The 211,047-nt window shown below is 42.4% G+C and overlaps 2 protein-coding genes and 1 pseudogene across 3 annotated transcripts; 2 read left to right on the top strand and 1 right to left on the bottom strand.

The window, feature by feature from the left end:
• Positions 1 to 28,645: 28,645 nt before the first annotated feature.
• LOC118760447 (U6 spliceosomal RNA) lies at positions 28,646 to 28,763 on the bottom strand (annotated as a pseudogene).
• Positions 28,764 to 39,858: 11,095 nt separating this feature from the next.
• WNK3 (WNK lysine deficient protein kinase 3) lies at positions 39,859 to 191,146 on the top strand. Of its 2 annotated transcripts, none has more exons than XM_058658932.1 (23): positions 39,859 to 40,136; positions 65,768 to 66,417; positions 93,311 to 93,483; positions 95,713 to 95,933; positions 96,619 to 96,776; positions 102,487 to 102,575; positions 106,173 to 106,392; positions 111,538 to 111,832; positions 114,052 to 114,251; positions 114,385 to 114,537; positions 141,837 to 141,898; positions 144,760 to 144,910; positions 147,505 to 147,621; positions 148,479 to 148,634; positions 148,717 to 148,768; positions 151,326 to 151,460; positions 151,764 to 152,680; positions 158,716 to 158,806; positions 159,346 to 159,476; positions 159,990 to 160,609; positions 162,596 to 162,810; positions 186,603 to 186,805; positions 190,722 to 191,146. In XM_058658932.1, exons 2-23 carry the CDS (start codon positions 65,881 to 65,883, stop codon positions 191,049 to 191,051), a joined length of 5,226 nt encoding a protein of 1,741 aa, XP_058514915.1. In that variant the 5' UTR covers positions 39,859 to 40,136; positions 65,768 to 65,880; the 3' UTR covers positions 191,052 to 191,146. The 2 variants fall into 2 exon arrangements, with proteins under 2 accessions (XP_058514915.1, XP_004598359.2); XM_004598302.2 differs by having other exon boundaries at positions 114,388 to 114,537.
• Positions 83,142 to 83,663, top strand: LOC118760433 (high mobility group protein B1-like). The gene has a single exon (XM_058658933.1). It carries the CDS (start codon positions 83,142 to 83,144, stop codon positions 83,661 to 83,663), a length of 522 nt encoding a protein of 173 aa, XP_058514916.1.
• Positions 191,147 to 211,047: the final 19,901 nt, after the last annotated feature.

Below are 211,047 nucleotides of genomic sequence, written 5' to 3' on the forward strand. Positions count from 1 at the left end.
TCTCACAAGTTCCAAGGGTTCCCCAGCTGCTCTGTTCAAGTTCCCACTGACTGCCAGGAAGCTATTGCTCAGGGGGCATGTGGTGCAGTGGTTAAAACACGGATAGGTATAACAACATTCCACATCAGAGTGCCCAGCTCAAAGTCAAATCCCTCTGCTTCCAGTGCAGCTTCCTGCTAACGCATGTTCCAGGCAGGGGACAGCTCAAATACCTGGGTCCCTGCCAGTCCCCCAAGCTATGGTGGGAATTTGGGGAGTGAACCAGCAGATGAAAGATATCTCTCTCTTTCTCTCCACTCAAATTAATGTAAATAAATACATAAAATTCTATATAAAAAGAGTATTCTGTTACCTGGCTTGGGAAAAGGCAGAACAGAATGATTGCGCAAACTTCCAACTCTTGGGCCCCAATCCACCGTGACGTCTGTGTGACCAGGTATCCCTGGCAGCTGTTTGAACTAGGGACTTCATACCAGGGCATTATCTAAAGATTATCTCTCCTAGAGACATTACGTTTGTATTTGTTTTTATGGAAGAACTCTCTGAAATACTCGCATCAGCTTGGAACAGCCGGTCTTTGGTGCACACTGAGAAACCCACGCCTCGTCTTGCAGCTGCGTGTGTCAGACTTTGGAAGTCAGGATGACCCCGCCGATGAGAACAGAGAGCTTAGAACATCAAGCTCAGATCATTCCAGAATCATAACTCCCTCCAGCCATGCAGCCTTCAACGCTCCACTACATTTTTCATTTTGAAATCTTTTGAACAGAGCCTTCCGGCAACTTGCTAAACTGGAGCAGTTACTACTGGGAGACCCTGGCATCCAAGCAAAGACTCCGGTGACCAAAGACCTTCTTCCTCTTTTCCTTTCCCAAAACATCCAAAGCAGATAAACAGCCAAGCAGTGAGGCACATACCGTCTCAGAATTGTCTTCTAACGGTGGCTGGACAAAGAAACTTCCTACCATTTTGAAGTCACCCCAACAGCCCTTACAGTTGCCCAAAGGGGTTCACAAAACAGAATGTATTTGTTAACAACGGCAGCACAGAAAAGATGAAAACTAAATGTAGGATGTGTGGAGAGCCAGTGGTGTTTTCACCCAATTGCATGGGTTCTCTCTCTCTCTCTCTTTCTTCCCCTTACTCCCCTTTCCACTTTCCTTCCTTTTTTGTTGCAACTAACACAAATCAATTCGATCAGCTTGAACACAAGAACAAGTCACTGTATGACCACGGGGAGCTTGCAGGATGGAGAGGACAGGGTCCACAGCACCTCTGCACTGGATGAAGCTACGCCGGCTGCTGGCTCACTCGTACTCTCTACCCAAAGGCAGCTTTTAGAACTGGGTCAGTCTACGGTGGCACCAAGACTCCCAATGGTTTGTATGAATTTTAGAATTTGGGGAAGGGCCAAGCGTGATGGCTCAGTGGCTAAATCTCACCTTGCAAGCTCTGGGATCCCATATGGGCACTGGTTCATATCCCATCTGCTCCACTCCCTTTCTGTTCTCTGCTTGAGGCCTGGGAAAGCAGTCAATGATGTCCCAAAGCCTTGGGACCCTGCACCCGTGTGGAAGACCTAGAAGAGACTCCTGGCTCCTGGCTTCGGATTGGTTTAGCCCCAGACTTTGCAGCCACTTGGGAATTGCCTCATCAGATGAAAGATCTTTCTCTGTGTGTATCTTCTCTCTGTAAATCTGCTTTTCCAATAAAAACAAATTAATCTTAAAAAAAAAACCTCATACTTTGTTTTAAAAATAATGATAATTTGGAAAAGTACTGTCCTGTTCATAGGCCAGTGGGTTTGGCTTGCGTAGTGTGCCCATCCCCTTGGCTAGCGGAGGGCAGGATACTCTGCAAGATAGTCCAGCGCGACCACACCGAGTGGGCGAAGTGAACAGCTCAGATCTCCTAATGTTGCTACCAAAGAACAAGAGAATACAGGCTGCATGGTCAAACACGTGTCCACCTCACCCTTGGGCCTCTTGGAGAGGGGAAGATGCAGAAGCTGTTAACAAACCTTTCCCTTGTGTTTTCACTAGCTGTGCCCCTCCCTTGGAGTCAGTGAAGTTATTTTGCCCAAGAAAGGGAATTTTGGGGGCTTGAAAAGGAAGACCCCACCCTACTGGGGTGAATTCACCAGAGACGTGAAAGAGAGAAGGTCTATGGGGCACAAATACCAACCTCAGTCTGAATCCAGCGACTCTAAGCCAATGAGATCGGTGAGGAGAAGAGTTTGAGTGTAAGCCAAGACCTAGAGCTGCAAAACTATAGACTATAGAGCTGCAAAACTTGGGAGTCGCTGGAAGGACTGCACCAGTCTAACCTAGAACAGCCAGCAAAGCTTTATGCTGAAGCCATCCATCAGGAAGAGACGGGACGGATTGGTGTTCAATAGCGACACACTGTGGCCAGAAGACAGAATAGCAAGCGGGGCCACTGCCGAATGCAAAAATTCTAGGCTAACAACAACCTGGCAATTCAAACTTACATCTTAATTTTTCCTCTACTCTCTCAAACATAAATCTCAAAACCTGCAAACAGTATAAAAGTAAGAACTATTTTTATTTAATAATGGCTAAACATATAAATGAGCAGATAACAAAAAATTATTTATATCAGTTGATTGTGATTCTTAAATAGATTAAAAGGTGTTAAGCTGTTACTAAATTAATTTATTGCTCTTCCCTAAATGAAGATTGTTAATTCAACACAAAAATCTCAAGTTCACATGACTCAAAGTGTTAATAAACTATTTTTTAAATATTCAAGTAACTAAAAAAAAAAAAAAATTCTAGGCTAAGCCAAAGGGTGTTATGTGGCATAAGAAGTAAAACCACCACTTGCAGTACCAACATCCTAAATGGGCACAGTTTCGAGCCCTGGATGCTCCAGTTTCCTGCTAATGTGCCTGAGAAAGCAGCAGTGGATGACTCAAGTCCTTGGACCTCTGGATGCATGTGGGAGACACTGAAGAACTCCTGGTTCCTTGCTTCGGACTGTCCCACCTCCAGCCATTTGTGGAGTAAACCAGGAAATGGAAGATTGATCTCTCTGTGTGTCTCTGAGCATGTCTGTGCTTTCCCCTTTTGTCGCTGTCCTGCAGAGATGGACTTGGTGCACGGAGCCGATAATAGCACGCTTGGACTACTGACTGATGCTCAATAGCCAAAATTCATTAGGGGCAACAGACTTTATATGCGGAGGGTCATACAGGATTAGGGTAGAGATACTTAGTTCATCAACAGAACCATCAACTGTTTCTATGCCTTAGTTTGGAAGTCCTTTTGCCTTGTATATTACTTCCCACTCAACTGTTCTTATACAAATGATATCTCATCAGGTACAAAAGGTAGCCATACAGTTGTTCTCATCCAAAGAATATCCAATCAGTCACACACAAGACATCCATTCAGTTGTTTATCATACAAATATTGTCCCATCAACTGTAATCCTGTGCTCGCTGACCTACGGTCACAAAGTCCTCCTACACCCTTTCTCTAGGTATCTCTTTCAACTAAACAAATCTTTTTAAAAAGTGGTGGTAGAGAGCCCTGTGCTGTAGCCTAGTGGCTAAAGGCCTTCTTGCACTTGCCAGAATCCCAAATGGGTGCTGGTTCATGTCCCAGCTGCTCCACTTCCCATCCAGCTCCCTGCTTGTGGCCTGGGAAAGCAGTTGAGGACAGGCCAAAACCTTGGGACCCTGCACAGATGTGGGAGACCCAGAAGAGCTTCTGGCTCCTGGCTCCTGGCTTCAGATCGGCACAGCTCCAGTCATTGCAGCCCCCTGGGGAGTGAACCAGTGGATGGGGGATCTTCTTCTCTATTTCTCCTTCTCTCTGTAAATCTGACTTTATAATAAAAATAAATAAATCTTTTAAAAAATAGTAGTGGTGGAGAGTGCTACTGAATGTCTTGCTACTCTTGACCTTGAGGAATCAAGCTGGTTTGTACTTAATCCAGAGAACTACAAAGTATGTGATTAGACTAGCACCTCAGACAGAGTGAAGCTTGGAGTCTGCGTTGTGACACAGCAAGTGAATCTTCCACATGCAACACTGATATCCCATAGAGGCACCAGTCATGTCCCAGATGTTACACATCTGCTCCAGCTCCCTGCTAATGCATCTGGCAAAAACAGCAAAGTGCTCTGGATGAGGCTCCTGGCTCCTGCCTTCAGCTCCCTGGCCAGTGCAGCCATATGGGGAGTGAATCAGCTTTTGAGAGATACCGTCCCTGACAACTCTTACACTGATGTTAAAAATAATTTTTTCTTTTGTTTCAAAATAAATTTAAAAATATTTTTTAAAGATTTATTTATTTTTATTACAAAGTCAGATATACAGAGAGGAGAGACAGAGAGGAAGATCTTCCGTCCGATGATTCACTCCCCAAGTGACCGCATCGGCCGGTGTTGCGCCGATCCGAAGTCAGGAGCCAGGAACTTCCTCCAGGTCTCCCACGCAGTCACAGGGTCCCAAGGCTTTGGGCCGTCCTCCACTGCTTTCCCAGGCCACAAGCAGGGAGCTGGATGGGAAGTGGAGCTGCGGGGATTAGAACCGGCGTCCATATGGGATCCTGGCGTGTTCAAGGCGAGGACTTTAGCCGCTAGGCCACGCCGCTGAGTCCTAAATTTTAAAATTTTTAAGAAGATATGCTTAGTTTTTATTACAAAGTCAGATATACAGAGAAGAGGAGAGACAGAGAGGAAGATCTTTTGTTGGATGATTCACTTCCCAAGTAAACGCAATGGCTGAAGCTGAGCTGATTCGAAGCCAGGAGCCTGTTCCGGGTCTCCCACACAGGCGCAGGGTCCCAAGGCTTTGGGCCGTCCTCAATTGCTTTCACAAGCCACAAGCAGGGAGCTGGATGGGAAGCGGGGCTGCTGGGATTAAAACCGGTGCCCATATGGAATCCCAGCGTGTTCAAGGCAAGGACTTTAGCCCTCTAGGCCACCACACCAGACCCTTAAGCAGGAGCCATGAGAGGTCCTCAGAAACAGAAGAATAATAGTAAGCTTCCTTCAGGACTTGGGAGAGGAGCTTTCTCTGGTTCTTACTTAGTTCCAACTTTGGCTCTCCACCCTGTCTTGCAATGACCATCAGGGTCGCTCTGGAGCCCCCAAAATTAGATCAAATAGACAGAGAGAGCAATAAGGCAAGCTTAGAACAAACAGGAAACAGCGTGGACTCACATATACCTTACTAGGTAGGACACAAAGATTAGTTACTCCTCACTAAGGTATTGAAGATTTCTCTGCACACCCCTCCTAAAACTGTTCTGCTCCTAAACTGTTGACACATGCCTTGTTAGAGTTATAAGCCTGTTTGGACTATCCTAAAATTCGAGAAGTTCAATAAAAATCATGCTTGAATACTATAAGCTGCTAAATATAAAAATGAAAATAGACACAGGACAGCTGAATAGTACCCTATAACCATTTTAAGGTTTATAGCAGCCGGTTATGTATATACTAAAATTGAGATGTCGGTGAAGTAGTTACAGGATGTGGTTAAGAACTTGCATTTTCTAACATATTGGTCACTCAGTACCATGTTGATTAACTTCATGATGTTGTTAATTTCCATGTTTCTTCCTGTTGTTGATGTTGTGTAGTGGTATCTCATTGGAGAGGATGATATTCTGCCGGCTCCACTTTCAGACCAAGGATGGTCTCCCAATGAACAAGTTGAATTTATCTGGACAATAAGATGCTGGACTCTCCGCATGGTCCATGCCCGTAATGAAGGAATCATGACTGGATATGAACTGTACTACTGTAACAATGTGGAGGAATTCAATATGGGGAGAGGGGTTGGGAGGGGTTGGGAGAATCCCAGAGCCTATGAAACTGTGTCATAAATGAAATAAAATAGTAAGAGGTATGTAGTTGTTTGCGCAGTCTACACCCGGGTATGCACACATGTAATCATTGCTTCAGCAGCTCTCTTCTCACCGGAAAATAGCAAAGGGAGTTTATCTTATTCATCATTGTATTCCAAAAACACAATGCATGATAGGTGTCCAGCAAATATTTGTTGAATTGTTAAATATGTGAATATGACAGAGTTTCAAAACAAGACATTGATTTGACAAAACCAAGTCACAAAAAAAACTATATGGTTTGGATGTACCCAAAGAGTATAAACTGATATGATCTCCTCATTATCTTAAGATTATTTTATTTTTATTTAAATGACAGAATTACACAGAGAGAGAGAGACACACACACAGAGGAAGATCTTACATTCACTTCTCAAGTGGTCCCAACGGCCAGAGCTGAGCCAATCCGAAGCCAGGTGCCAGGATAGTCTTCCAGGTCTCCCACACGAGTGCAGGGTCCCAAGGCTTTGGGCTGTCCTCAACTGCTTTCCCAGGATTGCAATGTTTTCTGTTCCAGTCAAGGACTTCTCTTTTGCAACAAGTCCAAATGCACTGGCTTTGGTCATAACCTAAAGTTAGCAACAAAAAAGACTGCAAAGCTAAACATTAGCTACATCTTTCTTTTCATGTTACTCCTCCAAAGATCATTCTTTTTTTTTTAAAGATTTATTATTATTGGAAAGCCAGATATACAGAAAGGAGGAGAGACAGGAAGATCTTCCATCCGATGTTTCATCCCCCAAGTGAGCCACAAAGGGCCAGTGCGCGCCGATCCAAAGCCGGGAACCAGGAACCTCTTCCAGGTCTCCCACACGGGTACAGGGTCCCAATGCATTGGGCCGTCCTCAACTGCTTTCCCAGGCCACAAGCAGGGAGCTGGATGGGAAGTGGAGCTGCCGGGATTAGAACCGGCGTCCATATGGGATCCTGGTGCATTCAAGGCGAGGACTTTAGCCGCTAGGCCACGCCGCCGGGCCCCCAAAGATCATTCTTTTAGGAGTAACACTGCATTGTAGTGTACTTGGCACTCCAAGTCCTTACGCATCCAGAGCGAGAATGTGAGCTGATTCAGAAATGCTAGCCACGTTTAAAGGAGGTCATGCTAAACCAAACTGGGTTCTACTTAAAATTCCTTAAAAGAAGAAATTATTTTGGACATAAATATAAGAAAACGTTCACACAACAAGATGACCATTTAAAGACAGGTGTGAAGACGGGAAGACTGGAGCCCAGCATGGCAGTCTAGTGGCTGAAGTCCTCGCCTTGCGTGCACAGGGATCCAGTCTGAGCACTGGCCTGTATACCGGCTGCTCCACTTGCCTGCTTGTGGCCTGGGAAAGCAGTAGAGGACAGCCCAAATCGTTGGGAACCTGCACCCACATGACAAACCTGGAAGAAGCTCCTGGCTTCAAATTGGCTCAGCTCTGGCCATTGCGGCCACTTGGGGAATGAACCACCAGATGGAAGATCGTTCTCTCTGTATCGTCTCTCTGTAAATCTGACTTTCCAATCAAAATGAATAAATGTTTAAGTAGAGTTACAGAGAGGGGGGATGGAGAGTGAAAGAGAAAACGAATCTTCCATCTACTGGCTCATTTCTCAAATGATCACAAGGGCGACATCAAAGCCAGGAGCCAGGTGCTTCTTCTGGGTGTCATATGTGGGTGGCAATGGCCCAGGCACTTGGGCCATCCTCTGCTACTTCCGCAGGCACGTTATCAGAGAGTTGGATTGGAAACGGAGCAGCCAGGACACAAACCAACAACCACAGGGGATGCTAGCACTGCAGACAGTGGGTCAACAAGCTATACCACAATGTTATACTTAAAAAAATTTTTTTTTCATTTATCTGAGAGCAGAGAGACAAAGAGAGATACAGAATTAAACATAGAGAGAGCTTCCATCCCACAGCAGTTCAACCTGAGCTGGGTCAAAGCCAGGAGTCCCAAGTACAAGCTGCATATTACGTGTGGCTGGCAGCATCTCAACCACTTGAACTACCACCCGCGGCCTCTCAGGGTGTGCATCAGCAGAAAGCCGGAATCAGGAGTGGAGATGGGACTTAAACTGGGCACTCTTAGTTAGGATGTGCTTGTTCCAAGTATAACTCACAGCACTAAACACCCACCCCCCTGGGGTACCTGTTTATGCTATTACTGAAATATGAGTCATGCATGGGCCGGGGGCAGACCAGGCTGAATCAGTTCATGTCATCCACTGGCAAATCCGAGCACCAGAACAGAGTGTGGGTCGAGCCAGGTTCGGTGGCGACAAAAACCAATCCACAATACAGAATGCCAAGCTGAGATGACCTGTACCGGATGTGACCACAGCACACAACCAGCACACGTGAGAACCAGGAAGGGAGGGGGCAAAGCCAGCAGGCAGAAATATGGGAGGGTTCTCTTGCTGGACAGCTACTTCCACTGGAGAGCTTGAGCTGGGACGGGGCAGACCAGACTAGGCAGGGCTACAACACCTGTACGCCTCATGTGGACTAGATCAGAGAAAAGCCAGACTGGGTTGATTATTCCTACTGGTGCAAACAAAATTAGAGTAGGTGAGGGTTGTTTGAGCTTAGTCACAGCATCAACTGGCAGAAGCTGGCACCAGGGGCTAATTCTGTCAAGTTAAGCCACAGAACCACCTGGAGAGTGCATAATCTGGGAGTGAGAGAGACCTGGGAGGGAAATAGTGGGTTCCTCCCTCTTGGGTTACCACTCCCACAGGAGGGCACGAAAACCAGGAAAGGGGCTTGGGTCACTAGACAGAGAGGCACTCAACAACATCTGTGAGGGCTGGATAGTTGATCTGGTTAGATGAAACTAAGCTTTAATGCCCATCGACATGTACGAGACCCAAATGGGATGTGGGACAGACTGGACTAGTCTGATGCACATACTGGCAAACCAGGGTAGGGGGCAGGCCTGGTGGGGGTTATTGTGGGTCGCTCTGACTGGGCTGTAGCTCCCACTGGTTTATGTGAGGGCTGAGTGTGTGCTGGGTAGAACCTGGCTGGACTACAACACCCATTGTTTCCAGCAGAAGACAGGGCTGAAAACAGAACCAACCCAGCAACTGCAACCACCAGCTGATCGGGGCGATGGACTGTGCCGGGCCCTGTACTTGCTAGAACATACAAGAATCTGGTTTGGGAACACCTCAGACAAAGTTTCTTTGGGGATCTCCCGAATAGAACTGCTGGACTCAGAACCCTAACCAAGAAAAGACAAAGGACAGAACAAGTCAATCAACCACCTCAGCTATATGTTGGCAGCGAAAAACTGGGCAAATGGAGACTCTATGATGGACTATGTCAATCAGTGGATTCTTCAACGACCTCATCATGCTTGGAGTGGCGAGACTGGCAGCGATTCATAACTGGTGAACTATCAAAACCACTTGAGCAAGTATCTCAGAGCATGCCCCACATCCGGGATCTGGGGTGAGTGGGAGACTGGGTGGGGCTTCTCCCTCAATATTCCCTTTACCTCAGATATATAAAGGAAACACTATGGAAATAATAGTCTTACCCATTTTCCTGTAGCCCCTGAACCTTTCTACCCTAATTAACTGTGTAAAGATTGTCAAAAATATAATAAAAAAAGCAAAAAAAAAAAAAAAGAAAAAAAGAAATATGCGCCACAAACATACATGGCCTTGTTTCCTAGTAGAGGAAACAGGAGAGAAGGCAAAAGGAAAAGTTGGTCATTAGGATTTCAAAATCTTCTCTTTCCGTCTTACTAATTAAAGTGAATCTAAGCTACGTTTAAGAGTTTAAGGAGGACTGGCAAGGAGCAGGTATTTCGTGGGCATAGTGGCTTAAACGTCCATGTGGGAAATCTGCACCCATATCTGAGTGCTGGCTTGAGTCTCTGTAACTCTGAGTCTGACCCAGATTCTAGAAAATTCACCCTGGTACCCAGGGCAGTGGCCTAGCAGCTGAAGTCCTCGCATTGAATGCATCGCCAGGATCCCATATTGGCGCCAGTTCTAATCTGGACAGCTCCACTTCCCATCCAGCTCCCTGCCTGTGGCCTGGGAAAGCAGTCGAGGACGGCCCAAAGCCTTGGGACCCTGCACCCGTGTGGGAGACCTGGAAGGAGCTCCTGGCTCCTGGGTTCAGATTGGTGCAGCTCTGACCATTGCCAGTGTATTTGGGGTCAACCTGGACTGCAGAAGGACATTGTGACCCTAGAAGGTTTGTGAGCACAGGATTACAATTGATTGGATAATGTTTGTATGAGAACAACTGAATGGACATCTTTTGTATAACTGATTGGATATCATTTGTACAGGAACAACTGTGTACCTTTCCTGTAACTAAATGGATGTCATTTGTATGAGAACAGTTGGGTGGACAGCATGTGAATGAGAACACTTCGTGGAATATACAAAACAAAAGGAGTTCCAAACAAAAGTATAGAAACAGTTGATGGGTTCTGTTGATAAGCTCAATACCTCCTCCCTTATCCCATAGAACCCCCAGTGCATAAAGTCTGATGCCACTAATGAACTTCGGCTTTCGATCGTCAGAGTCCACGCGTGTTATAATACTTTAATAATGCTTTGCATTATTGATGGTTTACTTTTTCTGTATCCAACTCAAATGTCAGTACTACAGAATTGGGAATTGTATCTATTTTATGTATTGTTGTATCTTTATTCCAGAACAATTGGATACTCACTAAACACTCGCTTTTGGAAGAGATGACCACTTACTGCTGGTTCAAGTGTCTCACATTCTACAATCCAGATTTCTACTGGTTCATTCCTCAATCACAGGGGCCAGACTGAAGCCAGGAGCTTCTGAGTGTCCTATGTATGTGGGTGGCGGTGGCTCAAGCTCTTGGGCCAACTCTGAAACAGGTGACAAGCAAACTATGTACTCACTCCTCAAAATATATGCCAGAATTTAAGGGGGGCAGGGGAAGGTCAAAAGGGGTTCAGTGGTTAAATTCTTTTTTTTAAATATTTTTTTTTTTATTGCAAAGTCAGATATACAGAGAGGAGGAGAGACAGAGAGGAAGATCTTCCGTCTGATGATTCACTCCCCAAGTGAGCGCAATAGCTGGTGCTGTGCCGATCCAAAGTCAGGAGCCAGGAACCTCCTCCAGGTCTCCCATGCGGGTACAGGAACCCAGGACTTTGGGCTGTCCTCCACTGTTTTCCCAGGCCACAAGCAGGAGGCTGGATGGGAAGTGGAGCTGTCGGGACTAGAACCAGTACGCGTTTTGGATCCTGGCACGTTCAAGCCAAGGACTTTAGCCGCTAGGACACTGTGCCAGGCCCCATTGGCTAAATTCTTACCTTAAAAGCACCAGGATCTCATATGATTGCAGGTTCCTGTCCTGGCTGCCCCAATTCCCATCCAGCGCCCTGTCTGTGGCCTGGGAAAGCAAGAGAGGATGGACCAAAGCCTTGGGACCCTGCATCCACGTAGGAGACCCGGAAGAAGCTCCTGGTTCCTGCCCTCGGATCAGCTCAGCTCCAGTCATTGCAGCCGCTTAGGGAGTGAACCAGTAGACAGATCTTTCTGTCTCCTCCTCTCTGTGTATCTGCCATTCCAATAAAAATAAATAAATCTTTTAAGAAATTACTGCCAAAAAGCAACAAATTGCCCCCCTTTTTTGTATTTCTGCATACATAGGAACCAAAGAACACTGGGATTTAAGATGCATAATTTACTGGATAATAACACAGTTACAGAGTTTATGTCACATATAATTAAAGATAGTAGAAGCACTATGGAAATACTGAGATCAAACAGTTTATTTCTGAAAATGCATGTACTAAACCTTAGACAATTCTATACAATTTACTTATTTTTATTGGAAAGGCAGATTTACAGAGAAAGAGATACAGAAAGATCTTCCATCCACTAGCTCACTTTCCAAGTGGCTGCGACGGCCAAGGCTGAGTTCATCTGAAGCCAGGAGCCAGGAGCTTCTTCTGGGTCTCCCATGCAGGTGCAGAGTCCCAAGGCTTTAGGTCATTCTCAACTGCTTTCCCAGGCCACACGCAGGGAGCTGGATGGGAAGCGGGGCTGCCGCGATTAGAACCAGCACCCATATGGAATCCCGGTGCCAGCAAGGCAAGGATTTTAGTCACTAGGCTATCGCGCTGGGCCCATGCATTCTATTTTTTAAAACATTTATGTATTTATATATTGAAAAGCAGAGGTACAGAGAAAAGGAGAGGCAGAATGATCTTCCATCCACTGATTCACTCTCCTAAGGGCCTCAACAGCCAGAGCTGGCCTGGTCAGGAACCAGGAGCTTCTTCTGGGTCTCCCATATTGGTAGCAGAGACTTGAGTAATCCTCTGTTGCTTTCCCAAGCCATAATCAGGGAGCTGGACAGAAAGTGAAACAGCTGAGATACGAAGTGGTGCCCATGCGGGACCCTAACACCGTTGGTGGAGAATTAGCCAGCTCTGCCGTAGTGCCAATCCCAGGCATACATTCGGCTGTCAGAATGATGACACCACATGTCATGTAATTTTTGGAGAACTCTGTATACTTGTGAACACATGAGAGTGAACAGGGCAAATAATGCTATCCAAAGTTTTGATATTGCCATTTAGAGAGAGTCTTGGGGAGCCCCAAGTCTTCCCAGCCTATGCAAGGTGAACCACTAGTTATATCTATCAGAACGTAGTCCTGCCTCACACAAGGCCCTACAACCAAGGCAGGGTCCTGACAACTGAAAGAAGGGGGCAAAAGACATGGTCTGCCACGCTGGGGTCACAGAGAATTCCCGAGACCACCAGGATATGGCTAGGAAAGGGGAGAAGTGAAACAGCTAAGCTCCACCAAGCAAAATTCCCCAATTTCCCTCTGGTAGACAGAGCTAGCCACTCAACTCTAATGTGTGCATCTGCATTTTTTTTTCCTTAAATAGAGAGAAGGAGGAGCTGGGGCTCGGGAGTGGTCTTCAGTCTGTTGGTTCACTCCCCAAATTCCACAGTGACAAAGACTAGAACCAGGCTGAAGCCAGGAGCCAGGAGTTTCTGCCAGGTCCCCCACATGGGTGGCAGAGGCAGCGACTCCAGCAGTCCTCTGCGCTCTCCCGGGTGCATTAGCAGGGAGCTGAACCTGAAATGAAGCAGTCAGGACTAGAACCAGCACCGAAATGGCATTCTGCTTCTGGAGGCCACAGCTTAACTCACTGTGCCCACAGCGCCAGCTCCTGTGTCTCTGCTATTCAAGTGACACTTGTTCCTGCAACCGCCCTTCCTGCAGGTGTGCTCCTAGCGCAGAGCAGTCTGCACTGGGCATAGGCCTCTGCTGTTACATAGTGACCCCAGTAGGCCAGTGCTTCCGATGGGCACAGCAGGCACTGGAGAAGTCTCAGACTGTCAAAGAGTAGGTGGACTGGCAACCTGGGGTTAGGCAGCAATGCCTGGGGAGCCCATGTTCAATATTGGAGAGCCCGGGGTCAAGTTCTGCCTCTGCTTCCTGCTGCTGTACCCGGAAGGACAGCAGAGAAAGACCTGGGCTCCAGCCACCCACGTGGCCAACCTTGGCCCCAGACTTCAGTCTGGCTGTAGGCATTTGGGCAGTGAATCAGACGGGGAAGGCCTCTGTGTCTGTGAGCCTTCCTTCTCTGTCAGTCTGCCACAAACACTTCTTTATTAAAAAAAAAAAAATTCTTTGCCAAGACCAAATGCCAGCTTGCTATTATTTACTTCAGCTTGGCCTTTAAATGAATTCAATTTATTTCAAAGGGAACATTTTATTCACCACCCATGCCACTGAGTGAAAGTCTCTTAAAGCTTCTCTGAGGAGTCCAAGGAAAAATGATCCACCAAACTATTGATTCTTCATTAGAATCCCATTTGTGTGTGGCTCATATTGGCTTTAAAAGCCTTTTCTGTTTTGTCTTATCAGATGCTGTGGTACCCAGCAAACCAAGTGCTTAAATGCTGTGGTTTCTTAGAAGACTTTTCTTCCCTCGAAAGTCCTGCCAGGCTCTTAGTGCAACATGAATTACATCTGTGCAAAAATGTTCCAAATTCAACACCCAAAACAAACATAGAACAAAAAAGGCAACAGCCCCCTTCCCTGCTACCTTCCCCCAGGGGTTGTTCAACCTCGAACCTGGCTAGGCGGAGAGGGAGGAGAAGGAGGGGTTTAGTGGGGGTTGGGAGGACACTAAACAAAAGAGAGCTGGGAAAGAGTTGGGGGTGGGGCAGAGAGGTAAACAGACCAACCTGTGCAGGGGCAGAGAAAGGCCAGGGGCAAACAGGAATCTGAATTGCAACCAACAGCAGAGGACGGGCGTGGGAGGCAGCACAGTGGGGCTTGGGGGAAAAACAGCAGAAAAAGTCAAAAGGAGACAGCCGAGAAAGAGGTCCTAGGGTGTCCCAGTGCCACGTGTATACCCAGATTTCTTTTCTTTTTTTTTTTTTCTTACATTTTTAAAATTCTTTTATTGGAAGCCAAGTTTACAAAGAGTAGGAAAGACAGAAAGATCTTCCACCCACTGGTTCACTCTCCAAGGGGCCACAATGGCCGAAGATGAGCCAGTCTGAAGTCAGGAGCTTTTCCGGGTCTTCCACGTGGGTACAGGGTCCCAAGGCTTTGGGCTACCCTTGACTGCTTTCCCAGGCCACGAGCAGGGAGCTGGATGGGAAGTGGAGCAGCTGAGACATGCCCGAATGGGATCCCAGGGTGTGCAAGGCCAGGACTTAGCCAGTAGACTACCACGCCGGGGACCATTACCCAGACTTCTTTCTGGAAACTTTTGTCACATCCAAAGATTGTGGTTTGTCTGTGCAGGGGGTTACATGGCATGAATGAAGAATGAATCTCAGGGGGAAGTTTAAGATCCTTCAGGGGGTTCTTGGGAGAAGCCAGAACCTGAACTGGGGTCTTCTAAGCGCCCACTGGGTGGCAGGCTCAATCCAGGTGCTTGGAATAGAGATCCAGTCCCCACAATCTTGGCTAGCAGTTAATACCCTCATGTCACACAGTTTGCACAGGCTGCTGGACTGTGTTGGGAGAGCACTTCATTGCCTCTTATCCTTCCTGGGGGACCAAGACATTTTTTTCCAATTGCCCCAAGCTTCTCCCTGGGAGGGAGGCAGAAGAAAGTGGGGGAGATGGTTTAGGACTGAAATGAGACTGAGCCCACTGTGTGTAGACATCAAAGGTGCTCTTACTAAGGGCAATAGCATTGCATTCCTCTCTGGACAAAGAGCTGGGACCCAGGGCTAAGTATTCCCCTTATGGGCCTGAAATGATGCCCTAGTGGCTAAATCCTCACCTTGCACACACCGGGATCACATGTGGGCACCGGTTGTATCGACACAGCTCAACTTCCTATCCAGGCACAAAGCCTTGGGACCCTGGACCTGTGTGGGAGATCCAGAAGAGCCTCCTGGCTCCAGGTTTCAAAATCAGCTCACCTCTAGCCATTGAGGCCACTTGAGGAGTAAACCAGTGGATTTTTTTAAAAAAAGATTAATTTCGTTATTAATTTTTACTGGAAAGGCAGATTTACAGAGACAAGAAAGACAAAATGAAAGATCTTTAATTCACTGGTTTATTCCCCAAGTGGTCATAACAGCCAGAGCTGAGCTGATGCAAAGCCAATTCCTTGGATTCTTGATCAAGAGGCGTGAGAAGCGGGAAAAAGATGTATGATGTCACTTAAATTACAGCAAACAATCTCACCACTAAGTTTTCTTCCATACGGGGCCAGTATAGGGGTTCCATATGGGGCCAGGATAGGGGTTCAGCAGGTTGAGCAGCTGCCTATAATGCTAGTATCGTATGAGAGCACCAGTTGGAATCCCAGAGACCCTAATTCTGATCCAGCTTCCTGCTAATGCTCCTGGGAAGCCAGTGGAAGATGGCCCAAGTGCTTTGGGCCCCCACAACCACATGGGAGACCCAAATGAAGCTCTCCTGGCATTGACCTGGCCCAGCTCCAGCTGTTGTATTCACTTTTAGGGAGTGAAACAACAGTTGGAAGATTCTTCTGCTCTCTTTCTCGCCTCAGCTCTGTCTTTTCAACAAAAATAAATAACTTTTAAAATAAATGCTTTTAGGGGCAAGCATCGTGGCTCAACAGGTTAATCCTCCAACTACAAGCACCAGCATTCCATATGGGCACTGGTTTAAGTCCTGGCTGCTCCACAACTTATTCAGCTCCCTGCTTGTGGCCTAAGCAACAGAGACTGGATTAAGACCTTGGGACCCTGCACTTGCATAGGAGACTTGGGAGAGGCTCCAGGCTCCTGGCTTTGGACTGGCTCAGCTCCTGCCATTGAGACCATTTGGGGAATGAATCAGCAGGTGTAAGATCTTTCTCTCCTTGTCTCTCCTCTCTGTAACTCTGCCTTTCCAATAAAAAAATAAATAAATAACTTTTAATTTCATTTGATTTGTCAATATTGTTTACATAGTTGAGATTGATACACACCCATGTGGGTCTCTAATTCGAGTGGGAAGGGTCAGGTATGGAGGAAAGTAGGTGGGACAAATGTTTCAGTCTTTTTCTCCTGTGTCTGCAGGGGGCATGTGGAACAGTCTGTCCGACTGTTAGCAGGGGAACAGGGAACAGTCCTTTGAGGATGCCTTAGAGACCCCGATGTGGGGGTAGAATGTTCCCGCGGTGCTACTTGAATGGTTTAATAACCCTGAGATGTTGTCAGTTTCATTGCTCTAGAATTGAGAAAATGTTTCTAAGGTCTGCTGGCTGACAAAGTCCACCTTATTGCATCCCCAGGCCCAGGAGCATGTTGCAAAGCTTATCTGCTGGCCCAAATGAGCTGGCTCTCACGTTCCCTTTGTGCATCTGGGCACACTGTCCACTGCACAGACATCAAAAGCAATATAGTAAAAAGCAAGAAGCATTTCACAGTGTGGAAAACTGAATGTCAAATAAACATATGAAAGAGTGCTCAGCATCAGAACATTATAAATCAAGGTCTACACAAGCGTGGGTAAGACACCAATGAAGACAGTCACGTTCCACATTGGAATACCTGGCTTTCATATCTGACTCCGGCTCCTAACTTAGAGCTTTAGGCTAATGCAGAACTTGGGAGGCAGCAGTGGTGACTCAAGTAATTGGGTTCCTGCTAGTCACACGGGTGGAGTTCCAGGCTCCTGGCTTTGACCTGACCCAGCCCTGCTTGCTATAGACATTTGGGGAGAGAAACAAGCTATTAGAAAACGCTTTCCTGTCATTCAAGATAGATAGATAGATAGATAGATAGATAGATAGATAGATAGATAGATAGGAAAGGAAGGAAGGCAGGCAGGAAGGAAGGAAGGAAGAAAGGAAGGCAGGCAGGAAGGAAGGAAGGAAGGAAGAAAGGAAGGCAGGCAGGAAGGAAGGAAGGAAGGAAGAAAGGAAGGCAGGCAGGAAGGAAGGCAGGCAGGCAGGAAGGAAGGAAGGAAGAATGAACATAGTCAGGCACTGTGTTAGAAATCTACCAATACGAACCCAATGTGGTGGCCTGGGTCCTCGCCTTGCATGTGCCAGGAGCCCATATGGGCGCTGGTTCTACTCCCGGCAGCCCCACTTCCCATCCAGCTCCCTGTTTGTGGCCTGGGAAAGCAGTTGAGGATGGCCCAAAGCCTTGGGACCCTGCACCTGCATGGGAGACCTGGAAGAGGTTCCAGGTTCCAGGCTTCAGGTTGACTTGGTTCAGACTGTTGCGCTCACTTGGGGAGAGAATCATTGGACGAACAATCTTCCTTTCTGTGTACCTGACTTTCCAGTAAAAACAAAATAATAAATCTTTAAAAAAAAAGAAGAAGAAGAAATCTGCCAATGCACAGTGATAGGAAGGAGCATAATTGCATATTTGCATACAGCTTGTTCCGGGATATAAACAGCAACTTCATAAACATATTGGCGCTGCCTCATGAAGTTGAGCGTACGCATAGTGTAAAACCCAGCCATTCCAATCTTAGGTACATGCCCTGGAAAAAGTTTTTAGTATGTACTCCATGAGACACACTCACAGTAACAGTATCAGTGGTGGGTAAAACATGAGAACAATCCAAATGTCTACTGAGAAAAAAATCAGTTGTGTTATAGTTTTTCATGATGTAGAATATTATATGTCTTTGAAAATGAATGAGTTACAGTTATATATAATAAAATGGATGATTCTTAGCAACGATGAGTAAAAACAGCAAGATGCAAAAGACTGCATGAAACATGCTAATCTTTTTATCAAGTTATAAACTAGGAAAAATGACTTTTTTTATAAGTACATTTATAGGTAATAAAACTTTCAAATAAATCAATGACAAACATAAAGTTCAAAATAGTAATTAAGGGCCCAGCCTGAGAGCCTAGTGGCTAAAGTTTTCACCTTGCATGTGCCAGGATCCCATATGGGTGTCGGCTCGTGTCCTGAATGCTCCAATTCAGCTATTATGGCAATTTGGGGAGTGAGCCAACAGACCGAAGATCTTCCTCTCTGTTTCTCTTTTCTGTATATCTGCCTTTCCAATAAAAATAAATAAATATCTTTAAAAAAAAACCAAAAAACAAAATAGTGGTTATCTCTGAGGGAAGAAGTGCCAGGACAGGTAAAATTCAGATAGTGCAATGAATAATAATGTTCCAGTGTTTAAGTTACTTGGTGGGTTCATGAGTACTTACTGCATTATTAAGCCTTGTAGCTTAATATCAATCATAAGCATTCTTTGGTCTGCATCAAGTTTTACCTCACTTTAAACATTTAAAAAATAAATCAGGAGCATTATAAACTTACTATTATGGAATTCAGAACATTTTTATATCTAAAAAAAAGCAACAACATTTTATTTCAATGGGAAGGAAAAATACAGTAGGAAGAAAATTTTAGTGAACTCCTAAGAGGATCAAGAAAAGGAGTATAATTCAGGGGAAAAAAGAGAAAAAAAATTACTTTCGTTTTAAAGCATGTTATTATTTTAATCTCAGATCATTCAGGAAGTATGCTGGCTGAAACTGGAATTTATTAAGAAGATTATAGCTTCACCTGCAGTTCACATCAAGTAATTCCTACCCATGCGCCATGACTACATCATTAAATAATTTTTAATGATCTCAATTCCCAATTATATCTCAAACATCTGAAACTGCATATGAAAAAGTAGATCGAGCTACTTCTGCTGGGTTCCATCTCAGTTATAGTTTGGAGTTTCCCCAACTGCTTCTGGCATCTTCTGCATTGCCAAACCTTGGAAGTATGTTGGGAAGGATCATTTGTCCCTGCTGCTTATGGTCGAGGGATCATGGTGTTCACTTAGCCTCTCTATACGGCCTGCCTTTTGGTGGCTTCTGTGTCTCACCTGGGACACAGAGTCTCATGATATTTGTTACCCCAGCCCTGGCATTCCCATTCCTCTCATTCACTGAGCAGCCATTTCTTCCTGGCCTCACCACAAGGCTGCAAGAAAGTCTGAGTCCCTCCCTTCACCATGCAATTCAAGGGACATCTCTTTTGCATGTGATGGAGCTTACTATGTAACATAAGGGGAAAAGGAAAAGGTAAAATATAGCAAGGGGAAAATATTTCAGAATATTATTTGGCGATATTTTATTTCTGCTGAAAATATTGATCCAAGAAGAAAAAATGATGAATTAGACTCAATTCAAATCAATAATTGTTGCTTACGGAAAATAAATACTATTTTTTAAAGGATTTACTTATTTTTTTATTAGAAAGGAAGGTTCACAAAGAAGAGAGACAGAAAGATCTTCCATCCACTGGTTTACTTCCCAAAAGGCTTCAATGGCCCAGTGACTAAATCCTTGCCTTGCATGTGCCAGGAACCCATATGCACACACGTTCATATCCTGGCTGTGCACAACCCATCCAGCTCCCCACTCACGGCCTGGGAAAATAGTAGAGGACGGCACAAGAGCCTTGGAACCCTGTACCTGCGTGGGAGACCCAGAAGAAGCTCCTGGCTCCTGGCTTTGTATCAGCTCAACTCTGGCTGTTGTGGCCATTTGAGGAGCAAATCTGTGGATGGAAGATCTTTCTGTCTCTCCTTCTCTCTGTATATCTGTAAATATACCTATCTGCATATCTGTAAATAAATATTTACAAAAAGATTTATGCCTTTTTCTGTATAGGCATATAATGTATTCCTCAGGTCCTGACTCAGCTTCCTGTTAAGGCCGATTCTGGCAGGTAGCAGAAATGTTTCAATCTCTGGATTTCTGCCGTCCAAGTGGAAGATCTGAATTGCTTTCCTGGCTGCTTGGCTTTAGCCTTTGGCCTGGAGCCATTGCAGGCATTAGGTGAGTGAATCAGCGAATGCGAGCTCTGTCTGTCTGTCCACCTTTAAAATAAATTAAGAAGTAATTTTTAATTTGCCTAAAAACTTTCTCCTAAATTGGGTCCAGCCACATTGCACCTGCGAGTCAGAGCTAGAGTCTTGCTTGTTCTTCAAAGTAACCGATGCCACATTGAAGCATCTTTCAATGCATACCATCCTTCTGTTATTCCTGGTTATAACCTATGTAGCTTTCCCGAAAACAGAAAGGCTCAGTAATTTTTGTTATATAGGTCTTTTGAAAGATTAATTTTATTTATGTGAAAGGCAGAGTGATCAGAGAATTTACCATGCACTGGTTCACTCCCCAGATAGTGTCAGTGGCTGGTCCAGGCCAAAGCTAAGAGCCTAAAAATCCATCTAAATTTCCCAGATTGACATCAGGGGCCCATATAGATACTGGACCGTCTTCCACCAACACTTTCCCAGGTGTGTTAGCAGGGAGTCGGATCAGAACTGGAGTAGTGGGGCCTCCAAGCCAGTGCTCCAGTGTGAAATGCTGCTGTCTTGAATACAATGCTGCCCCTGGAGAAGATGGAACCCCAGTGGAACTGTCTCTAAGAACTGAAAAACTAAATTTGTTTAATATTCCTCTTGTTCCACTACAGGTCAGGAGTGCAGAGAAATTCTCCACCTTCTTAGCATGTTTGAGGAAGACTTTAAGTGTAACTTATTATTTATAGATAAATCCTTAACGGCCTTAGACATTAGAAAAGCCATAGAAAAGTGTGGTGGGATCCAAGAACAGCCCTGACACCCTCTTAAAAGGAGTTGTGTGGGCTCGGCAGCATGGCCTAGTGGCTAAGGTCCTCGCCTTGATCCCATATGGCCGCTGGTTCTGATCCCAGCAGCTCCACTTCCTCTCTATCTCTCCTCCTCTCAGTATATCTGACTTTGTAATAAAAATAAAAAAATAAATAAATCTTTAAAAAAAAAAAAAAAAGGAGGTTGTGTGTACAGAGCAGGAGGGGATCTCAGGGTGGAACAGGAGGATAACAGGAAGTCTGTATCCTAGTCCCGGAGACTCCAGGAGGCCTCCCAAGTGCTTTAACCACAGAAGTAATGGATACTTAGTCGAGGATTGTCAGTAAGGACACCAAGAACCGTATCCTGACTGGTAGGAGATCACAGGGAATATGAATGCCCCTGGAGGCTGAGAACTCTGAGGTCAGTCATTTCCTATTGGATTTCCCACATGGGATGGTAGCAGACCCAAACCCTCTCATAGGGTCTGGTGACATGGGAACTACAGCCAGGAGCCCTGGGTGGTACTCAGAGATAAAAGGCTTGTAAATCTCCTTTTGGACTCAGGAGAGGAGCTTTCTCTGGTCCTTATCTAGTTCTAGCCTTGGCTCACAGGCCTCTCTTACACCGACCATCAGGGTTGTTCGTGAGCCCCAGAATTAGTTCAGATAGACACATACTAATCAAGGTCAGCTAGTTGATGATCACGCAGCTTGTACCTTACTAATCAGGCTTCCCATCTGGCTTTTCAGATATAGAGAGGGAGAGAGAGGGAGAGGGAGAGAGAGAGAGAGAGAGAGAGAATAAGAGAACGAGAAAGAGAAAGAGAAAGAGATACAGAAAGAGAAAGAGATACAGAAAGAGAAAGAGAAAGAGATACAGAAAGAGATACAGAAAGTCTGGAACAGCCAGGGAAAAAGCCAATTAGCCTATAATTGCTCAGCCTGTACTTACTGGTCAGGCTCCCTACTTGCTTCTCCTGGACTTTACTAGGTAGGATGTAGAGTTAACTTCTTCCTCACTCACTGGGTTGTTGGGGATTTCCCTGCTCACCTGCCTAAAACTTTTCTATTCTTCAATTGTTAAAATGCAAAGTTCTGTAAAACCATTGCTAACCGGGCCCAGCGGCGTGGCCTAGCGGCGTGGCCTAGCGGCGTGGCCTAGTGGCTAAAGTCCTCGCCTTGAACACCCCGGGATCCCATATGGGCGCCGGTTCTAATCCCGGCAGCTCCACTTCCCATCCAGCTCCCTGCTTGTGGCCTGGGAAAGCAGTCGAGGACGGCCCAATGCGTTGGGACACTGCACCTGCATGGGAGACCCGGAAGAGGTTCCTGGTTCCCGGCATCGGATCGGCGCAGCACCGGCCATTGCGGCTCACTTGGGGAGTGAATCATCGGACGGAAGATCTTCCTCTCTGTCTCTCCTCCTCTGTATATATCTGATTGTAATAAAATGAATAAATCCTCAAAAAAAAAAAAAAACCATTGCTAACTACTATATGCTGCAAAGTTTAAATTGTGACTTAATTTTCTTCCCAAAAAACTTTATTAAAAAAAGAAAGAAAGAAAGAAAAAGAAATGCTGCTGTTGCAAGCAACAACTTAACCCATTATACCACAACAGCAGTCCTTTTCCTACAGGATATTTTTAAAAATAATTTTTAAGAATTATTATTTATGGGGCCTGACACAGTAGCCTACTAGCTAAAGTCCTCATCATGCATACATGGGGATCCCCTATGGGCGCTGATTCTAATCCCAGCAACCCCACTTCCCATTCAGCTCCCTTGGCCTTGGGACTCTGCACCCGTGAGGGAGACCTGGAAGAAACCCATGAATCCTGGCTGAAGCCAGGATCAGCTCAGCCCTGGCCATTGCAACCACTGAACTTGCATTTAAGGTTTGTAAATTTTCTGATACATATGTTTTATCACAAAAGAAAAAATAAACAGTGAAGTCCAGTTAATGTTGTTTGTGCTGTGTTGTTTAGGGGTAAAGTGTATTCATGTCAGCAACTCTGAAATGGATGAAATAAAAAAGGTTATTGATGAACAATTGGAAGAATGAGTAGGCAGATAGATATATTGATAAGGCAAGTATAGTAAAATAGTAACTGTAGGACCAAGCGCAGTGACCTAGTGGCTAAAGTCCTTGCCTGAACGCACTGGAATCCCATAAGGGCACTGGTTCTAATCCCGGCGGCCCTGCTTCCCATCCAGCTCCCTGCTTGTGGCCTGGGAAAGCAGTCGAGGATGGCCCAAAGCTTTGAGATCCTGTGAGAGACCTGGGGGAAGTTCCTGGCTCCTGGCTTTGGATTGGCATAGCACCGGTCGTTGCGCTCACTTGGGGAGTGAATCATCGGACCAAGATCTTCCTCTCTGTCTCTCCTCCTCTCTGTATATCTGACTTTGCAATAAAAATAAATAAATCTTTCAAAAAATTGGACCTGTAGAATCTAGGAATGTGGGAACATGGGAATTCACTATGTATGTCTTTGACCTTTTCTGCATGTGTGAACATTTTCATAATGAAATGTTGCGGGAAACTCAAGGTGACTATCTCCTATTACCCAGCAACCTAATTCCAGGTTTTTCTTGCTCTTTTTTTTTTTTTTTTTTTTTTAAGATTCACTTATTTTTGGATCGGGTTTGATGGTTTAGGTTGATTTCTCTGCTCAAGTCCTGACTCCTGGGAACCTGTGAATGTATCCCGATTTGGATTGGCCTAGTCAGGTAAGGATGAGGTGATGCCAGATGCTGTCTCTCTTATGTTAGCGGGTAAGGCAGCAGACAGAACCCTGGTGACCCAAATCCTTGTCTTCACATCTGTAGATTCCTGAAAGACACAAGTTGAAAGCATATTCGTAGTAACTACGCATTCGTTTGTTCTTTTAATAATTAGGTAGCTTATGTAGTGAGGTGGAATTAAAAAAAAATTATCCCCATGTCTTTGATGTCCACAGATAAAGAGAGTGACTCACACTGGGCATATTTTTGATTCTAGAAAATAATCATTGGGCTAGTTCCCTTAGTTATGTAAATAGAGGAGCCAAAGAATAAAGAGATGGTTTATCCTCTCTTTCCCTTTGTCTTAGCAATGTTATTCAAAATTCTTGAGAGTATTGGAGAAGGCACAAATTAATTTGCACAAGAAGGCAAGGGGCAGTCTGAGAAGGAGGGGGCTAAGATCTAATCCCTTCTTCCCAGGATTTAAAGTTTTGGAAATCCCTTGGGGGTGATGAGAGAGGCACCAGTGTTCCCAAGGGGCACCAGGAATCTCAACTGCCGCTCTGGGCTTGACACTAGAGCCTAAAGGCCATGGGGTTGGGGCCGCCTCTAAGGTTTAAATCCCCAGCACTGAGTGGCAGGCTCTGTGAACAGCTGAGCAGGACTCTGCACTAATGAAGTGGAACCTTGGTGTTCTGAACCTTTGCCCCTTGTAGAATCCGTGGGAGACAGCAAAGGAAGCTGCGGAGCCAGTGAGCTGCTCAGAGCTTCTCATTGGACTTTAAAAAAATATTTATTATTATTATTATTATTTACAATTTTGTATAGGCTTGGATTCCCACCCCCAAACTCCCACCCCCATCAGATTCTTCCCATATTGTTACAACAGTGTAGGCCTTCATAAGGAATCATAATTCCATCAGTCTCTTGGACTTTTAAAACTCTGCCTAGAGCTTCTATTTAAAATAGCACTGCTTACCTGGGAATTGATAGATACCTTGGGTTTTTTACCAAATGAAAGAGAACAGAAATCCCGACAGGCAGATGATGACTTCCTATCAATAAAAGCTGATGTATGTTTAAATAATTAATAGGGAAAAGAAATAGCCATTATGTATACTCTTAAATGGTCAAGCTGGTCATAACTTCATTAAAATGCATTTATTGAGTGCCTATTAGGCATCAGGTACAAGAGGCTGAGGCATAGAAAAGATACATGGTTTCTGTGTTCTTTGAACCTGTAATCTTCTAGAGGATTTAGACATTAAACAGATTGGATGAAGACTAGGGCTCTCTGCTAGCTCATCAGTTCATTTGGCCCAAACATGCCACCACCCCAAACTTCCAACTGTACAGCCTTAACAGCATTAACACCTGTAGCTAGTTAACTGGAGTGTCTGAGTCTCCTTCCAAATTCTTAGGGAAGTAAAGTTAATTAGCTCCATTTAGGAGTAGGTTAGGTATGTATGTTGGTCCAATTGGCTGTGGTCGGGGAATGAGGTAACAATGGCCCTCTGCCCATTCAGTGGGGCTGTGGGAAGGTCCATGAGATGTGAATATGTTGGGGGGGGAAGGGGAGGGCAAATGAAAACAAAGAACCTGCTATTCAGCTCAGTTCTACTTACTAGATTTCACAACATGTATCAACTAACTACAATGACCTATATAAAACCAGTGCCCAATAAAACTGAGTAATATCAAGTCCTGTCTATAGGCAAGTGATTCATTTGTTCCCAAAGAAAAATTAAAGCTTCAATTATATCCCAATGTCCTCTCTCATATTCTCACCTGGAGGGCCCGAGTTCCTGTTTCTGTTCTGCGGAGGCTGTCCTCCAACAATGTCATTTGTTTTGGGCTTGGGAACGTGTACTCAGGAAGTTCAGAGCTCCTGCAGAGATGTAACCCAGGGTTGCCTTGATCTTGTCCTCCCTGAGACAAATGGCAGAAGCCACAAGCTGGCAGATACCTTGTCAAGCACAAGAGAGATCATTACAAACCTCTCGGTCATTTCTGCCCACCTGCCAAAGGCACCCCCTGCCCAGGATCCTCAGAAGCATCCATCCTCACCGTCCCTACCCCAGCCATGGCAAGCCAAGGACTTGGCCTCACTGAATTAGGTGCACACCAGCACTGGTCATTGAGCCACATTTGTCCATGTTGGTTGCGTTCTGTGAAAAGAATGTTGCAACACAGGATCAAGATGCTCTCCAAACCTTACCTCAGCTAAGAGGACTTAGAGCATGCAAGAGTCTGACTCACGAGGAATCTGAAGGGGATGATTCTCCAGTTTAAGACTGGCCAGTTGAGTTCCTCGGTCCTGCCCCCGGACTCCTGACTTTGACTCTGTCCCTCTTGGCCTTGCTAGGCAGGTGCCACAGTTCTCGAAAGCAGAATTCTTTGGCTTGTAAGGTTTATTTCTGAAGGAAGTTTCAGATCCCAACAGATTACGTTATTATTTCCAAGAAGAAGGTTATTCTCTTCTTACTGTTCTTTTGTACTTAAAGTGCTTTTCTTCACAACCTACTTTAAACAAATACACTTATTTATCTATTGATTTCAACTTCTGAGTGACAAAGATGAGACAGAAAAAAAGAGAATGAGAAAGGACCTCTCTCTGCTCATTCAATCTCCAAATGGAAGCTACAACTGGGTCTGAGCCAGGCCCAAAGCAGGAACTCAGCATGCCATCCATGTGGGTAGTGAGAACTGAGAACCCAAGTCCTTGAGCAGTCAGCCACTGCTTTCCAAGCACATTAACAGGAAGCTAGATTAGAAATGCAAAACAGGGCCTGGCGGGGTAGTATAGCAGCTAAAGTCCTCACATTGCAAGCCCCTGGATCCCATATGGGCACCAGTTCGTGTCCTGGTGGCCCCACTTCCCACCCAGCCCCTTGTGTGGCCTGGGAAAGCAGTGGAGGACGGCCCAAAGCCTTGGGACCCTGCACTTGCATAGAAATGCCAGAGGAAGCTCCTGGCTTTGGATCAGCTCAGGTCCAGCCATTGTGATCACTTAGAGAGTAAACCATCGGACGGAAGATCTTCCTCTCTGTCCCACCTCCTCTCTATTTTGCTGTTTTCCAAGGCACACTAGTAGGAAGCTGTATCAGAAGTGGAACAGCCAGGGATTCGAAATTGCACCCATATGGGATGCTGGTTTTACAGACATCAGCTTAACCTATTATACAACAATGTCAGCTCCAACCCAGGTATTTCATATGGGTGAAGGGACCCAACAACGTAGCCATCACCTGCTGTCTTCCAGAGTATGCCATAGAAAGAAACTGGAATCAGAATCGGAGCCAGGACTTGAACTCACACGTTGCGATAGGGTATGTGGGCAGCCCAATCTGGGTCTTTTGTTGTTGTTGTTGTTTGTTAATTTATCCATTTTCACGCATAAGAGTTCCAGAAAGAGGACAAAGATCTTCTCTTTTTTTTTTTTTTGAGAGAAATCTTTTATCCTCTGGATTATAAAGATTACAGCCCTCAGACCTGGGTGGGTCAGAAGCTGGGAGGAAGTTCTTCTGGGTCTCCCATGTGGGTGCAGCAGTCCAACTACTTGGGCCATCCTCTAATGATTTCCCAGGTCATAATTAGGGAGCTGAATTGGAAGTGGAGACTAGAACTGGAACTGATGACCGTAGGCGATGCCTGTGATTCAGGTGGAGGTTTAGCCTTACTACGTCACCTTAGCAGACCATCTAGGTCTTCCTGACTGCACGAAGCTGCTGCCCCAAGCTCCAAGGATGTTTAGCTCTGTTCCTCTGAGCAGCTGTTTCTTCTGTTTCAGATAAAACCCTCTCCTATATATGCTGATCGGTGTTGAAGTCTTCCTCTGTGCACCAGTCTGCTTGCCATGTAGCGTTTCCTTCTCTGGTGTTCTGCTGTATAACTGTCAGCTATCACAGTTTTCCCTCTTGGCTCCGTTAGGACTGCTTCCTCCTGCACACTGGCCTGTGACTTCCACTAGGGCTGAGCTGGAGTTGGTACAGGCAGCTAAGTCATCGTGTCCCCATTTCTCACAGCTTCTCTACATTGCTGAATACCCCATGTCTGAAAACTTGTCTGCCTGTTTTATTAAAAAACTGTTTAAGATAAAGAGTACTCTGGTTCCTATTCCTCTATCACAGTTAAAAGCCCATTGAAGCAGGAAGTGACATGGGTGCATATATGAATTACAAACATCATTGTAAGCTCAGAAGTTTAGTCCAGTGGTTCGGATGCCAGTTAACACATTTACATTCCACTTTAGAGGACCTGGGTTAGACAAGCACCTCTGCCTCCTGACTCTAGCTTCCTGTTGAGGTATACCTTAGAGGGGGGCAGGGCAGAAGGGCTGGGTTATAGCCACCAGTGTGGGAGGTCTGGATTGAAGTACCAGCTCCTGTTTTTTAGCTATAGCCCAGCCTCCGACAGGATGGGCTTTTTTTTTTTTTAAAAGATTTATTTATTTTTATTGGAAAGGCAGCTATACAGAGAGGAGGAGAGACAGAGAGGAAGATCTTCCGTCCGATGGTTCACTCCCCAAGTGGCCGCAATGGCTGGAACTAAGCCAATCCGAAGCCAGGAGCCAGAAGGCTCCTCCGGGTCTCCCACGTGGGTGCAGGGTTCCAAGGCTTTGGGCCATCCTCCACTGCTTTCCCAGGCCACAGACAGGGAGCTGGATGAGAAGTGGAGCTGCCAGGATTAGAACCAGCGCCCATATGGGATTCCGGCACATCCAAGGCGAGGACTTTAGCCGCTAGGCTATTGCGCCAGGCCCCATGATGGACTTTTGAGGAGTGCAACAGTAAATGTGAGCTCTCTTTCTCCCAAATAAATGAACTAAAAAATATTTAAGGTTTATTTGTTTTTATTTGAAAGACTGATGTATAGAGAAAGAGAGATAGAAAAGGCTCTTTAATCTGCTGTTTGAATGGAACCGCCAGAGATAAGCCAGTCTGGAGCCAGGAGCTAGGAGCTTCCTCTGAGTCTCCCATGTAGGCCCAGGGTTCCAAGGAATTGTGTCATCCTCCCTGCAGCATCATGAATTCGCGTGTCATTCTTGCGCAGGGGCCATGCTAATCTTCTCTGTATTGTTTCAGTTTTATATAGGTGCTGCCAAAGCAAGCACCACCCTGCTGCTTTCCCAGTTCTAAGCAAGGAACTGGATCAGAAGTGAAGCAGCCACTTATGGGATGCTGGTCCTAACAGGTGGAGGATTAGCCTGTAGAGTCACCACACCGGCCCCAATAAACTAAAAAATTTTGAAAGATCACTGTTGGGACCCAGCGCGGTCGTCTAGCAGCTAAAGTCCTTGTCTTCCACCTGCTGGGATCCCACATGGACCTTGGTTCTAATCCCGGAGGCCCCACTTCCATCCAGCTCCCTGCCTGTGGCTTGGGAAAGCAGTTGAGGATGGCACAAAGCCTTGGGACGCTGTACCCATGTGGAAGACCTGGAGGAAGTTCCTGGCTCCTGACTTTGGATCGGTGCAGGACCGGCTGTTGTGGTCACTTGGGGAGTGAATCATCGGACGGAAGATCTTCCTCTCTGTCTCTCCTCCTCTCTGTTTATCTGACTTTCCAATAAAAATAAATCTTTTTTTAAAGAAACATTTTAAAAAAATGTTCAACACTTAAAACAGTACTGTTGGTTGATATCAGAGGTGAGCAAGAAACATCAGACGATAGGCAGGGGATTTGGCAAGGAAGTTGATGCAGTTTCGATCCATATACATCATCCTGGAAGTGTGTCAGATCTTAAGACTGAGCTCTGGGTTAGGAGGAAGTCGTGTGAGGGGAACAGCCTGGTGCAAGGCTTTAATGCTTGACTAGATTCTGTAAGATGATAAAAAGCCAAGAGGTCAAACACCAAAACCGGGGAACCAGATGAGACATAAACTTCAGCCATTTTCAGCCAGGGTGCTGGTAGTGTAGACATAGCTGTTGAGTCAGAATCTGACACTTGTGCACTGAAACCCCGTGAATGGATGACCGCCTAAGCGCATGCAGCACTTACTGTTAGCAGCACGCACATGACAACACACTCACGGCCCTGTAATAATTCTGAATTATTATTTTCCTTTTCACATGTTTATGCCTTATCTATTCATCTGCATTCTAAGTCTATCAGAGGCATGGGTTATAATTGTGTGCTTCTCTTTCTTCCATGTAGTAGGATCAGTATAATTAGTTTGCCCAGGTATTTCCTAAGTCTCAGTGCTCTCTCTCTCTATATATCTTTAACGTCACTCCTTTTCCAACATTCTTGGCCAAAAATTGTTTAGCAAGGTAATTTACACTTATACTTTAGCATATATGAGTATATTCACTTTTTAAAATAATGTGTTCTTGAAAAGGAAGGTATGGCTTAAAACTGTGCAAATGAAAGGCAATTTCCCTCGAGAATTGTGAAAGATATAACTTTGCCACTCTTAGTTTGTTTAGGTGATTTTGTTTTTGTTGCTCCAGACATTGCATGTACTAACCACACAACCTCAAATGAGGCAACCATTATTAAAATCACGTTGTGGAACCTTTCACAATGTTCTTCAGGTCAACAGGTATACCGGCCGATTTTACACAATTGTACTGTACGCTTTAGTGTGAGTATACCTCAATTTGTCCAACCATTCCCTTAATTATGGGACACAGAATTCTTGGTGCTTTGATTTCTCTAAGACAGACTTGGGTGATGCAAAGGTTAAGTCTACGTAGCCGATGCTGTAATGGCCTTATTAATTGGCATTTACCCCTCTTCTATCTTTTTAACAAAATGTTAGTTTTATTCAAGTATCCAGCATGTAGAATCCTGATCTCAAGAAGGGTGGTCTATATATTGTGTGTAATCCAGGTTTGGTAAAAGAACTGTATGGATGAATATGCTGGGGAAATTTCTGGGGGGAAAATTCTGCCTTTAAAAGAGAAGACTGGGGCCCGGCACGGTGGCGCAGTGGTTAAAGTCCTTGCCTTGGGCTTGGCAGCATGGCCTAGTGGCTAAGGTCCTCGCCTTGATCCCATATGGCCGCTGGTTCTAATCCCGGCAGCTCCACTTCCTCTCTATCTCTCCTCCTCTCAGTGTATCTGACTTTGTAATAAAAATAAAATAAATCTTAAAAAATATATATATAAAAAAAAGTCCTTTCCTTGAAAGCCCCGGGATCCCATATGGTCGCTGGTTCTAATCCTGGCAGCCCTGCTTCCCACCCAGCTTCCTGCTTGTGGCCTGGGACAGCAGTTGAGGACGGCCCAAATATTTGGGACCCTGTACCCGCATGGGAGGCCCAGAAGAGCTCCTGGCTCCTGGCTTCGGATTGGCTCGGCTCCAGCCGTTGCGCTCACTTGGGGAGTGAACCATCAGAAGGAAGATCTTCCTCTCTGTCTCTCCTCCTCTCTGTATATCCGGCTTTCCAATAAAAATAAATAAATCTTTGGGCCCAGCGGCGTGACCTAGCGGCTTAAGTCCTCGCCTTGGAAGCCCCGGGATCCCATATGGGCGCCGGTTCTAATCCCGGCGGCTCCACTTCCCATCCAGCTCCCTGCTTGTGGCCTGGGAAAGCAGTCGAGGACGGCCCAATGCATTGGGACCCTGCACCCGCGTGGGAGACCCGGAAGAGGTTCCTGGTTCCCGGCTTCGGATCGGCGCGCACCGGCCCGTTGCGGCTCACTTGGGGAGTGAATCATCGGACGGAAGATCTTCCTCTCTGTCTCTCCTCCTCTGTGTATATCTGGCTGTAATAAAATGAATAAATCTTTAAAAAAAAAATAAATCAATTCTGACAAACAGAAAAAGAATTGTTTCAAAAAAAATAACAAAAGAGAAGACTGGGCTCTCCCTGGCTTCCCTGGCCATTGTTTCTGCCCTGGAGTCGAGTTTCAATGTGCAGATTCAGCAGCTCATGGTACACAAATGAAGAAAAAGCTTAGCACCAAACAACCAACGTGTCCGAAACGGTGGAATGGAACAATCTACAAAGTTCATGTTCTTTTCAAAAAATACATTGATTTTAAAAGACAAGAGTATATATCTATATATATATTTATTGTATACAGCACGTTGTTTTGAAATATATGTTATGTAATGGTTAAACAATCTAATTGACATGCATTAACCCCACATACTTTTTTTGTGTGTGCTGAGAACACTTAAAACCTACTGCCTCAGCAATTTTCAAGAATACAATAGGCTGTTATTAACTTTAGTTGGCTTATTGTACAATAGGTCTCCTGAACTTCCATCTATCTAAGTGAAATTTTGTATCCTTTGACAAATGTCTGCCTCTGGTAACCACCTTTCTATCTCTTGCTTCTGTGAGTTCAACTTGTTTGTGAGATCATGTGCCTGGCTTATTTCACCTAAAATAATGTCATTTAAGTTCATCCATGTTAGTGAAAATCCTAGGATTTCTTTCTTTTTGAGACACACATACACATACACAGAGGGAGACAAAGGGAGGAGAGAGAGAGAGAGAGAGAGAGAGAGAGAGAGAGAGAGAGAGAATGTGGATGAGCACCAGTGCACTGGTGCCTCTATACACTGATTCATCCCCCAAATGCCCGAAATGGCCTCAGGCTGGGAGTCAGTAATGCAATCAAGGTTTTCCATGTGGGTGGCAGGAACTCAATTACTAGTTTTAAAAAATGTGATTCTTATTTGAAGAGCAAGAGAAGGGTCAGTGCTATTGCGTCTCAGGGAAAGCTGCTATTACAGCACCAGTATCCCACATGGGCACAAGTTTTTGTCCTGGCTGCTCCATTTCTGAACCAGCTCCCTGCTGGGAAAGCAGTGGAGATGTCCCAGGTATTTGGAGCCCCGTACTCACCCCAAGTGGGAGGCCTGAAGGAAGCTCCTGGCTCCTAGCTTTGATTGGCTCAGCTATGACCATTGCAGCCATTTGGGCAGTGAACCAGGGGATAGAAAATTTTTCCTTCTGTCTCTCCTCTCTCTTTTTCTGTAATTGTGCCTTTCAAATAAATAAAGCAATCTAAAAAAAAAAAAAGGTAACATTGAAAAAGAAATGCAAGAGAAATAAGAGATATTCCATCTCTTAGTTTACTCAACCCAAGTGCCCATAACTGAAGGAGTTGGACCAGGCCAGGCTGAAGTCAGAAGCCAAAAACTCTATCTGGGTTTGCCACCTGAGGGACAGAGACACAAGTACTACAGCTAACCCTTGCTGCCTCCCAGGGTGCACAGTAGCAGGAAACTGGAATCTGAGCGGTGGCAGGAATGGAGTCCAGTCTGGATATGTCTACCCCAAGGAGTCCCTTAACTGTTGTGCCAAACGTGCCCCCATGCCTGCAATTTTTAATTTTTCGAAATGTCTACATTGTTTTCCATAATGGGTTGCTAATTTCATTCCCACCCACAGTGTGCAAGGCTTCCCTTTTCTTCACATTCTTGTCAGTACTTGTTCTTACTTGTCCTTTTTGATAATAGGTAACCTAATAGGATCAAGTGAAGCTTAACGTTATTTTGTTTTTAAAAAAGATTTATTTATTTTTATTTGTAAAGCAGATTTTGCAGAGGGAGAAGGAAAGACAGAGAGGAGTGGGAGAGAGAGAAAGAACGAGAGAAGAGAGAGAGGTCTTCCATTAAGTGGTTCACTCCTCAAGTGCCACAACAGCCAGAGCTGAAATGATCTGAATCCAGGAGGCAGGAGCCCCTTCTGCATCTCCCATGTGAGTTCAGAGTCCCAAGTACTTGAGCCATCCTCCACTGCTTTTCCGGGTCATATGCAGAGAGCTGGATCAGAAGTGGAACAGCCAGGAGAGAAAGTGGCATCCATGCCAGTACCACAGGGCAGAGCATTAGCATGATGTGCCACTGCACCAGCCCCAAAGCTTACATTCCTAATGTCCTTGACCCAATGTTCCAGATGTCCTTCTATGTGAGAAAGATTTCTATTTGTTTAAATCACTATTGATCAGGTTTTCTATCACTTGGAGTTCAAATCCTTCTGAACTGATGTAGATTTTTAATTTCATTAGATTCATGCAGATTATTTTGCCAAAAAAAAAAAGGTTGGGGTGATTCTTATTCCTATCAGCGATGGGGAGGGGAGATGTACATGAATGGACATTCCATTTGGAATTTATTTTTCTCTGAGCCATAAAGAAGGGATCTGGCTTTGCTTTCCTCTTTCTGTATAATCCACTTTGAAACCATAATTTATTAAATGTACCTTCCTTTTTGCACAGAATTGGAACAGAGAAATATTTATATTTTCTAGAGTTACTAATATTAACTTCTATATCTTCTTCTGCCTTTCCTCCAAACCACATTGGTTTATTATTTTAGGGGAAGGGATGTGGCAAGACTACAACTGATTTTTTTTTTAAGATTTTATTATTATTGGAAAGCCGGATATACAGAGAGGAGGAGAGACAGAGAGGAAGATCTTCCATCCGATGTTTCACTCCCCAAGTGAGCCGCAACGGGCCAGTGCGCGCCGATCCGATGCTGGGAACCAGGAACCTCCTCCAGGTCTCCCACGCGGGTGCAGTGTCCCAAAGCTTTGGGCTGTCCTCGACTGCCTTCCCAGGCCACAAGCAGGGAGCTGAATGGGAAGTGGAGCCGCCGGGATTAGAACCAGCACCCATATGGGATCCCGGGGTGTTCAAGGCGAGGACTTAAGCCGCTAGACCACGCCACTGGGCCCCGACTACAACTGATTTTGACTTGCCAATCTTTGTGGGTTTTTGGGGGTGTGTGTGTGTGTGTTGCAAAAGTTCAAGTTAGTAGAGGAGGGAAATCAGCGGTACAAAGTGTCTTGACCAGATAATAAAAGATTTAATGTAGCCTACAAAGAGATTCTGTCCCTTTCTGACCTATAAGCCTGGTTATTACGTATCACTATCAGAATCATCCTTGGGTTATAGTTACAGAGGACCTGTGTCCCACTGTCTGGTACCATTTCTGGGTAAACAGAATCTTCCAGAACATGCTCTGGTTTAGGCAACCCTAGCAAGCATTGTGAAGCGGCTGGCAAGACCCCAATGTAATTAAGCACTTGCCAGAGCATAAAGGAACATTGTGGATAGAGGCAATGGACCACTGACTACTAACCTGCGTGGTCTGATGAGCAAGAATCTAATGAACACCCGCCCCTGGGCATCAGCAGAGGGTAATAGCCCAGAACTGTCTGTTGGACCTGGGGCAGACGAACATCAAGGAAAACTGACCTTGCAGCCTGGGGGCATGGCGGGGCTTGGGCTCTCAAGCGGAATCATAGGCAACAAAGTTGCAACAAAATGTTTAGAATGTGGTCTAAAACTAACTGGGCTCCAACTGTTGCTTGCCAGCTAGCTTGGGCAAGTTATACAATCTTTTGTGCCTTGGTTTACTAATTTGAAAAACAGTGATAATAATGGCACTTACCTCATAGGATTCAATGAGCTTGTAGAAATCACATGTTAAATGATACTTAATTATTGACTGCCATTATTATTGTTATTGTTGTTGCTATAATATACCTGAGTGGGTAGACTGATTCCTACCTGCTACCTGAGAGATTCATGACAAGAATGCTTTGAAAGACAGAGCAGTAAGTAGAACCGAAGGAGAGGAGGAGAAAGAATGCCAAAGAGGAAAATCAAGTGACACCTGGTTAGCACAAGAGACTGACTTTTCTGATTTTCAGAAGACTTGATTATGACATGCTATACATTTATAAAAGAATGTATCTTCCTCTGGAGAGGGAAGGGCTGTTCTTTGCAATCCCAACTCAGGCTCTGCAGACTCCCTGCATGAAGCTTTGCAGAGGAGGTTAGGATCCTGGCGACTGTAACTTTTCAGAACACCAAGTGTACTTCTTTTTAGGGTATCCAAGAGTTGATTGCCAAGGCAATCTGCCACCTAATGATATGCCCTGGCTACATGAGCGAAGATCCTGTCCGGAAAGAAGAGACTAGATGATTGTATGACTGAGCTATTGCATTGTCCATCCTGAATTGTGCAGTATTTCTAAGACAGTCACCGAGCCAAAGATTGTTGCTCGTTTCTGAGAGAAGCAACTTGGTGCTGGGAGGAAAGAGAGTTGCCCAGGAGAATCCCTAGCTGACCCTCCCCCTCAGTGTGAAATTCCCCCAGGGCCAAGGCTTCCTGGAAAAAAGATCACTCAGGCATCCAAGCTCCAGGAGTACATTTTGTTTGCTGGGATGCTAAGATTTAGTAGAGGGAGAAGGTGGCTCAATAGTCACCTTGAAAAATAAACACATTTTTAAAAGATTTATTTATTTTTTATTGGCAAGGCAGATTTACAGAAAGAAGGAGAAAGAGAGAAAGCTCTTCTGTCCACTGGTTCACTCCCCAAATGGATGCAAATAGCCAAGAGCTGAGCTGAGCTGAAGCCAGGAGGCAGGAGCCTCTTCCACGTCTCCTACATGGGTGCAGGGTCCCAAGGCTTTGGGCCGTCCTCTACTGCTTTCCCAGGTCACAAGCAGGGAGCTGGATGGGAAGTGGAACAGCCAGGACATGAGCCAGTGCCCATATGGAATAAGGTGTTTTCAGGCTGAAGATTAGTCAGGCAGGAAAACCATTTCTCAGTTTCTAGCTTTTGTATTCCAAAAGTAATAAGCATTTAGGGAAGGGAGGCTAAGTTTTAAGGGCAGAGACCAAGTATCTGGGTGAGCAAACTAGATGGAAGTAAGATTTATGCAAACCTTATAGGAAGATTCTCTCTATCACTGTCTTTTCCTGGTTGAGGGGCAGAGGAGGAGAGGGTGACTGTGCAAGACAAGGACTGGCAGGCGACCTCAAGAAAGGCTTGTGTGCCCCCGCGGTGGAGGAAGTGCACAGAAGCATAGCACTTGCAGGCACCTGTATGGACAAAGGGCTGAGCAGGATTTGGGGAACTAGGAACAGATAAGGTATCCTATCCCTCCTTCCCAGGCCTCAACATGCTACCTGAACTGCTTAAACTGGGGTACCCTCTGGGAAAAGAATGCCAAGAGTGGCCGATACAGGTGCGCCTTTGGCAACATGATGCTGCTTGGGATGCCTACATCTCTTATTGTAGTGCCTAAGGTTGAGTCTTGGCTGCGCTTCCACTTCTGGCTTCTGCTGATGTAGACCACAGAAGGCAGCAGGTGATGGCTCAAGCATCAGTGTGGGATGATGCAACCCATGGTGGGAAACCGACATTTGGTTTGGGGCTCCTGGCTTCAGCATGCTCCATCCCTGGATATTGTGGGCATTTGCTGAGTGAACCAGTGGATGGTGGGAATGTCCATGTCTGTGAGCCTTTCAAAATTTTCCAAAATTTATTTATTTATATATATATATATATATATATATATATATATATATATATATATATATATATATATATTGCAGTAACCTGGCCAAAGGAGGGCATAGAGTTAAAAATTGAGTTCCGGAAGCAGTTACAAGTCTCCCATGGCTGAAGCAGTTAGTGAACTGTACACTTTGAGACTCACTTGCAGGTCCACCTTGCTATCTGAAGTAGTCAACAAACTGTGTGGTAGGAAGGAAACTAACAGCTAGCAGGGCTATGAAACCAAACTCCACCCACACCCCTGTGCAGAGCTGGGGTCTACAAATGATTCCAGTGAAAGCTTTTGTAACTTCTTGGCACCAGAGCGAAGTAGAGTGTTCAAAGGATATATTACTGGAATAATGAAAAATCAAATTACAGGTGGTTAATCTAGTCAAGCTTTCTGTTTGAGGAGTGGCAACATCTTAAATGTCACTTGAGACATGGTGGCAATGAGCACGGAGGAAGGGAATGTCCTCTGACATACATTGGTGAGTAGCTGTAATTGCCAACTCCCCTTTCTGCCGTGCAGTGGCATTTGCACTGAGTTATGGACTAGATTATCCTGAACAGAAGGGCACATAAGTCAATAAAAGCTCTAAATGAAGGAGGCCTTGTACTTAGATGGGGAGCAGCTGTTGGATTTTTTTCCTTTACTTTCTAATGCTTATAAAAATCGCACTAGTTAATAGTTACTTAGTAAATGTTTGGCGGGACTTCCAGAGAGAGTTCACATCCAAACAGATTCAAGGGCTGATATTCACAAACATTGTTCTGCATCGATGACATCATCACACTCGGAATCCAAGGAGGCAGGGCGGGTGTCACCCAGGTAGCCGCCTTGCTGTTGGGAAAGGTTGGTGTGTGCGGTGTTGGTGAGGGGTAGGGTAGCTTTGGGAAGTAAACGGTGGTTATCAGCGTGTAGTTACCGTCTTGTGGGAGTCAGGACCTACAAAGATTTGGAATAAGTTGGTCATCTTTGAAACTACCCCTGGATGGTTGGTTGGTTGATCCTGTTTTCCCGACAGTAGTAGATGCCAAGTGAACAGGGAAAGACGTAGCATCTCCATGGGCAGGCAGGAAAGAAGGAACGTGGGAGAAGCTGTGTGCAGGCAGAGGCACTCCACCTCCCAAGCCCTATTTTACTCTTAGACTCTCCCTGCGTTGTCCAAATTCTTATGGGTTTGACTTTATTAAGGGCATGGTCTGGTTTCTTTACATTTTCTGTCGATCTTTAAAAAGAAAATGGTAGAGACAAGAGGACTGCAAGTTCCCCATCATTACCTCCCACTTGGACATTGGAAACCTCAGAGTGAAGTGTTTTGATGGGGCTGTTCTTGATGAGGGGGAGGAAGGTTGAGGCTGTAAGGCCTACAACAGGTGAAGAAAAAAAAAAAAAAAAAGAATCCAAGGAGGCTGAAAACGGAGAGGTTGGGGTAACTCAGTGGGGCACTGAGGCTGATTGGTTGAACCTGTTTTTTTTTTTTTTTTTTTTTTTTTTTTTTTTTTTTTTTTTTACCATACACCCTGCTGTCAGGGTTTCCTGGGTGAAATCCCACCCTTCAGGACCCTGCTTGCAAGGACTGAGAAGGCCAGATACAGCCTAAAGGATTGCAAAGTGTTGGGCTCTTTAGTGAGCACACCTGTATTCAAGTTCTAACTTGGCCACCCACAGTTGTGTGAACTTGATCAATTCATGCCCATTTAGTCGGCTTAGCCTGAGTTTACTTTGCTGTGAGTCAGGGTTGATGTGAAAATGACCAGCGCTGGCGACCTGCACCTGATCCCGCGCAAGAAGCACTTAAAGAAAGCCGTTGCCCTGAGCCTTAACAGGTAGTGACAGTTGGAATGAGGCAGTTAGAGAGGCCGGCGTTTGGGTGGGAGGTGGACGGTGCGAGAGTTGAGAAGAGAGCCAGCCTCAGGGGGCTGGTAGCCTTTCGCATGCGCGCCACCCATCTAGGAACCCGGCCGAGCAGCCAGGAGGCGGGGTCGGGTTTCTAAAGAGGTTGCTATAGCATCGAGGGGCCTAGGGAGGTTAACTGAACCCTTAAAGCGTTGCTCCCTCCCCCACTCGTCACCGCTGGGGTCCAGGGCCATTGTTACAGGCAAAATGGCGTCGCTAATCCCCCCTGCGGTTAGAAGCCTTGGCAAGGCTAGAGGATGAGAGTGGGAATGAAGGTGGGAAGGAAAACTACAATTCCCAGGGTCCACCATGGCCGCCCTGCGAAGCGCAGGGCACGTGCCCAGGCCTAGCGGTTCCATGCAGTTCAAAATGCATTTCCTAGCTTTCCTTCCCCGTGCTGGCTTGGGCTTGTTTCCCAGTCCCCTCCGCGCGTACACTGCAGTCCTGGGTCGGGGGGTGGAAGGGGTTAAGCCGAGGCCGTTGTCCTCAAAAGGTAAGCGGGAAAGCGCTATTTGACAATCTGTGCTTCGACTTTTAATCGCGAAGCCGGCAGGTAGGAGTGTCGCGAGAAACCCCGAGAGTTGGGGGGAAAAAAAAAGAGGAGTGCGGCGCGGCGGGCGCGAAGGTGCCGAGGTCGCACCTCCCGGCCGCCCCGGAGCGCCTTCAGCCAGCGGCTGGGCCGGCACGGAGCGTGCGCGGCCGGGGGCTGTGAACAAGTAGTGCGCGTGGGCCTGGACTTTATTATTATTAGGGTCCGGGTAATAAAACAGCTGTGTAGGGGAGGCAGCGCTGGCGAAGCCCCCGGAGTCCTCGCGCGTGGCTTCTTAATGTCATTTTGGTTTTTGTGGTGAGAAGGGGAAGGCTTTCTCCTCGACGCGCATCCCCGAGGCGGCGGGCGGGGGCGCAGTGCGCACGCGCCTCGCGGCCAGCGGGGGGCCCTGCGGAGTTGGGGCTGCTGCGCTGCCTCCGCCCCTCCCCCGCGCCCGGCCTCCTCTCCCTCGCCTCCCCTCCCCTCCCCGTCCTCCCCTCCCCGTCCCCCCTCCGCCCCTCATTCGCTCGCCCAGCCAGCTGAATTCCCTGGCTGGAGTACGCCTGCGCCCAGTCAGCGCCGGGCCGAGCGCGAGCTTGGGCTCGCCTCCCGCCCCGCGGCTCCTCTAACCCCGCCCGCTCTTTTACCTACCGGCCCTAGCCTGGCCCGGTGGGCTCGCGGGGAGACGCTCCGGCGCGCACGCGCACACGCCGCGAACCCAGCTCGAGACCTCGAGGAGGGGAGTAAGGAGCATCGGAGGAACCCTTACCAGAGGCGGCGGCGGTGTGCCTGTTAGGTAGCTATGCTGTGATATGGGGACGCGGCGGGGTGGGGGGTGGGGGGTGGTTGGCTGCAGGAGATTTGGGAGAAGGGTCAGGGAGAAACGGAAAAAGAGTGTGGCTCCCGCCGTGAGAATCTTGGAATGTGGTGAGGGTCCCGAGCCGGCTGGGGCACTGAGACCGAGAGGGAGGAGGCCGGGGGGCGTGTCTGCAATCGGGCTGCGAGATGAATGGGCCGGGGATGAATGGAGGGAGGCAGCAGTGGCTGAAGAGTCTGTTCGGAGTAAGCGCCCTAGTAGGGGGCCCGGCTTGACCGAGGCTAGGGTGAGTGCCATTCCAAATTGGTGCTGGCCGCTGAGGCCAAGCTCCAATCCTCGAGGTGGTCCGAGCTGCTGTTGACTAGGTACGATGAAAATGAAGGGGGGGGGGGGAAGGAGAGTGGGGAAGGGCGCATTGGGGGATTGAGGTGCGTTTTTAAAAATTCTGTTTTTATTCGCGGGGGTGGGGTGGTGCTGGTGGTGGTGGTGGCAACTTTGGTAGCCGGTGAAAGACCAGGAGCCAGGCAAGGTGCGGAGGTAGCAGCCCATGATTGACAAAAGGCTGAGTGATCATACAAGTGAGATTAAGGCTACCCGAAGGGAAGATCGCGTCGGCTGTGCAAGTTGAGTGAGGCTTCACTGGGTTATACTGCTGAGAATGAGGCTGGAGAAAGAGTGCATTGACTTTACTGGTTCAGGGGATATGTGACGGTCGATGGCACTGCACCTGAGGAAGGGATATAGCTGCTTAGTTGTTTCTTAGGTTCAAGGAAATTGGTGAGTGCTATCTACTGCTGTGTGTTCCGCGACTGACAGAATGGAGATATGCAGGGCATGGGACACAAGGGGTTAGGTGGCTTCACTGTACTGGGAAAGGTTTTGTTTGACTAGATAAGAGCAGTGATATATCTAGGTAGTACCCTGCGAATGGCAATTCTGCAAGTGTGTATCTCCCTGTCTTGGCAGTGGATACTGTTAAAACGAGACTGAGCCCTCAAAACCGCACCTGACTACTATCCTTATTCCTTGTTGAGAGTTACTATTGATTGAAACAGTTGCTTGACTAAAGAGTCTTTGAGTTGTAAAAATCTCGGAGTAGCGATTGTATCCAATTTTCACATACTTTGTTGCCTGCTTTTTGTATCTTTAGTAAATTGTCATCCCAAGACGACTTCTGCAGAGGTCATAGAGCAGCAGGTGTCTTTTGAACGGTTTCTGTCCTTTGCTTTGATGCTTTGAAAAACTGCTAAACTGCTAAAACAAGGCAAAGATACTTTCTTGAAAGGATAACTGAAATGCACAAAAGGTGATCTTGGATGCTCAAATAATTATGTGGTTTTTGTCATCTTGAACTTGTTTGCAAATTGCCATTTGCTTTTTTTGGTGTGAGTTTAAGTTACAATAGATTGCTTTGACATTTTGTTCTCTGATTACTTATCTTGAGAATGTCATGTGATGATTTCATTTATTTCATTTTGTTCCCAGGTCAAGATGAATAGTTATGAAGTTTTAACTTTTCATTATTGTAATTTTTACCAACATGTGTTCAAGTCTCCTGGAAATGTTGCAAACTGGAGAGCATTGTCATCCGGCTATTCTTATGGTGTTTCAGGAATGTAATCCTGGTTCTGGCTGACTCCAGCTTGAATACAAAAACTAATAGAATTCTCATAGTCTCTGAGATTGAGATTGATATCAAGTTTATGAACTAGACAGGAAGTTTAAAGGTATCTTGTGAGTTAAAATGTTAGATCCACTCTACCAGGCAATGGAGCTTCCCAGATCTGAACTAGTTTTCCTCAAATGGCAGGGTGGTCAAATATTGAGGCTTATAATTCAAGCAAGCATGATATATTTGGGGAGTGGAATAAAATAACCTTGGACTCTTCTGCTGAGACTGAAAGGAAGAACTACCGTCCTAGTTAGTAGCCCCTGCCTATTCTAACAGGAAGACCTAAGGCTGATTTGTGATGTCAGCTCTTTGCTCCTGTTGGCCCCTTCTACCTGGACAGTTCTCTCCCCAGCCCTTTGAATTTGAACTCATTCTTTTTAGGCTTACCTCCATTAACATTCCTGAACACTTTTCTGGCTTCCTGGCCCCCACCCCCCACATTCTCCACTAGAGTAGCTGCCTCTTCTCCAGAGTTCCCATTACGCCTTGATCCTAATTTTATTACCACACTTTGCTTGAGAGGCAGGCAAGAAAGTTTCCTCTTTTTATCTCAAAGGAAAGGGGGGCAGGGAGCCTTGCCCTAGGAAGGTGGTGGTAGACCCTGGGACTCTGATTTCCCCAAGTTACCCATCGCTCAGTCAGTAAATGGCAAAGCCAGTCTACAGATGACCCAAGCAGACAGATGTAAAGAAAATGACAACTGTTTTATCACTCTCAGAGTTCCAGCAGATAATTACATAAAAAATAAAGGCAGGCTTAGATTTTTGTGTATTTTCTGGGGGAGGAGAATTGTATATAAGGAAAAAATTCTTTCTCAGTCTCACCTTAGTATAAGTAGAGCAACCCTTTTTGCAGATATGCTTGATTATGTCCCTTGGCTAAAAGCCAGAATTCTTTTCAAGGGGTGGGTCTCTTCCATTTTTGTTTGAGTTATAAAATTTATGGCATTGTTAGGAAATAGTTGATGGCTGTAAACGACATCTATAAAGGTATTTGTTTAGAAATTCCCAAAGCTTCCAAAGTAGAATTGTTGTCATTTTGAATTGTTTTTGTGGAGCTTATTAGGAGGTACTTGGTTTGAAGAAGGATGGGATTGACTTATTGAAGAAGTATAGACTCCTTCCCGGCTCCCCCAACCACAGACTTTTCTCTGGAGCTTTTTTTTTTTAACAAAAATGGAAATGAAGTGCATTGTTTTCTGTGTTTTGGTATGGTAATTTTTTGTGAAGAGATGCACATAACACGGATTTATTAAATTATTTATTTAAATATATATTTTATTTTTATTGGAATGTCAGCTATACAGAGAGGAGGAGAGAGAGGAAGATCTCTGTCCAATAATTCATTCCTCTAGTAGCCATAACAGCTGGAGCTGAGCCTTTTCCAGGTCTCCCACATGGGTGCAGGTCCCAAGGCTTTGGGCCATCCTCCACTGCTTTCCCAGGCCACAAGCAGGGAGCTGGGTGGGAAGCAGGGCCTCCCGAATTAGAGCTGTTGCCCATATGAGATCCTGGCACCTGCAAGGCGAGGACTTTAGCTGCTAGGCTAGGCTACTGTGCCGGTCCTCAGATTAACCATTTTAGCCATTTTGAAGCTTCATTCAATAACTTCAGGATGTGCAGCTAGCACCATTATCTAGTTCTGAAAGATTTTCTGGTTTTCCCATAGCCCTCATGACCATTAATCTGTCATTTCTTTATATATAATGTGTGTATTTACATACATATGTATATATATGCACTTACATGTATGTGTATATATGTGTGTATACTATATATATTATGTGTGTATATTGTATATGTGTACATACATAGGTTTATTTACTGGAGAGGCTCATACACACACACACACACACACACGAGAGAGAGAGAGAGAGAGAGAGAGAGAGAGAGAGAGAGAGAGAGAAGAATGAATCTTGCATCTGCTGATTTGCTCCCCAGTCGGCAGAGCTGGACTGGTCCAAAGCCAGTAGCCAGGAGCTGCTTCCTGCAGGGGCCCAAGGATTTCATCTGTCTTTTTTTTTAAAGATTTATTTATTTTTTTTATTGGCAATGCAGATATACAGATAGGAGAGACAGAGAGGAAGATCTTGTATCCAATGATTCACTCCCCAAGTGGCTGCAATGGCCAGAAGTGTGCCGATCCAAAGCCTGGAGACAGGAGCTTCTTCCTGGTCTGCAGTGCGGGTGCAGGTCGCCAAGACTTTGGGCCGTCCGCGACTGAACGCGTCCTGGTGCGTTAAAGGCGAGACTTTAGCCACTAGCGCACTGTGCTGGGCCCTCAGCCATCTTCTGCTGCATTCCCAGATGGATTACCAGGGAGCTAGATTGGAAGTGGAGCATGGGGACCTGAACTGGTACCCTTAAAGATGTTTGGTGCTTCAGGAGGAGGCTTAGCATGTTTTGCCATGGTGCCTGTCCCTAGCCGGCTATTTCTATGGACTCATAGTGTATGTGACTTGTTGTATCTAACTTCTTTTACTTAATCTTTTTTTTAGCATTTTATTTTTTAAAGATTTATTTGTTTTTATTAGAAAAGCAGATTTATAGGACCCGGCATGGTGTCCTAGCGGCTAAAGTCCTTGCCTTAAACACACCAGGATCCCATATGGGCACCGGTTCTAATCCCGGCAGCTCCACCTCCCATCCAGCTCCCTGCCTGTGGCCTGGGAAAGCAGTTAGAGGACGGCCCAAAGCCTTGGGACCCTGCAGTTGCATGGGAGACCTGGAAGAGGTTCCTGGTTCCTGGCTTCGGATCAGCACAGGTTGAGCTGTTGTTGTCACTTGGGGAGTGAATCATTGGACGGAGGATCTTTCTTTCTGTTTCTTCTCTCTGTATATCTGACTTTGCAATAAAAATAAATAAATCTTAAAAAAAAAAAGAAAAACAGATTTACAGAAAGAAGGAGAGACAGAAAGATCTTCCATCTGCTGGTCCACTTCCCAAGTGGCCGCAATGATGCGAACTGCACCAATAAGAAGCCAGGAGCCAGGAGCCAGGATCTTCTTCCAAGTCTCCCATGCAGGTGTAGGGTCCCAAGGCTTTGGGTTATCCTCTGCTGCTTTCCTGGACCATAAGTAAGGAGCTTGATGGGAAGCGGAGAAGTCAGAAAACGAACTGGCTCCCATATGGGGTCCCAGTGCATTCAAGGCGAGGATTTAGCCACTGAGCCATCCCTCTGAACCCTATTTAATATGTTTTTGACGTTTGCAGGTGCTATAGCATGTACTGAGACTTTATTTCCTTTTATGGATAATCCTGCATTGTGTGAATATGCTATATTTTGAATATCCATCCTTCTATTTATGAATATTCCAACCTTTTGGCTTTTGTGAATATTGCTGCTCATGAATATTCCTGTACAAGATTTTGTTTAAATACCGTTTTCAGTTATTTTTCATATGTTGCCAGGAGTGAAATTGCTGGGTCATATGTTAAGCCCATGTTTAGTTTGTTGAGGACCCATCAAATTTCTTCATAGTAGCTGTAGCATTTTACATTCTTACCAGCCATAGATGAGAATTCCAGTTTTTTCGCATCATTACCAACATTTGTAGTTTTCTTTTCTTTCTTTTTTTTTTTTTTAATTATAGTTACCCCAGTGGGTGAGAAGGGGTATTTTCATTTGGTTTGTATTTCTCTAATGACTAATGATGTTGGGTATCTTCTCATGTACTTGTTAACTATGTTTTGTAGACATGTGTCTATTGAAGTCTGTTAGCCATTTTAAATTTGCTTTGTGTGTGTGTGCTTGTGTGTTTTTAAAGTTTGTTCATTTGGAAGGCAGAGATACAGCGAATGGAAGTGAGACAGAAAGAGCATCTTCCATCTGCTGATTCATTCCCCAAATGGCCAACATGGCTGGATCTGGTTTGAATCCTGGTGGCTCTACTTCCCATCCCGCTCCCTGCTGATGTGCCTGGGAAGGGAGCAACAGAAGGCCCAAGTGGATGGGACCCTGCAGCCATGCGGGAGAGCCGGAAGCAGCTCCAGCTTCTGACCTTGGCCTGGCCCAGATCTGGCCCTTGTGACTACTTGGTACTGAAGTGAATCAGCAGGTGGAAGATCCTTTGTGTTGCTCCTTCTCTCTATGTGCATCTGTCTTTCAAATAAATAAATAAATTTTGAATAAATGAGATTTAAATAAAAATAGAATTTTTAAGTAAAACAAATTTTTATTGTTTTTTTTTAAAGAATTATTCATTTTATTACAGCCAGATATACACAGAGGAGGAGAGACAGAGAGGAAGATCTTCCGTCCGATGATTCACTCCCCAAGTGAGACGCAACGGGCCAATGCGTGCCGATCCGATGCCGGGAACCTGGAACCTCTTCTGGGTCTCCCACGCGGGTGCAGTGTCCCAATGCATTGGGCCGTCCTCAACTGCTTTCCCAGGCCACAAGCAGGGAGCTGGATGGGAAGTGGAGCTGCCGGGATTAGAACCGGTGCCCATATGGGATCCTGGCATGTTCAAGGCGAGGACTTTAGCCGCTAGGCCATGCCACAGGGCCCCAATTTTTATTGTTTTGAAAGCAGAGTACATAGAGAAAAGGAGAAACAGTGGGAAAAGATCCTCTAGCTGTCAATTTAGTCCCCAAGTGGCCGCAGTGGCAGGAGCTGTGCCAGTCCAAAGCCAGTAGCCAGGAGACTATTCATGGTCTCCCACATGGGTTACAGGGTCCCAAGGACATGGATCATCCTCTGCTGCTTTCTCAGGCCACAGGCAGGGAGCTGGATGGGAAGTAGAGCAGCCAGGACATGAACTGGCATCCTACTGGTGCCACAGGATGGAGGTTTAGCCTATTGCAGCATGGCGTTGACCGTTAAAAAAATAGATCCAACAAAAAAAGGAAAGAAATAGATGCCAAATCAATTGCCATATTGATTTTTCTTTGTGATTTCTTTGAAGAACTTTGCAGTTTTGCTCTGTTATCTAGCTTTTAGATCCATTTTGAATTCATTTTTGTGTGTGGTATGACGTAAGAGTCCAGTTTCATTGTCTTACCTGTGGATTGAGTTGTAAAATTGTGAAATACATTATACACATTGCCCTCAGTATAATCAGTTATATAAAGCTATTTTATAGTGATAGCTAATCATTCTTCATGCCAATTATGCCAGAGAAATGTTTCTGAATACATTTTTAAAAATATTTATTTATTTATTTTTATTGGAAAGGCGGATATACAGAGAAGAGGAGAGGCAGAGAGGAAGATCTTCCGTCCGATGGTTCACTCCCCAAGTGAGCCGCAACGGCCGGAGCTGAGCCGATCTGAAGCCAGGAGCCAGGAACTTCTTCCGGGTCTCCCACATGGATGCAGAGTGCCAAGGCTTTAGGCTGTCCTTGACTGCTTTCCCAGGCCACAGGCAGGGAGCTGGATGGGAAGCGGGGCTGCGGGGATTAGAACCAGCGCTCATATGGGTTCCTGGGTGTGCAATGCGAGGACTTTAGCCGCTATGCTATCACTCTGGGTGCCTGAATACATTTTTGAAGGTTGTACTTTACATTTGTGGGGCTCGTGCAAAGTTTCTCGTGAGTCAGTGAGACTTTTATGTTCATGAAACATCAGTATGACAAGCTAGATCATCCTCATGGTAAAGTTACGTAACTGTATGTTTTTCTGAGAGGTGGGGTAAGTGGAAGAAAATGAGAACAAGAATGAATGTATCCTGTCCATTGGTTCACTCCCCAGATGCCTGGAACAGTTGCAGTAGGAACTCAATCTAGGTTTCACCTCTTCATGTTAATAGCCCAGTCACTAGAGTTATTATCATGGCCTGTGGAGTCTGCATTAGCAGGAAGCTGGAGTCCTGAGCTGAAGCAACAGTTCTATTTTGTGCGGATTAAGTGGTAGGAGAAACACCCACCTCTCAAAAGAATATTTTTGTTTTCCAATTGTTGGTGTAAAGCAAATCTTCACTCACTACTTGGGGGAAAACAGATGTGATCTGTAATTATGTTTATTTAACCAGAATTTGGCATTAGACGTATCTTAGATTTATGTATATCTGCATGTCATGTGGTTTATGATTATTTAGATTTGGAACATATCCAAATATTTTAATCACCATATATATATATTAGTTGGTTCTTGTGGATACCTCATTTGTGGATCCATATATAATCACTCATGTATTATTCAGTTTATTTAGGAATAGTGCAAGGTGATAGTTTATAGTTGTAAAAATGAGATAAATTTTAGTATTTATCACAGTGGTAGATCTCAGCCTTTAGTTAAGCATAACTAAGATAGAGATGTTATTTTGAATTGCTTTTATTTTTTTTTTAAAGATTTATTTTTTATTTTTATTACAAAGTCACATATACTGAGAGGAGGAGGGATAGGAAGTGGAGCTGCCGGGATTAGAACCAGCAGCCATATGGGATCAAGGCGAGGACCTTGGCCACTAGGCCTTGCTGCCGAGCCCCTTGAATTGCTTTTAAAACAAAGGGATGTATTTTAAAATAAGAATGGAAAATCTGATTATTTTCTCTACTGTCAGGAAATAATTTTTGTACTGCTGAGCTGTTGCAGCGTTTCCATTTGGAGTTAGCATTTGAAGATTTTTTGCAAGAGGACACACACACAAAAAAGGTGGAAAATATGTAGTTCAATTGCTGAGGACCCTTTTGAAGGGCTGGATAACTTATTCTGAAGTTGTTAGCCCAAGTAAATTACAGTCTGTAACTTGCCCCAGTATCTGTAGGTGCTACCATTCATTCAACAAGCATTTATTGCATTCCTCCAATGTGCTAGGGTCAGTATATTGGGAGTTGGTGAAAAGGAAGCAAAGCAGGCAATTATCCTGCCTCCTTGAAGCTTTTATGACAGGAGGATGACAGATGGTCAACAAATAAAACAATTTAGAAAGTAAATGCTAAGAGGAAAACTTTTGAAAGAGTGCAGAGATGTTTCGGGAGGAACTGCTTTAGTTCAAGTGACTTTCAGTGCCCTGGATGTTGAAAGACCAGCTAGGATGTCCTGATGGAGGTTCCAGGCAGTGAAGGTAGGATTCTGATTTGGGCCTCCTCTTTTCACCCTTTTTCTCTTTCCCAAGTATCTAGTATGTTGTTGTTGTTGTTGTTGTTGTTGTTGTTATTGTTATTTAATTAATTTAGAGAGAGGGCCCAACATGCTTAGTGGCTAAATCCTTGCCTTGAAAGCACCCTGATCCCATATGCGCGCCAGTTCCTGTCCCAGCTGCCCTACTTCCTAACCAGGTCCCTGCTTGTGGGCTGGGAAAGCACTGGAGGACTACCCAAAACCTTGGAGCCCTGCACCTCAATGGGAGACCCAGATGCTCCTGGCTCCTGGCTTTGGATTGGCTCAACTCTGACAATTGCGCCACTGGACCAGCAGATGGAAGATCTTTCTAGCTTTCCGTCGCTGTAAATCTGCTTTTCCAATAAAAATTTAAAAATCTGTAAAAAGATTAATTTAGAAAGAGAATGAATGAGTGCGCTAGTGCTCCCATCTTTGGTTCATTCCTTAAATTTCCACTTGGACTGCAGCTGAACCAGACCTGCCTGAGCTGCAGGTTTATGTTGGGAATTCAGTCTAGATCTCCCAAGTGGCAGACCTGAGAAACACAGTTACTTAAACCAGCCTTGATACCTGCCAGGCTCTGCATTACTAAGAAGCTGTAGCCAGAAGCTAGGGCTGGGAATTGAACCCAGATACTTTGATATGGGACATAGGCATCTTAACTAACAATTTTTTAAATAGATCTATTTATTTTTATTACAAAGTCAGATATACAGAGAGGAGGAGAGACAGAGAGGAAGATCTTCCGTCTGATGATTTGCTCTGCAAGTGATTGCAATGATCATAGCTGAGCCAATCCAAAGCCAGGAGCCAGGAGCTTCTTCCAGGTCTCCCATGTGGGTGCAGGGTCCCAAGGCTTTGGGCCGTCCTCCACTGCTTTCCCAGGCCACAAGCAGGGAGCTGGATGGGAAGTGGAGGTGCCGGGATTAGAACCGGCGCCCATATGGGATCCCGGGTGTGCAAGGCAAGGACTTTAATCACTAAGCTATTGCGCCGGGCCCCTTCGCTAGCAATTTTTTCACTACTAGGCTCATTGCCTACACTTTAGTAGATTCTTTTATCCATTATTTTATTGAATGAAAGTTTTTTTGAAGACAGTGTCATTTTTAGCAATCTACAGTTATTCAAAAAAATTTATTGGGCACAAAGAGAGAGGGGAAATGGGAGAGTGCAAGCGAGAGAGAGAGAGAGAGTCAGAAAAGCTCTCATCTATTAATTCACTGCCCAGATGTGTGCTGCACGTTGGCTGACCGGAGCCATAAGCTGAAAACTCGGTGTAGGCCTCCACATGAATAGCAGGAACCCAGTTCCCTAAACCGTCACTGCTGGTTCCCAGGGTTTCCATTAGCGAGATGCTGGACTGAGAAGCTGGAATCAGGAATCAAACACTGGTATTCTGATACAGGATGCATAGGGTTAACCACTAGCCTGAATACCCATGTGAATGAAAATTTTCATGTCACTTTCACTGTTTGAACTTCCTCTTAGGTTTCTTAGTATTTAAAGTGAGTGACGGGAGCAGGCATTCTGGTGCTGTGGGTTAAACTGCCACTTGGGATGCCACATCCCATATCCGAGTGCTGTTTGAGTCCCAGTTACTCTGCTTCTCATCTGGCCTTGTGCTAATGCATCTTGGATGGTGGCAGATGATGACTCAAATCCTTGAGTCCCTGCCGCCCATATAGGAGACCCCAAAGGTGTTCTGCGTTACTGACTTTCGCCTGGCCCAGCTCTGATTATGAGCTTTTTTTTTTTAAAGATTTATTTTTATTTTCATTACAAAGTCAGATATACAGAGAGGAGGAGAGACAGAGAGGAAGATCCTCTGTCCACTGATTCACTCCCCAAGTGACTGCAACGGCTAGTGCAGTGCTGATCCGAAGCCAGGAGCCAGGAGCTCTTTCTGGTCTCCCACATGGGTGCAGGGTCCCAATGCATTGGGCCGTCCTCTACTGCTTTCCCAGGCCAGAAGCAGGGAGCTGGATGGGAAGTGGAGCTGCCAGGAATAGAACTGGTGCCCTGATTATGGGCTTTTGGGTAGTGGATAAACAAGTGGATAGAAGTTTTCTCTTTCTGTCACTCTGCCTTTCAAGAAGATGAAAATAAGCAAACAGTAGAAAATAAAATAGATGAAGAAATGCTTTTTCGCAAGCAAAGCAAAATGAAAAAAACATGAGTACATTCCTTCTGAGAAGAGAGGGTGCTCCCCAGTGAGACTTTCCCAGTAGTGGGAGGTGGCCTAGGTCCCAGGCTTGTCCCAGTGTGATCTTCTTATTTGTTACTTGTTCTTATTTGTTACTTAGCAAACCAAAGCACTACCTACTTTGCAGGGTTTCTTTGCTAGTCAAATGAGAAAATTTACTCTTTGTAGATTTATACAACTGCATATGAAATGCAGAGGGTTCTATTAATATACTTTTGGAATCAAAGTATCTCAATTTGAGAAATGTTTTCCCAGCAATTTAAAGCTTGTATGTTGTTACCCATCTGGTAACTTTTAACACCAAATGTCTAAATTCACTGATTAATCAGCAGAGGTTGGGTTCTTAGAAAGTGGTAATGTGCTGGAATGTAAGTTGGATTTAGGGCTAGAAAAGGAATTCTACGGTTCTGCTTTTACTAGCTCTTCAAAGGACTTGGGCGAGACGCTGAACTTTTAACCCATGCTAATTTTTAGAGTTTAGATACATGTCACGTACCTCTTAATAATATTGTTGTTAGAACTAATTAAGTTGGGCCCGGCAGCATGGCCTAGCGGCTAAAGTCCTCGCCGCTAAAGTCCTCGCCTTTAACGCCCCGGGATCCCATATGGGCGCCAGTTCTAATCCCGGCAGCTCCACTTCCCATCCAGCTCCCTGCTTGTGTCCTGGGAAAGCAGTGGAGGACGGCCCAAAGCCTTTGGGATCCTGCACCCACGTGGGAGACCCAGGAAGAAGTTCCTGGCTACTGGCTTGGGATCAGATAGCACTGGCCGTTGCGGCTCACTTGGGGAGTGAATCATCGGACGAAAGATCTTCCTCTCTGTCTCTCCTCCTCTCTGTGTATCTGACTTTGTAATGAAATAAATATATCTTCAAAAAAAAAAGAAGTAATTGGGGCCCAGCGACGTGGCCTAGCGGCTAAAGTCCTCGCCTTGAACGCCCCGGGATCCCATATGGGCGCCGGTTCTAATCCCGGCAGCTCCACTTCCCATCCAGCTCCCTGCTTGTGGCCTGGGAAAGCAGTCAAGGACGGCCCAATGCATTGGGACACTGCACCCGCGTGGGAGACCTGGGAGAGGTTCCTGGTTCCCGGCTTCGGATTGGCGCGCATTGGCCCGTTGCGTCTCACTTGGGGAGTGAAACACCGGACGGAAGATCTTCTCTGTCTCTCCTCCTCTCTGTATATCCGGCTTTCCAATAATAATAAATCTTAAAAAAAAAAGAAGTAATTAAGTTGATGAAGTTGTTCTTAAAACTGTAAAGCAAGGTGGAATGATAATAGATATAATAATATAATAGATATTTAGGCTTTGTGGGCCATGGAGTGTGTGTTGTACCAACCTTGGACAATACATAGGGTCATTAAAAAGTTCATGGAAAATGCTCATTATGCCAGAACTATGCATGAATTCCAATTTTTTTGCACTGAAATAGACTTATTATTTGATATCATTTCTGCATTAATTTGAATTCCCTTTGTAGGTAAATTAATGAGTGTGGTTGTGTTTTAATAAAACTTTATAGATCCTGAACTATGAGTTTAATAATTTTCATGTTATAAAATTATATTTTTCTTGATTTTTTGTTAAAAAAATATTTTATTGGGCCCTGTGGCATGGCCTAGCGGCTAAGGTCCTCGCCTTGAAAGCCCCGGGATCCCATATAGGCGCCGGTTCTGGTCCCGGCAGCTCCACTTCCCATCCAGCTCCCTGCTTGTGGCCTGGGAAAGCAGTTGAGGACGGCCCAATGCATTGGGACCCTGCACCCGCGTGGGAGACCCAGAAGAGGTTCCAGGTTCCCGGCTTTGGATCGGTGTGCATTGGCCCGTTGCGGCTCACTTGGGGAGTGAATCATTGGACGAAAGATCTTCCTCTCTGTCTCTCCTCCTCTGTGTATATCTGGCTGTAATAAAATGAATAAATCTTTTTTTTTTAACTTTTTTTTTAGATTTATTTTATTTTTATTACAAAGTCAGATACACTGAGAGGAGGAGAGACAGAGAGGAAGTGGAGCTGCTGGGATTAGAACCAGCGGCCATATGGGATCAAGGCGAGGACCTTAGCCACTAGGCCACGCCGCTGAGCCCTAAAATGAATAAATCTTAAAAAAAAAATTTTATTCATTCGAAAGCCAGAATTACACAGGAGGGGGCGGCGGAGAGCACGAGAGAGATCTTCTATCCACTGGTTCACTCCCCAAGTTGTCCACAGTGACCAGGGCTGGGCCAGGCTGAAGCCAGGAGCCCGGAGGTTCTTCCATGTTCTTTGAATGTTTGCAACTACTTAAAAATATAAGTATTTCTATTAGCTTATGGTCATTTAGTCAGAGTAAAGTGGGTTCGGCCTGAAGGCTACATTGTAGCTTGGTTGTCAGTGCTGTAACAGGTTAGACAGAGTAAAGTGTTAGTTAAGGATGAGAGGATAAGTGATTGATATGTAAAAATTACTTAATTTTGATGATGATACAGGATGAAGGTGACTTCATTACCTTTTATAATTTGTACTTAGAATTTCGTTCCATACACAATGGGTGTGTTTAGTTGAGGAAGTAATTTTTTGCCAGAGTAAAACTGGAGTATAGAAGCAAGGAAGAGAACAATTTCAGTGTGGTAACTTCCTAGCAGGTGAGATGCGGCTGTGTAGTGTATGGATTGGTACAGTGCAAGGTTGTAGATAATGTACATGTGGCCCTAGGTTACATGTAATCCCATATCAGAACTAAAGACTGTGCTTGGCAGTGAGGCTGAATTCTGGCTTACACTTTTTTAAATTTAAGATTTATTTATTTATTTTTATTGCCAAGTCAGATATATATAGAGAAGAGGCGAGACAGAGATGAAGATCTTTCATCCATTGATTCAGTCCCCAAGTGGCCGCCGATCCGAAGCTAGGAGCCAGGAGCATCTTCCGTGTCTCTGACACGGGTGTAGGGTCTCAATGCCTTAGGCCATCCTCGACTGCTTTCCCAGGCCACAGGCAGGGAGCTGGATGGGAAGTGGAGCCGCTAGAGCTAGAATCACACCCACATGGAATACCACTGCCTCAGGTGGAGGATTAGGGTGCTAAGCCACTGAACCAGCCACCAGCTCAGTTGTATCTTCTTTTCTTTTCTTTTCTTCTTTCTTTTCTTTTCTTTTCTTTTCTTTTCTTTTCTTTTCTTTTCTTTTCCTTTCTTTTCTTTTCTTTTGAGTAGTGTGATCCTTGTCAAATTTCTTAATTTTTAAAAATGATTTATTTGTTTATTTTATTGGAAACGCAGATATACAAAGAGGAGGAGAAACAGAGAGGAAGATCCTCCATCCACTGGTTTACTCCCCAAGGGGCTGCAGTGGCTGGAGATGAGCCAATCCAAAACCAGGAGCTGGTTGCCGCTTCCAGGTCTCCCACACGGGTGCAGGGTCCCAAGGCTTTGGGCCGTCCTAGACTGCTTTCCCAGGTCACAAGCAGGGAGCTGGATGGGAACTGGGGCTGTCAAGATTAGATCCGGTGCCCATATGGGATCCAGGCATGTTCAAGGCGAGGACTTTAACCACTGTGCTATTGCTTTGGGCCCTCTTTTTTTTTTTTTTTAATTATATGGGTTAAAAATATATTTTCATCAAAGCAAACTTATGCTTTATTTTTTCATGGAATTTGATGTACTTTCATACAATAAAAATAATATACTCAATTGGGTCTTTTGCACAAGTTGGTGATGGGGGGCTCGGCAGCATGGCCTAGTGGCTAAGGTCCTTGCCTTGATCCCATGTGGCTGCTGGTTCTAATCCCGGCAGCTCCACTTCCTCTCTATCTTTCCTCCTCTCAGTATACCTGACTTTGTAATAAAAACAAAATAAATCTTAAAAAAAAAAAAAAAGTTGGTGATGGGAAATTGTTTTTTTTTTTTTTTTAATATTTATTTTAGCCCATTGTGATAGTCTGGCTGATAAAGTCCTCATCTTGCACACACCAGGATCCCATATGGGTAAGTACCCATTCTAATCCCAGTGGCTCCACTTCCCATCCAGCTTCCTGCTTGTGGCCTGGGAAAGCAGATGAGGATGGCCCAAAGGCTTGGGGTTCTCTACCCACCTGGGAGACCCAGAAGAAGCTCCTGGCTGCAGATCAGCTCAGCTCCAGCCATTTTGGCTACTTGGGGAGTGAACCAATGGGTGGAAGATCTTCCTTTCTGTCTCTCCTCCTGTGTGTCTGACTTTCCAAAAGAAATAAATAAAAATCTTAAAAAGAAGATTTATTTATTCTTACTGGAAAGGAAACATTTTAAAAGGTATATTTGTTTTATTGTTATTTTATATTTTAAAAGATCTTTTAATTTTATTGGAAAGTCAGATATATATAGAGGAGGAGTGACGGAGAGCAAGATCTTCTGTCTGATGATTCACCCCACAAGTGGCCGCAATGGCTGGAGCTCAGCTGCTCCAAAGCTAGGTGCCAGAAGCTAGGAGCTTCTTCTGAGTCTTCTGTGCAGGTGCAGGGTCCCGATGTCTTGGGCCATCCTACACCTGCTTTCCAAGGCTACAAGTAGGGAGCTTGATGGGAAGCAGGGCTGGCAGGATTAGAATTGTCATGCATATGGGATCCTAGCTCGTGCATTGCAAGGACTTGAACTGCTAGGATACCACGCCGGGCCCAAAATTTATTTTGATTTTTATTGGAAAGTCAGATATACAGAGAGAAGAGAGAGAGAGAGAGGAAGATCTTGTATCCAATGATTCATTCCCTAAGCGGCTGCAACCGCCGGAGCTGAGCCGATTCGAAGCCAGGAACCAGGAGCTTCTTCCAGGTCTCCCTCACGGGTCAGGGTCCCAAGGCCTTGGGCCATTCTTGACTTCTTTCCCAGGCCACAAGCAGGAGGCTGGATGGGAAGTGGGGTTTCTTGGATTCGAACTCGTGCCCATATGATATGGGATCCTGGGCATGCAAGATGAGGACTTTAATGGCTAGGCTAATGTGCCGATCCAGAAGGGAAAATTCAAGAGATGAGGAGAGACAGAGACAAAGATGTTAATGTCTGCTGATTCACTTCCCAAGTAGCTGCAACAGCTGGAGCTGAGCTGATATGAAGCCAGTAGCCAGGAGCTTCTTCTGGCTCTCCCACATGAGTTCATGGTCCCTAGGCTTTGGGCTGACCTTGACTGCTTGCTCAGGCCACTAGCACGGAGCATGCGTTGTAAGGGCTTTAGCTACTAGGTTACTGTGCCCGGCCTCAGAAATTATTTTAAGCAGTCAACTTGGTTCCATTTTCTGCCCAGTTTTCTACCCTCCTAGAGGTAACTGTTAAGACTTAGCAGTAGTCTTCTGCAGTCTTTTTCCTCTGTATTTACATGGCTAAGCATGTACTTATATAAATAAATAATATGCATGGTTTGCGACTTTGCCCCAACAATTATGGTTTAGAGGTCTTTTTATGTCAGTGTTTCTATGTCCACTCATTGTTTGTAATGGTAACATAGTATTTCAGAGTATATACTTTTGTAGCTTTAATCAGTAACATAGTTTTATAGTATATCCTTCCAATGTTTTTATGTGCATTTATACATATGAAGGTACTTTAAAAAGTTTGGGGAGGGCCCGGCGCGATAGCATATCAGTTAAAGTCCTGTCCTTGAACGTGCCAGGATCCCATATGGGTGCCGGATCTAATCTTGACAGCCTCACTTCCCATCCAGCTCCCTGCTTGTGGCCTGGGAAAGCAGTCTAGGACAGCCCAAATCCTTGGGACCCTGCACCCGTGTGGGAGACCCGGAAGAGCTCTTGGCTCCTGGTTTTGGATTGGCCCAGGTCCAGCCATTGTGGCCGCTTGGCGAGTGAACCCTTGGATGGAAGATCTTCCTCTCTGTCTCTCCTCCTCTCTGTGTATCTGACTTTGCCATAAACATAAATAAATTTAAAAAAAAAAGGTTGTGGAAAAGTGAAGTTTAAATAGAAGTTTAGAGGTGGACATGTGGCCTATTGGTCAATTCAGTGCTTTGAAATTCCTGCATTGCATGTTTGGGTGCTTAGGTTTCAGTTACTCTCCATTCTCCATGTCACCTTCCTGCCATTCAGACCCTGGGAGGGTCAGTGATGGCCCAAGTAGTTGTGTCCTTGTGCCCTCTCTTCTCTGCCCACCTGGGAGACCTGGCCTGTGGCCTTGTGCTGCACCAGCCCTCGGTGTTGAGGGCATTGGAGAGTGGGACAGTAGATTAGAGCTTGTTCTACAAAATAATTTTCAAGTCCATGGATTTTTTTTTGTCATAATATGCATTTTCTGTGAACTTTTTGAGGATTCCCTCATGATATTCTATATTCTGGGGTCTATTTAAAAAACTATTTATATATTTAAAAGTCATGGTTTCAGATAGAGAGGAAGAGAGAGAAATGATGCCAGGAGCCAGGAGCTTCTTCCAGGTCTCCTATGTGGGTGCAGGGTGCCAAGGGGTTTGGCTATCCTCTGTTTCTTTCCTAGGCCTTTTGCAGGGAGCTAGATGGGCAGTGGAGCAGCCGGGACACAAACTGATGCTCATATTGGATCCTGGCACTCTAGGCAGAGGTGTGATATTCTTTGATTTGTGCTGTCCGTCAGTTCTTTTTTGCTTTCTGTGAGAATTTGTTGAAATATCAGATGTCATTTTCCATTGGTGTTCTTGATTTTGTCATTTATTTTTTATTCTCTTTTACCCTCTCTCTTTGGAGTCTTGGAAATTTCAGATGATAGAGATGTTCCGTTAACCTTGGAGCACAGGTCAGCGCTTTGTGCCTTTAGCTGGCATGAATTAGGCTTCCTCAGGAGCAGGAGGAACTGATTTTTCTTTTCTTTTATCCCTAGACCTTGACACAGTGGTTGACACATTGGCACTTGACAAATCTTTATTGGCATGAAAGTGCATGTATCAGACAGAGAGAGGATTGTTAATGCAAAATTTACTCTGTAATTTTGACTTTAAATATGCATTATTTAAATTGCTGGTTATAAAACTGAGAAAGTTCTTTGAGTCCCTGGTTGACAAATTAATGGGTTTGTGCTGACTTGCTTGTGGATAGATGTATGATAAGCTACAGGTGAGAAATTATCTTGAAGTTTTAATTAAATTCTCCAAGCTTATACATAAAAAATATTGAAGGAGTAAAAATAGTATACAGATTTGTCAGAATTTCCCTGTAGTTTCAAGCTCTATAGAAGTTTTTCTTTATAGTTATCTTTATATTTATTCTAGGGCCTAGAGCAGTCTGCTTACCATTTTATGATGAAAAATATCCCCCCCCCAGAGAGATTATAATTCATAGCTGTGAACTTAGTAGAGTCCAGGCTTGAGGCCTGAATTTTGTAGTTTTTCACTGCGCCATGTTTTTCCATTGGTGAATGTAGAAGAGAGATTATCCTGGTCAGCGAAGCATATCCCTTTAGCAATACCAACATGGTTTATTACTGGAACGCTTTAAAGAAATGTATTATGTGCTTTGCTGCCTTCTTAAGCCGACTCCTGAAAATTATTCAGTGTTTGCTTGAGTGTTGTTGAATAGTGCTTTAATATAGAACTGCCCCTAGGGGTTATTAAGGTGTAGAAAATAAAAGCTTTCATTATTGATTCTTATGCTGTGTTAAGTATTTTATACATGTTTTGTTGTCAGTCCTGTGAGATTTCACAAATGAAATCAAGAATGAATGAAGTTGGGCCCGGTGGCGTGACCTAGTGGCTAAGGTCCTCGCCTTGAACGCACCAGGATCCCATATGGTCGCTAGTTCTAATCCTGGCAGCTCCACTTCATCTCTGTCTCTCCTCTTCTCTGTATATCTTTGTGATAAAATTAAAATAAATATTAAAAAAAAAAGAATGAAACTTATTTTTTTTAAAAAAAGGATTAAGTTAAATAATTTCCCCTATCCCTGCTGAGGAATTAGAAGTAGAATTAAGATTTTTAAAAAAATTTATTTATTTATTTATTTATATTGGAAAGTCAGATATACAGAGTGGAGGAGAGACAGAGAGGAAGACCTTCTGTCCACTGACTCACTACCCAAGTGGCCGCAACGGCCAGAACTGAGCTGATTCTGAAGTCAGGAGCCAGGAACCTCTTCCGGATCTCCCATGCGGGTGCAGGGTCCCAAGGCTTTGGGCTGTCCCCGACTGCTTTCCCAGGCCACAAGCAGGGAGCTGGATGGGAAGCAGGGTGGGTGGGACATGAACCTGCAACCGATCATGGCTACTGCGCTAGGCTCTCTTTACCTCTATATTACAGTCAAGAGTCTATTGGATTTTCAATGATAACATTTTAAGATGTGCTTAGTCAAGTTCATGGCTTAGTTTTAAAATTTTGTTTATTTTTAATTTTTTTTTTAAAGATTTACTTTATTTTTATTACAAAGTCAGATATACTGAGAGGAGGAGAGATAGAGAGGAAGTGGAGCTGCCGGGATTAGAACCAGCGGCCATATGGGATCAAGGCAAGGACCTTAGCCACCAGGCCACGCCGCCAAGCCCTATTTTTAATTTTTTAAAGATTTATTTATTTATATTTGAAAGTCAGATACACAGAGAGAAGGGGTCACAGACAGAAAAATCTTCCATCCACTTATTTACTCCCCAAGTGGCCACAAAAGCTGGAGCTGAGCTGATCCAAAGCCAGGAGCAGGAACCAGGAGCTTCTTCTGAGTCTCCTACATGGACAGGGTCCCAAGGCTTTGGGCCGTCCTCCACTGCTTTCCCAGGCCACAAGCAGGGAGCTAGAAGAGAAGTGGAGCAGCCAGAACACAAACTGGAACTCATATGGGATCCCAGTGCATGCATGAGGACTTTAGTCACTAGGCTACCATGTCGGGCCCAAATTTATTTTATTGTTGTCATACCTTTTACACTAATAAACAGCCCAGTGGCAGAATTTGGACAGGTCCAACGACAGGAGCCAGATTTTTATCTAGATCTCCCTCAATGTGTACAAGACCCCAGGACTTGAACTATCGTCTGTTACTTTCCTATTCCGTAAGCATGAGTTGGATCCGAAGTAGAGCTGCCAGTGCTTAAACTGGCACCCATAATGGATGCCTTGCTCTACAGGCTGGGGTTAGCTTACTAAGCCATGGTGCTGACCCCCAAATTTTATTTCTTTGAATTCTGAATTTTTTTTGAAAGAAAAAAAAAGTTTTGTTGTAAGAAAAGTTTTGTACGTAGGCTTTTCCAACTTAAATTCTCTTGAGTCTATTTTTGGCTGCTTTATTTTTCATCTGGATTTCTGCTCTTGAGATTTCTGAATAAGTGACCTTTCGTTAAGTAAGGTGAATAACTATCATTATTCTTACTCAAAAATATCCCATGTAAGATGTTAACATTTGGGGAATGTGGTTGAAGGATACACTGGATTTTTTGTAGATGCTTGTGGAGTTCACTCCCCACCACCCACCTCCTGCGAAGAAATTATTTCAAAATAAAAAGTTATAAAAAGTGTTCACTTAGGTGACAGTTTACTAGTAATCTTTTTTATTTGCAGGCAGTACTAGATTTACTAAGTGGCTTTGGAAGTATATCGATTTGGCAGTTTTACTTCACAGAGCATTTTATGAATCTGTAGTTTAGTTCTGAAGTCTGGTATTAACACATTATATCCTAGCAGCATCATCTTTTTGGAATTTTCTTTGAATTATTATAATACTCTTCATTTTCCTTCACAGTTGTATTCATTCATGCAGTAAAGCTTAATGTATCCTAAATGTATCCCTCCTGCCACTGTTTTCATTCAAACCCCATCATCTCCTTCCTGGGTTATCACAGTAGCTCTGTGATTGGCCTCCTTGTTTTAAGTTACGTGACATAGCAGTCCTTGGTGGCAATCTGCCCCTGTGCTCACCTGCTGGCTTCTAATATACAAGAACATTGTTCGTATTATAACTCACCCAATTTGCTCCATGCCATTACATGCAGTTGCTTCTAAATTTCTCCCCAAGATCAGCTTGTTTTCTTTGCAATTCAACTTAGGTGTCTTTCCCAGAAAACCATAGTAGAGCATCTGGCTTCATTCTTTTGCTTGTGAATATCCAGTTATTTCAGCAACATTTACTGGAAAGACTATTCTTTCCCCCATTGAATTGTCTTTGCACTCTTATTAAAAACCAATCAACTTTAAACTGTATGCTTATTTCTAGACTCTATCTTTATGCCATTTATCTATATACCTGTCATTAGTGCTATACCCATACTCTCTTACTGCTGTAACTTTGTAGTAGGTTATTAAATCAGGAAGAGTAAGTCCTTCAATTTTGTTTTCTTTTATACAAAATTGCTTTTTGGTTTTTGTTATTATGGATTCCTTGAAGTTCCATTTGTATTTTTGGGTTAGCTTGACATTTTTTTTGCAGAGCAATCAGTTGGAATATGGATTGCAATTGAGTTGAATGTGCAGGACAATTTTGGCTATTTCTTTTCTTTTTAAAAAAAAGATTTCCTTTTTTCTACTTTTTCTGAAAGGCAGACTTTACAGAGAGAAAAGGAGAGACCAAGAGAGGCCTTCCATCCCCTAGTTCACTCTACAAATGGCTGCATTGGCCAAAGCTAGCTGATACGAAGCTGAGAGCTAGGAGCTTCCTCCAAGTTTCCCACAAGGAGTTCAGTGGCCCAAGGACTTGAGCCATCCTTCTCTGCTTTCTCAGGCTGTAACCAGGAAGTTGGATGGCAGGTGGAGCAGCTGGGACATGAACTGACACCCTTATGGAATTTTGGCTCTTGCATATGGAAGATTAGTGTGCTATGCCGTTGTATCAACCCTATGAGCCTATTTCTGTGAAGTTCATTTTAGTTCTGTTATTTCCTTCAGGTTTTCAAATTTGGTATTTGTTTATATTTTTGGCTTGTGCAATTTTAATACAATTTTTTTTAAAGATTTATTTATTTTTATTACAAAGTCAGATATACAGAGAGGAGGAGAGACAGAGAGGAAGATCTTCCGTCCAATGATTCACTCCCCAAGTGAGACGCAACGGCTGGTGGTGTGACGATCCGAAGCTGGGAACCTCTTCCGGGTCTCCCACGCGGGTGCAGGGTCCCAAGGCTTTGGGCTGTCCTCGACTGCTTTCCCAGGCCACAAGCAGGGAGCTGGATGGGAAGTGAAGCTGCCGGGATTAGAACCGGCGCCCATATGGGATCCCGAGGCGTTCAAGGCGAGGACTTAAGCCGCTAGGCCACGCCGCCGGGCCCTAATCCTATGATCTTTAGAAGAGATCTGTTCACTGAATCACTCCCCAAATGTCACAGTGACCAGAGCTGGACTGATCTGAAGCTTGGAGCCAAGAGCTTCTTCTGGGTCTCCCATGTGGATGCAGGCGCTCAGGGCCTTAAGCCATCTTCTGCTGCTTTCCTAGTCCATAGCAGTGATCTGATCAAAAGTAAAGCAGCCAGGGCTTGAACTGGAATCCCCATGGGATGCTGGCACTGCAGGCTGATGATTAGCCTACTATGGCAACCCCTCACTCCTTTACTATCTTTTACTTTATTTTTTAATGTGTATTTTTGCTTATAAGTCAGTTACAGAGAGAAAACTAGAGTCGGAAAACATCTTCCATGTGCAGGTTTGTTCCACAAGTGGCCTCAGTGGCCAGAGCTGGGCCAGTCTAAAGTTGGTAGGCAAGAGCTTCCTCTGAATCTCCCACATGGGTGCAGGGGACCAAGGACTTGCGCCATCTGCTGTTGTATATCCAGGTCACTACCAGGGAGCTGGTTTGGAAGTGGAAGTGGAGCAGCTGGGTGCTTATAAGGTATTGCTGGGGCTACAGCTGGGCATTTGCTTTGCTGAATGCAGGAGCCTAGAACTCCATCCTGGTTTCCCAAGTGGGTTGCTTGGATGGGGCAGGACTCCAGTACTTGAGCTGTCTTCTGCTTCTTCCCTGGCACAGTAGCAAAAAGGCTGATCAGAATCAGAGTAGCAGGGACTCAGAGCAGCACTGTGAGTGATATTGGATGCTGGTGTTGTAAGTGGCACCTTAGCCTGCTTATCTCCAGTGCTTGTCCCAGAAATTAAATTTTTTAAAAATATATTTTATTTTTATTGAAAAAGCAGATTTACAGAGGGAAGCAGAGACAAAGACCTTCCATCTGTTGGTTGATTCCCCAAGTGGCCACAATAGCCAGAGCTGAACCAATCTGAAGCTGGGAGCCAGGAGCTTCTTCCAGGTCTCCCACGTGGATGTAGGGTCCCAAGGCTCTGACCATCCTTAACTGCTTTCCCAGTCCACAGGCTTGTTGTGGGGTGTGAATGAGAGCATACCAGACAAGTCTAGGATTTATTAAGGAGCCTTATTAACCAGGTTTGGTGATAACAGGGCTCATTAGAAATGGCAAATCACAAATCCATATGGCAGTCCAGTCATTCAAAACCCCAAGAGGAACAAATGGTCATTACCCTGAAGTTCATCCCTTAAACTAAAGACCTATGTCCCAGCTTCCCCAGCAATGTAACTTATCCCAAGAGACATGCAACGAATGTCTGGACACACACAAAGCTGCAGACATTCATCTTTCCCTGGATTCTCTGCCCACATTCCCCTACTGTTAGGCTTCACCGCTGCTGGAACTCCCGATAGTACACAAAGTAGAAATACAAAGCATCTTAGCTGTCTTCACTGTCCCGCCCAAGCAGTGAACAGAGGGTGAGTACAGGCACACAGGGGCCATGCTCAGGGAATGCCTGTCCTCGGAGTCTGTCCGTGGGAAGCCAGAGAGCAAGCAGTGAACAGAGGGTGAGTACAGGCACACAGGGGCCATGCTCAGGGAATGCCTGTCCTCGGAGTCTGTCCGTGGGAAGCCAGAGAGCAAGCAGGGACCGGGGAGGTCAAGAGCCAGAGTGCTAGAGCAACAGAAGCACAGGACCAAGAGAGTGAGCCCCTCCTTAGCATGAGCCTTTATAGGGGCTTGTCAGGGGAGTGGTTACACAACAGTGCAATACTACCCCCTCTCAGGTTCTGGTGATGATAGGTGAGCATCACCCATGGGCAGGAAGGAACACCTAGGTGGTGGTAGGTGAGTAGTTTCTAAGCTTCTGACCCTTAACTAGCTGCCTACCTCACTACAAAGTAGGGAGTTGAAAGGGAAGTAGAGCAACTGGGATACAAACTGGAGCCCTATGGAATGCCAGAATTCAGAGTTAGAGGTTTGGCCAGTTGAACCATCACTGTCAATCCCTTTAATTTCTTCCTTTCTTTCTTCCTTCCTTTCTTTTTTCTTCCTCCCTCCCTCCCTTCCTTCCTTCCTTCTCTCTCTCTCTCTCTCTCTCTGTTTCTCTCTGTCTCTCTTTCCTTTTAAAAAAATTTATTTTTACTGGAAAGCCAGATTTGCAGAGAGAGGACACAGAGAGATCTTCCTTTCACTGGTTAACTCCATAAGTGGCCGCAACAGCCATAGCTGAACTGATCTGAAGCCATTAGCCAGGAGTTTCTTTTGGGTCTCCCATGCTGGTGCAGGGTCCCAAGGCTTTGGGCCATCTTCTACTGCTTTCCCCGGCCACAGCAGGGAGCTGGATGGAAGTGGAGCAGCTGGGACACAAACTGGTGCCCATATGGGATTCCAGTGCATGTAAGGCCAGGATTTAGCCACTGGACTATTGCGCTGGGCCCCTTTCCTTTCTCTCTCTCTCTCTCTCTCTCTCTCTCTCTCTCTCTCTCTGTTGCTTTTTTCTCCTTCTTCTTCCCTTCATTTCTTTTTTTTTCAAGATTTATTTATATTTGGAAGTCAGAGTTAGAGAGAGTGAGAGACAAAGAGAGAAATCCTCCATCTGCTGGTTCACTCTCATGGCTGTAGTGGCCGGAACTGAGTTGATCTGAAGCTAAGAACCATGAATTTTTTCCAGGTCTCCATTGTGAATGTAGGGTCCCAACTGCTTGAGCCATCCACTGCTGGCTTTTCAGATCATAAGCAGGGAGCTAGATGGGAAGTGGAGCAGTCAGGATATGAACCAGTGCCTATAAGGTATGCTCATGTCCCAGAACAGAAGATTAGTTTGCTCTCCTACTGTGCCGGCACTCTAGGAATGAAATTCTAATAATTCTGTATGTTAGCCTAAGTAAAATAAGCCAGACATGAAAAGACAAATGTTTGAAGTAGCTAGAATAAGCAAATTCCTTGAGGTGGAAAGTAGAATACAGAATAGCAGGGAAGAGAATGCAAATGGATAGTGAATTATTGTTTAATCAGTGTTGTTTCAGTTTGGGATGTTGAAGTTGTAGACATGGACAACAGTGATGATTTCACAGCATTAGGAATGTGCATGATGCCACTGAGTTGTACACCTAATGTGCTTAAAATGGTAAATCTGATGTGTATATTTTGCCACAATAAAAGAAACTGTTGAATGAGTTCTGGAATTTTATATACAAACCACCTGGAAATCATGTGATTATTTTATTTTGTGTGAACTTGTCAAGTGAACTTCATATTTGATACTTATTTTGAATTTGATTGATTGATTGATGAGGCTAAAAACTAGGCTTCTAACCAATATTTGTGAAATAGGAACATAGAGTGAGCTAAATACGAAGCAGCTTGCTAGGCACTGAGGCTGCAATGGTAAACAAGATAAGACACAGCCCCTGGAGTCTGCTGGTTGCTAAGATTGGACAGAAAAAAAAAGAATAAACTTATTAACCCAAAGGGATTAAAAATCAGGTGACTTGTTTTCTCCTTAATGATTTCCTTAGTTGGGTGATTTAAAAATATTCCTTTCCCCCTTCAGGTTGCTATGGAAATCTATGACCACATAAAAGGAAGTTCATTTTCATCATTGTGATGCCTGAGATGTAACTGGATTCAAGGGTGACACAGTTTTCACAACCTACCTTGATTACCATGGCCACTGATTCAGGGGAGCCAGCCAGCACTGAAGAGTCTGAGAAACCTGATGGAGTCTCCCTTGAAAACAGAGCTCCACAGGTTGCCGCCACTTTGGCCACAGAAGCTAGAGTAAAGGAAAAAGCCAGCACCTGCTTGGCTTCTGGAGAGACTGTGGAAAGGAAGAGATTTTTCCGAAAGAGTATTGAGATGATGGAAGATGACACAGTTGCCGAATCTTCTTCCAAACCCGAAAGAATAAAGGCCGCCACAAACATTCCAAGAGTAGATAAACTTGCCACAAACGTGCTAAGGGGTGGACAAGAAGGTAAATACCAGCAATGTTCAAAAGCAGCTTCGGAATCCTCAAAAGACTGTTTGAAGGAGAAGAATGAAAAAGAAATGGAAGAAGAAGCTGAAATGAAGGCTGTGGCTACTTCTCCTAGTGGCAGATTCCTGAAGTTTGATATAGAACTGGGACGTGGAGCATTTAAAACCGTATATAAAGGACTGGACACGGAAACCTGGGTTGAAGTTGCTTGGTGTGAGCTGCAGGTAGGTGTATATAATCTTCTTGGTTTTAATGAATTCCCGTTTTAACTGATCTGGCCTTCTGAGTGATCCAGGATTAAAATGTATCACAGATGAAAATAAAATTAAGGGCTTGTCCCTTGCCTCCCAGAATTTATACTGTTTTCCTAGATTCTCTTAGAAACTCAGGCTGAACTTTCCTCCCCCTTCTGTTGTTGCTGTTTTCTTTTAAGGGGAAAATGTGTGCTGTGGCTTTCTTGGGAAAAATTTGTTAATTTATTACCATTAGGAAATCCTCAAAGTTCTATTGAATGTGTGCTTATGAAAGCTTCATAAATGTATGCCTTCTGAGTTGATCCTTTACGCTAAGTACTTGAGCGAATGATACGGATGTGTTTGGTGTGAAATTTACCCTTTTCTATTTTCCTTCAGGAAAATGCAAGTGATTCATGTGGTTCTTTTTGGAACAGGAAACTTTTTAGTGTTTGTTTATTTATTTATTTTTGGGAAAAATCTATATGGGCCCAATACGGTTGGTCTGGTGGCTAAATCCTCAACTTGCATACACTGGGAACCCTTATGGGTGGCGATTCATGTCCCAACTGCTCCACTTCCCATCCAGCTCCCTGCTTGTGGCCTGGGAAAGCAGTCGAGGACGGCCCAAAGCCTTGGGACCCTGCAACCTACATGGGAATCCCGGAAGAAGCTCCTGGCTAATGGCTTCAGATCGGCTCAGCTATGGCTGTTGCAGCCACTTGGGGAGTGAACCAGCAGATGGAAGATCTATCTGTCCTCTTTGTAAATCTGACTTTCCCATAAAAATAAAAAAAACGTTTTTTAAAAAGATTTATGTAGGAGCCAGCATTGTGGCATATCCGGTTAAACCGCTCCCTGTGCCACTGGTGGCACTGCATCCAATTTTGGTGCCTTTTCGAGGTCTGGCTGCCCCAACTTCAACTTTGGATAGAGCTTTCAGCCATTTGGGTAGTGAGCCAGAAGATGAAAGTGCTCACATGTTCATGCTTTCTGTTGCATGCTCTTTCTCTCTTTCTGTCACTCTACCTCTTTCAAATCTTTTTGAAAGGAAGACGGCATCGTGGCTAAGTGAGGAAAGCTGCTGCCTTTGACGTTGGCAGTGCCATGTCTGTGTGGCAGTTTGAGTCTCAGCTGCCATGCTTCAAATTCAGATTGGTGTAGTGTACCTGGGAAAGCAGCAGACGATGATCTGAGAACCTGGTCTCTTGCGATCCATCCAGAAGACCTGGATGGAGTTCCTGACTCCAGGCTTCGACCTCTTCTAGAACTAGCTATTGCAGGCAACTGGGGAGTGATTCAGTGCATAGAAGATTGACTCTCTCTCTGTTGGTCTTTAAAAGAAATAAACATTTTTATTTATTGAAGTATTTGAAAGAGTTGGAAGAGGAGAGATAACTGAAATCTTCCATTTGCAGATTCACTCTCCAAATGATTGCAGTAATCAGAGCTGGGCCAGGCCAAAGCTAGGAGCTCAGAGCTTCTGGCTCTCCTGTATGGGTGTGAGGGCCCAAGCTCTTGGGTCATCTTTGTTTTTAAAATATTTTATTTATTTTTATTGGAAAGGCAAATATACAGAGAGGAGGAGAGACAGAAGGGAAGATCTTGTGTCTAATGACTCATTCCCCAAACGACCACAATGGCCGGAGCTGCACCGATTCTGAAGCCAGGAGCCAGGAGCTTCCTCCAAGTCTCCCACGTGGGTGTAGGGCCCAAGACTTTGGGCTGTCCTCAACTGCTTTCCCAGGCCATAAGCAGGGAGCTGGATGGGAAGTGGAGCAGCTGGGATTAGAACTGGAGCCCATATGGGATCCTGGCACGTTCAAGATGAGGACTTTAGCTGTTAGGCTACTGTGGTGGGTCCTTGGGTCATCTTTTTAAAAGATTCATCTGGTGACTCACTCCCAAATGGCTGGAACAACCAGGACTGGGCTGTGCTCAACCAGGTCAAAGTTAGAATCCAGGAACTCCACTTAGGTTTCCCACAAGGATGGTCGGGGCCCAAGCACTTGGGAGCCATCTTCACAGCTTTCCCAGGCCACAAGCAGGCAGCTGGATGGGAAGTGGATGAGCTGAGACATGAACTACTTGCCCATATGGGATGCCTGTACTTAGAAGTGGAGGATTGGCCAGTTGAACCATTGGGCCAGCCCCTGGAATGTGTTTTAAAAGGAAAAATGAAAGCAACTGAAGACTGATGAAATTACCCAGATATCTGGCTGCCTAATAAATGTTTATGTAATACTTTAATGAAGCACAGAATGGGGACAGAACATTGTAAAAGGGGTTTTAAACAGAGATGGGTTGAATATAGGAAATGCCTTTGTCAGCTCAGTCAGCTGATGGGGAAATAGTGTTCACATGGGAGTTTAAGATTAAGGATGAATAAAACCAATTGGTAAGTACAGGTTTATGTTATTCAAATTCTAGTAGTCTCTGTGAGTTGGAATTTGTATGTATAAAATCTCATAATTGCCCCTATTTTAAATTTTTTGTAGGTTTCCTTTTAGATGGTTGGGAATGTGGTCTATCACTGCATTTGTAGAAACTTTTGGTTTTTAAATTTTAATTTTTTAAAATTCTTATTTATTTTTATTGGAAAGACGAATATACAGGGAGGAAGAGAGACAGAGAGGAAGATCTTCTGTCCGATGAATCACTCCCTAAGTGACCACAATGGTTGGAGCTGAGCCAATCTGAAGCCAGGAGGCTGGAGTCTCTTCTGGGTCTCCCATGCAGGTGCAGGGTCCCAAGGCTCTGGGCTGTCTTAGACTGCTTTCCCAGGTCACAAGCAGGGAGCTGGACAGAAGCAGGGCTGCTGGGATTAGAACTAGCACCCATATGGGATCCCAGTGCGTGCAAGGCAAGGAGTTTAGCTGCGAGGCTACTGTGCTGGGCCCTGAGCTTTTGTTTTAAAACCATGGTTTTCAAACATCACTGTATGTAAGAGTCAGTTTTTGCCATGATATGCATATTCCAGGGCCTGTTGTCACAGATTCTGATTTAGTAAGTCTTGGCTGGAGTGAAAGCCTGCAATTTTCACACACTTTCTAAGTGCCTCTAATTTAGGAAGTCCCTTGATGACTCTGGAAATGCAAGTTACCTCTCAGGTAAGCCTTTCAAGTGGGAGTTGAAAGGTGTGTGCGTGTGGGGCTTGGTTTGATTTTCTCATCCTCTTTCAAAACTTTCCAAGGTATGTGCCGTAGATAATTTTGGCATGAATTTTTCAAAATCACCTAAAATTGTACTTTGGATACAGTGTTTTAAAGGTTTTAGTATATATGCCTTTCTGGTAAGTACACATGTGTTTGCATTTTTTTCTATAAAGGCAATGTCTTTTCAATATAAGCCAGTGTATGTTTATGTAATTCATTTTAATAGATGTTCAGTATTTCATTTAAGTTATTTAGCCAGCCTTCTATTTTTGGATATATAGGTTTTTGTTCAGTATTTCACTGTTATCAAACTGCAGCTATGGGAAACATTCTTGTATACAATATTGAAGATTATAGAAGTTTTAATTTTGTCTATTCAGTGTTAACACTTACCTTTTAATGAAACTATGTAATGTATATAGGAGAAATAATTTCCATTCAGTTGCTAGCAGGGTATGTCGTAGAGAAAAGAGAAGTGTTTTGTAAATTGTGTGTTCTAGGTATGCCAAAGGCTGTTTTGTGATGGTGGAAGAAAATGTTCCATTGGTGGAGACTGCCTAGATGAATTCCTAGCAGCTTTCAGCAGCTCTCAATGAAATAGGGGTTTCTGGATCAACAGCATCACTCAGGCAATTTTTGCATTTGTAAAAATGGCCCTGTCCCAGAATCTGCCCTTCCCTACTGGGCCACTCCCACTGCTGGAACATGCACTCTCCAGGTGGTTCTGCAGTTTTAACTTGACAGAATTAGCCCCCAGTGCCAGCCTCTGCTAGCTGATGCTGGGGCAAAGCCCGCCAACCCTCGCCCTCTGATTTATGCTTGCACCAGTAGGAACGGTCAGCCCAGCCTGGCTCTTCACATGAGGCCCACAGGTGTTGTAGCCCTGCCTGGAAGGTCTGCCCCCATCCCAACTCACGCTCTCCAGGGGGAGTGGCGGTCCAGCAGGGTAGCCCTCCACATTCCCACTACCAGTTTGCCCCTTCCCCCCTCCCCCCAGTTCTCACATGTGCTGGTTGGTTGCTGAGGCCCAGTGGGTGCTGTGGCCTGGGCCAGCCCAGCCCACCACCAGTTCCAGCTGACACTGGTGGGGATTACAGTCCAGCCCAGCCCAGCAGGCACCCCATCCCAGCTGTAATGTGCCCTGGTATGTTTTGTGACCAAACCTGGCATGACCCACACTCTGTTCTGGTGCTCGGATTCGCCAGCAGGTGACGTGAACTGGTTCAGCCTGGTCTGCCCCAACCTATGCCAAATGTATGCTGGTGGGTGTCTTTCTCTGGCCTGGTCTGGACTGCTCTCTGTTGTGGTTCTTGTGCTCATCTGCAGGGACTGTGTCCTGCCAGAGGAGCTTCCCAAGCTCCTACATCAGAACCTCTCCCATTGGGGCCTGGTGGCGTGGCCTAGCAACTAAAGTCCTCGCCTTGAATGCCCCGGGATCCCATATGGGCGCCGGTTCTAATCCCGGCAGCTCCACTTCCCATCCAGCTCCCTGCTTGTGGCCTGGGAAAGCAGTCGAGGACGGCCCAATGCATTGGGACCCTGCACCCGCGTGGGAGACCCGGAAGAGGTTCTAGGTTCCTGGCATCGGATCGGTGTGCACTGGCCGTTGCGGCTCACTTGGGGAGTGAAACATCGGACGGAAGATCTTCCTCTCTGTCTCTCCTCCTCTGTGTATATCTGGCTGTAATAAAATGAATGAATCTTTAAAAAAAAAAAAAAGAACCTCTCCCAACGCCAGATCTTGCACATACTGGTGGATCCATGGGCCAGCCCTGCTTAGTCCACCTCCTGTCCTGGAAGGAACAGTGGCCTTTCCTGACTGGGATCCAGCATTCTAAGAGGTGGCTTAACTATGCGGCATGACAGTGCTAACTCCCCACCTACTTCCTGCTCAAGCTTTTCTCCTTACTATTTTTGTAAATATTTTTCCCTCAATCTTTTTGTAAAATTTTAGTTTTGCATGTTTGACTTGAAATTCACAGCTGAACAGTAGGTTGTAGTACTTTTTTCTTTTTTTTTTTTAAAAGATTTATTTATTTTTATTACAAAGTCAGATATACAGAGAGGAGGAGAGACAGGAAGATCTTCCATCCGATGATTCATTCCCCAAGTGAGCCGCAACGGCCGGTGCTGCGCCGATCCGAAGCTGGGAACCAGGAACCTCTTCCAGGTCTCCCACGTGGGTGCAGGGTCCCAAAGGCTATAGGCCGTCCTCGACTGCTTTCCCAGGCCACAAGCAAGGAGCTGGATGGGAAGTGGGGCTGCCGGGATTAGAACCGGCGCCCATATGGGATCCTGGCATGTTCAAAGAGAGGAGTTTAGCCGCTAGGCCACGCCGCCGGGCCCGTAAAGTGAATCTTAAAAGAAAAGAGTGGAGGTGGCAGGATACTTAAAGATATCCATGTCTTAATCCCTGGAATTTGTGATTAGGTAGCCTTACATTGCAAAATGTATTTTATAGATTGGATGAAGTTGAAGATTTGGAGATAAGAAAGTTATCCTGGATTGTTTGGATGGATCAAGTATAACCCCAAGGGTCCTTCTGGATACAGGGTGACCATAGTCAGAGGAAGATGTAACAGTGCAAGGGGAGGCTGAGGAATTCCTGGACTGGCGAGGCAGAAGAAGCCAAGGAACATCTTCCTTGGAGCTTCCAGATGCATGATCCTTGCTGACACCTTGATTTCAGTTTGAGAAGCTTCGTTTTTGACTTCTCATTTTCACAACTGAAAAATAATCTCTTAAGCCACGAACTTTCTGGTAATTTGTTATAGTGGCAATAAGAAATGAGTATAGTATACTACAGTTGCCATTCATTTGTCCATACAGTCAACAAATAAATAGTCTCTGTAATGTGTTAAACTTTTGCTAAGTGTTAGGGACGTAATGGGAAAGAAAAGCAGGCTGAAGCCTTATTTGCATAAAGATTACATGCAGTAGAGGAAGTTTATAGTCAGTAATAAGAAGGCTTGGAGATTGGAGTTAGTGAAAAAATGAAAGGGCTGTTAAATACAGGTTTGTTTAAAGGAAATGGTAGGGTTGGGTGTAGGAAGCCAAAAGGGCTACCACTTCTTTCCTACTTAGTTTTCTTTTTTTAACTTTTTATTTTGAGATAATTTTCTACTTAGAGAAGACTTACAAAGATAGCACAGAAAGTTCCTGTATGCCCTTTACCCACTTTTATAATATCCTAACTAGAAAATGTATATCAAAACTAAGAATTAACATTAACATAATACTGTCAACTGAAGCACAAAATGGTTCTGGAATTCACAATTTTTTTTGTATTAATATCCCCTTTCAGTTTTATGATGTAATCCAAGATCCTATACCCCTTCTCCAGTGTGACAATTTTTCTGGTATTCCTTGAACTTTTGGAGCATATCATTCAGTTGTTTTGTGGACTGTGCATAATTTGAACATATCTTAAATTTTTTCATGATTAACTTAGGCTATACATTTTTTTAAGACATGCACACTTAGCAACGATGCACCCTTCTCAATGTACATGATACTGCTGTTACTACTGATGATAATATCCTGCTTACTCATTTGGTAAAAAGTACTGTCTGCTAGGTTTTCTTTAAAGTTACTGTTTTTTCCCATTGTATATCAGTAAGTATCTTAGGGGAGATACTTTGAGGTTATGCAAATACATTGCTTCTTAAACTTTCAGCCACTAATTTTGTCATCCTCTGGTGTATCTTTCCTGTAATATTTTAATGCTGGTGTTCTAATCATGATTTTCTATTTTTCCACATTGATTCTCCAGTATTAAATAGAATTCTCTCTTCATTTTATATTATTTCTTTCCTATATATGTCTGTGGAGTTTGTGATTTAGCTGCGTTAGTATATTTAATGATTTTATACTTTGCATTTATCAAAATTAACATTGAATATTTACACAAATTTTTATTTTTAATCTAAATTTTAAATCTTTGAAATAGTTATATGAGGAAAGGATTATTAGTTTTCAAATGTTGGAACTAATGTCTAGGTACATTAAGTAATTTGCACAAAGAATAGAGATGTGTTCCATTGATTATATGTACAAAAATTTGTATATATCATGTATAAAATGTATCATATGTATTATGTATAAAAATTTGCCCCCTCTAGTTATCTGAGCAGAACATCATGTTTTTAACCCTCCTATACTTTTTAATTATTGTTTATTATATTTTTGACAATCTTTACATAGTTAATTAGGGTAAAAAGATTCAAGGGCTATAGGAAAGTGGGTAAGACTATTATTTCCAAATTGTTTCCTTCATGTATCTGAGGTAAAGGGAATATTGAGGGAGAAGCCCCACCCAGTCTCCCACCCACCCCAGGTCCCGGATGTGGGGCATGCTCTGAGATACTTGCTCAAGTGGTTTTGATAGTTCACCAGTTATGAATCGCTGCCAGTCTCGCCACTCCAAGCATGATGAGGTCGTTGAAGAATCCACTGATTGACATAGTCCACCTTAGAGTCTCCGTTTGCCCAGTTTTTCACTGCCAACATACAGCTGAAGTGGTTGATTGACTTGTTCTGTCTTCTGTCTTTTCTTGGTTAGGGTTTTGAGTTTGGCTTTTCGATTGAGGAGATCTCCAAAGAAACTTTGTCTGAGGTGTTCCTAGACCAGATTCTTGTATGTTCTAGTAAGCACAGGGCCCAGCACAGTCCATCGCCCCGATCAGCTGGTGGTTGCAGTTGCTGGTTTGGTTCTGTTTTCAGCCCTGTCTTCCACTGGAACCAATGGGTGTTGTGGTCCAGCCAGGTTCTACCCAGCACACACTCAGCCCTCACATAAACCAGTGGGAGCTACAGCCCAGTCAGAGCGACCCACAATAACCCCCACCAGGCCTGCCCCCTACCCTGGTTTGCCAGTATGTGCATCAGACTAGTCCAGTCTGTCCCACATCCCATTTGGGTCTCGTACATGTCGATGGGTATTGAAGCTTAGTTTCACCTAACCAGATCAACTATCCAGCCCTCATGGCTGTTGTTGAGTGCCTCTCTGTCTAGTGACCCAAGCCCCTTTCCTGTTTTTTGTGCCCTCCCGTGGGAATGGTAACCCAAGAGGGAGGAACCCACTATTTCCCTCCCAGGTCTCTCTCACTCCCAGATTATGCACTCTCCAGGTGGTTCTGTGGCTTAACTTGACAGAATTAGCCCACGGTGCCAGCTTCTGCCAGTTGATGCTGTGACTAAGCTCAAACAACCCTCACCCACTCTAATTTTGTTTGCACCAGTAGGAATAATCAACCCAGCCTGGCTTTTCCCTGATCTAGTCCACATGAGGCACACAGGTGTTGTAGCCTTGCCTAGTCTGGTCTCCCCCGTCCCAGCTCAAGCTCTCCAGTGGAAGTAGCTGTCCAGCAAGAGAACCCTCCCATATTTCTGCCTGCTGGCTTTGCCCCCTCCCTTCCTGGTTCTCACGTGTGCTGGTTGTGTGCTGTGGTCACATCCGGTACAGGTCACCTCAGCTTGGCATTCTGTATTGTGGATTGGTTTTTGTCGCCACCGAACCTGGCTCGACCCACACTCTGTTCTGGTGCTCGGATTTGCCAGTGGATGACATGAACTGATTCAGCCTGGTCTGCCCCCGACCCATGCCAGATGTATGCCAGTTGCAAACTTTCCATGGCCTATTCTGGGCTGTTTCCTGTCATGCTTCTTACGCTTACCTGCCTGGTCTCTGTCCTGCCAGAGGAGTTGACCAGGCTCCTCCATCAGAACCCCTCCCAATGCCAGATTTTGCGCATACCCGGGACTCCATGGGCCAACCCTGCTGAGTTCACCTCCTGTCCTAGCAGGGACAGTGGCTTTTCCTGATCTGCCTTCAATCCAAACTGGTTCTTGTTGGATGTTTCAGCCCAGCCATGGCTTATCCATACCCACATACGGCTCACACATGGCTCACACATGGCTCAGTAGGGGTTGAGACCTAGCCTACTCTGTCCCACAACTACCCTGGTCCTCCAGGACACCAGATGGTGTTGGGGTCTGGCCCCGCTTGGTACACCCAGTCTCATTCCACACTGTGCCAAGGGAGACAACAACCGTTTCCTGATCAGAACGCAGCCCCCATTCCGGCCCACGCGCCCCTTGGTGGGAACCTCAACCTAGTTAGGGTGTCCTCTTAGCTCCCCAACCGGGCCTATTCCCAGCTCTAGATCACGCACATGCCAGTGATTGCTCTGACTCAGCTTGGCTCAGTCCCTCACCTGTCCCAGCCTCTGCCTTAGACACTGTGGCTTAGTGTCCTTGACTCCTGCAGTCCAGTAGGTGCAAGAGCCTAGCTCAGCATGACCTGTGCTCCATCCTGGTTTGTAGTTTCGCTTGTAGGCTAAGGTTTGCTCAGTCCTGCCCAGTACATCCCGTTCCATTACTAATTCACACATTAGCCAGCTGTTGGAGCTACCTTGCCCAGCTTGTCCGACCCCTGGTCTGGACCACATGTTCACCAGTGGGAGCTATGACTCTCCAGGGGAGTTTCCCAAGTTCCTGTACTTGATCCACTCCCAGACCCAGTTCTCATACATGCCATTGTAACCCGCCTATACTTTTAACCCTTCCTTTTTAAGTTTTGAGAATTATTTGGGCTTATTTGAAAGGCAGAGAAACAGTAAGAGAAATCGATCTTTTATCTACTGATCCAGTCCCCAAATGCCCACAGTGTGCAGGTCTGAAGCAGGTCAAAGTTGGAAGTGGGGAACTCAGTCCAGGTCAGTATGTGGATTTCAGGGAGCCAAGTGCTTCAGCCATCCCCTTTGCCTCCCAGGGTGTGTGTCAGTAGGAAGCTGGATCCAAAGCCAAAGCAGAACTCAAACCTAAGCTCTGCTATGGGATGCGTTCCTGCCAAGCTGTGTGTCGAATGCCTTCCCAACACATGCTTTCTTAAGTGGATTCTATTTGAAATAAGGCTGTTTATATCATATTGTTAAAGCTCTAGAGATACCGGTTATTGGGCTCATTCAAGGGCATTCACTGGCGTGAGGGTCCCTGAAAGAATAGTTTCCTGGTTGAATTGCCATGTTTCTATATTTGATCTCACCTTTTATGTAGAATGGTCCAACAGGTGATAAGGCATAGTAGGGCTAACTAAAGCTTGTAACTCTAGGATACAAGTTGGTTAATTTAGAGTGAGGAACAGAGTTGCTAGGTGAAATTCTTCATGTAGTCTATAGGCTGGATGAAGAGAAGCTAAGTGGTAACCAGAAGTTGGATTGAGGAGTACTGAGTCAGAACAAAGGAACTTGATGTTCCTGCATGTTCCCCTTCTAAGGCACTGGCCTGAGCAGTTAAACTGAAGGCACAGAACCTGAGCATCCTCTTTGCTCAACAGTTCTGGAAGATAAGTAAACTTGCTTCTGTGCATGCTGTGTTACTCTTTTTGACTGTTACTCATGAACAGTTGTTTTTTTTTTAGGGTACCAATACCAATGTGATAGTAAAGTTTTAAGCCAATAAGGCCAGACGATGACTGTAATCTCCTGATTTCCTGATTACTGCTTTGATGTGATAATTTACAAATTTTTAAAAAAAGATTTATTTATTTTTATTGGAAAGGTGGATATATATACAGAGAGGAGGAGAGCCCTGCCATCCACGTGGGAGACCTGGGGAAAGTTCCTGGCTCCTGGCTTCGGCCTGGCCCACAGGCATGACCATTATGCCCAATGGGGAGTAGACAAGTAGATTGAAGAACACTCTGTCTCTGTCTCTGTCTCTAACTCTGCTTTTCAAATAAATATTTTGTAAAAATATTAAAAAATAAAACAAGTGTTTTGATTATCAAAAAAAGAAAACCTCATTTACTGGAAATTGTGTGCCTATTAAGCTTAGGAAATAAAGCATTGAAGAATAGAGTTAAATGCTTGTGAAGCACACATATGTTCAATAAATGATACTGATGAAATACTGAGTACTCTCATGGTTATCGAGAATATTCATTGATAAAGTGCTCTGTAGGCTAAGTATCATATTGAATCTTTTGTGGTATGCATCCTTACTTGAACAAGTTATTTTATAATATAGCTTTTACATAATTATTGATGATTTCTTCCTTTTTCTACATTTGTAGAAGCAGATTCATGCAGCTTCTGACCTGGTTCAGTAGATCGTTGTGGTGTTTGCATTAAGGCCCATAGTTGATAAGGCTGTAGTTTACCTTTTGGAAATGAAATGCCTCTTATCTTGAATAAATACATATACAGGTTAGTCATATTGGTATTGTGCCATGTCTCAGGAAAGGGTTTGTGTACATTTTTAGCATTCCATATGTTATAATAGATTAAGTGTTTAGTTAACATTCATAAAGGGATAACATTTCTTTTAAAAGTAGTATGGAGTAGTTGAAATCTATTTGCTAAATTTATGTTTGACTTCTGTGTGTCAGTTATATAGACTAATAATTTAACATTGGAAAATTGATGTTTGGTACCTTTTTGGAATAATAGTGCCTTGAATCAAGGATCATTTTTTAAAAAGATTTATTTATTTTGATTGGAAAAACGGATATACAGAGAGGAGGAGAGACAGAGAGGAAGATCTTCCATCTGATGGTTATCTCCCCAAGCAGCCGCAACAACTGGAGCTGAGCCAATCCAAAGCCAGTAGCCAGAAGCTTCCTCCAGGTCTCCCACGCGGGTACAGCGTCCCAAGGCTTTGTTCTGTCTTCGACTGCTTTCCCAGGCCATAGGCAGGGAGCTGGAGGAGAAGCGGGGCTGCTGGGATTAGAACCGGCGCCCATATGAGATCCTGGCACATTCAAGGCGAGGACTTTAACTGCTACACTATTGCGCCAGGCCCGATTCAAGGGTCAGTTTTACAGACTAGGATTTCCATGACTTGACTATGTCAACTCCATTTGTTATCTCTGCTGCTAGTTTGTGTTTTGTGGCTCCTTACTCGTTTCTTGTGTAAAAACTCCTCTGTGATGATGTGTGAAAGTTATTTATCAAGTGTCCATTACTAGTACAATAGTATTTGTATTTATTTTAAAAAATTTAAAAGGTTGATTGATTTACTTAAAAGGCTGGGTGCAGAGAAAAGAAGACAAAGCTCTTCCACCTGTAAGTTCACTTTCTACAAGTCTGCAGCAGCCAGGGCAGTGCCAGGCTAAGGCCAGGAGCCAGAAACTCCACCTGAATCCCCTGTGTGGGTGGCAGGGACCTTAGTACTTGGGCCGTCATCCTCTGCCTTCCCAGGTTCATCAGTAGGAAACTGGGTTGGAAGTGGAGTAGCAGAGTAGTTGAACTGGCACGGTAATATGGAATGTGAGCCTTCTAAGCTGCGGCCTTAACCCTTTACATCATGATGCCCATCCTTATTTTAGGTATTTTTTTTTAAATTCCTTCTGATATCTTCTTTCCAATTTTAGTATATGTGCTGCTGAAGCGAGCACATGATATCTTCTCTATTCCATAGGCTATTTAAAAAATATTATTTATTCCAAAGAGAGAAATGAGGAAAAGAGAAAGAGAAATATCTTTCATCTGCTGGCTCATTCTCCCAGATGCCTGAACAGTCAGTGCTGGACCAGGCTAAAGCTGGGAACCAGGAATTCAATCTAGATCTCCCACATGGATCCCACAATTCAGCCTGTGAGCCATTACTTGGTGTTCCTGCCTATTAGCAGGCAGCTGGAATGGACTCAAACCCAAGCACTCTGATAAAGAATATGGCTGTCCCAACAGCAGTGAAACACACTCTTACATGTTTAAATGTGGATTACTATGGTAGCATAAAGGTTCTACTCTGTTCCCTCAGAGTTTGGTACAAGTATGACAGATTTACTTGCCACTTGTTGAATTACAAGGGGCCTCTTGAAGATCTTGACTCTCCCTCTTCAGTGGACTTCACCTCTTCTGGGACAGCAGTTGTAATTTTGTAGTTATTAATTCCTCATGTTTGTTCTTTAGGATCAAAGGATAAAGTAGGGGGGAGGGTTTAGTTTGGCGCACGAAAGACTTGTATTCTAATTTAATCAGAAAATATTTCAATTTATTCATTATTCTGAAGTGTAGATCTGCTGATCTATCATGTGTGACTGACTTCTAGCTAATTACAGTGACATTTAGGATTCATTAGTCATCCTAGGTTAGATAGAAAAGCATAAACTGTTTTTTTGGTATCTTTTAAGTTTGGCATTGCTTTTGTTCTTCAAGTAACTTTTTGCATTTTTTTGTGACAAAATATAATTGGATAAAATTCACCATTTGTGTGTGTGTATGTGTGTGTGCGTGCGTGTGTGCGCACACAGGCACATGCGTATACCTTTACAGTAGATAGAGATTTATAAAAAATGTTTAAGGAGCAGGTGTTATGGTGCAGTGTGTTAAGCCATGGCTTGGGATGCCTGCTGGAAAGCTGCTTCAAGTCCTGACTGTATTACTTCCCATCCTGCATCCTGATGATACACATCTGGGAGGCAGCAAATTGTGGATCAAGTACTTGGATTCCTGCCACCCATATAGCAGACCCGGACTGAGTTCTAGACCCCTGTGTTTTGGACAGGCCCTCCAGTCATTGAGAGCATTTGATGGAATGTACTGGAGAAAAATCTTTTTCTCTTCCCTTCACACACATGAAAATAACCAATGTTTAAAAATTATCATTTCAGTCATTTAAAAAGTGTATAGTTCATTCAGATTTTTGTACAGACATCAGCATTATCCATTTCCAGAATTTTCTCATCATCACAAACAGAAGCCCAATGATCATTAAAACAGTAAATCTCCATTCTCTAATTTCCACTAGTGGCTAGTGGTATCCACTATTTACTTTCTGTCTCTGTGTATCTCGTAACGGAATCAAACAATATTTTCCATTATTATTTCTGGGTTATTTCACAGATACAGTGTTTTCAAGATTCATCCATGTTGTAGTAATTAGTCAAAATTTGATCTTAAGATTAAACAGTATTCCCATTGTATGTATGTATAGCATTGCTTTTTAAAATTTCATCTCATTTATTTGTGTAATTGAAAGGCACACATGTGTGTGTGTTGTGTATGTGCTCACGCACAACCATATATACACATAGAGATCTTCTATCTGCTGATTCACTCCTCAGATGTTTCCACCGGCTGGGGAAGTGCCAGGGAGAAGCCAGGAACCCAGAACTCAGTCTGGATTTCCCACATGCATGGTGAGGATCCAAGTCTTTTTGTTTTTTTAAAAGATTTATTTATTTTTATTACAAAGTCAGATATACAGAGAGGAGGAGAGACAGAGAGGAAGATCTTCCGTCCGATGATTCACTCCCCAAGTGAACCGCAACGGGCCGGTGCTGTGCCAATCCGAAACTGGAATCAGGAACCTCTTCCGGGTCTCCCACGCGGGTGCAGGGTCCCAAGGCTTTGGGCCATCCTCGACTGCTTTCCCAGGCCACAAGCAGGGAGCTGGATGGGAAGTGGAGCTGCCAGGATTAGAACCGGCACCCTTATGGCGTCCTGGCGCATTCAAGGCGAGGACTTTAGTTGCTAGACCACACCGCCGGGCCCGAGGATCCAAGTCTTAGCTCCATCTCCTGCTGTTTCGTAGGGTGTATATTAGCAGGAAAGAGGAATAGAGAGCAGAGCCAGGACTTGAACCTAGGCACACCAATATGGAATTTTCATATCCCAAGCAGCATCTCAAGCTCTGTACCCAGAAGCCACCACTGTATTGTATTATTATTTTTTTTAAGATTTATTTTATTTTTATTACAAAGTCAGATATACTGAGAGGAGGAGGGATAGAGAGGAAGTGGAGCTGCCGGGATTAGAACCAGCGGCCATATGGGATCAAGGCGAGGACCTTAGCCACTAGGTCACGCTGCCGAGCCCATGTATTGCATTATTTTTATCCATTTATTTGTTGATGGACATTTGGATTGTTGGTTTCTTTTGATTATTGTAAATAATGCTGCTATTAGCCTGGTATGTAAATGTTTGTTTAGATTCCTGATTTTGGTTCTTTTAAATATGTACCTACATCCAATTGCTGGCACAATCCAGTGTTAGTAATGTGAGGATTCCATATTGCTTCCTGCAGTGACTGTACCACTTTTCCTTACCATAAGCAATGCAGAAGGTTTGCAATTTCTCTCTATCCTTGCCAACACTCTCTTTCTTTCTTTCTCTTTCTTTCTTTCTTTCTTTCTTTCTTTCTTTCTTTCTTTCTTTCTTTCTTTCTTTCTTTTTTTTTGTTAATAAACATCCTAATGGGAATGAAGTGGTATCCCATTGTGGTTCTGATTAGTCATTTATCTAATAACTTGTGATGTTCAGTATCTTGTCTCAAAGCCATGGATCAAGCCTGGCAGGAATGGCTTCTGGTAAGGGCTGATTTGCTGGGATGTGGGGCAGAGATGAGGTATGAGATAAAGTTTTTTTTTAAGGTTTATTTTTATTGGAAAGGCAGATTTACAGAGTAAAGGACAGAGGGAAAGATCTTCTATCTGCTGGTTCACTCTGTGGACCACTCTGTGGCTGCCATGGCTGGAGCTGAACCGATCCAAAGCCAGGAGCCAGGAACTTCCTCCGAGTCTCGCACACGGGTGCAGGTCCCAAGACTTTGGGCCATCCTCGACTGCTTTCCCAGGCCACAAGCAGGGAGCTGGATGGGAAATGGAAGCAGCCGGGACAAAAACCAGTGCTCATATGGGATCCTGGCGCATGCAAGGTGAAGATTTAGCTACTGAACCATCGCAACAGGCCCAAGATGAACTCTCTGTTGTTTCTTATAAGGATATAAATCATGTTGAATCCGGGCCCCACCTATGCGATAACAGTTAACCTTGATTTTCTGCATGTATGTCCTATTTTCTAAGAATTTTGTGTACTGTCATGTGAATTAAGTTCATGACACAGGAGAAGACCTGCTAATGTTCTTGCTTACTTGGCTTTTCAAAATTGTGAAAGCAGCTAAAGGACTGGGAGACTGAATTGTTTTTTCTGGCGACTCGAATTAGCTTTTCCAGTCTAGAGATAGGCGCAAAGGAGCTTCCTCAGTGTCCTATGACATGTTGGATGGCACAGTGATGACTCCTGGGCAGATTGTTTTACCTCTGTTGTTCTTTGAGCTGTCACTACTTCAGCTACCTTGTGCCCCTGTGAGTCAATCAACAGGGAGTGAATGTGAGGGAAAATAGGTGTTTTTCAGACCTGAGTGGGTGGCCTGGATAAGTAAGTAGAAGTAGACATTAGGTAAAACTTGATGAATAAGTAATTTACCAAAAAGGAAGAATTATATCTGACTTCTTATCTAAAATATTAGAATCTGAAAGATGATAGATTATAGACCAGGACAGGGAGCAAGCTTCAACCCACAGGAGTTTCCAGCCAGCCCCAATAGCTCATCTTTCAGGGTGAAACATGTTTATGGATTTTCAAAATCCACAATGTAGAAAATATGCAGCACTTAAAAAATATTAGATCTGAGACAGCCATTGCAGTACATTGAGCTTCATAGAGACAGCACCGGGACAAGTGAGAGCCAGATGGGCACTGGGCAACTCTGTGCCTCGTGGAGGAAAAATAACTACCCACGGGAAAAGGGTATCCTAAGAAGTCAAGAGGCAAAATGTCATCATGTGCATTCTTTGTTCTAACTTGCTGGGAGGAGCACAAGAAGAAGCATCCGGATGATTCTGTCAACTTCTCAGAGTTTTCGAAGAAGTGCTCAGAGAGGTGGAAGACCATGTCGGCTAAGAAGGGAAAATTTGGAGACATGGCAAAGGTGGACAAGGCTCATTATGAGAGAGAAATGAAAACCTATATCCCCCCTAAAGGGGAGACAAAAAAGAAGTTCAAGCATCCCAGTGCACCCAAGAGGCCTCCTTTGGCCTTTTTCTTGTTCTGTTCTGAGTATCATCCAAAAATCAAAGCAGAGCCCCCTGGCCTCTCCATTGGTGATGTTGCAAAGAAGCTGGGAGAGATGTGGGATAACACTGCTGCCCACGACAAGCAGCCTCACCAGAAGAAGGCTGCCACGCTGAAGGGGAAGTACGAGAAGGATATTGCCGCATGCCGAGCCAAAGGAAAACCTGATGCAGCCAAAAGGGAGTTGTCAAGGCTGAAAAGAGCAAGAAAAAGAAGGAAGTAGAGGAATATGAAGAGGATGAAGATGAAGAGGACAAAGATGAAGAGGATGATGAAGAAGATGATGACGAATAAGTTGGTTCTAGCGCAGTTTTTTTCTTATCTATAAAACATTTAACCCCCCTGTATACAACTCACTCCTTTTTAAGAAAAAAAAATTGAAATGTAAGGCTGTGTAAGATTTGTTTTTGAACTGTACAGTGTCTTTTTTTGTATAGTTCACACGCTACTGAATGTGTCTTTAGATAGCGCTGTCCTGGAGGTGTTTTCGATTGCCACTAACCTTGCCTGGTGCAGTATGGGGGCTGTAAATTGGCGTGGAAATGTAAAGCAGCTTCTTGCTGGTGCACAGCACAAATCAGTTCTATATGGGGACGGTAGTTTTTCATCTTCAATTGTCTCTGATGCAGCTTATACGAAATAATTGTAGTTCTGTTACCTGAATACCGCTCTGTATTTGCAGAAAAAAAAAAAAGTTGCAGCTATTTTGTTGACATTCTGAATGCTTCTAAGTAAATATAGTTTTTTTTATTAAGAAATTAGATCTGTGTAATTAACTTATGTAGATAGACACTGAAAGAATGGAATATTTGATGAAAGTATGAAGATTCTAGTGAGAAGAGACCAAGTGCAGAGGGAAATGATTATTTTTAGTTCTAGACCTGTTCAGCAAAAGCTAAGAGTTAGAGGAGGACTTGTTTGGGACAGGATAGCCTAAGGGTCATTAAATCTTTTACATCTCATTGATTTCTTGTTTTTGGTGAGTGGGGTTAGACATAGTAGTAACTAATGCATTTCTTATATTAGAAAAAAATTTGATTTTGAGTATCAGGAAAGAGAAACTACTATTCAAGAAGAAAATATGATACAGTTCTTGGTTTAATAATGAAGAAAAGAAACAGCAATGTAAAATAAGAAAAAATAGGAGTAGTAAAAATTAAGCATATTGTTTGCTATATCACATGTGGACATGTTGCATTTGTTTATTAAAGACTCAGACTGTCAGATGAAGTTGAGAGATTAAATCACATGTGTTGTTTACCAAGAATATACTTAACAATGCTAAAGCAAAGTTGAGGTGAAAGTATACATAAGTAACAATTAAGCAACTAAAAGTAACAATGCTAGTATCTGCTGTAAGGAGGATGGGGCTGACCTTGTGTCACAGAGGGTTAGGTTGCTAGTTTTGCTTTTGGCTACTCCATTTCTGACCCAGCTCCTTGCTATCACATCTGGGAAAGCAGCGGACATGGTTTAAGTACTTGGGCCCCTGACACCCATATGGGAGACCCAGATCAAGCTCTTAATTTCCTTGTGGTCCAGCCCTGACCATTGCACCCCTTTGGGGTGTGAGTTATTGGATGGAAGATCTCTTTCTCTTTATTACCTCTGTAGCTTTGTTGTTAAAGAAATCCTTAAAAAAACCCCCACAAAACTAAGTTTAAGACATTGGTATATTGCAAAATCTTGTATTTCATATCTTAAGAAAGTATACTAAAAACTGGTAGACCAAAACTGTTTTGGCTAATTATTTATTTTTTGAAGATTTATTTTATTGCAAAGTCAGATATACAGAGAGGAGGAGAGACAGAGAGGAAGATCTTCAATCCGATGATTCACTCCCCAAGTGAGTGCAATGGCCAGTGCTGTGCCGATCCAAAGCCAGGAGCCAGGAACTTCCTCCAGGTCTCCCACACTGGTGCAGGAACCCAAGGCTTTAGGCCGTCCTTGACTGCTTTCCGAGGCCACAGGCAAGGAACTGGATGGGAAGTGGAGCTGCTGGGATTAGAACTGGCGCCCATATGGGATCCCAGTGTGTTCAAGGCGAGGACTTTAGTCACTAGGCCACCGCACCAGGCCCTTGGCTAATAATTTAAACTCAGAACCTGTAATAGATTTTTCTAAAAAAAAAATGGTGAACGTATTAAGATACTTTAACATGTTTATGGAAAAGTAGAATTAAAAGATGATTTATTTGGGAACAGAAATTTTGAGATCTATGCATATTTTTTCATAATACACATTTTGGTTAAACTGATAAGTGTTTATATAGGTTTAGTAGGAAATTTCATGTAGTATATTTCATTCAGAGTAGGACAGATCCAATAAACAGAAAATGAGTAGAGACCAATTGAATCTTATCATCCACCGACACTGATTGGTGTGTGGAATTTTGTATCCTCTAAACAGAATATGACTATAAATTACTACATAGTTTGCAGTAAACCAGCAAATACAAAAACTTTCTGTCTCTCCTTCTCTGTTAATCTGATCTGACGTTCCAACAAAAAGAGAGAAATCTTTGAAAAGAAAGAAAAAAAGGAAGTTGAGCAGCTAGGATTTGAACCAGTGCCCAAACATGGGTTGCTGACATGTTCAACAAGCAGTGATTTAATCTACTGTACTACAGTGCTGGCCCCTGAGCAAAATAATTGTATAAGGATATATAAAATACATAATAACTATATATTATATATACATATATATTATATTCAGCCTTTAAGAGTATATTGCTTATAGATTAAAAATAATTCAAGACTTGCACGAATTGGAATAGTGGTTACTTCTTGGGAGTGAAGAATGGGGATATAATTAATGATGGAGTTTTTGGGTGCTTCAGATCTATCATGTTTTATTTATTTAAATAAATTTATAATAAGGAAATTGAAAATGGAAAACATGAAAGCTGTTATTATTTTAGTTCTTAGAACTTTATTTTTTAAATAAATTGACACAGAGCTGCATATATTTATAGGGTGAAAGATTATATTACAATTTAGGAATAGAATAAGAAATAAATAAAACTTGTTAACATGCTTATTACTCCAAATGCTCATTTTTTTGTGGTGATGATGTTGGCAACTAATGTATTGCTGTTTGAAATCTAGGTTCTTGCCTCCCACTGAGATAGAGATGCTAAGCAGAAACTGGCTGGTATTGTGTGCAAATAGGAACAGAGTTTATTTAGCATCTAGGGAAAAAAGCATACATTTGTGCATGAGTGTGGGCCACCACACAGGGATAAATACACACTCTTGTAGGCTAAAGTGTTACCCATTAAAGAGGCAAAAGTCCTGACACCAGCATTTCTAAGTGAAAGCAGGAGAGGGCCATCTGCCATGGGGGGAAGAAGGAAAACAAAAGCCGGATGTCCAGGTGCTGTCAGAAGAGAGTAAACACGAGGGGCCCCTCTAAGTGAAGTCCCTGGAGGAAAGAGCCCATACCTGCCTCCCACCTCTTTTTATGAGGAAAGGGGTGCCAGTCCCTATTGGATATACATGTGGGGTAGGGTCTTAGCCTTACCCTAGCTCCCAATGCAAAAGGTGCATCTTAGGAAAGTAGGTTCATGGAATCAATAGTTACAAGAGATAGGGTAACACTGCGGGGGTACTGGAATTCTAGCTCACCTGCCTGGTTGTAGCACATCAGGGAGAACATTTGAGATTTATTCAGTGATTTTCAATTATAAAATGATTATTCCACATTTTGACTTATATTTCAAAGAGATATATTTCCCCTAATTGAAGCTTTGTATCTTTTGAAGATCATGTTCCCATTATTATTTGTTTGTTTTTTAGAAAAGATTATTTACTTGAAAGGCAGATGATAGAGAGAAAGGAAGAGAAAGAGAAGGAGAGATCTACTTGATCAGTCCCCAGATGTCTGCAACATGCAGGGCCGAGCCAGACTGAAGCCAGGAGCCCACAATTCTGCTTGTGGCTCTCAGATGGGTGGCAGGGGCTCAAGTACTTGAGGTATCATCTGCTGCATTCCCTGGGTATGCATGAGTAGGAAGCTGCACCTGAAATCAGGCATTCCAACGTGGGATGTGGGTATCCCCAGCAACAGATTAACTTCTGTGCCATAGCCCACTCATCTTCCCATTCTTATCTTTATGTCTCAGTTTTATAACTTGGACAAGGAAGCACACATTCAGAACTTGAGTTTTCGCTAACCTTGATATGACAAGTGATTCCACTATTTTTTATTAATATATTATTTTGAATTCTGAATTATGTGGTACAATTTTGTATAGGCTGGGATTACCTCCCTCAAACTCCCACCCCCAAAACTATTAAAACTGTTTTTCCATTTAATTTCATGAATTGCATATAATCTTAACACCAAATTCTTAAATTAAAAAATGCAAAAGTTTATATGCAAATAGATGTGTTAAAAATCTTTAGTAAAATGTAGACAAATACAAGTAAATAAGTTTTGTTTTAAGCATTCGTCGTTAGTTCCATATCAGGAAATTTTACCAGCAGATCATATGATCATACCAGAAGGTGCTGAGAAAATGTGTGATAAAATCAACCATTTCTTATTAAAAAATTGAAGGAGCAATATGTATAAATCATTCCAACATTGTAAAATATCTGTAAAAACAAAACAATATCCAGAATACAGTTTCAGCTATGAGATGATCAGCCTGTTCTTAGGAAAATCTGGCGTAAGGTAGTGATGATTCAACATTGTAAATGTTTTAGTAAAATCAGTAAGATAAGGAATGCACAAACATTGAAAAAGAGATAACTTTGTTTTTTTCTGCTGATGATAGATGTCTTCCTGGAAAATGTGACTCTCAAGTTTTGCTCTGATATAGAATGTAAAATATAGTTACAAACCTGAATTTTGTAAAGCTAACTTTGCTGTGTGATACCTAAACTAAGATAGAAACATCACAAGAAAACTATATACCACATCCCTCATAAGAATGAATGAAAAAATGTTCAACACAGTATTAGCATGTTGAATGTAGCAATCCCAGAAAAGTTCATGGGAAAATTGAACTGAAAGAATAAGGGGTCCATGCTGTGGCACAATAGTTGCAGCATGGGCATCCCATGTGGGCACCGATTCATGTCCTTGTTGCTTGACTTTTTTTTTTTAAGGTTCATTTTTATTGGAAAGGCAGATTTACAGAGTAAAGGAGAGACAGAAAGATCTTCCATTCACTGGTTTACTCCCCAAGTGACCACAGCGGCTGGAGCTGAGCCTATCTGAAGCCAGGAGCTTCTGGGTCTCATATGTAGGTGCAGGTTCCCAAGACATTGTGGCATCCTCTGTGTTTTCCCAGTCTGCAAGCAGGGAGCTGGATCGGAATTGAAGCAGCCAGGACACAAACTGGTGCCCTTATACGATCCTGGCACTTGGAGGTGGAGGATTAGCCAACTTTGAAGCAACAAAACCAACAGCATCTCAGAACTATCAAAACTACTTAAGCAGTACCTTTAGAACATTCTCTTCTCCATTGGGGTTTCTATTCCTGGTTCTGATGTAGTTTGACAGCTTGGAGTTGCCCCTTCCTGTTTCCTTCCTCCCTTTCCCCCACCCTCATATAGGAGAAAAGGAAACTTGGAAGAATTTGTCTCACCCACCTTCCTCCTCCCCACTCTGATCAGTGGTACTCATGGGCATTCATCCTTGTCAACTATATAAACAACATCAAAAATAAAAATAAATTTTGTGAAGTTTTTTTTAAAATTGGCTGGTGCAATGGTAAAGCTGGTGGGACTGCTTCCTGTGGTGCTGTCATCCCATATTGGTGCTGGTTTGAGTCCCAGATGTTCCACATCTGATACAGTCCCCTAATGATGTGCCTGAGAGGTGGTGGAGAATGGGTCCCTGCACAGGAGACGCAATGAAATTTCAGGTTCCTGTTCCTTCTCACTCTATACAACTCTACCTTTCAAAAGGACAGATGAATCTTTGAAGAAAAGAAAAGCATTTATTTTTAAGGCCGAGTTATTTAGTGCAGGGAGGTAGTGGGGTGTTTGGGGAATGGGAGGATTCTTCTCTCTGCTGAATTACTCCTCAAATGGCTGGAATGTCCAAGACTCTGCCTGGCCTAAGCCAGGAGCCTGGATCTCCCACATGGGTGGAGAGGCCCAAATACTTGGGCCACCCTCCAGTAAGTTCCCACATAGATCATCAGGAAGCTGGATCAGAAGTTGAGACTCCAATTGGCACCCACAGTAAATGCCAAATTTGCAGGTAGCTGCTTAATATGCTGTGCCACAACACTGGCTCCCAAAGTGTGTGTTCAAATCACTGAACAAAGTTTTTGTACCTTGAATTATATAAAGTACTCAGTACGCAAATATAGTAAAATCCACACAACTAAAAAATGAGCTAAAGATTTGAACAGACATTTCACCAAAGATGACAAATGTGTGATTCAACACCGTCAATCATTAATGCAATTAATAGTCTGATATTCCCATACACTTATTCATTTGGCTCAAAACAAAGCAAAATACCACTGCTAATCCCAATTGCTAGTAAGCATGGTGCACACAGAAAAAACTGTTAAAGTTGGCCACTGCTGTATTGCTGATGTGAGTATAAAACAGTAGAAGCACCTTGATACTTTGTCAGTTTCTTAGGGACCCCCGTAAATGTCACTTGAGACATTTATCCAAGGAAAACGTGTGTTCACATGAAACTTGTACATCAATATTTATAGCAACTTTTTGTATTCATACAAATCTGGAAGCAACCCACATGTCTTTCATATGGGGAGTGGATATGCAGGGTGTTGTGCATTCAGCAGTGGAATACTATTCAACAATTAAAAGCAACAGCCTGTTAATACTTAAAATAGTGGGCAATATATTATGCTATGGGAAAGTTACCAAACTTCAGATACAGTGTTGCTCTTTTTATTTATAAGATTTTCTGAAAAACGGAAAGATTACAGGGTTTAAGGGTGGAGGGGTTTTGATGATGAATGGGACAGAATACAGAAGTGGTAGTACTTTGTTTTTGACAAACCATGTATTTAAACGATAGAGTGATTAGTTGGTTTGGGTGGGGGACTTCTGTCTATTGTTTCATTCCTGAAATGATCATAGTAATGTAGGCCTTAGCCAGAAGCCAGAAGTATCCTGCAAGGTTTTCTGTGTGGGTAGCAGGAAGTCAGAACACTTGAGCCCCATCTGCTGCTTTGCAGGTGCATTACCAGGGAGCTGCATCTGCAGCAGAGCAGCCAGGACTCAAAACTGCATTTTGATATGGGATATGGGCATCTCCAGCTGTGGCCATCGCTTAACCTGCTGTGCCAAAATGTCCATCTATGATTGACAATTTTTTTAAAGATTTATTTATCTTTATTACAAAGTCAGATATACAGAGAGGAGGAGAGACAGAGAGGAAGATCTTCCGTCCGATGTTTCACTCCCCAAGTGAGCTGCAACACCCAGAGCTGCGCCAATCCGAAGCCGGGAACCAGGAACCTCTTCCGGGTCTCCCACGTGGGTGCAGGTCCCAAGGCCTTGGGCCATCCTCAACTGCTTTCCGAGGCCACAAGCAGGGAGCTGGATGGGAAGTGGAGCTGCCGGGATTAGAACTGGCGCCCATATGGGATCCCGGGGCGTTCAAGGTGAGGACTTTAGTTGCTAGGCCACGCCACCGGGCCTGGTTGACAATTTTATTTTGAAAAATTTTTACTTGACCCTTCCTAATATTTCTGCTACTTCTCTGCAATTATTTATATATTTCCTTTGTTATTTTCATATAATTTGTAAATTAACATTGTCAATCAGTTTAAAATAGAAATTATGTGTAGATGTTTAGCAGTTACACTTGAGCTTTTATCAAGATCAAAACTTAAATAGCTGTTTTTAATTTAAAGATGTAACAATTTTTGATAGTTTACTAAACTTATATGTACGTATTATACATACATTCATTTTTTCTTGAAAATAATAATATCACAAAATGTGGAATTTGTGACAATCATAAAGTAAGGAAATTAGGCTATATTGTCATGTACATTGAATAACCAGTGTCTATAATTATGTTCAAGATAATATGACATCCTTATAATTTTTATACTCTACATATTAAGTTTTACAAATGAAAGTACTTGTCTTTCTGGTTTAGCTGATAAATTTCCCATCATTTTGTCGCAGGTGTCCAAATTTCAGTCTTGTAGCTGAGTAATATTTCATTGTGTACATATACCACGCTTTATTCAATAGTTGATAGACATTTAAGTTAATTCCATGTTTTTGCTTTCAAAAATTAAGTAGTTCTATCAGTCTTGTCCTGCCATGTGCAAGACAATAGTTTTCTTTTTCTTCCTTCTTTACTAATTAAATTTTAATAATGTAAACTGGAATTTTAATTTCAGGCTGTTCTTTTTATGTTATATGTCTTCTATGTTAATTAATGTGTGGAAAACCCTTTCACTTGTATCAACTAAATCAACAATGATTACTTATGGGCCCGGCGGCATGGCCTAGCGGCTAAAGTCCTCGCCTTGAATGCCCCGGGATCCCATATGGGCGCCGGTTCTAATCCCAGCAGCTCCACTTCCCATCCAGCTCCCTGCTTGTGGCCTGGGAAAGCAGTTGAGGACGGCCCAATGCACTGGGACCCTGCACCCACGTGGGAGACCCGGAAGAGGTTCCAGGTTCCCGGCATCGGATTGGTGCGCATCGGCCCGTTGCAGCTCACTTGGGGAGTGAAACATCGGATGGAAGATCTTCCTCTCTGTCTCTCCTCCTCTCTGTATATCTGGCTGTAATAAAATGAATAAATCTTTAAAAAAAAAACAATGATTACTTAGCCTTAACTTTAAATAAAATTTATTGAAAATTTTTTACTATTTATTAGATGCTTTGCCTTTCTTTTCTAATAATGTTATTTGTATTAAAATTATTTAAACTTTCTTTCTTTTGTCCAGAAATGTAGGACTATTTCCGCTGTTAAGCTTGAGGAGTAGCTTGTCTAAGTTTAGAATTTTAGGATCACAGTCATCCCTCAGAATTTGAGCTCTTGGAATAAAGTCCTAGTGGCTAAGTTGTTCCGTTGCATGCGCCGGGATCCCTTACGGGTGCTGGTTATTGTCCCAACTGTTCCACTTCCCATCCAGCTCCCTGATTGTGACCTGGGAGGGTTGTAGAGGACAGCGTTGGGACCCTGCACCTGTAGGGGGAGACTCCGAGGACGCTCCTTCCTGGCTTGTAGCTTCAGATCAGTTCCGCTCAGGCTGTTGCCTGAGTGGGCCAGCTGGGGAGTGGGCCAGCGCACGGAGAATCTTCTGTCTCCTTCTCTCTGTAAATCTGACTTTCCAGTGGAGATAAATGTATCTTTAAGAAAAAATTAATTTGATAAACATTGCTGATTTGACATGAAACTTTACATAGCAGATTAGACATCTGATGTCTATTTGAAGGTCTTTCATTGGTTAGAAATCTGATATTTTTTTTCTGGAAACCTAGACGGTTCTTATTTTTACAATTCAAAATTTTCACCCCAGTAATTGTCTAAGTTTCTTAACATTGTGATCAGTCTTACCAGGACTTTATGTGACTTTTAGAGTAGAAAATCAGGGATTTGGGAAAATGTCCTGTTGCTTGATTCAACATTCTTTGTCAATTTTGCAATCATTTTTTGCAGGTAGTGATACATGTTTGTAATGTGGAAATTAAATGAAGCAATTGTAGTATTACTGTATGGGAAGAGTCAAAATAACATGTAGAAAGGATAGCAGTGATTATATAGATCCTAAGAACTGATTGATAGGTGAAAATAGATAAATGTATGAATGCATGCATGAAACAACAAAGTACTCATTTGAGTAGCTTCTGAAGAAAGGGTGAGAGTTTCTGTAACATTATTTTGGAACTTCTTCAATTACAGGACCGGAAGTTAACCAAAGCTGAGCAGCAGCGCTTCAAGGAAGAAGCAGAGATGCTGAAAGGTCTCCAGCATCCCAATATAGTTCGATTTTATGATTCCTGGGAATCTATAGTAAAAGGAAAGAAATGCATCGTATTAGTGACAGAATTAATGACCTCAGGAACCTTAAAAACGTAAGTTGACTGTAATAATGTCAATGAGGTTTTATTTGAAACTAATTTTCAGCAGTAACAGAAGTTGCTTATGAGTGAATATTGTTTTCTTTCAAGAATTGCCAAGATTTACATCTAATGAATGTGTTAGGAATTGGAACATGTTAGTGAAAGCATATGATTTCATTTTAAAGCATTTTTAAATTTTATTTGAAAGATGGAGTTAGGGAGAGAGAGTTGGGGTGGTGGGGAGACCGTTTCCATCCACTAGTTCATTCCCCAAATGACTGCAGTGGTCAGGGCTGGCCCAGACTGAAGCCAGGAACCTGGAACCCCAGCTGGGTCTCCCAGGTGAGTGGCAGGGGTCCAAATACTTGAAGTATTTGCTGCTGCTGTCTCAGGCACAATCGCAGGAAGCTGTTACGGAAGTGAAATAGCTGGTACTCAACTGATACCCACATGGGATGCTGGTGTCACAGACAAAGGCTTAATTTGCTGCACCACAGTGCCAGCTCTTATACTTTTGTTTTGTAAAAGATAATGTTTGGGTGTTTGTCCAGCATCAAAAATCTACTAAGAAATAGTATGTAATTACAGTCTTTGGTTTTGAGCCTCAATTTTTCATGTTTTAGTATAATTAGTTATAAATGCAGAACGTGAGGTATATGAACAGTTTTCAAAAAGTTTGTGGAAAATGTATTATGAAATACGTCATTGTAACAAAAGTAGGAAAAGTATGGAAGTTAGGAGTAAGTCAGGGAGGGGAAGTGTAGGGTAGAAAATACCATTATGCTTTTTAAAAAGATGTATGTATATGTTGGACCAGTGCTGTGGCTTAGCAGGTAACGTCCTTGCCTTGATCTCGCCGGTGGGCACTAATTCTATTCCCAACAGCCCCGCTTCCCATCCAGCTCCCTGTTTGTGGCCTTGGAAAGCAGTTGCGGATGGCCCAAAGCCTTGGGACCCTGCACCCGTGTGGGAGACCCGGAGGAGCTCCTGGCTTTGGATCTGCGCAGCACCGGGCATTGCAGCTCACTTGGGGAGTGAACCATTGGATAGAAGATCTTCCTCTCTGTCTCTCCTCCTCTCTATATATCTGACTTTGCAATAAAAATAAATAAATCTTTTTTTAAAAAAGATGTATATATATATTTGCAAGTTAGAGAGTGAGGAGGAGGAGCAGAAGGTGAGAGACATCTTCCATCCCTGGGTTTGCTCTGCAGATGGCCACAATGGGCAGGGCTGATGCAAGCTGTAGGCAGGCGCCAAGGGCTTAGCCCTGTCCTCCCATCTAGGTGCAGGCATGAGCTCAAGCAACTGGGCTGTCTTCTGCTGCTTTCCCAGGTACATTGTCATAGAGGTTGATTGGAGGTTAAGCAGCCAGGTCTCAAACTGGTACCCATATGGGGTACTGGCATCACAGATGGACGCTTAATGTGCTACACCACAGCACCTGGCCTATGTGCTCTTAAAATTATATGTATGAAATATGTGAAGTTTTCCCCCTTTCATAAACAAGTTTTACTAAACCATGTGTGAATTTCACAGTATTTTTTTTTACAAAAAAAAATCACTTATCTTTTAATTCCTGTTTTCCATATACTTTTTGATTACCCCTTTAACATTTCCTAGCATTTTTTGCTCTAAAATTTTTTGGTGTGTTTTATTTGTTTGAAAGAGTTAGAGAAAGGGAGAAAGATCTTCCATCTACTGATTGATTCCCCAGATGGTACGGGCTGTGCTAGGCCAAAGCTAGGAACCAGGAGGTTCATCTGGGTCTCCCACATGGATGTAGGAGTCCAAGCAGTTTACCGTCTTTGATTGCTTTCCCAGGCAGATCAGCAGGGAGCTGGATTGGTAGTAGATCAGTCAGGAGTTGAACTGATTCCCATATGGTATGCCAGTGTCTCAGACTGTGGCTTTACCCACTAGGCCATGATGCTGGCTTCTCTAAAATTTTATTTAGTTGTGTTTTCTAAGCAATTGCTAGAAATAGAGAAGTGTCTTCTTAAAATTACTGCCAGTGCACAGAAGACTACTCTGGAATAATTCTCCGTTTAAATTCCAAGTGTGATACTTAGTAAGATGTCAAATTTTAGACAGAAAATCCTTTTTTCCTAAGGGTCAAGAGTAAACAACTCGCAGCTAGCCATCATAGAACATGAATTATCAGCTCACTCATGTGATTTGCTTGGATAGTGTTCATACAATAAGTTACTTACATGTGGTCTTTTTCTTTTCTTTATATAGGTATTTAAAACGATTTAAAGTCATGAAACCAAAGGTTTTAAGGAGCTGGTGTAGGCAAATTCTAAAAGGATTACAGTTCTTACACACTAGAACTCCTCCTATTATTCACCGGGATCTGAAATGCGACAATATTTTCATCACAGGACCCACTGGATCAGTGAAGATTGGTGATCTTGGACTAGCCACCCTAATGCGAACATCGTTTGCAAAAAGTGTTATTGGTGATTGGTTTTTTTTTATAATTAATGCTTGGGTATAAAGAAGTTTATCAATTGTGTAGTTTATCAATTGAACAAGCTCATGGGCTAAATCTGGCCCACTAACTGTTTTCATAAATCAGATTGTATTGAAACCACTACCATAGCCACTCTTTTATAGATTGATTGTGGTTATTTTTGTACTACGATGACAGAGTTGAGTAGTTATGTAACAGAGACTTTCTGAATAACAACACCTAAAATATTTACTAAGTTATCCTTTGCAGAAAGCTGTGTCTACTGCGAATTTTGCTTTGCTATATAAGAGTGTATTGAGATATTTCAGAGAAAAGTCTGGTATATTTCTTGTGGGATATATCCAGAAATATTTAAATGTCCTGAGGACTTAAGAAAATTTAGTTAATTGAGAAAAATTTACACAACTAAAAAAAAAAGGGTTGAAATGCACAGATTTTATTCTTCAGTGTTGTCTTGAGCAGTGTTGTATCTTATCCTTGGAAAGATAAGGAACAAATTTTAGGTGCTTTACATGGATAATAGAAAATACTTAACGAATTTCATGCTTAATAACATTTACCCTTGGGTTGTAGGAAGTCCCACAGGTAATCTTCTCGAGTAAGGGGCTGTGGTCTTGCTGAATTCACCTTTTTCCTCTTAATAAAAATGTGGATGTGCTGCTATTTTGTAGGCACTCCTGAGTTTATGGCTCCAGAGATGTATGAAGAACACTATGATGAATCCGTTGATGTCTATGCCTTCGGAATGTGTATGCTAGAAATGGCTACTTCAGAGTATCCATACTCGGAGTGCCAAAATGCAGCTCAAATTTACCGTAAAGTAACGAGTGTAGGTATAATTTTACTCTTTACTTCATGAAATTCCATATTTCTTGTTTAAGTTGGTAAAGCTGATTCAATCAAACCTAATTTTTATATTAATCCTAGAGTAGTGGTAAATTTGAAAAGCATAATGAAACAAATTTTAGAATTGTGTAATGTGCCTACATACTCCTTGAATCATATAAAATAACTCTGTATTACTTTCTTTAGGAAAGTATTACTGATATTATATTATTTATATCCATTTTTGAAGAGGTTTTAGTATCAAATGGACCTTTTCAGTTGAAAAAAAATTTAATAATGTTTATCTATTTGAAAGAGAAGGAATGAGGTTGAGATTTATTTCTTATCCATGATTTTTCTCCTCACATCCCCTTAAGAGGTAGGACTGGTCTAGACCAAAGTCAGGAGCTTGGAACTCTGTCCACAACTTGCACATGACTGGCAGGCAGCCAGCCCCTTGAGCTGTCATCTCCTGCCTTTCTGGGTACCCATTAGCTGGAAGCTGAAGCCAGGAAACCAAGCCAGGAGTTGATCCTAGACATTCTGATAGGAACTGTAGTGTCTACTGGTGTTTCCATATGGCTGTTCATAGATCTTACTTTTCAAGGGTGGAAATAGAGATTGACTGAATAGTTTTGAAGATGTTTTCTAGTTCCAAAATCCTTATTATGAAGTTATATTCAAAATACAGTTCAATAGACATATTCAAAATATAGTTCAATATTCATAGTATTTGAGGCTCTGCTATGAGTAATTTTTTTTAAAGAATCAGCAAGCAATGAAGTTCTGAGTAAGGTATGTTTGCTACCTTCCAGGAATTCAAATTTCTAGCAGGTGAATAATATGAATTCATAGATAACTATAAATGAGAGAAGCATAAGAAAGGTGAAAGCAAAGTATTATGATTTTTCAAAGGACAGCTCCTTAATGTCCTGTTGAGTGCCTGTACATAGGTCTTGAAAAAAATTGTTACAGTGTTGCAGGAAACTAATAGGTACTGTTTTTTAAAATCCAGGTTTTTAATAAGAATAAGAATTGCATGCCTTCATGGGGTATAATGTAATGTTTTGATGCATGTATATGATGTGGAATGAGTAAATCAATCTGGTTACCATATTCGTCTCCTCACCGTTTTTTGCGTTGAGACATCTGAGATTTGCTTTCCAGGTTATTTCGAAATACATAACATTATTATTGACTATAGTCATCCTGCTCTGCTGTAGATCTCCAAACTTACTCCTCTTGTCTGACTGGAACTTTGTACCTTTAACCAACAACTTCTCAATTCCTTCCTTTGTCCTCAGCCTGGGGTAAACACCCTGTGAGTCTGACTTTTTATATTTCTCATGTAAGTGAGATCATGCAGTTTCAGTCTTCCTGTGCCTGACTTGTTTCACTTAGCATAATGTCTTCTGAGGTCATTCATGTTGCAAATGAGACTTTCTTTTTTATTTAAAGCTTAAATGGTCTTCCATCCTATAAATATACCTTATTTACTTTGTTTACTTGTGCATAGTCAATGAACATAGGATAGACAACACACTGATTATAATTCCTTTGGATCTATACCCAGAAGTGAGATTGCTATCCTCACTTTATTTATTTTGAGAAACTTCCATACATTTTCCACAATAGCTGTACTAATTTCTGTTCCCACCAACAGCCTTTGTTACACATACTTGCCAGTGCTTCTTACGTGTCAGGTTTTTAAAAGTTTAGTCCTTTAACAGGTGTGTAAGTGTGTGCATGTAGTTCTTTAATGCGTGTTGTGGACTACATGATTTAATCTTTAGACCTTTACAAAACTGAGTCCATCTTCAATTAACATATGATGAGATTGAGCAGCAGAGTTTGTGACTAGCCCCACTTCCCACATCTAGTGATTGTGGTAGCTTCGGATCCTGAAATCTGTCTGACTCTGCAAAAGTTTGTTTAAGGAAATAATAAGTAAGGCCAAAGAGCAAGATGTGAGATAGTCTATAGAACAAATGACTTGCTTTCTCCAACAAATCCAATTCATGAAAGAAAAAGGGGGAGACACTTTATAGAATACAAGAAACATAATGGTAGTAGCAAGCTAATAAATGTATAACGGTTCTCTGCAATGCTGAAAAGCACTGGTTTCGAGAATTTTCTGCTTTTTGTAGTGTAAGTATTCCCGCTAAGACTGGTTTTAAAGTTAATCAGTGTGACTTCTCTCAATGCCGAACTGGGAAGAGATGTACTATGACAATTATGTGGTTTTTCCAGCATACAGATAAAACAACCTCAAAACATGCATAATGGTAAATTATAGTTGGGGAGGCAGGTTATCAATAAGTATTATGTTGGCTTTTAATACAATGTTTTAATGGTAACTTTACATGATTTAACATTTTAAAATGTCTGTGTTTAACAATTGGCTTCCAAAGTTCCAAAGTTGTGTGCTGGGGTAAGCCAGCTTCAGTGTGGCCTTCATGTTTGTTTGGATCCTGAATTGAACAAACCAGCTATTAAGACATAGTTCAGGGTTCAGCACATTGCCTCATTGGCTAAATCCTCACTTTGCAAGGGTTGGGATCGCATATGGGTGCTGGTTTGTGTCATGGCTCCTCTACTTCCCATCCAGTTCTGCTTGTGGCCTGGGAAAGCAGTAGAGGATGGCCCAAAGCCTTGGGACCCCATACCCGCATGGGAGACTCAGAAGATACTCCTGGCTTTGGATGGGCTCAGCTCCGGCCATTGTGACCTCCTGAGGAGTGAACCAGCAGCAGGTGGAAGATCTTCCTCTCTGTGTATCTTTCTTTCTGTAAATCTGCTTTTCCAATAAATAAATATTTTAAAAAGAGTTCAGTATTTGAGCATGAATTAAGTTTTAGTTTATGTTTAGGAATTATTGATGATTGTTTTGGAAGTGAGATGAGATTTTTTTAAAGGACATGATGTATTAGAGATGTCAACTGGATTTTTAAAATTTACTTTTTGAAAAAAAAAAGATTTATTTATGTAACTTGAAAGTCAGAGTTACAGAGAGAGAAGGAGAGATAGGATTTTTACTTCCCAGATGACCACAATGGCTGGAGCTGAACCAATCTGAAGCCCTGACCCAGGAGCTTTTTCTGGGTCTCATACATGGGTGCAGGGGCATGAGAACTTGAACTATCCTCTGTTGCTTTCCCAGGCCATAAGCATTGGTCTGGATTGGAAAGCAGTGCAGCTGGGACTCAAAACGGCATCTGTGTGAGTTGCGAGCACCACAAGTAGGGGATTAGCTGCCTATGCCACTGTAATAACCCCACAAATAGAAAATTGTATGGACAAAATGATGCAGCACCTGAGATTTCCTTTGAAACATTCCAGGACATGAAAAGTTTTGGAGTATTCAGCTGGAACAAGGTTAACAAAACATTGATTTTTGTTGAATCTGGTGATAATTACGTGAGACTTATTATATTCCTTGTATTTTAAATGTCTGAATATTTCTATAATAATTTAGAAAAGGAGCTTGATTTCTTTTTTTTGGTCCATCTTTCTTTTTACTTAGTTACCTATATGCATTCAATTTTTACGTATTGGTTTTTAGTTATGTGAAAATCATATAGAGATCTTTTATCCATCTTTACCTTATCCTCCCATTGCTGGTGCTGGGCCAGGCTGAAGCTAAGAACCTGGATCCTAAGCTCAGTTCTGTTCTTCCCTGTGGATTGTAGGGACCCACGTGCTTGGGCTATCACCATTGGTCTCCAAGGAGGCTCATTAGCTGGAAGTAGGAATTGGGCGTACAGCTGGAACTCAAATCCCGGCACTCAGATATAGAGTGTAGACATCCCTATTGGCTTATTTTTCTTTTGAAAGTATTTATTGATATTGTAATCATAGAGACAGGGTTTGGGGGAAGAGAGAGAGAACTCTTTTATCTGCTACTTCATTCCCCAATATCCAAAACAGCCAGAGCTAGGCCAGGCAAAAGCCAGGAGGCTGGATCTCCACTAGGTCTTCCCCCGTAGGTGACTGGAACCCCAGTTGTTGGTGCATCATCTGTTGCTTCCCAGGTACATTAGCAGGATCCTGCATCTGAAATGTGGAATAGCCAGGACTCTTAAGCAGGAACTCCAAGATGGCATTGTGCATTGTAAAGCATCTGCTTAACCTGTTGTACCATAAAGCCTGTCCCCCACAGAGCATCTCAACCACTGTGCCAAAATGCTTATCTCTTACCTGTATTTTGGAGGGCCACAAATAATGATTTTCTAATTGATTTTATAAGTGGTAACTTCCCAACTACCTTTATTTAGTAGCAGAGAAAGACAATAAATATCATGGCTGAGAATTGGGTAAGAAAGCGGTGGAAAGGTTGAAGATGTATGTATGTGTGTGCTGCGTTTTTGAATTTGGAGTCCCGGGTTAAGTGCTTACATTACCAGATTCATTTAATACAATACTGGCTTTCTGTGTGTCTTTCGAGTTAGTTTGACAGGTCTAGAAGTAGATCTTCAATAATATATTTCTGCTTCCAGCAGAATCTGAAATTTTCTGTTAAATTATGACAGTGCTCTTGCTTTATTTTTGTGAAATGTAAAGCTCGTAATTATAAGGTAGTAGAACATAAAATAAATAGATTTATACAAGTAAAATAGTTATCATAGGAATGTTTTCAGTCGTCTAGATATCATTTGTTATTGTATTCCTGGAGCTTGATTATTTCATTTGAGGTAAGTTTATCAATATGTTAGTATTTAAGAGGAAAATAAACAGATTTCTCAAATAGATTTGTTTCTATTTTAATTATACACATATGTAATTGGTTTCCTCTAGCTCTTCTAATAGGGTTTGAAATATATTGACTTGATTTCATGAAATAGGAAAGCCCTTATTTAGAATTTTCAAAAGTTTTTAATAACCTTTATTTTTTACTAAAAGGCTAATAACCTTTATTTTTTACTAAAAGGCAAAAGATATGATCTGTAGAGAAACATGAGTATAATTTTTTATTACTGAAAATATTTGTCTAATCTGCTTTGCACATTGGAATTTTATTGTGTATTTAATTAAGCAGTATATCTAACAATTATGAGAATTTTTGATGCGATAGATTATTTTGAGTACATGTTATTTTCCTTGTGATATTGTATTATATACATATATCTGCACACACATACACATAAATAAATGAAAGGGCTTTAAAACGTTTATGGGAAATTTGCATTATTTTTACACTGCGTTTTCCCATAAATTTAAAATCTTATTTATTTCTTTGGGAGGTAGATAGATACAGTGAGCTTCCATCCTCTGGTTTCCTCTCCACATACCTGCGACAGGAAAGACTGGGCTGATGCCAGGAGATTGGAACTCAATCTAGGTTTTCCCCTGATGATAGGGTTATAACTACCTGCTACCTCTGAGAGGGAGCATTGGAATTAGGAGGAAAAATGGGAAGATGGGACATCTTAACAGGTACATACACTTGTCTCTTCCATGAACTTTTTGAAGCCCTTTTGTATTTATAAAACATATCTAACTTTGCCTGTATTGTTGGAGCTTTAGATTATTTATTATTTTTTACTTTTATTCGTAAAACTATGACAAAACCTGTCAAAAGTTATTAAATGTGTGTAAGTATTTTTATTATTTAAAGCTCAAACATGGCTTAGTGGAAAAATAACATTTAACAAATGTCATATTAACTTGGCTTCCAATGGCCAAACTTGTGAGTAGCACTGTTTTTCTTTTCTTAGGGCATAAAACCAGCCAGCTTTAATAAAGTCACTGATCCTGAAGTAAAAGAAATCATCGAAGGGTGTATTCGTCAAAACAAATCTGAAAGGTGGGTGCAAGTGTAGTGGAATGATCTAAGTGATGTGAATGTATTTTCCTCTTCTTTTGCATTTGGTCATTTTCTCACCTTTTATTCATGTTAAATTTGACTTTTCCCCAAAAAACAGTGCAAGCATACTGTCTGGAGTGAGGGTGTCAGTGCATGGTCTTTACCTTTTGAGATTTTGATATGTTGTGATTTTTCTTAACTGACATTTGGGTTATATTTATGTGTATATTTTCATTGTGAAAGAATTTCAGTACCTTTAGCCATCAGTTCAATGGGTCCTCATAAGTTCATTACTTCTAATAACTGACAGTAAACAGATTTTTTTGAAATACATTTTTCTTTTGGTTTGAACAGCAGGTTACAGAGAGAAGTGGAGAGAGATTTTCTGTCTCTTGGTTCACTCCTCACATGACTCTAAAGACCAGGGCTGACCTCGCCAAAGCCAGGAGTCTGGTGCTTGCTCCAGGTCTCCCACGTGTATGCAGGGACCCAAGTATTTGGAGCACATTGGTAGGGAGGTTGATTGGAAGTGGAGCAGCCGAGACTCGAGTTGTCACCTGTTTGGCCTGCTGTCATTGCAGGCAGAAGCTCAACGTGCTATATTACCACACTTGTCCCAACAGAAAATTTTTATTTAATAACCTTAAGTTATGAGAATGATAAAGATAATATGGATACTTTTGTTGAAGAAATAGTGTTCTGTTTTTTTCGCAATTTTTTTTTTTTTAAATAGTGGGGAAATCACAGAAACACTCATGGATAAAGTAGGAAGAGATGGGAAAGATTGGGAGAGATGTTACACTTCCATATGTTACGGATGTGAGAGAGATCACACTGGACTCAAGTGTAAGATGTTAGGAGGAGTTTTCATTTCCCAAGCTTGGTGACAGCATCTCCCACTACACTCCAGGAGCCACTGCGCCAAACTGTGTAAGTCAGGGGTTTTTAAGCTCTCATCTGCCAATCAAATTGAGAGCCATGCAGTTAAAAAAAAAAAAAAGTTTCAGGCAGGAAAGGAGTTACCAGAGCCCAAAGTTTTCCTATAGTTAACTAACATAACATAACATAGCGGGAGGCAGGAGGGTATAGGTGCGCGGGACTTCCGGAGTAATTTCCGCACTGTCCTGTGGAAGGCAGGAGGAGCAGGATGTGCGAGAGGAGGATAGGAATCCTAGCATTCTTTTTTTTTTTTTCAGATTTATTTATTTTTATTGGAAAGTCAGATTTAGAGCGAGGAGGAGACACAAATATCTTCTCCTTCAGGAACATGTGTGTCTGAGTCCCTGCTTTCCATTCTTTAGAATATATATGTATAGTAGTGAAATCGATAGATCACATAATACTGTTGGAATTTTTGAAGAACTGCCATTTATTTTCTAGAGTAGTTACACCCCTTTGAATTCCCATCAGCAACATAGGGAGATTTCAACATCCTCAGTAACACTGGTTTCTCTTTTCTAATAATAGCCATCCTAATGGATGTGAAGTGGTGTCTGCGCGTGATTTTATCTTGTTTTTCTCTGATGAGTAATCATATAGAATATCATTTCATGTTCTTATTGACTGCTTATCTTTGGAGAAGTGTCTGGTCACGTTTTTTGCCCACCTTAATTTTGTTGTTGAGTTATACAAGTTTAGGTGTACTCTTTTAAAAATAAGGCTAAAAATGCTATGTTGAAGTAGCTATTTTAGCTTGGGTTCTGATTGTTTGCACAGCATTTTAATTATGATCCATTACCCATGAATATTGGAATCTTCTTAGTGATTCATGGTATATTGGTATATAGGAAAGAGTACAGACTTCGGTGTTCAAATCTGGACTCCAGTGTGTTCTTGAGCAATGTACTTAGTTATTTCTCAAAATAGGTATTATTTTGATTACCCAAAGAGAAAAAATATAAAACACACATTAGAGTAATGCATATTCATTAAATTATGTCTCTGCCGCTGTTATTATAATTACTCCTTAGTAAAAACAGACAAAATTTTATTAGGAGGCAGAGGACTAAGCTTGGTTTTCATTGCTTCAAAACATCTCACATTAGCCCATGTTAGCCTAATTAACTGGTGCCGGATTAGTTTTCTAATGTTGTCTTAGTTACTGAAAATGTGGAGGTTTGAAAATCTACTTAGAGCAAATTGCTCTGTCTCTATGCTTTTTATATTTTAATTAATTCAAGAAGGATCAAGGAGACTGCAAGAAAAAGGTTACGCATTTTTGCAATAAGTTTTTGAAGTACTTTTGTATCACTTTCAGCTCTCCCTGGACTGTAGTACAGAGTAAATATTATATGCCTGTTTGAAAAGTTAGTAAAAGAAAAAGAAAATTGCTTTAGCTTCTTAATCTTTTAAACGCAATATTTATTTTTCTTCAGAGATGGTTATTTCCGAATATTATGCTATGGTTGTATGCTATAAATATTACCGTGACCTAAAACCAGAGTTCAGTATGTGAAGCAAACCACTGGATGTTGTTGAGCCAAATGCAGCGCTCACTAAGGAGTGAAGTACACAGACTACACTATTGTTAATGGAGTCAGTGACTTCTGTTTATAATATTCACATGAAAGTTTAACTTTGTAATTTACTCTGGAGTTTATATCCCTGGATGGGAAAGCTTTTTATTTCGTTTTCTAAGTGTCTGTAGTCTCAATCTTAGCAACTTAAATCAGTGTAGGGAAGCTAATTAATTCACTTAGCATGTAATGCAGTATTTCTCCAGTTCTAGCTTGGAATACTATAAAAAATTTTATTTACATTTATTGGAAATGCAGATTTATAGAGCAGAGAGACAGAGAGAAAGATCTTCCATCCACCTGTTCTGTCCTTAAGTGGCCGCAGTGGCTGGAGCTGAGCCGGTCTAAAGCCCGGAGCTAGGAGTGTCTTCCATGTTTCCCACACAGATACAATGTCTTGAGGCTTTGGGTCATCCTCTACTTTCCCAGGCCAGAAGCAGGGACGTGGATGGACAGTGGATCAGCAGTGACATGATCCAGGTTTTGGCCACTGTGCCATCACGCCGTATCCCTCTAGGCATGCTTTATATATAGTTGTGTTACTGGTAATTTTAAATTTTAATATTCATTTTTTATTTCTTTTAATATTCATTTTCCTGTTATTTGAATGACACAGAGAGGGAGTGGGAAAAAGATACATTGGGAGATCTTTATTTCATTCCTCAAATGCCCGTAAGAGCTGGGGCTGGGCTATGCTGTAGGCAGCTTGTGTGCTCCCTTCTGCCTTCCAGGGACCCATCGGCAGGCAACTGGAATTGAAGGTAGAGGTGTGCTCAAACCTAGGCATTTCAATGTGAGATGTATGTTTCCCAAGTGGAGGCTTAAGCAGTATGCTGAATGCCCAACCCATAGTTAAACTTCAATGGAGATCATTATGTGTGCATTTTAGTTTGGATTTCTTTGTGTCTCTGGTAGTAAGATGGATATGAAATTTTATTTAATATGGCACTCTATTAATTGCTTCATTAATAGAACATCTAAAATAAGGTTCACTTAATGCACTTAATTTTTTTCTGAATAAAGGATTGACATCTTATGATTAGAATAATTGATAATAAGATATATACATTTTGTTCATTAGGTTGTCTATCAGGGACCTACTAAACCACGCATTTTTTGCTGAGGATACAGGATTGAGGGTGGAGTTAGCTGAGGATGATGATTGCTCAAATTCATCACTGGGCTTGAGACTCTGGGTTGAAGACCCCAAGAAATTGAAAGGCAAGCACAAAGATAATGAAGCTATTGAGTTCAGTTTCAATTTAGAAACTGACACACCGGAGGAAGTAGCATATGAAATGGTAAGTCAATCCTGCTTTCCCATCCACCCTACTCCTTATAATTTCAACATTGCTTTCTGTTTTTTTGCCCATTACTTTCTTTTAAAACATTGTTAGTATGAAATTCATATCTATAGCAGAATATATTAAATTTTTACATACCGTATAATGAATAATAAGATACCATCTTTGTTAAGAAATAGATTATCAGTGCCTTGGAAGCCACCTGAATGTCCCTGTCAGTTATGTCCCTCTCCTTTACCACTGTAGGTAATGTTTGCCCTGATGTTGGGATATCTGGAGTCCATCTTTTCTCTGTCCTAAGAAGGAACTCGAGGACAAGATGTAGGTCAAGGTTACTGAAAAACAGTATTTGTTTCCCTGCTAATTGAAAGTAAACAATGAGGAATGAATGTAGGGAAGTTCAAGAAATAACTGCACTCAGTAAGGTTTGGAGTTGTGCCTCTATATGATCTAGAGCTCAGGGGTGGGATTGGGAGCAGGGCTAGAGTACCATACCAGTCATGCATATCCTAACCCTGTGTCAGTAATATCAGAAGTGACATGGCATTTCGAGGCATGATGGGATTGGGAGTGTTAGACAAAGTAATAGTATTATAATCACATTATAATGAACTCCTGGTCATGGGGATGCAGAATGCAGTCATATTGGATAATTTTAATGAGTGCCAGTTCTAAGCGGCCACACTGTAAAAGCTTTGCTTTTCTGATTTATAGAAAGGAAGAGCTTTAACATTGCATGAAAAGGAGGACTTGGGCAGTGTATGGAAATGCAGGTTTACGTGCTACATGTTGTAGAGTTTTGGGGTGGTATATAGAAGGGGAGGATTTGAGCAGCTTAGGCAAGGCAGTAGGGCAGGCAGAACTATGTGTGCAGGGATGAAATGGGCAAGGCTGCAGGGTTGGAAAAATTTAGTACCTCCTGGCTAGTGCTACTTCCTTGCCTGCATTAATGGCGTTGTCTGATTAGTTGAACAGTCCCAGGAGGTGAGCTGAGGAGTGTTTGTTGATCATCATTTGGCTCAGCTTCCTCGAGAGCTGATGGGATTCACTTCTGGGGAACTCCGAGGGTCAGGCCATGAATGAGTCCAGGACAACTAACTCGGCATGATCAGGGCAGCGGATCCAATGACGTGTCTACTCACCACATGGTGTGGTAGGCAGTCGGACCCCCTGGCTTTCCACTTCTGGTCTCCCCTCCCACCCTGAGTAGTATGGCTGGCAGATGAGTACTGGGGGAGAGCTGCCAGTACACACCTGCTCCCGGTAGGCACAGCACTGGCAGGAGGGGGCTGTAGGAGCTGCTGCAGCTCATGATCAAGTTCAGCCTGGGACAGACTAAGCCAGATTTACTTAGGCATTCTGGTTTCAGGGCAGAGAAGGATGGAATGATTACGTTAGACATTTGATACATAACTTACTCTTTACTATCTTCCTAATATTGTCTTTGCTTCAATCTTGTACTGGACTTCACTTTCCTTGAATTTTTCTCTTTCATGGCTTGGCCTTATTAGTGACACATATGTTACACTACCCTCTTTTTAAACATTTATTTATTTTTATTGGAAAGGCAGATTTATAGAAAGGACACAGAGAAAGATCTTCCATCCACTGTTTCACTTTGCAAGTGGCCACAATGGCTGGAGTTGAGCTGATCTGTTGCCAGGAGCCAGGAGCTTCTTCCAGGTCTATCACATTGGTGTAGGGGCCCAAGAGCCTGTTCCACTCTGTCACTTTTCCAGGCCACAGGCAGGGAGCTGGATGGCAAATGGAGAATCTGGGACACGAACCGGCACCCATATAGGATGCTGGTGCTGCAGGTGTAGGATTAGCTTGATACACCACCACACCAACCCCATGACAACCTTCTCTAAAAAAATTTTTTTAGCTGAAAAGCAGACACACACACACACACACACACACATGCACATTCAGACAGATCTTCAGTCCTCTGATTTATTCTTCCAAAGGCCCGCAACAGCTGGGGTTGGGCTAGGCTGAAACCAAAAACTAAAAAATCTTGGAATCCTCTACTGGATTGTCAGGGACCTGAGTATTTGAGCCATCATCTGTTGCCTGCTAGGATGTGAATTAGTAGAAAGCTAGATTTGGAAAGGGAACTGGAGCTTCAACCTGGGTACTAGAATATGTAAGCTAGGCATCCTAAGTGTTGGCTTAACCACAAGACAGGTGGCCATTGCTCAAGAAAGTGCATATGAAAGGTTCATTCTTTGAGACTTTCATATATTCAGATATCTTTTATTTTTTAAGGTTTATTTATGTTTGTATTGGAAAGGCAGATACACAGAAGCAGAGACAGAAGATCTTCTGTCCGCTGATTCACCTCCCTAGTGGCTGCAACTGCCAGAAGTTGAGCCAGTCCGAAGCCAGGAGCTTCTGGGTCTCTTCTGGGCGCAGGGTCCCAAGGCTTTGGGCTGTCCTCTCCTGCTTTGCCAAACCACAAGCAGGGAGCTGGATGGGAAGTGGGGCAGCTGGGACATGAACTGATGCCCATAGGGATCCCAGCATATGCAAGGCGAAGACTTTAGCCACTAGGCTACTTAGTGGACCCGAAAATGCCTTTTTAAAATCTTGACGTTTCATTAGTTGATTGACAGACCAAGACATTTTATGTTGGCATTTATTTTTTTTTAAGTCATAGCTCTATGCTTTTTAGCTTTGTCTATTGCTTTTCAGAAGTCCAAAGCTGTTCTGATTGCTGATTTTTTTATTTGACCCTTTTTCCCTCTGTGCATGTTTGTATTTTCTTTTTGCTAAGTATTCTAAAATTTCATAGTGATGTGTTGATTTGAATCTGTTTTCATCTACTGTGTTAGACCTTTTTAATCTGTCAACCTATATCCTATAGTTCATCAGATATTTCTTGACGTATTTTGTTAATAATTTCTTATCCTTTGTTTTCTCTTCCTGGAATTGCTATCACTTGAATGTGAGGCCGCTTAAGCTGGTTCCCCAATGTTCTTTTTTATCTTCATTTCTTTGTTACTTGATTCTTTTCTTCTTGCAAATGTTACCAACTTTATTTTCTAAGGCTTCCATTAAAGTTTTCATTCCTGCCCTCATATTTTACATTTAAAGTGTCTTTTTACTTTTTTGTTTCTTTGTTAGAGTAAACATTTTGTTCTTTGTTTTATAGATGCTATGTTGCCATCCCTATCTGTGTTAAAGTTTTTAACTTTTTCCTCCCATTATGGTCTCTTTCCTCTAAGTTACTGTTTTGTTTGTTTGTTTTGTGTGTGTTTGATCTTATTGTTAGAGGTTTTCTTTTATTTCTGATCATTCTTGGCTATCGGCTTGTAATTAATAGGAGATTGTATTAGTTTTATCTTGGTGCTTAACAATTTACCATAATTTAGTGCCTCACCAATGTCCCATTCCTTCTTCAAAACCAACAATGGCATTCTTCTAGTATCACCAGCTGGTGAAAGTTTTACTCACATAATCACCCTAGATTAAGCTCAGCTGTGCTGTATGATAGGCATGATGCCTTGTGATATTCACAGTTTTGGGTGAAAGGAGGAAGTGTTTTTGAAGTACCATAATTTTGCCTGCCATAAATAGTAGCTAAACTGGACATGCCATCCAGATCGTTCATGTCAGACTTGCTAACATTGATCTTTACTGTAGGGTATCTGCATGGGCAGTTTTTTGGGGGAATATCTGATAGCATTGTTTATGAGTGTCTCATTTTGAGTTGATCAGATTCCCCAGAGTAATATCTTTTAATATCTTTCCTGGGGGGTAAGAATTTGTTACTGAGATTTTGCTGGCCCAGGGGAGAAGAGAGTTGGTTTTTATTGTGTTTGACCTCCAGCATAATTTGGTCACTTAATAATCTTTTTCTTATTTTCTTGTTTCTTTGTTGGTTTATAACTTATAAATTCGTTGAGTGGATTTTCAAAATTTTTTCCCCTTTTCTTAGGGTAAAAAGGTAAGCATATGTGCTCTACCATACGTTGTAATAATGTTTCATCTACTGTGAGATTTCTAAGAGTTAAGATCCATAAAACATGTAGATTGTAACACTGAGAATGCTATTGCATGTTACTTCCTGAGTCATGTCTGCTGCTCAGCCTGTTCTGAGACACTATGTCAGACCCCTCTCCTTTTTTGCTCACTCTTCAAATGCTAGTATGTATAGAAACTTGCTGTGAGCTTACGTTTCTCTACCTAGAATATTGACCTTCCTCAGTAGCCTGTATATTCCTTTTACATCTTTTATATATATATATACATATATATGTATATATATATGTATATATATATATATATTGTTTATTTGAAAGAGTTATAGACACACACATATAGAGAATGTGAGAGAACGAATGAAAGAGAATATCATCCATCCATTGGTTTTCTCCCCAGATGCCTAGGGCTCGGACAGGCTGATGCCAGAAGCTAGAAGCTTCTTCCAGGTCTCCCACATGGGTGCAGAGGCCAAAGGGTTGGGTCATCCTCTGCCTCTTTTTCCCTAAGCAGGATGCTGGATTGAAAGTAAAGCAGCTAGTATCCAAACTAGTACTCATATGGGATGCTGTCCTCACAGACTGGCTTGACACACTGTGCTAGAACACCAGCCTCCCTTTTTTTTTTTTTGCCTTCCTCTGTGATACTGTCTGTATTTCCTTCAGAAGAGCATATGTTTCATACGGGTAGCAGCTCATTTTATGTCATTTGATTCTAGGTTTGTAACTGGCTTATACCACCAGGTTGTGTGTTCATACAGGACTGAGGATCAAACTCAGGCACCTGTAAATTTTTGGTTCCTACTATTGGGCACATTATAGATACTCAACGCTGCTGAGTGAGGGAATCTTTTTAATCTTTTAAAAGCAGTAATGGCCATCATATATTGTCTCTCATAAGGCGGCATGTATCGAGGCATAATATGTATGTTTCTGTATAAAACCAGAATTATTTCAATTACACTTTGTGGTATTACTTATGTTTCGATTAGAGGCTGTGGCGTTTACACATGTTTTTGATTATGAAAGAACATAGAAATAAATGAGCTGTTATTTAACAGAGTATGGAATCTGGGTACATAAAATAATTTTGTTAGTAGAAGAAGTTAAGATCTTACATGTTTAAGAAATAGTTTGCTTACTGTGTTTCTACCTTTAGGTCAAGTCCGGATTTTTCCATGAAAGTGATTCCAAAGCTGTTGCTAAATCCATTAGAGACCGGGTGACCCTGATAAAAAAGACGAGGGAGAAAAAACCTGCTGGATGTTTGGATGAACGGAAGGATTCCCAGGGCCGGTGTAAAGGGAACGTAGCTCCTCAGCACAAGACTGCAACTTTGCCCCCTGCTCCTGTTCAGCATACTGGCACTGAAAGTGAAGAAACTGAAGTTGATCAGCATGTTCGACAACAGCTCACGCAAAGTACACCGCCACAACACTGCTCCTCTGTTACTGGTAATGTACTTGGCATTTGTAGAAGCAAGCAAACATAAAAGCATATTCCACTAGCTTTAAATAACACATTTGTGTTTTTCAAATATTTGAAAATGAAAATTTTAAACAAAGGTTTATTTTTATTGGAATGGGAGATTTACAAGAGAAGGAGAGACAGGGAGAAAGATCTTCCATCCACCAGTTCACTGCCCAAATGGCCACAATGGCTGTAGCTAAGGCGATCCAAAGCCAGGAGCTTCTCACAGGTCTTCCATGCCAGTACAGCATGGGAGACCTGTGAGTACAGCATTGAAACAGCGTCCACTGCTTTACCAGGATACAGACAGAGAGCTAGATGGGAAGTAGAGCAGCCAGGACACAAATCAGTGCCTGTATGGGATATTGGCACTTTCAGGGGAAGGATTACCGTGTTCAGCCACTGTGCTGGCCCTCACTTTTGTGTTCTTCAAAACATTCTTTTATCTGTCATCTCACAAGCTAACAAAAGCCCTGAGTAGGTCAGCTAGTTTCTTTCTTTTAAAATTGAGAAAATGTTCTGTTAGTGATTTGGAGATCATATTCTTTGCAGCATTATCATCTAGCATGTTGTTTTGTTCAGGGAAGAAGTAAAATTACCTTATTCACAATTTTGAGGGCGTAGCATAAAGCCTTTAATGAAGAAAATTTGGAAGCAAAGAATACAATTTCCTCAAGAAAAAATTTTGTGCCTTTGAGATCTTTATATTTTATTTTGTTATTTTTTTCCTTTTTAAAATTTGTTTTATGATACAGTTCTGTAGGTTCTGGGATTTCCCATCCTCCTCCTCAAGTTCCCTTCCCCCATCCCCATTGATTTCCCCCGTAGCATTACAAAGGGTGGTTCTTCATGAACAGTCCTAAGTCCTTCATGCTGTTATTGGGGTGTTGAGATCTTTATATTTTAGATTCAAGCATAAAAGCACAGTTCCTCTAATTTTTTTTCTTTTTTTTTTTTTTTTTTGCTATTATGTATACTCTTTACAGGAAGGACATGATGTTTGCATAGTAATAACCAGTTAGTTCTACAAAGGCAGTATTCTTTTGTAAAGATTTGTTTATTTTGTTTGAAAGTCATTTATAGAGAGACTTAGATAGATCTTCCATCTGCTGATTGTCTCCTCAAATGGCCACAACAGCTGGAAATGGGCTATTCCAAACCTGGGAGCCCATCTTCCTGGTCCCACATGGGTTCATGGTCCCAAGGACTTGGTCCATCCTCTGGTGCTTTCCAAGGCCATTGGCTGGAAGCTGGATTGCAAATGGAGCAACTCGGATTAGAAGTGGTATGCCTGTGGGATGCTGTCACTTCAAGTGGAACACTAGCTACCATGCCAACTCCAAGGCCGCATTATTTTCCTGGTTTTGTTTTGTTTTGTTTTTTTGTTTTCCAGACTTAGCAGAAGTTTCATTTCCCAAGTGATCAAGTGAATGTAGAAGGGAAGGGGAAAGCTCATCCCAGGAGGGATCTGGGAGATGGGCTGTCTCTTCAAAGGAGAGATAGACATCCCCAAGCAGAATTCTTTGTTCCAAGATTCTAATAAAAAGATAATATGACACTTATATTTTATTGAAATTGTGAGGACAAATGTATAATTTAGATAAGAATGATTATGTGATGGGCCCAGCGCAGTAGCCCAATGGCCTAAAGTCTTTGCTTGGTCGCACCAGTGCCGGTTCTAATCCTGGTGGCCTTGCTTCTCATCCACTCTCTGCCTGTGGCCTGGGAAAACAGTAGAGGGTGGCCCAAGGTCTTGGGACCCTGCACCCACGCAGGAGACCTGAAAGAAGCTCCTGGCTCCTGGTTTTGAATCTGCATAGCTACGGCTGTTGTGGCCACATGTGGAGTGAATCATCAGACGGAAGATCATTCTGTCTCTCTTCCTATCTATATATCTGACTTTCCAGTAAAAAAATAAATCTTAAAAAAAGAGTACATAGAGTTGAGTTTTATGCAATTTTTTGCTTTTAGGTTAGACTTACAAAGAGTACTTTATTCTACAATGTGAGCATTTCATTGCCTGTTGCAGAATTTACATGTGTACATGATGGTTTTTTCTTTAAGTACCTATCTGCTTCAATTTGTGTCAGGTTGTCAGAATAAAACCAAAAACCATGTAAAAATTCTTACCATTAGCTATCATTATCTATACAATTTGGATATTGTAATTTCAGTTTCCTGTTGTTTATTTTCTTTGTTACAGGTGACAGTGTGTCTGAGGCAGGAGCAGGAGCAGGATCAGTTACACGTTCAGATACATCTGGTCAGCCCAGTATAGCCTGTTCCCCAAACCAGAAGATGGTATCTCAAATGGGTTCCAACACCCCACAGTCCGAAATGAATGTTCCAGGTCAAATTTATCCATCTCAGCAACTAGTGGGACATTACCAGAACATTTCAGGGGTAAGGTGTACTGCTATCTTTTAAAATACGTAACCAGTACATTTAATTTAAGTGAACAAGGTTGTTTTTAATCCCATGGGCTTTTTGTTCGTTTGTTTGTTTATTTGTTTTTTGTTTTCTTCCTCTTATTTAGCAGTTGCAGAAGCAGCCAAATTCAGCTCAGCTCCCAAATTTGCCTTTGGTTCAAGGTCAATCCACTGTTTTGCCTGTACATGCCCTTGGATCTACAGTCGTTTCACATCCTCAAGTTTCTCCATTAAGTGTCCAGAAGGTTTCACAGGTAAAGGTAAGACATTTTTGGAGGCTCTCTCTTCATTTAAACACATTTCCCTTGATCTTAGCCAAAAGGCTGTGAAAGCAGTAATGTTTAAGCAAATTTAACATTACCTGTATTTTGTGAGAGGCAAAGATTCTCTTACCTTCATTCACTATAGTTTAAAGGTCACTGAAAGTTGAAAGTTGTTTGTTTTTCTTCACCTAAGATGTTCTTCCTATGTGCTTAACATTGTGTAATTAGAATCTTGAGGCACTGCTTGTATAATTAAAGAAACAGAGAACTCACTGTAGGGACAAAAGATTTATTTAGCACTCGGAACTCTTCCTATTGGTAATGATAGTTTGTTCTTTAACTTGAACTTTTCCAACTTTGAGCATGGATGGTTGTCTGTTGTAGTTAATTGAAAATAATATTTCATAGACTTGTATAATTTTCAGCATGCTCATCCAAATTCTTGTTTTGGTTCATTTTTTTATAGGAGAAATGAGATATGTTTTTGTCTTTCAGGGTGATCTTTTTTTTTAAAGATTTATTTATTTTTATTGGCAAGTCAGATTTATATAGTGAAGGAGAGCTAGAGGGAAAGATCTTCCATCCACTGATTCACATCCCATGTAGCCTCAACAGTTGGAGCTGAGTTAATCTGAAGCCAGGAGCCAGGAGCTTCTTCTGGGTCTCCCACACAGGTGCAGGGCCCCAAGGCTTCGGGTCATCCTCTGCTGCTTTCCCAGGCCACAGGCAGGGAGCTGGATGGGAAGCTGGGCCTCTGGGATATGAACTGATGTCCATTTTGGATCCTGGCTTGTGTGAGGCAAGGACTTTAGCCACTAGACTACACTGGCCCTTTCAGGGTGATCTTAAAGTGAGTGTTATGTATTTGTGACAATGAGGAAACAGTCTTTGAGATCAGTAAGAGTCTATATGTACTCTTGTTCCCTAGGTTATGGACTCTGTAAATGGTGTTGAGCTTTGCTGTGCCATTATCCTGTTTTTTCCTCTCCCCACCACCATCACCTGCATGTACCTTTGGGCTGGGACTAAGATGGTCCGAGCCCCGACGCATCCTTTGTTAGGTAGCAGCTGATAAATCTTTCCTTGCATAAGCACCAGGAACTACATTTGGCCTTTGGAGAAGATGGGCAGACTTCAACCCAACCCATAATTTTTGACTTTCAGTTACGTGAATTCCACAATCATTCTTCTCTGCACTTTCTCCTCTGACATTACCTGCTCCACAGATGACCTCCCAGCATCCAATAGTTGAGCCTGACCCTAGAAATAGGAATCTGGCATAAATCAAAGTACCAGATGTCAATTTCGCTTTAAGTTTCTAATTGGCTAATCACCCTCCAGCTTTGTCAGATCATTCCTCTGCCAAATACGTGAACAGTGCACAAAATGCTGTTGGTATGTTTAGGTACCTCATATTTCCATTAGGGGACACTCAGTGTCACAGCCATACCCAGTGTGTATCAGGAGTCTGTAACTCTAGATTTTGCAGTGTCACAAGGCTAGATTTTGCGTTTGGAAGAATATTGTTTCCAAGCCTCTATGCAGCAGCAACCATTATTTTTTCAAACTAAAGATGCGGTATCACTACAAAAAAATGTTCAGCAGGACTGTCATCCACAAGAGTCTGAAGCTGCTACAAATCAGCAGTATGAAAGGCTGGTAATAAAAGTGTGGTTCAGCCCCCATAAAATCCATCTTACTCTGTTCAACACACTTTTCCAGGGCCACTTACAGAAATACTGCCTTTCCCATTGAAGGCACCTGCACAGCTGCCCTTTGTGATGCACCCCCTGGAGCAGACTCCTTATTCATCTCAGCCAATTTACCCAATCCAGGCTCCAGCACAGTTTGTTTATTCTTTGCTAGCCCTGGAGCATCCTGTTTACACTGTACAACCTCCAAGACTTATCCAATTCCACCTGCAGGACAGCCCCATTATTTGGCACCAGTCCAATGTCAACCTACTTGGCTGTCCAACACATGATTGGGTCGCCTTTTCTTGACCAGCCAGCATATGCAATTCCGGCAGCTTATGCTGTGTAACTATGGAACAGCCGCACTTACCAGATACTGCCTCTTGAGCTTGTCTCTTATTCAGGACAGACTACTTATAGCATCCAAATAACTGAACAGATAACTTTTTTGACTCAAGTATTCTATAGAATAAACCCTCCTAGTAGCACTCTAATACACAGTACCAACTCTGCTGATCAGAAGTTGTATTCTGAATAATCTTTCATAGTATGGACCTGTGTGCAATAAGCTGGTTTAACAAAACCACCAGGAAGTACTACTTTAATGTTGGAACACAAGGTGTTTTTTAGTATCAACTTAACATACACACACATATTCCACTGAACCATTGCTGAATGTCTAGCACTCAGTGGCTCTATCTGAAACGACTTCCAGTTTTGCTCAGGCTCAGTCCGCTAGCTTTTTACTTCCCAGAGGGCAGTAGAAGGACAGTGTCAACCCCCTGGGCAGATGTCCTTCATTTAACAGTCCTCTTCCCAGGCCCAGATCCAGCATTTCTCAGCACAGCTCTGCTAATCACATATAACACTAAGCCAGTTTTCTCATTCAGATTTCATTCAGCATCAGCAGATGACTCATTCATCTAATAAGCAAGCACAGAAAACCTGCCAATTGTCTCCTCAAGAAGTTTCCATAAATCAGTAGCTGTCTATGTATAGCCAACATGTTGTTCTCCTGCAGCAAATACTGACTCACAGGCTCATGGCCAAGTTCAGCATTACTTGGTATTCCAAAGACTATTACAGACATGGCTCTGATTATACCTCCTTTCAAAAAAAAAAAAGATTTTTCTGTATTTGAAACACAGAGCTACAGAGATAAGGAGAGACAGAGAAAGAAAGATCTTCCAATTGCTGGTTCATTTCCCAAATGGTCACAATGACCAGAGCTGAGTCAGTCTGAAACCAGGAACCAGAAGCTTCTTCCCACATGGTTGCAGGTTCTCAAGGCTTCCCCAGGCTGTAAGCAGGGAACTGGATGGGAAGTGGAGCAGCCAGGACATGAGCCAGCACTCATATGCGGTGCCCGCATTTGCAGGTGGAGAATTAGCCTATTGAACCCCCACACTGGGCATCAGATTATACCTCTTTTGCAAGAACAATTACACCAGGCAGCAGTCGAGCACCAATTTGTAATGCACTCATTAGAACAACCTCAAATGCTTCAGGCATTAGACAACAAACTTTCCCTCTAGAGCAAAACCTAGCAGGGCACCAGCTGGCATGTATGCAGCCGCAGTCTGCTGGCCAGCCACAGGACAGCCATCTTCTAGTTTAGCACCTGTTTCTGGATCATTAGAACCACAGTTACAACAACAAACTCTTTGTTAAAATTCTGCCCTTCCAAATCAGCTGTCTTGTTCTATTTATCCCCTAACACTTTGCATTCCACTGCCGGCTTCTTTTGCCTTTCAGAGCATTTTTGTGTTACAGACACAGCAGCATTTGCAAGGCTAAGAAATTCCAAAGGTAAATCCTACTGGGAAAAATGTGAATGATTGTAATTTTTTCTATATTATTCAAGGGTCAGGAAGATAGTGAGCTATAGTAGAAATGGCACTAGTTTGGAGGTCACACTTGGTATTCCTAGCTCTTTTCCTAACTTACTGGGTGAGTTTGGTTCAAGCCCTTTCTGAATTTCCTCATCTGTGTAATGAAGGGATTAGGCCAGATTATCACATCAAAACTATTTGAGCACCTACTTTTGGATATCTATGAACAAAATGTAAAAATATCTTCTGTCCTTGAGTTTTGTTACCTGAGGGCAAAGGATTAGCAGTAACCACTATTACTTTCCAAGGCGGCCATCCAAAGTATGTCTCATTGAGAAGGTGACATTTGAGGAGGCGAAGGAGACGTTTGAAGGAGGCGAATCAACCGTGTGTGTTCATTCACATAGAAGGAATAATGCAAGCAACGTTCCTTGTGAAAGAGTGCATCAGACCTGTTTGAAGAACACTGAGGAAGCTACTCTATTTTTCTAAGATATTTTAGTCCTTAAATGTTAGGAGCCTATTTTCTTATTGTTTTACATTTATAATCACATCTACCTTTGTGAGTTAGTAATTAAATCTGCATGGTCATTTTTTAAGTTTAATTTTTTATTATTTATGACAGAGAGGGAAAATATCCCATCTGTTTACTTGTTTTCCCTGCTTGTTTTTTATGGATTGTTTATATCCCTGCTTGTTTGCATGGAGTGTCTGCAGCAATCCATGGCTAAGACCTTCACTGAGAGCTGGGCACTCAGTCTAGGTGTCCCTTATAGATAGCAGAAGCTTAATTACTAGAGCCATCACTGCTGCCTCTTAGGTCTAAATTAGCAGGAGATTGGGTTCAGGAGCAGGAGTTGGTATACTAGCCTTATGCGAAGCCTAGGATGGCCTGTCCTTATCACTGTTTTACAGGTGAGGAAATGGGGCTCAGAGATGTTAAGTAATTTTTCCCAAGTCATACAGGAGAGCCAGGAGAGAGAGCTTTTGATCCAGACTACCTGGCTCCAGAGGCTGTGCGGTCAGAATTATACTCTATAACCCTCTTGTAAGATGATTATCTTCCGCTAGAACTAGAGGAAAGGGTTGTTAAGGTGACTTCACTGAGATTTAGTTAGCTCATGGACTTGGTTGAGTTCATTAAGTCAGGGTAGGGGAGAGGCAGCAATTTTTTTTTTCTTTTTGCTATTCTGCTCTACATATATAAATATTTACAAAAGACTCTAAATGTACTGAGTTTAGATAATGAAACAGTTTGAGGTACTTAGATAAAAGATATGCTGTACTATAAAAGTTATTGTATGGTGATGATCTGTTACTATTATAAACATGTTACATTGAATACTTACGTGTTTTATAAAATTCTTCATGAAGAGCACACATTATAATGAATTCTGATACATACATACTAAGAATTGAGCAAGATGAAGTAAATATTAAATAATATCTTTGCAGATGAAGTTTCTTCAGATGGACCCTATTATTCCAAGACTTATTTCTTTAGAAAAAAATGTGTTTTGGTTTGTCCCTTTCTTTTTTTTTTTTAAGATTTATTTTATTTTCCTTACAAAGTCAGATACACAGAGAGGAGGAGAGACAGAGAGGAAGATCTTCCATCTGATGACTCACTCCCCAAGTGAGCTGCAATGGCTGGTGCTGTGCCAATCCGAAGCCAGGAGCCAGGAGCCTCTTCCAGTTCTCCCACGCAGGTGCAGGGTCCCAAGGCTTTGGGCCGTCCTCAACTGCTTTCCCAGGCCACAGGCAGGGAGCTGGATGGGAAGTGGAGGTGCCGGGATTAGAACCAGCGCCATATGGGATCCAGGCATGTTCAAGGCAAGGACTTTAGCTGCTAGGCCACGCCGCCGGGCCCCTGTTCTTTTTTTATTTTTTTTAAGATTTATTAATCTATTTGAAGGACAGAGTTACAGAGAGACTGACTGATTAACCAACCAACCGACTGACATTTCATCCACCAATTTGCCCCCTAAATGTCCACAGCAGCCAGGATTGGGCCAGGCTGAAGCCAGGAGCCAGGAGCTTTATTTCAGTCCTCCCATGTTGGTGACAGGCTCTAAGATCTTGTTTTGTTGCTTTCCCAGATGTATTAGTAGGGAGCTGGATTGAAAGTAGAACAGCTAGGACTCAAACTGACACTTATGGGATGCCGGTGTCACAAGTAGAGTCTTAGTCTACTTTACGTCACTTCTGGCCCCTAGAATACTGCATGCTACAAAGCATTTTGGATTGAATGTTCATTTCTGTGGTGGATCATATGTACTGTTTCTTTTCTTTGCCTATTAACCCCCAGATAACTTACTTGAAAAATGTGAAAGATACAGAATAGTTGGAAAAAATTGTAAGCACTTTTATACCTACCACCTAGATTTTGTGATATTTACTTTGTCCTATATCTGCCTACACAGCCATTTATTTATTTATGCATCTTATTGGTGCTTTAGAAAGTGAAAATAAGTTGCTGATATTAGTGCACTTCATCCATAAATTCTTCAACATATATATCATTAAATTCGGCATTCTTTTAGCTTAAATTTATAAGAGTTCACAGATTGCAATTCATTGTGTCTTAACAAATGCTTGCTTATACTTGTGTAACCAAATCACCATCTGTCTATAGAGTAAATGTTGGCAACCATTTTTGTTAAAGTTTAGAAACTACCAAACTTTATGGGTATGTTTTATCTGTTGTGGCAGCTACTCAGTTCTGCTGTTGTACGCATGAAAACAGCCATGTTATATAAACAAATAAGCATGCTTCTTATTCCAATATAACTTCTGTAGTGAAAATAAGTCGTATACTAAGTGTGGCCCAAATGTTTTAGTGTACCTGGACAATGTAAAATATTGTCATTAGTTTCCTTATGCCTTTTTCTCTGTTAGTCCTCCTCATACCCCACCAGAGTATACTGTTGTTGTTATTGTTGTTTTTAATTACAAACTAGTTTATCTTGTTCCAAACTTTCATATAGCTGGAATTATATAATATACTATGTAATGTTTCTTTCACACAGCATAGTATTTTTTTGAAATTGTTACATGTTGTGTATATCTGTAGCTCATTCTTTTACACTGCAATGTACATGAATATGGAATGAATTTATATCCTTTCTATCATGAACACCTGAGCAGTTTCTAATTTTTTGGCTATATGAATAAACTACTCTGAGCATACTTTTTTTTTTTTTTTTCACAAAAACCACAGCTATATGCAGCTGCCTTGATTACCTTACACCTAGGCAAGTGTTACTGTGCTAGAACTGCCAATCAATAGCTGGCAGGCATTCTGGGCCTGGTTAATGTCAAATCAGTGCTAACTCTAGCAGTGTGCCAGCTGAGTTAACTTCTTTTTTTAAATGGTTCTGGGGAAAGGGGATACAGCACCACTGCGGACACATGTCAGGTAGGCCAACCTACTGCCACCACCACTGTCCTATGTATGCAATGGGGCCAGGGGACTGTCCTATGTATGCATTTCTAGGGGCCAGGGGACTGGTAACGGTTTGGAATGGGTGCCACTGGGGACTTGTTTGACATGTATAAAGTGATTTCTTGCTGCTTCCATGGACTGGACCACTGTACCCATAGATAATCAAGGGAGCTAAGACAATGTAGATAATGGAGAATATCAGAGGCCTTCCTTGTTCAAGTCAAAGCACAAGGGCTGGGGCTGGAGGAAGATTGGACCAGGCTAGGTTGTTGCAGTCACTGCTGCTCAAAAGAGCCATGTTTGGGGGTGAGTCTGTTGGGGATTCTTTGGGGTCACCCTGACTACGACACAACATACACTGGTGCAAACAAAGGCAGATGCTGGGGGTGGGCCAGGCCAGGAGAGGCCATCGCACTGCTGGTGCATGTGAAAGCTGGAACTGGGAATGGCCTGGACCTGGCTTGCTTGCAGCACCTGCCAGTAAGTGTCAGGGCTGAGGGCAGGCCATGCCAGGTTGAACTGCATACCCAGTAGGCTGCACCAGATCAGCCTCCTGATATGGGTCTCATGTGTGTTGATGGGTGTGGTAGCCAGACCTTAGGACTGTTTCCCTATCTCACTCACTTTGGGCTTGCTCTCTTGCTCACCTGTGAATGCTATCTAATCTCTGGAAACCTTTAGCAATCATTCTGTATATTTCTTTTTTCAAAAAAAATTATAGGGCCCGGCGGCCTGGCCTAGCGGCTAAAGTCCTCGCCTTGAACGCCCCGAGATCCCATATGGGCGCCAGTTCTAATCCCAGCAGCTCCACCTCCCATCAAGCTCCCTGCTTGTGGCCTGGGAAAGCAGTCGAGGACAGCCCAATGCATTGGGACACTGCACCCGCGTGGGAGACCCGGAAGAGGTTCCAGGTTCCCGGCATTTTGAATTCATTTTTGTTAAAAATTTCTTAATTTCTTAATTTGATATAAGGAGGTGACATGGAGGAAGACAGAGAGAGAGAGAGACAATATCTCAGAACCAGTGCTCATGTTACTTCATTCCCCAAATGTTCACAGTGATCAGAGCTGGAGCTGGGAGCCTAGCACTCAACTCTGGTCTCCGATGTTGGTGACAGGGACAAAACTGCTTGAACCATTTCCTGTAATTTCTCTTACCCAAAACTAGTAAAACAAGAAGAGAGAAGAGTAGGGGAAGGCCCGGAAAGTTTTTAGTACATGTATTCTGAATGACATTCCAGGAAGCTCTTGAGGCCATAGCTTCAGATCCTGCACTGCCAAGTCCTCGTGCCCTGTCACAGATTGATGGCAGTTCAGTCTTATCCTTGGCACACCTTAAGGGAGGGTATGAAATCAGATTGAAATATTATTCTCTGACAGGTGAGGGAAATCACAACCCAGAGATGTGCCTTTTGTTCTGTAAAAGCAGAGCCTGAACCTGCTTTCAAGGCTCTGGACACTTGCATGTAGCTTTAGAGGGCAGGAGTGTATGAGTGGACCGTTTGGTGTGAATAGCAGAACAATTAGTGCTGTCCTAACCCATTCATACCTCACCTTCTTGGAATTGCTGCATTACTGGAAATATATACAGATGGTCTGTCTTCATGCACTGTAATGAGTTGCTCAACAGGCATGGGAAACCAAGAAAACAACCCAAGAGAGTCTCTTGGCAGACACCCTGTGATGATGTCCTGTAAACACAGCTTCCAAGTAGCCAGCAAAACCCCCACAGCACAGTGTTCATCTCCATGGGGGAACTCTAAGCACTTTTTAAATGTGAATAATCATGTAGTCTCCAGTTGTTTTATTCTGCCAGCTAGAATTTCCAGTTCAGTGTTAAATAAGGATAATGAATAGGAAAGTCTTGTTTTGTTCCCAGTCCTAGGAAAAACCATTGAGTGTTTCTCCATTAGTTATGCTACTAGGTTTATTGGTGTTCTTGGTCAAGTTGAGGTAATTGCCCTTTATTCCAGGTCCACTGAGAATTTTTATCATGAGTATGTATTGATTTTTGAAAAATTTTTAATGTTCTAGTTGCTATGACTATATGATTTTTTTAAACTTATTTACATATTGTAGATTTTATTGCTTTCAGATACCAGGACATTCTTGAAGTAAACTCATTTGATCATGGTCTTAAGTTCTTTGTATACCTTAATGGATTTGAATTTCATGATATTTTGTTGAGGATTTTTGGATTTTAAGCCCATGGGATTGAGAAATATTGTTCTATAGTTCAGTTCTTCTATATCTTTGGTAGTTTTTAATCTAGTGGTTCTATCAGTTGGTACGAGTAGGCTGTTGGAGTTTCTGAGGAAAATTGTAGGCTAATGTATTTATCCTTTTATCAAAGTCATTTTTTTCCATCTGCTTTGATCTTCTCTTATTTGATATATCCACATTTACAGTGGACATTTCTTCTTGGTGGATTGATCTTTTTGTCGTTATTTGTATCTAGTAATTTTCCTTTCCTATGAAGTCTATTTTATCTGGTATTATGTATCTGCTCCTACTTTCTTTTGATTAATGTCAGGCTGACACATCTTTTTCCGTCCTTTTACTTTCAGTCTAGCTATCTTGTTGTGTTTGACGTTTCTTGTAGAAAACATTTAGTTGGTTTTTAACCATATTTTTTATTCATTTTGTATTTGAAAGTTATATTAACCTGAATTTAAAAATTTTGTTAAATTCTGGTTAAAACAAACATCTTAGAATGAATTTCTGTATTCTGTACCCTTGCTAAAATCATTTTTTATTAATTTATTAATTACATTGTATTATGCGACACAGTTTTTAGGTACTGGAATTCCTCCCACGCTAAATATCATTTTGTCTTTTAAAGATTTGTTGTATTTGGAGCAGGTACTGTGGCGTAATAATTACAACTGCTGTCTGTGGCGTAGGCATCCCATATGGGCACCGTTGGTGTCCAAGTTACTTCAGCTGCCTGCTAACATGCCTGGGAAAGCAATAGAGGACAATCCAGAGACTTGGGCCCCTGTATTCATTTGGGAGACCTGGAAGAAGTTCCTGGCTCTTGACTTCAACCTGGACAGATCATTGTGGCCATATGGGGAGTGAACCAGCATGTGAAAGTTCTCTGCCTTTAAAATGAATATAAGTATTTGATTTTATTATATAAAAACTACATGAAATTATATGAAAATATTTAATTTATTATATTTGAAAAACAGAGTGATGAAGAAAGTGAGAGAGAGAGGTGGAGAGAGAGAGGGAGGGAGAGAGAGAGAGAGAGAGAAAGCGACATCTGATGATTTACTCCCCAAATATTTGTAACAACCCGGTTAGAATTAGACCAACTGTAGGAGCCTGGAACTTCATCTGGGTCCACCATATTGGTGGCAGGAGCCATCTTTTTTTGTGCCGTCTTTTACTATGTTCCCAGCATCATCATGCATCAGACGTGGAACAGCCAGGACTTGAACCAGCACTCAGACATGGGATGCTGGTGTTGTTTAACGTGGTGTATTTCCAAATCTGGCACTCTGGCTTTTTAAAAACCCTTGCCAGAGAAGTCTAACACATGATTCATCTAAGGTATTGCTGTAATTTCATTTCATTTTTCTCATTTGAATTGTGATTTTTTTCTTTTTCTTGACATGACAAGATATTTTTTTTTCTTGTATCCCAGACATGTTGAGTATGAAGATTAGGGATTCATAATCATATTTCTATGTTTTATTTTAGCTTGTTATATTTTCTGTGTGGTTTGGTCATGTTTGGATTCTAAGTCTGCTGGTACTACCTGCTGAGGTCAGATGTGTATCTCTAGGATACCATGTGTTAGCTGAAGAGCAGAGAGAGCTGATGTCTTTCACACTTTTTTCTGTGCTAAGCTACTGGGTTGTGGAACTCTTTTCCTGGCTGCCTTCTACTCCTCGGAAAAAATGTGAGGAGTTATGAGGTCTTCAAGGCTGTCTGCCCCTGGGCAGACTGGGCCAGAATGTTCTCAGTAGTTTTATGCTGTATGGTTAAGGGCCAGGTGATTCCAGACTTGGACTTTTCTGCACCAAGAACATCCTGTGTCTGGAAGACTCTCCCATTATTTGTAAGATTTGCAAATGCTGGCCGTAGTCACTATCTTCTGCAATGTGAAGGGCCAGGAAATACTAAACAGGCAGTGCCCCTTGTATGGGCAGAAATGTGTACCTTCTCCCTGATGTTATATGGAGTGTTAAATGGGTTCTGTTTTTGTCATTGTGGGAAAATCAATCCAGCCCCTGCCAGCAGATGTTAGACTTGATGGGGTAGATGTCTACTCGCAAAGGCCGATGGAACTCACTGTTATTAATTTGTATGGGGTGTATGCTGAGTCAGCTTGTTGCTCAGGCATGCTGCTTGTGGTAGGTGTTCAGTGTGGGGTAATTTGGTGTTCAGTGTGGTGTGATTTGGTGATTTGGTTTAGTATTATTGTTACATACAGATTAGTCTTGGTGCTGCTGGTGTACAGTACAGTATGGGGCCTTTCTGGTAGGCAGGCTGCTACTCCTAGGACTGGATAATACTGCTGCCACCAGACATGAGATATGGGTTCGGGTATCCTGTTTACGTTCTGTTGTTGCTAGCTGTCGTGTTCTATTGTTGCTCTTACTGTTAGTGGGTGTTGTACGTGGTACAGATTGACAGACCTGCATTGTACTGTTGTTGCTGATTCACTCCTCAAGTGGCCGCAGTGGCCAGAGCTGAGCTGATCCAAAATCAAGAGCCAGGAGACTCTTTCCAGTCTACCACTTGAGTGCAGGGTCCCAGAGCTTTGGGCCACCCTTGGCTGCTTTCCCAGGCCCCAAGCAGGGAGCTGGACGGGAGGTAGAGCAGCTGGGACACGAACTGACATCCATGTGGGATCTCGGTGTTTGTAAGGCAGAATTTAGTCACTAAGCCATTGCACTGAGCCCTAAATGTATATTTTTTTAAATTTGAGAGGTGAAGTGAGATGTGCCTCTAAATCCAGTGAATCAAACACAGTGCCCACAATAGCAAAGGCTGAATTGGGGCAGAAGTCAGGAGCTAGGAACACCTGCCTCCCAGAGTCCTCATTGCCAGGGTGCTGGATTCAGGACCGTACACCTCAATGAGGAACACAGGTGTCTTTTTATTGTTTTTTTTTTTTTACTTTTATTTTTAATATTTATTACAAAGATGAAAGAATGCAGACCTATGTGGGCCTCTGGTTAATATGGAGAGGGCTGGAGTGGGAGGGAAGGGTGGGCGAGATCAATGATTCAGTTTCCCCTCCTTTGTTCATGGCAGTGGTGGCAGAGGGGGGCCAGTGAGGAGTTGGGCAAGGTTGAAGAAAGTGTACCACTCCTTTTGTGACACTATTACATCAATGCATGGTGATGTAGATGGTTGTTTGATGTTGACTTTGAGGCCCCTGTGTAGGGAGGAATGTATCAAGGGTGTTACTTGAGTGGTTATGATTATGAGTTTGTCTTTGTTACAGCAGAGGTGAGAAATTCTAAGTTCCGTTAGCTGTCCTTGTGTACCTCAGTGTACCCACAGAGCTAGGTGTGTGTAGAGCCTGACCTGGAGTATTGTTCAACCTGTCCTTTATATCTCTTGGTGATATACTTGAAGTCTTCTGTTGACTTAGATGAGCTGATTTATCTTTCACGTGTGTCTGGGTATGATCTCAGTTCTTGCATGAGAGTCAGTTACTGAGGTTGCCTAGTCCTACAACATGTGCTCTGGGATTGGATCACATGCCTGTGTCATTGTCCCTGAGGTTGAGGATCGAGCACGAAAGTCTAGTCCGGGAGCCTCTAAGGAACCTCACCTAGGAGGTATTCAGTCTTTTTTCTTGTGTGTACCAGCTGGCGCAGGATCAGTTAGCCCTTCGCAGCAGCCAGTGCACATCCAGTGGGTGTGGCTGCCTGGTTAGTTCCACCCTCCTGCACCAGCCAATGCACATACCAATCAGTGGGTGATACAGCCTAGTTATGGCAACCACAGAGAACCTCTACCTGGCTTACCTCTAGCCTCAGTTCTTGCACATGCCTGTGGATGCTGCGGTCTAGCCCAGCCCAACCTGCCATCATCCCTTACTCTAGTGTGTACCTGTGGGTGCTACAGCTTAGCAGGGATGTCCCCAAAAATCCTCTAACATGCATCCCGCACCCCCAACCCTCACACTCACTGGTGGGTGCTGTGGCCCAGCCTGGCCTCGCCCAGCCTACCTCCATTCCCAGCTCTCGCTGGTGGATGCTGTGGTCTAGCCTGACCCCGCCCTCCCTCATCCCCAGCTTTCACATGCACTGTTTGGTGCTCCAGTCTAGGAGTTTCTTCCCACAGGACTTCCTGCCAGGCTCACTCCCAGTTCCAGTTGTCACATTTGCCAGGGGGTGCTACAGCCTGGCTAGCCTGTCCCAACCCCAGTCCTAGCCCTCATGGGCAGGTGCTGCAGCCTAACCCAGGCCAACTGCCCGCCCCCAACCTGATTTCACATACACTGGTGAGTGCTGCACCTCAACCAGGGTGTCCTCAAAGATGCCCCACCAGACCTGCTCCCAGCCGAAATTTTTATGGGTCCTGAGGCCTAGCTGGATCTGTCCTACCCCCACCCTGGCTTTCACGTGTACTGGTAGATGCTGTAGCCTCGTTGGTGTGGCACTAAAGAACCCCTACCAGACTTGCCCCCAAATGTTGCTATTTAAGTGTTGCTACCTAGCTGATTGTGACCACCTCCAGCCCTGGATCTTGTGTGCATGGGTGGTGGTTTTGCCTGACCCAAGGAGACCCTCCAGAATCCTTCTTGAGATTCACGCTCTCAGCTTCCTCGAATACTAGTGGGAGCAGTGGCCTGGTTCATGGCAGCCCCGAGAAATCATTTTATACATGTCAAACAAGTCCTCAGTGGCTCCCATTCCAACTTGTTCCCAATCACTGGGACCCTAGCAATGCATGCCTACCTCCCTCACCCCCCCCAAACGCACAAGTGATACACTGATGGCAGTGTGGTGGCCCTCACTGGTGTGTACCCACAATGGCATGGTAAGTGCCCTGCCTCCTTACCCCAAGATCTTAAAAAGCAAAATAGAATAAGCAACTTGCTGCACAAAGTATAGTTAACATAGAGTTGGCATGAACCCGGCCCAGAATGCCTGCCAGCTATTGGCTGCTTTTCTCCCATCAGTCTAACACTTGCCTAGGTACAAGACAGCTTAGGCAGTTGCCTACAGCTGGGGGTGACACAGGTGTCTTGACCACTAGACTAAACACCTGTTCCTAAATATTGACACTTTATTTATCCGACGCCAAACAGTTTTCCTTATAAACAGATAACAATTCTAATCTTTGTATACTTGTTTTATTGCTAGCTGGGTTGTTTCAAGTCTGTCTGGCAACCTTAGTTCTCAGGTTACAAAATTATTTTGGTGTTTCTTGCTATAGCTGTCTCTTTTCTGATATTTCTCCTTGTGTTTTCCTCATGGAATTGGTGTTATGAAAGTCCTTCCTCTGCTTTCTGTCTTGTGATACCGTGGTTTGTCTTTGGGAATTTTAGCTGCTTCAGGGCTTGCCCTCAATTGCAAAGCCGTAAAAATGACAAACTCACTTAGTGCCTTTAACTTTCTTTCAAGCATACATCCCAATATTTTTATTTCTACTTTTGATTGTTCTCCTATGCCTCTGGATTTTTTTTAAACAAGTGATATGTATTTCTCTGTGTGTGTGTGTGTGTGAAAGGCACGGTAATGGAGGGGGAGAGGCAGGGATCATGCATCTGTTTCTCTATGCTTATCCAGAACTGTTAGTTATCTACGTGAGAGTTAGTTTTATAGGATAATCACTGGAAATAGTCTCTCCTTCCTAATTTTTGTCATTGTTAAAGTTCATCCTTGATTTAATAGAAGTGACCACTACATTTTCATCCATAAACCCAGGGGAATTGATAACAAAGGGGTGAGTGAATTTCTGATTGTGAGAGTTGTTCTTCATCCTGTACCTGTATTTTCTATTGGCTCCTCTAGTAACAGAGAAGCCTTAGGGAGAGCAGACGTTTGGTCTGGTGATTGTGAGACCCACATTCATGCTGGAGTGTCTGGCTCCAACTTCTGACTCTGACTCCTGACTCCAGCTTCTTGCGAATATGGACTCTAGGAGGCAGCAGGTGATGGCTCACTTAGCTGAATCCCTACCACCCACTTGGGAGACCTGGATGGAGTTTCTGGCTCCCAGTTTCAGCCCAACACAGTCCCAACACATTTGGAGAGTGAAGTAATGGTTGATAGTGTACCCACTTTTGCTCTCTCCCACACAGATACACTCTAAATCCCCTCCCTTTTTTTGTCTCTCTCTCATAAATTTAAAAAAAACAAAATTCTTTGGGACATTGATCCCTACTCTAGTTATTCCTGTATTTTCTACTATCTTATAATACAAATGGTTGTTTTTTTCTTTTAATTCCATGTTGATTGAATAAGTTAATATTAAGAATACCTGTTGCGCCCGGCGGCATGGCCTAGCGGCTAAAGTCCTCGCCTTGGAAGCCCCGGGATCCCATATGGGCGCCGGTTCTAATCCCGGCAGCTCCACTTCCCATCCAGCTCCCTGCCTGTGGCCTGGGAAAGCAGTCGAGGACGGCCCAATGCACTGAGACACTGCACCCGCATGGGAGACCCGGAAGAGGTTCCAGGTTCCCGGCATTGGATCGGCGCGCATCGGCCCGTTGCGGCTCACTTGGGGAGTGAATCATCGGACGGAAGATCTTCCTCTCTGTCTCTCCTCCTCTGTGTATATCTGGCTGTAATAAAATGAATAAATCTTTAAAAAACAAACAAACAAAAGAATACCTGTAGTCGTATGAGCGTGCCTTAAATGAAAGAAGTTCCTTGTGTATATTATTCTTGTTGCCTAAGTAGGGTTTCCACTTCATTGGTGAGTTTATTTTTGATTGCCAGCCTAAGATGTGTTCTTGGTTTTTCACTTGATTTTTCTATATGGCAATGAACTAGAACAAATTAGAAACAGGGACTGACTCAAAGTTCAGATGCAGTTGATGATTATTTTTTCACAAGATTTGAAAAACTACTGATTCTGATTTTCTTTTTATGAGTCAGTGAAGAATTTAATGAGAAATTGTTTTGAAGAGATGAAACTTTAAAAAAAAAACAAAAAACATCAAATCCCATGAGATACAGTTTCTGCTGATCTTTGGTGAGATATATCTCCTGTAGGCAACAATTAGATGGGTTTTGTTTTTTTAATCCAGTCTACTAATCTGTGACATTTGGTTGATGAGCTTTTTACATTCAGGGTTAATATGAATGGACGGTAATTTGGTCCTGTCATTTTAGCAATGGGTTGTTCATTGATTTAGTCTTCTATTGTTATTTTACTGGGATCTTCTTCACGTTTGCCTTTGGTTTGGTTGGATGCTATTCCTCTTCTCTGTCAAGAGAACATCTTTAAGTATCATTTGTAGGACAGGTTTGGAAGAGGCATATTTTTTTAACTTTTCTTATTTATTTATTTATTTATTTAATATATATTTTTTACTAATTACATTGCATTATGTGATACACTTTCACAGGCTCTGGGGATCCCCTAATTCCTCCACGTACTCTCCCCCATGGTGGTTTCCTCCACCTTGTTACAGTATTACTTTTCAAATTCAGTCAAGATTCTTTCATTGCAAGAGTATACCAAGCATAGAGTCCAGCATCTTATTGTCCAGATAAATTCAACAGTTTCTTGGGGAGACTATCTCTGGTCTGAAGGCAGAGCTGGCAGAATATCATCCCGATCAATTTAAAGTCACAACATAACATCAACGACAATTTACAGCATTATGGAATTAATTGACATGGTATTGAGTAACCAATATGTTTAAAAAAATGCAGGTTCTTAACCACATCCTGTGACTACTTCAGTGACATTTCAATTTTAGTTTATACACTGAACCGGCTGCTATACACCTTAAAATGGCTATAAGGTAGTATTCAGCTGCCTCATGTCTATTTTCATTTTAGTATTTAGCAGTTTATAGTGTTGAAGCATAATTTTGCTGAACTTGGCAGATTTTAGGGTAGTCTAAACTGGGTTATAACTCTAACAAGGCATATGTCAACAATTGAGGTGCAGAAAAGTTTTAGGAGGGGTGTGCAGAGAAATCTTAAATACCTTAGTGAGGAGTAACTAATATTTGTGTCCTACCTAGTAAGGTATGTGTGAGTCCAGGCTGACCATTTCCTGTCTGTTTTCTTTACTGTGGAAGAATTTTAGAAGAGTCAGGGCAGTGTTTGGCCATGGAGTTGGGACGAAATCGAGCCCTCTGCAGCATGGTTGCTGCCAGGCGTGCCCGACCCAGGCCGGAACCAATGCCTGGGACTCAGGTCATGGTCACTGCTGCCATGTGATGAGCGAGTCCTAGGCTTATTTGGCACCAGACTCTGCCTGCTGGCCTCCCGGTGATGAGCTCTAGAGTGTTTAGGATATGTAATTGCTTTCGAGGGACATCCATGGATAAGGCAAATGTGAGTGTTTGTGAGGAATGAATCCAGTGTGTCACTGGGAGCAGTGACGCCATCATGGAAGTTGCTGGCAAGTGTGGGGAATTAGACTTGGAGGTTTGGAGGGGAGAGTCCATATGATCTATATTGGCCAGACTGATTGACCAACCCACATGGGACAGGCTGTTAGTGTAGAGCATCTCAGACTGCCACATGCCAGTCCATATAAAAGCTATGCTTGGGGGCCTGTCTGTCAGGGCTAGGTGCCAGTACCTGACTAAGTGTTGGAATAGGTGATGGGTCACGTTAAGCAGTGTCATCACACTAACCGGCATGCAAGAGAACCATGTCAGGGGGTAGATTCTGTGGGGGATGTGTGGGCCTAACCCTGTGGAAATACGAGTCTTGCTGGTTGGCTCAATAGTTGGGATGGTGATGGGCTGAGCTAGGTGTGACCAGGGAACCTGCCATCACTCACAGGTAAAGGAACCGACAACAGTCTGGGAAGGTCAAGACAGCAGCACCCGAACGTGCATCCTAAAACAGGGTGTGGGGTTGGCTGGGCTGCTACGTTCACCAGCCTATACAAGGCCAAAATGGACGGGCAGACTGCTGGGCACTGGCTTAACACCCACTGGCATGTATGAGATCTGGGTTTGGGAGTGGGTCAACTGGGGGAACTTGGGGAACTCCCTTATTGAGTCACAACTCTCACTGATGATCACCTGGTCCAGGCCTGGGGCTCGGGCAAGCTAGGCAAAGTAGCTCCAGTGGTTGGCTAATGTGTGGGTTGGTTAGGGATGGGAGCAGACCGGGTACGGACGAGCAAACCTTAGCTCACAAGCAAGAACAGAAATCAGGCTGGAACACAGGTCACGCCAAGCTAGGCTCTTAAACCGACTGGTTTGCGTGAGCCAGGGATGCCAGGCCACAGCATTAAAGGCAAAGGGCAAGACAGGTGAGGGCTATGCCAAGCTGAATCAGTGCAACCACTGGCATGAACGCAATCTATGGTTGGGGAGTGTGAAAACCAGGACTGGGGCATGGATAACTAGACAGAATGGCACCCACCAGCATGTGTGTGGGCTAGAAAGTAGGGCTTGTTGGGTTGAACTAGGCTTCAATGCCCGTTGACATATATAAGAGCTGAATAGGATGTGGGACAGACTGGACAAGTCTGCTGTACATACGGGCAAGCATGGGAACCAGGGTAGGTGGTACGCCTGGTAAGGGTTATTGGGAGTCACCCAGACTAGGCTGCAGCTCCCACTGTTTTACATGTGGGCCGAGTGTGAGGTAGGCAGAATCAGACTTCACTACAGTACCCATTGGTTCATGTGGAAGACAGGTCTGGAAACAGAACTGACCCAGCAATTGCAACCGCCAGAATAGGCATAAGTTGATTGGGGTGATGGACTGTGCCAGATCCTGTACTGAAATTCACAAGAATCAGGTCTGGGATCACATCAGATGAAGTTTCTTTGGGGATCCCTCCAACTGAACTGCTGATCCCAGAACTCCAATCATGAAGAGATTCCAGAACTCCAATCATGAAGAGATTCCATGGTTTGACCATGGAGTGGATGTGTCAAAGCTGAGCCTCCTCAGAGGCTCAGATGGAAGAATAGACAGTATATCCAAGTGCACATGGAGGAAATGGTGGTCCATTGGAGCCTACAGAGGTACCTCCATAGAGGACAGAACAAATGGATCATCTACCCCAGCCACTTGTCATCAGTGAAGATGTGGGCAAACGGAGACCATATTGTGGATTATGTCAGCCATTGAATTCTGGAGAGAGTTCATCATGCTTGGAATGCCAAGATTGGCAGCAATTTAGAACTGTTGAACTATCAAAACCACTTGAGCAGTGTGCCCTTGGACCATGCCCCATGTTGGGGACCCTGTGATAGGGTGGGAGGTTGGGTGGGGCTTCTCCCTATATCTTCCTCCTTATTGCAGATACACGTACAAATAAATGTGGAAACAATGGTCTTACCCACTTTCCTGTAACCCTTGACCCTTTGTACCCTAATCAATGATGTAAAAATGATCATAATAGGACCCAGCACGTTGGCCGAGCGGCTAAAGTACTCGTTTGCATGCACCGGCATCCCATATAGGCGCCGGTTCATAGCCCAGCAGCCCTGCTTCTCATCCAGCTCCCTGCCTGTGGCCTGGGAAAGGCATGGGAGACCTGGAGGAGGTTACTGGCTCCTGGCTTCATATCAGCACAGCGCCAGCCGTTGCAGTCACTTGGGGAGTGAATCATCCGCTGGAAGATCTTCCTCTCTGTCTCTCCTCCTCTCTGTATATCTGACTTTGCGATAAAGAAAAATAAATCTTTAAAAAAAGATCAAAATAAAAGAAAAAATAATTTTATTGTATTTTCACAGTCAAAAGAAAGCTTTGCTGGGTATATTATCCTATATATGTTATTAGCTGAGGTGAAGTTGGGAGATGGAGTGTGTATTATAAGTTTGATGACGTCATGTTTGTTGAAATAAGACACAGAAAGAAAAGTAGCATGCATTCTGCCATATATATGATCATTAGAGCATAAGAGGGATAAAAGCAATGTGGATTTAAGAAGTAGAAGTAGCTGGTGGTTGTTCATTGACTGTGACAAAGGTACTAATACTAAGTTATAAGGCATGTATGAAAATGCTTTGTATTATTACCTCATGGTTTTTTGTTTCAAAAAACTAAGTTTCAAAATGTTTAAAACATTTTTTAATTTCATGGAAAATATGTGAAAAAGCTATGCATGGATTTTTAAAAATTCTTGCACAAAAATAAACTTTTAAAAGTTGAATTTCTTTAACGATTTTATTTATTTACTTTTTATTGGCAAGTGAAATATATGGAGAGGAGGAGAGACAGAGAGAAAGATCTTCCGTTCAATGATTCACTCCCCAAGCGGCCGCAGTGGCTGTAGCTGAGCCAATCCGAAGCCAGGTTCCCAGAGGTTCTTCTGGGTCTCCCACGTGGGTGCAGGGTCCCAAAGATTTGAGTCGTCCTTGCATGCTTTCCCAGGCCACAGGCAGGGAGCTGGATGGGAAGCAGGGTTGCCAGGATTAGAACTGGCGCCCTGATGGGATCCTGGCATGCTCAAGGTGTAGACTTGAACAGCCCAAAAATAAACTTTTAAATCTATGTGCCCGGCAGCGTGGCCTAGCAGCTAAAGTCCTCTCCTTGAACGCGCTGGGATTCCATATGGGTGCTGGTGCTAATCCTGGAAGTTCCACTTCCCATCCAGCTCCCTGCTTGTGGCCTGGGAAGGCAGTCGAGGACGGCCCAAGGCCTTGGGATCCTGCACCCGCGTGGGAGACCTGGAAGAAATTCCTGGCTCCTGGCTTTGGATCAGCACAGAACTGGCCATTGCGCTCACTTGGGGAGTGAACCGTTGGACGGAAGATCTTTCTCTCTGTCTCTCCTCTTCTCTGTATATCTGGCTTTCCAATGGAAATAAAATAAATCTTTCAAAAAATTAAAATAACCTTTAATTCTGTTTTCCGCATGAAAAGTTTGACAAGGTATAAAATAGTTTTTAGAAGTTGGGTAGTAGAATAACTGGATAAGAAATGTGTAGAGAGATTGCCTAGAAACATTAAGAATCCTCTTGAATTGATTTTTTCTTTTGTAAAGACTCATTTTAATTGGAAGGTCAGATATACACAGAGGAAGAAAGAGGAGAAAGATCCTCCAGCCACTGCTGCACTCCCCAATCAGCTTCGATGGCCAGAGCTGTGCCTATCCGAAGCCAAGAGCCTGAAGCCTCTTCCACATCTGCCAAGGCTTTGGGCCATCCTCAGCTGCTTACCCAGAACACAAGCAGAGAGCTAGATTAGAAGTAAGACTGCCAGGATTTTTTTTTTAAGATTTATTTACTTTTATTACAAAGTCAGATATACAGAGAGGCGGAGAGATAGAGAGGAAGATCTCCCATCCGATGATTCACTCCCCAAGTGGCTGCAACGGCTGGTGCTGTGCTGATCCAGAGCCAGCAACCAGGAGCCAGGATCTTCCTCCTGGTCTCCCACACGGGTGCAGGATCCCAAAGCATTGGGCCGTCCTTGACTGCTTTCCCAGACCACAAACAGGGAGCTGGAAGGGAAATGGAGCCACAGGATTAGAACTGGCGCCCATATGAGATCTTGGCGAGTTCAAGGCGAGGACTTTAGCTGTGCCGACCACCAGGATTAAAACCGGCATGCATATGGAATCTTGGCAGGGTCAAGGCAAGGACCTTAGCCGCTAGGCTACTATGCCTGGCCCATCCTCTTGAAATTAATTGCTCTTAAGAGTTAATATCCTTGGGCCCAGCGGCATGGCCTAGCGGCTAAAGTCCTCACCTTGAACGCCCCGGGATCCCGTACGGGTGCTGGTTTTAATCCTGGCAGCTCCACTTCCCATCCAGCTCTCTGCTTGTGGCCCAATGCATTGGGACACTGCACCCGCATGGGAGACCTGGAAGAGGTTCCAGCTTCCCAGCTTCGGATCGGCGTAGCACCAGCTGTTGCGGCTCACTTCGGGAGTGAATCATCGGATGGAAGATCTCTGTCTCTTCTCTTCTCTGTATATCTGAGTTTGTAATAAAATAAATAAATCTTAAAAAAAAAGAGTTAATATCCTTGTTATTTATTCTTTGGATATCTGAAACTATTTGACAGTGACTAAATATAAATATGGTTATAGATGTAGTTTTTTTGCATTGATATCTTATTTTTAATTCTATAAAAATAAGATGAATTGACACATCCATGATAATGCATATTGAATAAAGTACTATATGTGGTAGATAATTTGTTTTCCTATAATAGTGCATTTATTCATTTCAACTTTTTTGGCTGTTATAAAATCTTCATTATGTTGGAAAAAAATGTTTACAGCATATTAGGATTAGAGGAGATAATACATGAGTAGTGCTTGACATAAGTGCTCAGTAAATAGTGGTTGTTAAACAGCAATTCAAAGGAGAGCACTTGTGGAATTACTTATACAATAAGGCAGTTTATGAGGTGTTTAAAAGAGTTTATCAGTTTGGTTCTCTTCGTTCCAGAATAACTGAATGAGAATCTCTGCAACGTTGTACATGACCTTAGATTTTCTTTTTTTCTTTCTTCCATTCTTCCCTTTTCTTCTCCTCTCTTTTCTTGGATTTTATAATGTGCAGCAAGCACTGAGATTAATTGGTATGCAAAGGCGAGGACTGGTGGGACAAGTGGAGGATAAGAAGGGTTAAGAGCCGAGTAAAAAGCTCTGTGGTAGATGCAAGATTCTTTGCTCCGAAGTTCTTAGAATAACTTACCGATTTATTAATTGTTGTTTATATTTCAATATTGGCTTCCTCCCTTATAGAGTAAGCTTCCTCATTGGTTAAATAAAGGTTAACTACTTACTGCTTATTGTTTTGTAAGGATTGAATTTAATGTGCTTAGCAATAAATAGTAGTTTTTTTTTTTAAGATTCATTTATTTTCATTGGAAATGCAGATTTACAGAGAGGAGAGATAGAATGATTTCCCATCTGCTGGTTCACTTCCCAAATGCCCACAACAATCGGAGCTGCACTGATCTGAAGTTTGGAGCCAGGAGCTTCTTCTGGGTCTCCCATGTGGGTGCGGGGTCCCAAGGCTTTGGGCCGTCCTTTGCTATTTTCCCAGGCCACAGGCAGGATGGGAAGTGGAGAAGAAAGATAGGACACAGTGCCCATATAGAATCCTGGGGAAGGATTAACCAGTCAGATCATTGCATGGAATGCAAGGATTTAGCCACTGAGTGTGCTATTCTTGATAGGAATAGGGATTGAATTTGAAGTTGGGAGTATATTGTTTCGTATCTTCTCTTTGTCTTCCACCTTATTCAACCTGTCCTTAGGATTTTTTTTCCCCTAATCAATTTGACTAGCCCTAATCTTAGATTAGATAATCAGCTCCTTATGATAGTCACTGGCTAATATTGAGAGTAAAATTTTAACAAATTACATTTGAGCAAAATGCATTGAAATTAAATTATATACATTAAATTGAACACAATGCATTCAAATTAGATTTTTGTATTCAGGCAACTTCAGAAAATTGTAGTAGGTCTCAGTTAGATGCAGCGGTGTCGAGGTATCCTGGTACTGGAATGTGGAGGCGAAGACTCTGCAGTAAGTAGAAAGAAAGAAAATATTGGCATCATGAGAAAAATCTGGAATGATATTCTATAACCACTTGAAATTATGGATGGGATTATTAATGAGGCTTTGTATTGGTCCTTTGAATCATAGCTGTTTGGTTTAGCTGTCTTTTTAAAAGATTTATTTATTTTGTGTTGCAAATGCAAAGTCATACATATATATATCTGACTTTGCAATACAAAGTACATATATATATAGAGAGAGAGAGAGAGACAGACAGAAAGAGACAGAGACAGAGAGGAAGATCATCTGTTCTATGATTGATTCACTCCCAAAGTGACCACAATTGCTGAAGCTACGCCAATCCGAAGCCAGGAGCCTGGAGCTCTTCTTGGTCTCCCACGTTGGTGCAGAGTCCCAAGGCTTTGGGCTGTCCTCGACTGCTTTCACAGGCCATAAGCAGGGAGCTGGATGGGAAGCGGGGCTGCTGGGATTAGAATTGGATTCTGGTGCTTCAGCTGTTAGGCGACCATGTGAGGCCAGGTTTATCTGCCTTTTTATCTTGTGGCTTCTGTCGTAGTATTTCCAAAAGTTTCGAAATTAAAATTATAAATAGATACTGAGCAATTTTTGCAGATGTCTTTCAGGGTTATGAAATCTTTCATTTTTTTCTAATGGTTAAAATTATCGTATTTTATGTTGAAAGAGTGGGACCTGTGCTATGATGATGAGATTTGAGAGTTTGTAAATATATTTGTACAAAGTTAGTGTATTTTGCTCTTATTTTTAAAGAAGATTTACTTTATGTTATTGAAAGGCAGATTTACAGAGAGATGGAAAGACAGAAAGATCTTTCCACTGGTCCACTCCCCAGTTGGCCACAATGGCCAGAATAGAACCGATCTGAAACCAGGATCTAGGAGCCTTTTGTGGGTTTCCTATGCACGTGCAGGGTCCCAAGGCTTTGGGCCATCTTCTACTGATTTCACGGCACAAGCAGGAAGCTGGATGGGAAGTGGAGCAGCAGGGACACGAACAGGCACTCATATGGCATCTGAGTGAATGCAAGTCGAGGATTTAGGCACTAAGCCATCACGCCAGGCCCTATTTTTTGTTTTTGCCAAAGCAAGATGAATATAGATAAACTTGTTTAGCACCTTGGTCCATTTTCTCATCTCTCTCTCTCCTTTGAAATTTATTTATTTTTATTGGAAAGGCAGATATACAGAGAGGAGGAGAGACAGGAATGAAGATCTTCCGTCCGATGGTTTATTCGCTGGAGCTAAGCCCTTCCGAAGCCAGGAGACTGAAGGTTCTTCCAGGTCTCGTACATGTGTGCAGGGTCCCAAGGCTTTGGGCTGTCCTTGCCTGCCTTCCTAGGCCACAGGCAGGGAGCTGGATGGGTAGCAGGGCCACTGGGATTAGAACCAACGCCCATATGGGATCCCAGCGCAGTCAAGGCGAGGACTTTAGCCACTACGCTATTGCACCAGGTCCCCTTGATCCATTTTCTTGCAAGCTTTTGTGTAGGAACGTATGTATGCATGTGTATTTTGAAACTAGTAGTATGTTTTCCTTAATATTTTTTTAACTTTAAAACATTCTTATTATGCACATTTAAATTAATTAGTTAATTAATTTGCATGGAAAGATGGCCCGAGTATTGGGTCCTGCTCCTTGTGTGAAATGCTCTCCAAGTACTTTCTCCTTTCTTCCAAAGGAGGATGAATGGTCTGTTTTTTTCTGTCTCCCTCTCCATCTCTCTCTCCAGGAAGCACGGGTGGGGTGACTTGCACGAGGTGGGGTGGGGCTGGCACAAAGCGCGGGCAAGCACGTTGCGCCACTTAGCACCACCTTCTCACGTTCGCTGAGCAACCCATAGGAGCTGCATAAGGGGGCGTTCACGTCCCCCCCTTCCCGCCCAGCTCCTTCTCTGGCATTCTTCAGATTGAGCGTGCTGGTAGCGAGCTGCTCCCAACCAACATAAGATTGGACTCTGGAAGTTGGGCTGCCCGAATACACTCAGGCCAGTGTCCAGGGGCACCCTCCACTGGCGGCAGCTTTGCATGGTAGGTGTACAGGGCCTTCTGCAGGCCTTCTCTGCCGTCTTTCCCACCGGCTCGGCCTTGCCGCCTCACAGAGTGAAGGCCACCATGGCGGCCCAGGGACTGTGGCCTGCTCGCCTGGAGCGCTCACCCCGGCCGCCCGGCTGCTCTGAGTGGGCCGGCCCGACTGGCTGTTCCCTTCCCCAGCTAATAGCTCCCCGGGCTGCTCCAAAGAGCTTTCCTGCTTCACCAGCTCAGAAAATGGGAGAGCTTTCCTGTTCCACCCGCTAGGGGAACGAGCGCCATTTTCTTCCTTGCCACGTGGAAACCTAAACACACTTGTAAAGGGCTATGTAATATCTACTGTGAATATGCCTTTATTTATTTAATGGAGCCAGAAGAGGAGGCAGTAATTATTCTTTTGTTGTTTGCAACTATATTCCATAATGCAACAAGCCATTGTTACAGGTAAATCTGATTTTCATCCCCCCCTTTTAAGATTAATTCATTTTTATTTTAAAGGCAGAGTTGCAGACAGAAGAGCGAAAAAGAGAGAAAAAATATCTTCGATTTCCTGGTTCACTGCAGAAATGGAAAATGGTCATAGTTAGTGGGAAGCATGGGAGTGCTGTACCATCCAAGCTTTGTAAGCTAGGCTTGCGCCTATGATGTTTATTCCCAATATACTTGGAGGTTCTAGTCCCGGTTGCTCCACTTCCTATCCAGCTCCCTGCTTGTGGCCTGCAGAAGAGGATGGCTCAAAGCCTTGGCACCCTGCACCCACATGGGAGACCCAGAAGCTCCTAGTTCCTGGCTTCGAATCAGCTCAGCTCCAGCCATTGTGGCCATTTGGGGAGTAAAGAGCTCTCTTTCTCTCTTTCTCTCTCTGTATTGTGGATATAGATATAGATATAGATATAGATATAGATATAGATATATGTCTAATTCTTTTCAATAAAAAATAAGTACGTATCTTTTGAAAGACAAGAAAGTTAAAGAGAGATGTCTTTGATCTGCTGATTCATTGCCTCTATGGCTGCCACAGATGGGTATAGTCAGGCTGGAGAGTGTAGTTTCATCTAGCTCTCTCATGCAGTTGACTTGGGCCCAAGTGCTTGGGCCATCTTCTGCTGTCCAGGCCATTAGGAGGGAGCTGGATTCAGAGTGGAGCAGCCAGAACCTGAACCTGAACTGGAGCTCATATTTGGTGTCAGCGTTGCAGGTGGCAGCTTTATCTATGCCCCTGAGTTTGAATTTTTTCCTGTGCTTGTTTTTTAAAAGGCTTCAATTTTTCTTCCAGAACCCTGTGTTGCAGCTACTACATAGTTGGCAATATTCTAATGAAAAGAAACGAGTGGAGGAGACCAGATAATTCTTCTTACTAGTTTTATTACCAGGATTGAAATCTTAGCAGTAGTGGTATCCATTGAAAAATAATAAACCAAGGTACACAAAACACTGTTGACTTTTGAAAGTGAAAAACTGCATTGAATTTCATTTTTCTTTACATTTGGTAAAATGTCAAGAATAGTATTGATGTAGATATTAAATGATATACATGTGCTACCTATTTTCAACACTGACCAAAACATGAAATCTAGTACTCACGTTTTCTGAAATAGCAGCAAATATATCTTTAGTTTAAAATTTTCCATTAACAAAGCAAATTTTTTTCTGTACTGTTTATAGCCCACGTTCCAACCCGTTGGAGTTGAACAAGCAGCTCTTCAACAACCAGATTTAGTTCGAAGGTAAGTAGTATTGTTGTATTAATTCCATAGAAACAATGCAGATGTGCTGAATGACATGACATGATTAGCTGTTTAGTATATGCTTACTAAAGCACCTTCTCTGGTCTCTGTGTGCACATTTAACAAAAATGTTGGGTGTTTTTGTATAAATTAACATTATATGGATTTTGGAATTGTTGAGCATTTAAAAAATTCTTTTTAAGTATGCTTTATTTCTAACAAGCTTATAGGGGTTCAAGATGGACATAAGAAATAATGCAGTTTAGTTTTAGTGGGTGTTACTCTTTTTCTCTGTCAAAAACATCTTAAAATATCCTTTGTAGGGCAGGTTTGGAAGAGGCATGTTCTTTTCACTTTTGTTTACTGTGGAAAATTTTTATTTCATTTTCAAAGACAAAGTAAAGCTTTGCTGGGTACACTATTCTGTGCTGACAATTTTTTGCTTTTAGAATCTGGAATATGTTGCTCCATTCTCTTCTGGCTTGCAGAGTTTCCTGCGAGAGGTCTCCTATGATTTTAATTGCCATTCATCTATATGTCAGTTGATTTTTTTTACCCGAGCGCATTTAAAGATCTTTTCTTTTTGTTCAACTGAGGAGAGCTGAATTGTGACGTGTTGTGGTGACTATACCTTTTGGTCAACCCTGTTTGGAGTCTGTGTCCCTCCTGGATGTTTTTTTAAAATTATTATTTTATTTTGATAATCCTTATATAGTTGATTAGGGCACAAAGGGTCAAGGGCTACAGGAAAGTGGGTAAGACCGTTATTTCCACATTCTTTTTTTTCTCCTGTATCTGGGATAAGGGGGAGATAAAGGGGGAAGCCCCTCCCTATTAGCATGGTTTTCCTTTATTATTTTATTAAATATATTTTTAAACCCGGCTTCTCTTTCTGCACCTTCTAGAATTCCAATATTTGGCCTTTTAATTGTGTCTTTCAGTTCTTAAATAATTTTTTTTTTAGCTTGGCCCAACTGTGCTCCTAGCTTTGTGTTTCTTTCCTCCAGTGACAGGAAATATTTTCCCATTTCTGAGATTGTTTCTTTTGCTTTGTTCATTCTGTTTTAGATTCATCACCATACTTTTAATTTCTTCCAGTGTGTTCTTAATTTCTGATATATTAGTTTTCATTTGATTCATTTCCAGTGACATGTTCCTTAAATTCCTTGAACACTTGCTTTACGTGCTTCTCATTGTTGATAAGAAGCTTTATAACAAGTATTTTGAATTCTGTGTCCTCTATTTTCTCGAAGTATTCCTCAGTTAACCCAGGTTAGCAAAGGCTTTTGCTCCTTTGCAGGGGAGTGTTCTGTAATATTCTTTATGCTTTCGTCTCTTCTTTTACTCTTGGTTGTACTTCTTGTTAGCAGATTCTTTAGCATAGGTTTCCAATTAATAATGCAATTTAAAATAAAGTTACTCCTAATACACAAAGTAAGAAGGTGAGCCAGAGAGAAAGATCTGCATCCACTGATTCACTCCCCAAGTGGCCGCAACAGCCAGAGCAGGAGCTTCTTCCATGTCTCCCACGCGAGTGCAGGGTCCCAAGACTTTGGGCCGTCCTTCACGGACTTCCCAAGCCACAAACGGAATTGGAAGGGAAGTAGAGCAGCCAGAATATAATCTGGTGCCCAAATGGGATCCCAGCACATTCAAGGCGATGACATTAGCCATAGAATACCTTTCCTAACTCATTAGTATATTTTAAAAGAATGAATGAGGGCCTGGCGCGGTGGCCTAGTGTCTAAAGTTCTCACCTTGAAACCTCCGGGATCCCGTATGGACACCAGTTCTAATCCTGCCAGCCCCTCTGCTTCCCATCCAGCTCCCTGTTTTTGGCCTGGGAAAGCAGTGGAGGACGGCCCAAAGCCTTGGGACCCTGCACCCACATGAGAGACCTGAGGAGGTTCCTGGCTTGTGGCTTTGGATTGGCTCAGCACTGGCCATTGCGGTCACCTGGGGAGTGAGTCATCAGATGGAAGATCTTCCTCTCTGTCTCTCCTCCTCTCTGTATATCTGACTTTGCAATAAATAAATAAATAAATAAAATGGAAGTAATAAAATTAATTTAAAAGATATGTGTCAGTGGAACAGAAAGTCCCTAAGCCTATGGAATTCTATCATGAAAAATAAAAATCTTTAAAAACATTATCTTTGAGTAAAAATAGATATCCATTTGGTGGTTGCTGATCTTCTCTTCTAAAATTTCATGCGCATTATTTGACTTTTTGATTTATGGAACTAAATTTATTAGAAAGAATGCTGAAAGTGAGTTTTACAGATAAAAGTTGGACTGATCTTTCATAATCACTACTGACTTGAACTTGTAAAATATATCTAGTTAGAACTAGTTAACATGGAGCCATTTTTGTATCTTCCATTTTCATTCCTTGTTCTGTTTTCTGCAGTACTCCTATCTCCCACACTATTTTGATAACTTTGGTTCGTTACATAAACAAGTAAATTTTGCCTGAGAATTTGAGAAGTTTTATTTGAGCCTATTGCTGAGGTAGACCAAATACATGAACTTGATCAAGAACATCCCCTAAGAAAAAGAGATCTACCTCTGGGGATGTTTTTCTTCTGCCATTGTAAGAAGATATTTGCCAAATAAATATAATATCTCATTTTTTCCATAACTTTAAAAAGCAGCTTTATTGTAACATTCACATACTGTAGAACTCAGCCATTTAAAGCCTGTAATGTAGTGGGTTTTCATATTCACAGAGCCCTTTAATAACTTTTAAAAGATATTTATCAGTTTTCCTTCAACTGCATGATTTTTGTTATCACTTGGGAGTTTTTTTTTAAGAATTTTATGATGAGGATTGGAATAAGTTGATTTCCTTTAAAATTACTAGCTTGAATCAAGATATGGCAACTATGAAGGAAAACACCAGTAACCTTGATAATACAAGTGTGAATGGCAAACCGCCGGACCGGATTAAACAACGACGGGCTTCCTGTCCTCGGCCAGAGAAGGGGACTAAATTTCAGCTTACTGTGCTTCAGGTCTGTATCTTAAGATGATTCAATGCAGAGTGAATGTGGTAGATCTTGAGAACCAGGGAGGAGCAGTTGTGTAGAACGGGTGTGTAAAATATTGTGAAATTCTAATTTTCTTTGATTAAAAGAAATTATGGTGAAAGTATTATGTGTAAATATGGGGAAGAAAATAAAAGCCATTGGAGTTTGCATTATGACTCAGCAGAAGTTGTTCCTTGGGGTGCCCACATCCTGTTTCAGAGTACGTGGCATGGATTCCTGCTCACGGGCCTGGGAGGCATCAGAGGATGTCCTAAGTGCTTGGATTGATAGCTTCCCACCCTTGTGGGAGAGCCCACTGGAGTTCTTTGCTGCTGGTTTCAGCCTCGCTCAAGTGACCCAGCACATGGGGCATCTCCCTTTTTTGGGTATATGTTAGGTAAAAAAAAAAATTGTTATTGTTAATCAGTGTTAGTTTTTTAATAGTTTAGTTTTCATCTCTTTTTCCTCATATGTATGTGCAGCACTTAAATTTTTTAAATTATTGTATTTATTTGAAAGACGGAGGTACAGAGACACAGGGAGAGAAGGAAGGAGAGAGGAAGAGAGAGAGACATCTTCCATCTGCTGCTTCATTCCCTAGATGACAGTAAAGGCTTGAGCTGAGAAAGTGGGCACTTGGAGGCTGAGAGCATGCAGCTCCATGCGGGTGTCCCATGTTAGTGATACGGGCCAGGTGCTTGGGCTATATTCCCCTGCTTTCCCATGCACATTACCAGTGAGCTAGAGCGCTTGTACAGCAGCCAAGGCTCAAACTGATGCTCATGTTGGGTATTGCACTCTTGAGATGCTGGCATTGTTGGTGGCAGCTTAAACATGCTATTGTATAATGCAGCCCCCTATGTAGAACTCTAAAATTGAAAATGTAATCGCACTTCTAATAATAGTAAAAATGTATTGAATTCATTTGTGACAGGTACCCTAATGTTATATACTTACTTTGTCATTTAATCGCTTAGTAACCTTTTATTTTACGTGGTACTATATTCATTAACAAAAATGACAACACTGAGGATCATGGAAATAAAATAATTTATCCAAGGTTATTTCACTCAAGAATGATAGCATCAAATATAAATCTAGTTGTTTAGACATTAGAATCTATAACACTATCCAATATAACATATACATATTTACATGAAAATGCTATACAGTTTTATATTCTATATGTGTAAAAACATGATAGAGTCCGGTATGGTAGCCTAGTGCCTAAATCCTTGCTTTGCACGCGCCGGGATCCCATATGCGCGCCGGTTCATATCCTGGCAGCCCTAGTTCCCATCCAGCTCGCTGCTTGTGGCCTGGGAAAGTAGTGGAGGATGGCCTAAAGCCTTGGGACCCTGAATCCATGTGGGAGACCTGGAGGAAATTCCTGGCTCCTGGCCTTGGATCTGTGCAGGTCCAGTCATTGTGCTCACTTGAGGAGTGAATCATCGGATGGAAGATCTTCCTCTCTGTCTCTACTCCCCTGTATTTGTAATTTTCCATTAGAAAGAAAATATTTTTTAAAAATCATAGATCAATAGATAACGTATGTTTTCCTGTATAATTAAATAGTATTTCAATAGCATATTTTTAATGATGCTAACACATAGCCTTCATTGTATAGACATCCAGTTTAACTATCCCCTCCGTTCTTTAGGTTCTCTATGTATCTATGTCTGCCTATCTTTATTTCCCTTTTTGTTTGTCTTTCCTCTGCAGCAGACATCATTATATACATTAATCTTTACATATATAGCCTTTATTGTTTCCTTATGACTGATCCCTGGAAGTAGAATTAACAAAGAACTTGGTGACTTAAATTTTCTCAATGCGTTTTGCTAGATTGCTGTCTGGAAAGGTTGAACTCGTTTGCATTTCCATTACCAGTGACTCTTTTTTTTTTTTTTAAGATTTATTTTTATTACAAAGTCAGATATACAGAGAGGAGGAGAGACAGAGAGGAAGATCTTCCGTCCGATGATTCACTCCCCAAATGAGCTGTAACGGGCCGGTGTGCGCCGATCCAATGCCGGGAACCTGGAACCTCTTCCGGGTCTCCCACACGGGTGCAGGGTCCCAGTGCTCTGGGCCGTCCTCGACTGCTTTCCCAGGCCACAAGCAGGGAGCTGGATGGGAAGTGGAGCTGCCGGGATTAGAACCGGCGCCCATATGGGATCCCGGGGCTTTCAAGGCGAGGACTTTAGCTGCTAGGCCATGCCGCCGGGCCCCTACCAGTGACTCTTGATTGGAGTCCATTTGTAACTTTAAGGGAATTTGGCAAATGAGTGATTGAAGTCTTCGCATTACATAAACCCTTGCTTTTTATTAAAACATTTATTTTCTGTTTACTTTTGCACATGTCTGTATTTCAACCTTATGGTTCACTGAATTATTAGAACCTGTTAGAATTTGTCATACAGTAACCAGGTGGAGTTTCATCTGGGATCCACAAAATCTTTTTAGATTTTGAATTGTTTAATTCATTTTCCATGTATCTTAAATATGCCCTTGTTTGTAATGTTTTCTGACTAGTTAGCAAAGATTGACTCTTCCGTTGGTGAAATGTTTGTACTTAGGTGTCAACCTCTGGAGACAACATGCTGGAATGTCAGCTGGAGACTCACAACAGTAAGATGGTCACCTTCAAGTTTGATGTTGATGGTGATGCACCAGAAGATATTGCAGACTATATGGTTAAGTACAGCAAAAGCAAATTATTTTTCCTTCAATATTCTCTGTCCCTTTCCCTGCAGTTCTTCCTAAAGAGCCATGTTTAAAAATACAGTTAGTTTTGACAATTTATGATTATGATGAAGGGCACATCATTGTATCTTCTCTAGTTGCAGTTGATTTATCTGGGAAATATGAGATGGTTTCTTTAAAGTGTAATTGATATCAATGATTCTCTTGTTGCATGTTAAAATCCCCTGAAAAGCTTTTTTCAATTCTGTTGCCTTGGTCCCTGATTAAATCTGCTTGGAAGGAGGGTGGTGGTGGGGATGCTTACATGATTAGTTCATAAAATGTCCTCCAGGTAATTCTAGTATGTTAGCCACTGATCTAGCATCTGACATGTGGGTGTTCAAGTTTTAGTCATCATTTCATTTAGTTCTGCCTCTTGTTTAACAGTGATTTTCTGAACTGTTTCTTCTTTCATGCTTTTCATGAATATTTCGCCTAATTAAAGGTCTTCTGGACCTTACTTTACCATCTTTGGAGGTATTTCATTTGTGATTTGTTGTTTAAAAGCTTGTGGGTTTGAACGTGCTAGTTTTAAACTTTGCCTCAATTATATTCTGCAAGTAAACAATTTGTCAAACACCATAATTTTTTTTAATGTTGGAAATCTAATTAATTAGGTAACGCCAGTCTGACAAATGTCAGTAGCCTCAGAAAATTTAATACATTATGTGACCATTTATTTCTGATTTTTTGTTAATTCTATTGTGATACTTGGATTTAGATACTCAGTGTAAAGTTTTATGCATTATCACTATTTGAAGGAAATGAAATTCATTCTCATGAATAGGCTTCTTTTACTTTGGGACAGGTTGAAGATAATTTTGTGTTGGAAAGTGAGAAAGAAAAATTTGTAGAAGAATTGCGAGCTATTGTAGTCCAAGCCCAGGAAATCCTTCATGTCCGCTCTACTGTGGAGAGATCCATTGGAGTAGAAGGAAGTGCTTTGGAATCCACCAGTAACCAAGTAAGAGCAAATCCTTTAGCATACAGGTCTTCTTGGATCTACATCAAGAACTTTTTTACTTATCTGGTTATTTTTAATTTAGGCAGGATCATCTGAGCAAGTACAGATAAATTCAACATCTACTCAGACTAGTAGTAAGTATATTTCCCGTTTGATTTTTGACATGAGACATTTGGTAATGTTAATTTACACTGTTTATTGGGAAAGATGTTCTACAAGAACATCATTTGCTCTGCTGTTAATGTAGATTTTTTTTTTTTTATTGAAACACACGTTACTTATAGTCTCAGGGTAAGGTTCATCTTCCAGTTCCCTCAAAGTGTTGATTCTTTATTTGCTTTACTTCTGAGTTGTCCCATGGAGTTTTACTAAAATACCAGTCACTGTGCTGAGTTCCTTTAAAGGTATAACTATTTTAAACTTAAGTGCTATGTTCAGTTTGTCTCTGACATGAGAGAAACTTTGTTAATTAAAATCATTACGTTCTATTTGTCTTAGTAGTCATTTGGATTTTGATTTCATTCTACCTGATCTGATGACTGCTAACTTTTTGTAAACATGATGCTGGGTAGACCCCCAGAGACCATTGCTGTTGTCTCCTATCTTCCTTTCTGGTGACAACTTCCTTCTCCATGCTTGTCTGTTCTAGTTAGGGTGTTAAGTGTCCAGAGGGGATTATAACAATATGAAGGAGCAAAAGGTGGTGTGGGGATAATGGAGCCATGCAACATTGTCTTGAAATTGAGTTTGGCTGTTGTAGAGATACCAGAGTCCTCCTGTGTCTTAATGTTTCTGATGGGCAGAAATCTGAGCAGATTTCTCACTGACAAATAGAGTAAAGTTGAAATCACAACACCTGTCTGAGTCAAATCATTTCCACAGCAGAAGTTCAGTTGCAAAGGTTGTTTTGCTTGAAAATTTTAAATTATAGTAAAATTGGTATTTTCCTTTAGAATGTAATTACCTAAATTGTAATTACTTGTCTAGTTTTTATTTAGGTATACCACCATATCAGGATATAGATTTTCACAGAACAGTCTGCTCTGTTTCTTCCGAAGAGTGCCTTTATTCTATCTGTTTAAGAAAAGTGACCTTGGGGCCCATTGCAGTACCCTTGTAGTGGCTAAAGTCCTCACTTTGAATGCACTGGGATCCCGTATGGGTAGCAGTTCTAATCCTGCCCACGTGGGAGACCTGGAAGAAGCTTCTGGCTCCTGGCTTAGGATCAGCACAGCTCTGGCCGTTGTAGCCACTTGGGGAGTGAATCAACAGAAAGAAGATCTTCGTCTCTGTCTCTGTCTCTCCTCCTCTCTGTATATCTGACTTTCTAATAAAAATAAAATAAATCTTAAAAAAAAAAAAAAAGGAAAGCACCTTGGAGTGGTTGCCGACACCTACCAAGTGATGTTGGTAAAATGCTTTGCCATTTGTGTAGGGGTTTGCTTTTTCCTTCAAGATTTATTTGAAATATCCAGAGAGAGAGATCCTCCATCTGCTAATTCATCCCCCAATGACAAGGTCTGGGCCAGGCTGAAGCCAGGAGCCCAGAGTGTTTTCTGAGTTTGCCTCACAAGTTCAAGAGTAAAAGCAGTTGGGCCATTCTCCGCTGCTTTCCCAGGCTGTTTAGCAGAGCTAGAAAGGAAGTGGAACAGTCAGTTCCACTGAAGCTGTTTTCTTAACTAGTTATACCAGAGTGCAGGCGCCAGGCTTATTCTTTCTTAGACACATGAACTTCTCTCAGGAAGTAGTCAAATAAGCATAAAGAGTTCTGTTAGCCCATATGAATGAATTTCCATACTTTACTTGTCACTGTCAAGGACATCTAATTGACTTTCACTAGACTCATTCAAAAATTAATTTTCTTGGAGAGTTAGCACTAGGTTCTTATTTTGACCCTAGTTAGCCATGTCTTCTAATGTGATCTTGATTTGTTTTTGAAAATTGTCCCTTTTGATTTCACTCTGATCTGGTTATGCCCATGAAATTGTTTAATAATCTCAAGTACTTTTTGCCTTCTTTGTGAGCCCCCAAGACTGACTTACTAAATGACCCATTCTCTGAATCACATTCCTTGTAAATACTAGTTGTTAAGCAAAGAGTGCTTTTCTTCTAATTGCTTTTGATTTGTTTACATAGGGTCAGATGCTTTTCTAAAGATAACAAGTACTCAATTTCTTTAGGCAATTTGTCAGAGCTGAGATGCCTAGTTGTAAAAATTATACATACAGAAGTGAGTGCTGTTGGAAGCAGTTGCAATACAAAGTTCATTTGTTTTAAAGCATAAGGTCATTTGTTTAAAAAGATCTACTTATTCATTTAGAAGGCAAAATTACAGAGAATGAGAAGGGGAGAGAAATATGTTATCCACTGGCTCACTCTGCACATGGGTGTAATAACTAGACCTGATCCAGGTCAAATCCAAGAGCCAGGAGCTTTAAATAGGTCTCCCACAGCAGTGCAGGGACCCAAAGGCTTGGGCCGTTCCCTGCTAGTTTCCAGTGCACATCAGGAAGGAGCTGGATTGGGAAGTGGAGCATCCCAGGCTTCAGCTGGAGCCCTCATGGGATAGCAGTGCTGAAGGCAGCAGCTTCATGTGCTATGTCACAGCGCCAACCCCGGTCAAAGTTGTTAGGCAATAATATAATGAAGTGAACTATTAACATACTAATTTTTTACTGATTCTTTTCACAGGTGAATCTGCTCCTCAGTCCTCCCCAGTGGGCCGGTGGCGATTCTGTATCAATCAGACCATAAGAAACCGTGAGGCCCAGTCTCCTTCTTTTCAGCAGTCTGTGTCTGCCGTTCCTGGGCTAGAAACATCTCCCAGTAAGCTTTCATTCTCTGCCAGCATTAGCCCACGGGCATTTTATGCTTATGAAAATTGTCCTAAGAATTAAGAACATCATTATTAGGATACAGCCTGAGCCTTGTTAAATTTATTGTTTAGGAAAAGAATGAAAAAAAGTTTTTCTTTGATCCCTTGAGAGGTTGAATTCTGTATATTTTTACCCTGAGAACTGCCACACCGATTTTCATTTGTTCCTTGTACCTTTCTCTCTTCAGTTTTGAAACTAGTACTTGGTTCATACTCACCATTACATGCTTTGCCATTGTTTGCTATTGTTTCAGGTGTAAGAAACACAAGTAATAAGGAAGTCTCTCAGGACACGCTGCTAACTAAAGAAAATCATTCATGCCAGCATGCACTTTTCACCTCCAAAACAGAACACAAGGATGTAGTTGATGGCAAGATTCCTGAATGTGCAAGTATAAAATTTGAGCATCCAGCCATACTTTCTGACGTTAAAGATACAGTGTCACCAGTTACTGGTAGCTCCAGTCATTCTGCTACTTCAGTCCATACAGTTTCAGTTGAACATGAGGGACTCAGCAACCAAGCAGACGTATTTATGCCTTTTTATCCAGGTCACCACACTGCCAATCAAGTCCATGTTAGTGAATCAACCCAGATCACTGCAAGCTCTCATACAACTCCAGTACTCATGTCTAATCAAAAGCCTCAATCGTTAGCAGTAAAACAAATGAATATGGATGCAGACTTGATTTCCCAAGAAGGAGAAACCACAGTAACCAGTGAAATGAGTTCTCCCAAGACGGTGATTCCTATTCAGACCCCTGGTATTGAGCATACTTCTGTTCTGCCTACTACCGTCCTGGAATCTGATGGAGAAAGACCTCCAAAAATGGAGTTTGCAGACAACCGAATTAAAACTTTGGATGAAAAGCTGAGAAATCTACTGTACCAGGAGCACAGCGTCTCTACTATCCACCCCGAGAGTCAGAAGGAAGCCCAGAGCATGGACTCTCCATTTTCGTCCTCAGCTGAAGAGATGCTTTCCTGCCCAGTGCTAGAAGTCACAGCCGTCAGTCACTGTGCAACTCAAGATAGTCCTGCACAGTCCCCTCATTTGCAGCAGACAGAGTCTAAGATTCTGTCAAATGTGGCTGCAGGTCAGCCTAACATATCAGTGTTCCAAAGAGACCTGAATGTGATAACTTCTGTACCCAGCGATTTGTGTTTACATGTAAGTATCAATTCTTTCCAGCCAGTTCTTTATCCTCATTATTCTTGAGAGATGCCTTTTCCACTAAAGTTCCATCCTTTGACATAAAATAGTCCGAGTCACAAGAGTCCACAAACCTCTAAGAAGGCCATGACTTAGACTGCGGATACTCGGCACTTTTCAGTAAATTTGGCAAAACCACCTTTTGTAAGAAAGCCCTATCATGAATTGTGACCATGAGAGCAATCTGTATGTTTATATTAATGATAGAAAAATTTTTTAGGAATTATTTTTGTTGTTGTTTGAAAGGCAGACTTACAGGGAATGAGAGGCAGAATCATCTGCTAGTTCACTCCCCAAATGGCTGCAAAGCCAGATTGGAACTGTTCGGAAGCTGGGATCTAGGGACTTCCTCCAGGTCTCCCACGTGGGTGCCGGGACCTAACATTTTAGACCATCCACGCTGCTTTCCCAGGCCAGAAGCAGGGAGCTTGATGGGAAGTGGAGGAGCCAGGACACCAGGTGGGTTCCATGTAGGATGCGGGATCCCCGCATGAGAGGGTTAATGAGCTACACCGTGGTACTGGCCCCAGAGCAGAAATTTTTTAGATTGCCAGTTAAAATATCTGTTACCAGTTTGCTTTGTAAAAATGTAATGATTTTCACTTATTTGTTACACAAAAAAGCGGGGCCCAGATAGCAAGTTATGCCTTTGCTTCAATGCTGCCATCCCAAATGGGCCCCAATTTGAGACCTTGCTGCTCGGTTTCTGATCTGGTTCAGTGCCAGTACCTGGGAAAGCAGTGGAAAATGTCCCAAGTAATTGGACGCTATACACACGAGGGAGACAGGGAAGAAACACTTGGCTCCTGTGGTTTGTGCCTTTGGACCAACCCAGCTCTGGCTGTTGTGGCCGCTGGGGAAGTGAACTGACAGAAGAGCTCTGTTTCTCTCTGTTAGTCTTTTTTGTGGCTCTGCCTTTCAAGCAAATAAATAAATAAATCTTTTGGGGAAAAAAGTAAAAATCGTCTGTAATTCCAAGATTTGTTTAAATTATATTGTGCCAGAGCTGTTATTTCCCATTTCTACCACTTCAGATCATAAGGACAACAGCTAATAAATTGGACATTTGCTTTTCTTATGCTTACAAATATCTGTTTACATACACTTTACAGCATTTCATTCACAAATATTGTAGATATACATATTGATCTACAATTTATTTTTTATCACAAGTATCTTTTCACAGGTGTCTTGACCACCATATCTATTTGTTATTATATTAGCAGAATATTCTTGCATATAATTTAAAACCTATCCCTCTCTCAGCCTATGTCTACAGCTATTAAATCTTTCCAGACACAATTTCAATTCCTTACAGAGCACAGGTACATGTTATGCTTATGTAAATTTATTGTTTTGCATTTTTCCCACTATTTAAGGCTGTCTAGCTATATCAGTATATACCCATAGTCCAACTTAGTTTTTGAAACAAACACATCATATTCCATTGAAGAGATGTAATTTCTTAGCAGATTTTTTTATTTGAAAGACAGAATTTCAGAGGGGCTCTCTAACAGCCAGAGCCAGGCTGATGCAGTCATGAACCAGAGAAAACAGGAGTTTCTTCCAGGTCTCCCATGCAGGTGCACTGTCCAATCTGGTTCACTGTGCAAATGACCACAATTACCAGAGCTGAGCCAGTCTGAAGCCATGAGCCAGGAGCTGCTTCTGTGTCTCCCACATGAGTGCAAGGGCCCAAGCAATCGGGTTATTCCTCCATTGCTTTCCCAGGCATATTTGCAAGCACCTGGTTTAGAAGTGTAGCAATTGGAATTCAAACCAGCACCTGTAATGGATGCTGGTACTGCAGGCAGTGTTTTACCCAGTATGCCACAGCACAGGCTCTGAGCAGATGCAATTTTTTGCAAACTAGTACTTTAAGATTATATAATTATTATATAAGTAAGAAAACAATTCAGAAGGATGAAAAAAAAGTAATTGTATTAATACTCTTCCATGTTTTGTCCCGCTGAATAAGTACTGGCAACTGTCTGATTTTAATTCTTGCCACTAATTAAAAATAATAGATGTAGTCATCTCTTTTATGATTTGATAATTTTTAATAAGCCCTGTTGATTTTGTTATGAAGAGTGAGAAAATCATTTTGCTTTCCTTCCGTCATTATTTTTTTTTTTAACTATTGTTATTGGAAAGTCAGATACAGAGAGAAGAGGAGAGACAGAAAGATCTTCTGTTCAGTGATTCACTCCGTAAACAGTCACAACGGCCTGAGCTGTACCTTTCCAAAGTCAGGAGCTTGGAGCTTCTTCCAGGTCTCCCACGCAGGTGCAGGGTCCCAAGGCTCTGGGCCGTCGTCCTTGACTGCCTTCCCAGGCCACAAGCAGGGAGCTGGATGGGAAGTGGAGCTGCCGGGATTAGAACTGGTGCCCATATGGGAACCTGCTGTGTTAAAGGGGAGGACATTAGTCACTTGGCTACCGTGCTGGGCACCCTTCTTCACTATTTATACCTCACATTTTTATTGCTTATATTACTGTTGGTGAAGTTTGCAGCATTTACATTCTGTGGTTGAATAATTTGCTTTCATCTATAACTTATTATAAGAGTCTAATAATAATAAATAGCATTATATATTTGAAAGTTAGCATTATAGAGATTTCTTTCTGTTTGCAGATTCATGCTTAACCTGCATCAGCATCAGTATAATTAGAACCAAATAAATAAAATGTTAACTCTCTGCATTTAAACTTTGTGGTGTCAAGAAGACTCTTTCAAATGTCACTATCTAATGGATCATTATGATGTCAGCACGTCATAAATTCTCTTTTATAGCAAAGCTTCTCCCTTTATAATCCATTGAGTGTGTAATGCATTAATGGGTTTTTTCTGCTCATGAGGGTATGACCCTGTTAGTAAATCAAAATGGAGATTAAATTTCCACTTGAGTTTTGATGGAGACATTGAGACCACAGCAGTTTCTTTTTAGATTTCTCATTACTTGGCCTGCCTGGCGCAATAGCATAGTGGTTAAAGCCCTAACCTTGAACATGCCGGGATCCCATATGGGCACCGGTTCTAATCCTGGTGGTCCAGCTTCACATCCAGCTCCCTGCTTGTGACCTGGGAAAGCAGTGGAGGATGGCCCAAAGCCTTGGGACACTGCACCCACGTGGGAGACCTAGAAGAGCTCCTGGCTCCTGGCTTCGGATTGGCTCAGCTCCAGCCATTGTGGCCACTTGGGGAGTGAATCATCGGATGGAAGATCTTCCTTTCTGTCTGTCCTCCTCTCTGTATATCTGACTTTCCAATAAAAAATCTTTTTTTAAAAAAAGATTTCTCATTGCTAGTCTGTCGACATACAACTGATTTTTACAAGTTGATGTTGGATTTTTCAGCTTTGCTTAGTTTCTTAGTTTTATTACTTTGGTAGGTTTTTTTTTAATAAATTGTTTATATGAGATTTTATCATTTATGGAAACAGAATTACTTTTTTTTTTTTCAAGTTCTCGTTTCATGTTTTCATCGCAGTCCATTTTGTGGTAGAATTTCTCAATTTCTCAACTGCAGTAACATATTCAGCTTCTTGTGTTAAGGAGTATATTTTAATAGCTCACACTTTTTCTTGATGTAGTATACTCATGCAAAATTGCTGTGGTTTGAACATAATTTGACTCTTGAACTCAAGTGTAAATGCTTAAACTCCGAAGTCATAGGTTAATATTACTAAGTTGAACACTTAATCCACTTATGGTGTTCAAAGGAGAGGCCTTTGAGAAATGATTGCATTGCATTAGCCTGTAAAAGTAGGTCTTTTTGATTAAATCATGGTGGCTTTGCAGGAGGAGGCATGGATCAGCAGGCATTCTCGCTGTCTCTTGTCATGTGATGCTGTGTGTCCTCTGGCCTCTCCCAGCGCAAGCAGCGTCATCAAAGCAGACTATGCAGAGTTGCTTGATCTTGGACTGTAAGCCCACCGAGCCATGTATCAAAATCGTCTTTCTTTCTTCACAGATAGTTTATATCAGATAGTTCATTGGAATACCAAAAAGCTGCTTGTCAGAAGGGGTGCACTCTGAGATTTTATTATACCGACATAACAGTGTTTTTACATAGTGTAGCCTACTTACTACACCTAGACTTTGTGATATAGCATATTGCTTCTGTGGCTGTAAAATTGTACAGCATGGTAATGTATAGCCTACTGTAAACAGTTGAAGCACCTTGATGATTTTAAATCTTTAACATATTTAAACGTAATGAAAGTACAGTTTGAAAATATTATGTGGGAGGAATTCTTCCCATCCTTTATGAAACTATCTTATATGTGGTTCATTATTAAGTGAGATGTGCTGCATGGCTATATATTCATGTATCTCTGTGAATATGTTTATCTTATATGTTACTCATTCTATTTCCTTGGCTATTTTTCTGTTATTTTTCTACAATGTATAGTTTGCACAAATTGTGATTCTTACTTGTGTGCTTAATTTTCCCCCTATGAGATCTCTTGTTCATCTTTCTATAAAAGCTGTATGTGATTGCACTATTCTTTCAGAAATTGTAATAGGGCCTGGCACAGTGGCTCAGTGGGTAAATCCTTGCCTTGCATGCACTGGGGTCACATATAAGTGCCAGTTCACGTCCTGGCTACTCTTCTTCCCATCCATCCAGCTCCCTGCTTGCGGCCTGTGAAATTAATAGAGGACAGCCCAAAGCCTTCAGACCCTGCACCCACGTGGGAGACCCAGAGAAAGTTCCTGGCTGCTGGTTGCGGGTCAGCTTAGTTCCAGTCATTGCAGCTTCTTGGGGAGTGAACTAGCGGATGAAATATCTTTCTCTCCATTTGTCCTTCTCCTTGTGAATCTGCCTTTCCAATAAATATAAATAAATTTTTTTAATGAATTGTTAGAAAAGTATAGAAAATGCTTCCTGGTATTATACGGTGCTACTTGTATCTCCTACTACCTGGAGGGTGACCCAAGAGCTTTTTTCAAAAAAGAAAAGGTCTTATCCTTCCTTCTGGATGTTTCTTCCCTATGCTGGTCCTTCTGTTAATCACAAACCTTTTTCTCTTCCTACTGTTACTTGGCAGCAAATGTTCTATCTTCTGCTTGGTGTAGAGATGGGGACGAAAAGGGCCAAACTACCTGAATATTCCTTTGATGCCTCATTCGGTCTACTGTGTTATTTAGTAAATGTCTAATGAACAGTAAATATATCAGGTTTTTTTTTTTTCATTTGATTTAAAGGACGATGACACAAAGTCTTGAGGATTATATCATAGTAATCAGGGAAGGAGTTGAAAATGTGAATTTCCCATGAACATTTTAAAGTCCTAGCATGACTGCCACCCAAGTTTACAGCATTTCGAAGTAGTTCCCACATATGCCATGGTCTGCTTTTTTCCTCCTTCCATTATATATACCTGTGTTTACATCTGTTTCCTCTGTCATGTCTGTGGATTTGGATTGATAAGGGAAGCTAGAACAAACATTTCATTTGCCATCTCGATCCACTTATTAAATATTAAAATCTTTTATGTAATTTCAGTGGGAACAGTGCCACACTTTATAAGTTGTGTTCTCAAGTTTTTTTTTTTAAGTTTTTTGTTGTTTCTCTTCTTATGAAAGTGGTGGTTTTAGTGGTCCACAATTGGATTTTAGAAGGTAAAAATCTGATTCTACAGAATTTTTATTTCAAAAACTCCTGTCTTGCCTTGCGTCTTGATAATGTGTCCTCAGGACAGTGTGCTTACCCTCAGGTAGGCTGTCTTCCTTCAGACACGTGCGAAGTCTCATTCTTTGTGCTTTTATGCTTGCTTTTACTCTTCAGTTGGTAGTGACTAATTTCATGTTTTTCAGTTTTTGTGGTTGTGTGTATTTGTTTTCTGTGTTCATTAATTACCTATATGTAGATACATTCGGTTTGATAAATGATTAATCTATACCAGAAACTCCAGTGACCCAAAAATTTTTTTCTTCCCTATCCAGATCACTATTTGTTTAATGTTTCTCATTCTTTGTCTCCATTAGGAGATGTCCCCAGAGGCTTCACTTCCAGGGGAGCCAGAGGCCTGTCCTGCTGCTGTGTCAAGCGCTGGAGCCATTCGTCTGCAGACAGGAGGTGGATATTTTGGCCTAAGCTTTACTTGTCCTAGTCTCAAAAATCCTATTAGCAAGAAATCCTGGACTCGCAAATTAAAAAGCTGGGCGTACAGGCTACGGCAGTCAACTAGCTTTTTCAAGAGATCAAAAGTCCGTCAAGGTAGTGTGCTTACAGTCAGGGACATAGACTAGGTAACATCATTTTTCATTTACTTATTTTTTTTGTTGTTATTGTTCATATACAAATCCTGCCACGTTTTTCCATGTTGCCTATGTATGTGACATATCCCATAAATGTCATTGCCATTTTTTTCCCTTATTTTAAACAATTTCCTTTTCTGGTTATTCATTTCATGTAGATAATAAATCTCGGGATACATATTGCAATGTGTGATTTAGAGCTAGGGACTTGTACAATGTTACTTATTACATTAACACGTTTTAATTGTCTAGCAGGAGTTAACATTTTTTTCTGATTGTCTTCATTTTGGTTAATGTAAACAAATTTAGTCTCTAACAATTTTCTCTTTTCTACTTACAATTTGGCACAACTTGCAGCTGAAACAGAAGACCTGAGATCAGCAATTGCTCTCGATGCCATGCCTTTGACACGAGAATCTTCCTCAGACACAAGGACTTTGAGTAGATGTAAAGCGATGGGTGCGTCATTTCAGCGGGGTCGGTTCCAGGTTTGTGTTTTTAGTTGAATCTTTATCTACGACAACACTCTCGGCTATAATAGCATTGAACATCTTGCTCTTTCAGTGATGTTTTAAATGTAGACGTAGTCATTTTTCAACTTGTTCTTCTCTCATGTATCCCCTCACATATTGAAGACACCAGAGATAATCTAAAAAAATGGGGATTTTAGTGACTCGAAGAGAACTTTGAACTGGGTCATCATTTTCCGTGGGTGGTTTGTGTCATCTTTATTTATCAGTTTAATTTCTTGTCCTTCACAATCTTGGAAGCTTTAATTGTGGAATTTTGCATGAGCGATGTGATGCCAAGTCTCATGGACAATGACTGAAAAGATTTGGATAGAGGGGGCACAGATGAGATTTTTTTTTTGTAATATTAATACATGTACGTTACAGTAGATCATCCACTTAACTATGCTGTGTAGTGATGCTCAATTTCTTCGCTGATGTCACCTTTTGGTTAGGTCCCTTGCCAGACAATTTTACCTTTTTGTGTCTCAGGTGATTACGGTTCCCCAGCAGGAGTCAGTGGAAGCAGCTTCGTTCAAAATGGAACCTGCGTCGAGTGAAACAACAAGCCGTTCTAGTGAAGCAGCTCGAGCCTTTACCGAAAGAGCGCAGTCTCAGTCGGCAGACCTGGAGCCTCCTGTGCAGAATGTCCAGGCTTCACTTTCTTCTCCGAAGACAGGAACTCTGCACCAAACCATTGACGAAGATAATGGAGCTCCCAAACAGGGTGACACCTTCTTATCTTTCAGTACGACTTGTGAGGCTGATGTATCTTCAGTGACTCCTGAAAAGGAGTTGGGAGAAACTTCAGCTGCCGGAAGCAGCATGCAGTCTGATTCCAGACTGTTGCTCAAAGAGAGAGAAACACTGACTGCTAGCAAACAGCTTAGTTCTGATAGTGAATTTTCAACTACACTTTCTGGCAGTGGAAAGTCTGTTGCAAAGGCTGGTGCAGAGCATGATCAAGGCTTACCACACCAGGAAAGGGAACAAACCTATACTGCAACGCAGAGCTCGCTTTTCTATTCACCATCTTCCCCTATGAGCAGTGACAATGAGTCAGAAATAGAGGATGAAGACTTGAAAGTGGAGCTTCAGAAGTTACGAGAAAAGTAAGAGCTGTTTATCTTCTGACATCAATCTGGCTGTCCCTGACCAGTACTGTTTGAGTGGTAGCTAATTGAGAATTGGTGGTATTTTAATGATTGAAAGTGATTAAAATTATTTTAATGGTTAAAAATATGAAGAATGCTAATCTTAGGGATTTATGAACATTACTGTTCTTACATATCAAACATTTTCATAGTTTGAATATAATTATTTATTTATAGTGCCATTTCTTCCATATTTTGCTGTGTGTGTGTGTGTGTGTGTGTGTGTGTGTGTGTGTGTGTGTAAAATAGAGTGGGTGAAATGGCATTCATTTCTATTTCTAATGATTCTTTTAAACCATTCTGAAAAGACAGGTGTTTTGTTTTTGGTTTTTGTAACTGACCACAATGGGTACTTTATATTGAAGATAGGACATGGAGTCTCAAAACCTCATGGAGCTCGAGGCCTGGAAGGAAATTTACGATTTAGTCTATACTTTTAATGGTTTTTTGGGGGAGGAGGAATTCGATGGTTTCTTTGCAAATTTCTTATACCCCGAGAATGATAGTTTCACAGCCTACAGTCCTATAATCCCATAATGGTGAGCTTAGGCTTCACAATTATTTTATTTCGAATCAATTGTAGTCTGAGAAGTGGGGTAATGAGTGAAAATGTTGCATAGGAAAAGGTTCAAACAAGAGTAAAACAGCAAGAAAACCAAGCTCCCATTTCTCATGCCCGAGTCTCACTTTTCAGAGGTAACAACTGTGAACTGTTGGGTAGATACCTTGCCACCCTTACTCTGTGCATTTGCACATATATGTAGCTTTTGCTTTTTAAGAAAGTGGAGTCATAGTATACATATTCTGCATTTTTAAGTTATCACCCATACACATGTTTACACAAATAAACCATACTGTGTACTGTTTTCAGTGCATGGGTGTATGCATATTAATCCCTCTTTAATGGAAATTTTAATTTCCCCCATGTTTTGCTTACGTAAAACATACTGAAGTGAACATTGTTATGTTTCTTTAGACATTTATGTGTATTTTTATAGAATATTTACATGTGGAATTGCTTAAAAGGTTAAAAGTTAATAGGTGAATAGATTTTAAATTGATAGATTCTGCTAAACCATGTTTCAAACATAACCCTAAACAAAAATATTTCACATTTTGCATTTCAAAAAAGTATATGAAAGTGCCTCTTTCTTCAGCCGCAGACAGGCTGATATTAGGCATTTTTAATTTTATTCCAGTTAGATAAAAATATTTAAAATTTTTCCGTTTTCTTATTAATGGTAAGATTGTCTATTACCTTGTATTTATTGGCTACTGAATCTGTTTCTTCTTTCAAATGGCCTTTTTATTTTTTGTCCCAATTTTAAACAGATTTTATTTATTTGTTTGAATCAGAGAGGGAGATACTGAGAGAGAGGGGTCTTCCATCCACTGGTTCATTCCTCGTGTGGCCAAAGCCAGGCCAAGGCCAAGAACTTCATCTAGGTCTTCCACATAGGTGACAGGGGCCTGGGTACTTAGGCCATCCTCCACTGCTTTTCCCAGTCCACTAGCAGGGAGGTGGGTTGGAAGTAGAGTATATGGGGCAAGAACTAGCACTCATATGGATGTTGCCCTTGGAGGTAGCAGCCTTACCTGTTAGGCCATAATGCCAGCCCCTGCCATTTTTTGTATGAAGTCTTTGTTTTTCTTACTGGTTTTTGTGAACTGTTTATATGTCCTGAATGCTTTACGTTTTGTTATTTTTCACTATATTGACGTTTTGGAAATTTGTTTTTGTCAATGTGTTCCTCTATGACTGATGTTTAATGTTAGGCTTAGGAAGGTGTTTCTTGTTATAATATTGTAAATATTCTTGGCTACTTCTCCATTCTTAATTTAAATTCCTGGTTAACCTTTGCTTGTAGTGGCTTAGTGTTTCCTGGCTCATCAGCTTTGTGGTCTCCAAGCCATTAAAGTGTTTTCTGCATGGTTTTCATTTAGACATATTCAGGAAGTGGTAAATCTTCAAACCCAACAGAACAAGGAACTACAGGAGCTCTACGATCGCCTTCGGTCAATTAAAGATAACAAAGCCCAGTCAGTGGAAGTTGCCTCGCCACCACCTGCTTCACCACGCCGACCAAGATCTTTCAAAAGTAAACTTCGCAACCGCCCTCAGTCCTTGACACATGTGGATAGTGGCGTGGTTGCCACAGGTAAATCAATCACAAAAGTAAAACAAAAAAAATAATCATTTGTTTTTCATTAGGTTAAAATAATTTACTCAAGTATTTGTTATTTTGAAATTATTCTTTAATGTTAGATGTTCTTTATAAAATATTGATGAGGATAGTTGATAGATATGAAGAATAGCTGGGAGTGTATTTTGTTCTCATTTGGAAAAACAATTAAAAGCCTAGTATTGATCCCCAAAATAATTTCTAGAATGTTTTCCATTAATGGGAAACTCTGTTGGGGTGCTTGACAATTCCTACTCCATCTGAGATAAAGAATCTTTGCTTTTTATTTTATAAGAATGTTAGTAAAATATACTTCCTTGACTTTGAAAAATAGAGACCCAAGCTCTACTTAACTAATATTATATCAGACATCCTTGGTTCCCAATACACCATCAAGTTGGGCTGAAGATGCAACATAATAATACATTCATATGTGAAATCTCAGTAGAACTTGTAGTGGACAGAGTAACCCCTCAGGTTCCATCTGCAAATTTCTGGAACCTGTAACTATGTTAGGTTATATGGCAAAGGAAAAGTAAGCTTAACAGAGTTGCTAATTACCTGATTTTAAGAAAGATCATTTTGGATTTGGTGAAACCATAAGGGTCCTTGAAAATGAAAAAGGGGTTCAAAGACATAACAACAAGGGAAATATTGTCAAAAATAGTAAAAGGGGACTCCAAATCAAAGCATTCAGTGAGCTCTCTAGAAGCCAGAAATGCTAGGGCACAAATCTCACTTAATGCCTCAAGAAGAAACATTGCCCTGCAAACATTTGTTTATAGGCGGTGAGACCCCTGTTGGACTTGGACTACAAACCCACAGAACTGTACGCTAATAAATGTGGTGGTTTCCATCCACTCAGTTTTTGATCATTAGTTGTAGCAACAGTAGACAAGTAATAGAGAATTTAAGGATAGAAGCTGTATTTTGAGTGATCCTCGTAAAGATAGGATTGAATGATACACTTGAACGAAGGCACCTTTGGTGATTTAAATAGCAGAAGCAATCCGCTTTTCATTGGATTACAAATCACCATGGCTATCCTTGATTGCATTCTGTCTGTCTCAAATGTGTTATTTTTATGCATACTTTTTCTTCCTTCAAATTTTGGCTTTAAAATGACTTTGGTTTGTTCTAATCCAAAAACATTGCTTCACTTTCAGATACTTACTTGAATTTTTGATTTTTCATAATCCAAATGGAAAAAATATTTATTTACTTGAGAGTTAAGAGTTACACAAACAGGGAGAAACAGTGAGATCTTTTACCCACTGGTTCATTCCCCCAGATGACTACAATGGTTAGGACTAGGTGAGGCCTAAGCCAGGAGACTAGACTTCCTTCCAGATCTCCCACATGTATAGAAGGGGCTCAAGCACGTGGCACCATTTTCTCTGCTTTTACCAGGCCATTAGCGGGGTATTGGCTTGGAAGCAGAATAATTGGGACATGAGCCAGCACTCATATTGGATGCCAGCCTTGCTGGTGGTGACATTATCCGCTTTGCCACAATATAATATCTAGAGTTTTTAGATTTATTTGAAATTTAGAGACACAAAGATGGACATACACAGATTGTGTCTGCTGGCCCACCCTTACCCCCTGATTGCCTGAAATTTCCTAAGACCAGGGCAGATCCAGGAGCCTTAAATAGCATCTGTGTCTCCCACATGACAGTAGGGAACCACACATTAGCTTTCACCTGTTCCCTCCCAGAGTTTAAACTGGTAGGAAGTGGCATTGGAAGCAGAGCTAGCATTTGAACATGGGATGTAAGCATTTTAATTGCTGCACCAAATGCCTATACCTCAGAGATTAGTTTTACTTGCTCTGTTCATCTTGGTTCATGACAAGAAGTGCATCAGAGGCCATTGCCTGGCCTGATGTTGGGCTCTTCTGCATGCAGCTGTCCAACTATTTATAAGCAATATGTTTCAAAGGAATGCTAGCTCATGATAAAAAAAAAAAAAACATGCCTCTTGGGGCTGGATTTTTTTTTTTTTTACTCAGAACAATCTCTGGAATTGTTTCAAGTTCTTTAGTGTTACAGTGGTTCATCCGTAAGCAGTAATCCAGGCTGTGGATGTACCACAGCTTGCTTATCCCTTCACCTTTCACCTTTTGGCAGAGCATGTGAGTTGTTTCCAGTTTGAGTTTTACAAATAAAGCTGGGTTGTAAATGTTTATGCACAGCTTTTTTGGTGAACATAAGTTTTTAGTTCGCTGGAAGAAAATACCTAAAAGTGAGATTGCTGAGCTAATGATATTCGAAATTTTTAAGAAACTACAGAACTGTTTTCCTAGGCAGCTATATCATTTTACACTAGCATCAGCAATGAGTAAGAGTTCTAGTTTGTCTAGATGTTCTTCAGCACTTGGCATTATTAGTATTCTTTTTTAGTCAATCTGCAAAGGTATGTGCTAGTCTAACCAGGGGGTTTGAATTTGCAGTTCCCCAATGATTAGTGATGATAAGTGTTTTTCTTGTGCTTATTTGTGTTGTCCTTTTATTGTCTTTGTTGATGTGCCTCTTCAAAGCTTTAGCCATTTTCCTGTATTCTGGTTTATTTTTAACTGAAGTTTTTATTGAAATAATTGTTGATGTTTACATGTACATGAAGAAATAATACAGAGAAACTCTGTATATACTTGACACAGTTTACCCAAAAGGTAACATTTTTTACTGTTTTTAAATTAACAGAATGTTAATTTTCATATGGTTGATTTTTTGAGAGTTTTTTTTTCTGTATTTTGGATAAAAATCTTTTGTGGGACATGTGACTTGCAAATATATTCTTCCAGTCTGTACTTGTCTTTTCATTTTCTAAACAGTGTCATTGGAAGAACAAAAGTTTATGGTTTTAATAAAATACACTTTATTAAAAATTTTTATGTATTATTTTTTGTGTAATGTCTAAGAACTTTGGAATACAAAAAGTTTCATTTATGTTTTCTTCTGAAAATCTTAACAACTTTGTGATTTATATTTAGAACGGATACAGTTTTAGTTACTTTGGTATAACATGTAAGCTTTGTTATGCTTTTGCATATGGATATGCAGTTAAACCATTAGCATTTGTTGGCAAGAGCATCATTTCTCTGAAAAGCTTTCACATCTTTGTCAAAAATCAGTTGGCCATCTATAAAGGTACTTTGAAAACTTTGTGGAAAATGGAAATAGATGTTTATTTCAGTGCAAAAAAAAGTGTTTTTGAAATCCATGCTGAAGTTTTTTGTAATACCCATCTTCCATGAACTTTTGCAAAGCAGTCAGACATGCGAGCACATTGCTGGGTTCTTGCTCTCCATTCCATTAATGTTTCACCAACAACACGCTGTCTTCATCACTGCAGCTTTCTTCCAACTCTTTACAATGATATTATTAAACTCAGCCATTGTGATCCCTGTGACTTTTTTTCATTTTAATATTGTTTTAACTATTCTAATAAGGTAGTTAGCCATTACCTTTTGTGTAAATTTTAGAATCCGCTTGACTGTATCTAAGGAATACTTGTGCTGTGATTTTTAAAAAAGATTTAGTTTTTTTTTTTAAATTGGAAAGTCAGATTTACACAGAGAAAAGGTCTTCGATACACTTCATTCCCCAAGTGGCCACATCGGCTGGAGCTGAGCCAACCCGAAGCCAGGAGCCAGGAGCTTCTTCCGAGCCTTCCATGTGGATGCAAGGTCCCAAGGCTTTGTATCATCCTTTCCTACTTTCCCAGGCCACCAGCTGGGAACTGGAAGAGAAGTAGAGCAGACGGGATATATACTGGCACCCATATGGGATCCCAGCCCATGCAAGACGAGGATTTAGCCACTATGCTACTATGCCAGGCCCTCTGTTGTAATTTTTGTTGGAATTATCTTTATATTTCTGTTTGAGGACAGTTGATGTTACTATGGTGAGTCTTCTGATCAGATAGGATGTATCCCCATGCTATTTTTCTTGATATTAGTATGACATTACATGGAACTCAAGACACGGATCATAAAATGAAGGAAGGATGTAACAGGAGGGTGTATTATGTGCAGGTTGTAAATCAGTGAAGGCAACATTTAAAGCTATATGTCAAAAAATGTTATCTGTACATTTTTTACTTTTTATGTATGTATTAACTTACACATTTGAAAGAAAACATGATTCCCTCTGTTTGGCTTATCTCACTTAGCATAGTGATCCCCAGTTTATTTTGTTACAGATGTCAGGATTTGATTATTTTTGCATGGCTAAGCAATACTCCATTGAGTATGTACTACATTTTCTTTATCCATTCATCAGTCAATAGACATCCAGATTTATTCTGTATCTTTGCTATTTTAACCTGAGCTGTGGCAAGCATGGGAGTACAGGTATCATTTCCTACGCTGACTTTATTGCTTTTGGCTATGTTTCCAGAAGTAGCACAGCTCGTACCCTCTGGCTACGATGGTTACACTAATTTGCATTCCCACTGTGTTAGGATTCCCTTTTCTCCACAGCCTCGGTAGCATTTGTTATTTTGTGAGTTTCTGTTCATAGCCACTCAGACTGGGGTGCGATAATACTTTATTGTAGATTTTACTTGCATTTTCTTTTTTTTTTTTTTTTTTTGCAGAAATACTTTTTTAAAGGTATGTTTATTTTTTATTATTTTCCATGACACAGTGTTTTAGGTATAGGGATCTTCCCCTTTCCCTGTGCTGTGTTCCTCCTCCACTCACCCCGCCATTTCCCTCCATAATATTACAATAGTATAGCCCTTCAATAAAAGTTGCAAATCTAACATTCTTCTGTTCTGCTTCAGAATAAAAGGTCTCCCTATGAAACTGAAAAATACACCCTGACAATATATTAGACTTTCCGACTTTTTCTATACCTACAGCACCATGATGCGTCTGAATTTATTTGCATTTTCCTCATGCCTAGTGATCCTAATGTCTTTTTTTTTTTCAGATACGTGTTGGCCATTTGTAATTATTTGGAAACCGTCTTTATATCATTTGCGCATTTCCTAACTGGATTGATCATTTTCTTGTTGAATTTCTTGAATTATTAATCCTTTATCACCTGAATAATTCGCAACTTTTTTCCATGGTACTATCTTTTTCTGGTTTGGTTTCAGGGAAAAGCTGACCTGATAAGGGAGTTGGAAGATGCTTCTTTCTTTAAAATTTCTTTTATGTTTAATTGCAATTTCAGTGGAATATGCTTCAAGTGCCATAGAATTCACTCATTTAATATGTGAAGCTTCCTGATTTGTATACCTATCTCAACAAACTGATTTGAAAGCATTTTCAGTAGTTCAGAAACATGTGTGTAGTAACAATCTCCATTGTAGCTCCTTAGCCAAATACACCACACTCCAGTTACAAGCCCATTCAAGTATAAATACGCTTTCTCTTTCTATAAATTTCACTCTGCTGAACTTTTTGTATCAGTGTCATCACACAATATATAATTTTAATGAGTGATTTCTTAGAATGCCTTGAAGGGTCAAACATGTTATAGCATCTATCAGTAATTCATTTTTATTGCTGAATTATGTTAAAATGTATTATATATGTGTGAACATTTTCATCATTCCCAAAAGAAACCCCACTCCCTTAACCGTTGGTCCTCGAGTTTCTCCTGTTTCCTAGCCCTTGTCAGTCACTAATGTATTTTCTTTCTGTCTTTGCCTCTCCTGCACTATTCATGTAAATTAATTTTTGCAACATGTAGTCTTGTTGCTGACTGCCTTCACTCAGCATATGTGTAGCGCTTTATTCTATTGTTCCTGTATGATGCTCTTTTCTGTCGCAGATCCCATAGTGTTGGATGAACATTTTATCTATTTACCAGTAGTTAGACATTTTCTTTTCTAACTGATGAATATTGCTGTGAACATTTTTGTTAAAATTTTATGTGAGCACATATTTTCATTTTTCTTAGGTAAATACATAGGATTAGATTTGTTGGATTCTTAGGTACCTCAGTGTTTAATCTTGTGAGGAATTGGCTACATTTTTTTTCTTTTCTGCAGCATCTATGCCATTTTACACTCTACGAAAGGTGCGCATGAGTACAATTTATCATTGAAAATACTCCATCTTAAGATGGGCAATAGGGGACAGGCATGTGTCACAGTGGGATCAGCTGCCACTTGTGACACTGGCATTTGAACCGCACCAAAACTGTAGCCCACACTGATTTGATAATTAGTATTTTTGTTTTCATTCATCTCAAAGTCATCCTCATTTTTCCTGATTTCTTCTTTGAACTATTCATCAGTTAGGACTCTATTATTTAATATCCACATATTTGTGAATTTCATGAATTTCCTTCCTTCCTTTTCTGATTTCTTCTTAAAAAGTTTTGCTTTATTGAAAGGCAGAGTTACAGAGAGAGAGGAAGAAATAGAGCAGTATCTTCTATCTGCTGGTTCACTGCCTGAGTGAGCACAATGCCTGGGGCTCTTCCATGTCAGTGCCAGGTGCTGGGAACTCCATCCAGGGTTCCCATGTTGGTGGCAGTGAACCAAGCACTTCGGCCATCTTCCGTTGTTTCCTCAGGCATATTAACAGGGAACTGGCTCAAAAGTGGAGCAGGTGCAATCTGAACCAGCTGCTACATGGTTATTCATATTGAAGGCTGCTGTTTAACCCACTACATCAGGCTCTACTGATGACTAATTTCATTCCATGTGTCAGTCACAGGTTTTTCATGGCTTCAGTCCTTTAGCTATTATTGTGACTTTGTTACCCCCTATTGTCATTTCTGTAAAAAAAGTTCTGAGTATATTTGAGAAAAGCCTATACCCTATTATTAGAAGCAATATTTCGTATGTTCTGTTACATCTGCTTGGTTTATAGAACTATTAAAATCTTCTATCCTGGTTGTTCTGTCAGTTGTTGAAAATGAGTTAGAATCTGCAACAATTGTTTCCATTTGTCCTTTCAATTCTATTTTTGCTTCATGTGTTTTGAAACTCAATTGTTGCATGTATGTTTATAGCTGTTATGTCTTCTTAATGGTAATAGGTGTTTCTGATATTTTTGGTTCTTATAAACTGCATCTTCTGTTCTTTCACTTTTAATATTTATTTTTGGGTATTTGAATCCAAACTGTTTTCATTATGGACACCATATAGATGAATTCTATATGATTTCCCCATAAGGATTTTTATAGATTTTTCTTATAGAAACTTCTTGTTGCTTGCCTTTGTTCCTTTCTTCCTTGATTCCTGCCCTTTTCTTAACAGATATTTTCTAGTGTAACTTTTAATTCATCACTGCATAATTCCTTTTATTGTATTTTGCTTATGAAACCATGGGAATTGCACCTGACTTTTTAATTTAAAGCAGCACAGTTCAGTAATATGAACTTAATTTTGATGAGGTACTAAATTTAATATGAGTGTGCATGCAAGTGCATGCCTGTGTTACCTACTATTTTGTTTGTACTATTGCTGTTACATTTTTATGTGTCATAAGCCCAGCAGAACAGAAGAGAATTTTAAACAGGAAGCACATTTATACTGAATATTATGTGTACCTCTATTGTTCCCTTTTAATGGTGTGCTGTGTTTCTTCATGTGAACTTGAATTGTTCTCTAGCATCCTTTCATTTCTTCCTGAAGAACTGTTTAGTGGGATGAATGTTCAGTGCTGTTTGGAATGCCTGCATCTCATATTGGAGTGCTTGGACCTGCTCCTTTTTCCAGCTCCCTGCTGCTGTGCACGGTGGGAGGTAGCAGGTGATGGCCAAGGTAGTTAAGTTCCTGCTACCCATGCGGAGAACCTGGGTGAATTTACAGACTCCCAGTCACTGCTTGGCCCTGCCGTAGCTACTTTGGGCATTTGCCGAGTGAAGCAACAGAATGGAAATCTCTCCATATCTCTATGTGCGTCTATTGGCGTTTCCAGTAAATAAAAGTGATTAAAAAGGAATTTTATAAATGCTTTAGACTTCCTTCAATATTTCTTGTGAGACAGGTTACCTAGCAATGAATTTCAAGTTTTATTTTTTAGAAATGTTTTCCATTTTTCCTTTATTTTTATTTTTTGATTAATGGAGCTTTTTGAAACCCAAGGACACAGAGTGCTGTTAAATTTACCAAAGGCCTAGTATAATTCAATTTGTAATAACTCTCCTCCTTTCCAGAAAACAAGATATGGAGAAAAAAGACAACATTCCTGTGTTTAGTAACTAGGGAATATGAAGGAAATATTGACTTTTTCCAATGTGAGTAGACTGCGTTTTCTGTGCACCAGAACATCTGTTGTTGTTGTTTAAGATTTATTTATTTTGAAAGAGTTACAGTGGAGGATGGGGGAGCTGTCACTCCCCAGATTATCTCAACAGCTAGGACTGTACCAGGCTGAAGCCAGTAGCTTCATTGGGGTCTCTCCTACATGGGTAGAAGGACCAAAACATTTCAGTCATGTTGCACTGCTTTCCAGGCCATTAGCAGGGAGTTAGATCAGAAGTCAAACAGGTGGGACACTAGCCGGTACCCATATAGGAACCCAGTGACATAGTAACTTTACCCTCTGTGCCACTGTGCTGGCACCAGCATTTGTTATTCTGGATAGATCTGTTAGGCTAAGTCACAATCCATTCATTGCTTTAAAAATATATTTATTTGGGCCCCATGCGGTAGCCTAGTGCTTGCCTTGCACGTCCCAGAAGATGCTCCTGGGGCTTCGGATGGGCTCAGCTATGGCCATCGCAGCCCCTTGGGGAATGAATCATTGGGCACAAGATCTTCCTCTCTGTGTCTCCTCCTCATTGTATATATGACTTTCCAATAAAAATAAATCTTTGTATGTTTTTACTTAGAAGGCAGAGTTACAAGATAGAAGAAAAGAGAGATACTCTGTGCTGGTTCATTGCCCAAATGACCACAGTGGCCAAAGCTGAGCTGATCTGAAGCTGGGAGCCAGACACATTTTTTATTGTTATTATTATTATTATTATTAGGCAGATTTACAGAGAGAAGAGACAAAAAGATCTTCCATCCTTTGGTTCACTCCCCAAGTTGCTGCAATGACTAGCTGAGCTGATCAGGAGCCAGGAGCTTCTGGTTCTCCCATGGCATGCAGGGACCCAAGGCTTTGGGCCATCCTCTACTGATTTTGCAGGCCACTAACAGGGAGCTGGATGGGAAGTGGAAGAGCCAGAACATGAGCCAGTGCCTGTATGGCATCCTGATACTTTCAAAGCGAGGATTTAGGCACTAGACTATTGCACACACACACCCCAGTATATGTTATATACATATATATTTTGGGAGGGGGAGAGAGTCAAAACTCCCATTCATCTGCTTGTTCACTCCCTAAATGTCCTCAGTGGTCAGGCCAAAGGCAGGAGGCAGAACTTATTTCAGGTATCCTATGAAGTCAGAGACTTAATGGCTTGAATCGTTGTTGCCTTCCCAAGGTCTTTAGTAGCAAGATGGAATCATAATCCAGGGGTGGATACTGAACCCAGCCACTTGGATGTGGGACACAGCTGTCCTAACGAATGTTTTAATCACCAGGCCGAACTTCAACACGACAGTTAATGCTTTGCTTAAAATGTGTGTTAATAAAGTTTTATGTCATAAAATACCCAAGAATGTGAAACTTTTAAGTATTTTTTATAAAAAGAAACCTGATCGTTGGAGCTTGCACATTCCTGGATTCAGTTACACATTATAAAAATAATGTACTCCCTTCTAATTGTGACAGAAATCAAAGTCATGGCATATTCAGCAAAGGTCATGGTCTAGAAATGCTCGGGTCAATGGAAATTCAGGGATTTCAGTTGTTTGTATTCCATTTGTCAGAAAGGACTGGCTATTAGAATGAATGCTGAAAGTACCAAGTTGCTTTTGTAAGTCTCTTAAGAATTAGTAGTCTGCCCTTTTTCCCAATTCTTTCTTTGAAAATTTTATTATTTATAAAGCAACGGAGAGACAAAGAGCTGCCATCCACTGGTTCAATCCCTCACATGCTCAGAAAGACCCCCAAGCTGCAGCTGAAGCCAGAAACCATGGACTCGATCCAGGTCTCCCAGGTGAGTGGTAGAAAGCTGACTTGAGCGATACGCACTGCCTCCCAATGTGTGCATCAGCAGGAGCCAGAAATGGGGACAAAGTTGGGAATCACACGCAGGCATACCAAAATTTTTGGCTTTGATATTTCAAGCTACGTCCATTTTGTGTTATGGTGAAATGTTTGAGGTGGGTAATAGAATAGAGGTTTATTTCGCTTCCAGTTTAGGAAGCTGAATGTCCATGACTATTAGGTGAGCCATGCAGTTGTCCTTTAGGGTGAGCCTAAAATGTGATGACATGGTGATGAATGCATATAGGAGCATTCACTCTCATGGCCAGACAGAAAGAGTTATTCAGGAATGACACCCAAGCTTTTATAACAACTCACCCTTGCTAGAATGACAGGACTTTCTCATGAAAATCAAACATGAAGAAAATCTTAAATCATTTTAAGATTTATAAGATACGAGGGAACTTCATAAAATTAAGAGCTAGATTCTCATAGAAAACCAAACAGGCCATAAAACAATACAATGACATTGTCAAAGTGTTCAAAGAGAAAAGACTGGTGCAGGGCGAGGTGGGGGGCAGGGATGAAGTCCCATTTACAACACTGTTATAAATGCCTTGAGGTTTAACCTGTGCTGCTTTCAGTGAATGTGCAGATGTTTTTATTGTAAGGAAATTCTGGTTTTCTATAGGAAAAAATTCAGAAAGTATATTGTGGGAAGTATGGAATACCATTAAATATTTTAAAACTTGCACTATCTTTTTGGAGCCAACTGTTCATTTGTACAAGTGAACTGATTATAGCTTGTCTAGCTATGGATCTCGAGTTTAGTTGTAATTCATTGACCTTGAATATATAGATTAGCATTTGTCATTTAGTTTTGGAAATCAGGTACCATTATTAATACTTTTTCTTCTTTTATATTTTATTCTCATTTGTAACTTTTATAGAATTTTCATTTTCTTCAGAGTAGTCTCATGAGTTGATTCCATTTGCTCACTCAAATCTCTATTAGGCCATTCTATGCAAATTTTTACTTCAGAGATTGCGTTTTTTCAACTCCAAATTTTGTTTATTTCTTTAATTTTTTTTTAAGTGTGTAGACTCATGCTTTGAAAGGTCAAAGCTCTACCTGCAATGCCAGCATCCTATATGGATGCTGGTTTGAGTCCAGGATACTCCATTTCTAATTCAGCTGCCTGCTAATGCGCCTGAGGACAAAGTAGAGAGTGGCCCAAGTACTTGGGTCACTGCACCCATATGGGAGGCCTGAAAGAAGTCCTAGGCTCCTAGACTTGGTCCACTCCAGCCCGGCCATTGCTAGCCATTTGGGGAGTGAACCAGCAAATGAAAATTCTCTCATTCTTCCTCTGCCTCTCAACACTCGCACACAATTCTTGGTTATTTATTTGGTAAGGTTCTAATTTTTGTTTTTGTCTGTTTGTTTTACATTTGGTTATATTTATGTTACCTAATTTGAAAGTGTTTTCTATTAAGCCATAGCAGGTATAGGCTCCCTAAGGAATATTTCGCATCCTTTCCTGTTTCTTTACTCAATGTTGTGATAAAAAACTGAATATTTTAGGGGCCAGCTTTACAATTTGATCTCTGGCTGTTTTTCTTTTGATCTGGTTCTCTGCTTTTTTCCCTGGGGAAGCAACAGAATACATTGCCAGTAGTTGAGCCACTGCTTTGTATCGAAGAGACGCATGGAATTCCTGGATCCTGGTTTGGGCATGGTACTGAATAGCCGTGTGGGGAGTAAACTAGTGGATAGGAGATATCTTTTTAAAGATTTATTTATTTTTATTTGAAAGGCAGATTCTACAGAGAAAGATGGGAGGCATGGAGAGAGAGGAGAGAGAATTTTCCATATACTGGTTCACTCCCCAAAAGAATGCAACAGCCACAGCTGAAGCGATCTGAAGCCAGGATGCAGGAACTTCTTCAGGTCTCCCATGTGGGTGCAGGGTCCCAAGGCTTTGGGCCGTCCTCCACTGCTTTCCCAGGCCACAAGCAGGGAGCTGGATGGGAAGCGGTGACAGTATGGAATATGGGCAGTAGCAGGTGGAGGATTACCTTGCTATCCCTCTTGTGCCAGCCACAGAAGATCTCTGTCTCTTTGCTGTGCAAACAAATAATAAATCTTTAAAAGTGTTTTTCTTTTTTAAAATTTTGTATCTTAAGTCATGTAGAGTATCGGATTATTCCATTCCCCCCATGGTTTGTTGTTGCTCTAATTAGTTATTTTTTATTGTTGCTGCTTGTTTATTTAGCAATTTCCTTGACAAATTCAACATTACCTACAGTTTCAGTTCTTTTGATCATCTGAAATAATTTTAGATTTTCTTTTTTAAAGATTTATTTTTATTTGAAAAATCGATTTAACACAGGAGAGATTTTCCATCCACTTACATCAGAGGATTAGCCTGTTGAGCCATTGTACAGGGCCATTTTTGAAAGTTTATTTTATTTATCTTTGGAAGGCAGAGAAAGAGGGAAGGGAAGAGTTTGAGCTTCCATCTGCTGGATCACTTTCCAAATGGCTGCAATGGTTGGAGCTGTCGTGACCTGAAGCTAGGGACCAGGAGCTTCTTCCAGGTCTCTATTGTGGGTACAGCAACACAGACCTCTACTGCTTTTTCAGGCCTCAAACAGGGAGCTGGATGGGAAGTGGAGCAGGTAGGACAGAAACTAGTGTCCACATGAGATGCCAGCGCTACAGAAGACAGCTTAGTGCACTGCACCAGCTGCTTTATTTTTACTTTTAAGCTGTTTCATAAGGTTCACACCTGGACTCTACTTCCCTTCCATCTCCCTGCTTGGGACCCTGCAGCCACAAGGGAGACCCAAAAGAAGCTACTGGCTCCTGGTTACAGATCAGCTCAGCTCTGGCTGTTGCAGCCATTTGAGGATTGAACCAATGAATCTTTGTGTCTCTCCTTCTGTAAATCTACCTTTCAAATAAAAATACAATTGTTTTAATGAAAGAATATTAGAAAAAGAAGAGTCGCTCAGGAAGAAACAGAGAAAGAAATCTCATGTATGCTCATTCATTCTGGCATCTGCATCTCAAGAATTGAACCTGGCTGAAGCCTGGAGCCAAGAGCTTTTTCCAGCTCTTCCTGTAGGTGGTAGAATCTCAAGCACTTGAGCCATCCTCTGCTGCTTTTCCCAGGGCATTGGCAGGGAGATGGATCAGAAGTATCTGGAATAAGAATCTGCACCCACATAGAATGCTCACCTTGCAGGCAGTGGCTTTGCTGGCTACATCACAATGCCAGCCCCAACATTTTTTTTCAATACTTATTGGAAAGTCAGATATATAGAGAGGAGGAGAGACAAAGAAGATCTGTCCATTGATTCACTCCCCAAGTAGCTGCAACAGCCGGAGCTGCACCAATCCAAAGCCAGGAGTTTCTTCTGGGTCTCCTATGTGGGTGCAGGGTCCCAAGGCTTTGGGCCGTCCTCGACTGCTTTCCCAGGCCACAGCAACTAGCTGGATGGGAAGTGGGGCTGCCGGGATATGAACAGGTGCATGCAAAGCAAGGACTTTAGCCGCTAAGCTACTGTGCCAGGCCCGGCCCTAACATTTTGCTACCTTCTGCCATTTTTGTTTCTTCCGAAACACTCCTGCCTGATTTGCATATTTTCTATTCCTGCCCTGGAAGCAGCTGTTGACATAAGTTGCCTTAATTTCTTTTGTTACAGAATAACCTTAAAAACCAAAATATGGGTGGGTGCTTCAGGATTTCAAGGATAGACAGAAAAAATTTCCATTAAGAGGTTTATTACCAATATGACAAGGGCTGGGCCAGGCTAAAACAAGGATCTAAGGAGCCAGGAATTCATTCTAGGTCTGCCATGTGGGTGGCACAGATGTAGGTATTTGTAACATCACCTGCTTCCTCCCAGGATGTGTTAACAGGAAGCTGGAGTCAGAAGTGGAGCTGGGACTCAAATCCATACACCCTGGTAGGAGATGCAGACATGGCAAGCACTGTCTTAATCATTAAGCCAAATATCTACTTGTTTTTCTGTTTTTAAATTTTTAGCAATTTGTTTAATTATCTGAAAGAAAGTGGCAGGTGGGAAAAGAAATTATCTTCCACCTGCTGGTTCACTCTAAATGCCTGTAGCAACTAAGCTTCGTTCTGGCCAAAGCAAGGAGCTAGGAACCAGCATTTCCACCCAGATCTCCCACTTGGGGTGGCAGGAACCCAGGTACCTGAACCTTCATCATCCAGGGAGCATTAGCAGAAACCGAGTCAAAAGGTGCAAAGCCAGTAAGTTCATTTTGGTGTGTGTGTTTCTTTTCTGTCTTCATTTCACTTACTTCAACACATTTTAGTATTTAATTTTAATTTACTAGATTTTGTCTATCTTTTAAAATAAATTTTATGGTTGATGCAGTGACTTTTCAACCTGCTAAACATTCATTTTTTGTTTTTTTCAAGTACAGTGCATTAACCTATCTAGGTCCTTCTACCTACTCTTTATAATTGTATTATGTATTACAGTTACTTATGTGCAAAAGCTGACCGTGCAGAATTGCAAATTTTCTTTTCCTGGAGTTCCATAGCAAAGCAAAGGAATACACTGCTTTCCCATCTTCCCTAGTATTTTTTTAATCTGAATTTTTTCACTAATAATCCTAAAGAATATTTTTGCCACACATAGAGTTCTGAATTGACTGTTATGTCTTTCATCATTTTTAAAATTCCGTGCTACTGTCTGGCTTCCTTGGTTTGCGATTAAAATCTGCAATAATTTGAATTATTTTTTCTTTACAAAATACGTTGTTTTTTGCTGGTTCTTTTCAGAAGTTCTTCTTGAACTTTCAGTAACTGTTTTCTTTACATTTTAATAATTACTTGAAACTGGACACAGCTTTGCTGTTGTGGATTTATTGTGCTCCTTAAGTATGTAGTTTTATGCCCTTTGCCTAATTTGAAAAGTTTTCACCTAATGTTTCTTCACATTTTTCTTATACTGCTTTTTAATCTCCTTTTAAAATTCTAATGATGCAAATTGTAGACCTTCTGTTATTATCCTACAGGTCCCTTAGTGCTTTGTTTTTCAGCCTTCCTCTGTCCTTCAGATTTAAATTCTTTTTATTTATTTGTGTATATATATGTGTGTGTGTGTGTGTGTGTGTGTGTATATATATATATATATATGAAAGACAGATATGAAGGAGAGACAAAGAGAAAGAACTTTCTGCTGGCTTACTCCCCAGGTGGCCACAGCTGAGCCAATTTGAAGCCAGACACTTCCTCCAGGTCTCCCACGCAGGTGCGGGGTCCCAAGGCTTTGGCAGTCCTCAACTGCTTTCTCAAGGCTTTGGGTCGTGTACTTTCCCATGCCACAAGCAGGGAGCTGGATTTGTAGTGGAGCAGCCGGGATATGATCCGGCACCCATATGGATCCCAGGTGAATGCAAGGCGAGGACTTAAGCCACACTGGGCCCCAAATTGAAATTCTAGTTTCTGCTATTAAACTTAACAAGGGAGTTAATGTTAGTTGTATATTTTACTCTGTTTCGTTTATTTTTTTTCTCAGTCTTTCTGATTTGTTGTCAATTTCAGTAGTTTCAGGATTACAACATTTTTACAGTAGCTGTTTCAACTTCTGTAATATAATTCCAACATCCATAACCTGTTGATGCTAGTATCTTACTTGTCTTTACCCGTAAGTTGATATGGTCCTAGTTCTTTATTGTATTAGATGATATCCTGTGTATTTTAAGCATTATGTTTGAGACTCTTGTGTGTTTTTTAAAAGCCTATGTATAATTGTGGTGTTTTCAGTTGTAGAAAGCGATTGACCCAATGTTTTTTTGTAAGTTTTGATCTGTTTTGCATGGGCTGTTGCTGAGTGTAGTAGCCTTTGCAGTTCTCTTTGGATCTGTCATGCCACTTGTGGGCCTCTCTGTTAGTCTCCGTCTCCGTCTCTGGCTTACTAAGAGCCTCATATTCTTGGATTTGCTTCGCCGTGGAGGACCCTGGAGTTCAGCAATCATGGTCCCCAATTCTTCCCTGCCTACAATCCCCCTATTACTTTCAGCTTTTTTTTTCTTTTTTAATTGCTCAACTAGAAAACTGGCTGTAGTTTCTCTGTACTGTTGTGTTCTACCATGCCTTTGCCTAGGGCCAAACTTTGGGAGAGTCTTAGAAAAAGCAGAAAATCAACAATGATGGTCATCCTCATGCGACCATGGATTCACTAGTTGGAGAAAAGGGGTCCCATCCCCGTGAGTTTATCTTCTGTGAGCTTCCTTTGTGGCTTTTGACTTGGCATCATGGGATTTCTTGTGGGCTAGGATGAGGAGTATGGAGAAAAGTAGGGGGAAATGACAGAATTTCTGTTCTTTGTACAAATGGTGCAAGTTCCTGCTTCCATTTTTCAAGCTAGAAGTGGCGCATTTCCTCTATTGATTTTTTGTTGTTGTTGAATGCCCTGATACTTTTAGTTGTAAGGTAACAGGACAACCCGGTAAGCGTTGTGCTATTTTAATTGTCCTTTTGTGATCTTACTGCTGAGTCAGCGTTGAACTGTTTCCTTTTGGAATTCTCAAATAGCAGTTGCTTGCATTCTGACTACCTTTTACAGTGATCTAAATATATGAAGTCTTGTCTGCCTTACAGTGTGCAGCCATTCATGTCTCTGCTGATACTCTTCATTTTCAATTCTAAACCTGGATTCATGGAACGGCTCCCTGTGACTCCATTGCCTGGTATTTAGCCAGAGTTCCATTATAGGCTGTATTTGGGTGGGGGGAACCAACTTCAGCTTGAAAGGCTTCCGCTCTGCTGATGGCTCTGTGTGTGCACATGGAATCCATTCAGGCTTGATGCCTCTTTGGTTGGGACACAGCTTTTACTCTCTAACATTAGCTTTCACACCTCCACTTCGCTTGTTCAGGCTCTGTCTGTCATCGATGTGTGTGTGGTGTTAGCTCCCCAGTCTATGCTGTGCAGGAGACATTTCCTCCCAACCTGAGCCTATGTAGAACATTATCCAGTCCCCTGAAGCTGTCGAGATCCCAGATTTCCCTGCTTCTGAATCTCCAAACCAAGCGAACAAGTGCCCGGGTGTTACAGTAGCATCAGGAGGAGTGGCAGCAGAACACAGTTGGGCAGGCATGAGGGCAATAGCTCAGATTTACACAAGCAACCATAGCTTGTGCACTTCTTATCTGAACCTTAACAGTTTTCATGAAGAATCTTTTTCTTCTGTAACATGAAAGATTCAAATATGCTAAACTGCCTGGGATTGCTTCCAATTTTATGATTGCTTTTGAAGGAACAGGTTTGTTAACCTCCTCACTTTATCATGCCAGAATTTTAAACTACTTACCTATTTGAATAACAGGAAGGGGAGAGAGAGAGAGAGAGAGAGAAGGGGGCAAGGACAGGGACAGAGAGAGAGATCTTCCATCTGCTGGCCCACATGCCAAATGGCCACATAAGAGCCAGGTCAAAGCCAGGAGCCAGAAAGTCCATGCAGGTCTCTCACATGGATGTCAGGGACCTAAATACTTGAACCATCTTTTGCTGCTTTCCCAAGTACATTGCAGAAAGCTGGATCAGAAGCAGAGCAACTGGGACTTGAAACGGCACTCTGATAAGGAATGCTGCCATTGCAAGTAGTAACCTAATTGTGCCATGACCCTGGCCTCCAGTTTTTTTTTAGCAGACAGGAGGGGAATATCTGAGTATTGTACTTCTGTTCATTTAACTTACTAAAGTGTTTAAATCTGTTCCAAACCAGACTCAACATAAAAATGCTGAGGCTTCTTAAGTGGAAACTATGGTTTTGTTTTGTTTTTCTCTCTTCAGAATTCATCAAGGCCAGTTTACAAAAATCAGGCCATTCTTCCAGTAATTTCCATTCATTAATTCTAATAGCTGTTTTTGCGTGCTTCTGATAGACTGTACTTTTTTCTCATTTGTCATGATTGGTTGAAACTTTGTTTTTTGGATTAAGCTCATCATTTCTTAAAATGTCAGTAAGGAATAGGTGTTGCATGGTCAAATGGGAATTATTGGATTCGGACGTATAAAAATGAATTTCTTATAAAGTAAGAATTTCCAGAAAGGAAATGATGTACAACATTTCCCAGATGGTTTTATCAGAGCCCATTTTGCACAGAATACATTTTAAGAAGCCTTAGTAAATATACAGATTCCTATCCATCCTTCTCTACCCACATCTATACCTTTCTTATGGGAAACTTGAGTTGCTGCGTAGTTTTGCAACATAATATTCACAATATGTTGTGCGGTTACCTTATAGTATAAACCCTGTGCCATATTGTGCAGAATGCTTAACATAACAGGCCTGAGGCTGCTATCTTTAGAAAGTGCCTGCTTGCTAGCTTGGCCATTGGCTGGTGGTTTCCCCATGTTCCCTTACTGAAAAATAGTTCACTTGGCCTAATTTGTTGGTATGAATGGTTGGACTTATGTTGAACACCTGTTGTCCTTCTGAGAGTCTGGAATTTTGGTATGTGTCTCTGTAATCAGCCTCCAATGAAAACCTTGGGTATCAAGTCTCTTCCATGGCAGATATTGTACACCTGTTGTTGTAATTTTTGTTGCTAAGGAAAATAGCATGTTCAGTTTGGTCCTTCAGAATAGGGAGGGAGTATAAACGAAGGAAGTCTATATATGAACTCCTTTTAAGATATGTTTATTTGAAAGACACAGGCATACATACAGGGACTTCCTTATCCCTCTACTAGTTTGCTCCTCAGATGGACACCATGGCTGAGGTTGGGCCAAGCTGTCACTGGCTGGATCTCACATATGGGTGTCAGGAGTCCATGTACTTGGAGCATCTTCTGCTGTTTTCCCACACACATTAGCGGGAAGCTGCATTAGATATGTAATAGTTAGCACCTAAGCTAGTCTTATGACCCAAAGTACCACAATAACAATCCCATGAATTTCTTTACATTTTTATATTTTTCCTTACCCACCCTTTTGTGTGTCCTTTCATTGTAACAAGCCTTAGCCACGAATATATCTGTATGCTGAGTCCTGTGAGACTCTTTAGCAAATCAGTGATTGTGTGGGTAGCTTTGCGGACCCTGAAGCATAAATACATAGCATATGTAATTTTAATCCCCCCAAACAATTCTGTGAGGAGGTAGGTATTAGAGTTTATCTCTTATGTAAGACTAATATAGTGAGGTTGAGCTACTTCCCTTAGATTTCAGTAAGTGTGGAACTCCAAATCTGTCCGACTCCAAAGCCTTGGCTCCTAACTATTGCATTGCATTGTCTGCTGTTCCCGTAAATTGTGTCTGCTGCTGCACTGGGTCGAGATGACCCAATGGAAGCTCATCAGAGGTGATAGTGTCCTGAGAATGCTTCCTGTAGGAGATAAGATTTGAGTTGCTCTTGAAAGGTAAATGAGCAGGATTAAAATTGAATAGATGGAATAGAAACAGTATTGTAATGCCAATAGGTCAAATTGCATGTTATAAAAGCAGACAGATGGTATGACTCAAGATTTATTTTGGCAAAAGACAATATAATGGTTGGGTATAATGAAAAGTTTGCACTAGAGCATTTTTCTTTCGTGCTTGAAAAAAAAATAGCCTTGGTAGCCACCACAGCTTGTCTGTGGTAATGTTTGGTGTAAGATACTGTATTTGCTGTAACACATAATTACATATTTTATCTTAATAAGTGATATACATTTGTTTAAGGATAATAAAAATAAATAATGTATTTGTTCTGCACAAACAACCATGATTTCCAGGGACTTTGTCACCTGAAAAAGATGAAAACTCACTGTTGTGTTAACATTAAGAAATTACTGAGGTTTTTTTAAAGCACAGGAGTAAATTCTGAAAACAGCTTTTAATGACTATTAATCAAGTGACAGTGTGAAGATTGAGTATATTGGCTACAGCCAGGAGTGAGTCCACTTAGATCATTACAATCATAGTAGTTCGTGCATAAGATGATAGTGAGATTAAAGAATTATGGATAGGAACATAGGTCAAAGATGTTGCATTTGGTAATTTGTCATAATGTGGTAGTAGACTTGATGTGCATGCACGGGGGAGAGGTGCCCAGGGGTCCAAATGGTCTGAGAATGAGTCATTAGGAGAAAATGCAAGCTCTTTAACAGCGATACAACTTCTAGGTGAATGGTCAAACTAAGACATGACAGGTTGGTCTGTGAATTGGATTGACCGATTTATTGACATCCAGGCAGAAAAAGCACATTTTGGAGTTGGTTGTGAAATTGAAATTGAAGAGAGAAATCAAGGTTTGAGATGAAAGATGGAAACATTTGTGGCGGCATCATCACTGAAACCACTTGAATGGAGGTACATCTTAAGGGAGAGAGGGAAACGGAGCGCCAAGAACTGAACTCTGATTTTACTAATGTCATCAGCAAGAAATGAATAGTATTAAAGAACATGCTAATAAGAACTGTTACTGCTACCAATCGTAAATGACATTTGCAAAATGTTTATTTTTATTTTAATGGGCCTTCAGGGGGAGCTTTCGGGATTGTGAGCTTAAGTGGTCTTTTATAATATGAATAACTTACATGGAATCAATAAGTGTTCCTTTCAATTGTAAAGCCTAATGAGGCATGAAATAACATTCAAATAGCATTTTCCTTGTCATATGACACACTGTTCTTGGTAACTTTGGAGGAATTTGTGTCTGTACAAGTGAATGGATCTGTGGCCCTCTTAGTCATGGCATTACCCCATCCCATTTCATTTGAATGCTTGTTTTTGGTTTGTTGATGGTTTGGCTACCGGTTGAATGTTCCAGATAACTTGTTCCACCTGAGTTGTACAAAAAAAGAGTCTTGACGTCATATTTTCCCTTGGTGCGGAAAGATTTTTATTTTTTTAAGGCGGATATATTTGAGACAGTGTAATGAATAAAAATATTTGTGACAATAGATAAAACAGCTTAGCGAAAACTAACATTAACATACATAACATGGCATAAATACATTAAAAATTCTAGCTTTACTGTCAAAGGAAGATTGCAAACAGAATGTATAAAATGAAGGAGAAAGAGTGACAGCGGAGGAGAGACAGAGACCTTCCATCTGCTAGTCCATTCCCCAAATGAACAGAACAGCCAAGAAGGGGCCAAACTGAAGCCAGGAGCCTTGGATTCTATCAAAGTCTCCCATGTGGGAGTCAGGGACCCAAATACTTGAGTAGTTTTCTATTGCCTTCCCAAGCGCATTAGCAGGGAGAAGGAAAGGAAACAGGGCAGCCAGGACTGTATCCTGATATGGGGTGCCAGTATTGCAAGTGATGGCTTAACCAGCTGCACCATATTGCCAAACCTCCAGAAATTTTCTCAAATCTACTTCTTGGGCCGGTACTGTGGTGTATCAAGTTAAGCCTCCATCTTCCATGCCAGCATCCCATATAGGCACCAGTCCTGTCTGCCCCACTTCTGGTCTAGCTCTCAGCTGATGGCCTGGAAAGGCAGCAGCAGATGACTCAAGTGCCTGGACCTCCTGCTTTTGCCTGGCCCAGCGGCAGATTGACAGTGATCCCCTATCTGCCACTTCGTTCTCCATGTGGGCAGATAGAAGATCACTGTCATTCTTCTCTCTCAACTCTGCCTTTCAAATAAAAATAAATCTTCCCCCCAAAAAATCTAGGCAATAAATATTTTAGGAGCTGAAGGACTCAAGCACAGGGAGAAGTTGGATGGCAAAAGCGCTCCCATTGAGATGTCGAGGTTTCTGGCTGTTTTTTTCTTTCAGTCCTCCTAGCCGACATCTTTCCAGGGCAAGAATGCCATCTACCAATGCTTCAACTCTGAAGTCTGCCCGACTTTGTTGTGTTGTTTGTTCCCTTACTGTAGGTGACTAGGAGTTAATGTACAGAGAGATAACATGAACAGAAAACATTTTTTATTATACACTGACATGTATGTCTCAATATTTTAAGCCTTAAAAAAGGTAGTAATTCCAGAGGCTGGCACCATAGCATGGTACTAGCATCCCATATGGGTGCTCGTTTGTGTTCTCGCTTCTGATCCAGCTCCCTGCTTATGGCCTATGAAAGCAGTGGTGGAGGGCCTCAAGTCTGTGCAACGCTGTACACACTTGGAAAACCCAGATGAAACTCCTGATTCATGGCTTCAGTTTGGCCCAGCTCCAATTATAAAGCACTTTGGAGTGAGAACCAGCAGATGGAAGACATCTCTCTTTCTCTGTGTAACTCTGCCTTTCAAATAAGAATAAAATAAATCATTTAAAAGGAAAAGGAAAAAAAAAAACAGTGAGAACCCCAACAATATGACATGTCATTTTTGTATATCATAGTTGCTCCAAATTAGTAAACAGTATATTATAAAGCTTTTGTGTATATTCCAGTTCATTCATTAAGCTAGCAATCTTCACTAAAGCCTCCATTTCATATGATAATTTCCTTGATTCTGAATTTTCAGTAATACAGGGTTCTTAGAATCACTGACATTGTTGTGTCCTCCTGATTTAAGCACTTGCCTTGTGTATTTTACAGTTAACTACATGGGTTGACATGATAGCATGGAGAGCACTCTGACCTAACTGTAAGATGCTTAGAGTGTAGCTCTAGCATTTAGCTTGCTGTTTACCCTCTGGTTGCCTATTTCCCCATCTATAAAATAGAATAAAACTTGTTATGCCTATACCACAAGCCTTGTGCAAATTTCAGAAAGAGAAAACTGAAAAATGTCTGTGGAGCTATCTTGTGTCAAGAAATACTAAACTGTGAAATTTTTAAAAATGCTAATATGTAAATAAAGTACCTAAAATGTACAAGAAAGTTTCATGTGCTTGTCGAATCAAGTCTCTGCAAATGTTATTGTGCTTCAATTTCACATCTGTATTTTCTAATGTTAGTTTTAGACTACTCTGGCTTGTAAACCAGTCAGAGGAACTGAACCTGATGAATTTTTTGTATGAGACTTATTTAGTAAATATGGATAATAATACTGATTTATCATTTAAAGACAGTGTGATGTTGGGATTCAGAAACTACACACGTAGGGTCATCTGTAATTGATTCGTTTCATGTGTTCGAACACAGTGTGCTATAGAACTGATGAGGCTCATCAAGCCATCTGTGTCCTCATTGCTGCTATGCTAGATAAACATTCCTTTTTAATTATAGTCACAGGCAGAAATGTTAGTGATAAAATCAAATAAGGTTCTCGTTTTTCTGACGTATGTTGTCAGTCAGTATGGTATATTGGGCCCGATAGTTCCAGGCTTATCTCTGTGGTAACTAAGAACTCAGACATATGAAATTACCCTTTTCGGGTTTTGTTTCCCCTGTAAGAAACAAGGGGTATGGATTACACCTCTAGATTCTTTGCATTTTTGCATTCTGTAATTCCTTAACTATTGTGTCTGCATGAGAAGAGACTGGGATAAAGATTAGAGTTTATACTAATATTTTTGAAGATAGTGTGTATTATACTTGATTTATACCTAGGGTAACCATACAATTTACTATCCAAGCAAAAGGGAACTTTTGAGAGTTAAGTGGGTAATGTTAGCAATTACTCCAGGATAACTGACAGCTTTAAAGCAGAACAGTCCAGGTAAACTAGAAGCTCTGGTCACCCGAATCCGTACCTCATGTGTGGTTCTACCTTATAAAATACAACTGCGTTGTTGGCCAAAGCAGAGTTACCTATTTCTCAATGTTTTCTTTCTTTCTTTCTTTTTTTCATGGTTCTCCTGTTTTTTTCTTATAGATCCACCATGTGTGCAGAGTAATACAGTCACATCCCAGCAATCTCCAGCCAGTAAAAAAGGCATGTTCACAGATGACTTACACAAACTGGTGGATGACTGGACCAAAGAAACAGTAGGAAGTTCTCATGCTAAGCCAAGTTTAAACCAGCTTAAACTGAGTCAACAGAAGTTAGAGGCAGAAAACTGGAACAGAGTTTGTGAAGTAAGTTGTTTATACTCAATCTTTTTCATTTATGAGAACAGAAACCATAAAAATTGATTGCCTTGGCACTAGGGTTATAGTCACTATGAGAAAAAAAGTATGATTTATAACATACTTTTTGTCTTTGTCTAGATTCATTATCTCTTGCAAAATTTAGCTTCCAACAAAAAATCAGAAAGCTTTTTCTGAGAAGGGGCCAGTTACTAAATATTTTGGGTTTTTCAAGCCCCACTGTTTCAACTACTCAACTCTGCTATCATAGTACAAAAGCAGCCATAGATAAGATGTCAACAAATGGGCATGACTTCTTTCCCTTAAAGCTCGATATATGAAAAGCTGTAATTTGCTAACTCTGATTTTAGGTGGTCTATACTTGACCTTAGCCAAAATGGCACAGCGCGAGAACTTTTTTGAAGATTTATTTATTTTCATTGGAAAGGCAGATATACAGAGAGGAGGAGAGGCAGAGAGGAAGATCTTCCGTCCGATGATTCACTCCCTAAGTGAGCCGCAACGGGCCGATGCGCGCCGCCGATCTGAAGCTGGATACCAGGAGCTTCTTCCAGGTCTCCCACATGGGTGCAGGTCCCAAGGCTTTGGGCCGTCCTCGACTGCTTTCCCAGGCCACAAGCAGGGAGCTGGATGGGAAGTGGAGCTGCTGGGATTAGAACTGGCGCCCCTATGGGATCCCGGCATGTTCAAGACGAGGACTTTAACCACTACGCTATTGCACCTGGCGGGCCCTGTAGATAATTTTTGACTATCTGAAGAGAACCCCAGCAAATGTGAATGAAGAATGTATCTGGAGTGAGGACTAATTCAATCTGTTGTACCAGAGGTATTTAGGTTTCGAGAAAAAAGCTATCCCATGTTGCACATCAGTATTTTTAGAGCCAAAACTTATCTTGTTGGTTAAGAATTGTAAAAGCTGTTTAAGCTAGACCGTTGTAATAGATAGCTTAAGTTTGCACATGAGGTGGCTACTCCATTCAACAGAAATATAGAAAATTGTCCACAATTTATTCTGGAATGGGAAGAAGGCAAGTTTATAGAACAGCACATATTGTATAATGCAATTGATATAAAATTATATACATTAGAACTGATTATATGCATACAGAAATACAGACGTCTGAACAATATGCTGGATGTGGATGGTGGGATTTGGGCCCTATTTTACTTTATAATTTTGTTAAAAATTTTCAAAATGTGTAAACCTATTAAAATGTGAATCAAGACTTAGAATATGAACCCTCAGGATTGAAAGTGATATATGAGTGTGTTGGGTGTGTTGTGTTTCTGTACACATATGTGTGTGTGTGTGTAGTCATTGAATATAGTTTGGTGAAGAATGTTAGAAAATACATTTAGGATTAACATTTCAAACATCGTATGTTTGAAAATCCAGATTTCCCAAATTAGCCAGTAGTGAACTTCTTGGGGGATCTGTTTATTTATCTTGTTCGTGGTGCTGATTTATGCATAGATAGTATCACCATTATAGAAATGGGAACTCCCGAATGGAAAATTTCAGGACGTAAACCCATTTGTGCTGCCAGTGAGAGACCCTCAGAGTCCGTCTGAATGGAGACATTTATTGAGCAGTCAGAGGACAGTGTGTTGCAGTAAATAATGTTGGATGCTTGGAGAAAAATGTGAGTAGAGAAGAGCATGTGAATAGAAGTGTTGAAGGTCTTTACCAGCCACAGCATTGCAAACTGAGCTCAGTCATTGACCAGCTGTGTGGTTTAGACAAGTCGGCTGCTCTCTTTGGGCTTCAGTTCTCATGCCTGTCAAGCGGGATTACTTTGAGGATTAAATGAGGTCACACTTATAAGTGTGTATATTCACAGGTGTTGTATAGTAAGTTCCCTCTATGGTAACTCTTTTATATTTTTAGGTTCAGTTGATTATGTGTTTATGTAAAAAGTCTGCCTCACTAGTGTTCTTGCATGTTACCGTTCCATCACCTTACTTAGAAATTTTTGCTTGCAGAAAATGTATATGCCAAACCCTTTACTGGGTGAGCCTTCTGCTAGACAATGAATTTGATGAGTGAAACCAAGTACGATCTCTATTCTCATGGAATTTATACTGCAATGGGACAGTTAATTGTCTAATAAGGGAATTCAAGGGTGGCTTCCCTGAGAAAGCGGAAGTTGTGAGAGATCTGAGGGATGAGTAGGAATGCCTAGGTAGCAAGGGAGAGGCTGAGTGCAAGCAGCATGATGCGCACGCATGAAAGGCCTGTGTGAGGCAGGGAGCAGGAAGGGACTGAGGCTGGCCCGTGCCGCCAGGAGGAGTTGAGCAGAACGTGTCTAAGGAAGCAGGCAGGGCTTGGAAAGGGCCAATGATTTGGGACTTCGTCTTCATTTTAAACAACATGGATAGTGACTGAAGCTGACTTTTGTTTTTTTAATATCACTCTGGAAAAAGGAAAGATTTGGGGTGATTAAGGGTAGATCTTGATAGGCCATTTAAGGGTTAGTATTCCAGGTGAGAGAAAGTGAGTTGAAGAGAAATCTCTGCCAATTCCCAGAAATGTTTTAAGAGGTGGTGGTGGATATGATTTGGTGATGCAATGAAAGGCTGGTGGCAGGACTACAACTCTGGGTCGTATAACTTGGTATTTTTCCAATTTACCAGTCATCTCTTTGGAAAACATGAGTAAACTTTGTGTTTTAGAATTGCACAGTTGAATCAGAGATACCTTTAAGAGATTTAAGAATTGTATGACCTATTTTCAATTAAGTCCATTTAAAATAAAAACCACGTTACCATTGTGTGTGAGATAATAATGCTCATTACAGAATTTAGTCAATGTAGAAAAAAAATACAAATTGTAAAATAACACCTTCAAATCCCACCACCCAAAAATACTTGTCACTAACTCTTAAATATCATTTGACATGCCATTTGATATCTATGTGATTGCATTGAAATAACTTTCCAAAAATGTGATTATACTATATGTGCTGTTTTGAATCAGAAATACTTAACTTTTGTTTAATACAAGGAAAGTCCTGATATGTAGAAGCAATTTTTGAACTTGAAATGTTTTCTTACCTCATGAGATACTGTTGTTCATTTTTTGAAGTGAAAAACGTTGCCTGAAGTTGAAAGTTTCTAAATCAACTTTAGCTGAAAGTTCAGTTTTAGCTTGAAAAATTTAATTTAGAATAGTTAAGCATTTTTGACTGGCATAAAACTGTCTTAATTTAAGTATTTACTTCTATTAGATTTATTATTCCTATATGCCTGAGATTTCCTAACATCTATAAACATGAACAATCACAATACAGTAGAAACATTATGCAGAAATATACTAGTATTCTATCACTATTGTCATTAGTTTCGATTTCTTAGAACAGAAATGTTAGACTTTTAGAAAGTTAGTAAAATGGTATAAGAATAGGAAGGTGGCAGTTACCGACCACCTGCTATATTGTTATGCCATAGTCCGTCTTGCTCCCATGTCTCCAGAAATTATGTAGTAGGATGGGCTATTGTCTGTGCCACTCTGAGAGAATGCCAGAGCTAGCAAAATGAAATAAAAATTGCACAGTATCACTAACATGAGGAAAGGAGGTGGGAGGGGTATTTAATTCAGGCGTTTGAGCTAGCTAATACTATATTCAAATTCCCCACTTCACTATTAACTTGCTTGTTAGGGCTGGGTAAGTGACAAGTTTCAGGTTTCTGTTTCATCATATGAAGATGGCTGCCCTGTAAGGTAGGACAGTTATGAAGTTGAAATTAAATCAGGCCTGTAATTGTATTTAGTCCACAGAAAGAGTGTCCCATAAATGGCAGCTACTCATAGTAGTAACAAAAGTAGTAAGCCCCAAAGAATAAGAAGGAATACAGACTGGTCAAATAAACTGATCTTTTGTTTCTGTTTTTTCTTTTTTACTAGAATACTCCACCTACTATGGGCTACACATCAACATGGATTTCTTCTCTGTCCCAGATTCGCGGAGCCGTCCCAAGTTCCTTGCCACAAGGACTCCCACTCCCTTCATTTCCTGGGCCATTGTCATCATATGGAATGCCCCGTGTTTGCCAATACAATGTTGTGGTGGGGACGGGGTACCCTGTACAGTGGGTAGGAGTTTCAGGAGCACCACAACAACCTGTGGTAATTCCTGCACATTCTGGGGGGCCATTCCCAGCAGGGATGAACTTGCAGCCATTTCCAGGCCCTACCGTACATAATCCAACTGCGATCCCTCCTGGTCCCAAGTGAATTCGAGTAAATGATGTATACAAAGGGAGATCTTTCCCAAATTATTTTCTGGACACCTAAGATATTAAAATTTCATCCTTTTGGGTTCTGCCGTATTTCCCCTCATGTGAATTTACTTTCACCTTTTATTTTTCATTCTTGTGTGGTATTTGATACTGCTCATCTTTCTGTAGAAATGTGCGGTTTGCACATAGAACACTGCACACGGAGGTGTTTTTTCACTTTGAATCCTATCCTCTTTGATACTTGATTTTTTTAAAAGAAAAATAAATAACCTTTCAGAAAGCTGTAATAAGCTCAGCTTGAGCATCTCCATTTCCAGGACATTTCCATGCATTGCTGAGAAATCCCTATTTTTTTACTGCTACAGTCTGCAGCTGGTTAATACTTTTTGTTTAAAAAAAAATTGATTGATTTGCCCCAAATGTGGATGGAAGTGAAACCCTCCACTAGCCGGCCTCTTAGGGGGTTCTCACATGTTTGTCTTAGGTTGACCCTTCACTGAAGACAGGAGAACTTGGCTGCAGGAAGAATTTGGCTGTATAAAAATCCGGATAACTTTCTCAACCAAGACAGAACACGAGCCCTTTTTAATGTGATTTCCTTCCCGTCGCCACAGCAGCACGAGTAAAGCGGCAGAGGGAAAGGGAAAAAAAAATAAAACAGAACTGTAACAGTTCCTTGATACTACAGATATTGTAGCTGCTTTAGGGTTTGGGTAATAATTCAAAGCAGCTACCTCCTTGCCTCTCATGCGCACACTGCTTTGCTTTTGAGCATTTGAGAGGCATTGGTGTGGCTTGCATTCTTTCGCAAGGGATGCTTTGCAGCTGTTACCAATCTCATGGGACGGACACACTGGTGTTCCTCACCAGGGGGTTGAAGTTACACCTCTTGATCCATTCTTCTGAAGAGAAATGTACTTGATTCTTATACATGAAACACTGGCTTTACAGGGTTCCCAGAGACGCGGGGCTTGCACTGCCCTGCAGAAAGAGAGTAGACCCTAGAAGGATACTATTTAAGCCCTTAGCTTTTGGGGAGGTTACCATTTCTTAGTTGTTATCATTTCTGGTTAGTATCTGTAGCATTGGAGATGATTTTAGAACTTAGATGAGTTTGGCAGCCTCTTTAGAATCTGAGAGCGATCACTGTCAAGTTGCACTTTACTGGGTTTTATCCAGTTTTAGGAGGGAGGGGAGGCAGTTTCAAAATGTACTCCTTTGGTTTTTAAGAAGGTTAACTATAATAATCCTAAAGGCTGGTCACAGGGTTGCCCCATGTTCAGTCTGTGAAACCCAAATAGAATCCTTAAATGATATTCACCGACTACCAACTGTACATATCTAAACTGTTTACGTCCCACTCAAGATTTCAAGGTCATTTCTAATACATACACCTAGTTAAGAGTTCTGTCTAACTGTAAACATTCCAAATTGTCACTCAACATTTACGTTAACCCATTTTTTTCCATATTCATGTAAAAATTATACCCTGTGGACTTGCCAGGCTTACTGGGTGGACTTTGTTTGCACAGTCTACTTTGTGACATTTCAGTACTCTTTTTTTTTTCAAAACCTGTGTCCTACATTGTTTACCTGAAGATCACCCCATCATCACAAAGTTTCTGTCACTGTCGTTTGGGGCACTTAGAGCAGCATTGTGAGAATTGCTGTTGGGGGGAGCCCAGTTGTTTTTCTAGAACGTGAGCTGGTGCAGATGAGTCTTTGCAAACCTCGTATACAGATTCTTCAGATTTCGTCCACAGTGTTACTTTGCAAGTTGAAGTGATGGGAGGACATCTGCCTAATGCAGGATGCTTGCACTGCATGGTTTTCCATGTGTCCGAAAGAAAAAAACAAAAAACCTGCTCCTAAAATCCATACTTCTTTAAACTTGTTCATGTTTCATGATAAGAATTGACTGTGAGTGACTACATTGAGACACAGGACTGAGAAAGGGAAAATACTGCAGGTTTTCAGACCCCTTCTCGTCATGGTTGAAAGCTGTGTCCCCCCAGGATGAAGAAAGCTCCATGGATGATAACATACACATTTGGTTAACAGCTGCTCTGTATCATATGTCCTGCATTTTGTCGCCAACTCTATTTTACATATAATTCATCATTCTTGTTTGCCTGCAGACTTTGGCAGTGCCTTGTAATATTTAGTATCTTTTCAGGTTTTTGCTGGAAAGAAATGTAATCTTCTAAAGGTTGAAGGTGGTGAATTAGCATACTGCGGTCTCCGGGCTGACTGCAGTAGCTGGGTGAGCACATGTGCTAAGCATACCTTATGTAGCATGTGTGTGTGGAAGCTTCCAAATACAGAAGAAAGTGAGTTAGTGCGGAAAACAACGTTCACATTGCTGTGCGGTTTTAAATTATTTTTTTTCCATGACTTACATGCTTGAGTCAAGTTATAGTCATTTTGACTATAAATTTTCAACTAATTTTCTATCTAGGAGTTTTGCATTTTTTTACAATTTTGCTAAATCATATAATAGCGCTGTTTTCATTCTTGCCTGAGGTATGGTTCCTCCCCATAAGTAATTAATCCTTGAGGTGAAGCGCAGAAATTCCCTTCTTACTTAACCAAGAGCCTAATAATAATAATAATAATAATAAGGGCCTTCCTACCTGTTTTCAAAAGCCACACAAAACCTGTCCTTCTCACTTTCCTCCTTGTAGAACAGATAAAGGCTGACCTTAACCATTGTGCTTGTAAAGTTTCTTTGGGGCATAGTCATATGTCCAGCCACCATGTTTACTTCTCCAAGTGCAAGTCCAATGAATAGTGCTGTATTTCCATATGTGGCGACGTGAACATCTCATCAGGAAGTAACTGCTGCTATGCCTGTGAACTTGGGTGTTAACATCATACAAATATGAAACCAGTATTGATATAAATCTAATGAAAATAACCCTGTGTATATTTGTGGCAGTCTTAAATCTCTAAGGTAATTTGCTGTAATATAACAATTATTCATTCTGGTTTTTATCCCTTCCTTGCCATTTTTCTATCCAGCATGAATTCCAGTGATTTGACAGCAAAATTATCTATGAAAGTTTGAAAGGCACTTTTCCGCTGCAATTTTTGGATTGAGTATAGAGTGGCTTACACATGATGACGGGAACCCCAGATTTAATTCCAGTCCAGTTTTTTTTTTAATCTACCTCGTTTTCAGTGCTATTTTGGGTGCACAAGTAAACACTGCCTGTGAAACTTGTTTGTTTTTGCCTTGCTTCTCAGTATTCATTCAGATTCTAAATCTGGCCTGCCTCTTGGCTCCAGCGCAGACCGACTTTGGAGATGAGAGGGACCATCAGCTCTGCCACCAATCCGTGTTAAAGTGACGAGAGCAACGTGTCTATGTGAAATATGCTTTGGGAATTTGAGGAGGACGAGCAGAGAAATAAATCCAACTGATGGCAAGATAAAACTTAATTGTAGGAGTTAGCTGTGAAATTAACAAACAAGGTGAGAAAGTACCTAAATTAGTCCAGTGCCTGTAATTTTGCATTCTTTATTAGAGACACATTTCTCTCTGCCTAAAAAGGGCTATGGGTTGAAATTGCTTTAACTACCACAGTGAAGTATTTTACAAATCCTGCAACAGTGGCCTGCCATTCAAGGTATTCGCACACCGCTGGGTATTTGTATTGATGATATTGTTGTCTTAAAATTTGTTCAATGGATTTAAGTTGAATTGTGGTTGGTGATAAGGGTGTTTTATATGACTGTTGTATCTAGTCTCCGGAGTGTATGGAGGCATTGACTTTCTTTGCTGTCTCTTGTGAATAATGAAAATGATGGATTCCTTTATTTCCCCCAAATCAGCAAATGTTTGTAACCAGATGTTCCTTGTTTCAGATGTTTACTGTACAACAAAACATTGCAGCATATTGAATAGTATTACATACTGTACTTTGGTCATCGGGCACGATTATATTCATGAAGTATATTTGCCATCACTTACTTCATCATCTGTTCAATTCAGAAAAAGTTGATTTGTTTCAGATAATGTACAGGCCATTTTTGTGGTTAGGTTTTTACAATCTGTAGTTAACTGGAGACTTGTTCTCCCCTGTGTGTTTCAAAGATGAACCAGAAAAGGGTGTGTGTGTGTGTGTGTGTGTGTGTGTATAGAAAAGGCCTTTGATTTGATTTATGTAATTTCTAGGCTTAAGAGCCTTTTTGAAATAACCAATTATGATTATAAAATGATGGCACTCAAAGTTGTTAAAATTCTTTGAAATGAAATCAGTGTGAAATTACTTATGGAGCCAAAATCTTTTCAGGTCACCCAGGAAATAGTTTTTGTTTGTAAAAGGTTGGAAACAAATATTGGTCTGGCACCTGGACAGCCACCATCCGAAAGCACCTGAGGAGTAGCTAGGTTAGGCTGAACTTGTTTAAGCTGAGGTAGCTGGAAGCGTGTAAAGAGCAACAGCTCCCATTCTGGAAGATTTTAATTAAAAAGGAAAAGCAAAAAATATCTAACCAAAAGGCTGAATTTCAAGCAAGAAGGGAAGAGAGAAACTGGGTTCTGAAAAAAAAAAAAGTGCCAGTGTAAAATAAACTCCTCAATGCGTGCTCATCATGCCTCTGATCTGTTTACCTTCCGCGGGGGAGGGGGCTGCGTTTCTTTTTCATTTCTAACATCAGGTTTGAGGTTGAGGGTTGTGGTCAGCAGATTAGACACTCGGAAAGTGCGGTCATTCCAGGTCTGTCATGCTCCATCCCTGACAGCCGTACCTTGTTTGATACGACTCTGAAGCATGGAGACCTAGCGCAGCATGGGAGCCACTCAGGAAGTTTATGCAGTTAATAAACTTTCATGCATAATTTACTATGAAGTATGCAGAATTTCAGCCACTTCTCTACACTTACCACTTAGTTGTATATGTGAACTCTCCTTTCTTAATTGGGGAATGTAGCATTATATAGAATGATGTTAACCTTAATTTTAATCATTTTTGACGTTAACTTTGATTTGTTTTGCTTTTGTTTTTGTTTTTATTGTTTTGTTTTGCTAAACCAAGTGGTCTGCCTTTCCGCAACTGTTTTGATTCTTGCAAACTGTGATTTTTCTTTCATTTGTAATCCAGCCATTGTATTCTGTTTTTGTTTCCTGGAAATTTTGTTTGGAAACAGAAAATAAAGGCTGTATAAAATGAGTATGTTATCTTATTAAAATACTGTTGTAGTCACTGCAATGCTATGGCTTAAACTGGCTTTTCATTTGCCAAATACAATGTAGCACATCTAGGAAATGTTGTCTTACAGAATCAGCCAAATCATGTTACCTCTAGATTTGCACTTCCTAAAAAGATGTCCACTTGATCTGTTCTCCGCACTTGTAAATGAGTCCTAATTTTAACCATCAGTGTCATCTACTGAACACCTACTCTGTTAGCTAAGACTTTACCAGTGATATTGTAAACTTATTCAACAATCTGATAAAATAGGTCTGACACTGTCTGCACTTTAGACAGGCAATTTAAGATTCACAGATATTAATTTACCAGTATCACATAGTAAAAATGGTGAAGATTGGATCCAAACTCGGCTCTGAGTGACTCCACACTGCCTCAGATATGCTGCAGGCATCGGAACCCGAACACTCAGAACACAGTTTAATCTAATCTTTGGGATTCTTCAGGGTTGAAAAACAAAGGTTTATTTAGTTTTATTGGAAAAGCAGATCAGATTTACAGAGAGGAGAGACAGAAAGATCTTCCATGTGCTGGTTCACTCCCCGTTTGGCCACAATGGCAAGAGCTGATCCAAAGCCAGGAGCCAGGAGCCTCCTCTGGATGTGTCACGTGGGTGCAGGGTCCCAAGGCTTTAGGCCGTCCTCGACTGCTTTCCCAGGCCACAGGCAGGGAACTGGATGGGAAGTGGAGCAGCTGGAACATGAACCAGTGCCCATATGGGGTCCCAGCACTTACAAGGTGAGGATTTAGCCATTGAGCTATCACATCAGGCCTCTCAAGAATGGATATTTTTACATATCATTCATGAAGTTGTATCCAGTGTTTCATATTTTCAACAGTAGAAGTGTTTATGGTCCAGTGAGGATTCAAAATACATGTGGTATGCAAACATATTAGTATTTCTCTTCATAATGATCGTTTTTTCCATCTTCAGAAAAATGTGCACTTAGAAACGCCCTTCCACACTTCTCAATCACCACTCTATAGTGACTGTGAAGCCAGATCAGATCACTTAGCCTTCTGATAACATACACAGAAAAGTGCTACAGAGAACCCCAGAGGAAGAGTAATAGGCTTTGCATAAATATTCAAGATCATATGAGTATTTTAAAAGTGTGTCTTAACCTGATCTAGGGCCACATTCTGTCTTAGGGCATCCCTCAAGGGAGGCAGTAAGGGACAGGGTAGAACATGTGTGAGTTTTCCGAGTCCCAGTCTTGTCAACCTTCCATTTTCTCACTCCTGCAATGTGATGGTTGTACTAGATGAGATCTATAAATGCATCCCCTGCCGACTAATTTGCTGATTTCGCTTATTATTAGATATTGCTGGTAACATTCACACTAAACTTTTAGAAATCAAACTGATTTGGAAATGGGGCCTGATTCTTACTAGAATTAACACAGATACCTTCTAGCGTCTAGCAGACTGGATCTCTATATGGGCCTTTGAAGTCAGGAGGTTACTTACCTTCTCAGTTCCAATTTCCTGATCCATAGAAAAGATGCTTGCCTCAGTGAGTTTGTTTTTAAATATATATATATATATATATATATATGCTTTTAAATATATATATTGTTTTTAAATACATGTTTTAAAATATATATATTTTATTTCTAATATTGTTTACATAGTTGAGAGGTATGCACACCCATGTGGGTCTCTGATTAGGGTGGGGAGGGTTAAGGCATGGAGGAAGGTGGGTGGGACAAATATTTCAGTTTTTTTCTCCTATGTCCAAAGGGAGAGAAAGTGAGAGGGTTACTCCTTGCTGTCAAACCACAGCAGCACCTGGGGATGGGAGACAGTCATTTAATGACACCTTAGAGATCCTGATATGGGGAGAAATGTTCTGAGGGTGTTATTTAAGTGTTTGGGTTTTTTTTAAAGGTTTATTTTATTTTTATTGGAAAGTCAGATATACAGAGAGGAGGAGAGACAGAAAGATCTTCCGTCGATGATATGTGAGTGTTTTTGATAGTTCTGTCATTGGCTTCATTGCACCAGGTTGAGAAAAATCTTTCAAAGGTTTGTTGGCTGACAAAGTCCACCTTAGTGCATCCCCAGGCCCGGGAAACATGTTGCAAATCTTGGCCAGGAGAATTGTCCAAACTGTTGTGCTTTCCACCCTCTGACAAGGTACTTGCCATCCTCTACTGGCCTAGATGAGCTGTCTTTCATATCTTCCATGTGCATCTGGGCTTTCTGTCCACTGCACAGGAATCGGTAATTGAGGAAGCCCAGTCTTAACACATGTACTCCAAGGTCAGATCATAGATACTGTGATTTTCCCTGTGGCTTGGATGTGAGTCCAGTGGTTTAGTTGGGGAATTCCCCAAGAAACCGTGCCTGGGGTGACCTCAGACATGACTCTTGTGTGCACTAGCCCGAGCAAGATCGGGCTCAGCCATCACCTGCACCAGCCAATGCACATACCGGTAGATGCTGCTCCTGGTCAGTTCCATGGTCAGTTTCATCTCCCATGAAGACTGACAGTGCTGCAGTCTAGCCCAGCCTAGCCTGCCACCATGGGTGCTACAGTTTAGCTCAACCCAAACCGCCCCCAGACCCAACCCACACACATAGTGATGGGTGCTGCTGCCTTGACTAGCCTGGCCTGCCTGCATCCCTGGTTCTCATGTTCACCAGAGGGAGCCGCAGTCCAGTAGGAGAGTGCCCACAGTTCTACCAGGCCCGTTCCCAGTCCTGGATCTTGTGCCTGCCTTGGGATGCTGTGGTCCAGCCTGACATGACTCACACACAGTCCTGGCACTTATCAGTGACTGCTGAAACACAGCCTGGCTAACCCGCACCCATTCTGACTCTCATTGTGCCAGCAGGTGTGACAGCCTAGCCCAGCTTGGCCCACCCCTAGTCTAAGCTCATGATTACCAGTGAAAGCAGTAGCCCAGAAAGTAGCCCCAAAGTTCCCCTACCAGGCCTACTCCTAGCTGCAGGTCTTGTGTGTGTCACTGGGTGTTGCCGCGCAGTCTGAGATGATTCAACCCCATTCTCAGCTTTTGCCAGCAGGTGCTACAACCTGGCTCAGCCTAGCCCACCCTCATTCCCAGCTCTGCTTGGCAGGTGCAGCTGCCTAGCCCAGTCTGGCCCAACCCCAGCCCTCATGTGAACCTGTAGATAATGCAGTGCAATCCAGCCTGTCCTGTACCCTGTCCATGAACTCACTGTTCATGCCAGTGAGTACTGTGGAATGGCCAAGCCCGGCACACCCCCAGACTCTCCTCACACATGCTGACAGGTGCTGCTGCCCAGCATGCCCAGCCTAGACCCAGCTCTTACTGTCACGAGTGGGAGCTGCAGCCTAGCAACAAAGTCCCCCAAGTTCCTCTACCAGGCCTGCTCCCAGCCCTGGGACACGTGTGTCCCTGTGGGTGCTGTGACTCAGCTTGACATGGCCAGCAGTCATGACAATCACTGGCAGTTACTGTGGTCCAGCCCAACTGACTGGCACCCATTCCAGCTCTCACAGAGGGTGGGGGTTGGAGGTTGTTGATGGTAGTACACCAGCATAGCCCAGCCTGGCCCACCCCCAAACCCAGCTCCCAAGTGACCCAATGGGAGCCACGACCTAACCCAGCCTGTCCCACACCCTGTTGGCTCTTGCAAATGCCAGCAAGTCCTAGAGCCTTACCCTGTCTGGCCCACTCCCAGATCCAGTCCAGGTGCTGCAGCTTTGGCCAGCCTAGTCCATCATCACCTCCGGCTCTTGCACTCCCTAGTGGCAGCTGCAGCCTAGCAGAGGATTCCACAACGTTCCCCTACCAGTCCTGTTCCCAGCCCTGGATCTTGCACATACTGGCACATGCTTCAACCCAGCCTGGCTTGGGCCACATGCCATCTCAGCACTCGCTGGCACGTGTTGCAGACTAGTCCAACCACGTGTGACCCACATCCTGTACTGGTTCTTGTGTATGCCAGTGGGTACTGCAGCCTGGCCCAGCCCAGCTCTGGGGTTGCTTTGAAACTCAATTAAAACAATCTATCAAGGGTTTAGCTCCGTACCTGGTATGTAGTAGGTTGACTAAAAAAAAAAAAAAAAAAAAAGAAGAAGAAAAGTACTAATGGAGCCAATGATATTAGTCTGTTTTATGTTGAGCAATTGACTTGAGCAATTCCCTGCTGCTTTCCCAGGCCATTAGCAGGGAGCTGGATGGGGAGTGGGGAAGTTGGGACTCAAACTAGTGCCCTTATGAGAATATTGGCACTGCAGGCTGGAGACTAGCTTGCTAAGCCACTGTGCTGTCCCCTTCATTCTTGACTAGGGGAACTGGCCATTTAAGACAAACCTTACTCTTTTCCTGTGCGTTACTTTTTTACTCACTTGCTCCAGGATGCGCTCTGTAGATTCCAGAGTGTCTTAACTATGTCAGCTGCCACTCACTGGGCCCCAGTAACCTGAGGGGGCAGAACGGTGCGATACCTTTCTTCACCATCAGGAGGCGCACAGCCAGCATCCCTGTGGGTTAGCTGGCAATGTACAGTGAATCAATGAATGTCGCACGTGACACGGGAGCCTAAAGACCAGAAGGAAAGCATTCACTTGCATGCTTAGGTTTCAAAATGGAAGGACACCCAAAGTAGAAATGTGATTGGACAAGCTCTCTCTGCTTCACATACCAATGTATATGTGTATATGTATGAGCCACTGAGCCATCACCTGCTATCTTCCATGGTGTGGACTAGGAAGAAACAGAATTGTGAAGTGGAGCCAGGATTGGAATGGTGGGACATCCTACGTGGGGTCTTAACCACTCCAGAGCACTCTGTGCCGCCCTCCTCCCCCTGGACGTAGGGCAGGAGCTTTCTAGGATGAGACCCTTCCACTGAGGGAAGGGAGGGGAGACAAGGAATGTTCTAGATTCCGCAGCTTGCTCTGGGGAGACGGCTTCCCTGAGCAGTCCTGTGAAGAGGATGTGTGGTTGCTATGACACACTTCAGAAGGAGAGGTAGAAGGCAGGACGACAGTGGCCAGAGACATTCTGCCGCTGCGGCCCTCCACCCCTATTTAACCTGAAGGACTCCACGTGCCAAAGGGCCAGACTCTCAAGTGTCATCACCTGAAGAAGTTAGAGCATGCCGGAAGAGTCAGAACGTGGATCTTGGGACAAAAGCTCAAGCTAGGAGTGAGTACAGCATAGATGATGGTCCACACGGGAGCAGGAGGAGACTATTACCAGATGTTAGAATTGAAAACGACTGGCGCCAGTGCTCGGCCTTCACCTGCTGTGCCAACATCACATATGGGCACCACTTCCTGTCCTGACTACTGCACTTCCCATCCAGCTTCTTGCTTGTAGCCCGGCAAAGCAGAAGATGGCCCAGGTCCTTGGGTGCCTATGCCCACGTGGGGCACCCAGAAGAAGCTTATGGCTCGTCACTGTGGATCAGCCGAGCTCTGGCTGTTGTTGCAGCCATTCGGGGGATGAAGAAGCACAAGGTGTCTGTCTTTCTATCTCTCTTGTAACTCTGCCTTTCAAATGAAACAATCAGGGCCCGGCGGCGTGGCCTAGCGGTTAAGGTCCTCGCCTTGAACGCGCTGGGATCCCATATGGGTGCCGGTTCTAATCCCAGCAGCCCCACATCCCATCCAGCTTTCTGCTTGTGGCCTGGGAAAGCAGTCGAGGACGGCCCAAAGCCTTGGGACCCTGCACCCGTGTGGGAGATCCGGAGGAGGTTCCTGGTTCCCGGCTTTGGATCGGCACAGCACCGGCTGTTGTGGCCACTTGGGGAGTGAACCATTGGATGGAGTATCTTCTTCTCTGTCTCTCCAGCTCTCTGCCTTTCCTTACGGTCATTATAGTATTAAAAACTCCCCAGATACTGAAAACTGACAAGAGTTGAAAATTGCTGTCATTTCCTTTACTCGGCAAATGTGCTCCCCACCAGCAGCCAGTTGCCGATTCAAAAAACACCAGCAATCTGGTGGCATCATGAGACCATCGCATGAGTTATTTCCTAGAGCCATGTGAGCATCTAGCCTAACAGGCCCCAAGGATCTAAGCCATGGAGAAGCTAAGTTAGCGCTCTGCAGGAACTGAGCAGTTGGTTACTACTTTTAGGTAAAAGGTGGCAGAGGCTGAGTCTGGGATGAACTTCCTATACACCTGTTAGTACTCTGATGCTTATGATGATGATAGCTGATATACTAGTCCTTTGCAATAGCATTTAAGCTTTACAAGCTTCAAGGTAAGTATCATCATCTCCATTCTAAGCTCCTTGACTAAAGAGGCTTTCTTCAGGCCCAGTGCCATAATTCAGCTGGGGATTCCTCCACCTCCAAGGGCCAGGTGAAATCCTCGCTTTGCAATGCACCGGAATCTCATGTAGGTGCTGGTTCATGTCCCAGTTACTCTACTTCCCATCCTGCCGGAGTCCAGCTCCAGCCGAGAGTTCGGAGCTCGGGAAGGGTGCGTGGAGTCGGCGATAAAGAAAGACACAGACACTGACACTTGGTGCGTTCTCACAACAGCCCAAGAAAAAACTGTCTTTTTATTTGCTCAAAACCTCACAAGCTTCTGCACAAGCAACTAATTGTTCTATTTTTTTACTTCAAGACTAAGGGGGCATGTACAGACATTCGGTCATTCCGTCTGCACTTCAGGGCTAAGCAGGTGTCCCCAGAGATAATTCTTTAAAACACTGTATTCATATTCTTCAAAGCAAGCCATTATTCATTCTTCACCAGTAGCCATGGAGCGGCAGCCAGGACTCCAAGGCCAAGGCACATGCGATTACCTGCTAATCAGTAGTACATTCCTACCACATTTCTATTTCTACAACTTGCCCATTATTCAATGGGAAAATAGTTCACAAGGGAAAAAATATAAATCTAAAAACAAAAATTACAAATATTAAATCCCTCTACAACTATAAGCTCTACAACCCCATAAACAATAAAACAATAATCAAAAGCCCTTTTCTTTAATAGAAGCATCCTTAATTCCTCTAGCTAAAAATTATAAAAGCGGCTAAAACAGCTACATTGTCTATGCTCCAAAAAATTGCAAAAACAGGCTAGCCTATAAAATAACAATAACTATACTTATTGCCATAGCAATTTCAGCTCTCACTCCCATCACTTGCATTCCCGTGGGTCCACTGGGTGCTACCTGACTGGCCAGGCCCTGGAAAGGAGGCAGATCCGCCTCACCTGTGACTTCCTGTCTTCCTGCTGCCTCCTGGCCTTGAACCAGTCATTATTTTAGAGCAGGGCACTCGTGCAGTGCTCCCAACACCATCCAGCTCACTGCTTGTGGCCTGGGAAAGGAGCAGAAGACAGCCCAAAGCCTTGGGACCCTGCACCTGCATTGGGACCCTACACCTGCATTTGAGACCCAGAGGAAGTTCCTGGCTCCTGGCTTCAGACCAGCTCAGCTCTGGCCATTGCAACCACTTGGGGAGTGAATCAGATGAAGGAAGATCTTTCTGTCTGTGTAAATCTACCTTTCCAATTAAAATAAGTAAATCTTAAAAAAACAAAACAAAAAAATGTTTTTCTTCCAGGGCCCAGCTTTATCCGTGGCATGTAGCTGGTATTAAATAAATCTGTTAAACAGTGAGTCCCTGTGTCGCTGACACAGAACGGATTCAGGATGCTATGTGATTTTTTTAAAAAATTTATGTATTTATTTGAAAGAACATTTTACAAAGGGAGGGAGGGAGAGAAGGAAACATCTATCTATGTATCTATCTGCAGGTTCACTCCGCAAATAACAACAGCTGAAGCTGGGCCTGTCTGAAGCCAGGAACCTGGAGTTTCTTCCCTGTGTCCCATTTGGTTGCAGGGTCCCAGGCACTGAAACCATATTCCGCTGTCTCCTAGACACATTAGCAGGGAGCTGGGCGGGAAGTAGAGCAGCCAGAAGACAAACAGCTGCTCATATGGGATGACACCGCTGCAGGGGTGGCTTCACTACAGGATCCCAAGCCCTAAGCAAATTCTTAAAGGGCAAACAGTTGTTTGAACTGGTCGTGCAATTGCAGTCCACACACTGGCTCAAAAGCACTCTGTTGAAATCATTATTCTACAACATCCTCTAGTCACTTTCTGCCTTCAGGGTCTGGGTCTCTGTTATCTGTATCCTGCCTATGGCTTAACACCATTGTTGCGCACTATGTGTTGGGAATGCTGTGCTTAAGGAACACAAATACAACCCAACAGTGTGGTTGGGCCTGGGATGTGCACTAGATGGGTGCTAATTTTCAAACATGGGACTATGTTAGAATCACTTGAAGGGTGAGATATGCCTACAAACATTTGGGAGGCCCAGCACGGTAGCCTAATGGCTAAAATCCTCACCTAGCATGCACCGCAATCCCATATGGACGTCGGTTCTAATCACGATGGCCCTGCTTCCCATCCAGCTCCCTGCCTGAGGCCTGGGAAAGCAGACGAGGACGGCCCAAAGCCTTGGGACCCTGCACCCGCGTGGACCTGGAAAGAAGTTCCTGGCTCCTGGCTTCGGATCGCCGCAGCACCAGCTGTTGTGGCTGATTGGGGAGTGAATCAGCAGATGGACGCTCTTCCTCTTTCGTCTCTCTTCCTCTCTGTATATGTGACTTTCTAATAAAAATAAATGCTTTTTTAAAAAAGATATTTGGGGCCCGGCGGCATAGCCTAGCGGCTAACGCCCTCGCCTTGAAAGCCCCGGGATCCCATATGGGCGCCGGTTCTAATCCCGGCAGCCCCACTTCCCATCCAGCTCCCTGCTTGTGGCCTGGGAAAGCAGTTGAGGACGGCCCAAAGCTTTGGGACCCTGCACCCGCGTGGGAGACCAGGAAGAGGTTCCAGGTTCCCGGCTTTGGATCGGCGCGCACCGGCCTGTTACGGCTCACTTAGGGAGTGAAATATCGGACGGAAGATCTTCCTCTCTGTCTCTCCTCCTCTCTGGATATCTGGCTGTAATAAAATGAATAAATCTTAAAAAAAAATAAAAATAAAAAAGATATTTGAAAGGCAAAGAGATTTTCAGTCTTGTTGGTTGACTACCCAATGGCCACAAAGGACAGAGCTGAGCCCAACCGAAGCCAGGAGCCAGGAGCCAGAAGATTCTTCCGGGTCTCCCATGTGGGTTCAGGGTCCCAAGGCTTTGGGCCGTCCTCTACTGCTTTCCCAGGCCACAAGCAGGGAGCTGGATGGGAACTGGTGCACCTATGGGAATCCAGTTCCGCAGGCAGAGGCTTTGCCTACTATGCCATTGTGCTGGCCCTGAACTATATGTTTCTTAACCTAGTCACACCTCCACAATTTCTAATCCCCATAGGCTGAGGATGGATCATGACAGCTTACATTTATAACAGTAAATGTCCAGAGGATGACTGTCACAGGAAAAAAGCAGTTGAGGTCACTGTTAAGGGTGGTGAAATCATTAACCAGAACAGAGTGAGCATGATCAGATGTACTGAATACACCATGACAGAGCAGGCAGGTCAGCCGGAAAGCTGCCTCCTCATGCAACGCAGACTACCATAGAAGCAGCTGGGCTGGAAACCACAGTACTTTCTTTTTTAAAAAAATATTTATTTATTTTTATTGGAAAGGAAGATATACAGAGAGGAGGAAAGACAAAGAGGAAGATCCACCATTGTTTGATTCACTCCTCAAGTGGCTGCAATGGCCGGTGCTGAGCCGATCCAAAGTCAGGAGCCAGGAGCTCTTCCGGGTCTCCCACGCGGGTGCAGGGTCGGGCCATCCTTGACTGCCTTCCCAGGCCACAAGCAGGGAGCTGGATGGGAAGTGCAGCTGCCGGGACATGAATCGGTGCTTGCAAGGAAAGAATTTAGCCACTGAGCCATCGCAGCAGGCCCCATTTGTGGGAATTCGCAATGCTAAAACAAGTGCCAGGAATCTCATCATTAGGCTCCCAATCATCAGATCTGCTAAAGGAAGCAGGCTGAATAGCCTGAGTCATTCCGTTGAAGCTTCCATATATTTTTTAAGATTTATTTTTTATTTTTATCACAAACTCAGATATACAGAGAGGAGGAGAGACAGAGAGGAAGATCTTCCTTCTGATAATTCACTCCCCAAGTGACCGCATCGGCCGGTGTTGCGCCGATCCGAAGTCAGGAGCCAGGAACTTCCTCCAGGTCTCCCACGCAGTCACAGGGTCCCAAGGCTTTGGGCCGTCCTCCACTGCTTTCCCAGGCCACAAGCAGAAAGCAGGGTGGGAAGTGGAACAGCCAGGACACGAACTGACATCCATATGGGATCTTGATTAGAATATAGCCATTGAACCAGCATGATGGGCCCTAAATTGAGCTTTAAAGATCCGTGGTCTGTCAGCAAGGTCCCAGCATCTCTAGCTGCCAGAAATTGTAGATTTCTGTACAAGCAGAAGGGTTGCTCTGCTTTGGATCCTAAGAGCAATCAGCAGTTACTTCACAGCCACATACGCCAGAATGCCCACTTCTTTCCTTTCCATCAGTTGCTGCTGGAGATCACCGGTCACCGTCAGCTCCACGTTTTGGTTCTGTCATCAGTCTCATCCCATTTCTAGTGCCAGTTCTTAAATGAGTGGAACTTTTCTTTTCACAAGCAGTAGTTTCAAACCCAATTGTATATTCAAAACAATAAGGACAGGGTTGTGGCACAGACATCAAGGACAGTAACGCCTCAAGAGTGATGTGGCTGAACACTGGGCACAACGGTCATGATGCTGCTCGGGGCACCTGCAGGGCATCCTGAGTGCCTGAGCTCACGTCCCAGCTTTGCCTCAGATGCCAGCTTCCAGCTTGGCAGGAAGGGGAGTGCTGGGGGCTGTGAGGAAGAGCAGGAAAGTGGTTGGCTCCCTGTCACTCATGTGGAAGATCCTGATTGAGTTTCTGGATTCTGGCTGGGGCCTGGCCCAGCTCTGTTTGTTGGGAGCAATTGGGAACCGAATCAAGGGATTGGAGAAATAATGCTTTGGCAAACAGCTATTCGGCCTAGAAGTTAAGATACCACTTGGGATGTCTATATCCTGTCCCGGGGAGGCTGGATCTGCTCCCAGCTCCAGCTTTCTGCAAATACACACTGCTGGAGGCAGAAGGCGATGGCTCAGGTGGTGATGGGTTTGCCACTGACATGGGAGACTTGGATGGAGGTCTGGCTCCCCAGCTTCAGCCTGGCCCAGCCTCAGCTATTGTTGGCATCAGGGAAGTGAAACAATACATGCGAGCTTTCAGCTTCTCTCTGCTTCTTCAGTAAGTAAGTGGGGCAAGAGAATCTGGAATCTAGGGTTCAAACATAAAGGAGACTTCCTATCTCATTTTTGCAGTTCTCTGATGCTCGGCATTTTTCTTCTCTTTTTGCACATCAGCATCCATTTTAATGATTTATTTATTTGAAATGCAGAATGAGAGAGAAAGAGAGAGAGAGAGAGAAATCTTCCATCTACTGTTTTACTCCCCAAATGGCTGCAACTGCTGGGGCTGGGCCAGGCTAAAGCCAGGAGACTGAAGCTATGGTGCAACGGCAGGGAGCTGCATTGAAGTAGAGCAGCCCAAATATAAACTGGCACCAGTACGGCAGGCTGGCGACTCAGGTGACTGACATCCCTGTGCTACAACACCCACCCCCAGTCAAGTGTCCTTTACTTTTAACCCCTCTAGTGGGAAAGCCAACTGCTTAGAGCAGCCAAGCTGCATCCTTAGAAAAAGGGCTGTTTTCTCTAAATTCAAATGTCTAGGGAGTGAGACTGTGATCAACCCAGGTTGGATTTGATGTCCACCCCGGCCCAATTGGTGATGGTTGTTTCTACAACATCAGTTCTTTTTTTTCCTAGAACTCTGCAAATGCTGGAGACGAGGGCCAATAACCTAGAAAAATAGGGCTGGGAGACCATCCAGCAGGTGTCCACTTCACTAGTAAACCATAATCCCTCCCATCCTTCATTCCTTCAAGGCACTGCCCCTTCCTCTGACTCCAAGTTTCCCATGTAACTCACACCACCATCTGCTTCTTCTTGCTCACTCTGACTTGTTCTAGCTCCACTACTCTTTATATATAAATATAAAATTCTTACAGCGCTTAAGTATTTATGTTTTTTTCCCTGCATCTGAATAGTATGTTCTCAGACCTCATTTCTGACAGAAATGTTTCATTTATTTGAAAGGCAGAGTTAACGAGAGGGAAGCACACAGTGATCATGTGTGCTGTCTCAGCCCCCACGTGGCCGCAATGACTGTGCTGTGCCCGACTGAGGAGGGAAGACTGACTGCCCCAGGTCTGCTCTACAGGCAGCAGGGCGCCAAGACCTTGGGCCATCTTCAGGTGCCTTCCCAGGCACAGCAGGAATGTGGATGGGAAGTGAGGCAGCCAAGACTAGAACAGCTGCCCATATGGGAAAGGCTAAGCAGTGGTCTTAATCTGTTGTGACACAATGCTTTCTTCCTCATTCAACTTGATACTCTTGGCTTCTGCACTTTGAAAAAAAAGATTTATCTATTTTTTATTGGAAAGGCAGACATACAGAGAGGAGGAGAGACAGAAAGAAAGATCTTCCATCGGTTGATTCACTCCCCAAGTGGCCACAATGGCTGGAGCTGAGCCAATCAGAAGCCAGGAGCCAGGAGCTTCTTGGGGGTCTCCCATGTGGGTACAGGGTCCAAAGGCTTTGGGCCATTGTTTTTATTTATTTATTTATTTATTTGGGCCATTCTTGACTGCCTTCCCAGGCTTCAAGCAGGAAGTTGGGTGGGAAGCGGGGCTACCAGGACACAAACTGTGCCCACATGGGATCCCAGCATGTGCAAGGCAAGGACTTTAGCCGCTTTGCTATCATGCTGGGCCTGGGTTCTGCACTTTTTTTTTTAAGATTTATTCATTTTATTACAGCCAGATATCCAGAGAGGAGGAGAGACAGAGAGGAAGATCTTCCTTCTGATGATTCACTCCCCAAGTGAGCCGCAACGGGCCGGTACGTGCCGATCCAAAGCCGGGAACCTGGAACCTCTTCCTGGTCTCCCACACGGGTGCAGGGTCCCAAGGCTTTGGGCCGTTCTCGTCTGCTTTCCCAGGCCACAAGCAGAAAGCTGAATGGGAAGTGGAACAGCCAGGATATGAACCAGCACCATATGGGATCCTAGCACATGCAAGGTGAGGACTTTAGCCACTAGCTACTGTGCCAGGTTGTATCCTACGCTTTCTCTTTCTGTAAATCTAAGTTTCAATTAAAATAAGTGAATGTTTTAAAAAGTGCAGAACCCTGGGCCCGGCGGCATAGCCTAGCGGCTAAAGTCCTCACCTTGAAAGCCCCGGGATCCCATATGGGCACCGATTCTAATCCTGGCAGCTCCACTTCCCATCCAGCTCCCTGCTTGTGGCCTGGGAAAGCAGTTGAGGACGGCCCAATGCATTGGGACCCTGCACCCACGTGGACAACCCAGAGGAGGCTCCTGGCTTCGGATCAGCTCAGTTCTGGCCATTGCGGCCACTTAGGGAGTTCATCAGCGGATGGAAGATCTTCTTCTCTGTCTCTCCTCCTCCATATATCTGCCTTTCAAATAAAAATAAAATAAATCTTTTAAAACAAGAGTAAGAGACAAACAGGGTAAAAAAAAGAGAGTCAGTGTGAGAGAATCTTTCATCAGTTCATTCACTGCCCAAATGGCCACAACAGCCAGAGCTGAGCTGAGTCAAAGCCTGGAGCCAGGAGCTTCCTCTAGGTCTCCCCATGTAGATGCAAGGGCCCAACGCTTTGTGCCATCTTCCGCTCCCCCATGCATTAGCATGGAGCTTGATCAGAAGTGGAGCAGCTGGAACTAGAACCAGTACCCATGTGGGATGCCAGCACCACAGGTGGAAGATTAGCTTGCTATGCCATGCCACCTGCCCCTTTTCACTTTTTTTTGTTTGTTTGTTTGAGGGGAAGAGAAATCGAGATTCCCACGTGCTGGTTCACTTCCCAAACGTGCAAGGCTACTGCCACGGAGCCCGGAAGTCAATGGAGGCCTCTCACGGGAGGAGTAGAAACCTCATCAGTTGAGCCCCGACTGCTGCCTCCCTGGGTCTGCATTAGTAGGAAGCTGGAGTGAGATTGGAACTGGGGATCATAGGTACTCTAATAGGGAACAGCAGTGTGCTAGCTGCTCGGTCCAACACAAGGTCCCAGAATGCAGAGAGAACTCTGCCTGCCAGTATCCACTGCCAGCAAGGGCCATGGATGTGACTGCTCCCTTCACATCTCCTCTTCTGCTTATTGCTGCTCACAGAGTGAGCCCTGACATCCTAACCACAGGCAGGTGTTCCATGGATTTCATGGGAGGAGCCTGCTGCAGATAGATTTCTCAAATGATTATGTCTCCATATGTCTGAAATTAGAGCCCTTGCAAGCTATTTTGAAAAGCTCCCAGACAGACTAATTGCCAATGAGGTTTGGAAATCAAGGCCTTCACCGCCAGCCATACTAGTTCATGGTACCGAAAAGATGCAAGTTGTACTTTAATTTGTGTGGCTGCTTATCTCCCAGAGCTAGGGCAGGAGATACCGACTTTTCCTTTGTCTCAACACTGCCTTGGGCAAATGAAGTCTGTTAAGTATCAGTATTCCTGAGACCCCAACTCTTGCAAACAGTATAGTAGCTAAACGGGGAGTTGCACAGACACGGTCATGGTTAGCATGTTTAATATCTCAAGTGTGTTCTTTCTCATTCATTAAAAACATGCTATTAGTTTTTCCACTGGGAGAAAATTCTCCCCTGTTGGGGGTTTTTACCTCACATTAGCTAAATTCCACCCATCCAGTCTACTTCTTTTCCCGAGATTCATCACTCCACT

The sequence above is a fragment of the Ochotona princeps genome, chromosome X, assembly GCF_030435755.1.
Source record: "Ochotona princeps isolate mOchPri1 chromosome X, mOchPri1.hap1, whole genome shotgun sequence".
NCBI classification, from domain to species: domain Eukaryota; kingdom Metazoa; phylum Chordata; class Mammalia; order Lagomorpha; family Ochotonidae; genus Ochotona; species Ochotona princeps.

What these genes read in the sequence shown, in the direction of transcription:
- WNK3 (XM_058658932.1), top strand. Translation starts at nt 65,881, where the DNA reads ATGGCCACTGATTCAGGGGAGCCAGCCAGCACTGAAGAGTCTGAGAAA. An exon ending in CATTCGTCTGCAGACAGGAG is followed by an intron (nt 158,807 to 159,345) that starts GTGGATATTTTG and finishes CACAACTTGCAG; the next exon opens with CTGAAACAGAAGACCTGAGA. An exon ending in CTTCAGAAGTTACGAGAAAA is followed by an intron (nt 160,610 to 162,595) that starts GTAAGAGCTGTT and finishes GTTTTCATTTAG; the next exon opens with ACATATTCAGGAAGTGGTAA.
- LOC118760433 (XM_058658933.1), top strand. Translation starts at nt 83,142, where the DNA reads ATGTCATCATGTGCATTCTTTGTTCTAACTTGCTGGGAGGAGCACAAG.